Genomic DNA, 234368 nt, shown 5'->3' on the forward strand with positions numbered 1-234368 from the left:
GAACTGCCTCGGCACTTCCCAGGAATTGCCTAGGCACTGCCCCTTCCACTGTCCCTTGACACTGGGGAGTAATGCCATGGTGCTGGCAGGGGACAGTGCCAGGGACAGCTTCCTCTGGGGAGGTCCATGGTGGGGGGGGGGGGGGGGCAGGTTCCATGTGTCCCTTGGGGGGGGGGGGGTTCTCTGTGTCTGTGGAGAAGGGTTCCCCGTCTACGAGTCAAAATGGCCCTTGGAGTCAGACCAGACTGCCAATTGCTGAGAGGCCAAGGGTGTCTTCAGCAGTCATCTTCCAATGCTTCGGCACAGGTTCCTCTGCAGGGCCACCTTTTTCCTCCTCTTCATTCTCCTTCAAGGAAGAGTGGTGTTCGAGGTCCTTCTCCTCATCCAGCTGTAGGCCTCTTTGTATTGTCACATTGTGAAGTGCACAGAAAACGACCACAATACAAGGCATCCTGGCAGACTTGTACTGGAGGGTGTCACCTGACCAGTCAAGGCAATCGGTAATGTCAGTGGTCTGATTATTGCATGTATATGTTTATAGATAGCTTTCGTTGTACATGTTTTTGCATCCATGGCTGGTTGCCAAGCAGGCATTAGGAGCCACTTCTTCACCCTTATCCCCCAGCAGCCACACACAGAGACTGGATGTTGGTCCGAAGATGTCCTGCAGCTGGAACTCTAGTGGGATAAAGGAATCATGAGAGCTGATTGGGAACTAAGCACAGACCTGTAATATGCACTTCCGGTGGTCACAGACCAGCCAGACATTCGATGACTGGATGCTTTTTTTCTATTTAGGAATCTAACGGGCAGGTCTGTCAGTGCCTGGCTGTCTACGTTGGTTCCATGAATGACCCCTTGGGAATCCATCTATGGCTGCAAAGCCCAATGCCTCTGTGCCTGTCAGGGGCTGATTTAGCACACTGGGCTACATCGCTGGCTTTTAAAGCAGACCAACCAGGCCAGCAGCACGGTTCAATTCCCGTACCAGCCTCCCCGAACAGGCGCCGGAATGTGACGACTAGGGGCTTTTCACAGTAACTTCATTGAAGCCTACTCGTGACAATAAGCGATTTTCATTTTTCATTTTCATAATGGCCTATTTTTCTCAAAATGGTATTCCCCTGCCCTCTGATAGAGGGCATCTGTGCCCAGCTTGATGGTGTCGAAAGCTGCTGACTTTGGAATGCCATCCAGGTCTTCAAATGATCGGTGGAATGGCACGAATGTATAATTATTTAAGCTGACAGTGATTTTCACGGCGTCAGGCAGGGGACAATCATGGGAGCTGTGGGGCATCAGGCCAGGTCATTGTGTTGGGCAGCACGGTGGCGCAGTGGTTAGTGCTGCTATCTCACGAAGCCGAGGTCCCAGGTTCGATCCCGGCTCTGGGTCACTGTCTGTGTGGAGTTTGCACATTCTCCCCGAGATGTGCAGGGTAGGTTGATTGGCCACGCTAAATTGTCCCTTAATTGGAAAAAAAGAATTGGGTACTCTAAATTTTAAAAGAAAATATTTTTTAAGAAAGAAAAAAAAAGGTCAGGTCATTGTGGACCAGAGTGCAAATGTCTAAGACCATCTGCCTGGAAAAGTGGAGGCCCTTGGGGCACTGGCACTCTGTCATTTGCAGGCAGCTGGCTCTTGGGCAGTAGACGCTATGTCCTGGGTAGCTCCTTCTTTCTCTTGCAGCCACTTTCCATGTTCCTCTGGTCTTCTCCCGACCAGGAGGGTGTCTCTGTTGCTACATTCAATGTCAGAGTAGCCTGCTATCCTTTCCATTCCTTCAGCTGATGCTTATCTGTTCAACCAGGCTACCTCTCCTAACCTCTGCTGCCTAATTGGTGGCAGCACTCCGATGTCCCTCTCAGGACTCCTACCTCTCACTCTTGCCAAACATGAACCTCTGGCAACTCTATGCAACCGGTTGTGCAGCTCAACATTATTCTCCCTTTTCAAATAAAGTGTATCCATTAAGCTGTTGCGTGCACACCAGCAAAAACCCTGACATGTTATAGACGTTCCCCGTGCCACCTGGTTGAAAATTCAAAACTGCTCCTCTGACGCCTGTTAACAAGCTCATCAATGAGCTCAATGAGCACTTCATTGGTGGCACATAGTCTCAAACGCCCCTCTCCAAATCGAGCTTTGAAAATCATATCATGGTCCGGGAGAGGTGGGATCCACTGTTACTCTCTGGGTACGCAACTTTCAAATTGCACTCCCATTTTGAACTGCACCTACAAGCATTTGAAAATCCAGTCCTTTGTAACAAAGGAATATGGTGTTAAAAAAATCTGAAAATAAACTTTGGGTTCAGAGTGAGAAGGACTGGCAGCTTGTCACTGTTGTCAGCGCCAGCGGTAGAAACAGCTTCTGGCAGCAATGCACCCAGTCAGAGACCTAGCCTCATTGTGGGACCCGAGGCCACAGGTGAATGAAGGAGGGGTGGGGATTGCTGGGCAGTGGTCATGGTTGGGAAGGTTTCAGACAGGGACAGGGATTAGCTTTGAATTGCCAACCCCGTTTCCAATGCTGGGTCTCTCAATCAGGTACATAGATACCCCTCCCACCCATCTGGGTAAGTCACTGGCAAATTCAACAGGTTTTTCTGGGCGACATTTCAAGGATGCGGGAGACAACTGCAGCCTCCATTTAATCCCAGTGCCTTCATTAAATTGAAATGGGCTCAGGGATAATGGATGACAATGGATTCATTGACATGCTGCTGGTAGCTGGGAATCATGCTTCAGTTCCTTCTGTCCGCCGACTTTTACCGGAAAATGGATGCAGGGTGTCTCCCATGATTATGTGAGCCCAACCACCATGATTCCTATTGTCAAAGACTGCATCAAATCCAGCCCAATATGTTGAAGAGGCCAGTGGAAGTTGTGAGAATATGGGTGACATATAGATTGAGATAAAATATTCTGAGGTTTCTGATAATTTGGAATTTACATTGAGTGTAGATTAGCGAGCCAATGAGAACAATAATGTAATGGTAAATCCTAGGAGTTGTAAATGAGGATTTCCACAGTAGTGGTGGGAAAAGATGAGTATAATTGTTGATGAGATACACTGAAGCATGGCTCTGATTTAGCACGTTCATCAGTTGCACATCATTCAGTTCAATCTCAGTGAAGCTGGACAGAGGATGAGTTCAATTTGGAGGGAATTAAATTGTTTGAATAAATAGTGAGTGATAACTTTGTCCTCACCAATATAAAGAATAAAATATATTGTTACGATCTGATTAGGGAATCAGACAAAATCAGACAAGTAAAACAATCTGTAATATCTATCTTATATTCTAACATTCAGAATGAACACAACATAGGGCAGCACGGTAGCATTGTGGATAGCACATTCGCTTCACAGCTCCAGAGTCCCAGGTTCGATTCCGGCTTGGATCACTGTCTGTGTGGAGTCTGCACATCCTCCCCGTGTGTGCGTGGGTTTCCTCCGGGTGCTCCGATTTCCTCCCACAGTCACAAAGATGTGCAGGTTAGGTGGATTGGCCATGAAAAATTGCCCTTAGTGTCCAAAATTTCCCTTAGTGTTGGGTGGGGTTACTGGGTTATGGGGATAGGGTGGAGGTGTTGACCTTGGGTAAGGTGCACTTTCCAAGAGCCGGTGCAGACTTGATGGGCCGAATGGCCTCCTTCTGCACTGTAAATTCTATGATAAATACAAATTAGCAGGCAAACTATGGTAGAACACACCGTACTACAAATTAATTGGCAGACGTGACCAAGGCAGATCCCACAGATTTCTCAGCAACCCACCCAAATGTCAGTCATCACTGTGATGCACAAAATCTCATTAAAACTCTGTCTCTCTCTCAAAGGATTTCAACTCTTCAATTTTTGAAAAGGTGCCCAGTCTCAAAGTGAGCTTCAGTGTTCTCCCCCACCCCCCACTCACGGACAATGGGACCCCTGCAAACATGGCAAACACCCCCAACTCTCAACCCTCTCCCTCTCTCATTAAGAAAAGTTATCATGACACCCCACCACCACCCAAGGATGAGGGTAATCCTGCCCTACACCCATCCATCGTTACGGGCATCAAGGCATCACCCCCAACCCAAGTGTGCATACCCTGCCCTGGGGTCAGGTTCCAGGTTGGCACTATAAGGGTTTCCATGTGCCACCCTCTCCCTGACACCCAGACTCCAATGGCTTCCGAGACCCCCAGAGTGACCTTCACACCAGGCCTCTGCTGCATTCCAAGGATATGTTTTGTTTTGTAAGTTAGAGCTGGAGACCAGTACTAGTCAGCTCCCCGGTAAGGTCTCGCTGGTGCAGCCGGTGGCTCCCGGGAGCTGGGAGGATGCGGCCTCAACCCAGCCATGCATATTTAGATGAGCCAAATGGACCATTTGAATATTGTTACCTGGATCACTCCCAGCAAGGGCGTGATCCAGATCGCGCTGAGCGCTGCTGGTCAGGTGACTCACGTACAGTTTTGTGCCTGCCATGAATCCCGGTTTGAGCCTCTCCCACAATGCTTCTGGAACAACTCAATCGGCGCTGGCCGCAAAGCAATGGAAAAATCACACCCAATGTTCCAAGGGATTCACAAAGCTGTTCTTTCACCATTAATTACCAGCACACTTCCAACTCTTTCACAGACTATCACCTTCACTAGGCTTGAACTGGTGCTTGGTTTCTCCATACTCTAATCTCCAAGCAACACTGAGCTATAAATGGCCTCCCAAAGCCTTATCTCCAGTATTGAACCAGCCACCTTCTGTCATCTTATTAGCTCCTAAGGACTTCTAAGCCCTAACTGCACCAAATGGTTCCCAGCGCTTCTTTGTGAGCTGTAACCAACATGAGGTCCAAACTACAAATAACAGCAGCACCAATGGCTCCCAGGGTTTCTCTGAGCTCTAACTACCTGGAGCCTGTTAACAGCAGCACCTTTTTGGTATGCAGCCTCTTCCCTAATGCAGAACATTTGGATAAATTGAAACCAGAGAATCTTCTTAAGAATAACCCATCTCCATGACAACGTAGCCTTTCAGGGTTCAGCGAATGCTTTTAAACTAATTTAGCTCTAACGTCCAAAACAAAATATATCCTTGGACTGCAGTTCTTTGCTCGCAGTTAGACATTGCTTCTCTAGCTAAATTAGTCCACCTGCTGCTTTGTGTCTCCATCTCTTCTAATCTGACTCTGTTAAACAGACATGGGTATCCTTCAGAACTGCCATTTTCTTTTAGGTGCTCTGGCAATCTCCAGTTCAGTTACCTTGCCCTCACATCAACAATATTTCCAGAAATAAACAAATTACCTCAAAGTTTTAACATGAACTAGATATCATTCACAATATTAATACTTAGGGCCATATTTTCATTTCTGTATCAGAATAGAAAGGGTGGGCTTTAAAAGGGGAATTTTGGATCCAATTCTGTTGTTCCAGCCTACATTCCCATCACTGGCTATTTTTGCTGATGTGGGACAAGTGTACAGGTAGCGAGCCAGCATACAGGAATCCCAACCTTGCTGGCTTCATTGTGAAAGTCTACATTTTAGACCTCTCCCCAATACCTCTCCCCTCTCCACCACCAATATTTTCATGGAGTTGGTCCCATTTTGGAGGTAACCTGTTCATGGGATCTCAGAGGCCTTGTGATCCATGGGGAGCCCTATTCTGGAGGCAGGAACCTTTCAGACAGGCAAGTTCAGAAGCTGTTGCCAAATTCACACGTCATAATGTAATGATGTGCAAGTTAAATATGTATTTAATGCTGTACAGTGATTTTTGATAGGGGTTTGTTTAGAAAAAGTAAATGACCATTAAATTGACCAGGACTTGACCAGAAACTGAAAAGGTCTTCAAATTCATTGGAGTACATTATCCACTGAAAAAACTTATTTTGAAAGACGTTGAGATTCAGATTTTTCTGCATCAGTTGTACCCTGTGCTTAGAACTTTTAATTGATTGACAAATAAGACATTGGTTCAACCTTTGAAGCAGTGAAATAGATGGCTGAGGTCTTTGATCGCCAGATCAACTACTTGTTCAGCCTTTGAATCAGTGCAACACATCTTCAAATAGTTTAATTTATTCAGCTCTGGAGGTTTTGTTGAAAGTGGTTGTGCAATGGAATCTGATTTTGAATGCTTGGCTGAGCTCCAAACCTCATTAATGGATTTAGCTTAGTGGATGTTGTTAATAAAGCAGTCAAAAGGCACTGTGAGCCTCATTTTCACAGATGGTGTTATGAACTCCAATGAGGATTTTAATCCTGCAACAGTAAAGGAGCGGTGATATGGTCCCAAGTCAGGATGGTGTGTTCCTTGGAGCGGAACTTGCATGTGCCTCCATCTTAGTTGCTCAAACACTCTCAGACATGGTGTCTAGTTGACTGTTGCCTCTTGCAATGTCTCTCGACCCCAGGTATCTCACAGCTTCAGATGCCACTTCATCAGACATTTAGGGACCCAATTGCTTCAATATTGTCTGACTGTAGAACATGCTCCAAGATCATGAAAACCCATTCCCTGTTCTCCCATAACACTGAACCCAGATTCCACTACAACCGTAGCCTTGTTCACTACTCCTCTGTTCCAACATTCCGATCATACTCTCCACTTCTTTCATGTGCCAGTCGCACTTCCCAGAAATGTAGGGATTCCCAACCCAATGAGACCCTATTTTTCCAATCACTGGGAATGGTCTTCCTGGTATCACCATGTTCCATACCTTTCATGCTTGGCTGCTATATTTCAGAAGTCTCCCTGTCTTCCTAGACAACAGTGCCATGCCAGCCCTATAACCTCCCTTCCCCATTGCTACATCATTCTACAGCCTTCACGGGCTGGATTCTCTGCAGCGCCGAAATCGTGTTTGACATGGGGGTGGAGAATCAATGTTCACGTGGGAATCATGCCTGTCACCGCTCCCGCGATTTTCTGGTCCCCAGAGAATCGCTCACGCACGGATTACATGGCGTGGCTGCAGAGTCGTGAGAGAGCCCCCCCCCCCCCCCCCCCCAGTGATTTTCAGGGCAAAACTGGCTGAGTTCCCGACGTCTGGCTGGTCGGGAACCTCGGGTGGCGGCTGTGGACTCAGTCCGCGGCCGCCCTGGTGGGCGGCGGGGGGCAGGGGGATTGAGCACAGTGGGGGCCTCATGGGTGTCTGGGATACGCAGGTGCATCCATCTCGGGGGGGGGGGGGCGGGCTACATTGTCGATGTCTGTCCGCGGTCCGGGTCCGCAATGGCACATGGCACAGCCGCCACCATGCGTATGCACGGACTCCTGACCAGAAGTGCGGAGGCCCATATCCGCAGCCAGAGCTGCAAGAAGCACTCCGAGGCCCTGCTAGCCCTCTTCAGGTAAGTAAATCGCTTTTGATTTTTTAAAGGAAAGTCAAGAGTGAAACACTGGTGTTTTTACGCTGGCGTGGGGACATAGCCCCATTTTTTGAGAATCCAGCCCCACAATATGTGACCTTACTCCCCTAGGTTTCCCAACCCTAAGACTCCTCCCCTTCTGTGCTCCCAACTTTCTAACACCATCTTCCCCAGTACTATCAACTCCTGATCCAGCCCAGAGAGCCCAACATTTCACAGCTCCTTCCCCAATGTTGTCAAACAGTATTTGACTTATTCAATTAGAGTAAATCAATGACCCTGATAATATATTGTGGGTCACCTATTATAACACCACTGTTGTTATAAATCAGCATGGGGGTAAATTTTCACCTCCAGTGCCTGGATCCCCTGGATCACCTGTCTAGTTTTCATGCCATTGGAATCAACTGAATGATATTCAAGCTGGTTCCAAATCAAGTGGACAATCCGTCTGCTGCCTCACGCCGCCTAAGACCTGGGTTCGATCCCGAGTGTGGAGTTTGCACATTCTCCCCGTGTCTCACCCCCACACCCCAAATGTGCAGGGTAGGTGGATTGGCCACGCTAAATTGGCCCTTAATTGGAAAAAAATTGGAAAAAAAAGTGGGCGATCCGCACTGACGCATTACTGCCAAAAATATGAAGGTGAAAATTACCCTCTGTATATCTGAGTCAATTTCCACAACAACATGACTCACCCACTATTAATATAAAACAACAAACATTCCACTGAATGAGCTATGGCTCTCTATTCTGTTCTCCAAAGCTTGTGTCAAATGGGTTTTCCTGGGGTCAAATGAAACTCATTCCTTTGTTTTCTTTTTCCCAGTTATTTACATAGAATTACATAGAATTTACAGTGCAGAAGGAGGCCATTCGGCCCATCGAGTCTGCACCGGCTCCCGGAAAGAGCACCCTACCCAAGGTTAACACCTCCACCCTATCCCCATAACCCAGCAACCCCACCCAACACAGGGCAATTTTGGACACTAAGGGCAATTTATCATGGCCAATCCACCTAATCTGCACATCTTTGGACTGTGGGAGGAAACCGGTGCACACACGGGGAGGATGTGCAGACTCTGCACAGACAGTGACCCAAGCCGGAATTGAACCTGGAACCCTGGAGCTGTGAAGCGATTGTGCTATCCACAATGCTACCGTGCTGCCAATTATGAACTATGCAAGGAAAACTGAACACATTGTGGTATATTTATTTCAGAGCCAACTTGTGAAGAACCATTTTCATAGAATGCAATATATTTTTCCAGGTGCAAAGGTCACATTGCACAGGTGTGTTTCGTGGATGCCAAGTCTCTCAGTCAGGAGAGGATCTGAAAATGCATTTCTGGTATGTTACCAGCCATTGCAGGTGGCTGAGCAAAGAGGAAGCCTGCCTTCTTTACCTTCTCAATCACTGAAGGTGCAAGGCATGGAAACAGAAAATAAAGGATGAGTGCACTGATTAGAACTGGAGGAAAAGCCTCAAAACTTGAATGAAAAAGTTCATGGAATAATGCATTTTGGAGTGAAAATGATCCGCACTTGAATCGATTACTTTCAAAATAATAATAATAACCTTTTATTATCACAAGTAGGCTCACATTAACACTGCAATGAAGTTACTTGATAAATATGCTCCAGTTGCAAATGAAATGAGCTACCCCCCTCTCTCGGGGATGCTTCCTTTGCGTGCACAAGCAAAATACTGCGGATGCCGGCTCTCTGAAATGAAAACAGAAAACACTGGGAACACTCGGCAGGTGGGACGGCGTCTGTGGAGAGAAAAGTACAGACTCTCAGGTCTGTGACCTGCTGTGTTCTGATGAAAGGTCACAAGAACTGAAATGTCTCTGGGTCATCGCGGATCTGGCGGGGGGCGGGGAAGGATCTTTGGCAAGTAGCTGACGAAAAACAAAAAGTCTATCGAGTGAACAACTCCAAGTGATTTTTAAAAAATGAAATGGAGACAGCTGAGAAATAATATGTATGTATGTGTTTGTGTGGGTGTTAAAAAGGCCAGGGTGAGAAGCTGAGAACCCCTGATTATTTTTTAAAGTGTCATTCTACTTGAGGAGAGATAAACAAACAGGATGGGTGGTGGAAGCTTTAAGGTCACCGCTGGGAGAAAGGGGGACATGAGGCTCTCGGCAGCGCCCCCATCCATGGTGCAGCCCGCTGGCTGAGCGTCACTCGCTCCTCCCCGCGTGAGCAAAGAAGCTGCTGCTTCTCCTCCCCTGTCCATCCACACCTATCTCACATGGTGTGTGTGTGCGCGCTGTCCTGTTCTCCCAGAGCAGGGCTTCCTTATTTCAGTGCCCCCTTGCTCGCTCTGTCTATCCCTTGACAGAAAAGGGAAGCTTCAAATAGAGAGAGAGAGAGGAGAGAAAATAGAAGCAACTGGCGGAGATTGTGTTTTGCCGGAGTCACTCGGGGTGCCTGCTATTTGTGTTGAATTATTTGGGAGGTGTGTATGTGTGTGTGAGAGCTCTGCGATCCTGGATGCAGCTGCTGGATTCTGCAGCGCCAATCTTCATGAGCAATCCGCACCAATTACAGATTCCAAGGCATTCCAGGGTCACCAGTCTGCCACTATGGTTAAATGTCCTGTTTAATGGTTGAGGTACGTATTGTGGAAACTTCAAGGTGAGGAATGGGCGAGTAAATATGTATTTGTTTTGGAGGTTGAGGAGGGATTGTTGTATGCGACTGTTTATTTGGGGGGGGGGGGGGGGGTTGGGGATGTTGTATCCGCCTGGGTTTGGGGGGTTGGGGTGTTGTATCCGCCTGGTTTTTTGGGGGGGGGGGGGGGGGTTGTATCTGCCTGGACTTAGGGGAGTGAGGGTGGGGTTGTTGTATCTGCCTGGGTTTGGGGGAGTGAGGGTGGGGTTGTTGTATCTGCCTGGGTTTGGGGGAGTGAGGGTGGGGTTGTTGTATCTGCCTGGGTTTGGGAAGTGGGGGTGTTATATCTGCCCGGGATTAGGGGAGTGAGGGTGGGGATGTTGTACCTGCCTGAGTTTGGGGGGTGTTGTATCTGCTGGGTTTGGGGGAGTGGGGGTGTTGTATCTGCCTGGGGTTGGGGGGGAGGGGTGGGGGGGGGGGTTGTATCTGCCTGGGTGTGGGGGAGTGGGGGGTTGTATCTGCCTGGGTGTGGGGGAGTGGGGGTGTTGTATCTGCCTGGGTTTGGGGGAGTGGGGGTGGGAGTGTTGTACCTGCCTGGGTTTGGGGGAGTGGGAGTGGGGGTGTTGTATCTGCCTGGGTTTGGGGGAGTGGGGGTGGGGGTATTGTATCTGCCTGGGTTTGGGGGAGTGGGGGTGTTGTATCTGCCTGGGTTTGGGATAGTGGGGGTGGGAGTGTTGTATCTGCCTGGGTTTGGGGGAGTGGGGTTGGGAGTGTTGTATCTGCCTGGGTTTGGGGGAGTGGGGGTGTTGTATCTGCCTGGGTTTGGGGGAGTGGGGGTGGGGGTGTTGTATCTGCCTGGGGTTTGGGGAGTGAGGGTGGGGTTGTTGTATCTGCCTGGGTTTGGGGGAGTGAGGGTGGGGTTGTTGTATCTGCCTGGGTTTTGTTAGTGGGGAGGGGGTGTTGTATCTGCCTGGGTTTGGGAAGTGGGGGTGTTATATCTGCCAGGGATTAGGGGAGTGAGGGTGGGGATGTTGTACCTGCCTGAGTTTGGGGGGTGTTGTATCTGCCTGAGTTTGGGGGGTGTTGTATCTGCCTGGGTTTGGGGGAGTGGGGGGGTTGTATCTGGCTGGGTTTGGGGGGTGGGGGGTGTTGTATCTGCCCGGGGTTTGGGGGAGTGGGGGTGTTGTATCTGCCTGGTTTTGGGGGAGTGGGGGTGTTGTATCTGCCTGGGTTGGGGGGAGTGGGGGTGTTGTATCTGCCTGGGTTTGGGGGAGTGGGGGTGTTGTATCTGCCTGGGTTGGGGGGAGTGGGGGTGTTGTACCTGCCTGGGTTTGGGGGAGTGGGGGAGTTGTATCTGCCTGGGTTTGGGAGAGTGGGGGTGTTGTATCTGCCTGGGTTTGGGAGAGTGGGGGTGTTGTATCTGCCTGGGTTTGGGGGGTGGGGGTGTTGTACCTGCCTGGGTTTGGGGGAGTGGGGGAGTTGTATCTGCCTGGGTTTGGGAGAGTGGGGGTGTTGTATCTGCCTGGGTTTGGGAGAGTGGGCATGTGGGTGTTGTACCTGCCTGGGTTTGGGGGGTGGGGGTGTTGTAACTGCCTGGGTTTGGGAGGTGTTGTATCGGCCTGGGTTTGGGAGTGTTGTATCTGCCTGGGTTTGGGGGGGTTTATCTGCCTGTGTTTGGGGGCTGGGGGTGTTGTATCTGCCTGGGGTTGGGGGGGGGGTGTGGGGGGGTTGTATCTGCCTGGGTTTGGGGGGTGTTGTATCTGCCTGAGTTTGGGGGGGGTGGGGGAGTTGTATCTGCCTGGGTTTGGGAGAGTGGGCGTGTTGTATCTGCCTGGGTTTGGGAGAGTGGGCGTGTTGTATCTGCCTGGGTTTGGGGGGTGGGAGTGTTGTACCTGCCTGGGTTTGGGGGAGTGGGGGAGTTGTATCTGCCTGGGTTTGGGAGAGTGGGGGTGTTGTATCTGCCTGGGTTTGGGGGGTGGGGGTGTTGTACCTGCCTGGGTTTGGGGGAGTGGGGGAGTTGTATCTGCCTGGGTTTGGGAGAGTGGGGGTGTTGTATCTGCCTGGGTTTGGGAGAGTGGGCGTGTGGGTGTTGTACCTGCCTGGGTTTGGGGGGTGGGAGTGTTGTAACTGCCTGGGTTTGGGGGGTGTTGTATCTGCCTGGGTTTGGGGAATGGGGGTGTTGTATCTGCCTGGGTTTGGGGGAGTGGGGGTGTTGTATCTGCCTGGGTTTGGGGAGTGGGGGTGTTGTATCTGCCTGGGTTTGGGGGAATGGGGGTGTTGTATCTGCCTGGGTTTGGGGGAGTGGGGGTGTTGTATCTGCCTGGGTTTGGGGAGTGGGGGTGTTGTATCTGCCTGGGTTTGGGGGAATGGGGGTGTTGTATCTGCCTGGGTTTGGGGAGTGGGGGTGTTATATCTGCCTGGGTTTGGGGAGTGGGGGTGTTATATCTGCCTGGGTTTGGGAAGTGGGGGTGTTATACCTGCCTGGGTTTGGGAGAGTGGGGGTGTTGTATCTGCCTGGGTTTGGGGGGTGGGGGTGTTGTACCTGCCTGGGTTTGGGGGAGTGGGGGAGTTGTATCTGCCTGGGTTTGGGAGAGTGGGGGTGTTGTATCTGCCTGGGTTTGGGAGAGTGGGCATGTGGGTGTTGTACCTGCCTGGGTTTGGGGGGTGGGGGTGTTGTAACTGCCTGGGTTTGGGAGGTGTTGTATCTGCCTGGGTTTGGGAGTGTTGTATCTGCCTGGGTTTGGGGGGGTTTATCTGCCTGTGTTTGGGGGCTGGGGGTGTTGTATCTGCCTGGGGTTGGGGGGGGGGGGTGTGGGGGGGTTGTATCTGCCTGGGTTTGGGGGGTGTTGTATCTGCCTGAGTTTGGGGGGGGGTGGGGGAGTTGTATCTGCCTGGGTTTGGGAGAGTGGGCGTGTTGTATCTGCCTGGGTTTGGGAGAGTGGGCGTGTTGTATCTGCCTGGGTTTGGGGGGTGGGAGTGTTGTACCTGCCTGGGTTTGGGGGAGTGGGGGAGTTGTATCTGCCTGGGTTTGGGAGAGTGGGGGTGTTGTATCTGCCTGGGTTTGGGGGGTGGGGGTGTTGTACCTGCCTGGGTTTGGGGGAGTGGGGTGTTGTATCTGCCTGGGTTTGGGAGAGTGGGGGTGTTGTATCTGCCTGGGTTTGGGAGAGTGGGCGTGTGGGTGTTGTACCTGCCTGGGTTTGGGGGGTGGGAGTCTTGTAACTGCCTGGGTTTGGGGGGTGTTGTATCTGCCTGGGTTTGGGGAGTGGGGGTGTTGTATCTGCCTGGGTTTGGGGAATGGGGGCGTTGTATCTGCCTGGGTTTGGGGGAATGGGGGTGTTGTATCTGCCTGGGTTTGGGGAATGGGGGTGTTGTATCTGCCTGGGTTTGGGGGAGTGGGGGTGTTGTATCTGCCTGGGTTTGGGGAGTGGGGGTGTTGTATCTGCCTGGGTTTGGGGGAGTGGGGGTGTTGTATCTGCCTGGGTTTGGGGGAATGGGGGTGTTGTATCTGCCTGGGTTTGGGGGAGTGGGGGTGTTGTATCTGCCTGGGTTTGGGGAGTGGGGGTGTTGTATCTGCCTGGGTTTGGGGGAATGGGGGTGTTGTATCTGCCTGGGTTTGGGGAGTGGGGGTGTTATATCTGCCTGGGTTTGGGGAGTGGGGGTGTTATATCTGCCTGGGTTTGGGAAGTGGGGGTGTTATACCTGCCTGGGTTTGGGGAGTGTGGGTGTTATACCTGCCTGGGTTTGGGGGGTGGGGTGTTGTATCTGCCTGGGTTTGAGAGGTAGGGGTGTTGTATCTGCCTGGTTTGGGGGTGTTGTATCTGCCTGTGTTTGGGGGGGGGGGGTGTTGTATCTGCCTGGGTTTGGGGGAATGGGGGTGTTATATCTGCCTGGGTTTGGGGAATGGGGGTGTTGTATCTGCCTGGGTTTGGGGGAGTGGGGTGTTGTATCTGCCTGGGTTTGTGGGGGTGTTGTACCTGCCTGGGTTTGGGGTGAGGGGGAATTTGGGGTAGTGGGGAGGGAGCGGGGAGTAGGAGGTTGAAGAGGGGAGAGGAGAGGGGGTGAGGAATGGGGAACCTAGGAGAGAGGGTGTGGAGCGGGGAGGAGGAATGAGGAAGGAGAGGGGGTCTGAGGCAGGAGGGGGTGAGTAATGGGGAACTGGGGAGGGAGAGGATAGTGGCGGGGGGGGGGGGGGTGGAGTGATATCTTGCGGTGACTTTTTGAAGTGATGTGTGAATAGGTTGCTGTTGAAATTTGTGGATCCGCCAGGTTTCCAGGGAACGCATCAGCCTGCTAATAAGATCAACAGACGCCTGTAAATGCACGAACACTGCATATAGGAGTGAGCTGACCCAGCCAGTGCTGCTGGAGCTTTACCTTGGCGCCAGTAGTTTTTAAAGTCACGACCGTGCTTGGCTATTGGCCTGGCTTCCCGCCCCCAGCTTTGTGCTGTCGCCCAGCCAGCCAAAGCAACAGTCAGCTCCGAGCAGCCTCAGCGCAGCCGCAAACACGAACCGTCTCCCTCTTTGATTTTCTCCGCACCACTCTGCGAAATTTTTCGCGTGTTTCGGTTGTTCTGTTAATGCGCTGGGTACTGAAGTGAAGTTTATTCAGGGCGCTGTGTGGTTTAATGTCGGTTTACTATCTCATGCAAAACAAATACAACAGGATGCGTAACTGTGATTCATGCTAAAATTAATGTGTATTTTTTAATTTGCTAATTTATGGAATGCATTTTGTGGATTGTGATGCACCAACCGGAGTTTATTTGACAAGAGGGAATTAGGAGAACCTTTTGACCAGTGACATCAATATAACGAGGTGTCTGCGCGACAGGGTACAGTTATGGATGTTTAGAAATTACTCCAGAGTTAAAGGCTCCCAACTTTTCTCTGTGTGGAGGTGACCAATATCAGTGGGTCTCCTGGACGATGCAGAGCTAAGGGTGTGTTTACCCTGTCGCTATTGCAGTGAGACCACAGCATGGGTCCCCCGGCAGGCTGTTCATTGACCTGACTCGTTCTAACACTGTCCGGCAGAGAGCTCCGGATAGACTGGTTTTGTTCGTATATAGGGAGTGCCCGCACTTTCTAGGCATTTAATAAACTCAGTAAATTCATAATATGTCAGGCCGGTCCCGATGGTCGTGGGTTATCGTTGATATTTACTGACAAAGTCAGTTACTTTTAAACCCAGTGCCTGCGCTGTACTGTAAGCTATGGTTTATGCGGGTCTCTAACCATGTGGTATGAGACTGACTTGTGTCTGTGCTCTTCCAGAGCGAGATATCAACCTAACCCTAAGGTTAGAGTCACCTTTGAACTGCTCCAGTTGTCCACACATCTCTCTCGATGCTGTTTGGCGTAGTTACATTTTGTGCGCATGTAATGTTATTGATATTCGGTATAGTTTACTTTTTTTTAAATGCCTGACCATCTATGTCAACATTTGGTAGCCATGATGTGGAGATGCCGGCGTTGGACTGGGGTGAGCACAGTAAGAAGTCTTACAACACCAGGTTAAAGTCCAACAGGTTTGTTTCAAACACGAGCTTTCGGAGCACGGCTCCTTCTTCAGGTGAAGAAGGAGCCGTGCTCCGAAAGCTCGTGTTTGAAACAAACCTGTTGGACTTTAACCTGGTGTTGTAGAACATTTGGTAGAGGTAAAGGGAAATCATTGTAGATGAAAGGGAAGCAAAATTCAAAACGTATTTGGTGGAGTGGCATTGCGGCACAGACTAATGGAATGCAAATTTACTGGCTTCTCACTGTGACCAATTTCCACCACACTGCCGTGGGAAGGTGTCAAATGTGGGCCAAAAACAACACCAAGGAGAACTAGGAACAATAGATGGGATAGTTGTCCATGGGCTCATTTTTGCATTTCCAGGGCCAACTCAGAGTGCAATTGATAGACACCTGCTGAGCACACACAGTCTGACGAGTTTCAATGGTTGGTGGATGGCTCGGGGTTTAGAGAAAGGCAGAACAATGTAAACACCTCAAAAATCTGTTTGCATCATGTGCTTTGTGATAAAATGGACTTAAATCCCAGTCCGCTATTGTCCATTCAATATTCCACCATCTAATAAAGCAATCTATTGATCTTTTGCTTGAGGGGAAGTCTTTTTAACTTGTTCTTGCAGCACTTGTGGGCTGTGTGTCTTTCAAGAACTGTTTCAAAAATCAATGTTTTTACAGCCACCTTTTTGCATATTTTGTAACCTTTGCCTACCATGGCAACACTTCAGAATTGCAATCTTAATCAGGGGCTGGTTTAGCACAGGGCTAAAAAGCTGGCTTTTAAAGCAGACCAGGGCAGGCCAGCAGTATGGTTCAATTCCCATACCAGCCTTCCCGAACGGCACTGGAATGTGGTGACTAGGGGCTTTTCACAGTAACTTCATTTGACGCCCACTTGTGACAATAAGCGATTTTCATTTCATTTCATTAGGGTGCAGTTTATTTAAATTGTCTCTATCTTCTTCCTATAGTTATTCCAAGTAAAATAAAATGAGGTGTGAGGTGGCTGTGTTTTGTCACTTACTCAATAAGAGAATTCACCATTAAACAGTTAAAGAATTGTTTAGTTGTCACTGTTGATAGTATTAAGACATGGCTGTAAAAATGAATATTCATCATTGCTGACAAACTCTGGAGGTGAATATAACTGTGAAGTTGCTGTCAGAATTACCTTTTCATATGTTACTTAAGAGCCAATGTCCGATCATAATTCATTACGCCAGAAGAAGGTAGAACATTCTGAATTCTGGGGGAAACCAGTCATATTAATAACAAACCAGTCAGTCTCAAACTGGTTGCTGTTGATTATGGAGAACTGCTAAGGGAATGGCTGTATGGTGCTTATGTTACTGAACTTGTGATCCAAAGTTTTAGACTAATAATAAATATTGTGAATTCAATTTCCATCCTGGCGGTTTGAGAATTCCAAATTTAAAAAAAAAAGGAAACTAATAAAGCAGGCATCGATAAAAGCAGCCATGGAGCTTTTGGTGTGTTGTAAATGCTCAGCTAATTCACTAATGTCCTTTCAGGAGAGAAACCTACAGTCTTTCCTCAGCCTGTTTGGTTGACTCTTAATTGACCTCGGAGGTGGCCGAACATTACTTAAGGATGGGCAATAAATGTTTGGTTTTGTGAGAGACATCTCCAAAACATGAATAAGACATTAATATATTTTGGTGTCCAATGTCAGCCCATCCAGCTTAATTATGTCTAAGTTGAGTTAGAGTAAAATACCTTAAATCCTTTCTCACTGGTATGCTACAATTCCAAATTCAGATCACCTCCTCTTGCACCAGTGTGATTTATTTTATAATTTCCCACACTTCCCATGTCTGTGACCTCTGAGTGGAAGTGCCAATTTGTGTTGAATTATGAGTAATTCTGTTCTATGCATCTGAACCCAGTGGGAGTTGGACCAAGGCTGAACAAACTAATTTCACATTGGTCCTCCCAAGAGTCATTACAGAGGAAGCCCTTTTTCTCCATCGTCTGCCACCAGTTCCTTTATGGAATTCAATGTTGATATGATTTGGTTTTAAAATTTCCAAGGCAAAAACCAAAGTTGTGGGAGAGTTCTTTCCTATACTAGCTATCTGCCAATTTCCAGGTTGAAGTATTTTGTTTAATTTTCCCTGAATATGTGAACAATCAGTTTTTAAATGTCACAGAGTTTGACATGTAAATTTTGCGACCAATAAATTCAATAGCCACAACTGTGGAATAAACTAAATAATCTGTCACAACATTAATTTTGCTATTCTGGTTACATCATTTTTCAAAAAATCAAATTTCTATTCTGCCACAAATGGATTTCTGCGATGCATTCAGATATTTTTTCAGATTACAGTTTGAAAAGATTAGAAAGCTTGTGTATATATAAAAGGAAGCTACAGCTAGTTCCTTTCCCTCCCCCTTCAAATGCGTACTTCCTGACATCATGACGTACTGTTTTGGCAACTGCCTTGCGGTCCAAAAATGTATTGGGACACACACAAAGCACATTATTTGACACAGTGGTGTTATTCTTTGTATCTGTATGTAGTCAAGCAAGATTTTGTTGGTCAGAAATTTCCACTTTATCCTTTGTTAACTGGGTATATGCCATTCACATCTAAATTGGTTTCTACTAACTAATCAATTAAATATTTCAGCCGAACACATACATCTTCAAATCATCAGATTGTTTTTCACTGTAATTGATCTTTCTCCAACGTAGCTGATTGTCAGTAAAGTTGACCTGGGCAAATAATAAACAAAACCTATGCTCGGAGCATTCAGAGTGAGAAACCTTAGGAATTACACAATGCAAGGGCCACAGCAGGTATTTGTTGGCACAGTAACAAGAGTGTACGTGTCCACGTGATTCTTTTAGTGCGAAATAAATTCAGATTTTGTTATAACTCGTAATAATAATCTTTATTAGTGTCACAAATAGGCTTATATTAACACTGCAATGAAGGTACTGTGAAAAGCCCCTAGTCGCCACATTCCGGCGCCTGTTCGGGTACACTGAGGGAGAATTCAGACTGTCCAATTCACCTAACAAGCACGTCTTTTGGGACTTGTGGGAGGAAACCGGAGCACACGGAGGAAACCCGCGCAGACGCAGGGAGAATGTGTAGACCCAGCACAGACAGTGACCCAAGCTGGGAATCGAACCCGGGTCCCTGTCACCGTAAAGCAACAGCGCTAACCACTATGTTATCGTGCCGCAGTAAATAATGAAGGCAGATCAAAAGAAAACTTGATATAATTGTGCATAGCAACGCAGCAGAGTTTTGCAAGTATAAAACTTGAGCTTGAACTATCTGCACTGAACAATAAACACATTTAATAGTTCTCACCATGATAAAGAGCTGATCAATAAAGCAACATTAAGAGACAGACCATGGGAAAATAGTTTTAGAATGTCAGTATCTTGCATGCCAATGAATTGTTCTATAAATAATAGTTTTGCAAAAAGAATTGCAGCTTATGCAGTTGCTTTTGTGTTAAAAAAGAATTATTTCATAGGATTATAATTGTCACTCTATGTAAATTTTAACAAAATAGCAATAAATATGAATATGTCTGCTGTCCCTCTTGCAATCTCCTAAACCTTTGAACTGCTCATTGCTCTACCCTATTTCCCATTTACTGTCTACATCAGGGGTGGGCAAACTTTTCCGTGCAAGGGCCGCATTCAGAAATTCACAATTCACAAAGGGCCGCATAGTATATTAAGTAAAATAATTACTTCACCCGGTTATGATTGTGGGCGCCTCATATAGAACATAGAACAGTACAGCACAGAACAGGCCCTTCGGCCCTCGACGTTGTGCCAAGCAATGATCACCCTACTCAAGTCAACGTATCCACCCTATACCAGTAAGTAACCCAACAGCCCCCCCACCCATTAACCTTTAAAAAAAAATTTAAAAAAAAAAAAAAAAAAATTTTTTTTAAAAAAAAAATTTTTTTTTTTTTTTTAATGACTTGGTGGGCCGCAGAAATACCTTTGGCGGGCCGCATGCGGCCCGCGGGCCGTAGTTTGCCCACCCCTGGTCTACATTATTGAAAGTTATCAGAGCCACTGACTGCCAAAATAATCTCAGGCTATTCATTGGCTGATGAATTCCTTGAAAGCCAAGTATCAGACAATAAAAGGCATAAGTGAAAATGGTTCTCAAAAGTGACATACCTCAAAGGATGATGCAAAGTTATTATGTCCAGAGGAAAGAAAACTATAGATAACCCATTGGCAGCCATTGTGTGATCACACAAAACCACGCATTAGATCATATGGGCTGTTTAGCACACTGGGCTAAATCGCTGGCTTTTAAAGCAGACCAAGGCAGGCCAGCAGCACGGTTCAATTCCCGTACCAGCCTCCCCGAACAGGTGCTGGAATGTGGCGACTAGGGGCTTTTCACAGTAACTTAATTGAAGCCTACTCGTGACAATAAGTGATTTCCATTTCCATTTCCATTCCATATGGTGAAAACTGTTTGTTTTTAAAATTAACAGCTAAAGTTAAAAAAACACTGGAATAATGTGTAGGTCTGTGTTGCAGATGTTCAGATATTGTGTTCTATTCGCACATTCTGATCTAACCACAAAGCATGCTGTAATATTTATGGAGAGATGGTTGTGTGGTAGTAATATCACTGAATTAGTAGTCCCAGAATAATGCCTTGGGGACAAGGTTCAAATCCCACCACGGCAACTGGTGCAATTTAAATTCAGTGACTAAATCTGGAATACAGGGCCACAGTAATGATGACCATGACAACTAACACTGGTTGTTATAAAAGCTCATCTGGTTCACTAATGTCCTTTAGGGAAGGAAATCTGCCATCCTTACCTGGTCTGGCCAGCATGTGACTCCAGACCCACAACAACATGGTTGACTCCGAAGTGCCCTCTGAAATGACCTAGCAAAGCAGTAAGGGATGGGCAACACATGCTAGTGATTGATGACTACAGCCCCTGAAAGAATACAAAAAGTATTTCCTTAATGTTTAACTGCCTTCCATTGACCAACACAAAAACAATTGTTTTTCTTCCACTTAAGCAAAGACTCATTTCCTCACAATGTTACAGCATTGTATGCACATTTTAAAATATATATTGGTGCACACACTCTTGAATACACTGGAGTAACTCCTATGTTATAAGTATTCCTGCCACTTTTTAAAAAATCTGTTTTATCAAACATGCAAATCACTTCTGTTAATTGTTCCTCAGTCTTGTCTGCTAATTTACAAGGGAAATATTTATCATTGTTTATGACTTAATCTGCACACATTTCTGAATATCTGCTTGCCTCAGATTCTCTTGATAATTGGGGAAACAATTTTTTTTCGGCAGTAAGTGGGATTCATTTTAGTACTCGTTTCAAGCACCTGAGATACTGGTTTAATATTTTCATAAATTTTTTTTAGTGGTAAAACAAAATGCAGAATAATGTACACCATTAAAATAGTTCAGAACTATGTGAAGCACGTGTCTTTTATTAATGGTCATTAACAAATAGAAATCAAGATTATTGTTTAGGTTTTAAACACCGTTATTCAACTACAAAGTCCAAAGAAAGGATATTTGTCTTTTTGAATGAAGCAGATATCTTTCAAATGTAAAAGGGGGACTGGTTAGCTTTATGTTATTCTTTGACCCAGGAACCTGAATTTGGATGCAGTGCAACTGATAGGATTTGTATTTTCTTTCCCATTAGCTATTTGGATCTTAAATTGGATTAATGTAATCGGAATCCTAATTGTAGGTCAATTGCATAAAATTGACTCTAACTTAGCATTAATTGAAATAAAATGAACACTTTTCCTTTGGAGTTCCAAGCTATGTGTGAGTTGGGGAAAGGTTACATTGCTATTTTAGCAGTATTCTAAGTTCAGGGTTAAAGTATATTTGTTGAGGCAGAGCAGACAGAGCTTTATCAGGCATTTGACATATGCTGTATCTGAACAGAAAGTGTTTGTTGCGGCTGGCCCCAAGTGCCAAATATGCCAATATTTTCCTTCCACGACATCAATATTCCTGGCCTTGAGTTTAAATTTCACTAGAAATATTCATTAAACTGTAAATAAAATTCTAATCTTCACAATTCATATTTTACATCTGATGTAGCCCAGAGTTTCCTGGAACAGCTTGGTCTGTCACTTTAAACTCTGTGGTTTTGGAGCTTGGTCTTCCAGAAGAAAGAGGAAAACTCACTGCAAGATTTGCTGGCATTTTAATTTGAAAACACTGCAGCGAGCATACTGGCGATTCAGGAGCCTCAGAAGCACTGCACCTCACTGGGTTTATTCGGGTGAAACTCGATGTACTATTTCAAACAAGTCTCAGGAGGCCAGAATTGAAGGAACATCAAAATCGCTGTGGGTTGTAGGGGCTGAAGGAGACTACAGGCAGAGAAAGGGAGAATCAGAGAATTTACAGTGCAGAAGGAGACCATTCGGCCCATCAAGTCTGCACCAGCCCTTGGAAAGAGCACCCTACTTAAGCACACACCTCCACCCTATCCCAGTAACCCCACTTAATCTTTTTTTTGGACACTAAAGGGCAATTTAGCATGGCCAATCCACCTAACCTGCACATCTTTGGACTGTGGGAGGCAACTGGGGCACCCGGAGGAAACCCGCGCAGACACGGGGAGAACGTGCAGACTCCGCACAGACAGTGACCCAAGCCAGGAATCGAACCGGGGACCCTGGAGCTGTGAAGCGACTGTGCTAACCAATGTGCTACCGTGCTGCTGTAGAAGGGATTTGAAAATAAGGATTAGAATTTTAAAATTGAGACGTTGCTGGGCCAGTTCCCAGAATTGGGCACTGAGGTGATGTATGAATGGCTCTTGATGTAAGTTAGGATATGGGTAGCAGACATTTGGATGAGCTCAAGTTTACCTCACTGCTCCAGTATATTTGATTCCAACGACAACCATACTTGTGGCTTCTGAGTGGAATAATAAACCCTGATAGAAATTAAGTTAATTGCACTCAAACTGATTTTTTCTTGGGACCGTTACAGCTATTTAAGACAGATGGTTTTCTTCTGATTAAGGTGCTTTGGATTAAACCTAGGTTATAGACGTGAAGGGGCAGCTTTTTAAAAAATCAACCATTTTTACGTATTGCTATTTTGACTGAAAATTTCTGAAAGGTCGACATCATGATGTCTTCAATCTCATTGTCCTTGCATTCATTGACTGTAAAAAAAAAACTACGGGCTGGATTCTCCGCACCCCGACGCCAAAATCATGGCCGGCGTGGAGGCAGAGAATCCATTTACTTGCAAAGAATTGGTGGGGGGGGGTGGGGCCTTAGAAGTGCCGAGGAATGCTTGTGCGGACGTTGAGTGTAGGGTGCGCGGCTGATTCATTTTTCATTTTTGGGTCCAGCTCCGCAGTCTGAGTCCGCCATGGAGTACGGTACGCCGCTGGAGACACCGTCGTGTGCATGCGCAGCCTCCGACCCGGAAGTTCTGGGGCCCGTATCTGCAGCAAAAGCTGCTAAATTTACGCCGGGTCCCTGCTCGCCTCCTGCAGGGCTAGGAATTCATGTCTCTTTCATGCCAGTTTTCCTGGCGTGTAACTCCACCGTTTTGACGCCGGCATGGGGAGATAGTCCCAATAATGGAGAATCCAGCCCTACATTCCTAATATTATGTTCCATCAATTATGAATGAATATTCTTTAAAATTGTTCCATTCAGGGATTGATCACGATTCAACAGTATGTCAATGATGCATTGGTGCAATAGTTGGAGATGACCTTTGTCGAGAAGATCAGGATGTGGAATCGGTTTGGGGGGATACGAGGAATAGCAGGGGAAAGAAGTCACTAGTGGGAGTAGTCTACAGGTCCCCTAACAGTACCCACAATGCAGGGCAAAGTTTACAAGAAGAAATACTGAATGCTTGTAATAAAGGAATGTCAATAATCATGGGTGACTTTAATGTGCATATAAACTGGAAAATCAGATTGCCAGTAATAGCCTGGATAATTAGACCAGCATGTTCTGGAACCAACCAGAGAGCAAGCCATATTAGACTTAGTATTGTGTAATGTAACAGGCGTGACCTCAGAGTAAAGGCACCCCTAGGTAGTAGTGACCACAATATGATTAAATTTTACATCTGGTTTGAAAGGGAGAAAAATGGGCCTAAGACTAGTATTTTAAAATAAATAAGGGCAACTATGTGGGCATCAAAGCTGAGCTAGGTGAAGTGAACTAGGGGATAGAACAATAGAGGAGCAGTGGCAGACATTTGAAGGAATATTTCAGAATAGGGATATTTGTGCTGTAATGAAAATGTCTAAAGGGAGGAGCCACCATGGGCGGCGAGGTGGAACAATGGTTAGCACTGCTGCCTCACTGCACCAGGGACCCGGGTTCAATTCCAACCTTGGGTCACTGTCTGTGTGGAGTCTGCAAGTTCCCCCGATGTCTGTGTGGGTTTCTTCCAGGTACTCCGGTTTCCTCCCACAGCCAAAAGATCGGCCATGATAAATTGCCCCTTAGTGTCCAGGGATGCGCAGGTTAAGTTATGGGTTTGCGGGGATAGGGCAGGGTGTGGTGGGTGAACATGGGTGGAATGCTCATTTGAAGGGTAGGTGCGGACTCAATGGGCTGAATGTCCTCCGTCTGCATTGTAGAGATTCTATGATTCATCCATGGTTAACTAAAGAAGTTAAGGAAAATATCAAACTTAAGGAAAAAGCATATAACCGCGCAAATATGAGTAGCCGGTCAAATGATTGGTAAGGATATAAAGAACAGCAAAGAATGACTAATGGGTTAATCAGGAGAAAGAAATTAGAGTACTAGAGGAAGCCAGCAAGGAATTTTAAAACAGATAGCAAGAATTTTTACAGGTATTTAAACAAGAAAGGAGTAAATAAAGTAAGTGTTGGTCCTCGAGAGAGTGAAAATGGGGAGATACTAATAGATATTAAGGAAATGGCAGATGAAATGAACAAATATTTTGCTTCAGTCTTCACTAGTATAGAGGATTCAAGGAACATTCCAGTAATAACTATAAATCTTGAGGTGGAGGTGAGACAGGAATTTGGTGAAATCACTAGAGAAGCAATTCTGAACAAACTGATGGAGTAGTGGGGCTGGCATGCCTTTGGGTCAAAATGGACTTCAACCTAGGATCTTAAAAGAGGTGGCAAATGAGATAGTAGATATGTTGGTGTTGATTTTAAGGTTGCAACAGACTGGAAAGTAGTAAATATAGCCCCTCTATTCAGTGGGGGGTGGGGAGGGGAGGAGGCAGCAAATAGGAAACCATAGGCCAGTTAGCTTGGCATCTGCCATGTGGAAGGTATTCAAATCGATCATTGAAGAGATTATAGCTGTGCATTTAAACAAGCTCAAGATAATTGGGAAGAGTCAGCATGGTTTTATGAACGGAAAATCATGTTGAACCAATTTACTAGAATTCTTTGAAGAAGTAACAAATGTTGTGGAGAAGGGGAACCTGAAGAAGTGCTGTACTTAGAGTTCCAGGTAAAATACTGTATCAAAGGTTATTGTAAAAAAAAAAGCTCATGGTGTAGGTGATAACATAGTCTAAAATTTGCTGACTGGCAGAAAACAAGAGAGTATGCACAAATGGATCTTTATTTGAATGGCAGGATGTGACGCGTGGAGTCCCATAGGATTTTGTGCTGGGTCCTCAACATTTTACAATTGACATCAATGCCAATGACTTAGATGAGGAGAACAAAGGCATGGTAGCGAAATTTGCAGATGACACAAAGGTAGGTAAGAAAGAGGACATACAGGGTTTGCAGATGATTATGGATAGGTTTGAGTGAATGGGCAAAGGTCTGGCTGATGGAGCATAATGTGGGAAAATGTGAAGTTTTCATTTTGGCAGGACGAATAACTAAAGCAGAGTATTACTTAACTGGAGATCAACCGCAGAATGCTCAGGCACAGAGAGGTCGAGGTGTTCTTTTGCATGAGTCACGAAAAGTTAGCATGCAGGTGCAGCGTATAATCAAGAAGGTTAATTAAATGCTCTTCTTTATTATGAGAGGAATTGAACATAAAAGTAAGGGTATTATGCTTCAGTTATAGGGCATTGGTGAGGCTGCAAATCAAACTATGTGCAGTTTGGTTTTATTTAAAGAAGGATATAGATGCATTGGAGGCAGTTCAGAGGAGGTTTATTAGTTTGATACCTGGAATTGTGAGGATAGGTTGGAAAGACTGGGCTCGTTTCCACTGGAAGTTAGAAGAGTAAGAGGTGTCTTGATTGATATACAAGGTCCTGAACAGTATTGATAAGGGGGAAGGTATTTCCTCTTGTGGGTGAGCACTGAACTAGGGAGTTTTAACATTAGGAGTCACACTTATTGGACAGAGATGAGGAGAATCCTTTTCTCTGAGGGCTGTGCAACTTTAGAACTCTCTGTCTCAGAAGGCAGTTTAAACGGGGTCACTGAATATGTGTAAGGCGGAGCTAGATAGATTCTTGTTAGACAGGCGGATGAAAGGTTATCAGGGATAAATGAGAATGTGGAACTCAACGCAAACAGATCAGCATGATCTTATTGAATGGTGGAGAAGGCAGTAAGGGCTGAATGGACTACGTCTGCTCCTATTTCATATGTTTGTGTGTTCATATTATACTAAATTGCTCTATTAAAGGATTGGTATTATAAAGAGGAGCTGTACTGTTGCTTATATAATTATTGTTGCAGTGCATTTCCTTCCCAATTTTGCAATGGTAGCAGACTGCTCAATTGTGGAATCCAGCATTACCAAGCCTGACCATACTCTCCATGTTTGTCGGCATTCCTAGATGGGTTGTCCTTTCCAGTGGTTGAGAGACGGGAGGAGATAGAGACCCCATTGAGGCCTGAGGCAGTACTGAAGGGCATTGGATTGATGCAAACAGGCAAAGCCCCAGGCCTGATTGGTTTGCCATTGAATTTTATAAGAGGATCACGAGGCATTTCACGCCATTAATAGTGGAGATGTCTAATAACTCCTTGTCACGGGGTTTCTTGCCCACCCACACTTTCACAGACCACTGTTTCTCGCATTTTGAAGGACAAGGACCGCACGGAATGTTGATCATATAGACCCATATCTTTTTTGAACGTTGACGCCAAGCTACGAACTAAAGTGTTGGCGTGGCGATTGGAGCCCTGTGCCCAGGAGGTAATAGGGTAATAGCGAACGACCAGACAGGCTTTATTAAGGGTCGGCAACTATTGGCCAATATACGGCGGCTGTTGAATATTGTCCTTTCCACCCCTCTCCAGTTTCCAAACCAGAAGTGATTGTGTCTACGGATGCCGGAGAATCGCCCGGTGCCGGCGTCAATCCCACCCCCGCCGTGTCCCAAATTCTCCGCCACCCGAGATTCGGCGGGGGCGGGAATCGCGCCGCACCGGTCGGCGGGCCCCCAGTGGCGATTCTCCGGTCCACGATGGGCCGAAGTCCTGCCGCTGACAAGCCTCTCCTGGCGGCGTGGATTAAACCACCTACCTTACCGGCGGGATTGGCGGCGCAGGCGGGCGCCGGGGTCCTTGGGGAGGGGGGGGAGGCGCGGGGCGATCTGACCCCGGGTCTGGCCCGCGATCGGGGCCCACTAATTGGTGGGCGGGCCTGTGCCGTGGGGGCACTCTTTCTTCCACCTTCGCCATGGTCTTCACCATGGCGGAGGCGGAAGAGACCCCCTCCCTTGGGCATGCGCCGGTATGGCATCAGCAGCCGCTGCGCTCCAGCGCATGCGCGGACTTACGCCGGCCGACGAAGTCCTTTCGGCCCCGGCTGGCGTGGTGCCACAGATTGTGTGCAGCTCAATCAGATCATTTAGTACATGAAAAGAAAAGAAAGTACATAATAGGGCAACACTATGTACACAATGTAAATACCTGGACACTGGCATCGGGTGAAGCATAAGGGGTGAAGTATTAATCAGGTCAGTCCATAAGAGGGTCATTTAGGAGTCTGGTAACAGTGGGGAAGAAGCTCTTTTTGAATCTGTTTGTGCGTGTTCTCAGACTTTTGTAGCTGGAGGGTGGGTTCTACCTGAGGTGGCAGCCATTCATTTCCACTTTAAAGAATTAGCCACCATCAACTGTTGGGGGGGTCGGCGGTGGGATTAGTTCTTATTGTTGGGAAAGGGTTTTTCTCTCTCAGGAAAATATATGGTTGTATTTTTATTATATTGCATTATGTAAAATCAGTTTTCCATGTTGATGTTATGTTTGCTATAAATGAAAAATATTTAAATAAAAATATTTATAGATTTTTTTTAAATCATGGACGTTTTAAAATTGATTTAAATGTAACCAGAAATGTTATCTTGTATGTGAAATGTTACCATTGTAGATCAGCGAAAAGGATTCTGCTACTGTAGATCAGTGTCACTTTTTGGTTTACTTTCCAGTTTTGGGTACTCTATTCTGAGAGATGAATGTGACACCACCTTCTTGAAATCATCAAAACCTCTGCTGCTTCTGATCAAACTCATACCAAGTCTCATTCACTCATGTCCAGTTAATCAGTTAATCAGTTTTTAGTTATGATGATTGAAGGATAAATATTGACCCAGGAGGGCATCCTGTGTTCACTTGTTTCCTGTTAAGCAATGCCTTGACCTTAAATTCCGGTCCTTGTTTGCAAATCCCTCGTCAGCTTTGCCCCTACCTATCACAATAAACTCCTCCAAACCCCTCAACCCTTTGAGGTACAGTATTTACTTTCCTCTAAATCTGGCCTTTTGAGTGTATTTTTTTGACTGTTTATGGGATGAGGCTAGGGCAGCAGTTGTTGCCGATCCCTGTTTTCCCTTTAGGAGGTAGTGGTGAGTCAGTCTAGAAATACTGCAGTCCATTTGGCATAGGTAGACCCACAGTGCTTAGGAAGGGAATTCCAGGATTTTGACCCTTGCCGGGTGAAACAGAGGGAGTTTTCTGCAACGGAAGAAGAAAGCATTGTTTGCCATAATAGCTGTTGGCCATCCATCCAATCATGTAGGAGCCATAAACAGCCTTGGTACCAGTGAATGTCATAAGATGTAAGCATTTTGGGAGCTTCTCTGCCAACGGCCACAGTATTGGGTGGAATTTTCAAGTCTTCCTGCCAGTGGGATATTTCGGACTGGAAGATCCCGCCGGAAGCCAATGATGAGTCGCCTCTGCCGCTGGGAAACACATCGCGGACAGCTGGGAGAGCCCGGCCTTTGTGTCCTGTGGTCGCAGACAATCTGCACGTTGATTGAGTGAAATCCCTTTTGACGATGGCATCCTGCAATCCATGGCACCAGAGATGTGGCCCGCCTGCCCCTTTCTGCCTGTATGATTATCACAAAATCGCATGGGCAACGTAAAATCTCGGCCAGTAAGCTTCTTAATGGCGTTAATTAGCCCTTTAATTTTCGTCAGGCCTGGCTCTGACTCTCACGCATGCCTGCCAACCTCAATATTGCACTCTTGTGCAATGACATTAGGATGCGTACCCAACGCCGTTTCACACAGTTTTACCTGCATTTATAGACCTGACCTTGAAATGTAAAATGAGTGCTACAGCTTGAAACAAATGTAAATGTTGGGTGCGATTTAGTGGCCTCACGTGCTCAGCTGGGTACTGGGACGAGGCCGTTGAATTTCGCGAGAGGCCTGCATCGTGAATTACGACGCTCGAAACGTCTCGCGAGATTTGAAACTCACAGTGCGTCACGATCTGGATCTTACTCTCGCCAGCGAGGCCTCAACCGGGAGCCGTTTGGTACTGGTTCAGAAAGTCGTGAACCAGTCATGATGGCACCTCAGGGGGTGTTGCTGGGGTGGTCAGGAACAGGTCTTCCTGCCAGTGGGATATTTCGGACTGGAAGATCCCGCCGGAAGCCAATGACGAGCCACCTCTGCCGCTGGGAAACACATCATGGACAGCTGGGAGAGCCCGGCCTTTGTGTCCTGTGGTCGCAGACAATCTGCATGTGGTACCCTGGCACACTGCTGGCACCTGAGCACTGCCAGTCTAGCACCTGGCACGGCTGGTGTGTCCAGATGGCACTGCAAGACTGGCTGGGGCATGGCCAGTCTGCTTGTCCGGCACTACATGTCTGACACCTCGGCACTGCTAGGGAGCCCAGGTGGCACTGCAAGGCTGGCAGGGGCACTGCCAGTGTGCCAAGTTGGCAATGCTAAGGTGCCTAGGTGCCAGGTTGCCTTTGCCAGGGATTGGCCCTGGGAGGCCTTGCTTTAAGAGATGGGTGGAGGGGGTGGGATGGGAGGGGGTTGGGGGGCTCGAGGGCCCGGAGGAGATATGTTAGGGAAGAGCGGAGTCCTGAGGCCATGGTGAGTGCACAGGGTGGGGGTTAAGAAATCGAGGCTGCCTTTAAAAAGGGCACCCGATCCATGAGTAATCTTTCTGAACTTGCGAGTCTATAATGGCCTCAATGGAGAGCTCCTAGTCGAGGCCCAAAAAAGTGGCAAAGTGTCATTGAATAGCGGGTATTTCTCAGCTCAGCGCTGAGATTTGCCCCGCTAAACGCGCCGCTCAGTGGACTTGAGTCCGCTGAGTCGCTCCCATTATTGCTGCTCTGGTCTATTGAGGAAACTCAGCCATATCATTAAAAATATCCTCAAAGCAATGTTGTCATACACATGCTATTGGACATATGTTTCCAGGAAATTCTGTACCTTTCTATTACTGAAACACAATCTTAGCTCATATTATTTTTACAATTTAGTTTATGTAATTATCACAACTAGAAATTCTGTACACCTTTTCCCCTCCTGCAAAACAGAACCTTTATCAGGAGATTCATATGCATGGTTTGTAAATGGATCCCATTAAGGTGATGTAAAGATGGAGGTATGAAAGGTTCATGATAGTGGTGGAAGTATTTTCTTCTGACTGTGAACGCTCTTTAAATACTTTAATCATTTTTGATTGCAACTTCGGAAAAAGGGAACTGAAGCACGGGGCGGAATTCTCTGATCCCCCGCAGGGTCGGAGAATCGCCCGGGGCCGGCGTCAATCCCGCCCCCACCATGGCCCGAATTCTCCGCCACCCAGGAATCGGCGGGGGCGGGAATCGTGGCCGCGCCGGTCGGCTGCCTTCCACGCCGGTCGGCGGGCCCCCCCGGCGATTCTCCGGCCCGCGATGGGCGAAGTCCCGCCGCTGACAGGCCAATCCCGCCGGTGGGATTCAAAACACCTCTGGTGCCGGCAGGATTGGCGTGCGGGCGGGGTCCTGGGGAGGCACGGGGTGATCTGACCCGGGGGGGGGGGGGGGGGGTGCCCCCACGGTGGCCTGGCATGCGATTGGGGCCCACAGATCGGCGGGCGGGCCTGAGCCATGGGGGCACTCTTTTTCTTCCGCCCCGCCATGGCCTTCACCATGGCGGAGGCGGAAGAGAACCCCCTCCGCTGCGCATGCGCCGGTATGACGTCAGCAGCCGCTGACACACCAGCGCATGCGTGGACTTCCGCTGCCCGGCGAAGGCCTTTCGGCCACAGCTGAGGGGTCGCCAAATGCCATTTGCGCCGGTCGGCAGTGTGGCAACCGGCCTAGCCCCTCAATGTGAGAGCTTGGCCCCTAAAGGTGTGGAGAATTCAGCACCTTTGGGGGGTCCCGACGCCGGAGTGGTTGATGCCACTCCAATACGCCAGGACCCCCCCCCCCCTCCCCCGCCCGGCCGGGTATGGGAGAATCCCGGCCATGAATTGTAAAATTAGGTTAACTCACCTGCTTTGATGCATTTCTAAAACTGGAGTGCAAAAATTTTAAATATTTTATGAGGCCTTCCCGATGATATTGGAAGAGCTTCATTTACCTCCCAATTTCATGTAAAATACTAAACATTTTGTTGGGTGTTGAATTTTGTAAATTTTCCCAGATCTTCAAGTTCTGATAGCACTGCTCCTCTATGTCTAAAGCTCGTGATTGTTTTAATGATCAGGCCTTTGACTTGGCTTCTTAAATTCTATGTTGGACTTTTTTTTTGTTGTTGTTTAGAAAGTTTGGCTTCCGTGGTCTGTGAACCATATCCTTGACATATTTAGTCTGGAGAGTTTGGGAGGGGGGGGTAGAGGGGGCAGTGGTGCTTGGGATGGATGTGCACATTCTCGGGTCGGGGGTTAGTCCGACATTTTAACCCTGCCAAGAATTTCATGACCTGTGCCACCCAGCGAGGCAATATCATGCAGCTGATAGTCCAGTTATAACCATTGGCAGTGGAGAATGAAATAGATAAAGGAGATTTGCAGCTTGAAAGACTGGTGCACGTGTTGCTAGTTGACATTTAGCTTACTTACTAAGTCGCCTCTGACATAAATAGTTCAGTCCTGCTGTGCAGAAAGCAGAGGGTGAATGTCATGACCTATTTTTTACAGTCTGTTTCAACTACCATGGATGCCCTTTCTTCAATGTGCAATTCTCAACTCCACTCCCAGGACAGCCGAACAATTATGCACCACCAGTTGAATTCCTGCTGAAGTGTATAAATACAACAAATGTGTGGTGGTGGTGGTGTATAATGGGTGTCTTATCATATCTAATCCACTGCTTCTTTTAAATTATGTTCTTCCCTGAGTATTAAATGTGGTCCCAGAGATCTTACTGTCAACTGAAGCCTTGTGTGATGCATATGGCATGTAAGCCCCTGTCGCTGTTCATAAGGCGACTCTCCAACTGTTAAGCTGCATATTATTGTACGCTGGCTGCCTGCTTTGCTCCTCCGATTTGTCACTTCCCAGCTCATAGAGGGGGCAGCCTGGGTTAGAGAGATATCACGCTGAAATAATAATCTTTATTCATGTCACATGTAGGCTTACATTAACACTGCAATGAAGTTACTGTGAAACGCCCCTAGTCGCCACACTATGGCACCTGTTTGGGTACACTGAGGGAGAACTCAGAATGTCCAAATTACCTAACAGCACGTCTTTTGGGACTTGTGGGAGGAAAACGAAGCACCCGGAGGAAACTCACATAGACACAGGAAGAACGTGTAGACTCCGCACAGACAGTCACCCAGCCTGGAATCGAACCTGGGACCTTGGAGCTGTGAAACAACAGTGCTAACCACTGTGCTACCATGCTGCCCATTGGCCCATTGAAAGCCATTGGCCTTATTTTTTCTCCATCCTGTTGCAGCCTAGTTGAATGTAAAGCTGTGTGTATGGGAATAGATGTCCGCCGTAAAGTTTGTTGCCTATCAACCACATATCCAGGTGGAAAGCTCACATCAAATTGAATCATTCCACAAGAGATTCCTGGAGCCCATGGACTCAAACAGCTTCAGTGGGAACATTTCAGAGAGAAACACCCATTTGAGAACTAACGTTCAAGAGAAAGAGAAAGAAACATTTTATAATTGGATAAAAGCAAATTACTGCCGATGCTGAAATCTGAAACCAAAGAAAAAATGCAAGAAAATCTCAGCAGGTCTGGCAACATCTGTAGGGAGAGAAAAGAGTTAATGTTTCAAGTCCAGCTGACCCTTTGTCAAAGCTAAAGACAGAGAAAGTGGGAAATATTTATACCGTGGAGTGAGAATGAAAGGTGAGTCATAGCCACAGAAGCCCAGGGAAACGGGGTGCTAATAGCCACCGAAACCAAGGGGAAAGAGTGTTAATGGCAGTCCCCAGAGCGGACAGAAGATGTGAAAGGTCAAACTGCAGAGAAACTAACATCAGAGGGTAAACTGTGACAGATGTTGGTGTGGGGGGAGGGGAAGGGGGAAGCAAAGGCGAGAAAGGGTAAGGAAAGGTGGATAAGATGGGGGTGGTGCAAATATATATAAAGAAAGATAAGAGAGAAAGAAATGGTAAAAGACAGTTAAAATGAAATGGGATGAAAACGAATAGGTCGAGGTGGGGTAGAGCTCCCCATTTCATCAGAATCAGCAGAGTATGATATTCGACCAGGAAAGGCTGTTGTAAAACCATCATTCCAACTGTTTTTCTAAGAATGAGTTAGATTAAGATTACTCTCAAGCCATGAGATCGCACCAATTCACCGACTCCTCCACCACCTCCCCGCCCCCCACCCCAACCTCGTTTCCATCAATGATCAATCTGACCATAGTTTGAAAGGGACTGACTTGTTCTCCAGCAGCAACCCAGTCAAAGGTTGCAGCCCGTGGTTTGGCCAATTTCATGGCCAGGCCTTATTACCACACCACCAGCGAGCTGCTCATTCAGACTGAATGTTTGAAAATACACTGGCAGTAAGCATGAAGTGCATTCGGTACAAGAAGGTAAGGGGAGTGGATGTTGATTTGGTTGATTTACAGAGAGTTTTACATTTTGGAGGCCAGTTTTGAAGCATTGCTGCAATTTGTAAACCTGAAATACACCTATGATTTTGAATAGCCGCCTACAGCAGTCCCTTTAAGAACCACAGGTCCCTTACAAGCATGTACCACTACAAAGTGCAGGCTTTGCAATCAAAGCTTGCAAAAGGCATTCTAAAACTGAAGCCACGTCAGAGGGTATTTAAGAGCCAACCACATTGCTGTTACTGCAGTCACAAAGAGGGCCATTTCACGTAAACATTGCAGGTTTTCTCCCTTGTTAAAAATTGTTCTCAAATTTTGCCATGGTGGGAGTTGGACTGATGGATCTGGGTTTTAGCCTGGAGATTGTGGAAGAAGACTGTTGTTAAGGTCAAGGAACCAGAAGAATGGGTTTTCCGAATGTCCTGTACAATTTACTACTGCCAGTACGACTGTCTACTGCTTTATTTTATTTTCTGTGGCTTTTCCACCCACAGGCAGCCTGATTGATAGGCCTGCGGCTTTTAAGGCAGAACGCATGCTCCACAAGGTTGAAACCCAGAGCTGGTGGATGGATTGGGAGAATAAGAAACATCATGCAGGGATTCTAATCTTGGAGGAGAGAATACCCATTGGAGTGAAGATATTTAACCTTTTGCCGGGGGACGGTGCAGTCTAATGGTAGTCATTGGGTGGGGAAACAGTGATGTGAGAGTGTGGAGTGGGTGTGGAGTGGTTGAATTGGGGCAATGTTCGCTGGCCAGCTCATTGGGTGCTGCTACAAGCCTGGTAGGGACCAATATTCTTTGAAAATAAATTTGAATTCCCAATTATCAACTGAAAGAATGACACCACAAGATTCACACTTTAAACAAATATTTTACTGTACAAGAGTTAAAGCAAGTACAACTAACAGCACTATATTAAGTAAGGACTTGTTCTACATGAAAATTTAAACAGCACAATCCTCAATTACGTTTATTTCCACTCAAGAGTTCCCCTATACTTTGCAGAATCTTAAGGTTTCTTCACTTATCCTGGGACCAAGCCAAGGTATACCACAGCTCTCAGGAATTCACTTTGATTCTACTCTGGGTTCCCATTATTGTCCAAGCTACGGGATTTCTTGGGATCCTTCCACTAGCATTTGGATAGTAAAATTTCCAATTCTCCTTTGACACCACAAATCAGACCCGAACACCCCCATCCCCGCACCGCAAAGCGTCCCCCACCCCCAGATTGCCCGGTGCACCCCTCTTCCCCTAAGTACAAGGATAACGTTCCCCTTCCCTCTCCACAGGGGCTCCTCCATGCCCCTAGGACCCCTGAAATACGGAGACCCCCTCTGGACCCTTGCAACAGGGAGGTCCTCCCTGGGACACCAGCAATAGGGTTCCCCAGGGACCCCCTAACTAAAGGGACCCCCACAGGGCCTCTGTGACGAAAGGGATCCCCCCCCTCACAGACAACCCTTTCCACCCAATCAGAAAAGCGACCCTATCTGGAAGCCAGATAGCAGTCCAGACAGGGACAGTAAAATAATTACAGTTGTAACACTTACCTGGAAGCTCCATTCCTTGAAGGAGAGCAGCTGTGATCTGCGTTTCAGTGCCGCAGAACCATTAGCTGCAAGCCATTCATAACTTTCTGATAGTGGGCTGTGATTGACAGCTTCCGCAAACCAGCTGAAGCCTTGATTCATTCATCTCCCTTTATGGATGAGTGACTCAAGTGGTAAAGCTCCAATGTTTACAAACATTGACCATATCAAAGAGAGGTAAGTGCATTCCCAATACTCAAGCATGAGGCCCCTGGGTGGTTAGGGACATTGGCTCTCCCCCATGCACCCAGGCACCTTGGCACTGCCAGGCTGGCACCTTGGCACTTCTACCTGAGCCCTGGCAAGGTGCCCAAGTGTCACTGTCAGGCTGGCAGGAGCAGTGCCAGGGTGACACTGCTTAAGGGTCAAGGACTGAGGGGGGGGCCATGTCCATGAAGGGAGGGATGAGGAGGTGTATGAAGGGTGGGGGTGATTAAGGGTGTGTATGAAGGGGCCTCTGGAAGTTTGGGGGTGAAGGGTGGGGTCCTAAAATGGGGGGGTCTCGAAAGGGGGTGTGGGTAGGCATGAAAAGGGGATGCCCTCAGTGACCCTATTGTGGGGTGTCCTCACTTGGGGGTGTGGGGTAATGCCCATGTGTGTGTGGGGGTTGACATTGGCCATGGGTGGGGGGTGTAGGAGACTCTCAAGCAAAATGGTGACCCGATCTCCAGTCTGGCCAGTGAGTTCAGATCCCCAGTGATGAAAATAATTCTAAGTGTGGGCTAGCCCAGGGAGAAACTCTCCAGGGCCCAGAAAAGTGACTAGGTGTGGTTAGATAGCGATGGGGATCACGTCTACAGAGCCGGGGAGAAACTCCCAGCCAAACCCGTCTCATCTGACACTTTGAAACTTTTCCGTTAGATCGCCCCCCTAGTCTCCCAAACGGTGAATCTTGCCCAGTAAATTTGCTAATAATTGAGGTTGTAGCTGTATTATATAACAGTAGAAGGCCTCCTGTGCATGGAAACTCAGTAATTCCCGAGCCCAGTAAGTTAAGATTGTCTCCCACACGAGACGTTATTCAAGGTCTCCATTTCTTTATTGTAGTATTTTCAATTGTTTAGTCAGTGTTGGCAAACAAAATGTGATATATAAAGGTAAGGTTGGAATTAAATTATTTACACAAGAAAATGTTGAAAATAATGAAATTCATGTTGGTGACAAATCAGTTGTGATTTGGCAGGTGCAATTGAATGAAATGAAATGAAAATCACTTATTGTCACAAGTAGGCTTCAAATGAAGTTACTGTGAAAAGCCCCTAGTCGCCACATTCCGGCGCCTGTTCGGGAAGGGTGATACGGGAATTTACAGCTAGCCAACTGCAGGTCAGACAATGTGTCAAATATCAAAAGTGTTTGAAACATTAAACGGTATTAATTCAACTCACTGCTATTTTGCAGCAGTTAAATGGCTGTGGTTGCATTCCCCAGTTGAACCATCGCTCTCACCATTATTTAGAACTAAATACCGGTTGGAGATTGAGATGCACTCTAGGAACACCAGCACTCCCTGCCGGGTCCTCCCCGACTACCTGGCGGTCACTTCTTTGCCTGCAGACCTTTAAGCTGCGAGGTGACACACTTATGAGCGTGCTATCCACGAAACTCTTGAACTTCAGTGGCGCACCACTGCCAGTAATGCCACCTGCCAATCAATCTCTGAAACTCCGAAGTCAAGTCTGTCCAACTGATAACAGTGCCTGCGCATGTGGTTGCTCAATACACAAGAACCATGGGTCTTCAGAGTTTGAAAACTCTAATGACTGGTAAACTTTGAACCCTGAGAGTGCATAGACCCTAATTTGATGGTTCGTAAGTTGTTCTCCTGTTGTTTCTATCATTGTTTTGTATTTTATATTTCACTTGGAATGATTGATTGTAATAATAAAAATGACTCATGTCTTATGTGCACCATCAGTTTTAGTCTGCCCAATAAACAGATCCTTTGAACAACTCCCTTTAACATATGTAGAGTATCGATGTTTGGCTGATGCTCGCAAGGGTAAGCTCCAGTAATGGTTTGTCTTCAAGCAGGTTATCCTCTTCTTCTGCTATTCTCCCGGACCCACAATGCAATGGGCTTGGGAAGAAAAGTGAATGGGAGGAATCAAGGAGCCCTTGCTGAATTCATTGCAGATCTGCCTGTTTTAATTTGAAGTCTCAATTATGCAGCAGAGGTAATGTACATCTCCACTTAAGAAACATAGGCTCTTTTAAAATAATATCAGTGCTTCTCCAGTTCCAGCAGTCCAATGGGTGAGCTGTCAATGGCTAGCATGAGTAGCACTGGCAGCTTTCTCCTCATACGGAAATGAGGCACAAACCCAGATTTGTGTTTTGCCTCATGCCCTTGTCATTGGGCAGTCATACCAGTTATTGCTCCCACTTTGTATCCAACTGGGGTGCAAAGAGAAATTATTACCTGATATTCATTCAAGTTAGTGAAGCCATTGGAGCACAAAATCCTGTATGAGGTAAAACATCCATCGACATCTCTGTTTCTGCCAGAAGGTTTGATTAAAGTCAGAGGGAATTTGTCACAGGAACTGATGTTTGGTATCGATACAGCCTGACAATTTGCTGGGCCATAAGAAATGTAAGATCATGTTGTGAGTTGTAGTGCTAGATACTTCTGTATGTCTTTCAAAGCAAAGACCAGCACTAAAATATAACTTGATGAAGCAAAAATAAAAACAGATAGAATTTGTGAGGCTGTGTATTTATTCAATGTAATATAGAAATATAGTCTACTTTTATTTATATTCACTGGCAGTGGATGTGGCTGGCAAAGTGCCCATCTTAATTACCCTTGAGAAGGTGGTGGTGAGCCACCTCCTTGAACCATTGCGGTCCATGTAGTGTAGGTACCCCGACAGCGCTGTTAAAAATGGAGTTACAGGATTTGACCCACCAACAATGAAGCAACGACAATAATAGTTCCAAGTGGGGCTGGTTTAGCACACTGGGCTAAATCGCTGGCTTTTAAAGCAGACAAAGGCAGGCCAACAGCATGGTTCAATTCCCGTACCAGCCTTCCCGAACAGGTGCCAGAATGTGGTGACTAGGGGCTCTTCATAGTAACTTAATTGAAGCCTACTCGTGACAGTAAGCGATTTTCATTTCATTTTCATTTCAAGTCAGGATGGTACGTGACTTGGGGGGAAGCTTGCAAGTGGAGATGCTTCCAAACATCTGCTGCCCTTGGCCTTCTATGTTCTAAGTGGTAAATGTCAAAGGTTTAGCAGGTGCTGTCGAAGGAGCCTTGGTGAGTTGTTGCAGTGCATTGTAGATGGTACATACTGATGCCACTGTGTATCAGTGGTAGAGGGAGTGATTTGTTTAGATGTTGGATGGGGTATCAATCAAGAGGACTGCTTTGGCCTGGATGCTGTTGATCTTGAGTCATCCAGGAAAGTGGAGAGTATTCCATTACACCTCTGACTTGTGCCTTGTAGATGGTGGACAGGCTTTGGAAAGGTGAGGTGAGTTACTCATCATAGAATGTCCAGACTTTGACCTGCTCTTAGAGCCACAGTATTTATATGGCTAGTCCAGTTCAGTTTCTGGTCAGTGACAATTCAGTGATAGTAATGCCATTAGATATCAAGGCAAGATGGTTAGGCTCTCTCTTGTTGGAGTTGGGCAATTTTATTGGGTTTATCAGCCCAAGTCTGAACATTGTTCAGGACTGATTGTAGATGGATACAGATTCCTTCATTATCTGATGGCTCACTGAGCATTGTGCAATCATCAGCAAACATGCCCACTTCTGACCTAATGATGGAGGGAAAGTCATTGATGAAGCAGCTGAAGATGTTTGGGCCTGGGACACTATCCTGAGGAACTCCGCCAGTGATATCTGGAGCTAAGATTATTGATCACCAACAACCACAATCATCTTCCTTTGTGCCAGGTATGACTCCAACCAACAAACATATTTCCCCTATTCTCATTGACTCAAGTTTTGATTGGGCTTTTTAATGCTGCTTTGATGTCAAGGACGGTCCCTCTCATCTCACCTCTTGAGTTCAGCTCTTCTGACCATGTTTGGATTAAGGTTGTAATGAGGTCAGGAGCTGAGTTGCCCTGGGAGAACCCAAACTGAGCATCCGTGAGCAGATTATTGCTGAATAAGTGCTGCTTGATGGCACTGTTGATGACCCCTTCCATCACTTTGCTGATGATCGAGTGTAGATTGATGGGGCAATAATTGGCCAGGTTGGAATCGTCCTGATTCTTGTGTGCAGGACATACGTACGCAATTTTCCATATTGCCAAATAGATACCAGTATTGTAGGTGGCTTGAGTGTGGCAGGTTCTGGAGCACAAGTGTTTGGCACTATTGCTGGAATATTGGCAGATAACATAGCCTTTGCACTATCGAGTGCCTTCAACCGTTTCACGTAAGGTGAATCAATTTGGCTGAAGACTGGCAACTGTGATGATGGGGACCCCCGGAGTACACTGAGATAGATTATCCACCTGGCACTTGTGGCTGAAGATGGTGGCAAATGCTTCAGCCTTGCTTTTTGGACTGATTTGCTTGAGGATCATTGAGGATGAGGATATTTGTGGAGATTCCTCCTCCTGATAGTTGGTTATTTATCCACCACCATTCATGATTGGATGTGGCAAGACTGCAGAACCTGGATGTGTTCTGTTCAACACCCCCACAATTCATAGTTTGTTCTCCCTTTTCACTCCCTCCCTTCTGTCTAACCACCCCCCGCGACAAATAGTTCCTCAAAGATTGTCATGAACAGTCCCCACCACGTCTCAAAGCCCTCCATTGATCCGCTCAACTCAAACTTAATCTTTTCCAGCCGAAGGCAGTCATACAGGTCCCCCAGCTAGGCCGCCTGACCTCTACCTACACAATCTTCGATAGTGTCCCAAACACTGTTTCCCAGTATCTCTCCAATGTCTCACAGCTTCAGAACATGTGCACGTAGTTTACTGGCCCTCATCCTCACTTTTCACACTTGACCACCACCCTGTAGAAGAACCATTCATCTTCACCCGGGTCATATACACCCTGTGCACCACCTTGAATTGAATAAAGCTCATCCTCGCGCACAAGGAGTTCAAATGTATCCAACGCATCACCTCACTTCACACTTCCCATCCTATCTCCCCCCGTCCCCAACTCCACCTTCCATTTATTCTTGATCCTCACCACCTGTTCCCCAGCCAACTATATATACCAACAATCCTGCCCTCCCTCCACATCTGGGAGCAGCCGCCGCTCCAGCAGGGTGTACTCCAGAAGCTTGGGAAGCCCTCTGCGTTGCTTCCGTGCAAAATCCCTCACTTACATATACCTGAACACGCTTCCCTTCAGCAATTCAAATCTCTCCCGCAGCTCTTCCAGGCCTGAAAACCTCTCCTCCAGGTACACATCCTTCGCCCTCACCAGCCCCACTTCCCTCCACTTCCGGTACGTGCTGTCTATCTCCCCCGGTTTAAACCGGTGGTTTCCACACAACGGTGTCAGCACCGACAGCCCCTCCATCCTAAAGTGCTCTTCACCTGATCCACACCCTGATGGTAGACTGTACACTGGGCTCACCATATGCCTCCCCGGTGCCAGCGGGAGCGATACCCTCAGCTGGACCTCAAGCTGGACCCCCTAGAGGACCCCTCCTCCATCTTAACCCACTCTAACCCCTCCTCCTCCTTCTCCACGTTCGCCACCCAGTAGTAATGCAACAGGTCAGGAGCGCCAGCCCACCTCTCTGCCTCTGCCGCTGTAACAGGGCCCTCTTTACCCGTGGTCAATGGAGGGTATTCTCAATGTGACAGCAAGGACTGTGCAGTGGTTACACTACTGATACTGTCTAGGACAGATAGAGGAGTGAGGGTGAGAACACGTAAGTTTTTCCCTCGTGCTCATTCCTTTACCACCTGTCACGGACCCAATCAAGGATCTATGTAGTTTAGGACTTGGCCAGGTACTTGTTCCAAGCTGGTTTATTTACACTATGCACAATATATACAAGGTGGATTGCTGAATACGTACATCTCCCCTGAGTGCTGCCTGTCTGCTGTACCGAGCCTCCAGCACAAGACTGCTGATGTCAGAGATACAGCATAGCCTACGTCCCTGATCAGCATATCTACTCCATTAAGACTGCCACTTGAGACTTACTTCGAATTTGGTGTTCAACAGTCTAACTTTTTTTAGAGAAGAGAAGGCAGACGGGGGACCTGATTGAGGGGAGTAAGTTTGAGTGGTATGGACCATACGGATAGGAAGCAGCTGTTCTGCTTAGTTGAAGGATCAATAACGAGGGGGCATAAGTTTAAGGTGAGGGCCAGCAGGCTCGGAGGGAATTTGAAGAAAAGCCTTTTCACCCAGAGGGTGATGGGAGTCTGGAATGTACTGTGTGGGAGGATAGTAGAGGAGGGAATCCTCACAAAAGTACATCAGTGAGCACTTGAAATGTTCTAACATTCAAGGCTGCAGATCAAGTGCTGGAAAGTGAAAAGTGGGATGAGTACAGATACTGGGCACGATTGAAAAGCAGTGTTCAGCGAAGCAACATTGCCGATAGAAACCGGGAGACCCCGCTCCTTGGATCTATCTGCCTTGCAATGCCTCGCAAAATCTAACACGATCTCGATGGGCTTCTATCTGCCCATGTGGGCAGGTTCACTTTTTGGCAGATCTGTGTATTAGAGCGAGACAGCTTGTCTCACTTTAATATGCAGATTCCCAAGGCACCCAAGGCATTGGGATCTATCCCCTTTGCATCAGAGACCTCAGACCAGCACCGTTCAGTACTGGTCTCCATAAACAGTGACCAGATGGAACGGCATTTGTGGGGGTGCCAGATTGGCACTATCAAGGTGCCCAGGTGGTACTGTCAGCTAACAGGGACACTGCCAGGATACCAGCTTGGCATTGCCAAGGTGCCCAGATGGTATTGTCAGCTAACAGGGACACTGCCAGGATACCAGCTTGGCATTGCCAAGGTGCCCAGGTGGTACTGTCAGCTAACAGGGACACTGCCAGGATACCAGCTTGGCATTGCCAAGGTGCCCAGGTGGTACTGTCAGCTAACAGGGACACTGCCAGGATACCAGCTTGGCATTGCCAAGGTGCCCAGGTGGTACTGTCAGCTAACAGGGACACTGCCAGGATACCAGCTTGGCATTGCCAAGGTGCCCAGGTGGTACTGTCAGCTAACAGGGACACTGCCAGGATACCAGCTTGGCATTGCCAAGGTGCCCAGGTGGTATTGTCAGCTAACAGGGACACTGCCAGGATACCAGGTTGTCACTGCCAAGGTGCCCGGGTGGTACTGTCAGCTAACAGGGACACTGCCAGGATACCAGGTTGTCACTGCCAAGGTGCCCGGGTGGTACTGTCAGCTAACAGGGACACTGCCAGGATACCAGGTTGTCACTGCCAAGGTGCCCGGGTGGTACTGTCAGCTAACAGGGACACTGCCAGGATACCAGGTTGTCACTGCCAAGGTGACTAGCTGGCATTTTTCGCGTGGTGGCAATCGGGCCAGAGGTGCCCTGTGCAGATGTTGGAGGGGGTTGCGGGGAGGCCAGCGATCCCCTCATAGTGAGTTGGGGCTTGGGGGGGTCCGGGGTCGCGTTGGGGACTCCAGAGCTTGGGAAGCCATTTAAAATGGCGTCTTGATCTCTCACTACATTGAGGGGTTCTGGCGAGCAGAGCTCCTCAGTGCAGAAGATGGGGCTGTGTGCGGCCTCGGCCGTGCGTTCCCCACTGAGGCTCCCTATCTAACCCAATTGCCACTCCATAGTTTGTTTCTCGTCGCTGAAAATACTGGGAAACCTGCGGCTAAACACACTCGCTGTGGGACATAGTGTAGTTTTGTCAGTGCAGACTTGATGGGCCAAAGGGCCTCTTCCATACTGTATGACTCTATGGAGGAGGACTGGTTCATCAGCTGAGGGAGTGCAGTTGGTGGTCATCAGGAAGCATTTTCCTTGCCCTGAAGCCATGAGACTTCATGGGGTCTGGAATCAATGTTGAAGGCTCCTAGAGCAACACATTCCCAACTATGTGCCACTACCTCTGGTCGGACTGTCATACCGGTAGGTCAGAACATATCATGGGATGATGATAGTTGTATCTGGGACATTGTCTATAAGGCATGATTTGGAGAATAAAACCAGATCAGACTGTTGCTCTCGTAATTTTGATACAAGTCCTCAGGAGGACCTTACAGGATCAACAGGTCTAGGCTTGTCGTTGTAATTTCTGGTGCCTAGGTCGTCCCTCCAGTTTCATTCCTCTTAGATTTTGTAGTAGTTTGCTAGGCCATTTCAGAGAGCATTTGAGAGTCAACCACATTGCTGTCGGTCTGGAGACACATGTTGGCCAGACCAGGCAGGGATGGCAGATTTCCTTTTACAATTGACAATGGTTTCATGATCACTATTATTGAGTTCAGCTTTTTAATTCCAAATTTATTAATTGAATTTAAATTCCACCAGCTGCCATGGTGGGATTCGAACCCATGTCTCCAGGGCATTTTCATTTCCAGCCCAGTGACATTATCACTATGTTTCTGCTTCCCCTGGACTCCCCTTGGTTTCTACAAGATCGATATTTCAGATATTGTCATGCTTATATCCACCTTCTCTGTTATTCAAGTTGCTTAATTCAAATGACTGAATATTTCAAACATTTTAGTGCAAAAACAATCCTTTTATTGTCTGCAATTAAGATATTAATTTATCTTCCTTCCTGTCTCCAGTGAAACTAGATATAACCTTCCGCAGATGTTAGTGTGAACATAAAGCAAGCTTCAGTGTTCTACACATGCGTGGCATATTTTTACTCATATCAGTGAAAGGGGAAAAATGTAGTCAAGTGTGTTCAGTTGGGAAACCAGTTTAGATAACGTGTGCGAGTTTGTTGTTAGTAAGCTTTTCATTTGTCTGATCAATTGTAATCTTAAAAATGTGACAATTTGCCTTTGCTTATGTTAAATTTCATCTTATGGGTTGCAGCATCTTCGTTTTCGCTGAGGCTACTTTATTGTCTATTCTTTTTGTTGTTTCCACTTCTTTGCCTTGTATCAACTACAGGTGAAAGGCTGGTCCCAAAATCTGCTACTTGGTCTTTCGCCATCACCAGGAAGTTGTCAGAAGAACCTTCTGACATCAGGTCCCTTTAATGCTCATTCTTTATTTTGATGCCTGGTACTCGGTACTTCTGCAGCTGAAATAAAGAACTTGGAGTGAATTAAAGTTGCGCCCCATCATTCTTAGTTGCGGTGGCTCTGTGCAATGTAAATGTGATTCGGCTGGTGTAAAGCCAAAATGTTAAACTCCAGTTTTGTCACATTGACATTGTACAGAATAGCTTTTCTGTTGAATTGGTACTTTATGAAGCTGGTTTGGAAATCAATCTCATTCGCAAAGTGGGCTAGATTTTATTGTACCAATGGCAACCGATCAGCAATTGCGCAACGTTTGAAAGCTGGTCAGTGGTAATTTTTGTTTCATATTCTGGCAATCAACCTTTCTCATTAGCTGTGGAAAAAGTAACATTGGGAGGGTTGGTCCCTCTTCCTGCTGGAGGTCTGATAAAATAATGGCCGTAGGTAACCAGTGACAGCTGTTTGCAATGATTTAGTAGCACTATCTCATTAACCTTGCAACTGTGATAACAAATAGATTTGTTTGATTCAATTAGCCTGGATTTTCTGTTTGATGTGTCAGTGCTGTATGATTTAAAATACATAAGTGTTACTGGCAGTGTTATAATAATCAAAATGCTGGACAGAAAATCTTGGGTGGAAACTGCAGCCCTGAAATTCCGGGGGTTCCTCTTAGTCGCCCACCATAACTGGTATTGGCGGTATTGGCATTGGGTTGAATTTTCCAGACTTCACAGATTGGGAAAGTAAAGGGAAATCCTGTCGAAACTGGCTAAGGCTCCTTCAACAGCATCTTCCAAAAACGTGACCTCTACCACCTCAAAGGAGAAGGGCAGCAGATGCATGGGGACACCAGAACCTGCAAGTTCCACTCCAAGCCATCCACCATCCTGACTTGGGACTATATCACTGTTCCTTCACTGTTGCTTGGTCAACATCCAGGAACTCAGTGCCTGACAGCACTATGGGTGTACCTACACCACAGGGTTGCAATGGTTCAAGAAGGTGGCTAAGCACAACCTTTCCGAGAACAATTAGGCTGGCCTTTGCCAATGATGCTCACACCTCATGAAAATAAGAAAGAAGTTCCTCCAAGGTGCTGGTCTGTCTTCAGGCAACTTTCCCATCCGGGACTTTGTTGTCATCCTTTTCATCACCATTTTGGGGCACACCATCTGCTCCTTCTCCAGCAACACTCGCCTCTCCTGGTAGGACTTCCATTTAGACATTTCTGCAGATCTATTAGTCTTCCCGTTTGTCTTGGCTGTCTGCAGGAATAGCAAAGATGGATGTGGTCAGTTAGGAGACATTGCTATGAGGCCATGAGTATACTCAGGACCCACATAGGTTCCCAACATTCAGGTGCGGAGGTCTGCAGTAAAGTACAACACGTTAATTCTCTCAGGTTTCAGCCAGTTTATCACCAAAGTTACGATAAGGGACCATAAAATTTCACAGACTGCATGAATAAAAAAGATTACCTGGCTGGAATTTCCCATTCTCGATACAAAGTTCGGTGGTGGGTGAGAAATCTGGTGTGATTCCCACTGGCCGGAGAATGGATGAACTTGCATGATCTTCTGCTTTACAGCTCATTTGTGAATCTCGTTGTCATCCGCCCCACTGCTACCTTATAGGTCGAAGGTCCAGCCCCAATTGTTAAAGTGCATCTGGACCGATATTCACTCATTGCAGGTCAGGAGCTTCACGCTACTCCCCCAGAGTACTTGGGGGCCACAGCTCATACCCAAAAAAGTAAAGCCTGGGATATAGGAGGGCACCTCCAGAATTGCCTTTTGCTCATCTCTCGGTCAGAGCACCATCGGCAATATACCCTTGGTGGGTCAATGCATGCCGTTGCAGTGGTCCCTATTTGTCAGTCTCTTGACTTTATAGAGGACCTGCTGCATCTCATTGCTCAGGCTCTTGCTCCTTATGGCCTTATGCCAACCTACGACCAGTTCTCCACCTCATCTGGGTGAGAGGCATTACCAAGTTAGGGTTGCCTGCAGCCTGCATTATCAATTCCTCGGCGGATGTATAAAATAATCTAAGTGAAACATTAAGTGAGCATGGCCGTAACAGGTTTTTCTCCATCTTAAAGTCAACAGACAAGTGCTAATCACTTCACCAGACCTCTGTCTAGATATGGAATGCCCATCCTACCCCTTCTGGAGAGTCAGAGATGGGTGTTCCTCCCATTCATACATGACTGCATATGGATACACATTGCCCTTTGACCAGGGCGATGAGAGCCATGTGCAAGAAGCCTCACTCGGACACTTCCGTTTGTCTCCACGATCCTCAAAACTCTACAGAGACCATTGCCCTGGCAGCATTGTCACTAGGATATTATTTACCTTGTCATCGAGATTGCTCAAGTGAAACAGAATTTCAGCGTCTTTTTAAAAAAAAAATAATACTGAAGATTTGATTATTTATGGATTATCACAAGTCACCCTGAGAAGTGGTAGTGAAACCACTTTAGTCATGGCAGGTAGCGTTTTAATGCTTGTATTGAATGGCTTGTAAGACCAGGTAACGCCAGAGCAGCACGGTAATACAGTGGTTAGCACTGTTGCTTTACAGCGCCACGGACCCGGGTACGATTCCCGGTTTGGGTCCCTGTCTGTGCGGAGTCTGCACGTTCTCCCTATGTCTGTTCGGATTTCCTCCGGGTGCTCCGGTTTCCTCCCACAAGTCCCAAAAGACGTGCTGTTAGGTGAATTGGACATTCTGAATTCCCCCTCAGTGTACCCGAACAGGTGCCGTAGTGTGGCGACTAGAGAATTTTCACAGTAACTTCATTGCAGCGTTAATGTAAGCCTACTTGTGACACAAAGAAAGATTATTATAATAAATTGGCAATAAAGTGTCAATCATGCTGCCATTTGGCTAAGGCCGTGTATAAAACAGACAGATTAACAACGGTAGATTTCCTTCCATTTATGACAATCTAACAGTTTTACTGATGTCAGATTTTTTTAAACTGGGAGATAGTTGAGGGCCGGAATTCTCTGGTCATCGGGATTCACTTCTCCGGCTGGCAGCTAACCCCCACCAGCGTTGTTTGCTGTGCCGTGGGGTGGCTTCGATGGGAAATCCCATTGACAAGCGGTGGAACCCCGGGGGGGTCGGAGAATCACCTGGGGCCAGCGTCAATCCCACCCCCGCCATGTACCGAATTCTCCGCCACCCGAGAATCGGCGGGGGCGGGAATTGTGCCGCACCGGTCGGCGGGCCCCCCGCGGTGATTCTCTGGCCCGCAATGGGCCGAAGTCCCGCCGCTGACAGGCCTTTCCCGCCGGCGTGGTTTAAACCACCTACCTGACTGGTGGGATTGGCGGTGCGGGCGGGCTCCGGGGTCCGGGGGGGGGGGGGGGGGGCAGCGCGGGCGATCTGACCCCGGGGGGTGCCCCCACGGTGGCCTGGCCCGAGATCGGGGCCCACCGATCAGCGGGTGGGCCTGTGCCGTGGGGGCACTCTTTTTCTTCCGCTCCCGCCATGGCCTTCACCATGGCGGAGACAGAAGAGACCCCCTCCCCTGCGCATGCGCCGGTATGACGTCAGCGGCCGCTGACGCTCCGGCGCATGTGCGGACTTACGTCGGCCGGCGAAGTCCTTTCGGCCCCGGCTGGCGTGGCGCCAAAGGCAGTTCACGCCAGCCGGCGGAGTGGGAACCACTCCGGCGCGGGCCTAGCCCCTAAAGGTGCGGAGAATTCCGCACCTTTGGGGAGGCCCGACACCGGAGTGGTTGACGCCACTCCAATACGCCGGGACCCCCCGCCCCGCCGGGTAGGGGAGAATCCCGTCCGAGATCTCTGGATTGCCGGTACCCACCACGCCATCAAACTGCTTTTCTTATCACCTGACTTACCTTCACTTTTTAAAGTTGTAACTGGTGTTTGTAATTTTGTTGCCTTTCAATGCGTTGTAATTTAATGGTCTTTTGGATTAAAATTCTATCGTGCAATATTAGCAACAAATGCTGTGAAGTACCATTCTGTTCATTTGTGCAGGATGTTGACTTGCCCAGTTAATGTTAATCCATTTGTTAATATATTAAGCAAGGAAAATTCATATGAAATTCATATTTTTCAGTTACCCAGGCTGCAAGCTCACTACACCTCTCTGCCTCTCCATCTCGCTTTCCTTGGGCGGAATTCAACCAAAAAATTTAGAAGTGTTATTTTGGATGGGTTTGGTGCGGTGTTTCTCACTGGCTATTTGGGTGGGATCCTTGGGGAGTTTTGCCCTGGTCAAACCCACACTTAGAAATGTTTCCATTACTGGGGAGCTGAACTCACTGGCCAGACCGACTCCTCAGGTATCAGGCAGCCATTTTGAAAGGTTGCCCCAATCTCTAAGTGAGCTTGAAGGTCCCTCACGCCTTCCACCCATGGACTATGTCACCCCTCCTGCACACATGGGCATTACCCCGCAGCTCCCTCCCCCAAGTGAGGACACCCCACTATGGGTCACTGAGGGCCCTCCTTTTCAGGCATCCCCACTCCCATTCCCCCCCCTCCCCCGTCTTTATGAGACCCCTTCATGCCGCCCGTCATTCACTCGTCCCCCCATCCTTCATCACCCCCCCCTCATCTTCCCTTTCTCATGGGTATGGCCCCCGCCAGGCTCCGACCCTTGCTGTGCCACCCAGACACTGCCACATTAACACCTTGACAGTGCCACTGGTAGTCTGGCAGTGTCAATGGCCCAGGTGCCAGAGGGAGAGCCAGGGCGGCACCGTGCCCAACTCCCACCACCCAGGGGTCTACAATGGCCTGGAAGTCCCTCCCAGGTGTCATTATGATTGGTCCACATTTGTGTGAACCAGTACTACGGGGCCTGATCCAGGCCTCGCTGGGGAGGCCATTAGTTTCCAGCTGCCGGGAGTATCCAGCTCAGACACATGAGGGCGAGACCAGGTCACATGTCTTGTTAAATCTCACCATCCACATCCAAGAACGACCTTTACACTTAATTTGGGAATTATGGTGTCCAGAACTTCGTTCCCCAGTGGATTGTACCATGGAAGTACCGCAGAGGATGCGTTGGAAGACCTCATGCAAGGACTACTCAGGAAGTTTAAATTTCCGATGGGCAATGTTCCTGGACCTGCAGAAACCTCCAATAATCTGATTAAAAGTCGGAGACTCCATGTGGTCCCAAATCTCTTAGAAGAATAGTTAGCCAGGAAAAATTAGAAGGATTAAAACCACTTCTAACTCCTAGGTAGTTATGGGACAGGATTCTCCCATTCAGTGGCAGAGAGTGCACGCCGTCGGAAAGGCGTTTTACGAAAGCGTGAACGGGCTGCTGGGAGTTCCGATTCTGGCCCCTACAGGGGGCCAGCACGGCGCTGGAGCCTCCCATCCCGGTGCGAACTGTGCACCGCGGGACTGTGCATGCACAGTGGCGCCGGCGCCAACCCGCGCATGCGCGGTGTCCTCCCTCAACTCGCCGGTCCCGCAACATGGCACGGGAATTCAGGGGCCGCCACTCCGGAAAATAGGCCCGGGGACTGAGAGGCCGGCCCGCCGGTCGGTGAGCCCCGATCGTGGGCCAGGCCCCATCGGAAGACCACCCTGGGGTCAGAACCTCCCCCCACAGGCTGCCCCCGACCCTGCGCGCAGAGTTCCCGCCGGCTGCGACCAGGTGTGGGCAGTGCTGGCGGGACTCTGCCTTTTTAGAGCGGCTGCTCGCCCATCCCGGACCAAGAATCGGCGGCCCAGCCGCATACAGCGGCCCACGACGGGCGCCACGCCAAACGCAGAGAATCGCGTTCCAGCGTTGGGGCGGCGTGGCCCAGTTGCGGGGATTCTCCGGCCCGACCCCGGGCTGGGAGAATGCCGCCCATGGTACTGGCCCCCACTTGTCCTAAACACCCAACTCTTGGTAACCCCTGACCTCCTCCAACCCCCACTACCCATCCCAGCCCATGACTACCCTCCATACTATGGCATCCCTCCCCCCGCCCACCTCTGCCGTACATTTTTCACCAGAATGGGAGATTGGGTGAGAAGTGTGCAGCCCTCAACCTGGGTAATTAAAAAGGAATGGAGAAGCAATCCGACTGTGAAAGCCACCCACGGGAGTTCTGTACCATGATGTTTTGTCATGAACATGACTAAAATCGCCAACTTAAAATTGTAATCAGGGGCCAGAGTCGCTCTCTGAATTTAAGACCAGAAAATAGGGTGGAACACTAGGAGGACTCTGTTTCCATCTTTTCATTTTCCAGGAGTGGCGCAGTAGCAAGGAAAGTCAGAAGGGATGTTTAATGGCTGGTCAGTCACTATTTTCTGTGGAAGTCGGTTTCTTTATACTTGTAGACTGGAGAGGCGACGAAGGAAAAAAGAGCTGCTATGCACACTCCATCGTATGTCCACTACTTAAATTAAATAAATGGGAGTGATTTCATAACACTGGGGGGGGCGGGGGGGTGCCATAGTATGGAGGGTAGTCATGGGCTGGGATGGGTAGTGGGGGTTGGAGGAGGTCAGGGGTTGTCGAGAGTTGGGTGTTTAGGACAAGAGGGGGCCAGTACCATGGGCGGGATTCTCCCAGCCCGGATCCGTGTTGGGCCCACAATTGTTCACAATTTACATAGATGATTTGGAGTTGGGGACCAAGGGCAATGTGTCCAAGTTTGCAGATGACACTAAGATGAGTGGTAAAGCGAAAGGTGCAGAGGATACTGGAAGTCTGCAGAGGGATTTGGATAGGTTAAGTGAATGGGCTAGGGTCTGGCAGATGGAATACAATGTTGACAAATATGATGTTATCCATTTTGGTAGGAATAACAGCAAACGGGATTATTATTTAAACGATAAAATATTAAAGCATGCCGCTGTGAAAATGAAATGAAAATCGCTTATTGTCACGAGTAGGCTTCAATGAAGTTACTGTGAAAAGCCCCTAGTCGCCACATTCCGGCGCCTATCCGGGGAGGCTGGTACGGGAATCGAACCGTGCTGCTGGCCTGCTTGGTCTGCTTTAAAAGCCAGCGATTTAGCCTGGTGAGCTAAACCAGCCCTCTGTGCAGAGAGACCTGGGTGTGCTAGTGTATGAGTCACAGAAGGTTGGTTTACAGGTGCAACAGGTGTTTGAGAAGGCAAATGGAATTTTGTCCTTCATTGCTAGAGTGATGGAGTTTAAGACTAGGGAGGTTATGCTGCAATTGTATAAGGTGTTAGTGAGGACACACCTGGAGTATTGTGTTCAGTTTTCGTCTCCTTACCTGAGAAAGGACATACTGGCAGAGGAGATTCACGAGGTTAATCCCAGAGCTGAAGGGGTTGGATTATGAGGAGAGGTTGAGTAGACTGGGACTGTACTCGTTGGGATTTAGAAGGATGAGGGGGGATCTTATAGAAACATTTAAAATTATGAAGGGAATAGATAGGATAGATGCGGGCAGGTTGTTTCCACTGGCGGTTGAAAGCAGAACTAGGGGACATAGCCTCAAAATAAGGGGAAGTAGATTTAGGACTGAGTTTAGGAGGAACTTCTTCACCCAAAGGGTTGTGAATCTATGGGATTCCTTCCCCAGTGAAGCAGTTGAGGCTCCTTCATTAAATGTTTTTAAGGTAAAGATAGATAGTTTTTTGAAGAATAAAGGGATTAAGGGTTATGGTGTTTGGGCCGGAAAGTGTAGCTGAGTCCACAAAAGATCAGCCATGATCTCATTGAATGGCGGAGCAGGCTCGAGGGGCCAGATGGCTTACTCCTGCTCCTAGTTCTTATGTTCTTATTTAAAGCATTACTTTATCATTCTTTCCTTTTAAAATTGGCAGGCATGTTCGTATTGTTTGGAGTCATGGTAATGATATTTTAACGACCTTAATTTCATTGTTAACATTTCAAAGAGTACTTTGCATCATAAATCTTCAAGGTTTTAGATGACCGTCCTGCCATCCCAACAACTTTCCTCATAGTGTTCTTTCAAATTAATATATTATAAGCACTTAACCGCAGATATAAATGCCAAAGGTTTAAAAAGGCTATTAAATGAAAATTATAAAATACTATCTTGAGAGGTGAACAGATCTGCTTTTGACAGCGAGCCTATATTAGGACAATAAAAGTGTAAATGACACCACTATTCCAGAGTGCCATAGACAGTTCTCCCTCATCAGACCTGACTGGTGATGATTTAACCTAAGGGTAACCATACCTCAAGTAAGGGGCAAGGTTGAGGAGGTGGGGACTTGCGGTACTGAACCCATTGGCGCCACTCTGTATGATGAAGCAGCCATTCAACTGAGCTACCTGACCCCTCGGGCACTGATAATGATGCCTTAAACATGATTTGGAAAATCAACAAACACATCAAGTCTGCTCAGCCATTGAATTAGATCATGGCTGACCTGATTGTGGCTTTAATTCCACTTTTGTGCCTGATCCCAATAACTCTCAAATCCCTTGTTGATCAAAATTCTGTCTAACCCCACCTTGGATACATTTAATGACCCAGAAGTCCCTATTTCTATCCACCACACTCCTTGCAATTAAGGCCAACATTCCATTTGCCTTCCTGTACGTGCTGTGCTTGTAAGCTGACTTTTTATGATTTATGTGCAAGGACACCCATGTTGTAAAGTGAAAGGTGGGTAAATGTTCCCTGACTAACCTTGACCAGTTTGCAGAAACCAATTTCAACTCCAGCATGTTACGCGGTGAGATAGACAAGAGAAAGGGGACAATAGTCAGGTGAAGGTTCAACACAACTTTATTAAACACTTTATCAAGAAAAAAACAACATTTATCGGACTCTACTATCGGACTTTAATTAAACACTATCAATCTCTTCACAGGACTCTTCAGTAAACAATCTTAAATCTCTAAGTAAACAATCTCAAATCTACACTAGCTATCTACTTCTGCCACGCGCTTCCAAGGATTCACTACATCCTATCCACAGGTCCCTATCACTGTATTTGAACTGTTTGCTTGAAAAGACTGGTAATACCTGTTCAATAAGGCTGACACAGGCTGTTCTGAGGGCTGGCTAATGTTTCAGGATCTGCAGTCGACGATTTGCGCTTCGCCTCTCGTCTACGGTTGGTTCTAATCTTCGGGTTGTCTCACCGTGATTGTCTTCTGGGTCTGGTCAGTCTGATAATGCTGGTCACGAGGGAGTAGGAGATGGAGATGCTGTGCTGCTCGGCTGCTAGTCGAAGGTGCTCTCTGGAGACGCCGTTGAAGAAGGTGCAAAAAGCAGAGAGCGCTGGGGCTCCAGGATGCATCTTTTATCTCCCTTGTCACACCCTTTTCGAAGATTCTTGGCCTGTGTCCATTGCTAGCATCGGGTGGGAGCAGGAAGATCCAACGGTGTGATCACTTTCCATAATTGGAGGTCGCAGAGCATGGTTTTGACCCTTCCATTGTCAGGTGCTGTCCTTGTCACACTATGCCTCTGGTCTCCGGCTGAGCTGGGTGCCCGAAGTCTGTGCACCATTATTCTAACAAACAGGTTGACTGGAGGTGTAAACATCAGTTCATTCTGAAACAATGCGGCCTTTAGCACCTGGCCAGGCAGTTCCAGGTCCGTCTGGTTTTGATGGGAAGTTGATTGTCCAAGGCCTTGCTGCATGAATACTGTTGTTTCAGCTCGGCGGTTTGCAAATTGCAGAATCCAGCTAGGTTTAAACTTGGCTTCCACATTTCAAGTTTCTATTTGTACTCATGAAAAAATATCAATATTCCTGTAACAATCCTGGAGGTCATGGGTCACCTGACCACGCCCAGATCTCTCTGAGCTGCAGAATTCTGAAGTCTCTTTCCATTTACATAATATTCTGATTTTGTATTCATCGTACCAGATGGACAACCTTACATTTTTCCACATTGTGCTCCAACTGCTAAATCTTTGCCCATGCACTCCGCCGACCGATAATCTTGTGTAAATAGCATTGTGAAATTGACCTCAGGAATAAGAGAGGCTGAGGTGTCAATAAAGCAATATTTTCTCTGGAGCACAGCTGTTTCAATGAGAGTAGTGGATGTCTGGGCTCTCCCAAGCATGCAAAATGAATCATGGCTGAGAGCCTCGTGTCACTGTAGGGTTCATTGACCCCGCTATACACTGTGTAGAACCAGTGGACTTGGAAGTGCCAGAGCTGGGCATGAGGGGGTCACAGGGGGTGGATGAGCGGGCACAGTTTGGTATTGAGGGTTTGAGAGGCCATGGTGTTTGGGTGGAGGGGAATAACTTGCCGTAGGGGGCACGAAGAGAATCTTTTGAACTTACCCCCTCTTCCATGCGCATGCAGTCTAGGGTACATGACTCCTCTGAGAGGCTGTGAACCACAACTCTTTAAAATCCTGTCCTGACTGTATGAGAATTCTGCAATGGAGTCGGCCAGGTCAGGAATGTTGGGTGTGCGCTTTCTACAGGAACCAGCCTGCATCCTTTAGAGGCACTTCTGAAAATCAGACAGCCCGGGAATGCATCGGGAATCCTCGAATCAGGACCTGCCCACCATGTTTTAAGGGCTCCTGAGTTATCCCAACTCAGTTAAAGTTCAGCCTCCTATCTCTTTTATGGCCATCATGTCAAAATAATTTGCAGCATTCAGATAAAGAACTTTTAATTCCATCCTTTTACCATTTTTCCTTATCTGACCTATTTGCTTGTATGCACTGTTTGTAAACTCTGCCCCTTCCCGTCACACTGTGGTTGATTACCCGTATTACTATCTGCAGTAATACTTTGAGCTTTCTCTCTAACTTTACTAATCTTTTATTACATTAACAGCTGCGCACCCCCCCCCCCCCCCCACCCCAATCACAATGATTTAGCTTAAAGCCCTCTCTTAAACCCGCTGATCCACTTCCCCAGTACACAGGTCCCAGTGCACTATAGATGACAGCCTTCCCAAAGGTACAGGTCCCTCTTTCACCCAATCCTTGCCCCAGAGCCTCAAGAATCTAAATCCATTCACCCACATCAAACTTTGAGCAGCATATCCAACTCTCTGTTCTTATTTACCCTCTTCCAATTTGTTGGTCGCTTAGCTACTAACCCAGGAATTTTGTGGTTTAGATTTTTAATGTAGTGCTCATAGTCCCTCAATATAGACTCTTTCCTATCTGTGTTGTGTGTCCTCACATGGACCGTGACAACTGGGTCTTTCCCCTCCCACTCCAGCCCTGAGGAAATGTCCTTAACGCTGGCACCAGGCAGGCAACGCAGCCTTTGGGACTCATGCTCTTGGCGAACGAGAACAGAATCTATCCCCTAACCATACTGTCTCCCACTACAACTGCATTAAGTTTTACTCCTCCCATTTGAATGCCTCCATGCACCATGATGCCTTGGCCAGTTTTCTCATCTTCCCTGCAGTACCTGCTCTCATCCCAGCAAGTTTCTGGAAGTTTAAATCTGTTGAACATTTGTAAGAGAAGTTCTTCCATGGCCACCTCCTGAATTCCCATACCTGCCTAACCCATCACACTATCTGATCCTTGACAACAGATCAAAGGTGAAGTACCTAATCTAAGTGGTATGACTGTTGCATCAGCCGGAAAGTTATTCCATCGTAATATTGTGCCGCCCAAACTGTATTAACACCATGGCTGGGATTGTCTGTTGTTGAGCCTAAGTGCTCCCGCCAGTGGACAATTACCGATGCGAGGAGCGGGGCCCAGTATGCGAGTCTCTCCTCTGTACCATGCTAATTTATGCCTGGAGGAGAGCTCGCTGGATTCCATTGGAATCGGAATATCGGGCCGCCATTTTACGCGAACGGCCCCATACCGAGGTGCAGCGACAAGCACCCTCCCTCCCACAATGAAAAATCCTGCCCCCCCCCTCCCCCCACTGACAAGTAGGAACATTCTCCCCCAACCAAGGAATAACGGGTCACCCCACCCCACAGCACACACTCATGAGAGTGACCAGATCTCCCCCCCATCAGATCGCCCCATCAGTCTCCACCATCAGACACCCCCATCAGAACTCCCATCAGAACCCCCAACAGAGATCCCCATCAGTCACCTGTGCCTGAAAGCTGAAGAGCAGTCCAGACAGTAGAGTGAAAAACCTACCCATTCCGAACATTTTGCTGCCTCAGACAAAAGTGTTTCAAGCAACAGCTGTTACAAGTGTCAGAGATTTCCCCTGAAGCCAAGTACAAATCCCTTGACAGCCTAGGAAATGCAAATCTTCTATTCTATTTCGACCAAGCAATATGTTCAATAGCCAGTGACTGAGGGTTTTATTGGCTCAGCCACAGTTGCTTAGGGGGTTTGTTTGTTTATCTTTCCCTTCACATTTGAATAATCTCAATTATCCTGTTGTGATGCTACTAGTGTTTCTCAACACTCTTGCTATAACTGACAGCTCCTCACAACATCAAAAGGAGCTAAGTGCTTTCACTTCCTCTTTTTCTCTGCAGAAAATGTCAACTTCATGCATGTGTGCTATGGGGGATGTGACCCCTTATTCCCGTGGCGAAGTGGAGGAATGTATTTGCACTGTGGGGGAGGGGGCGCCTTCTAATGGACTTTGGGGGAACACCTCAATTATGCTCTTACCCCCTTGACCCACCTCAGAGTACACCGCGTCACACCCACACGTGGACAAACTTTCATCAAACCCCCCCCCCCCCCCCCCCCCCCCCGGTAGATTTCCCACTATGGGGATCAGATTATTAAGGGGAGCTCGAGACTTGGGCTTCAAGCTTGCTAATGACATGAACATTTATTTAAATGCTTGATTTGCATCCTCCCGCCGGCATGTGGGGGGTAGTGCGCTGAGGTTGACGGCAGGGATCAGGGCGCCAAATGCCAATTGACTTTGGGTGGGAAGCCTCCAGCCTCCGTTGTGCTTTCCAATTAAGGTCTGTCTCAAAACTACAAACTGCTCGTTCCATCACATCTTTACCTACAGAACTTTTCGGGATTTTTAAAAAGTCTTTAATAATTAGAGTTCTCTTTGTTCAGTACTTGATAAAGTTAACCTTGTGTTTTGTAAAAATACAAAGAGGACTGTGTGCTTGTGCTAAAAAGCTGCACTATTGAGCAAACCTAAAGGGTATTTTTTTTCTCTTTTCAGAGGTGTGGAGCTATCACATTTGATGGTCCTGATCAGAATGCCCTATGTGTTCGCATGCTAGGTAAGAGTCATCCTTTTTGAGAGGTATTTACAAGTTCATTGTGCAGAATTGATGATGTTTCATCTGAAGTTCAGTTCATTTTTTTTGGTATACATATAACTTTCCCTATCTTGCCACCAATGTCCATGCAGGGTTACTGATGGTGAACTCGGACCTGTCATTAGTTCTAGTTTCCGTTCCAAGTCAGTGATCCATTATTGGTCACTGCAGCTGTGTGCATGGAAGGAACAAACTAGCCAACTTCCCTCTCTTGATAGTTATCTTGTACCCACTCTTGGAAAGGGTTTGCATGGTTGCATGTGCCTGACCAAGATATATTTGACTTTCTTATTAGTTCAGAAACTCAGGTCCCTCCATGGATCACGGTGAAACTGGGTTGATAAGAAGTCTTGTGCTCGCTCCAGGATAATTAACATGGGTGGAATTTTATGTTCCCCGGCCGCGTCTTTATAGACAGGATGTGGCAGTAAAATTTTTCGGAAGGCCTTCCCATTGGGCTCCTACCCACCCGAATCTCTCTGCGATTCTACACTGGGATGGGAAAGGCCTAGATAGGCCCAATCACCCTTTACCCAATGAAGACCCTTAAGTAGCCAACTATTAACCACTTAAGAGCCGTTTGCTGCACAGCCTTAACTTTCAGGCTGGCAAGAGGAGTTCAGGGGAGGGGGGGGGTCACCCAAAAAGTAATTCAGTCTGAAGCTGTGTCCAACAAGCTCCTACTTGTGGAAACATCTTCTCTATGTCCACTCTATCTACGCCTCTCGGTATTCTGTAAGTTTCAGTGGGATACCCTTCTCATCCTTCTAAACTCCGTTGAGTACAGACCCAGAATCTTCAGCCGCTCCTTGTATGACAAGCCCTTCATTCCCAGGGTCGTTCTTGTGAACCTCCTCTGAAACCCCTCCAAGGCCAGCACACCTTTCCTTAGATATGCAGCTCGAAACTGCTCACAATATCCCACAGGGGCCTGGCCAGAGCCTTTTATAGCCCCAGCAGTTCATCCCTGCTCTTGTATTCTTGCGATAGCACAGTGGGTAGCACTGTTGCTTCACTGTGCCAGGGACCCGGGTTCGATTCCCGGTTAGGGTCACTGTCTGTGCAGAGTCTGCACGTTCTTCCCGTGTCTCCGTGGGTTTCCTCCAGGTGCTCTGGTTTCCTCCCACAAGTCCCAACAGACGTGCTTGTTAGGTGAATTGGATATCCTGAATTCTCCCTCTGTGTACCAGAACAGGCACCGGAATGTGGCGACTAGGGGCTTTTCACAGCAACTTCATTGCAGTGTTAATGTAAGCCTACTTGTGGCACTAATAAAGATTATTATTATTATTATTATTATTATTATGAATGTTAACATTGCATTTTCCCAATCCTTGGGCCTTCCTACACACCCTGAAATCCCTACACTTCCATGGACCCCCAAGACTTCTGGGAACTGATTGTAGTCTTAGTTCTGTGCACTCAGCTTCTGACACTGCTTCAAACTACAGAGCTGCTGGCCTAGCACATTGGATGGCAGATCTCTGAGGTGGGCCTCCTCCCATGTGAGGGACGGAGCAGGAAGTTTTGGCAGGCATGTGTTTGCTGGCGATTCCTCGGACGATGGGAGGTGAAACCCCGCCATCCAAAAAATCCTAGCCAATAACATTCTGTTAGTTTATCATAAAAGCCCAATTAGTTCCCTCATATATTTGAGGGAAGAGGACTTGTCATCATTGTCTACATATAGCTCCATTTCACCAGCACATTGGTGACTTTTAATGACGTCAGGAAATACAGGGGTGAACAATAAATGCTTTCTTGTCCGTGTCGTCCACATTCCAAGAATAAATGATAAAAATGCTGGAATAGTCAATGACTACTCATTGCGCCCATGTCATCACTGGAGAAGTTGGGTAAGATACCAGAGGCTTTTTAATGTTCATAAAATTACAGCACGCACCAGTTAATATTCTCAGAATAAAAAAAATGAAAACAAAATAGCTTTATAATTACAAATGCGTACTTTTCGCCACAGGAGATACGTTAATTCTCCCGTAACAGAGGGTGAAGGTTACATGATTGAACCTTTAACTCAAGGCAGTAAAGATAGCTTGTGGTGTTAGCTCCTATGTGGTATTTTGCATAACTCTCAGCACCATAACTATTTCCTATCTAACCTTGACCAAAAATAAATTAGAGTCCATGGCCCTGAAAGTGGCAGCAGTCATTACGTTTCTGAATGTTCTTAGATTGATTAAGAAACATATTTATTAAATGTTGATCTGGACCTCGGTCAATGAACTTCTTCTTCGAGAAGAGAAGGCTGAGGAGATGTGCTCGAGGTTCAACACGTCATGAAGGGTTTAGGCGGAGTAAGTATCGAGAAACTTTCCAATGGCTGAACGGTAAATGATCAGAGGGCACAGGTTTAAGATGATTAGTAAAAGAACCAGAGTGGCCATGAGGTAAAAGCTTTTTATGCAATGAATGCATTTGGATTACACTGCCTGACAGAATGGTACATAAGATTCAAATGGGAATTCGCTAAATGCTTGAAGGAGAAGAAATTGCAGGCGATTTGAAAAGGAGTGGGGCTAATTTGATTGCTCTTCGAAAGAACAGATGCAGGTTCGATAGATTGAGTGCCCTCATTCTGAGCCGTACTATTCTATGATTCAATGTCATGATGCAGGTTCATGTGCTGTTTCTGTTATGAAAGTCTATAGATGTATCAAGAAGTACAACAATCCCAAGCCATTGTACTAGTGTTTACGAAAATGTATGATATTCAGATCCTGTTTACTCTCTTCTCGTGAGGGTCAGTTAGCTCAGTTGGTTGGATGACTGGTTTGTGATGTGGCTTGTCACCAAAAGCATAGGCTTAATTCCAGTACCAGCTGAGGTTATCCATGAAGGTTCAACTTGCTCCATATCTGGGTGGGTGACCCTCAGGTTAAATCACCACCAGCCAGCTCCCTCTCAAACGTAGGGAGAGCACTCTATGGTGACTTTAATTTCATTTTCACTCTCTTGAAATAATTTGTTTTATGGTGGGGTTTAATTTTCACAGTAACCTTATTGCAGTGTTAATGTAAGCCTACTTGTGACACTAATAAAGATTATTATTATTAAGTGTTTGCCTTGGGCTACAAAAGCGTAATGAAGTGGAGCAAAATTTGCAAGAGATGCAGTGTGATTACTTGGACCTGTCAACGAGGTATTTACACAAGAACAAGTGTTGATAAAAGCTTGAAACATAACCTCAGTCATATCAGCCACAGAGAGGATTTATGGATTTTGAATTATGTACTGCATCCATCTATAGAGGAATAGACATATTCCTGGAAACTACTACTTAAAGAAAAACTACTTATATTGATGCAAGTTTTCCCATGTATATGATATTCACAAACTTTTCAACACCAATACATAACATAAACTTGAAATACACCTTGTATATAAGCCAATAATCAAAACAAAATGCATAAAACCCTAAATCAATTGCTCTTTCAGATTGTTAAGCAAACTCTTAGCTTTTCCTTGGATGGTCAGCATGTTCCTTTGGTCTAGTCCTCAATCCACACACCATAATTCTTCCATATTTTCTAACACACTGCACTTAGTGTGGGTAATCTTTATAACACTTGGAGAAATAACACTTTGACTCCTAGCCTTTATCTTATCTTTGTTCTTCTTGATGGTGCAGACAGTTGTTAGTGGAGCCCAAGTCTACTTGCTGCGCCTCCTTTTTTCACCAGCATCATCACGCTGTAACACTTTCTGTTCCCAAGTAATAGTTTGACTCTTCCCATTGGGAGTAATGGAGACCATTTCACTCTGCTAGCCATCTTGCAGACTTTACTGATGTATCACAGAGTAAAATAACAAAACAAAATAACACCAGCTAATGTGCCTCGGCAAATTTGCAAAAATGGAGGCAATGGATATTTAAAATGGCAAACAGGACCTGGTTCCAGGATTCCTGCCCCCTTTCCTGGCACCCTCAATTTTCGGTGACGCAGAATAAGGGTACAAGGAGCAAGCCAACACCCTGCACTCTCAGCCCAGCCGGCTCCATTGCAGAGGTAGACATTGCGCTGGCCCCCACAATATTCATAGAGTTGTGCCAGCTTCTCCATGACCTGTAGTCCACAGCCCCTGAGACGGGTCGTGAATGATAGTATATATTCAGGAACCTATTGAAAGGCACGGTCTAAAAGGTCTTACCCATGCCCTTGTCAACCCATGATTCGGCACCTTACCCCATGGCCCCTCACTCCCTCCATGTTAACACCTGGCACATTCATGTCCAAGCATCCTGTATAAGCTCTGTACGGAGCCACAAAAAACTATTGTAACAATGGCACATGTGGACCTGCTTAAAAATGCACTATTCATAATTTTCTTTAACTGCTGTTGCTACACTTTGTAAAAGTGTAAATCAACCAGTTCTAAAAGTACCGATAGTAGAAGCTACACGCACGTGGCCACTCTTTATCTTATAAAACATTGAGCCATTGGCAAAAGAGATCACAGAAAGAATAGCTTATTATAACATAGAAAAGCTGACAATGTGAGGGGCGAGAGCTTGAGGACTGCCTTTAATTGAAGTATATTCTTCCTTCGGAAATGAGACCAAAACTGTACATGGTAATCTGGGTATGGAATCACAAAATCTCTATAAAATTGCAGCAAGATAGGGCAGCACGGTGGCACAATGGTTAGCATTGCTGCCTATGGCGCTGAGGACCCAGGTTCGAATCCCGGCCCTGGGTCACTGTCCATGTGGAGTTTGCACATTCCCCCCGTGTCTGCGTGGGTTTCACCTCCACAACCCAAAGATGTGCAGGATAGGTGGATTGGCCACACTAAATTGTCCCTTAATTGGAAAAATAATTGGGTACTCTAAATTTATATAAAATAAAAAAAATTGCAGCAAGGCATCCTTACTCTGATGTTCCAAACCTCTTATACTAAGGGCTAGCATACGATTTGCCATCATAATTGCTTGATGTGCCTGCTTTTAACTTTTCTGTGATTCTTGTACAAGACCCCCAAATCTCTCTAACATTTACTAGTTTCTCATCATTTAAATATAATTCTGGCTTTCTATTCTTCCCACCAAAGTGGGTAATTTCCCTCATTCATACTCTCATCTTCCTTCTTTCCCAATCGCTTTACCGGTCTGCATTCCTTTAACTTCCTCACTCTCAGTTGACCTTTGATTCACCACAATTTCCCAGTATGTTGTTTTTGTTTTCTACTGTGAAGAGATACAAAATATGTGTTTAATGTCGCTGCCATTTCCTTGTTTCTCATCATAATTTCTCTTATCCCTGCCTCTAAGGGACCGCCGTTTATTTTCAGTTGCCTTTCGTTTTGCATACTTGTGAAAGCTTTTAACCATCTGTTTTTATATTTCTTGCTCGTTTAATCTCGTGTTCTGTTATCTCCTGCTTTATTAATTTCTTGGGCACCCTTTGATGGTTTTCAAATGCTCCCTATCTTAAGGTTTTAAAAGGGGAGAGAGAGAAATAAAAGGGAAAATTATTGAGCAGTTAGCCTGACGTCAGCAGTGGGGAAGATGTTAGAGTCTATTATAAAAGACGTGATAACAACATTTGGAAAGCATTAACGTGATTGGACAAAGCCAGCATGGGTTTATGAGAGGCAAATCATGCTTAGAAAATCTACTGGAGTTTTTTGAGGATGTAACTAGTAGAATAGATAAGGGAAAACCAGTGGATGTGGTGTATTTGGACTTTCAGGAGGCTTTCGACAAGGTCCCTCAAAAGAGGTTAGTGGGCAAAATTAAAACACATAGAATAGGGGGTAATGTATTGGCATGGATTGAGGATTGGTTGACAAATGGAAACAGAGTGGGAATAAATGGGTGTTTTTTCCGAGTGGCAGGCTCAAGTAGGGTACTACAGCGATCAGTGCTCGGACCCCAGCTGTTCACGATACATATAAGTGGCCTGGATGAGGGAACTAAATGTAACATTTCCAAGTTTGCTGATGATACAAAAGTGGGTTGTGAGGAGGATGCAAGGAAGTTTCGAGGTGATTTAAACAAGTTGAGCGAGTGGGCAAACCATGGCAGATGAGGTTCAATGAGGCTCAATGTGACATTATACACTTCGGTGTGAAAAACAGAAAGGAAGAGTATTATTTAAATGGTAATATATCGGAAAGTGTGGATGGACAAAGGGATTTGGGTGACCGTGTACCAGTCAATGGAAGTGGAGAAGCAGGTTAGGGTGAGGAAGTAGGTCCCAATTCAGCCAGCAAGGGAATCAAACTCCCTGCTTTTCATAGATTATCATAGAATTTACAGTGCAGAAGGAGGCCATTCAGCCCATCGAGTCTGCACTGGCTCTTGGAAAGAGCACCCGACCCAAGGTCAACACCTCCACCCTATCCACATAACCCAGTAACCCCACCCAACACTAAGGGCAATTTTGAACACTAAGGGCAATTTATCATAGCCAATCCACCTAACCTGCACATCTTTGGACTGTGGGAGGAAACCGGAGCACCCGGAGGAAACCCACGCACACATGGGGAGGATGTGCAGACTCCACACAGACAGTGACCCAAGCCGGAATCGAACCTGGGACCCTGGAGCTGTGAAGCAATTCTGCTATCCACAATGCTACCGTGCTGCCCATTTTGGCGTTGATCTGATCCGCACATCAGCTGTATAGCCAACTGGGCTAACCGGTAACCCACCTTGACATATTGTTCTTTTAAAAATAACTGTCTCAGATTTCATTCCGTGAATTCATCTTCCAAGCTACATTTATCAGTTAGTTTGACCAGCCTATAAGATGATAAAGTCCCCCATAATTATTGCATTACCTGTATTACGTGCTCTTCTAATTTCCTGATTTATTCTCTGCCAACACCATGATTATTGTCAGGGAGTCTATAAACTACACCCAACAGTGTTTTCTGCCCTTTGTTATTTCTTAGCTCCACCTATACAGATTCTAAATTCTGATTTTCTGGGCTAAGATCCTTTCTCATTACTGCTGTGGTTTCCTTTTACCCTCAGCATCACGATGTTCAAAGTCATCCAAGTTCATGTCTTGGCCGTCACTCCTTTTTCATGCAGTGTCCAAGACCTGAAGTTCTGGAATACCTTCCCTGCACATTTGCGCCGCCCTGCCTCCTTTAAGAAATCCCTGAAACCGACCTCTTGGTTCAGTGTCATACCTTGTTTCATAATAGAACATACAGTGCAGAAGGAGGCTATTCGGCCCATCGAATCTGCACTGACCCACTTAAGCCTTCACCTCCACCCTATCCCTGTAACCAACAACCCCTTCTAACCTTTTTGGTCACTAAGGGCAATTTATCATGGCCAATCCACCTAACCTGCATGCCTTTGGACTGTGGGAGGAAACCGGAGCACCCGGAGGAAACGCACACAGACACGGGGAGAATGTGCAGACTCCGCACAGACAGTGAGCCAGCGGGGAATCGAACCTGGGACCCTGGCACTGTGAAGCCACAGTGCTATCCACTTGTGCTACCGTGCTGCCCTGTGAAGTGCTATATATTTAAATGTAAGGTTTAATCACCACCTGACAGGGGTTCAGGTTATTCTTCTGGATCTCTGTGAGGACTTGCTGCCACTCCCAAATGTAATTCTGTTCGGACCTTTAGCAGGCCTCTTTGGTTTCATCACCAGGGCAGCGCCTGAACCAGTGTTAGGCAGATCTTCATCAGAACTTAATTTCCATATTAAAAGGTTTCTCATGCCTGAAACTTTGGTCAACTGGTGGTAGATGCCGTTCAAAATGGAACTGGCTGCATCACCGATGTTAACAGGCCAGTAAGGGTGTTGATACTATTCTGAAGAACGTTAACATCTTATTAACCACAGGCAAATTAAGGAAGTCAAATATCTAGCAAGAAAACTTCTAAAATTGAAGAGTGAAATAGAAAGAGAGCATGTAGTGAGAAGGCAGGTAAAGTCTTTGGAATTAACATTCTGACCAGAGGATTGTGACATATTAGAAGAAAAATGAAACGCTGTTCTGTAAAAGTTCATGGTGAGCTTGGTTGGAGCAGGAGACTGAAGGCAGAAAGGTCAATGTGGAAGGGCTCTGTTAAATGGGAACAAGGATCACAGAATTAAGTAAAGTAATTGCCCAAATATCATTCCCAATAGTTTCTGATTGTATTTCAATTATTTGCAGTTTTATTTTTAAAAACCTGAGCCTATATTGGAACCCGCACTCTTCTGGAACCGTAGATGGTGCTGTTGCAAAATAACAATGCTCTTCAGCTTCCAAAGTAAAAGCAGATAATTAAATATGAAGCCAAGAGAAAATGTGGAATAAGGAAGGCAATGCAGCACCAGTTGCTCACATTATTGCCTGAGTGCCCATACAGGATGCCTTTGGGTTGCATAATGGGCCAATGTCAGAAACACATTCAACAGCCATACTTCCTAACCCCGAATATAATTGATTCAAAACTGCCCGGTAAACAACCAACACTTTTTCACATTGGTCCTTGTCAATTTAGGTATTTATATTAATAGGCAAGGGGCTTGCCAATTTGAATCCAAAAATGGGCAAGAAGCGAAAGTAGTGAAATCAAATAACATTGATGTGAGTTTAATAAAGACTCAAAACATCAGAATAATATTTTGTCATGAGATTGGGGTAATATATTGGCATGATTGAGAATTGGTTAGCAGACTGGAAACTGACAGTAGAAATAAATGTGTCTTTTTCGAAGTGTAAGGCACTGACTAGTGGGGTTTCCACAGGGATCAGTGTTCGGGCCCCAGCTTATCACAATATACATCAATGATTTGGGTGAAAAAAACAAAAGTAATGTTTCCAAGTTTACTGATGATAACTAGAATGTTAAGAAGCTTCAGGATGATTTAGACAAGTTGAGTGAGTGGGTAAATGCATGGCAGATGCAGTATAATGTGAATAAATGTGAAGTTATACACTTCAGACCAAGAAACAGGATGGCTAAATGTTACTTAAATGGTGATAGATTGGGAAATGTTGACAAACAAAGGAATCTGGGTGTCCCAGTACGCCAGTCACTGAAAGCATGCATGCAGGTGCAGCAAGCAGTTAGGAAGGCAAATGATATGTTGGCCTTCATTGCAGGAGGCCTTGAGTACAGGTGCAAGGATGCGTCACTGCAGCTTTACAAGGTCTTGGTGAGATCACACCTGGAGTATTGTGTGCAGTTTTGGTCTCCAAAAAAAAGGATATCCTTTCCATAGAGGGAGAGCAGTGAAGGTTCACCAGGCTGATTCCTGAGATGGCAGGATTGTCGTCTGAGGAGCGATTACGTCGACTAGGCCTGTATTCGCTGGAATTTAAAAGATTTTGAGAGGATCTAATTGAAATGTATTACATTCTGACAGGGCTGGACTGATTGGATGCAGGGATGGTGTTTCTTCTGTCTGGGAGGTCAAGAACAAGGATTCACTGTCTCAAGATATGGTGTAGGTTATTTAGGACTGAGATGAGCAGAACTATCTTCACTCAGTGGGTGGTGAACCTGTGGAATTCTCTACCATGGAAGGCTGTCGAGGCCAAATCGCTGAATATATTTAACATGGAAATAGATAGACGTCCAGACTCTAAAGTGGTCCAGGGATATGAGGAGAGTGCTGGGATAGAATCACAGAATCATCGAATTTACAGTGCAGAAGAAGGCCATTTGGCCCATCGAGCCTGCACCGGCCCTTAGAAAGAGCACCCCACTTAAGCCCACACCTCCACCCTATCCCCGTAACCCAGTAACATTACCTAACCATTTTTTGGACACTAAGGGCAATTTAGCATGGCCAATCCACCTAACCTGCACATCTTTGGACTGTGGGAAGAAACCGGAGCACCCGGATAAACCCATGTAGACACAAAGAGAATGTGCAGACTCCGCAGTGACCCAAGCCGGGAATCGAACTCGGGTCCCTGGAGCTGTGAAACAACAGCACTAACCACTGCGCTAACATGCCGCCTCTAGTAGAGAACTCCAAATACTCCCAACATTTTTGGTGAAGAAATTTTCCTAATTTCAATCGCGATCACTTTGAATGGTAGAGCATGCTTGTGGGGCCGAATGGCCTATTCCTGCTCCTGTTTTCTCTAATTCTATATTTGTAGGTCAAACACCCATAAGTGTACCCTTGTGCAACAACAAACTATCCCCCCTCCATTTTTACTGCTCTTACATAGTGCAACATCTGACTTGAGCTGGCTGCTCAAATCCCTGCTCCAACTGCTGAAGCACTCTGCCTCTGGGTTTTGGAGTATGTGAGAATAAGGATTGAGGTGAGTGGCAATGGTGGAAGGATAAATGGGGATGTGAGAAATTGCATAGGAAACAATGAATGGGAGTGCTACAAGGCAAGTGGGTGTGAAGAATTATGTGATGGAGTAGACTTGACAAGACAGAAGGTGGGGGGTGATGCACACAGCAAGATGTAGGGGTACAACATAAGGCATAAGAGGAGGAGAAGGCCTTTCAGCCCTAGGTCTACTTCTTCATTGAAGAAGATCATAGCTCAAGTGTCCCTTCCCACACTATCCTCATATTCCTTAATTCCCTTAGTGTCCAATAATTCAACAATTTCTGTCTTGAATATACTTAATGACAGAACGTCCACGGTTCCCCGTGGTGGAGAATTCAAAGATTCCCAAGCTTTTTGGTGAAGAGATTTTCCTAATTTCAATCCTAAATGGCTGACCCCTTGTCCGAGACTCAACAATCAGGTGAAACAACCTGCCAACATCTACCCTACCAAGCCTATTAGTATATTTATATATTGCAGTTAAATCAATTTTTATTCTTCTAGATTCTATAGGTCTGGCCTACTTAATCTCTCCTCATAGGATAAACCCCTCAATCAAAATCTGTCTGATGGACCGAGCCACATTCATTCCATGACAAGTAGATTCTCCATAGGTACGGAGAGCCAAACTATACTGGGTTCTCTATATAATCCATATAGTCACTGTAACATTTCCTTACTCTTAACCTATATTACAAAGGGATTGAAGTATAACATACCATTGCTTACCTAATTCCCTGCTATACCAATATACTAACTTTCTGCGATTTTAAAAAACATTTTTGTTTATCCGTTGTTGGGATGTGGGCTTCACTGGCTGAGTCTTTGTTGCCCATCCCTATTGCCCCTGAACTGAGTGGCTTTTTCAGTGGGGGGAGCAATTAAGAGTCAGCCACATCGCTGTGTGTGTCTGGAGTCACCCATAGACCAGCATGGCAGATTTTCCTTCCCTGAAGGGAATTACTGAACCATAAGGGTTTTTATGACAATTAACATTAATTGCAGATTTTTATTGAATTGAAATGTTACCATCTGCTATGGCAGGATTTGAACATGGGACCCTGGAGCATTATCCTGGGTGTCTGGATTACTGGTCCAGTGACAATATCACTATGCCACCATCTCCCCTATGCACAAGGAAACCAGTTTCCCCTAAATACAAACAATTCCTCGTCTCTCATCATTGAAGGTCACAGAGCGATTGGTCATGGTGTTCCCGATCGCGGAAGAAATGCCCAACGGCCGCAACTGGCTTTCAAATTCAGAATGCCGACTACGACTGACTGTTAAATGCAAAGCAAGCAGCGACAGAAAGCAGGTCACACGCATGGCATGTACACTGAGGCCACGCGTCCTGTACGTCTGGGCATTTGCCACAAAATCACAGAGGGGAGATTCCTCCATTTTCTGGTTGCGAGCATGCAATGCAACAGGGCTGTGAAGAACTGAAGATGGATTATTTGAAACAAAGAAAAACTGAATTTGGGAACAAAGCAGTGTGATTTCTTGAGGTTTTGCTTTATTAATTGTGCCAATGCAAATCAAGATGCAAAGCCCATGGGCTGGATTGTCCGCTGGTGGGATTCTCCGTTGCGCCGGAAGCGCACCCATGCCCAGGGATTTCCTGACGGTGTGTGGCTGCTGACAAAGGGAAACTCCATTGGCTGGCTGGCGGGATGGAGAATCCCACTCCTGGTGGAGACGCACCGCACTAGAAAACTATTGTTTGCAGCAAACTACCCAGCCTTCAGAACAGCGATCACACACCACACAATCCTGCCATGGCAATCTCTGCAAGACGTGCCAGATCATCGACATGGATACCACCATTACACGTGAGAACACCACCCACCAGGTACGAGGTACATACTCGTGCGACTCGACCAATGTTGTCTACCTCATACGCTGCAGGAAAGGATGTCCCGAAGCATGGTACATTGGCGAGACCATGCAGACGCTGCGACAACGAATGAACGGACATCACGCGACAATCACCAGGCAGGAATGTTCCCTTCCAGTCAGGGAACACTTCAGCAGTCAAGGGCATTCAGCCTCTGATCTCCGGATAAGCGTTCTCCAAGGCGTCCTTCAGGACGCGCGACCACGCAGAATCGCCGAGCAGAAACTTATAGCCAAGTTCCGCACACATGAGTGCGGCCTCAACCGAGACCTTGGATTACATTCATTGGATTGCATTACATTCATCCCCCACCATCTGGCCTGGGCTTGTGAAATCCTACCAACTGTCCTGTCTTGAGACAATTCACACCTCTTTAACCTGGGGTTACCCCTATCTCTGGATCTGTAAAGACTTAATTTCCTGCAAATGCTCGCATTCTAAGCATTGTCTTGCATCTTTGAATTTGTCTATATATATGTTTCTGGAACATATCTCTTCATTCAGCTGAGGAAGGAGCAGTGCTCCGAATGCTAGTGTTTGAAACAAACCTGTTGGACTTTAACCTGGTGTTGTAAGACTTCTTACTGTGCTCACCCCAGTCCAACGCCGGCATCTCCACATCATGAATGGCTTTAAGACAGAGATAGATAGGTTCTTGATGAATAAGAGGATCAGGGGTTATGGGGAGAAGGCAGGAGAATGGGGATGAGAAAATATCAGCCATGATTGAATGGCGGAGCAGACTCGATGGGTCGAGTGGTCTACTTCTTATGTGTTACTCCTATGTCTTATGGTCTTGTGGTCTAAATGCTGGTCCAGCCAGTGATGCCCATATTCCATGAATGAATTTTTAAAAACTGCAATGCATTACTCTTGATTCTTTCATCAGTATAGGTTGTAAAAAGCTGAGGTCCCTGCATTGATCTATGGAGTACCGTACTAGTTAGTCTTCCAACATGGAAATGATATATTTATTTCTATCTTTACTTCTGTTAGCCAATCCACAATCTATTCTAATAAGACCATAAGATACAGGAACAGAATTGGGCCATTCGGCCCATCGGGTTGACTCTGCCATTCGATCATGGCTGATATGTTTCTCATCCCAATTCTACTGCCACCTCCCTGTAACCCCTGATTCCCTTATTAATCTGTCTTGAAGGCACTGTGACTTGTCCCCCACAGCCTTCTGCAGCCACCCACTTCCTCAACACAACCAGGCCCTCTACATATCTTTGAATCATCTGCAAAGTTAGCAACAATTCCCTCAGTTCCTTCTTCAAGATCATTTTTTAACAATAAATTGAGAGTATCAAATTATTTTTTTTCAATTAAGGGACAATTTAGGATGGTCAAGCCACCTACCCTCACATCGTTTTTGAGTTGTGGGGGTTAGACCCACAGAGACGCGGGGAGAATGTGCAAACTCCATTTCTTCAAGACCGTTAATGTATTTTGTGAATAGTTGTTGGCCCATCACTGACCCCTGCGGAACACCATTGATCACCGGCTGCCATCCTGAAAAAGGCCCCTTTATTCCCACTCTCTGTCTTCTGCTAATCAGCCAAACCTCTATCCATGCCAGTATCTTGTCCCTAACACCTTATCTTATTTAGCAACCTCGGCACCTGTCAAAGGCCTTCTGGGAATCCAAATAGATCACGTCCACTGGTTCTCCTTTGTCTAACTTCTTCATTACTTCCTCAAATAATTCCAACAGATTTGTCAGGCATGACCTCCCCTTGATGAAACTGTGCTAACTCAGTCATATTTTACTATGCATTTCCAAATACCAATGGCTGAAATCAGACTAAACGGCCTAGAATTTCCTGTCTTCTGCGTCCCTCCCTTCTTAAACAGCAGTGTTACATTAAGCATTTTCTAGTCCTCTGGGACCTTCCCTGACTCCAGTGATTCCTGAAAGATCACCACCAATGTCTCCAAATCTCCTCAGCTATCTTCTTCAGAACTCCACAATCTCCTCAGCTATCTCCTTCTGAACCCTGGGGTGTAGTCCATCCAGTCCAGGTGATTTATCCATCTTCAGACCTTTCAGCTTCCCAGCACCTTGCCCTTAGTGATGGCCACTACACTCACCTCTGCTCCCAACTCTCTTGAAGCTCTGGTATGCCACAGGTGTCTTGGTGGAAAGTATCTATGCAGTTCTTATGCCATTTCTTTGTCCTCTATTACTACTTCTCCAGCCTAAGTTTCCAGTAGTCCAATGTCCATTCTTGCCTTTCCCATACCTTTTATATATTGAAAAAAACTCTTCTTTTATATTACTAGTTATCTTACACTCATATTTCATCTCCCCCCCCCCCCCCCAATCCTCATTATTGCTTTTTTAGTTGTCCTCTGCTTGCTTTTAAAGACTTTGCAATCCTCTGGCTTCCCACTTATCCTCCACACAATATATACTCTTTCTTTTGCTTTTATGCTGTCCTTGAACGTTCCTTGTCAGCCGCGGTTGCCTCGTCCTTCCCTTAGCATGTTTCCCACTCCTTGGGATGAATTTCTGTTGCACCGCCCAAATAACCCCCCAAAACCTCTGAACTGCTGTCCCATTGTCTTCCCTGCTAGGCTCCTCTTCCAATCAACTCTGGCCAGCTCCTCCCTCATGTCTTTGTAGTTACCTTTACTCAATTGTCGTGCCGTTATAACTTCTCTCTCTCAAACTGCAGGCTGAATTCTATAATAATATATTATCCCCAAACTTTAGCCCTAAATTTTATTTAATAATCTCTTGTGGATTGAATGTTTCTTGCGATTCCAAATAAATTACATCCATGATTCCTCCATATCTAACCTGTTAGTTACAGCCTCAAAACACGCTAACAGATTTGTCAAGCATAATTTCCCTTTCATAAATTTGTGTTGGGTCTGCTTGATTATATTATGCTATTGATAGCATTAAATTCTGCCCAAATTAGTTATTTAATATTTCTGCCATTTTCCACATTCTAATTTATTCTGCTTCTGTGCCTCAGGGACCCATGTTTATTTTCATTATTTGCTTCCTTTTGAAATGACTATAGAAGCATTTACAATCTGTTTTTGTGTCTCTTGCTCATCTACTCTCATGCTCTCTCTCTCTCTCTCTCTCTCCATGAATTTTGTGTTCATCCTTCGTTGAATTCCCAAATCCTACCAATTATCAGTCTTACTTCTCGTTTTGGTTATATCCTGAGCCTCCTCCTTTAATCTATTCCTGTCCTTAACTTCCCTTGCTAACGGAGGATGTAAGGTTTTTCCCATGGGATTTTTATTTCCATAGGAAATGGATAGTTGTTGCAAATTATGAATGAATTCTTTAAATATTTCCCACCACTCAACTGCCATAATAATTTTTGATCTACTTTCCCAATCATTCCTGTAATCCTATCTTTCCTATGCAGTTTGTTGTGTTCAGATTTAAAACCCTAATTTCGGACGTAAGGGCAATTAGAGATGGGCAACAAATGTAGGCCCAGCCAGCAAAGCCCACATCCCATAAAAATCATTTAAAAAAAAAAAAAATTAAACCACTCTCAAACTATAAAATTCTATCATTATTATGATCATTCTTCTCTAGAAGACTCTGGCACAACGTTATTAATTAATCTTCACTCAATGCATATGACTAAATCTAAAATAATCCACTCTAATTGGTGCTTGACAGGCAGATCTAGAAAACTTTCTTGCGTTCCTTTGCAATATGCAACTGTGCTTACCTTTCCTGATCTGGTTTAGTCAATTAGCATTTCCTGCACTGGATTCAGCATGGCACAATGCTCCTGTTGTTGACCTTCTGATCCACCTGTAGCCTCACCTTCTTTGCAGCAGCAACAGGATTTTTCTTACCATTACGAGGGAAGGTTATTTGTGGAATCTTACCATCTTTGGATTGGATTGAATTTCTTTATTACCACGTGTACTGAGGTACTGTGAAAAGTATTGTTCAGCATACAGTTCAGACAGATCATTCCATACATGAAAAAAAACATAGGGCAAACATAAATACACAATGTAAATACATAAATATAGGCAGCAGGTGAAGCATACAGGAGTGTAGTACTACTCAGTAGAGAATATGTGTGAAGAGATCAGATCAGTCCATAAGAGGCTCGTTTAGGAGTCTCGTAACAGCGGGAAAGATGTTTTTGAATCAGGAAGGGCGTGGTTTTCCAGCCCCAATACCCGCGGGCATCATCGAGGGTGGGACAGGAATATTTAAGAGCCATTAAAAGTTAACGGCCCTTGGCATGGCACAGTGGCGCAGTGCTGCCTCACGGTGCTGAGGGCCCAAGTTCAATCCTGTCCGTGTGGAGTTTGCACATTCTCCCCGTGTCTGCGTGGGTCTCACCCAAAGATGTGCAGTGTCGGTGGATTGACCAAGCTAAATTGCCCTTTAATTGGAAAAAAATAAAATTGGGTACCCTACAGCCCTCTAGATTTCCCTATCCTTCCCACAACAGTGCCTGCCGGTGTGGGGGTTGGAAAATCCCAACCAACAGGCCCGATTTAAGGGGAAAGAACAGAGTCCCATTTTGGGCTGTTTTAGAAGTGTTTTTCAGTGTCTGCAGCGCCGAGAACAGCTCCACTATCAAGCAAGACTCTGGTTTCTTTTCACCTTGGAGAGGAAAGCCCCACCGAGGCTGCACTTAGCTCGCGTCCTGCACTGACTGGCACATTTTAAAATATTGCCCTGATCTCTCGACCCCCCTCTGACTCCCCTCCACAGCCTCCGGACCTCCCCAACAGATAAGTTGGGGACCTTAGAGCCTCGCCGTCACCCCACCACATAAGGATAGGTCACTGCTGGACCCTATCCTTTATGCACGGACAACCTGGCACCCAAGCACCTTGACACTGGCAGTCTGGCAGTGCCACCTGGACCCCCTGGTAGTGCCAGGGAGGCATTGACAGGGTGCCTGGGTGGCAGTGCCTAAGTGCCAGGCAGGAAATGCCAAGGTGCCCAGAATACCACCCTGCCCAGAGCCTAACTGCTCATTTAAATATGCAATTCTGGATTGCGTTCAGCAAGGGCGAGATCCATTGCGACGTCTCACAAGGCATTCCGAGGCTTCTCACAAGATTTAACGGCCCCAAAGCATCATCAAGTCGTGTGTGACGAGGCCGTTCGATTGATCCTACCATGTCGGATTTAAGTTGCTATTATCGTGGAAATCATTTGGGAATTTCTCACCCTGTAAAAGAGATGAGATAATCTGCTTTCCAGCTCAAATGTCACCCACATTCTAATCTGAATTAAATATATAAGTTGCAATGTTAGGCTAGATTCTCTGGTCGCCGACGCCAAAATCGCATTCGGTGAACGGCCGGAGAATCCTAATTCCCGCCGAAATCAGGGGCGGCGCTGCTTTTGCGATGTGCCGTCCCCTCCAAATCAACATACCCACAGAATACGCCACGCCATGTATCGACGGCCTCAGGCCATTGCCTGAGGCCTGACCCTGATGCTCCGCACCTGACCGACCGAGTTCCCAACGGCATGGGACACATGTGGTCTCATCCACCGGGAACTCAGCGTGGCGGCTGCGGACTCAGTCCAGCGCCACCACAGTCAGGGAGGGCCGATCGGCGGGCAGGGGGGACATTATTCAGGGCTGGGGGCACTGTGGTGGGATGGTCCGGGGTATGTGAGCTGGCCGAAGGGGGGAGTATTTCACTGGGCTGTGTCCGCGAGCGGCCTCCGCCATGAGGTGCAGCCGCTGCAGACCACCACCGTGCGCATGCGCGCCCACTGACCCGGTAATTCTCCAGGGCAAATTGGCAGCTAGAGCCGGGTGTTCTACTCTGCAGTCCTGCTTGCCCCCCAGCAAAAAGGGGAATTTGTGGCCATTTTTCACCAGTTATCCTGCGCCACTATTCCCACGTTGGCATGGGGACATAGAATTGGAGAATCCAGCCCATTGTCAACTATTGGTGATGCACCATACTCCTAAAAGCACTAGGGAAGCACCTCCAGCAGTGACTTCACAAGAACTTCCAAATTCAACGGCAAGAAAGATGGTCCAATAGCGGCATTCTCTCCCAAGCTAACTTTCCCAGCATCAAGGAATTAATCACTCAAAACCGGCTCTGCTGGCTGGGTATCCCTGGATTTGCATGTGCCTGACACAAGGCTCCCAAAGTAACTGATCTACTTGAAGCTCAGTCTTGGCTGGAGATTCCCAGGAGGCCAACAGGAACATATTAGGGATATCTTCAAAACATCCTTGAAATGGTCAAGCATCCACACCGCCTTTTGGGAATTCCTCACTTGTGATTGGCCAAAATGGAGACTGTCTGTTTGTGAAGGCACCATTAAGAGACTTCTTGGGAAACACACGATGCTGAAATTGAGGCATCAGAGCCAATGTACAAACCTCCAAACAACTCATCTACCTGATCCTCCAAACCCTGCATGCGGCAGAGAAGGCGCTGAGAAACACCCTCCAAAACGCATCCAAGACGGGAGTCTGTTTCTGTCCTGTTAAGTCGCGCCCAGAAATTCTTTGGTTGAATCGCGTCCTTGGTCAGTGATTATTCCTCTTCATGTTTAAATGGAGATATTGGACGTGATTTACTGGCCTCGACACGCCTAAATTGGTGACGCTACGAGGCCGTCGAATCTCGCAAGAGATTCGCGATGCTTGAGGCGTTTTACAAGATTCAACTGAACAAGAAATTACCCTGCTATCTAATGGCACTCTGTTTTATTTTAGTGTCCCGGCGGGGAGTCCTCCCCCCCCCCCCCCCCCCCCCCCCCCCCCCCGAGGCCTAAAAAGGGGAACCCTTAGCAACTCCATATCGGGGTGTCTTCATTTTGGGAGGTGTGGGGTAATGCCTATGTATGCAGGGGTGGGGATGACATTACTTGTGGGTGGGGTGGTATGGGGGACCCACAGGTTCACTGAGAGATCAGGCACTCTTTCAAAATGGCGGGCCAACCTCTGAGGAGCTGGTCTGGCCAGCGAGTTCAGCTTCCCAGTGATGGAAACATTTCTGAGTGTGAGCTTGACTGGTGAGAAACTTCCCAAGGCACAAAAAATAACTCGGGGTGTGATCTCGCTTTTAAAAAATAGTCCTTTTGGTGCAGGATAAGTGCCTGAATCGACCCCACTATCTAATGGCATGCTGATATTTTAGTGCCCCAGTGGGGAACGTCTCCCCCCAAACTCCACTCAGCATAATTACCTGCACTGAAGAGCTCTGGCGAGCGGACATTTCCTCGTGCAGGAAGAGATCAGGATGCCAGTTTTATATGGCGGCCCGATCTCTCGACTCCACCCACTCCCAATGATACCCTCCCAATGCCCCAGTTCGCCGATAAGGGGGTCATTGAGCCCCCTCGACCCCCATGCATCCCACCAGGACCCCCTCAAGCTCGACCCCGGTACAGGCAAAATGCCAGCCTTAACATTGACAATGCCATCCTGGCATCCTGGCATTACCCCTGCCAGTCTGGCAGTGCCACCTGGGCACCCTGGCAGTGGCATGCTGGCACCCAGGTGGCACTGGCAGTCCCAACGTCCCTGGGGGGCACCAGCTGCACCAGGGTGCCACCCAGCCCAGAGGCTGACTTCTCTGAGGCCTCCGCTCGCCCGGGTGAACCCCCCAAGTACCGTTGCACCTGGTTCCCGTTTGTGAGGACCAGTACTGGACGCGATAGATGCCTGGTGGCCGTTAGGTCTGGCACGAGCACGGCTAAGTGAGTTAAATTAGTCATGCCACCCATTGTGTGCAGGACCTAGATGGCAAGGTCTGGCAAGATCTGGTTAGATCTCGCGAGGTGTAATGGCCATCGGGAATCCCGGGGTAAGCCTTTCTCAGGATCTTCCGGCCACATACCACACTGGTTCCGGCAGGACGCAGCCAGTAGATTGCACCCTATGTCTGGTTGAATAGTGGTGTGGATCTCACCCAAAATGCCAGTGTGAGTCCCTGCCAACTTTGCAACCTGTCAAAAAAACAGGAAAGGTTATACTGAGAGTGACTTACACCCTTATCCACCCCATTATTAAATGAATTGATTTCAAATGTTTTCCTCCAGCGTGCGATGTGATATGTAGGAACGTGGCTAGCATTACTGGTGTTCAGTACCATTTTTAGTAGGTATTGAGGGTGGAAATTAGAAAGAAGGAACACTATTGTGCTAACACTCAGAATTCCTTTGAGTTACTTTTGTCGTGATGAATAGTTTGACGTTTTTGAACGTGGTCAACTAGCTGTTGGTGATATTTTGTGGTGACAAGTGGGTGGTTGTCAATTTGGTTTTTACATCTCTTCATAGATCAAGATAACTTTGATCTTTTTGCAATTCAAAGGATCATGTATCATAAATGACCCCCCACTGTTGTTCACATGTGAACTTAAAATGTTTGCAAGCCAAATTAAATATTGAATTTAAAATCAAGTGCAGAGTTTTCCATGTTGGAGACTTAAGTGCAGTGTTGTGTGGGATTATTCAGCTGATGAGTGAGTTGGGTTCTAACGTTTGATCTTTTGCTTAAAACCTCATTCATCGTGCATAGATGAGCTGCTCACTGAATCACATGGAGGGGCGGGCACTGATTCATTCACCCGGCTTTACCTCATGGGGTCAAAGCTCCTGGCGCCATATTTAAACACCACGCAATCACACAAGTTATTCTCTGAAGGCCAGCGGTGTGATCAGAGGTTCTGGGATGGCCCCAAGGAACAAAAAGAGTGCACCCACGGTTTAGCAATGGCTCCTTAGAGGTTTTGATTGGACGCGTCCACCAGCACCGTGAGATACTTTTTCCCAGGGATCAAACCAGGAGGTTCACCAACCTCTGCTCACCATTCTGCGAAGTGGTGGCGAAGGAGGACAGCTCCATGGGCAACCACCAGAAAAATGGCATCCAGTGCAAGAAGAAGATGAATGATCTCACCCACACCACCAGGGTAAGTCAACCTTCTGCTGACACCAAACTCTCACACTCATCGTGGCATTTTCCACCCAAAGTGTAGCACAGATCAGGGATCACACACAATATTAGCGGGGGAAATATCAGCATTGAAAGCCTATTCACTAGCATCTCATCTACCATCTTGCACAAAATACATCTTCAGCCCTTACTGGGGAGGCCTCAGAACACACAGTAGACATGCATCCTTCCCAAACTCTTCTCCATCCTTTCTCATCACATTCCATCTATTTGTCTTCATGCAGGCCAAGCTCACCCACAACAAGAGAGAGAGGTCCCAGATTGGAGGAGGAACGGCCAACATCCAGGAGCTCTCCAAATTTGAGGAGAATGCTGCCGAGTTGACCAGGGAGGACAGGGACCACTCATGTGGTGAAGGTGAGATTGGCCTCTCTCAGCATGCCAGTGTGGATGAATCCTCCATGTGTTGATCACACCCTGGTATTCACTGTGAGTGACATGCAATGTTGTATTCAATCTGTTCATGTACTACATCTACTCTCCCTTGCATGCAGCAGTAGGTCTAGATAGACATGCACCGGCAACATAAGTCCCAGTCTCCAGCTCACATCAGAGGAGGATGATGAGGACCCATTTGAAGAAGACCCATCACTGCATTCACCTGCACCCTCCACCAGAGCAAATCACACACCCTGTTGGGCCACATATAGAGAATACGCTCGGAATCACACTTTGGGGATAAACCTCACTGATGTCTCTGCAGCAGTTACAGGCAATGACAGCCCAGGTCTCTGGCAATTGGAGGACTGCTAGACGACAGGCATATACTAAGTCTGAGTCAGGCGATGAGCTCTGGAAACAGCCATTGCAAACATGCTGGAGATGCAAAGATTGGCAGAGGAACATCAGGCAGAGTTGTGAGAGGCAGTCAACCTAGGGTGAAGGATGGAGGAGTCCGTCCGCGCCATGTCTGATGTTATGGCTCTGACATACAAGTGGCCCAAGGTCTCCATTGGAAGAGTGGAGGCCACCTTGGGAACCTTGGTCCAGCAGATTCAGCCGGATTTGTGTTGAGATCCGTTCTCCATCTCTATAGGCACTGGTGGGATCCATCAGCAGCTAGGTGAGAGGGTTGCATCTCCACCTCACTCCAGGTGTCCCTTCTCCTCAGGGAGTCAGGCAGGTGTCCTCAGGCACTGAGAGGGAGGGGTTCGAGCAGCTGGACACCCTAGCGCCAACCAGTGGTGACTCCGAGCATATCCAGGTGATCCTAAACACCTCTCCCTGTGACCCCATCACTTCCAGCTGCAAAGGCCAAGGAGGATGCACGTGCCCCAAAATAGGGTGGGGCACTCCAAATCTCGGTCCTCCAGAGAATGCCAGCCAAAGTAATCAAAAACAAGGCATGGTATTCAGCAGGCTGCCTCCACTTTTGTAGCGGATGTCAGGGATTCACCAAGACGCAGTGGTAGGGTTAGAAAGATTAAGAGATATTGATATCACTTCTGGCTCATGGGTTTTCACTCACTGTTTATATCATACACATTTGTAAATCCATTTGTTGCTCCTAACAATGGTCACGTCATTTGACTGCATCGTTCATTTGTATCTATGTGCCCTCTGTTGTGAGATTGACTGAAGCCCCCAGTCCATGATCACCTCCTTTTGTGAGCCTCACATTCATGTGATGTCTAGTTGACTTGCTTATGTTACGCATGGTGTGCAATGTCAGGGAAACGTGTCAAGCTCTTCAGTAACTGAACATTGTGTTCTGAACATGTATTTCTTTTTTGAAAAAATTTTAGAGTACCCAATTATTTTTTTTTCTAATTAAGGGGTAATTTAGCATGGCCAATCCACCTAACCTGCACATCTTTGAGTTGTGGGGCTGAAACCCATGCAGACATGGGGAGAATGTGCAAACTCCACACGGACGGTGACCCAGGGCCGTGATTCAAACCTGGGTCCTCAGCGCCGCAGTCCCAGTGCTAACCACTGCGCCACATGCCGCCCTCTGAACATGTATTTCTTACAAGGCACCATGGAGTTGTGCATGCTCAATTGCCCTCAGGGGCGGCACAGTGGTTAGCACTGCTGCCTCAGGCTCCAGGGTCCCAGGTTCAATTCCGTCCTCGGGTGATTGTCTGTGTGGAGTTTGCACTTTCTCCCCGTGTCTAAATTGTCCCTTAGTGTCCAATAAGGTTGGGTGTGGTTACTGAATTACGGGGATAGGGAGGAGGCATGGGCTTGAGGAGGGTGCTCTTTCCAATTGCTGGTGCAGAACTGATGGGCAAAATGGTCTCCTGCACTGTAAATTCCATGATTCTAATTTTGACTCATCTTCAAATAGAACATAGAAAAATACAGCACAGAACAGGCCCTTCGGCCCACGATGTTGTGCTGAACCTTTGTCCTAGATTAATCATAGATTATCATAGAATTTACAGTGCAGAAGGAGGCCACTCGACCCATCGAGTCTGCACCGGCTCTTGGAAAGAGCACCCTACCCAAGGTCAACACCTCCATCCTATCCCCATAACCCAGTAACCCCACCCAACACTAAGGGCAATTTTGGACACGAAGGGCAATTTATCATGGCCAGTCCACCTAACCTGCACATCTTTGGACTGTGGGAAGAAACCGGAGCACCCGGAGGAAACCCATGCGCACACGGGGAGGATGTGCAGACTCCGCACAGACAGTGACCCAAGCCAGGAATCGAACCTGGGACCCTGGAGCTGTGAAGCAATTGTGCTATCCACAATGCTACCGTGCTTCCCTTAAGAACAAATTAATCTACATTCCATTATTCTACCATAATCCATGTACCTATCCAATAGCCGCTTGAAGGTCCCTAATGTTTCTGACTCAACTACTTCCACAGGCAGTGCACTCCATGCCCCCACTACTCTCTGGGTAAAGAACTTACCTCTGACATCCCCCCTATATCTTCCACCATTCACCTTAAATTTATGTAATGGTTTGTTCCACCCGGGGAAAAAGTCTCTGACTGTCTACTCTATCTATTCCCCTGATCATCTTATAAACCTCTATCAAGTCGTCCCTCATCCTTCTCCGTTCTAATGAGAAAAAGCCTAGCACCCTCAACCTAGCTGGCTTTATTGCAAGTGCCTATGCACAAGACCTGCAGCCATGATAATAGCTCCAGCCATTTGCACATCACTCCTCTGAGGTCTCCAATCCCTCACTTCCCCCCCTCCCAATTCCATAGGTGCCAAATGCCCCACCAGAATGTCAGCCAGCCTCAAAATCTGGCCGTCTGTCACCAGGAAACAGAGATAACAAATAATACTCAAATCCTGACATTAAATTTGGCTATACTTGGGGAAAGGTGTTCTTCTTTGTTTCCTGAACATTGAGCAGTCATCACTCTCCTGCCTGGCCTCCAAGCTAATATCCAGTCAATTGTGATTTTGCTGCATTAAATTCATGGACCATTGGTGTTGAATGATTTACAACCGGGAGCAGAGTGGCGCAGCGGAAGCGTGCTGGGCCCATAACCCAGAGGTCGATGGATCAAAACCATTCTCTGCTAGTTACTCTGAATGATTTACAATGAGAAATATTCCATTATTTTATTGTTTGGGTAAAATGCAAGACAATTCTATGTCAGTGCACTTTCAAAGGTGCCTGCCCCTAAGTAGCCACAGTGCTTGCAGATCCATTCTCTAGGATCCTTTTTTTAAAAAAAAAATTTTATTGAAAAATTTTGAATTTATACAACAACATCAAACCATACTAAAATTCCAACGATAACAGTAGTGACAACAATAATGAACCTTCATCCCTCCTCAATGAACAACCCAACATATTAACAACAATTTAAATTAACACAATGTTAAGTTACATAACCGTAGCGAAAAAGCTGCTGCTATTGACCCAGTTACCTATCTCTGAGCCAGAAAGTCCAGAAAAGGCTGCCATCGTTTATAGAACCCTTGTACTGATCCTCTCAGGGCAAATTTGACCCTTTCCAACTTTATAAATCCCGTCATGTCACTGATCCAGGTCTCCGCGCTTGGGGGCCTCGCATCCTTCCACTGCATCAAGATCCTCCGCCGGGCTACTAGGGGCGCAAAGGCCAGGACACCGGCCTCTTTCGCCTCCTACACTCCCGGCTCCACCGCAACTCCGAAAATCGCGAGTCCCCACCCTGGTTTGACCCTGGATCCAACCACCCTCGACACCGTCCTCGCCACCCCCTTCCAGAATTCTTCCAGTGCCGGGCATGCCCAGAACATATGGGTGTGGTTCGCAGGACTCCCCGAACATCTGGTGCACCTGCCCTCACCCCCAAAGAACCTACTCATCCTAGTCCCGAACATGTGGGCCCGGTGCAGCACCTTAAATTGGATGAGACTAAGCCGCGCACATGAGGAGGAGGAGTTGATTCTCTCCAAGGCATCTGCCCAAGTCCCGTCCTCTATCTGCTCCCCAAGTTCCCTCTCCCATTTAGCCTTCAGCTCCTCCACTGACGACTCCTCCACCTCCTGCATTACCTTATAGATGTCAGACACCTTCCCCTCTCCGACCCACACCCCCGAAAGCACTCTGTCCATCGTCCCCCACGAGGGCAGCAAAGGGAATCCCTCTACCTGTCGCCTAGCAAACGCCTTTACCTGCAAGTATCTGCACATGTTCCCTTGGGGAAGCCCAAATTTATCTTCCAGTTCCCCCAGGCCCGCAAACTTCCCGCCAATAAACAGGTCCCTCAATTTACTGATGCCCACCATTTGCCACCCCCTAAATCCCCCATCCTTGTTCCCCGGGATGAACCGATGGTTGCCACCCAGTGGAGCCTCCATTTAGCCTGCAGGCTGCGCCTCTCCCCCAACAGTCCCTCCTCTGGTACCTCTGCGTACCTCCTGTTTACCTCCAGCATCCTTCCCATCAGTCTATCCCTCTCACTCCTCTCGCTCCTCTCCCTGTGTGCCCGGATGGATATCAGCTCCTGACGAATCACTGCTTTCAGGGCTTCCCAGACCACCCCCACCTGAACCTCCCCCGTATCATTTACCTCGAGGTACCCCTCAATACTTGCCCGGACCCTCCTACTCACCTCCTCCTCCGTCAACAACCCCACATCCAACCGCCACAACGGGCACTGGTCCCGCACCTCCCCCATCTCCAACTCTATCCAATGCGGAGCGTGGTCAGAGATTGCAATGGCCGAATACTCGGCCTCCTCCACTCTCGGAATCAGTCCCCTACTCACCACGAAGAAGTCTATCCGAGAGTAGACCCTATGTACGTGGGAGAAGAAAGAGTACTCGCGTGCCCTCGGCCTCACAAACCTCCATGGATCCACCCCACCCATCTGGTCCATAAACCCTCTCAGTACCTTGGCCGCCGCCGGCCTCCTACCCGTCCTAGAGCTGGACCGATCCAGTGAAGGATCCAACACCGTATTGAAGTCCCCCCCCCATGATCAGACCTCCCGCCTCTAGATCCGGGACCCGTCCCAACATACGCCTCATAAAGCCCGCATCGTCCCAATTTGGGGCATACACACTAGCAAGTACCACCTTCTCTCCTTGTAGCCTGACCCTAACCATAACATACCTACCCCCCTTATCCGTCACCACCTCCGATGCCTCAAACAACACATTTTTCCCCACCAGAATCGCCACTCCCCGGTTCTTCACATCCAACCCAGAGTGGAAAACCTGCCCCCCCCATCCCTTCCTCAGACGGACCTGGTCCGCCACCTTCAGGTGGGTCTCCTGAAGCATTGCCACATCTGCCTTTAGCCCCCGCAGATGAGCAAGTACCCTCGACCGCTTCACCGGCCCATTCAACCCTCTCGCATTCCAGGTGACCAACCGGATCAGAGGGCGTCCCGCCCCCCTCCCCCGTTGACTAGCCATAACCCGTCGACTGCCCGCCCCAGGCCAGCACCCCCTGCCCGACCCAGTCCCCACAGCGACAACACCTCACCTCTGTCCCCCCGGCCCCCACCAGCTCCTTCCTGATCCTGCCAGCAGCAACCCGGTATTCCCCTTTCCCCCCCTCCCTCCCTCCCCAGGCTAGGAACCCTCCTAGCCGCGAACCGTCCTCCATTGTACTTCCGTGGGTCAGCTAACTTCTGCTGACCCCGGAAACTCCCGCCAATAACCCGACCCCTCCCAAAGTGGGATCATCCCCCATCCTATCCCTCCTCCAGGCACCGCTCCAGCGCGGGGAAGAACCAGTTAAGGCCCCGCCTCCCCCCGTCATCATCTCCACTCCCCAGCCCCGCAGCGCGGGAAACCAGAGGAAAGCCCGCGCTTTCGCACTGCCCCACCACACCCTTCAGACGCAGCTCCCAAATACCAGCCCCACTCCATACCCCCAACCCGACATAGAATACAACAAACCCCCCCAACCCTCCCCGCAAGATACAAAACTCAAACAATGCCCCATAGCAAAAAAAACAGAACAACACCCCCATAAATAACCATATCAAAATTGCAAAAGTACAGAAAAAGAGAACACAGCAACAGCAGAAACCAGCAATAAAGTATTACAACCGACCCCGCAACCTCCAACCCCTAGTTTAAGTCCAGTTTCTCCGAGCACACGAAGGCCCACGCCTCCTCCGGGGAATCGAAATAATAATGCCGGTCCGAATAAGTTACCCACAGGCGCGCCGGCTGCAACATTCCGAACTTTATCTTCTTCTTGTAAAGCACCTCTTTCGTCCGATTAAACCCGGACCACCGCTTAGCCACCTCCGCACTCCAATCCTGGTAGATCCGTACTACCCCATTCTCCCAGTTGCTGCTCTTCACCTTCTTGGCCCAGCGCAGCACACATTCCCGATCACTGAACCGGTGGAACCTCACCAGCACCGCACGCGGGGGTTCATTCTCCTTCGGCCTCCTGGCCAGTACTCTGTGTGCTCCCTCCAGCTCCAAGGGCAGATGGAAAGACCCGGCCCCCACTAGCGAGTTCAGCATCGTAGCCACGTAGGTTGTCAGGTCCGACCCCTCCAGCCCCTCCGCAAGGCCCAAGATCCACATATTTGTCCGCCTCATGCGGTGATCAAGCTCCTCGAAGCGTTCCTGCCACTTCTTGTGGAGTGCCTCGTGCCCCTCCACCTTACTCACGAGGACCACGGCCTCCTCCTCTCGTTCAGTGGCCTGCGTCTGCAACTCCTTGATGGCAGCACCCTGGGTCGTCTGAATCTCCGAGAGCCTTTTGTCCGTTTCCTGCAGAGAGCTCAGTACCTCAGCCTTGAAATCTGCAAAACAACGCAGGAGAGCAGCTTGTTGCTCCAGGGCCCACTGCTTCCACTCCTCTGGAGCTCCGCCGGCCGCCATCTTGGATTCCTTCCCCCGTTTTTTCTGGGGAGCTGCTGCCGTTTTTTCCCCCTTTCCACTCCAAGTTCGAGTCATGAACTGCGGGGAACGTCGATCAGCACACCTTCTCCCACCGGGAGACGTCGAAAAATTTCCGTTTTGGGCTCTAAAAAGAGCCGAAAAGTCCGTTTGAAACGGGAGCTCCCAAATGTGCGGCTTCCTACGTCATCGCCGCCACCGGAAGTCCTCTAGGATCCTTTTAATGTGAAAATCAGGTTCCTTGTGATCCACATGGGCTCCCAATTGCTGTGCACACTCTGAGCAGTTTCACTGGTGGTGGAGATGAAGAGGTATCTTTTGCATTCATTTCATGGACAGGAGGCTGGCAGAAATCATTTGGTCCATTATAAATCTGGGCTGCCTGGTCATCCATTTACAATCTGCCTGAATGTGACATCAGATAGACCTTGAGCATCGGTCAAGTGATGAAGGGGTAACCCCTGCTTTTCGACACAAAGTTAAAGTCAAATTACTGTGGATGCTGGAATCAGAAACATAGAACAGTACAGCACAGAACAGGCCCTTCGGCCCTCGATGTTGTGCCGAGCAATGATCACCCTACCTAAACCCACGCAACCCGTATACCCGTGACCCAACAATCCCCCCATTAACCTTACACTACGGGAAATTTAGTATGGCCAATCCGCCTAACCCGCACATCTTTGGACTGTGGGAGGAAACCGGAGCACCCGGAGGAAACCCACGCACACACAGGGAGGACGTGCAGACTCCACACAGACAGTGACCCAGCCGGGAATCGAACCTGGGACCCTGGAGCTGTGAAGCATTGATGCTAACCACCATGCTACCGTGAGGCCCCAAACAGACAATACTGGACAATCTCAGCAGGTGACAGCATCTGTGGAGAGAGAAGGGAGCTAACATTTGAAGTCTCGATAACGCTTTGTCAAAACGGGCTAGCTTTGACAAAGGGTTGGATTCTTCCGCCCCGCCTGCCGCAAGATTGCCACAGCGGGACGCGGACTATGACCTCAGGCGGGAATTTCCAGTCGTCGGGTGGGCGCGGCCGGAGAATTCCACCCAAAGAGTCAAAACCCGAACGATAGCTTCCTTCTCTCTCCACAGGTGCTGTCAGACCTGCTGCGATTGTCCAGTTTTTTCTGTTTCTGCCGCTGATTTTTGACTCCTGGTTGCCCATTTTTCAGCAGCAAAATGAGCTGAATTTCCCCGAACATGTACACTTGGCTTTTCGTTTAATCTGAGTTTTGCAAATGCAAACCTTCAGCAACCATTAATTGAAAAAAAAGGAAACGCATCTTTTGCTCTCCTTTTCCTGAAGCTCCACTGTTCGGTGTGAATGGAACATAACTGCTTCCAGTAAATCATTAGGAAGGACAATTGTGGAAGAATCATTCAAAGAGGGTTCTGAGCAGGTTCCTTTCAATGTATAAAATGTAAGTGCACAAATACATAAATATTTTTCTTGACTACATTACATCATATTAAAGATACAATCACCCCATCCCCCCAAAAACACACATGTCTTGTAAACATTTAAATATACTAGAAATTTGGAGAGTTGCAAATTCTCTGCTGCAAGCTGAATAAAATTGCACACAAGCCAGAACATGTGTAGGTGAGGAGAAGAGCTGAGCTGTGAATAATTACTGATACTGCAGCTGCTACTTGATGTGAGGCAGATTGCCAGACAGACTACATGCTAATTTATCCTTACTCCAATTTGGAGGAGGGAATGGAAACTGAGATCATGAGCAACAGGGCGGCGTGGGTAGTGTGGTGAATGTAACATGGTAATTCACACTGTATCTTTGTAAGCGCAGTAGCGTTATCCGACCACTAGGGGGAGTAGCTCTGGGAATGCTCAGGAGCTTGTTCAGGGCTCCACCCTTGGCTCCGCCCATGACTCCTCCCCCTTGTGCTGCTGTATAAATACCCTTGTCCAGAGTCAGCCTGCAGTTCACCGAGAGTTCATCAGCGGGTAACAGGCTGGCTCTGTAGTAAGTAGATTAAAGCCTATATTCATATCGGAAAACACGTGTCTGATGAATTGATGGTTCCATCAGGTAGGTTATAGGTTAATCAAACATTGCTGAAAGAGGCTGCCTCAACAATGATGAAAGCTAACTAAAGTTATCACCACAGTCTGTTGGTATCACAGCAGGTTGTTGGTCTTTCAACCTGTAGTTTAACTTTGAGCGGGAGAACTGAATAATGAATTCAAGACTATGCCATAGTCCAAATTGTGGGAATTTTGATGCTGAGACGACTGCTCTCAAATGTTAGCAATCATCTGTGTGATTATTGTTGCTGGTCAGGTTTACTTTGCTTTTATAAAGCCACGTTAAGTATAAATTGAATTTGAAGAGTAGTACAAAATGGGTGATGGGAAATCGCCAAGGGGAAAACACAGTGTAGAAAATAGCCTGCTGAATCACTATCGGCCAGTTTGCTGCCCAAGGCAAATTTATAATGTATTGTTCACAGTTTATAAGGAAAAGGATGATATCTATGTGTTACATTCCAACTCTTTCTTCTCCCCCCCCCCCCCCCCCCCCCAAAAAAAGGTGGGATAACAAAGTGGACCTGTGCTCCTTCTCCTAATGGATAATAGAAATTGGTGGATAATCAAGTGACCTCGGCCAGAATTCTCCGGTTATTGAGATTCAAATTTTCCTTCGGCAGTGCTGCCAGCGGGTTTTCCGGTGGCGTGGGGTGGTTACAATGGGAAATCCCATTGACAATCGGCGGGAAGATAGAATCCCACCGCCAGACGAATGCTGCGCGGCCAAGAAACATGCAGCTGGCAGACTGGATAATCCCGCCCCTCAAATCGTTGTCTTGCAAACATGGCACAGCAATGTCATAGACACAAGAACACAATAACAAGGCAAACAGTCTGCTGCTTTATGCACTCAAAGAAAGAACATGAAGTACAAGTAACAAAACATGCTGTAATGAGGCGATATTGTACACAAGGCCATGTCCTGTCAAAATTCTACTGTATAATAGGAGAGCAGATAATGGAATTCCATTGTGAATGGAACCAAGAAATTCACGAGGATGTCAGGTATTCATTTTTTCCAAAGCATATGGACCATTTAAGACTGTTTTCTCCATTTAACTTGATGGACAAAGTCTATTCCTCTCTGTCCTATTCTTTGCTTTGAACAAAGAAAAATAAATTTTACCAAATAAATTCAGAAAGATAAAAAATTTGCCATATCTTATACTCTAACATTTAAGATGAGTATGAGGTATATGTGAATTAATAGGCAAACTGTAGTCAGACACATCATATTACAGAATAGATGACAGATGAGACCAAACCTGATTGCTTGGATTTCCCAGCAACCCACCCAGATGTTTCTCACATTGTGAATTAACCAAACCACCTTTCTCACAAGGGTCTCCAATCATCAGACCTGAAAATCTCACCTTGGATTCTTTCCAAATGCTGCTCCCACTAGGACGTCATCAACGATGACAGGGTTTCAATCCAACCTTCCACGATTCTTTTCCATTGGATCTCCGAGTACACTCAAGCATCACTTTACATGCACAATTTCAGATCTTTGGCCATGCCAAGCAGAACACCACTGCTCCAAAGGGATACCTTTGCAGAAAAGCCCACAGCTCCAACTCATCAGCCTTCGGTTGCCTCCTCAGATCTTAAGGGCACTTCTTGTACCTACTTCACTCAAAGTCTGCTCCCTGATGATCTTTCCTGAATTATTACTCTGCTCCTTTCCTTAGCTTCACTTGAACCTATTCTTGACTCCAGGTTGACCTTTTACCCAGGTTGACCTTTTGGGACCTTGCTCTGTTCCCTTGCTGGTTTGGATCCTTCTCCCAGCCTCCATCCCGTACCCTGCTCCTTGGGACACGTACAAGATGATGGCACTCCATATTAGGGTCATCTGACCTGCCTTTTCACACCATTATGTTTCCTTTCTTCTATGCAGGCATGCTGGGCTGCTCCCCGTGATTAAAATGCAAAAAACAAAAACTGAATGTTTGTGTTCATGTCCCACCCGATGCATGTGCAAGGAGCCTTGAAGTTCATTGGGAACTGGAGTTCCCGACCTCTGAACTTCAAACTAAAGTAAGTATTTGAATTTCTCAACATCGGGTATGGGGGGCAGATGTTTTGGATGAGCTTGGGTTTATAGGGAGTGCAATGTGGGAGGCAGTCACTGTGACAGAGAGCACATTCCCTGTCATAAGCAATTATTTCCATAAACAAATTTGACCTTCAATTTATTCCCAATTTTGAGCACTTCTGTCAGATCTTCATTTATCCTTCTGTTACTCTTTTCATGTCTGTTGCCATAATTTAAGCCCAGGTATTATTTTAGTGAATCTCTTTTTAAAAAATTAATTTAGAATACCCAATTATTTTTTCTCCAAATAAGGAGCAATTTAGCGTGGCCAATCCACCTAACCTGTACATCTTTTGGGTTGTGGAGGTGAAAGCCACACAGACATGGGGAGAATGTGAAAACTCCACACTGACAGTGACCCAGGGCCAGGATCTGAACCCAGGTTCTCAGCTCCGCAGTCCCAGTGCTAACCAGTGCGCCATATGCCATCCTTAGTGAATCTCTTCTGAGCCCTCTCCACAGTCCAAGACATCATTTCAAAAACCCTAAACAATGACTTGTATAGTTGAAGGATTTCTTTGCTTTGTATTCTGCTCTTTGAAGGACCCTGTATGTATTTCTGTAACAGCTTAATCAAATTCTTCCATTTTAATTGATTTTATGTGCCTGAACTTCCAAAGTCTCTTGGTTCCTCTATACCTTTTGAATCTTCATTTAGAATATGTTTCCTTTCCTATGGACTGGGTGTTCGCCTGGGTGCAGAGGCACGTGCTGGTGGGCCAATGGCCACGCTTTGTTATTTTTTTGGCTGAAATTGAATTTTCCTCCGCAATTCCGAGTTCGAAGAATTTTCCACTGGCATTTTTGCAGGTCTGGAATGACTTGCCCTGGCTGAGGTTGGCTTCCCATCGTTAATGGGGGTTGGAAATCAGAGTTCCTCCTGCACAGCATTTTGTATCTGGTGGTGTAGTGTTTTGGAAGCCCATTAAAAGCGTGTGGGCTTGAGAGGTCATAAAGAAAATGGAAATCCTACTGAGAAGTCAGAAACATTCTGTAAAGTAAATCTAAAATGTTTTCATTTCTTTTATTCATTCATTCATTCACGGGGTGTTATTTATTTTTTCACAGTGTGTATGTGTCATTGGCCAATCCAGCATTTATTGCCCATCCCTAATTATCCTTGAAAAGGTGGTGGTGAGCTGCCTTCTTGAAATACCATAGTCCATGTGGTGTAGGCAAACCCACTGTGCTGTTAGGGAGGGAGTTCCAGGATTTTGACCCAGCAACAGTGAAGGAATGGCGATATATCTCCAATTCAGGGTGGTGAACGACTTGGAGGGAAACTTGCAGGTGATGCTGTTCCCATGGACCTGTTGCCCTTGTCCTTTGAGGTGGTAAAGGTTGTGGGATTGGAAAGTGCTGTTGAAGATGCCGTAATGAATTGCTGCAGTGCATCTTGTAGATGGTACACATTCCGCCACTGTATTTCAGTGATGGAGGGAATGAATGTTGATGGTGGTGGATGTGGTGCCAATCAAGCAAGCTGTTTTGTCTTGGATGGAAGTGATCTTCTTGGGTGTTGTTGGAGCTGCACTCATCCAGGCAAGTAGAAGTTATTCCATCACACTCTTGCCTTATAGATAGTGGACAGGCTTTGGGGAGTCAGGTTCTTGTAGCCACCCTATTTATATGGTCAGTCCAGTTTACTTTCTGGTCAATGGCAACCCCAGGATGCTGGGGTATTCAGTGATGTTAATGGCAATGAATGTCAAGGGAAGATGGTTAGATTCTCTCTTGTTACAGATGGTCATTGCCTGACACCAGTTTAGCACCAATGTTACTTGATTCTTAAAAGCCCCAATCTAAATATTGTCCAGGCCTTGCTGTGTATGGACATAGAAAGGTTCAAACCTGAAGAGTCACGAAGAGTGCTGTACATTGTGCAATTATTAGGGAACATCTCCACTTTTGACCTTATAATGGAGGAATGATCATTAATCAAGCAACTGAAGATGGTTGGGCCTAGAACATTACCCTGAGGGACTCCTGCAATGATGTCCTGGAACTGAGATGACTTACCTGCAACCACCACAACCATTTCTGTTTGTGCCAGGTACTACTCCAGCCAGTGGAGATTTTTCCTCCTGATTCCCATTAACTCCAGTTTTGCTAGGGCTCCTTGATGCCACACTTGGTCAAATATTGCCTTGCTGTCAAGGACAGTTACTCTCCTATAGGCTGATCTTCTACTTCAAGCGATTTTCCTACACTATCCCCGTATCCCTTGATTTTTTTAATATACAGAAACCAATCAATCTCAGTCTTGAACATACTCAATGATTGAGCCGCCACAGTCCTCTCTGAGTGAAGAAAGTCTCTGCCCTAAATGTCTTGGCCCTAGAGACTGTGTTCCCTGGCTCTAGCCTCCCCAGCCAGTTAAAACTGCATCTACCCAATTCTTATCAACTCCAGAGAATATAGGCCCAATCTATTTAATCATTCTATATAGGACAGTCCCGCCATCCTAGGAATCAATTTAATGAACATTTGTTGCACTCCCTACAAGGAAAGTATAGATTTCCTTCGGTAAGGAGACCAAAACTCCACACACTAGTCCTGTCTCATCAAGACTCTATCCAATTTTCAGTAAGACACCTTTCCTCCTATACTCAAACCTTCTTGCAATAAAGCCAACATACCATTTGCCTTCTTAATTGGTGCTTTACCTGCATGTTAACTTTCAATGACTCGTGAACAAATACAGCCAGGTTCCTCTGAAGGTCAATACTTCCCAGTATCTCACCATTTAAGAAATATAGGGCGGAATTCTCTGACCCCCACGCCGGTGCGGAGAATAGCGGGACGCGCCGTTTTTTCCAGTGACGCCGGTCTGACACGCTCCCGCTATTCTCCCCAATGCGAAAATTTTTCCGACCGCCTTTCCTGCGAATAACCCCGTCAAATTGCCCGAAACGGCCAAAACCGGCCTCCCACTATTCTCCGGTCCGGATGGGTCGAAGTCCCGACGTCGGCACGCAAGTTGAGCGGACCGCTGGACTGTGAGCAAACCGGGTCTGGCATCCCGGAGAACGTAGCGAACAGTGGGGGGGGGGGGGGGGGTGGGGGGGGGGGGGGGAGGGAGGGAGAGGGGGAGAGAGAGGGTGGGAGAGAGAGAGTGGGGGAAGGGGGTGGGGGGAGAAGGAGAAGGAGGAGAAGGGAGGGAGGGAGGGAGAGGGAGAGTGTAGCGGCGTCATTCGGGAGTCGCAGCCTTTTCGCGCCATATCGGGCCGTCGTGAAGCTTGGCCGATTTCACGACGGCCATCCTGATGTTCATCGGGAGCAGAGAATACCGCCCTCAGGGGAGGGGGGGGCGCGTGGGGATCCGACCCCGGCCGGGGGAGGGGCGGGGCATGGTGGCCTGGCCTACAATCGGGGCCTACCGATCTGCGGGCGGGCCTGTGCCGTGGGGGCACTCTTTCCCTCCGCGCCAGCCTGTGTAAAGCTCCGCCATGGCTGGCGCGGAGAAGAACCCCCTACTCATGCAGCAGAACACGCCGGTGGTTCTGCACATGAGCCAACTCATGCCGGCCCTTCGGCGCTGGTTGGCGCACCGCCTACCCCACCAGCGCTGGCCTAGCCCCCGGAAGTGCGGAGGATTCTGCAGCTTCCGGGCGGCCCAACGCTGGAGTGATTTGCGCCGCTCTTGCCGCCGGCACCGGGCCATCCCGCCAATTGCGGGAGAATCCGGCCATAATACGCTGCATTTCTGTTTTTCCTACCAAAGTGGATAACCTCATGCTTCTCCACATTGTATTCCATCTGCCAAATATTTTCTCACTCGCTTAGCCTCTCCAAATCCCCTTGAAGAATATTTGCATCTTTCTCATGACTCACACTTCCGCCTAGTTTTGTGCCACCTGAAGGTTTAGAAATCCCACCTCTAATTTCCACATCCAAATCATTGATATAGATTGCGAATTGCTTGGGCCCAAGCCCTGATCCTTGCGGTACCCCACTAGTCACAGCTTGCCAAACTGAAAATTACCCATTTGTTCCTACTTTCTGTTATCTGCCCATTAAATAGTCCCCAATCCATGCCAGTACATTTCCCCCCAATTCCATGTGCCCTAATAATGTTTACCAACTTCTTGTATGCGACTTTATCAATAGCTTTCTGAACATTATTTTCTCAGTGCCCTGTTATCATACCCTTTATTTTGGATTCTGACATTTCCCCTGCTACTGATGCCAAGTTGGCAGATCTGTCATTCCCCACTTGCTCTTTCCCTCCTTTCTTAAATTGTGAGGTTACATTTAATACCTTCCAATCTGCAAGAACCATTCCAGGGTTTATAGAATTTTGAAAGATGACCACCGATGCACCTCTTTCAACACTTTGAGATGTAACTCATCAGGTCCAGGGGATTTATCTATTTCGGTCACATTAATTTCCCGATTATTATGTTTTTGCTAATTTTAAGTTTATGTGAAACATTTATTCAATATATGTATAAGTATATAATATAATAAAATATATATTTTTCAAAAATGTAATTTGTTCATGTGACGTGGGCATTGCTGGCTGTGCCAGTAATTATTGCCTGTCCCTAATTGCCCTTGAAGGGGCAGTTAAGAGTCAACCACATTGCTGTGGGTCTGGAGTCACAGTCGTCCAGACCAGGAGTCTGGATGACTGTCTGGCTCATTGTGGGCCAGGAGGTGCTGGAGTGCTACCCTCAGCTCCTTGTGAAAACTTTTGGCCTGCCTCAGCCCTCGTCTTCCACCACTTCCCTGCCCCGCAGCCATTAATAAACAACCATCCCTTGCTAACCCAGGTCCTGTCCTCACCCTGTGATGCTGATTGCCTGCAACCACAAGCCATATTGGTCAACTTTCCGCTCTCTCAATTGCCAAGGACTGTTGCCAAAGCGGTGACCTCATGCCACTGGCGTTCCCTCCTGCCCACTGGCTAGGCTGCTCGTTCGCCAGTGAAAAATGGAACAAAAAATGATAAAGAAGTGCCACGACTCCCTGGTCTAGTGCACGGTTAATTCCAGGCCCACTTTTTTTTTAATAAACAATTTTATTGAGGTAGTTTTTGGCTTTATAAACAGTTACAGACATCATCAGAAAGAAAGCAAAAAAGGCAAAAATGTGCAAACATCCATGTACTTTCAATACTTCAATCATAACATATTGCACAAGCCCGCTCCTCTCCCACCGGTACTACCAATTCCAGGCCCACTTGACCTGGAGTCGCTACACTGGTGAAATTAGATTTTATTTAAAATGTCCGAGGTTCTTGGTTGAGTCCAATAAACTACAGTGCATCAACGATCCTTTATGTTTTATTTTTATTAATATTTTATTTCCCTTTCCACCACCATTTCCCCTCTGTGTTATTTGTGTGTGTGTATATATATATACATAGAGAGAGAGAGAGAGAGAGAGAGGAGTTTTGTAACTTTAAAACAAAAGTAACCTTTTATTATGTACAGCATTATAATTAAACGGACAGAAAATGTAATTGACTATCTATCAACCCTTTCCCAAGCCCTCCTTTCTAACTCTTCCCCCCCCCAACCGCCAACTCTCTCTCTCTCTCTCGCACCCTCTCTCTTTCTCTCTCTCTCTCTCTCTCTCTCTATATACACACAAACAACACAGAGGGGAAATGGTGGTGGAAAGGGAAATAAAATATTAATAAAAATAACAGATAAAGGATCGTTGATGCACTGGGATGACTGCCAGTCAATGTCTTTCTGAAGTTCAGGCTTTCATTTTGATCTTTCTTCCTTCTAGACTTGAGGTGGTTTTCTCTGGCAAGGTTGTCTACTTTCTGTGCAAACACCACATCATTTCAGGTTCACGGCAACGGATATGTGAGACATTCTCTGCTTTCTAAACAATAGAGCAGTTCTTTCACTTCAGCAGACAGAAGAGAGAGAAAGAGAGAGCATTCCTTTAATTTTCAAGGTCTAAACTGTTCTGCACAGTTCTCTCAAAGCATCATGCAGGAACCAATCACTGACTGTTGTCAGGCAAAACACTGTCCCTGGCCAAACCACCGGATGCCAGTTAGCCAATCAAACCAGCTCCCGCCAAAACCAGTTCCGAGGATCCACCTAGTGCTGAAGAGGGGCAGCACGGTAGCATTGTGGCTTCATAGCGCCACGGTCCCAGGTTCGATTCCCCGCTGGGTCACTGTCTGTGCGGAGTTTGCACGTTCTCCCCGTGTCTGCGTGGGTTTCCTCCGGGTGCTCCGGTTTCCTCCCACAGTCCGAATACATGCAGGTTAGGTGGTTTGGCCATGATAAATTGCCCTTATTATCCAAAACGTTTAGGAGGGGTTATTGGGTTATGGGGATAGGGTGGAAGTGAGGGCTTAAGTGGGTCGGTGCAGATTCGATGGGCCGAATGGCCTCCTTCTGCACTGTATGTTCTATGTTCTCTTCCAAACACGAAGCCCAGGAACACGTCCTGACAAACAGGCTGTTTCAACTTTTAGTCTTTTGCTTAAAGGTAGATCTTGATAATGGTCCGCAGACCAGAGCAATAAAATAAAAGAAATATGAACAAAGGAAATAAAGAGGATGGAGTATTGCAGAAGTCCCACTGTTAAGCTGTGCAAAACATGTAAGCGATTCAATGCAAAAGTTTTAAAGTCCGACTTTGGGCGCGTTTGGCGGGGTGTTTCGCGACGGCCTCATTGGCGAGATTGCAGACCATATTCCACAGCATCATTGAGATTCTTAACATTATTGGCTCTCTCGCCATCTGATTCATCCAACACGTACCTCAGTTTCTCACCACTAAAAAGGTGGAGCTGCATTTAAACGCTCCCTCACCACTCACACCCGGTCAACACAAAAGGATGGCAGCACGCAGACCTGCTCCTCATTTTGGGGATGCTGACCTCGCAAGGCTTCTTGTGCTGTGGATGAGAGGCAGGCCGCCTTGTTCCCCTTGGCAATTGAGAGAGCGTAAAGTCGACCACGATGGCTTGTGGTTGCAGGCAATCAGCATCACAGGGTGAGGAGAGGACCTGGGTTGGCAAGGGATGGTTGTTTATTAATGGCTGCGGGGCAGGGAAGTGGTGGAAGACGAGGGCTGAGGCAGGCCAAAAGCTTTCTCAAGGAGGACCAGCAGCAGGGTCACCAATTCCACCTGGGGGGGGGCAGTGGCAGCGGCTGTCAGTGCGGCCAGCATGACCCAGAAGACCACCACCCAATTTTGGAAGAAGACCAACGACCTCCAAAAAGTTACAAGGGTATGTTATCACCTCCCCATTGGCATCAGCTCCACCTGCCACCCCTCAAATTCCCAAACCCACCCTCCTCACCCTCACATAGGCTGACACCTCACACACTCCCCAAATCCGATCTTCGTGCTAGTTTCTCAGAACCCCTGAAACCCATCAGCACAACCCCTTCATGTCAAGGTGCGGTGCCCACACGTGCCACCTGCTATAGACCCCCTGACCTATCAGGCGTGTGGCTGACAATTGTCGCGGGTGAAGAATCCTGGAGATTCGAGTCCTCAGCCCCCTTGAGAAACGGACCCTGGAAATTGTGAGGTTGTCTGAGGGGAGAGCAGTCACCGACAGTGAGGTTGGGCTCTGCCAGAGGACTGTGGCCCTTCACCCAGATGACCTGTCTCAAGTGAGTTCATGTCAGACAAAATGATCCTTCCCACTCACTGACCACATGTCCATTGTCTCGCAGGATCACCATCTGATAAGGCCAAGTCATCCGGAGTCAATCCCCCCTCCATCACCCCAACCAAGGGAGCACTCTGAAGAGAGCTCAGAGAAGACGGTGCAACAGCTATCACCCGCACCTTCCACCAGCACACAGATACACTCCTCAGTGGAGGACAGCCTTCTGGGGTGGAATCTGGTGAGCACCTCACAGTTGCTGATGCACATCAGGTTGTTACTACCTCCTGGACAATACATGGTCGATTCCAGCCACACTTGACCTAGAGTTGCAGCACAATTGAAGTTAATAAGTAATTCTTAGACGAACGCCCAACGTTTTTGGCCCTTGGCTGCCCAATAATTACAGTCACCAGGTTTGTACATTTAAACATAATTGTTTATTAAGAACATTAACGATAATTAAATGTGCAGCAAATACAACAGGTAACCATCATCTAATTCCTAACCTTCGTCATTTAAACTCACCCCAAACTCTATCTATATATACACACACACACACAAGACTGACAAACACAGAGGTGAGAAGGAGGTTGTGAAAGAGGCTTTGTTTCAGATGGAAGAGAAAATGCTGGAAAATCTCAGCAAGTCTGGCAGCATCTGTAGGGAGAGAAAAGAACTAATGTTTGAGTCCGATGACTCCCTGTCAAAGCTGATGGTTGTTTCTAGCACACCTTTCTTCAATTCAGTCTTTCAGTTCGATAAAAGCAAATTACTGCGGATGCTGGAAATGGGGAAACAAAAACAGAAAACACTGGACAATCTCAGCAGGTATAACAGCATCTGTGGAGAGAGAAGAGAGCTAACGTTTCGAGTCTGGTGTCTGGACATTACCTCCCTTCGATCTCCACAGATGCTGTCTGACCTGTTGAGATTTCTGTTTTTGTCTCAAAGAGTGCAGGCACAGGAGATACTGGCAACAATGCTTGGCACCGATGCCAACACTGCTAAGGTGGCGATCGCAGTGGAAAACCTGGAGCACAACGTCCGTGATTTGAGTGCTGGTATCCAGAGCTTTTCTCATAGCGAGTGGTCACCCTGGAGTGATGTTACACAGACCCTTGGAGGGAGGGACAGGGTGGTCGGGAGGGGGTGGTGTGATATGGGGGGCAGAGATTGGGGAAGAGAAATGAGGGGAGGGCGGGTGGATGGGGGAGATTGGGAGGGAGAGGGAAAAGGGAGGGCAGGTGGATTGGGAGAGAGCGGAATAGGGGTGGTCATTGAGCTAATGGACACAGCCTCGTCCGAGGAGAATCTGGAGATGATGAGGGCCTCCCTGGTCCTCCTGGCATGTCAGACCCTTACCACCGCCGCCTGTCTTCCATCCTCTGGCTCCTCCTTGGGCTCATCCTCCAACCCCTCCTGGACCGCCTCACCCTCCTATTCAGAAAAGGCCATACGTCCCTCCGCCTCCTCCTTGTCCTCCTCGAGAATGTCGCACCGCTGCTGTACCAGATTGTGGAAGGCACATCAGCCCATCACAAAGTGGGAGACCCTCTGGGGGGTAAGGCACCTGGACTGCGTTTTCAGCAGCCAAACAGCACCAGTGGCAACGTGGGCCTCATTGTATCATTACATTGAGTCTCTGCCTCGGTCTCAGGCCTCCGCACCAGTGCCATAAGAGGGTATCCCTTGTCCCCCACAAACCAACCACCATCCTGGGGTGGTCCTCGAAGACTCCAGGGATCTCTGAGTGCCCCAGGACATAACTGTTGTACACACTTTAAGGATAGTGGTCACACATGTGTATGATACGGAGGCGGTTTGAAAATTCAGGGAATGGAAATACTTCCTGTAAATAAAGGGCACTCCCTGATGCCCTGGTGCTCGCATAAGTGCCATTGATTGCACCCTGGATCCCAATGATGGCAGCATATCCTGCAGCCCGGGCATCTTGGTGGGCCTGGTCCAGCGTAAAGGTGATATAATTTGATGCCTGGGCATACTGTGCATCCGTGTCCTTCTAGATGCACCTGTTGGCGGAAGTTTGTAATATGCCACACGGGACCCCATTCGAGCCATAGAATGACCCAGTGGCATAAATGTTTAGCGCTGTCGTGACCTTCACGCCCACCAGAAACGGGTCTCCTTCTCCTCCACGGAGGGACATGGCACAGGTGCCATACTGTCTCCCTGCTGAGACACAGTCTTGGTGGTCATTGTATCCGTCAGCTCATTGAATGATCAACAACGTCTGTACACTTTGGGTCATCACTGGCCTCCACCTCTGGGTGCCTCAGCCTGATGGGCAGCTGGGTCTTCAGGTTGTGTGGCCGCCCCTGCATATGGGATGCCTCCTCCAGCCTGCATTGCTGCTACTGCCTTCTACGGCAATGTTCGCTTCGGCTGTCACAAGCAACACGGGATTGACTCCAACAAACATAGTTTTATCTGGAAGGAATTGGTGAACGAGAGAGACTGGCAATTAGTTAGGGCTTCCATCCCGGGACCCTGAAAATCCCTCAAACCTCCTCACCCTGACGTGGCCTGCCATCTCTCAGAGTGCCATCCGTCGAGGCAGTTGTGCTGGCAAGCCTTGTTCTGCACACTCACCCCCGGTCACATCAGAAGCCCCTGGACCCCAGACCCCAGATGTCTGCTGGGAACATTAGGGAGAGTGCCCTCAGCTGTCCTCCACTGATCCACACACTTACCCTTTGGCCATGAGAAGATCCACAGGGGTGAAACCCTGCTCTTTAGTGTTACATTGTTGGTGCTGCCTCTATGGTGCTGACGTTTCTAGATCTCCGGCACACTGATCAGGAATCAAGTTTGCTTGACATGCAATGCACTAACTATCCCTTGAGGCATGGTACGTGTGCCCTCGAGGAGGGACTTGAGAGTTGAGGAGCATGAAGCGCTCTCACAACTAACAAGGCTAATTCCTCATTTGAAATAGCCTTCAGCTGTGAAGCTAGAGGCTGCTCACAGCCAAAGGGAGTGAAATTCACTATCAGGAGAGAAGCCGTAGCAGGTCTCTGTCCTGGAAGAGTCTGGTAGGACAGACAGGCTGCAGCTGTGGTGGCCCTAATATGGGTCGCCGCAATATTTAAAGATGGCTTGAAGACCTCACAGACGTAAAGTCCCTCACCACCCCCCCCCCCCCCCCCCCCCCCCCCCCCCCCCGGCCCAGGGACGACCCCGACCGAGGATGCCCTGACCAAACCCAAGCCCCAACCACCACCGAGCACTGGGATAGCTGGTCAGGTGCCCTTGAGCTGCATGCCGGGAAATGGAAATGGCTACTCACCTCCTCACTTCCCCATAGCAGCCACTTAGCCAGCTTCCCGTTTTTGAAAAGGATTACTGAACAACGCCTGCGTGATTTCTTGCTGAGGAGTTCAATAATTCCCGGGAGATCACTACATTTGAATTCAATCTTATTAATGCGATTGAAATGAATGCAAATGAGGGTTAATTATATTCTCGCCATTTATGGATGTGATCCAGAACTCGCCATCAGGAACTGATGAATCGCAAAATGGTTCACACCCGGCGTAAATCCCGATTTTGCCCACTCCCGTTATTCATGCAGCGCACTTTATTTTAATTAATTTTAAAACCAAACTGCATTTTGATTTTCATTGGCAATAACTGTTGACTTTCATAAAAAGGCCTTAAATTGAATGCAATCATCGACAACCAGGAAAGAATAATTGAAACGGAGAGAGGCAACATATTAAGAGTGGTGGAGCATACAAATATTTAACTTACACCATGAAGCAATCCAAAACATCTTCAATTGGTAAATTCCGCTGTCAAATATGCTGGTCAAATATTGACTTGCAATATGGATTACTGAAATCTACAAAGTGAAAGGAAATTTTACATAAAATCCATAGCCTTTTTTCTCAAATTTGGCAAGATTTGATCTGTGTGCAGGCCAAGGAAAATAAACTTTTTTGACATTCTATCTGTGTAAGAAGCCCTGAGGGAGGAGTATGAGTGGAAATGTACCAGGGACGCATCTGAAAGAATTTCTAATTCACTGTTTCAGTGGGCAACAGTTTTCAACATCTGATAGAGATTTATTTTTCCATATTGCCTCGGTGCATTAATCCTCAAAGAGGATTGGCAAAGATCCTTTAGGTCTTTTTATTGCGTAGATTTGATAGAAGGGTGAAGATACAAACTGCAATATTTCACAAAAAAAAACAGAGCTCAGGAGAGTGGGCATATTAAGTTTATTTTATACTTTTAATCATTACCAGGGTAGCACAACAAAGTCTGTTCCCTCCAGTGGAACAGTGGTTGATGAAAGAGAAGACTGGAAAGAGAATTCTTTGCAGCTCAGTGCATCATTACACAGAAGCATTTGTTTCCCTCAAGCACATTGAGCTCGATCCTTCTTTCATACATTTCACAATTCGTTTTGGAATGTGAAATGGATGTTGATTCCACAACACTCCTCCTCCACAACATAAGGGCAGTTGAGGTTACAAAAAGATCTGACTAACAGGGACAAACCGTTCACATTTGGTACGAATAGAAAGGGAAGCCAAAAGCTCATTTAATTGCGTCACAGTGGGTAAATTCAAGCCGAATTCTTAAAATCTGCATCACAATGAAGTTGTTGGAGCAAGGTGTGGCATGGTGCCAGACCTCCAAGTGAAAGGCAGCTGTGAGCTGGATCTGTTGGATGGCCTGTTGGGGGTGATTTATTCAAAGGGTCAGAGGAGGTTTATGCAGAGCATATCACTGGCTTGAACCAGTTGGGTTGCTGAATATTTTGTGCTATATATTCTATGTAACTCAATGCAAATGTTTTTTACTGATTGTTCGTTGGAGGATAGATGTTTCTAGGTTAATATAAGAACCGATTTTAGCAGATAATTAATGGCGTCATAGTAACACTATTTTGCAGATGCTTTCTTGATTGGTTTTTATTTGCCTGTACGTCCAAGAGGTGCTTGTTGTTTTATTTTGAAAAATTATTTATGCCTTAGCATTGATGGTTTTTTAATCTATTAGCTGCAAATAGGAGAGAGTGCATAACTTTGATTGGTACACATTCATGTTTTATTGCTTTACCAAGGACAAGGACAACTTTGACGCTATTAGACAGGAACTTACAAAAGTTGATTGGGGGTGTCTGTTGGCAGGTAAAGGGACGGATGGTAAATGGGAGGCTTTCAAAAGTGTGTTAACCAGGGTTCAGGGTAAGCACATTCCTTTTAGAGTGAAGGGCAAGGCTAGTAGAAGTAGGGAACCCTGGATGACTCGGGATATTGAGGCCTTGGTCAAAAAGAAGAAGGATCTATATGACATGCATCAGCAGCTGGGATCAAGTGGATCCCTTGATGAGTACAGAGGTTGTTGGAGTAGAGTTAAGAGAGAAGTCAGGAGGGCAAAGAGGAGACATGAGATTGCTTCGGCAGATAAGGCAAAGGAGAATCCAAAGAACTTCTGCAAATACATAAAGGGCAAAAGAGTAACTAGGGAGAGAGTAGGGCCTCTTAAGGATCTACAAGGTCACCTATGTGCGGATCCACAAGAGATGGGTGAGATCCTAAATGAATATTTCTCATCGGTATTTACTGTTGAGAAAGGCATGGATGTTACAGAACTTGGGGAAATAAATAGTGAGGAGTGTACATATTACAAGCGCATCAAGGTAGACAAATCCCCGGCACTTGATGAAATGATCTCGGATAACGACGAGTCAGAATACAGGAGGGAGATAGGGAACCTAGTGGAGTGGTGCAGCGACAACAATCTCTCCCTCAATGCCAGCAAAACGAAAGAGCTGGTCATTGACTTCAAGAAGCAAAGTACTGTACACACCCCTGTCAACATCAACAGGCCAGAGGTGGAGATGGTTAGCACTTCAAATTCCAGGGGTGCACATCTCAAAAATCTGTCCTGGTCCACCCACGTCGATGGTACCAACAAGAAAGCACAACAGCGCTTCTACTTTCTCAGAAAACTAAGGAAATTCAGCATGTCCACATTAACTTTTACCAACTTTTACATATGCATTACAGAAAGCATTCTATCTGGCTGCATCACAGCCTGGTATGGCAACTGCTCAGCCCAAGACCGCAAGAATCTTCAGAGAGTCGTGAACACAGCCCAGTCCATCACACAAACCTGCCTCCCATCCATTGACTCCATCTATACCTCCCTCTGCCTGGAGAAAGTGGGCTGCATAATCAAAGACCCCTCCCACCCGGCTTACTCACTCTTCCAACTTCTTCCATTGGGCAGGACATACAAAAGTCTGAGAACACGCACGAACAGACTCAAAAACAACTTCTCCCCACTGTTACAAGATTCCTAAACGACCCTCTTCTGGACTGACCTGATTAACACTACACCCCTGTATGCTTCAACCGATGCCGGTGTTATATAGTTATATTGTGTACCTTGTGTTGCCCTATTATGTATTTTCTTTTATTTTCGTTTCTTTTCATGTACTTAATGATCTGTTGAGTTGCTCGCAGAAAAATGCTTTTCACTGTACTTCGGTACACGTGACAATAAACAAATTCCAGGTGGTTGTAGAGGGTTGTTTCAAACTGGAGGCCCGTGACCAGCTGTGTGCCTCAGGGATCAGTGCTGGGTCCACTGTTATTTGTTATTTATAATAGTGATTTGGATGAGAATTTAGGAGGCATGGCTAGTAATTTTGCAGATGAGACCAAGATTTGTGGCATAGTGGACAGTGAAAAAGGTTATCTAGGATTGCAACAGGATCTTGATCAAATGGTGCCTCAATCCGCCAGTGCAGGACTTGGAGTGTAGTTTGACAGGGAGTTCCTCGCCAAGGCCCAAAAAAATGGCAAAGTGAATAGCGGTATGCTTCTCAACTACTGAACACCCTGCTAAACATGCCATTCAACAGACTTTAACTTGAGTCCGCTGAATCACGCCTTTTGCCATTCATTTGGAAAATGCTATCCACAGTCTTTGAAAAATGTGTATAGAAAGAGAAGTAGGAAAGTAGAAAAGCGGCTTGCAAGCAACAACAGAAAGCATTTTTCTGAGTGAGGATAGATTTTCATGGTAAGGTATGAAGTGGGAACTATTTGTGTCACGCCCGTGGTAATTTCATTACATTTCTTTAATTTGTGGAAATTAAAGGAAAATTTATTGTAATGAGGCAGATTTATGGTTTAAGTAGGTCAATGTCTGATAAATTCATATTGAAGAGTATGCACCTTGAGGAGATGCAGTATTTTTCTAATAAAGAAGTCTGTCCAGTTTTTTCCGTTATTCAAAACAGTAGTTAACCATTGTGTTTTCCACTTCCTCATGCTTCAAACTCCACATTTAGCTGGCACTTTCAGCTTGCCTATTTTTTGCTGGTTGTGGGCTGAACTAAACCCATTGCAGGTGCATTGAATGATTTGATGTTGTCAACACAGAACCATGTGGGAACAGCCCATCTGAATGGGAAGCCGAGTCATTTTGCCGACAAGCTGCTATCAGGATCAACAAAGCTTATACAGTTAAAGGTTCTAGCAAAGTTCTCTTTGCTTTCTCACTTTGAAGCTGATTCATTTACAAACTTGGAATAACAGATTATTTCAAGCTGTATGAGAAGAATCTCGGCCTCAACTAATAGGTCTGGTGCCACTTTCTAAAAGTGAGCCAGGTCGACCGACCATTCATGAACTGTTTCCCAGAAATGAAAATGAAATGAAAATCGCTTATTGTCACGAGTAGGCTTCAAATGAAGTTACTGTGAAAAGCCCCTAGTCGCCACATTCCGGCACCCATTCGGGGAGGCTGTTACGGGAATACTGCGGATCTGCTTGATTCAGGGAGTTGGCTTGCTTCTGAGCTTGCACCATCTTGGAGTCACATTATAACCAAAAGAAACCCGTATCTGGATGTTAAAAGAAAGGCAAAAATTTAGCAATGCCACAGCAAAGTTTCTGATGGATATGAAAATATTGTATATTCCTTGCATTTCTGATTCATTTGACACTGTATCTCTTGTGATATGATTTTGAGTAGCATTGTGGGATTCATATCGGTGGCATATCTTTGTGCCATGCTTTAAAATATTAAACTTGAGCACATTTTAGTTTATTGTCAAGGGTAATGGCAAGAGATATAACCTCATTGCATGACTGAAGATTTTTTTGTTGCTTTCTGTGGAATACATTGAGTCCAGCAGCTCCCATGTTAAAATTAGTTGCTTTTAAAAAAATTATACTTGTAAAATTCCTGAACCGTGCCTTCTTTGCAGATTATGGGCTGGATTCTCCGATTCTGAGGCTATGTCCGGAGGTGTATGTCTATGTGTCTAGTCTTACGTCGGCACCACCCAAGCACCGATGCTCCGTCCGGTGGGGGACTAGCAGCCGCGCCACGTAAAACCCTCGGCGTTCCCTGCAGATACGGATGGAGAATTGCAACGTCCGTGGCTGGTGATCTGCGGTGGTCGTGCCGTACAACATGGCGCCGGCTGCACCTGGACCCGGCCGCCAGATAGTGCCACCCTGTATCTCCCCTCGCCTCCCCCAGACCAGTTAGAAATAACCTAAGCCTCCTTTGTCACTGCCATTGCTGCCCAAGAAATTATTTTTCCTAGTTTATTTGATTATTTTTGTTCTGTGTCTTCTGTTTTTTTCTCTATCATTACCGCTGAATTATTTTCTTATCACCACACAAGAATCCTGCTTTTCTCTGTGTTTATTTAATTGCTGCTTCAAAGATTTGCTCAGTTATTTTTCTGCGCAGGAAGCCTGATTCCCTGTTAAATTTAACACTCACTGCCACAAACATTGTTACTGAGCTACAAGCTCCAGTCCTCATAGAATCCCTACAGTGCAGAAGGAGGCCGTTTGGCCTAATGAGTCTGCATCGGCCCTCTGAAAGAGCACCCTAACCTAGTCCCACTCCCCGCCTCACCCCTGTAACCCCACTAACCTTTGGTCACTAAGGGCCAATTTAGCATGGCCATTCACCTAGCATGCACACCGTTGGACTGTGGGGGGAAACCAGAGGACGCAGTAGAAACCCACGCTGGCACGGGAGAATGTGCAAACTCCACACAGACAATCACCCAAGGTTGGAATGGAATCTGGGTTCTTGGCGTTGTGAGGCAGCAGTGCATTATAACTGTGCCTCCGTGCTGCCTCTCTCTAGCACTGAGGCTGAGCTATACTGCTCACGACTGAGGTGCCATATTCATCGTACAACCACATATCCACACCATTACTAGGTTGGCCTTTTTGTGTCCCCATATTATCATTTTTTACTGTTGAAGCCCCCATGTATGCTTTTGTTACCTCTAGACTTTATTCCAACACACTCCTGGCTGGTTTTGTACACTCTACCTTCTTTAAACTTGAGGTCTTCCAAGACTCTGCTGCCTGTTTTCTAACTCACACCAAACAGCATTCATACATCACCCCTGTGCTCGCTGACTGACACTGGGCAATGGCTCGATTTCAAAATTCTCATCCTTGTTACGAGTATGCTTTCTTCCTTTGTTCCCTTTTTGTTTAATTTGCAATTTTTCTCCTTTGCTCACTGCTTATTGTGTTATTTGTACTATTAATTTGCTTTTCTGCACAATTTCTCCTTTTCATTGGCTAGTGTCCTTTTCCCACTTAAATTATTAAACTATTTGTCAATTGTAGTTACTGTGTCCATCCACATGTTCAAGAGGGCTTTGTGTGAAACATTTGACTGAGTTTATATAGACTGCTGGAATAGGTTAATCTAATTTATTTCTTGTCCAATTTTTTTGCTTTGATTTTTTTCCCCATCTCCCAATAGTAATAGACAAAGCAGAGGTTTTTGAAGAGGAGGAACTTAAAAGCAATCGGCATTACTCGAAAAAAGTACTGAGAAAACTATCGGGGTTAAGCTCGGACACGTTCCCAGGGCCTGGTGGCCTAGATCCTCAGGTCTTAGAGAAAGTGACAGCAGAGATACTGGAGACATTGATTATGATATTCCAAAATTCCCTGGTTTCTGATAAGGTTCCAGTGGCTGTTCAAAAAGGAAGGGAGGCAGAAAGTAGGAAAATATGGACCAGTCAGTTTAACGTTTGTTGTTGGGAAATTGCTGGTATCCATTATTAATGAAGTAATAACGGGACATTTGGAAAGTCAAAACGCAATCCATCAGAATCAGCATGGTTTATAAAGGGTAAATCGTGTTTGACTAATTTGCTGGAGTTCTTCAAAAATGACATGGATGCAGGGAGAGAATGTATTATAGCCAAAATTGCAGATGGCACTAAAATAGATAGGAAAGCAAGCTGCGATGAGGAAATAAGAAATTTACAATTGGATAAAGTAGGTTATATGAGTTGGCCAAAATTTGGCAGATAGAATTTAACATGGATAAGTGTGAGGTTTTGTTCAGAAGAATATAAATGATGAGAAACTTCAAAATGCTTTGGTCGAGAGGGATCCGGATGCACTAATCACAGAAGGTTAGTATGCAGGTGCAGCAGGTATAAGGAAGGCAAATTAAATTTTGGCATTCATTGTTAATGGAATAGAATATAAAAGTAGAGAAGCACTGTTCCAACTGTATAGGGCATTGCTGAGCCGGTATCTGGAGTACTGTGTACAGTTTTGGTCCATTTACTTGAGGAAAGATGTAAATGCATGACAAACAGTTCAGAGAAGGTTCGCTAGTTTGATTCCAGGGATGAAGAACTTGTCGTATGAATGGAGATTGAACAGTGAAGGTCTACACTCACTGGAGTTTGGAAGAGTGAAAGGAGATCTGATTGAGGTATATAAGATTCTAAAGAGGATTGACAGGATAAATGTCGAGTGGATGTTTTGCCTTGTTGGACGTTCTAGAACAAGAGGATTTGGTTTTAGGGGTGGCAGCTTTAAAAAAGAAATGAGGAGGAATTACTTCACCCTAAGCGCCATGAATCTGCGGAAACCCCAGAATGCAGTGAGCACCGGAACACTATACAAATTCAAGGAGGAAATAGATAGGTTTTTAATTAGCAGCGGGATGAAGGGTCATGGGAGCAGGCAGGAAGATGAGGGTAAGGCCAAGGTGAGATTAGCCATGACCGTATTGAATGGCGGAGCAGGCTCGAGGGGTTGAATTGCATGCACCTGCTCCTAGTTCTTATGCTTCACATTGCCTCGTTTGTGTTATTTGTTTATGTTATTTAGTATTCTATAGAAAAGCTTTAGAGGGATTTGAAAATTGTTTTAAGTTCACTGTATTGCAAGATTGTGAGTCTGGAAATTCCTCCTGAGGCAGTGATGAGAAAATTCCCGACTTGGTGCATCCGCCTTGGGAGAAATAGCCCTGAGTGACCAGATTTTCATTCCAGGGTCGGGGCATGGATGCATACTTGCATTATGCCCACAGCCCCCAGAAACTGTTGAGAAGCAGACAAAGGGACTGCCAAGTGCTGATGTAGGCCTTTATAGAGCCTGCCTCAGTGCTCTGGGACTTTGTTCCAGTTGTAATAAAAGTACTTAAGTACTCTGGACCTCACCCTTGTAACCTCACCGCCCATCCACTTCCCATGCCTCCCCTAGATCATGCCCTCCACCGCCCTCCTCATGGCCTCTCATATTCTCCATGCCAACTTATGTCCCTTTATTCACCCCATTCACTCGTATGGTCCAGCCCAATCTCTGCCCCTCTAAACAACTCCATGGCCATCCATTCCGCTTATAGCCCCATGCAAAACCATGGCCCCCACTCTTCCCCAAGGCTACTGAAAACCCAATGCCATTTTAGTGGCAAATGATTCCAACCCATTCGCACACCTATCACCCTTTGCACTCATATCTTCTATGCAAACTCATCCAGTATCCAGCATGGGCAGACCTCAGGAGCCATGCTGAAGTAAAACTTATCCAAAGTTTCTATTTTTAAAAACTTGTTGTTAAAAACCCATTCAGTATATTTATATAGAAACATATATAAAAAATAGGAGGAGGCTATTCAGCCCTTTGAGTCTGCTCACCCATTCATTATGATCATGGCTGAACATCAAGTTCAATACCCTGATCCCACCTTCCCCCATATCATTTGATCCCTTTAGCCCAAGATCTATATCTAATTCCTTCTTGAAATTACACAACTTTTTGGCCTCAACTACTTTTGATGGGAGTGAATTCCACAGATTCACCACTCTCTGGTGAAGAGATTTCTCCTCACTTCAATCCTAAAATGTTTACCCCTTATCCTCAAACTAAGGGGTTTTACTCCCCCCACCATTGGGAACATTCTTTCTGAATCTACCCTGTCTAATCCTGTTAGAATTTTGTAAGTTTCTATGAGATCCCCTCTCACTCTTCTAAACTCCAATGAACATAATCATAACTGACTTAGTTTGTCCTAATGTGACAGTCCCACCATCCCAGGAATCAGCCTGGTAAACCTTTGTTGCACTCCTTCCAACGCTGAGGGTGGAAGCTGAGAGCCAGGACAGACCATGTTGTCATCTCTGGTTTGCTGCCAGTGCCAAGTGCTGGCGAGGAGAGGAACAGGGAGAGAGTGCAGTTAAACACGTGACTACAGGGATGGTGTAGGAGGGAGGGTTTCAGTTACTTGGATAATTGGAGCACATTCTAGGGAAGGTGGGACCTGTACAAACAGGACGGGTTACACCTGAACCAGAGGGGCACCAATATCCTGGGAGGGAAATTTGTCTACAGCTCTAAACAGGGGGGTTTAAATTAATTTGTCAGAGGGATGGGAAACTGATTTGTAGACCAGGAGATAGTGTTGCTGGAGTTCAGGAAGTTGAGGGTAGTGCAGTACTGAGGAAGGTACCAAGGTCACAAGAGTGGACCTGCAGGCATGAAGGTGGTTTGAAGTGTGTCTACTTAAATGCGAGGAGCATCAGGAATAAGGTTGGTGAGCTTGAAGCATGGATTGGTACCTGGGACTACGATGTTGCGGCCATTACGGAGACGTGGATAGAACAGGGGCAGGAGTGGTTGTTGGAGGTTCCGGGGTTTAGATGTTTCAGTAAGATTAGGGAAGGTGGTAAAAGAGGCGGAGGAGTAGCATTGTTAATCAAGGATAGTATAAAGGCTGCAGAAAGGCAGTTTGAGGAGGATCTGTCTACTGAGGTAGTGTGGGCTGAAGTTAGAAATAGGAAAGGAGCGGGCACTTTGTTACGAGTTTTCTATAGGTCCCCAAGCAGTAACAGAGATGTGGGAGAAAAGATTGCAATGGAGATTTTGGATAGGTGTGGTAGTCACAGGGTAGTTGTCATGGGTGACTTTAACTTTCCAAATATTGATTGGAACCACTATAATTCGAATAGATTGGATGTGGCTGTTTTTATCCAGTGTGTGCAGGAGGGTTTCCTCACACAATATGTGGATAGACCGACAAGACGCAGGGCCACATTGGATTTGGTACTGGGTAATGAACCGGGCCAGACAAATTTCCCTCCCAGGATATTGGTGCCCCTCTGGTTCAGGTGTAACCCGACAGGTCCCACCTTCTATGTTAGATTTGGTTATGGGAGAGCACTTTGGACATAGCGGCCACAAGTCGGTGACTTTCACTATAGCAATGGAGAGGGATAGGGCAAGGTTTATAACTGGGGGAAGGGTAATACGATGCAATTAGGCCAGAATTGGGGAGCATAAGATGGAAACAGGAACTGTCAGGGATAGGCATAATTGAGATGTGGAGCTTGTTCAAGGAACAAATACTGCGTGTCCTTGATATGTATGTCCCTGTCAGGTAGGGAGGAAATGGTCGAGTGAGGGAACCATGGTTTACAAAAGAGGTTGAATGTCTTGTCAAGAGGAAGAAGGGGACTTATGTAAGGACGAGAAAACAAGGGCACTTGAGGGAAACAAGATAGCTAGGAAGGATCTCAAGAAAAGGCTTAGGAGAGCTCGGAGGGGGCATGAGAAGTCCTTGGCGGGTAGGATCAAGGAAAACCCCAATGCTTTTTACACTTATGTGAGGAATAAAAGAATGACCAGGGTGTGGTTAGGGCTGGTCAAGGATAGTAGTGGGAATGTGTGCATGGAGTCTGAAGTTATAGGAGAGGCCCTAAATGAATACTTTTCTTCAGTGTTCACAAAGGAGAGGGGCCATGTTGTTGAGGAGGATAGTGCGATACAGGCTGGTAGGTAGGAGGAGGTAGATATTCGAAAGGAAGATGTGTTAGAAATTTTGAGAAGTCTGAGGATAGATAAGTCCCCTGGGCCTGATGGGATCTATCCTAGGATTCTTTGGAAGGCGGGGGATGAGATTGCAGAGCCTTTGGCTTTGACCTTTATGTCCTCACTGTCTACAGGAATAGTACCAGAAGACTGGAGAGAGGCAAATCTTGTCCCTTTGTTCAAGAAAGGGAATAGGTATAACCCTGGGAATTATAGGCCGGTTAGTCTCACTTCGGTCATAGGTAAATTATTGGAAAGGGTCTGAGGGTTAGGATTTATGATCATTTGGAAAGATGCAGCTTAATCCAGGATAGTCAGCACGGATTTGGGAGGGGTAAGACTTGCCTCACAAGTTTGATTGTATTCTTTGAGGAGGTAACTAAGTACATAGATGAAGGTAGAGCAGTTGATGTCGTATACATGGATTTTAGTAAGGTGTTTGATAAGGTGCCCCATGGTCCGCTCTTGAAGAAAATAAGGAGGCATGGCATAGAGGGAAATTTGGCCGATTGGATCAGTAACTGGCTATCACATGGTAGATGGTAAATTTTCATCCTGGAGCCCAGTCACCAGCGGTGTACCGCAGGGATCAGTGCTGGGTCCTCTGCTATTTGTGATTTTTATCAATGACTTGGATGATGGAGTTGAAGGTTGGGTTAGTAAATTTGCTGATGACACCAAGATTAGTGGAGTAGTGGGTAATGTGGAGGGCTGTTGTAGGCTGCAAAGAGACAGTGATGGGAAGCAGAGCTGGGCTGAAAAGTGGCAGATGGAGTTTAACCCTGAGAAGTGTGAGGTGAGTCATTTTGGTTAGACAAATTTGAATGCGGATTACAGGGTTAATGGCAGGGTTCTGAAGAATGTGGAGGACCAGAGAGATCCCGGAGTTCATGTCTCTAGATCTCTGAAAGTTGCCAAGTGGATAGAGCCGTGAAGAAAGCCTGTAGTGGGTTAGCATTTATTAACAGGGGGGTTGAGTTTAAGAGCCGTGAGGTTATGCTGCAACTGTACAAGACCTTGGTTAGACCACATTTGGAGTATTATGTGCAGTTCTCGTCACCTTATTATAGGAAGGATGTGGAAGCATTGGAAAGGGTGCAAAGGAGATTTACCAGGATGCTGCCTGGATTGAAGGGTAGGTCTTATGAGGAAAGGTTGAGGGAGCTAGGGCTTTTCTCATTGGAGCGAAGGAGGATGAGAAGTAACTTAATTGAGATGTATAAGATGATGAGAGGGATAGAGTGGACGTTCAGCGACTTTTTCCCCGGGTGGATATAGCTGTTACAAGGGGGCATAACTATAAGGTTCATGGTGGAAGATATAGGAGGGATGTCAGAGGTAGGTTCTTTACTCAGAGTGGTTGGGGCGTGGAATGCGCTCCCGGCTATGGTAGTGGAGTCGGACACTTTAGGAACTTATAAGCGGTTATTGGATAGGCATATGGAGTGCACTAGAATGATTGGGAGTAGGTTGATTTGATCTTAGTTTCAGACTAGTTCGGAACAACATCATGGGCCGAAGGGCCTGTACTGTGCTGTACAGTTCTATGTTCTATGTTCAAGAACTTCCTTTCTCTGATAAGAACACCAAAACTTCACACAATACTTCAGGTGTGACTTCACCAATGCCCTATACAATTACAGTAAAACATCTCTATTGCCTGGGGCCCAAAACTGGACACAGTACTCCAAATGGGGCCTAACCAGAGCCTTATAAAGGCTCAGTAGCACATCGCTGCTTTTATATTCCAACCCTCTTGAGATAAATGACAACATTGCATTCGCTTTCTTAATCACAGATTCAACCTGCATGTTTACCTTTAGGGAATCCTCGACTAGCACTCCCAGATCCCTTTGTATTTTCTTTATGAATTTTCTCACCGTTTAGAAAGTAGTCTATGCTTGGATTCTTTTTTCCAAAGTGCAAGACCTCACATTTTCTCACGTTGAATTGCATCAGCCATTTCCTGCACCACTCTCCCAAACTGTCTAGATCCTTCTGCAGCCTCCCCACTTCCTCGGCACTACCTGCCTGACCACCTAACTTCGTATCATCGGCAAAATTCGCTAGAATGCCCCCAGTCCCTTCAACCAGATCATTAATATATATGGTGAACAGCTGCAGCCCCAACACTGAACCCTGTGGGACACCGCTGGTCACCGGCTGCCATTCCGAAAAAGAACCTTTTATCCCAACTCTCTGCCTTCTGTCAGACAGCCAATCCTCAACCCATGCCAGTAGCTCACCTCGAACACCATGGGCCCTCATCTTACTCAGCAGCCTCCTGTGTGGCACCTTATCAAAGGCCTTTTGGAAATCCAGATAGACCACATCCACTGGGTTTCCCTGGTCTAACCTACTTGTCACCTCCTCAAAGAATTCTAACAGGTTTGTCAGGCACGACCTCCCCTTACTAAATCCATGTTGACTTGTTCTAATCCGACCCTGCTCTTCCAAGAATTTAGAAATCTCATCCTTAACGATCGATTCTAGAATTTTACCAACAACCGAGGTTAGGCTAATTGGCCTATAATTTTCCATCTTTTGTCTTGATCCTTTCTTGAACAAGGGGGTTACAACAGCGATCTTCCAATCGTCCGGGACTTTCCCTGACTCCAGTGATTTTTGAAAGATCTCAACCAACGCTTCCGCTATTTCTTCAGCCACCTCCCTCAGAACTCTAGGGTGTAGCCCATCGGGGCCAGGAGATTTGTCAATTTTAAGACCTTTTAGCTTTTTTAGCACCATCTCTTTTGTAATGGCAACCATACTCAACTCAGCCCCCTGACCCTCTATAATTTTTGGGATATTACTCATGTCTTCCACTGTGAAGACAGACGCAAAGTACTTATTAAGTTCTCCAGCCATTTCCTCGTCTCCCATCACTAGCCTTCCGGAATCAGTTTGAATTGGCCTAATGTCTACTTTGGCCTGTCGTTTGTGTCTTATGTATTGAAAGAAACTTTTACTATCATTTCTTATATTACTGGCTAGCCTGCCTTCATATTTGATCCTCTCCTTCCTTATTTGTCTCTTTGTTAACCTCTGTTTGTTTTTGTAGCCTTCCCAATCTTCTGATTTCCCAGTGCTTTTGGCCACTTTATAGGATCTCTCTTTTTCTTTGATACATTTTCTGACCGCCTTTGTCAGAAAGTTGGTTTACAGGTGCAACAGGTGATTAAGAAGGCAAATGGAATTTTGTCCTTCATTGCTAGAGGGATGGAGTTTAAGACGAGGGAGGTTATGTTGAAATTGTATAAGGTGTTAGTGAGACCACACCTGGAGTATTGTGCTCAGTTTTGGTCTCCTTACTTGAGAAAGGACATACTGGCACTGGAGGGTGTGCAGAGGAGATTCACTAGGTTAATCCCAGAGCTGAAGGGGTTGGATTATGAGGAGAGGTTGAGTAGACTGGGATTGTACTCGTTGGAATTTAGAAGGATGAGGGGGGATCTTATGGAAACATTTAAAATTATGAAGGGAATAGATAGGATAGATGCGGGCAGTTTTTTTCCACTGGCGTGTGAAAGCAGAACTAGGGGACATAGCCTCAAAATAAGGGGAAGTAGATTTAGGACTGAGTTTAGGAGGAATGTCTTCACCCAAAGGGTTGTGAATCTATGGAATTCCTTGCCCAGTGAAGCAGTTGAGGCTCCTTCATTAAATGTTTTTAAAGTAAAGATAGATATTTTTTGAAGAATAAAGGGATTAAGGGCTATGGTGTTCGGGCCGGAAAGTGGAACTGAGTCCACAAAAGATCGGCCATGATCTCATTGAATGGCGGAGCAGGCTCGAGGGGCCAGATGGCCTACTCCTGCTCCTAGTTCTTATGTTCCTATGTAATCCTCCTCACAGTTCAACCTCCCACCCAACTGTGTATCATCTGCAAATTTGGAGATATTACATTTAGTTCCCTCATGAACAGTTGGGGTCCTAATACAGATCCCTATGATACCTCACTAGTCACTGCCTGCCAATTAAAAAAAAAAACATTTATTCCATTTAAATTTCATCAAGTACTTAAGCTCTTTTAAAAACAAATATTTGTATTCATTGTCCCACAAAGACATCTAATCCCTTAATAGTCTCTCTGTGCTTTTACTTAAACTCTGAACTTGCTATGATCATGACAGGTTGTGAAAGCAGTCAAGCAGTAACAATATTATAATAATAATCCTATGCTCATAAGGAAGCATGGTGGCACAGTGACTAGCACTGCTGTCTCAAAGCCTGAGGGACCCGGGTTCAATTCGACGTCAGGTGACCCTCTGTGTGGTGTTTACACTTTCTCCCAGTGTCTGCGTGGGTTTTCTCCGGGTGCTCCACTTTCTTCCCACAGTCCAAAGATGTACCGGTTATGCTGATATTGCCCAAAAAGGTTAGGTGGGGTTAATGGGATAGGGGCGGGAGAGTTGGCCTAGGCAGCCCAACTATCAGAGTTGCTCTACCAGATTAAGGGCCGGTGAAGACTCAATGTGCCGAATGGCCTCCTTCTGCACTGCAGTGATTCTATGGTTCTATTCTATGATTCTATATCAACAAACAGCTGGTGAAATTGCAAGCATTGATGTTTTCAACTCAGAGCAGGATTCTTTTTCTTTCAAAATTTAAAGACCAAGGGACTTAAATAACCTGACAGTTTAAAAGTTCCACAAACTTTATCCACCGTTTATGCACATTTAGCTGTACGTTTTAAAAAATATAAGTCACATGCTGTGGGAAATCGTCTTTGTTGCGGCAAAAATGAGCACTGTTTAAACTTATCACTTAGTTCAAATGGTCATTCTTGGTTTGGATTTTCCACATGTGTGAATTACATCCTGCCCACAGCCCCTGTATGGATTGTGTGGAGGGTACTCTTGGTGACATCTTCCCCATCATGTTACACAGGCTGCCTTTCTGTCTGCTGGTACTATTACCAAATATATAACCTATTCCCTCTGAGGGATCAAATGTATGAGATCTGTGTAGCCACTTTCATTACTGGGTGTCTGGAAGATGTTAACCGCATTACTGCTTTTTGTGTTATTGGATCATTAATGCTGGGCTACGCCTGTTGGAACCAAGATATGAAATAATCTGAAATGGGGGCCTACAGCTTCTTTCCCAGGCACACGGTGAATTTTGCCTAGAAATCTGGGCAAACAAAAACCCATTTGAGGCTGCAAGTGCATTGGCTAAGATAGGACAATAATCTGAAGCATAGAGCCAAAACTATCTGGTGTGAAGAGATTATAAATAAGAAATCTAGAAATGTAATCTTTTTATGTCTTATATTTTAACTTTCTAGAATTACCCCGAATACATTAATAGCAAAGGTGTGTAAGATTTTCATCGAATAATGAACAGTCAGAAAAAGTTAATCCCCAAAGCATTGGTAAAAATTACAGAATAGCATGTAATAAAATTGTAATTTGACTCAGTCACTATAAATCACTAGCCCCAATAATATGTTATAATTTGAATGGCTTTACATCACTACTGTTCTAAAACAGTGTACCTTCCAATTTAGCATGAACAATCCCAGGAGAGATTGTTGTCTAATTTCTGCAAACAAATACAAATTGCGCTCAGCTGTTGGTCTGATTTTGGGTGTCAGAAATTAGCATCATCCTCTGGAATAGTCCGCCACAGTATCTGGTTCAGTTATGCCATTAAGTGAAGGGAGCTTACTTAACATCTGTCATTGAGAAAATGTTAGAGTCCATTTAAAGGATATAATGGAAGAGCATTTAGAAATGCATAATATAATCCAGCAGAGTCAGCATGGTTTCACATAGGAGAAATCACGCCTGACAAATTGCTTAGAATTCTTTGAGCTGGATAGATGAAGGGGAAAAAAATAGATGTAATATACTTGGATTTCCGTTTGATAAGGAACTATACAAAAGACAAATTAATAAGATAAGAGCCTGTGGTGTTGCGGGTAGTATGTTACCATGGATAGAGGATTGGCTAACTGACAGAAGACAGCGAGTTGGGATAAGAGGGGTATTTTCAGGATGGAAACCTGTAACTAGTAGTGTGCCACAGGGATCCCTGCTGGGATCACAATTATGTACAATATATACTAATAACTTGGATGAGGGAAGTGAATGCACTGTTTCCAAGTTTGCGGATGATACAAAAACAGGTGGGAAGGCAAGTCGTGAGGATGCCATTTTGATGCTGGAATTCTGCCATTTGGTATTCATGGCTAAATATCTATGGCTAACATAGTTAATGGTCTGCACCAAGAAGAGCAATGGCTTTCCCCAGCTAAAGATTTTCACTTGTTTTGGGTACAGTTGCTCCTCTGGTCTTAATTTATTTTCTACCTGAGCCTGTTTGAATTCTTTGGCTTCGGTCCTTATTAAGACACTCACTATAAAACATCACTTCTATCACTTCATACTACTTTGTTATTATTATTGATTTGCGGAATCTTGTTTCGGGTATCGGTACAAAATGAGTATTTCAACTTTTTATAATTTTCAAAACATTGCTATCCTGTATGCAGTGTGGTTTTGACCTTGTCTTTGTTTGTGCTAATATGTGTGTCCTTTTTCTCCCTGCAGAACGTAGTTCTGTAATTCATAAATTTACAAAAAAGAAAACATTTTTGTTTTGTCAGGATTGTTGGGATGATTTAATCTCGGTTGATGAGCATTGAGATCTGTACATATTTACTTTTCCCGTACATTTGATCATATGACAGATTCCCTTGGTTTGTAAATATTTTTGAACTTATTTTATAATAGTTGGGTTCCCTGTAGTTGACTGCTTGCGCATTGCAGTATGTTTTTTGAACAGTACGCAGTACGATTGCACAAAATATTTGTTAATATATTTTTATGAACATCTCACTTGTTGCAAACACAAGGTTGACCATGTTTGTCTACATTTTAACATTGCTTTTTTGGGAAATTTAGAAGTTGCACCAACCTAAGTACTTTTCTTACATTTAGAAAATATGATTTACGTCCTATGTTTATAGCTGTTTGTCCAGTTTTACTTTCTATGCACTTTGACTCACAAGACCACTCCTCAGGATGCTGAAGCAGTCCATTGTGCAATGCAGCAAGACCTGGACAATATGCAGGCTCGAGCTGACAATTGGCAAGTAACATTCACGCCACACAAGTTCCAAGCAATGACCATCTCCAACAAGAGAGAATCTAACAATCGCCCCTTGACATTCAATGGCATTATCATCGCTGAATCAACATCCTGCGAGCTTACTATTGACCATAAACTGAACTGGACTAGCCATTCAAATGTTGTGGCTACCAGAGCAGGTCAGAAGCGAGTAACTCGCCTCCTGACTCTCCAAAGCCCGTCCATCGACAAGGCGCAAGTCAGGCGTGTGATGCAAATGCTCCACTTGCCTGGATGAGTGCAGCTCCAACAAAACTCAAGAAGCTCACCACATCCAGGACAAAGCAGCCCACTTGATTGCTTACCCTGCCACAAACATTTACTTTCTCCACTACTGATGTACATTAGCAGCAGCGTTTACCATCTACAAGATGCACTGCAGTAACTCACCAAGGATCCTTCGGCAGAACCTTCCAAACCCACTACCACTATCATCTAGGACAGGTGCAGCAGACACATGGGAATACAAACATCTGGAAGTTCCCCTCGAAGTCATTCACCATCCTGACTTGGAAATATATCACTGTTCCTTCAGTGTTGCTGAGTCAAATTCCTGAAACTCACTCTTTAACAGCATTGTGGTTGTACCTATACCACATGGACAGTAGCAGTTCAAGACGGCATCTCACCACCACCTTCTCAGGGGAAATTAGGGATGGGCAATCAATGCTGGTTTGCGACGCCCACATTCCATTAATTAATATTTAAAAAGTTAAACAGTTAAATACTTGAAAGATTAAGTTTGATCAAGTATTTGGGATAAAAAATGAAACATTGTATCCAGTAGTTATGCACATGTTTTTGTATTCATTTTGACAATTCATCCTAATTATTTAAAAATTTGTTTAAACTAGTCCTTTATTTGGGGTTGAGCACATTTTGTGAATCCATCTGTTTCCTGTCGGAATGTTGACTTGAATTTTGGAACCCCACATTCCACTGTCCCAAAATATTTGTATGTTCTCCTTCATGACACGAAGGCCAGGAAAGCATTGGTGCCAGAACTTCATGCGAGAATTCCTACATGTACAAACCGCAAACTGTACTTTGCGTTTTATCTCTGTTCGCCAGCAACAGCACCCATAAAGTTAATAATCAAATAAGGAAAACTCCTGGACAGTCCGGGAGGGTTGGCAATTGTACGTGACCAACTGTGGTTGCGTGAGAAGATAATGCTACTGTGCAGATTTGCTGCTTTTCCCAGGGTGGAAACACAACCCACATTAACATTTTATGCCCTATGTGACTGAAAAAGGGGATTTTTGTTCTCACTGATGTAGCAAATAATGCGTTGCAGTGGGTAGCACTCTTGCCTGTAATTCAGAAGGTTCTGGTTCAAGTCAAGAGTATGTAACCTAGATTGAGGCTTCATTGTCAAACCAGGAGAGTGCTACATTGTTGTGGGTGTTATATTTTGGATAAGACGTTAAACTAACACCCCATTTGCACTCTAAAATGCACGTAAAAGATCCCACGACATGACTTGAAGAAGATGAGGAGAATTCTCCATCGTAGTTCATAATTATCCCTCAAGTAATATCACTAAAACATGATTATCTGGACATGATCCCAATGATGTGTACTTATCCGCATTTAAACATTGCTGTGTGCGTATTGGCTGCCAAATTTTCTACATTACAACAGAGAATAAACTTTGAAAGTAGTTTAATTGGCTGTAAGGTGCGTTGGGACATCCAGAGGTGGTAGGTGCTATATAAATGCATGTATTTTTAAAAATAAAACTAATAAACCAGAATCATTAAGAACAATGTTAGCTTTCCCATAAGCTGTTGTAATGCATAACGGGTCTCAGGGCAGCCTCGTGGGATATTGTATTCTAATAACATTGGTATTCCTGGACTGTTATTGTGTTGATTTAGCCACAACTGGGATTGTGCATTGAGTGTTTGTGACTGATTTAAGATACCTCCTCCCACGTTTGGTGTTTCGGGAAGGGCTGGAGATGTGATTATCAGTATATCTTAAGTCGTCACTCTTTGAATACTTTGTCAATCAAAATGACCTTTTCAGCCAATGACACCTTGTTTCAGTATTCTGGTGAGTAATCAGGTGGGTTGCCTTTCTGGTTCCGTTTCAGTTTAGTTGCCTAACTAGCTCCTAATTGTATCTCATAACTGATTGATACTTCTTTTTCATCAGTTGACCATGTGTGGATAATAAAACCCACAGTTTTGCGTGAGGACTGAAAACAATACTGAAGTGTTGCCAGAAACTGTTGTATGTTAGGTCTTATACAGTTTGAACGTTAACTATTTATCGGTAACACATAACTATGTGCATATATACAGGGTATCGCCCTAACTATGAGCAAACTCCATGCTTGCTTCTACACAAGTCTCTGTCCAGTTCACAACTTTCTCCGGAACCCTCGGGAGAACAGGACATTCTCTCCTGGCCTCCAGGGTGTCTAGCAGCCTCCCAGGTCAGCATCCTCGAATCCTGGGGCCAGTCTCCTCGGCACCATTGTCGCAAGCTGGCTGGGGTTGGCTGAGCAAGTGCAGCTTAAGTGCTGCTCGACCTTTTCAGTGGTGGGCTGGTGAGCGTGATGCTGGCGAATCAGCTGGCGACCCTTCATTTGCAGCGAGAAGCCCGTGAGGCCACGTTAAATTAACCAATTAACATTGAATTGTGTTGCCGGCCTTGCTGGGCCGAGCGGCGGAAGTTCACGGCAATTCCCGCTCGCAGTCCAGCCAGATCGTTCCATAAATGAAAAAACATAGGACGTATGATAAATACACAATGTAAATACATAGACACGTACATCGGGTGAAGCATACGGAATGTAGTACTACTCAGTAGAGAGGTCGTGTGGAGTGATCACTCCAGCACAGCAGAGGGTCATTCAGGAGTCTGATAACTTACTCTGGCGTCGCCTCCCAGATTTGTGTCCTGGCTGGAGTTTGCAGTGTCTGTGTGTGGTGTCCACAGTTAGTGTGATAACAACCTTTGGAGCCATAGTTTGGGGCTCATTCTTTTGTTGCTGGTCAATTTCTTGTGTGTCTTCCACTTGAGATACAGTACTAATTATTTGAAAGTTTGGATGGCCTGATCAAAGAGGAGTTTCTGCTGCCTGCGAGGAAATTGGACAAATAGGCTCTGCAGAGAGTGAAGACAGTTCAGAGCTGAAGTCCCAGTCGAGAGTCTCTTGACTGGTGGGTGTCTTGGGAATTTGCAGCTCCATTTTCTGATAACAGAGGTTCTCTTGACATCATCCGCCATTTTAAGAAGGTGAAGCGCAACGCAGGCATCTGTGCTCAATAGAGAAAAAGATTGGTTTCGGCTGTCAGAAATGATTTAAAATATCTGCTTGTCATCATACCTTAGTGGATCATGACTATGACCAGAAGTCAGATTCCTCCAGGTCCATAGCATGGTGTGTTTGTCATTCATACCACAGATGTCTCAGCCATGGTTCCTTTTACGAGAGGACATTAACACCATGTCCAATTTGAAGTTGGTCATGTGACTGTTTACTGACAAGTCCGCATTCCAAAAAGTGAATCCAGGATCTTTAAAATCTCACCCAAGTAGCATAGTTGAGTCTCTTCCTGGTGTGGTACCTTAATCTCAAGGGTTTTCTTGCAATCTTCTGCCCTCTGCATGTCTTAACTTTGCATAGCTTTCCAAAGTGCCCCAGGTAGTTGCAGTTGAAACATTTCACTGAGATTGCTTAACATTGTTCCTGCCTGTGAGGTTCATTGGCTCCACAGGGGCTGGTTTAGCACACTGGGCTAAATAGCTGGCTTTTAAAGCAGACCAAGGCAGGCTAGCAGCACGGTTCAATTCCCGTACCAGCCTCCCCAAACAGACGCCAGAATGTGGCGACTAGGGGCTTTTCACAGTAACTTCATTTGAAGCCTACTTGTGACAATAAGCGATTTTCATTTCATTTTCATTTTTCACATCGCTGACATGGTTGCCCACCCTCTTGTGGCTGGTTTGGGTATTGCCTTCCCTGGCCTGGAGTCTCTCTGCCTCTTATGTTTCTTTACTAGCTGGACACTTGGAGTTGCTCTGTACCATGGCCTGTTTTCACCATAGAATCCCTGCAGTGTCGAAGGAGACTATTCAACTCATTGAGTCTGCACTGATGCCACCCGTGCCCATTCTCCCGCTCTATCCCTGTAATCCCACCTAATCTTTGGACACTAAGGGGCAAGTTAGCATGACCAGTCCACCTAACCTGCACATCTTTGGGCTGTGGGAGGAAACCCATGGGGAGAACGTGCAAACTCCACACAGTCCCCCAAGGTTGGAATCTAACCCAGGTCCCTGGCACTGTGAGGCAGCAGTACTAATCACTGTGCCACTGTGTAAAATGGATTGGTGATGTTGGCAGATATCAGACAGTGGGTCTATTGGATGACCTTTTCTAACATCAAATCTTCCGTGGCCTGTAATGGTCTGAAAGGGAATAATCAGCCTGTGCAACAACAATTTTGTCCCTTACGAGTTCCGACTTAAGGTCACCATAGTCACAGCCAATCTGTATAATCTGTTTATAAAAGAGTCAACCATTCTCCAGGCTGTTGGGCGTGTTTATTGAATATCGCACTCTCGTAAATGTTGTTGCTTCTTAAATTAAAGCAACCCATCAAATTAGCTTCGAACTTTGTCAAATTTATCTGAGGATTATTTGTTCCCTGCCACAAAATATTTTCAGCTGCTGGATCTCCTGAATAAATTATTGTATTCACTATTTCAGCTTCTGTGTTTTTGTCTAATTCCGAAGCTAACTTATACCCTTAAGAATCGTTCCCACTGAATCCCCAATTTTGTGTTTGGTTTGGCCCATTAAATCTCGCAAGAGGCCTCACTCGGGATCCCTCACTGGGCGGAATCTAGATTTACATATTTAAGTCAGCAGTTAGGCTCACTTAAATATGCCTGCAGATTTTCCTAAGACCCGGAATCGAACACCCGCCCAGTGGAAGACCTCGCTGTGGCACCGTTTAGCACTGGTCCACACAAACATGGACTGGGCATAACGGCAACTGGGTGTGGGGTCTCCCAGGCCATCAGAGACTTACGGGCGATCAGGCTCTGGGGGGATGGTACCCTGGCACTCCCTCTGCCACCTGGGCAGCTTGGCACTGCCAAGCTGGCAGAGGCACTGCTAGGGGGTCAGTTTGGCAGTGCCAAGGTGCCAGGTTAGCACTGCCAAGGATCAGGCCCAGGGACTCCCATGAGGTGGGACCAGATGTCTAGCCCACTGAGCTAAACCTGCCGCTACAAACGAAGCGACCTAAAGCAGCTTTTAAGCTGGCAGGATTTCCTTGTTCGATTGACCCCGCCAATGACGTAACAGAGATCCCGGTTGTTAAATACAGTTTACATACAATTGAATGTGCATATCAGGCATTTATTCCTGATTGTCCTCCCATGTTAAACTCTACATTCATGTAGGCGTGCGCCATGACATGCAGCTGGTGAACAGAACAGAGACACACAGTTAAGTACAGTCCCCAATGGGGATAGGGTCTTGCCCCGGCAGTACCCTGACACTGTCCAGGTACTTCCCCCAGCAACCCCCAGGCCAGTACTGGTAGTTACTTGGGGACGGGGGGAGTAGTCGGAGGGAGATCCAGGGTAGAGAGACTGGGGGGTTCTATGGTGATGGGGAGGAGGCTGGTTTTCGTGGAGGGGTGTTCCATGTCCCGGGGGAAGGGGGCGGGGGTCCTTTTCCATGGGGTGTTCTGTTTTCTATTTTCTTTTAAGTTGTTCAGTGCTCCAAGTTGTTGGTGGTATGGACTCTCCGTCAGTCTTATGTTATGGGACCCGCGTATCGGTTTTAAGTGTCAAAAATCTGACAGAAAAAGCAGTTAACACGTTTCCCGCCCAAGCTGACACTCAGCTAATAAGTGGCAAAATTCTGCCCTTAGTGTTTATTGGTAACACGTAACTATGTAAATATGTACAGGGTACAGCCCAAGCTATACGTTAACTCCATACTTGCATCTGCACAGGTCTCTATCCAGTCCACAACTCTCTCCAGTCTCAGGCCATAGATCTCTTTCCACAACATTGTGGATGACACTGTTTCCCAGTTCCACATTAACCCTTGCTATGCCAGATAATCTTATACTACAGAAATGTTTGGTAATTCACAGTTTACCCATGAGTAGTGCATCAAGAGCACATTCTAGTCTTAAGTTGTCATATGCTGACAAAGGAACTGTTAACTCTATAATTTGTCAGGTAGAAGCAGGTAAAACAGAAGTGACATAGAGCGAGATTCCCCAGCCTCCCAGTCGCACGTTTCCTGGACAGGTTTGGCTTTAATCCGCTGGAGTTTAGAAGAGTAAGAGACGACTTGGGTTGAAACATATAAGATCCTGAGAGGCCTTGACAGGATGGCTGTGGAGAGGGTGTAACCTCTTGTCGGAAAATCTAGAATTAGGGGTCACTGTTGAAAAATAAGAGGTCACCCATTTAAGTCAGAGAGGAGGAGAATGTATTTCTCTGACAGTCATAAGTCTTTAGAACTCTCTTCCTCAAAAGGCGGTGGAAGTAGAGTCTTTGAATATTTTTAAGGCAGAGCTGGATAGATTCTTATAAGCAAAGGTTATCTGAGGTAGTTGGGAATTTGGAGTTGAGGTTGCAATCGGATTAGCCATGATCTTATTAATTAGCAGAGCAGGCTCAAGGGTTGAGTGGTCGACTCTTTCTCCTAATTCGTATCTTGGTATACCTACCAATTGAGTCCTATTCGGGCCCCAATATCATTTTTGGTGTGAAATCATTGAAGTCCTGCCCAGTGTGTAACATGCCGTCAACACCTGGACTGCTGGGGTAGGATTTGGGATTTTGGGTCAAGAACTGATGTTGAGTCGAGGGCAGCACGGTGGCTCAGTGGTTAGCTCTGCTGCCTCATGGTGCCGATGCTCCAGGTTCGAACCCGGCCCAGGGTCACTGTCCGTGTCTGCGCGGGTCTCACCCCCACAACCCAAGGATGCGCAGGGTAGGTGGATTGGTCACATTAAATTGCCCCTTAATTGGAAAAAATGAATTAGGTACTCTAAATTTATTAAAAAAAGAACTGATGTTGAGTCAAATGGGGGTCACATCACTGCACTATGTAGAGAACAATCACCCAGAAGTGATTTCCCGACCAACAAGTTAGTCAATTAGTGGAGATCCTCTAGCTCCGAGGAAAGAGCAGTCTTCTGTTTCGTGTAAGAGACAAAGGGGGCAGTCCCATCTTGAGTTACTCGCCGACCCTTTGGAAAAAACATTAAACCAGCAGCCATGCCACCATCTTGGAAAATCACCTCCTGGTAGCTCATCATGGCCTATTTGCCAGTGTCTTAGGCCTGCTTAGCAGTTCCTCTTTTATTTCAAATGCACTGCTGGGTCCTGAGCTGTTCTTACCAATAGTACCTGTTGCAGTTTACTTGTGTTGCTGAATGTTTTAACATGTATAGGCACCACTGGTCCATTATCTAAACCCACAAAGGACCAGTTTCTGGGAGAGATAGAAGGTGTAACAGTGCATCCTCAGGAGGACTGTCCTCCTCTGAGGTGCTTCTTTCAGGCAGCTTTAGCTGCTTAGAAAGATGTAGATGAAACAGAAAAAGCATGAGGTATGGTGGCACTGAGAAGCTGGACATTAGAAGGTGACAGCCTTGAGATTGTGACTTGATGAATGAGGGATTACAAGTAACGTGCAGGTCACCCTGTTCAGGGAAGCTAGCTGTCAGCCTGGCCTTCCACAATACTCATGGCTTTATCTGGGCCACTAATCTCCCAAGGGGAAATTTAGCGTGGTCAATCCACCCACCTTGCACATTGGTTTGTGGGGGCAAAACCCATGCAAACACGGGGGAGAATGTGCAAACTCCACACGGACTAATTATACTGCCTTGGGCTAAGATGTTAGGTGATATTCCCAATAGGTGTCTTGTTTTGGTCCTCTCCCTGATATATTGTGCCGGTTTATACTGCAGAAGAATAGGTAAGACTTGAATAAGTGGCTGGTTAAAAAAGGGAATTGGAAAGATGTAGGTTGTATTGAGCTTGTGGTGAGACTTGGCAAAGGAGCAAGATGAACTGAAGATGGGGAGCTAATTAACGTAAAACCAAGTGTATGAAAAGAGCACTGGGTGAAGTTGCTGATTGTTCAAATGCAAGGTTGTGAGAAAGGAAAGATTTTACATAGTATAAAGAGAGGAAAGGAAGAGGTGAGTGTGTTGGAATGCGAAAGATGTGCTGCATTATCCTTGTGCTTGTATGTTGGGCAAGGTGATGAAAAGGATGGAATTGCTCAGTATTGAAGGTGTGTGTGGTGGCTTGAGGCATACGCTGGAGGCTTCCAGTAGTTATCAAATGGGTTTATTGATGAAAAGAAAAGGCAGTTAAGTAACAGGCACAGAGCGCAATGTAACAGGTCTGGTCAGTTTGGCTCCAGGGTCCGCACTGCCTGGCGACCCGCTCCCAGGGCCCCGTGCAAACTCCCTATTGGCCCGGATTCGCACGCTCCGGCGCGATTGGCCCTGAGCTGGTCAAGTGGTCCTTCAAGCCCGCCTGCTTAAAAGAGCCACGTTACCACATCTCTCCCCACTTAAGACACTTATAAACGTACTACACAAAAACTATGTACAGAGTTTATATGCATGGCAAAAGACAACAGGGGAAAAAGGGCCCATCAAAAAGTCACTTGGCTTGGAAACCTCAAGAGTCCTCCCGGGCCTCTGCAGCTCGCCCATAGGCACGGCATGTTTTGAGGTAGTCAAATTGTCAGCAGCCAGTGGCACTTCCGGAGGCACGGCCTCAATGACAGAAAAGCTGGCTTTGTTGACTTCTGCAGGTACAGCTGGCTGTGTGGGTTCAGGAGTCCTCGGCTCCCTTTGGTCAGAAACATATACAGGAGTGTCAATAACACCAGTGGAACTTGTTGGTTCCAAATTAGGGGTTGTCACCCCCGACTTCTCAAGTCGTTGACATGTTTTTTGACAGTCCTTCCATTTACATTGTTCACGTATGACACAGGCCACAGTCTCTAACTTGGCCTCCAGCTGTCCGGCTAGCCAAGATGGCCCCGAGGTGAAACTACAAACCAAAACAGGATATCACACCTGGACCGACCTGTCGCACCTCTGTGCAGCCCATTGACTCCTCTGGGAGGCCTGATATGTGTCTCTACCCTCCCAGCCAAATTAGGAAACACGAGATCCAACCGGGTTCTGAGGTGACGGCCCATACGAAGCTTAGCAGCTGTGACCCCCGTGGTGGTTTGGGGGGTTGAATTGTACAACATAAAAACATTGGCAAACCGTTGGCATAGTGGTTTGTCTGACTGTTTCCACATTGTGTTCTTGGGGGTCTGAACGGCTCTCTCAGCCAATCTGTTAGACGCAGGGTGGTATGGAGCCGTCCTGTGTGTCTTTTGTCATTGGCTCGGACGAAAACCTGGAAGTCATCACCTGTAAAAGGGATACCACTGTCAGATACAATGGAAGCCTATAAATAGTGAACAGGCCAGCAACTTAATCCTCGTCTGTCCTGGGTGGGCATTATGCAGCTCCTGGAAGTGGGGTCCCCTGGCTGGAAGTAGATTGACTATTCATTATCCTCATAAGATTACATCATCCTTGCAGGTCAGTTCATCCTGATGGGTAAAATCAGGCCTTAATTGCTCAAATTTCTCATAGTGCAACCCAGTCTGTATCATTCTCTTCGCTTTTAATAGTATGGGATTTCTCGATCCAGTTATAAATGTGTCCGGCCAACGCTGGCAGGGTGTCAAGGAAGTTTAAAGCCAATATTATCTCCTGGGATAATGGTGGAGGCGGGACACTCTTCAGGGGGAGTCAGCTCAATGCATCTCCATTGGCAATCTGTATGCCAGGCTGGTGCTGGAAAGCATCATTGTAGGCCGCCAGCAGCACACCCCAACACTTCACCCTAGTCAGGGCTATTGGCAGTAAGGGAAGTTAAGGACTTCCCTTAAAAATCCCAGTAGTGGCTTGTGGTTGGTAACTATGCCAAATTGGCGAAAATACACATAATGGTGGAATTTCTTCACACCATATCGGATTGGTAAGCCCTCCTTCTCAATTTGGGCATAGTTCCATTTCGCTTCTGAAAGGATCCGTGAGGCAAAGATGATAGGGAGCTCAGAACCATCTCCCATCTTGTGGGATTATACTGCAAGGGGATGCAACACACGTGAGCGTGATTGGTTTCCCAGAGTTGGCGTGAACTGAAAAGTTTGAGGATTACAAAGCATGCTGCACCACTCAAAGCTTCTTCTTGGGCTCCTTCCATTGTCACCGCTGATACTTCTTTAGCTGGTGTAATGGTGCCAATGTTGTGACTAAATTCAAAATCAATCTCCCATAATAATTCACCATACCAAGGAAGTATTTGAGCTCACTTACATTTCTGGGTGCACAGAGATGGACTTACATTTTGGGGACCCCCCACGTTCTCCCCCTTTTCAGGGGCCCCCACGTCATGCCCCACCCTCTTGTGGTGTGGTGACCTACCCCAAACGATGTCAAGCCCCGCCCAAAATGACACCAAACACCACCACCAAAGATGTCACTGCCCTCCTGACCCTGCCCACCCTCAACTCACACAATGCTATTTGGCCTAGCCTCTTCTCTCGCCCTCGCATGTCTGTTTGTCCAGGCCTCCTCGCTCTAGCCCTGGCATCTGGTTGTGTCGCTTCGCTGCTCCCAAAAAACATACTGCTGCTTCCCTGGCCCAGCCTCTGTTCTTTCTTTGGTTGGTTGCCTGCCGCCCACCTGCTCAGCTGTTCCCCTCATAGAATCCCAACAGGGCAGAAGGAGGCCATTCGGCCCATCAAGTGTGCACCGATCCTTCAAACGAACACTCTAGCCTTGTCCACCTTGCTCTATTGCCGTAACCCCATAACCTAACCTGCACATCCCTGGACACTAAAGGGGAATTTATCATGGCTAATCCACCTAACCCGCACATCTTTGGACTGTGGGAGGAAACCAGAGCACCCGGAAGAAACCTACACAAACGGGAGAATGTGCAAACTCCACACATGACAGTGGCCAGGATTCTTCAAAACGGCGGCTAGGTATTGAAGCTGGCATAAACACCGGCGTGTGTTTCACGGCGGCGTCAACGGGCCTCTTGGTCCATTGATTCCGTGGCCGACAGGGAACCAGCACGGCACCGGAGTGCTCTACGCAGCTCCGGCTGCCGATACACAGCCCTGCACTTCCGGCCGCGCGTCTGCGCACGGCAGCTGCTTCCGCGCCGTCCCCGCGCGACATGGCAAACGCACAAAGCAGGCCGGCATGGAAGAAGGTAGGCCCCCCCCCCAGATCACGCGCGTTGCTGATCGGTGGCCCCCGATTGCAGGCCTGGCCGTCTTGGAGGCCCCCCCGGAGACTGATCCCCCCCGCACCCTCACCAGGACGGCCACCGCAGCCGCGACTCTGAGCTCCCGCCGGGTGGAACCACATGTGAACCCCATCGGCGGGTCGACCACGGAGAATCACCGCGGGGGCCTCTCTCAACGGCCCCTGACCGGCGCCGTGTTGACCGTGTGCGCGCGACTGGTGCCGATTCTCCGGTCGCCGGAGGTTCGCATCCTGGCACCAGACCCGATTGCGGGTCTGACGCCCCATTCTCTGCCCCCCCCACACCGAGCGCGATTTCGGCACGGAGGCTCAGAGAATCCTGGCCAGTGACCCATGGCTGGAATTGAACCGGGGTCCCTGGCACTGTGAGGCAGCAGTGTAACCACTGGGACACCGTGCTGCCCCTTGACAGCCGTTGGCCAGCGCCTCCTTCTGGGTCCTCGCTAAAGGCTTTGCAGGCTTGCACCCCAATGTAAGGTCGGCAACCCCACCTTTACCTTAAGTTACCAGACCCGAATGTCAGAAACCTGGCTGTTGCTTCACTGCAGGAAAGTTCAGAAACTTCACAGATAATCAAGATATTCATCCGAACTGCTCTCAAGTCTCCACATCTCTCAACATCTGGAACAGTATTTTCCTGGTCGAAAAGGACTGCCGTCAGAGCCCAATATTGTCCTGCATTGCCTGCTCACAGGCTCAAGAAAGTTGTGTGAGCCTAGCAGCAAATTCAGAGCTACCAGGCTCTGATTGGTGCTCCCGCACCATAGTCACCGCTCAGTATCCACCTCCCCCCATTGGCAGGGGCCCCACACTGCAGCACTGTGTGTTTCATTGTAAGCCTGCCTCTGTGGGTGCTGGGATTTCACCTTTTGCATTGACTTTCACCTCCGGGGATGCAGCCCTATCACATCAACTCAAAATCCTAGATACGTCACCTCTGAAGCCTGGCAAGTATATTTTTCATGTTTGAGACAGACCCCTGTGTCCCAAAACCTCCTTCACACTTTCTCCAGGCGAGACATCTGCTCTTCAGGGATGGTTATGGTGACTAGAACATTGTTGAGGTAGGCCATCTTAAAGGGGCTACCATTACCACAGGGTGAAAGGAGTTTAGTCAGATGTTGCTGAGCGAGTTGGAGAGATAATGAGCTGAATATATCTTTTCTGGTCTTGTGAGGTCATTGAATCTCTTCCCATGCGGAAGCCAGGTCTAAGGAGTGAAATCTAACACTGAACCTAACAGCCATCTTTATCTAAGCTTGCTAGATAGTTGGCGATGCTCCTGCATGTGCTGCAGTGCAGTACTTCTCCACCACCACCATCGTCCATCCCCAACCTTTCCTCTGACCTGTTCTGTGTGGACGTCCATGGAAGCATCAGGAAACCCTTGGACAGCCCTGCCAAGATAATGGTCTCCACACTGTTCGATTGTAATACTGCTGAAGGGAATGTGACCTTACTTTAGAAGATGCCTTTCTATGGACTGCCTGCCTGTTTGGGTGAGCAGCCATCAGTTGTATCAAAATGCATCCTGGGGGTTAAAAAAAACCTTTGCTGCCTGCCTATTGAAATTGAGTTTTTTTAATTGTAGATAACAACCTCTTGCACCTTAACACAAAACTTATAATGCCAAACATAATTTCAAAATCAGCAACTTCCGTTCCACTGGAGATAAAGAAAATCATGTTTTTAAGGTTATCAAGGTTATGCTGTTTGCTGCAAAATGTGTATGGGAACACAAAGTTACTGTAACTGCTTCGCTGACGTTAGTACTCAATGCAGCAGATTAGAAGAAACTGATAAAAACATTAAGAGGCAATGAGCTGCTCACATTTTAAACTTCAAAGCGCGGAAATGTTATTAACAAAGAATGGTGATAATGCAGTAACTGCAGGTTAAGATATTTAGAACTTTTGCGTTGTCTAAAAACCTGAGTATAGTTTACCCTCAGCTTTGAAGTGGCAATACTTAACTGTTTCTGAAGTGCTCTTTCTTCATATATTTTGCTTGCGTTGTTATTTTATTCACTGGTGTTCAAGTGTTTAAAAACATTGCTAACAAAAGCAATGCAAAATGATTCTGTTATTCCCTAGATTAGGTAAATATTAGATCAGAGTTTCCCAAACTTTGAGCTGCAGAACCCCTAGTGACCTCCCAATTGCATCAGGGCACACCAAGCATTCTCATAATGTCGATGTCCCTTTTTGGTGTGGAATAGGTAAGAACACAGAATTCCAATGTATACAAGTATTTTGTAGCTAATACATGTATAAGGCAGCTCTCACAGCTCTGCTGGAGCAGTTGGCTTTAGAAGGTTAAAGAGGGAACATCTCCCTCAGCCTTGCTAGAAGAAAAGCCATACTATGGCGTTACCAGCGGAGGTGGTAGAGGCGAGCATGATAGCATCATTTAAGAGGCATCTAGACGGGTATATAAACGGGTGGGATCAGAGGGAAGTAGACCTTGGAAAATAGGAGACAGGTTTAGATAAAGGATCTGGATCGGCGCAGGCTGGGAGGGCCGAAGGGCCTGTTCCTGTGCTGTAATTTTCTTTGTTCTTTGTTCTATGGAGTAACGGAACAAAGAAAACTAGGAAACAGAACAAATTGCTGTTCCGTAAAGTCACAGAGTTGAAAAGGCATTAGGTTGTGAGAGACCATAAAGATATTTTCGGTACTGCTAAGGTTTGTGAGAAATTACCAATTTGGGATTCATTATTTGAAATAATTGTGGAAATTGGTGGCTGAATCTCAGAGTTTTGTGTAAAAGCCTTTAAGACAAGGAAAACCTGAAAGGAGAGGTGTAATCCCTGAAAGTGAAACCTTGATGGAAATAGCAGAGGAAAAGAATAATTTAAAAGAAGATTTGGAAGTGTACCTTTTTGAAAGCAGAATTTGAAATCACTTATGTGGAAGCCAGAGTTCAGTCGGACAAGGTGGCTCCTGGTATACGAGTCTTCTGGGGGATTCAGAAGAGAAAGAGAAATACACAGACATCCACTGGAGGTTCAGAGTGGACAGTGTATTTGACCAGAGCCATCTTGTGTGTTTAAAGGAACATTGTGTAACCGAGAGCGTTATAGCTTAAGATATGGTTTGCCATCCATGTTAACCTTAAAATCTGTGTGTAGTTGTGAAGCTAACGGGGAGCAAAGGAGTATTTTATTATAATCCAATTTTTCACATGTTTAATAATTCTCCACTCGTCGGAGCTCCTCAGCGCAGGAAATTACGCTAAGTACAGCCTCGGGAGGCATTCCTGCCAGGGCCCGAAAACACAAGAGTTAGATAGATGGGAACGATCTGGCTAAACCCGCCCTAAACAAGACTCTGTTGTTTTTGTTACATCATGCCCACTATCTGGTTATTTGCTTCATTTTTGTTTGCAGAACTTTGCTATGTGCAGGTTGACTACACATCCCCAGTCATTCATTATAACAATGGTGACACTTAAAAGAACAACAATAACTTATATAGAACCTTTAATGTAGTGACATGTCTCAATGCGCTTCTCAGAAGCATTATAAAATGAGTATGACACCGCGACACATAAAATGAAATTATGTCAGATGACCAAAAACTTAGTCAAGAAGGTATGTTGTACAAAGTGTCTTAAAGGGGAAAAGGTAGAGAGGCGGAGACGGATAGGGAAGGATTTCAGGAGCCTGAGACCTCAACAACAGAAGGCACAGCCACAAATGGTGCAGCAACTATAATTGGGAATAAACACGAGGCCTGATTTAGTGAAGCATAGATATTTCAGAGGGCTGTGGGTTGGATCAGATTACAGAGATAGCGGGGTAGATGCGGGTGAAATGTCACAAAGGGATTGAAAACTAAAATGAGTATTTTGAAATCAAGATGCTGCTTGTGCGGGGGAGCCAGTGTAGGTGAATGAGCACAGGGGTGATAGGGAAACATGACTTGGTGTGAGTTAAGACACGGACAGCGGAGTTTTAGATGATGTCACGTTTGCGGAGGGTAGAATGTGGCGACCAGCCAGGAATGTGTTAGAATAGTCAAGTCTAGAGGAAACAAAATACTGGATGAGGGTTTGAGCAGCAGGTAATGTGAGGTGGGGAAGAGATGAGAAATGTTGCAGAGGTGTTCTTAGCGATAGTTCAATCATGAGATCGGGAGCTCAACTTAGGATCAAATGTGACACCAAGATTGCAAACAGACTAACTCAGAGTCAGGGAGAAGAATGGGATCAGCAGTTAGACAATGGAGTTTGGAGTTGGGACCAAAATCATTGGCTTCAGTCTTGCCAATATTTAATTGGAGGAAATTTATGTTCATCCTGTACTGTATGTCAGATAAGCAGTCTGATAATTTAGCAACAGTGGAGGAATCAAAAGAGGTGGTGGTGAGCTGGAGCTGGGTGTCATCAGTGTATATGAGAAAATTAACACGGTCGACACGGGTGTCCATATTTTCATAATTGGTCCTTGATATAAAAAATAAATAAAAAATTGTTTTTATTTCCTCAGTGGTCCAGGAGAGTCCTTAATTAGGGCTGTTCTTTAGTGGAAGGTGAAGATGGCGGCACGGTAGCACAGTGGTTAGCACGGCTTCTACACAGCGCCAGGGTCCCAGGTTCGATTCCCAGCTTGGATCCCTGTCTGTGCGGAGTCTGCACGTTCTCCACGTGTCTGAGTGGGTTTCTTCTGGAAGCTCCAGTTTTCTCACACAAGTCCCGTAAGACGTGCTGTTAGGTGAATTGGGCATTCTGAATTCTACCTCAGTGTACCCGAACAGGCACCAGAGTGTGGCGACTAGGGGATTTTCACAGTAACTTCATTGCTGTATTGATGTAAGCCTACTTGTGACAATAATAAAGATAATAAAGATTATTATTAGTGGTAATTTCATTTCATTAGTAATCCAGCGGCCCAGGTTAATGCTCTGGGGACACGTGTTGAAATGCCACCACCAGCTGGTGGAGTTTAAATTCAATTAGTAAATCTGCAATTAAAAGATAGTCTAATGGTGACCATGAAATGATTGTTGTAAAAAAAACCATCTGCTTCACAAATATCCTTAAAGGAAGACATGCCACTGTTCTTATCTAATTGGCCTAAATATGACTCCAGACCCACAGCAAAGTGACTGACTTTTAAATGCCCTCTGAACTGGCCTAACAAACCACTCAGTTGTATCAAACCGCTACACAGTCTATAACAAGGAATGGAAGAAAGCGGACGGAACACCCAGTATCTACTTAGGCACCAGAAACGACAACAGCACATCTAATCCTGTCGACCCTGCAAAGTCCTCCTGAATAACATTTGGGTGATTGTGCAAAGATGAATGTGCAAAGATTGGGCAGCTGTCTCACAGACTAATCATTAACAGCCTGACATAGACATACTCAAGCATTCATACCTGACAGACATGTCCCAGAATCTACCATCACCATCACTGGTTATGTCCTGTCCCACCAACAGTCCATGCCTATCAGAGGTGGCAGCACAATGGACATGCCCTGGGAGTCCTCAACATTGACTCTGGACCCCATGAAGTCTCATTGAATAAGGTCTAATATGGGCAAGGAAATATTGTGCTAGTTACTCCTACCATGCCCCTCAAGTGATGCATCAGTACTCCTCCATGTTGAACACCACTTGAAGAAAGCAACTCAGGTGGCATGGGTACTGAATGTACTCTGGGTGGTGGACTTCAGTGTCCATCACCAAGAATAATTTGATTGCACCATGACTGACCGAACTGTCCAAGTCCTAAGGGATTAATTGCTGGAATGGGTCTTCAGCAGGTGGTGAACGTAAGAACTAAGAGCAGGAGTAGGCCACCTGGCCCTTCGAGCCTGCTCCACCATTCAATGAGATGATGGCTGATCTTTTGTGGACTCAGCTTCGCTTTCCCACCTGAACACCATAACCTTTTATTCCTTTATTCTTCAAAAAACTATCTTTATCTTGAAAACATTTAATGAAGGAGCCTCAACTGCTTCACTGGGCAGGGAAATCCATAGATTCATAACCCTTTGGGTGAAGACGTTCCTCCTAAACTCAGTCCTAAATCTACTTCCCCTTATTTTGAGGCTATTCCCCCAGTTCAGCTTTCACCCACCAGTGCAAACAACCTGCCTGCATCTATCCTATCTATTCCCTTCATAATTTTATATGTTTCAATAAGATCCCCCCCGCGTCCTTCTAAATTCGAACGAGTACAGTCCCAGTCTACTCAACCTCTCCTCGTAATCCTTCAGCTCTAGGATTAACCTAGCACCAGTACCTCCTTTCTCAGTTAAGTAGACCAAAACTGAACACAATACTCCAGGTGTGGCCTCACTAACACCTTATACAGTTGCAGCATAGCCTCTCTAGTCTTAAACTCCATCCCTCTAGCAATGAAAGACAAAACTCCATTTGCCTTCTTAATCACCTATTGCACCTGTAAACCAACATTTTTGCGACTCATGCACTAGCACACCCTGGTCTCTCTGCACAGTAGCATGTTTTAATATTTTATCATTGAAATAATAATCCCTTTTGCTGTTATTCCTACCAAAATGGAAAACCTCACATTTGTCAACATTGTATTCCATCTGCCAGACCCTTGTCCATTCACTTAAACTATCCAAATCCCTCTGCAGCGTTCCAATATCCTCTGCACTTTTCGCTTCACCACTCATCTTAGTGTCGTCTGCAAACTTGGACACATTGCCCTTGGTCCCCAGCTCCAAATCATCTATGCAAATTGTGAACAATTGTGGGTCCAACACTGATCCCTGAGGGACACCACTAGCTACTGATTGCCAACCAGAGAAACACCCATTAATCCCCACTTTTTGCTTTCTATTAATTAACCAATCCCCTATCCATGCTACTGTTTTACCCTTAATGCCATGCATCTTTATCTTATGCAGCAACCTTTTGTGTGGCACCTTGTCAAAGGCTTTCTGGAAATCCAGATTTACCACAACTATGGGCTCCCCGTTATCTACCGCACTGGTAATGTCCTCAAAAAATGTCACTAAATTAGTTAGGCACGACCTTAGGAAGTAGCAGTGCTCCGAAAGCTAGTGATTGGAAACAAACCTGTTGGACTTTAACCTGGTGTTGTAAGACTTCTTACTGTGCTAACTAATTTAAGCACAGGAACCAACAAGAGGGAAAACCCTATTTAACTTTGCCCTCACCAAGCCACCTGTCATAGGTGTCTTTGTCCATGACAGTACTGGCAGGATTGACCACTGCACAGTCCTTGTGGAGACAAAGTCCTACCTTCACATTGACGGTACCCTCCATTGTTTTGTGTGATACTACCATTGTGCAGAAAGGGATAGATTTTGAACAGATCTAGAAACTCAAAGCTGGGCATGATATGCTGTGGGCCATCAGCAGCAGCAGAATTGTATACAACCACAAGCTATAACCTCATGACCCAGAATAACCCCCATTTTACCATTAGCATCAAGCTGGGGATCAACCAAGTGTGAGAGAACTATAAAATAGATGTAAATATCTTCATGACTACTTCTAAAATGTTAAAAAGCTGGACAAAGACCTTTTGAAGATGGCTGAAACTATGCCTGTTTGTGACCTCTGAACAAAAGAAGCCAGCTGGTAGTTTCAAAGAAACTTGCACCCCATTATCACTGAAGAGACACATTCAATGCATTGCGGGCTGCACAAACCCAATTCCAGGTGAGCTATACAAAGGCCGTCTGCAGTTCTTTATCCAGTTGCCTACAAGACTGATTCATCTCTGCATTCCTATCCCATCATAAACAGGGGCTGTTTAGCACAGAGCTAAATCGCTGGCTTTGAAAGCAGACCAAGGCCAGCAGCACAGTTTGATTCCCGTAACAGCCTCCCCGAACAGGCACCGGAATGTGGCGACTAGGGGCTTTTCACAGTAACTTCATTGAAGCCTACTCGTGACAATAAGCGATTTTCATTTTCATTTTCATGTGAAGTCAACTCCACCAGAAAAGTGAATTATATCGCATTGGTTTTAAGCCAGCCGCCCTCCGTGAAGGAATACCTCATTGGACATTGATTCTGGACTCTGGAACCCACGTGAAACAATAGTTCTTTTCCCAGTGGTTTTTACCCTGTAAATCTTTCTTTTTCCGATCCCCCTCTTACTGTATGAGCACATAGGAGGCAATGTGACAACCCTCCTCCCACAGTTTGAGATTCTGCAAATAAACTAACCCATTGAGTTCATCCTATCTCAAGTTTGGTGAAGGGTGATTTAAAAAAATTGGATCACACCAAAACTGAGGATTTGGGAAATAAGCCACTGCTTATAAAGGGGGAGGCAAATCAAAACACCTTTCTGTTTACAGACGGATGGTGAGAGGAAAAATCAGGGCTGTTTAAATTAAACCCTCTCTTGTCCGTAACAGCTGGTTTAATGAAAAGTGCAGGATGGTATGCCAGAAGCAGCCCTAAGCATACCCAAAAATGAGGTGTCAACCTAGTGAGACTACAGTAAGAAGTCTTACAACACCAGGTTAAAGTCCAACAGGTTTGTTTCAAACACTAGCTTTCGGAGCACTGCTCCTTCCTCAGGTTCGAAAGCTCCGAAAGCTAGTGTTTGAAACAAACATGTTGGACTTTAACCTGGTGTTGTAAGACTTCTTACTGTGTTCACCCCAGTCCAATGCCGGCAGCTCCACATTATAGTGAAACTACAGCACAAGACTACTTGCATGCGAAACAGCATAAGCAGCATGCGATAGACACAGCTAAGCGATCCCACAACCAATGTATCAGATCTAAACTCTGCTGTCCTGCCGCATCCAGTCATGAATAGTGATGAATATTTAAATGAGGAAGTGGAGGAGGAGGCTCCACAAATTTTCCTCAATTGATGGGGTATCTCAACACATGCAGTGACCTCTACCACTTTGAAGGATAAGGGCAGCAGATGTATGGGAACATCACCATCTGCAAGTTCCCCTCTGATGTACTATCAGTTATGGTGAGACGAGAGTAGAGAGTAATCGAGGCTTTATTAAGCAGAGATGTGTAGCCTCCCGCAGCTGCTGCCGAAATGGCTGCAGCTCGGAGAGCACACACATTTATACTCCGCCGACTGGGCGGAGCCAGCAGGCATGGATCTACCCCCGTACCTGTAGTACAGGGGCCTTACCGTAATACCCTCGGATGCAGTATATAATACAACAGTGGTGACTGCCACATTCACCCCAGGTTAAAAATGAGTCCAGCGGGGTTGTTGGAAACTATTTACATACAGGTTGCTAACAATTTTTTGAAAGAGTCTACAAATTTAGACGGTCGGGCGCCTTGATCTGCCGTTGTGAGCGCCGCAGGTGTGGTGTTGATGCCGGCGTTGGTTTGGTCATCGGTGACTCCGGGAGTATGCCGACCTCATCTTCATCCACGGGTGGGACCAAGGGGAGGGTGGATCTTCCTGGAGCGGGGGCTGTGGTGGGGTGCGCCGGGAGAAGGGAGGGTGGTGCCGGGGGGGGGGGGGGGGGGGGGGGGTGCAGGGACCTAGCTGGTGCCAGGTCCTGAAGGGAGACTGTTTCTTGGCTGCCGTCGGGTTATGCTACGCGGGCGTAATGCGGCTTCGTGTGGAGTAGCTGTACCCTCTCAACCAACGGGACCGCCTTGTGTAGCCACACGCGCTTACGGGGGAGAACGGGTCTTGGAGCTGCCAGCCATGTCGGGAGCAAAACCCCCGGAGGTGGACTTCCTAGGGAAGGCAAAGAGACGTTCATGGGGGGTTTCGTTAGTCGCAGTACACAGGAGCGACCGAATAAAGTGAAGGGCATCGGGGAGGACCTCCTGCCAGCGGGAGGCCGGGAGAGTTCTGGACTTCCAGACCGTCCCATTCTCCCGCTCCACCTGCCCGTTTCCCTGGGGGTTGTAGCTGGTCGTCCTGCTCGAGGCAATGCCCCTATTGAGCAGGTACTGGCGCAGCTCATCGCTCATAACTGAGGATCCCCGGTTGCTGTGGACGTAGACGGGGAAACCAAACAGAGCAAAGGTGGTGTTAAGGGCTTTGATGACGGTGGCAGACGTCATGTCGGGGCATGGGATGGAGAAGGGGAATCTCGAGTACTCGTCGACCACATTGAGGAACCCTAAGGAAATGGTAAAGGTGGCCGTCCGCTTCAAATGCGGTGTATGGGTGGTCCGCCTTACGAATGGGGAGCTGGTGGTAGGCAGATTTCAGGTCTACTGTCGAGAAGCCCCGGTACTGTGCAATCTGATTGACCATATCAGATATGCGTGGCAGGGGGTACGCATCGAGCTGCGTGTACTGATTGATGGTCTGACTGTAGTCAACGACCACCCTGTTTTTCTCCCCAGTTTTCACCACTACCACTTGGGCTCTCCAGGTGCTGTTGCTGGCCTCGATAATACCTTCCCGTAGCAGCCGCTGGACCTCAGACCTGATGAAGGTCCTGTCCTGGGCACTGTACCGTCTGCTCCTGGTGGTGACGGGTTTGAAATCCGGAGTGAGGTTCGCAAACAGGGAGTATTGCTGTTCCTTCGGTTACTTGGAACTCCCTAACAGCACTGTGGGTGTTCCTCCAAGACAGGGAGACTGCAACAGTTCATCACCACCTTGTCTGTGGTAATTAGGAATGGGGAATAAATGCTGGCCTCACCAATGATGCCCATATCTCATGAGTTAATAAAAAAAATTATGGGATGCCATATTCCCTGGCGAAGATCACACTCACTCAAAAGCCTGCTGCCCCTCAGCCATTTTACACTGGACACAGGGTTAATTATTTGACCACATCTGGGGAAGAAAACCCACCTGAGAAAGCTGTCAGTCAATCCAATTGGTTGGCAGCTGTTTAGCCCAAGCAGCACCAGGTTGAGCGGTGGCCACTGCTGGGACTGCAGCCAATTCCAACAAAGGAGGGATCATGTGGCCAGACTGACAAGTAAGAGAGTATCGGTGGAACCCAGCAAGAGGGTTTGAGAGGCTAGTGGTGCAGGATTAAAGGCGGGGGTGGGATATGACCTTGGGGGCAGATGCCTCCGATAGGCACAGGAGGACTCTCCACCCCCCCCCCCCCCCCCCACCACCACCACCACCCAAAGGAAGTCCCCACATTAATTCACCATTTAAAGGCCTAGTTAGTCCAACAGACACCATCCCTGCCCACTGTAAAATGAGAGATGTGTTGATAGTGGGCGGGAGGATCATACGAAGGCCAGCCCTGTCAAACATTTTTGTGTCCTATTGGTTGTTCTTTCAATCGTTAATGTTGCCCTGCAGTCTCAACACTGTTGAGAGGTATTTTTTTTAAAAGGCCCCAGGGAATTTCATGATTTTAAAGTAGCTGAAAATTTCTGAGTAATTTTTAGGGTACTGAAGTGATAAGGCAAATATCCATGAAGACAAAACTCGTCTTGGCCCCTTTATGTCGGCATTTAGGGAAGTGACAATGAACCATTTTTTGAAAATTAGCAATGCCTGCTGCCTACATGGATTGACTATTCTTTAAAAGATTTCACCAAAAGGAAGTGGAAGTATTTGGAGGATTGAAGGCAGTTGTCCTATTTACTAGAGATAAAGTGTTGCTAACGTCAGGAGGAAAGAGGAGGGGCAGGAAGAGGAATCATTGGTTTCTGAACCATGGCAACAGGATATCTTTGGATAGTGAGATAGCACAGCAGGCACTGTTATTTATCAGACTGCAGCAGTTGACTGGAATGGCCATTGACTAAAAGGCTATAATTGTAGTTGAGAGTTGTTGGTCCTTTCATGCTCGAGCAAATGAGCTCTGTTTTATTACACAGTTGCCGTTGTAATTTTTATTTAATTGAATATGTGATAAAGCATTGCAGAGTGGCTACAAATAGTAGCACAGCATATTCGGCTGTGAGACACAATCACCACCTGTAAAATGTAATCGCACTTGAGTGCCCCTTTAGTAGGGTTGTGTTTTAATGCAATTTACCCAGAACTATTGGTGCCATATTTAATTTAGCAAAAGTAGATTTTTATTGAAGGGTGTCATTATTAAAACTTCAGTTGTGCTCGAATTTTGTGCTAGCTTATAAAGAGCTGTTTACAACTCAGCCTATTTACTTACTTACATTTTTTGTGCATGAGCCAAGTTGAATTATCTGCCGTATTGTTATAGAAGTCTGCCAGTTTAGCCAATTGTCAAACTGAAAATAAACATTTAAAACAACAAAATTATCCATGTTACATTTAGTTTTATGCATATACAACATTCAGGTCAGGTTTTAAAACTGAAGTTTTCTATCTTTTGCGAACTATTATGGAAGATTTATTTGGCAAATAATTTATGTATATCTCTCCCCACCCCGATAGATGAACATATAATTAAATTCACGACGTGTATTAAAGCCATGTGTAATGGCTGTTTCCAGAAGCTTTCCACAACCACAATTCAGGCTGGATGGCCAAGTTAGGGCTCATAACTGTTCTGGATAAAAATCAAATGGAAAAACAATCATGGCCAAGAGTGACAACATAAAGAAATCATAGAAATGATAGGGGGTCATGCAGACCTTTAATGATGGGGGGAGGTTGCCCCTCTGGCGTTGGTGGCTTGGAGTGTTGCCCATGTCTGCGGGGGTTGCAAGCCTAACTTTGAGATCTGGGCACCCCTCAAAAATGGCGCTCCGATCTCTGAAGAGCCAGTTCTGGCGGCGCCCTTAGTTCGCCACTGCAGAAGAAAATTCGAAGTGTGGGATTTTTCAGTGAAAAACTCCCGTAGCTCTAAAAAAATGACTAAGTCGGTGATAAATACAGATCTGGATCGCGCCCAAACACTCGTCGGGAATCACCCGGCGAAATCTGCCCAAAATTACACTTGGTCATTTTTTGGCAGAACCCAACTGGTCCACTAATGCACTTTAGGGAAGGTTATCTGCTGTTCTTACCTGGTCTGGCTTACTTGTGCCTCCAGATCCACAGCAATGTGGTTGACTCTTAAATGCCTTCAGGGATGGGTAATAAATGCTGGCCCAGCCAGCGACGCCCACATCCCATGAGGTGATGTATGGGTGTACTGGCTGCATAACACCATTTGAACTATAACCTTTTCATGACTACCTAAAGGGATGACATCACACCAATTGATATAAGATTGAAATTCTTGAGCACTGTGAAGCTGTGGACTGTTATTGGTGTACAGGGATCAAAAGCAAGAACTTGCATTTCTGTAGCATCTTTCTTGAACTCAGGATGCCCCAAAACACTTCACAGCAGATGAAGTACTTTCATTTGCATGGAAATGTGGCAGCTGACTTACACACAGCAAGATCCCACAAACAATCATGACTGACAAATTATTATTTTGGTGCTGTTGTTTGAGGGATAAATGGTGGCCTGGAAACCAAGAGAAACCAAAGTGCTCTGGGATCTTCATGTCCATCCAAGAGGTAATTGATTGATTTAATCGATTGTGTATGGAGTTTTTTTCCACTGGCAACAGATCTATTGTCAGCATCCAGCACCATAGGCCTTTGAGGTCTTGCAGTGTAGAATACTTTTGTATAGTGTAAGTACCCTCTCTGGATGCATATTACTGCAGTGTTAGGAAGATTAAGCTGAGTGGTGCAGTGTCCACTACAGTTGAAATAACCAACACTTTGAGAATTGAGGCTGATATTCATAAAGCTGGTGGAAACTCAAGAGAATTAAACTTCACGCCATTGGGCCTCAGACAAACTGAAGAGTAGAAAATACTGGCAACTATTAGCACAAATACAGTAGAGCTCAGTTGGTAATTGGGAAGGGGGGAAAGCCTTGTAGAGGGCATGGGGAATGAATTTAAGGCTGAAAGTTAACCTTTGATCTTGCAGCATTCTTATATTCATCCCCCATTTAAATAATCTACTGTACATAAAGTGCATTGAGACAGATTGGTCACTTGTAGGCAACTGGTTAACTTGTAGGGAGTGCAGTAAGATCAGAGTAACAAGCACATGTGGCAACAGTGAGAAAAGATGGAGAACACAGGCAACGTGAGGAGAAAAATAGAAAATGTGAGGGGGAGAGAATGTGGAGAATTGAAAGTTTCTCATAATGGAAGAGAACAATGTTTAGCAGTTACCCGAAATCTGCTCAGGAAATGGATGACCTAGACTTGCTTTGATTTATAAAGTTACATTGTAATTCAGCTCACTGAATTCTTTGTATTCTACAAAGCAAAAAGAAAAGTGTAATTCAGCCCAAAGTGGCACTGAGACATTCAACTGAGGTCATTTGAATAATTTTACAAAGAGTGGAAATAAGTGATCACATGTTATATAATTGAATACTGTGTGACCCAAAGTCATGTGAACAACCCTCCAGAAAGATGTCGGCCAGACCCAGCAAGTCTAAATGGGATGCCAGCTTGATATGGTCATCAATATGGTGCAAAGCAAAGCTCTTCTGAAATAGTGTCCCATGTGTAAACCAATGGTAGGTGGGAGAGATTTATTTAGAAAAACTTAGATCATAGAACTCAATTGGTTCAGTTGTGACAGAACCAAAATAGTTGTCAAGGAGCTAGAAAGGCTGCAATAGCGTAGCCAAACTTTGTTTCGCTTTATTGGTTGGGGCAACTTTTCCCTTTTACCATGGATGAAAAACAGGCTTCGTGATTCAGCTGCTCCAATGGAAATGAAAATTGAACTGGGCATAAAAGAGCTCAATTCATTAAGTACGCTGTTAAAAGTGAAAAGTCATCTCATAGAAATTGCAGCGCAGGAGTTAAGATATTCGGTCCATTGTGACTGTGCAGATACTTCAACCAGAAAATATGTACTATAATAAAAGAATAATACTGCGGATGTTAGAAATATGAAATAAAAACAGAAAACGTTGGATAAACTGAGCAGATCTGGCAGCATCTGTGGGTTCGACCCTGTATGACCTTTTTACAGAATGTCCAAAGATGTGCAGGTTACGTGGGATTGGCCATACTAAATTTACCCCTTAGTGTCCAAAGATGTGTAGGTTAAGTGGGGTTACAGGGGTAGGGCAGGGGAGTGGGCCTAGGTAGGGTGCTCTTTCAGAGGGTTGGTGCAGATTTGATGGGCCAATTGGCCTTCTTCTGCACTGTAGGGTTTCTATTCTATTATTGGAATATTATAATCCTACTGGCCTATTGAATTAGAAATTGCAATTTAAAATATGGTTTGCCATCTCTATTAATTCTGAAAATTTCAAAACTTTCACTTAAGTTCACTCATTCAGTTTGAGAGAATGGGCGCGATTTAATGTGCAAAAAACAGAGTCCGGTTTTGGGCGGGTATAGCAGGGTGTTTCCCGGCACTGAAAGACCCCGCAATCTCACGAGACTCCATCATTTATTTTGGCCACGGTCGGGAATGTCCCACAGAGGCAGCACTTACTTTAGCTCAGCTCGCCAGTACAGAAAGACTATTCATGAAAATGCCGCCCCGATCCTTCAAACCCCCTTCCCCCCACTCCTCCACCGCGGCCTCTGGAGCCCGCACATTGCCCTAACCTACCGCTTGAGGTTCCTCCACCCACCCTCACCCCACCTCTTAAGGGAAGAGCAATCCAGGCCTGATCCCTTGCCCGTGGAACATGGGTACCTTAGCATACCCAGCCTGGCAGTGCCAAGGTGCCCACGTGCCAGCATGAGCACCAGGATACCACCCTGTCCAGAGTGCAACCATCCGGGGGCCTCCAATGGCCGAGGAGACCCCAGGTGCCATTACATCTGGTCCACGTTTGTGTGGACAAGTACTAAACGGCACTATGGCAAGGTCTACCAGGTAATACCGTTTGCTCTCGGGCATCTGGAAAATCCGGCGTAGACATATTTAAATGACTCATTTGTTAATCTGGGTCATGCTTAGTGAGGGCGAGATCCAGATAACGAGATCTAAAAGGCGTTCCGAGCATTGTAAATCCCGTGAGAGGCCCCCTGCGAGATTAAACAGCCTTGTCACATCACCAAGTTGGGCGCGATGACACCATTAGATCGCGTCCAATAACTTAAACTTATTTGTAATTGAGAATTGAAATGAATTCATAGAATCCCTACAGTGCAGAAGAAGGCCATTTAGCCCATCAGGTCTGCACTGACCCTCTGAAAGAGCACTCTCCCGAGCCCCACTCCCCTGTCCTATCCCCGTAACCCAACCTAACCACATCTTTGGACTGTCGGAGGAAATCGGAGCACCTGAAGGAAACCCACGCACACACGGGGAGAGCATGCAAACTCTACACAGTCACCCAAGGCCAGAATTGGATCCGGATTCCTGGTGCTATGCAGCTGCTAATCACTGTGCCACCCCTTATTATTTTGTGTTGGAGAGTGTCAATTAGCTCAGTTTGCTGGATGGCTGGTCCGTGATGCGGAGCGTGGCGAACAGCGCAGGTTAATTTCCTGTACTGGCTGAGATTATTCATGAAAGCCCCACCTTCTCCTCCTTGCCCCTCACCTGAGGCATGGTGACCCTCTGTCAGCTCTCTCTCAAAAGTGGTGAGCAGCCAATGGTCCTCAGGGACTATGGCAATTTCCATTTTATTATTTTGAGTCTGTAGTTGCCACAGGAGAACCACAGATTTCTGGGGCGGGATTCTCCGCCCCCCGCCCCCCCGGCTGTGTCGGAGAATCGCCGGGCGGGCGACGTGAATCCTGCCCCCGCCAGCTGCCGAATTTTCTGGCGCCAGGGATTTGGCGGGGGCCAGAATTGCGCTGCGCTAGTCGGCGGCCGCTAGCAGCGGCCCCCCTGGTGATTATCCGGCCCGTGATGGGCCAAGTGGCCACCTGTTTACGGCCGGTCCCGTAACAACAGGTACTTACCGGCAGGACCTGGCTCTGCGGGTGGCCTCTGGGATCCTCGGGGTGCGCAGGGGTATCTGGCCCCGGGAGGTGCCCCGACAGTGGCCTGGCCCGCGATCGGAGCCCACCGATCCGCCGGCGGGTCTGTGCCGTGGGGGCACTCTATTCCTCTGCGTTGGCCGCTGTAACAGTCCGCAATGGCCAACACGGAGATGAACCCCCTGCGCGTGTGCTGGGGTGACGCCAGCACACACTGGTGCTCCCGCGCATGCGCCAACTTGCGCCGGCTGGCGGAGGCCCTTCGGCACCGGTTGGCGTGGCGCCAAGGCCCTTCTGCGCTGGCCGGCACGGCACAAACCACTCCGGCGCCGGCCTAGCCCCTGAAGGTGCGGAGGATTCCGCATCTTCGGGGCGGCCCAACGCCAGAGTGGATCACGCCACCCCTTAGTGCCGGAGTTGCCTGCCCCACCGGTTCGCAGAGAATCCCGCCCCTGTTTTCTTTTCCACTGACAGCATAGTGTTCAAGTAAAATATACAACTGACAGCATATAGCTGCAGATGGATGCAGAATTAAAATGTTGTCATGTGGATCAGCAGAATCCTTTACAACTTGTTGTCAGTGACAACATTTTGGCTGAAGCTGAAATATTCTGTGTTAAAACTGCTCAGAGTGGATGTTTAATTTAATTGTGGGCAAAGAGAATGATTGCATAAAAGAACATTTAGCTGTATTCCTTGTACTACTGTATGACCTCACTAGCTAATATTTTTTGAGTTTTGTAACTTGCAATACAGTGCAAACACTTTGTCCCTTGTTCTAACCACTTATTAAACAATCAAATATAAACTTGTCTTACAATGTAAAATTTATTTTCCAAAATGAATTAAGAGCAGTTTACAAAAACTGTTTTGACTTTTCTTTCCCAAACACAGCTTCTCTTTAAAGGCAGTGCTCCTACAATACAGGCACACTTACTGACCTTGACATTTATTTCCATTTGACTGGGGCCTATAATGAATGTGATGTTTTAGAGTCTTTGAGCTGTCTGCCATATGTACTCCACCCTTAATGACAGTTAAATGTGATTCAGGGTGAACTTTGTCATCAAACAGGAACTATGTTTATATGCAGACACCACTGGGATATGCCAAGTAGCCAAACATCCGCTCAGGAAATGTTCCTTTTGGGAGGCTCCGTTGATGTCTGTAGATCTATGTAGATCTACAGCGTTTTTGTCTGGAATGGGCAGACATTTTGTCTTGGAGTCTGCAGAGAAATAGGTGTCGCCATTGACTCAATGATGGTATTCACGCCCCTTGAGTCAGCAGGTTGTGGATTCAAGACCGACTCTAGAGACTTGAAGATAGAAACTTGGCTGACATTTTAGTGCAGTGTTGTGAAAGTCGGAGAGGCTCTCGGGTGGATGTTAATATCCTATGGAAGATGAGCAGGGATGTCCTGGTTAACAATTAGCCTATCCATCAGCCAACACCTAAAGGAGACAATGTGATCATTTATTCCATTGCTGTTTGCAAGATTTTGCTGTGTTTGGCTTCCATGTTTCCTACATTGCAACAGTGACAAAAACAAGTGGGAAACTGATTGTAGGCATTCGGCTCCAAATTAAGTCAGTGTTTTGCCTTTTGGATAATCTGATTTATGCTGTCTTTTCATCATTGATGGAAGATGCTACTGCACAGAAATTCAGAGACTGGTTCATCTTTTCTCCTCAGTGAAGCTTCAGTGACTGATATGGTGCCTATTTGTATTTTGTCTTTTATTACTTTCCTGTGGCATTACTTGCTAATTTCCACTGATTCAGTCTATTTATGACAAATTGCCGCTTGGTTGAATCCTTGAGAATAATATAATTAGAAGTGTTTTTTTCAAAGTGTTAAAATGTGAAATTCGTACAAGACCCAGTACATTTAACAACAAGTTTGTCACAGTGGAAAAATAACTAGCCCAGTATAGTATGCCAGTAAACAAATTATTATGCTCTTCTGTGCCTTTATGCAATAACTGCTTGTTTGATCTATTTACAATCCTATTCCAATGGGCACCTCAGGCTTTGTATGGAATCCGGTCTCTTTCCTGTAAAATTACTGCCCATATTTAACTCAAGGATCTGTGTACATATTTTTGAGTTTCCCTTCTGTATTATTAAATAACCTTGTCAATATATCAAGAGAAAGGGGCATAAGCATTTTCAAAGTTGTAACATGTTCATTGAGGCCAAGACATAATTTAAATTTACAAACCAACTAGATAGTGCAAGGAAGATGATGGGTTAGAATTCCTAAGAATGAGTCAAATTAGCTAAAACACCATCTACCAAACTCTCGTATTCACTTTAGTTGATATCTCTGAAGCGGATATTCAAGATATTAGAATATACTCTGGGTGAGGTTTTTCAGTGTCCTTCACCAAGAGTGGTAGTGCCACTGCTAACTGAGTTGGCTGAAACTTGAAGGATGTAGCTAACTGACTAAGCTTACAGATAGTGAGAGGACAAAAGGCAATAACCTACTTGACCTTGTCCTCACCGATTTACCCGCCATAATGGGAGAGTGGCCACTTCACCATCTTTGTGTAAATTGAGTCCTGTCTTCATGTTGACGATAAAAACATCAGTTTATATCATGCTACTCCTATGCTAGATGCAGTAGATAAAACTTATTTCTAGCAGCTCAAAGCTGAGTATACGTGAGGTGTTGAATGGCATTTGCAGAATTGTATATTTCACCACACGCTAGATGCCTGAGGAGCAACCATGACTCATTCAAACTGAGGCCATCAAGCTTGCCTGCCATGTTCCAGACTAGACTTACTAGATGATTTAGATGGAGATGATGGATACTCTCCAAAATAACTTCATTGTAGTTTGCTGGGAACTAGCAAGGAACTGCACAGTGAGGTGCATTCAACAATTTGAACCATCACTCAGTAGACCGTAGGCCTCTCAAAAACAATTTTGCTCCTTCAACAGATCTAGGTGGTACGTGTAATTTGCTCTCTCGCGGTTCTCACAAATCTTGGTAGGGAATACCATAATGTTGACTTGGCCAGAGAGGTCCAGTAACCGCTTGATGAAAACCAGACATGTCAGAGAAAAAGCCCATTGGGAAAGACCCAGGAAATGGAAGAACAGCTCCTGCTGGAAAAATCAGGATCAAACTAGCAGGGACAGCTTTTCCTTATCTAAAATCAACAACCTCCCCTGAAACCATGGCATCACATCGAAAAGAGCCTCCTCTCCTCCAGCATCTTCTGACTTTCAAGTTAATTTCACAGGTGATCACAGGCCCAGCAAAGTAAGTCAGACATTAAGGACCCAATTTTAACTCTGTGTAAGTGACTGGGGTTTTCAGTGAGTTGAAACAGTCCCTAAATCTTGAAAAGTTTGGAAATGCTCACAAAGGCAGGTAGCATCTATGGACAAAAACAGCCGAGTTAATGGGCGAGATTTTCCGGTCCCCGAGCCCATGTTTCTCGGCTGCGCGTGTTCAATCTCTTTGAAGGTTTCCTATTTGAAGCTTACACTACATACAGCCGGAAGCAGGTGCTACAGTACTGTGTGCATATAAGTGTGCATATTAGATGGGGTTACTGGGGTACGGGGAAAAGGTGGAGGTGTGGGCTTAGGTCAGTTGATCTCTCCATGAGCCGGTGCAGAGTTGATGGGCCGAATGGCCTTCGTCTGCACTGTAAATTCTATGATCTATATGGGCAGCACAGTAGCACAGTGGGTAGCACTGTGGCTTCACAGCTCCAGGGTCCCAGGTTCGATTCCCGGCTTGGGTTATTGTCTGTGTGGAGTCTGCACGTTCTCCCTTTGTCTGCGTGGGTTTCCTCCGGGTGCTCTGGTTTCCTCCCACAAGTCTCGAAAAACGTGCTGTTAGGTCATTTGGACATTCTGAATTCTCCCTCAGTGTACATGAACAGGCGACGGAGTGTGGTGATTGGGGGCTTTTCACAGTAACGTCATTGCAGTGTTAATGTAAGCCTACTTGTGACAATAATAAAGATTATTATTATTATTATTATTCTGTTATAGTTGGATCTTGAAAGCAAGTGCATGCAATAGGCAGATTTTCACATCTAATGTAGTTCCATCGGTGTGTTAGCCGAGAGAAAGCCTAGGCCTGGATCTTCAAAAATATCTTTATTGATGGCTGACTACACTGATCATATACACTCACCATTTTATATAATGAATTACTCTAGAACCTAATTTAATTTTGTAGTTATCATGTTCAACATTTCCACTTCTATCAAAACATGGAAATTGATCCAATTATGTTGACAGTGTCTGAAGATTGAAAAAATGTGATGCAAAATAAAAAGGGACTAAGATAGCAGCGTAGAATACTGAACAACAAAACCACTGTTCCTAATGCTCCTCTTGATTCCATGTTTTCCCAGGAAATGCACGAGTGAGAGGGCAAGCAGGGCTTCTCTCTGAGCGCCGAGGGTCATACCCAGTCATTGATTTTCGTCTTCTGAATAGTAAGTACCAACAAAATACTTGAGACAAAACCCAGAGAGTCCAGAGTTTGTATTCACAGCACGTTGCTGCTGCTTTTGCTGAATTCCTGAAGGTGGAGTTTACCTTGTGAATTTGCAGTAAAATTAAAGCTACTGACTGGCCATTCACTGTAGATTTCCCCTTTGAAACAAAGTTGCATTAGAAATTGACTGCACTAATGGATTAAATGTATGCAACTAAGTCATGGGTCCCATGTATGAAATATAAACGGCAACTGTTTTGAAGAAAGGCCTCTGGCCCTGTGAGCCAATACAATAGTTTCTTGCTTCACATCTTCCAAATTACTCACAGGTTAACATTTATTACCTCATCAACTGAGGATTTTCTCTTGAAGAGGAATATGTTTGGTAAAGGGTTGACTGCAGTTCATCATTCTGTGTGCCATTCCTGATTAATATTTGGTTTGGCTATCCCGGAGTTCATCTCGTAAACTTCTGAAAGTACTGCTCACAGACAACCTCGTTAATGATTTTTTATTTTGGGGAGGGAGAGGGAATAGAGAGAGGGGTGTTTTGTGAAAACATATTTCATATTAGCAGGGGTAAGCTAATGGCTATGTTTAAGGCCATTTGTGAAAAACTAGAAGGGAACCTATAATGATTTCCTGTATCTAAAGATCAGCTCCTGATATGTGCTAACTCTGCCCCACACTTTACAGCGAATAATAATTGCTTGTGCTGTTTTCAACGTTCATGCACAATACTTGATTAAATCACTAGTAAATCAAACACAAACTCTTTTAAAAGAGAAGCACACTCTGCATTGTACTGTAAAATATTGCTGGTCTGTTTTACAGCAAAGTGACACACATACTAATGTAGGCCCTGGCAGTGATATCCCTACCAATGAACTTAATAATAGCAATCAGTTGTGTGTGACAAATGCTGTACTCTAATCCATTTTCAAGCATATGCAATTCTTGGCTTGCATGCTTTTAAGTGTAATTCTGAATCTTTGCAAATCTCTTGGAAAATGTTCATGTCAAATAATCTCTGCTATTGGCAAAGTACAAAATTAAAACACTCAAATGATTAAAGTCCATTTCCTATGCTGACTTTGTGGCACTTATATGCACACTACTGTAGCACCTGCTTCCGGCTGTATGTAGTGTAAGCTTCAAATAGGAAACCTTCAAAGAGATTGAAGCGCACACATTGACTTTATTAAATTACTGGAATGCTTTTGATGTGCTAAAGGCTTTGTTTTAGGTTGCTCAAATACAAATCCGAAAGGTCCTATTTGAACAGCACTGAACAAACACTTTTGATGCCATAAAGTCTTTGAGCTGTTTGGTAGACCAAGTTGGTCAAAATGAAACTTGGTTTATTGCAAAGCAATTATGTTTACATTATACATCACATCCCGGCTGGGTCTGCTCTGTCGGTTCCATATCTGGTCAACTTTAAACAGATCTCAATCATGCATATCCTCAGGCTCCCCAACCACTTCACGTGGAGCCCATTTCAGCAAGACTCACAAGGAGACTGATTGCTCCAACACCGTGTGGGTTATAACATTTCCCCCCACACCCCACAACATCCAAAGACTCTTCAGAAGTCTGAGGAGTAGGAGGGCGTCTGACTCTCTTCGCCTGTGGCTGTGCTTCCTGCAGGACTGGTTCCGGCGGTATATATCTGGAAGGCAAACTCCTCTTCCATTCGGAACTCTGAGGCTGCTGCACTGCTTGCTTCCCACCAGAGACTTCTGAAGCTTTGGTCTCCATTTCAGAATCAATGGGCTGGATTCTCCAGCTTCCCCTCATGGATTTCGGATGCTGCAACAGGCAACGAATCCATAAAGTTGAGCATGGTCTCTACCTCATCAGTCCTGGGAGAAGGAGGGCGCGTCTGAAAAGACATTAATGCATCTGCTTTTGTGGTCTGGGTACCTGGATGATGTTCAAATGAGCAGTCATAGGCAGCCAGCAAGAGGGCCCAATACTGCATCCTGGTGGAGGCAATGGGCGGAATTGCTTTGTCTTCTTTAAAAAGACTGAGCAGTGGCTTGTGGTCGTGATGATCGTGAAACATCGGCCATACACATACTGATGGAATTTCTTCACGGCGAAGACAACTACCAGACCTTCTTTCTCAATTTGTGAATAAGCTAGAGTCACAGACTAACAACACAGACTCTCATCGGTTGTGGTAAGGCTTGAATACCATAACAGGTTACAACGGAAATCTGAGTCCAATCTCTGGCAGCAGCACACCCCTTGCCGATGAACTCGATGCATTCTATGCTCGTTTCGAGCAGGAAACCAACAAACTATTGTCAACTGCCCCAGCAGCCTTGGACACACCCATACCCATCGTCACAGCTTCCAAAGTCAGATCTGCCTCCTTGAAAGTGAACCCTCGGAAAGCAATAGGTCCTGATGGAGTCCCTGGTTGTGTACTCAGATCCTGCGTTGACCAACTGGCGGGTGTGCTCGCAAACATCTTCAACCCGTCCCTACTCTTTTCCGAGGTTCCCACCTGCTTCAAGAAGACCACTATCATACCCGTGCCAAAGAAGAACCAGGCAACGTGCCTCAACGACTACCGTCCAGTGGCCTTGACATCGATCATTATGAAGTGCTTCGAGAGGTTGGTCATGAGGCGCATCAACTCTATACTCCCAGAATGCCTTGATCCACTGCAATTCGCGGATCGCCATATCCAGTCCACAGCAGACACCATCCCCCTGGCCCGACACTCATCCCTGGAGCATCTTGACAACAAGGGATCCTACGTCAGACTACATTGACTATTCATTGACTACAGCTCCACCTTCAACATATAACCCCAGCCAAGGTGTGGTGAATATAATATATGAATGTATATAATAATTCACACTGTGGTTATAAGCACAGTAGCACCATCCTACCACTAGGGGAAGTAGCGCTGGGAGCACTGAGGAACTTGTACTGGGCTCATCCTTTGGTTCAGCCCATGACTCCTCCCCCTAGTGCAGCTGTATAAGTATCCGTGTCCAGAGTCAGCCTGGGTCACTTCGAGTTCATCAACAGGTAACAGGCGGGCTCTGAAGTAAGTCGATTAAAGCCTAGATTCACTTCGGAAACACGTGTCTGATGAATTGATGGTTCCATCAATTTAATCGACTTAAGAACAGTAACGATCGATTATGGAATCGGCCCTCAAGCCTGGACGCCTGGAACTCAACCCGCAGGATGCAGAGGCTACAGAAATCTTCTCCCACTGGATCCGGTGCTTCAAGCCCGACCTGGCCGAAGCGAGCACAGCCGAAACGACAGAGGATCAGAAGCTAAGTCTACTGCACGCGAGGGTGAGCCATAGAATCTCAACACAACTAAACTCGGCCAGTTCATATACTGCGGCGCTAGCAGTTCTCGAAAAAATGTATGTAAGGCCCATTAATGAAGTTTACGCTCGCCATGTGTTTACGTGTCGTCAGCGGCCTACGGAATCGCTCGCAGAATTCCTAAGAGAACTTAACAATTTATCAAATGACTGTAATTACCAAGCCGTTACCGCGGCTGAACACAGGGAATTGGCGGTACACGATGTTTTTGTAGCGGGCCTCAGGTCTAACTATGTGCGCCAACGACTGCTGGAAAAGGGGGCCCAGGACTTAGAAAAGACTGTGGAAGCAGCGACCACGATGGAGGTCTCTTTCCGCAGCCTTAACTCGTTCCCCGCGACCCCATCATGGGCCCCCGACCAGCGACTCCCCCAGGCCTGTGCTACGCGGCCGCCCAGCCACCATGCTGCCCCAGCCAGCCACTATGCTGCTCCAGCCAGCCACTATGCTGCTCCAGCCTGCCATTTCTGCGGCCAGAACCAGCATCCGCGACAGCACTGCCCGGCCCGCAATGCGACCTGCAGCAGCTGCGGGCGAAAAGGGCACTACGCTAGAGTGTGCCTCGCAAAAAGGGCCCCAGCTTTCAACTCCCCAGCGACTCGCAGTAACCGCTCCCCGCACTCTCAGACCCGCGGAACCCGAAACGCTACGGCCTATGCCCCGACTCTGCCCCCTCCAGCCACATGCGACTCATGGGGGCCGCCATCTTGGAAAACCTCCACCACGCGGCCGGCCACGTGCGACTCATGGGGGCCGCCATCCTGGATGCCATCTTCCTCGCCGCCCGCCGCGTGCGACTCATGGGGGCCGCCATCTTGGACGTCATCCTCCGCCACGTGCGATCCACGGGCCCGATCGGCATCTCCGCGCTCGGACAACTCAGCGGAGGAATTCGAACAAGACTATGAACTCAGAGAGCAGTCATCACGGGGCCACTCCAACACAGCTGATCGAGCCGCCGACTACCCGCAACTCAGCGCGGTCATCCTAGACCAATCCAGACCAAAGAACCTACGAAACGCGATGGCAGAGGTCCATATCAACGGGTACAAAACGCCATGCCTCTTCGACTCAGGGAGCACAGAGAGCTTCATACACCCAGACCTGGTCAGACGCTGTTCGCTCTCCGTTTTCCCCGCGCAGCAAACTATCGCGCTCGCTTCAGGCTCCCACTCGGTCCAGATCCAGGGGCGCACCACTGCGACACTCACAGTCCGAGGCACTAATTACTCGAAGTTTAAACTCTACGTTTTGCCCGCACTCTGCGCGCCACTCTTATTAGGCTTAGACTTCCAGTGTAACCTCAAGAGCCTCACCCTCAGCTTCGGAGGACCCCTGCCCCCACTCGCGATCTGCAGCCTCGCTACGCTGCGAATTCCCCCCCTCCTCTCTTTGCCAATCTCACTAAGGACTGTAAACCCGTAGCCATTCGTAGCAGGCGGTATAGCCTGCAGGATAGGGTATTTATCAGAGCAGAGATCCGAAGGCTACTTAGTGAGGGGGTTATAGAGGCCAGCAATAGTCCCTGGAGAGCTCAGGTGGTGGTCATTAAGACCGGGGAAAAATTCCGTATGGTGGTCGACTACAGTCAGACTATAAATACATTTACGCTCCTCGACGCGTATCCCCTCCCCAGGGTTGCAGACACGGTAAATCAGATCGGCCAGTATCGGCTCTTCTCCACGGTGGATCTGAAGTCTGCATACCACCAGCTTCCAATCCGCCTGGAGGACCGCCACTACACAGCATTCGAGGCCGATGGCCGCCTCTTCCATTTCCTCCGGGTCCCCTTCGGCGTCACTAATGGGGTCTCGGTGTTCCAATGAACAATGGACCGAATGGTGGACCAGTACGGGCTGCGGGCCACGTTTCCGTACTTGGACAAGGTCACCATCTGCGGCTATGACCAGCAGGACCACAACGCCAACCTCCACCGTTTTCTCCAGACGGCACAGAAACTCAACCTAACGTACAACAAGGAGAAATGCGTTTTACGCACTTCCAGACTAGCCATCCTCAGCTATGTCGTGGAAAACGGAGTCCTGGGCCCCGACCCGGACCGTATGCGCCTCCTCTTAGAACTCCCTCCCCCTCATTGTCCCAAGGCCCTCAAACGGTGCTTGGGATTTTTCTCTTACTACACCCAGTGGGTCCCTCAATATGCGGACAAAGCCCGCCCACTCTTTAGGACCACGCGATTTCCCCTGTCAGCCGAGGCACGCCAGGCCTTCGACGGCATCAAGGAGGACATCGCCAAAGCGGCCATGCAGGCGGTGGATGAATCCGTCCCTTTCCAGGTTGAGAGCGACGCCTCAGGGGTAGCTCTTGCAGCCACGTTAAACCAGGCAGGGAGACCCGTTGCATTTTTCTCCCGTACCCTCTCCGCTTCAGAACTTCGACACTCCTCAGTCGAGAAAGAAGCACAAGCCATTGTGGAGGCTATCCGTCACTGGAGGCATTACCTCGCAGGTCGGAGGTTCACCCTCATCACCGACCAAAGGTCGGTTGCATTCATGTTTGACAACTCGCAAAGGGACAAAATTAAAAATGATAAAATTCTGAGGTGGAGGATCGAACTCTTCACCTACAATTACGATATCAAATATCGACCCAGGAAGCTCAACGAGCCTCCGGATGCCCTATCCCGCGGGACATGCACCAGCGTGCAGATCGACCGATTAAAAAGTATCCACAATGACCTCTGCCACCCAGGGGTCACCCGGCTCGCCCACTACATCAGGGCCCGAAACCTGCCTTTCTCCAATGAGGAGGTTAAAGCTGTCACCAGGGACTGCCCGATCTGTGCGGAGTGCAAACCGCACTTCTATAGACCAGACAGGGCCCACCTGGTCAAGGCTTCTAGGCCCTTTGAACGCCTCGCGATCGATTTCAAAGGGCCACTCCCCTCAACTAACAAGAACATCTACTTCTTAAACGTCGTAGACGAGTTTTCCCGCTTTCCATTCGCTATCCCGTGCCCCAACATGACCTCCCACATAGTCATTAGGGCCCTGCATAGCATCTTCACTCTGTTTGGTTTCCCCAACTACGTGCACAGCGACCGGGGTTCGTCCTTCATGAGCGACGAGCTGCGTCAGTACCTGCTGGCAAGAAAGTGCAAACGTCTGATGGGCAATTGCCTTGCATTGACTGGGAGCCACCCGTAAATGCGACTTAAATCACAAACACACGATGATTCCGACTGTGTTTCACTAATAGTTGCCCAACACCTTCCTGACTACCGCTGCCACAATGGACAACTCTCCCAACTCCCGACTAAATTCCAGGCCGAACCTGAACCCCATTCCCAGCTGCCTGCCCCCCTCTCAGCTGTCTGCTCCTCTCCCACCCAATTACTGGTGCACCCACCCCCACCCCACTAACTGTCCACCTCTCTACCGACCTTCCTCTCTGGCTGTCCGACCACCCCAACACCCAGAGCTGTCCAACCTCCCCTTCTTCCTCCACTCCCCACCCTCACCCAATTCTTTTTAAAAATAAATTTAGAGTACCCAATTATTTTTTTTCCAATTATGGGGCAATGTAGCTGGCCAATCCACCTACCCTGCACATCTTTGGGTTGTGGGGGTGAAACCCACACAGACATGGGGAGAATGTGTAAACTCCACACGGACAGTGACCCATGGTCGGGCTTCGAAACCTGGTCCTCAGCGCCACAGTCCCAGTGATAACCACTGCACCACATGCCACCCCCTTCCCTAATCCTAACCAGTTACCTGACAAACCTACCTTCTCCATGGCTGGACCTTTAAACCTATCTGATTTGGGAGCAGTGTCTTCTTGTCTCCAATTTAGCAGCACTTGACCAAAGGCTTAATGAGTGCCCTGCCCTGTACAGTTCTCACCTGGCCTAAGCCAGAAAGGCGAACGAAACAGGATCAAAAGGAAAACAAGGTAAAAAAGTAGAAGCAAAGTGGAAATCCAACTCTGATTGCAACTTTGTGGAGGTTTAGGCCCTTTAAGTTAATAATTAGGAACTTTTACTCTTTTCAATGCCTGCACGTAAACAGTGGTTCGCACTGTTGCTTCACAGCGCTAGTATCATGAGAATGTCACTTTAAGAAATGTTTGGCTGCTCATGTTACTGCACTGATGTCAGAGTGTGGGTGGAGCTGAGCTCTGGCTCTGCTTTTAGTTTCACTTTGATAAAAGCTTGGGTGTGTCTGGGGCTTTTTGGTTTCATTTTCAGTGTTGGAGCTGACGCCAGACAAAGCAGGTGTACTGCTGTTCTCTCTGCCATGAAAAGACTATCTCTTGATCATTTGGTGAATTCAGAATTATAAATGTTCTCAGTAGTGACTTTAAACTGATGTGCTTCTGTTAAAGGTTTTGTTTTTAAGTTCTGCATGTTGTTTGGGAAGTTATTAAGGATTACTTAGTGTTGTATTCTTTGGGGGTTGTATTTGAATTGATGGTTGCTAAGATGTTCACTGTATGTTTTAAAAAGTTAACTTGAGTTCATAGAATAAACATTGTTTTTCTTTAAAAAATACTTTTCGATTTTCTGCTGTACCACAGCTGTAGAGTGGGCCGTGTGCTCCCCATATCACAATCTGTTAAAAGTTGTGGGTCAGGTGAACTTTGGGGTTCTCTAAACCCTGGCCCACAACAAATTGGGGGCTCGAGGGGGATAAAAGTCTATCTATTGGATTGGCTAGTGAACTTAAAGATAGTGAGGGGTGAGCATATTGTGGTTGCTTTTCAGGTGTGGTATTCTAGCTTAAGTAGGGTGTGTGTTGTGGACAATGGCTCACTCAGAAAGGGAGATACAGATCAGGGAAAAAGATAAAGAGAGAGAGTTGGAACTTCAGAAAATGGCCATGAAATATGACAGTTTGTTAAAATTGGCAGGCGTAAAGGGAAATGTACAGTTGGATGATAGTGATGAGGATAGTGAGAAAGAGCGCCATAGTCGAAGGCTTGGTGTGGATCTATTTAACTATGTCCAAGCATTGCCAAGGTTTGATGAGAAGGAGGTAGAAGCCTTTTTCATTTCATTTGAGAAGGTAGCTAAACAAATGAAATGGCCACAGGACATGAGGGTATTACTTATTCAAACAAAGCTGATAGGTAGGGCTAGTGAAGTGTTTGCATCACTATCAGAGGAGGTATCTGAGACGTATGAGAAGGTGAAAAAATCCATCTTAGGTGCATATGAACTAGTGCCTGAAGCCTACAGACTAAGGTTTAGAAATTTAAGGAAAGAACCTGGCCAAACATACATGGAGTTTGAAAGGATCAAACAGAGTAATTTTGATAGGAGGATAAGGACTTTGAAAATAGACCAAACGTATGACGCTCTCAGAGAAATTATACTTTTGGGGGAGTTTAAAAATTCAATTCCTGATGTAGTGAGAACTCATGTGGAAGAGCAGAGGGTTAAAACTGCGAGATTAGCAGCAGAAATGGCAGATGATTATGCATTATCTGGGGTTATTTGGGGCCTCACGGTAGCATGGTGGTTAGCATCAATGCTTCACAGCTCCAGGGTCCCAGGTTCGATTCCCGGCTGGGTCACTGTCTGTGTGGAGTCTGCACGTCCTCCCCGTGTGTGCGTGGGTTTCCTCCGGGTGCTCCGGTTTCCTCCCACAGTCACAAAGATGTGCGGGTTAGGTGGATTGGCTCTGCTAAATTGCCCGTAGTGTAAGGTTAATGGGGGGGATTGTTGGGTTACGGGTATACGGGTTACGTGGGTTTAAGTGGGGTGATCATTGCTCGGCACAACATCGAGGGCCGAAGGGCCTGTTCTGTGCTGTACTGTTCTATGTTCTATCTATTAGTTCATAAATCAAAGCTTGGTTTCCGACATCAATTTCAGCCTGTGAGGGATAGAAACTGGGGACATGAGAAATACTCAAGTAGTAAAGGTAAAGGTGATCTGATGGTAGATAATAAGGAGAGTGTACCTCAGACTAAAAAAGAAATCCAGGAGCATGGAAGAGACATGAAAAGTTTCAGATGTTTTCACTGTAATAAACTAGGCCATGTAAAGTCACAGTGTTGGTGGTTGAAGAAAGGCACTGGGAAGGCTGATGTGGTAAAACAGGATAGGACAGTGGGATTTGTTAGAGTGGTAAAGGAAAGCCCAAGTGAAGCGAAGGAGGTGCAAAAGATTATACAGCCTGATTAAGAGGTGATTGATCAGAAGGTGCCAGATCTCTTTAAAGAATTTACTTGTGTGGGTAAAGTTTACTCATGTGTATCAGGAGGAGCAGGTAAAGAAGTCACAATTTTAAGAGATACAAGGGCTAGTCAATCTTTAATGGTAAGAGATGAGGAGTTATGTAGTGTGGGAAGAATGTTGCCAGAAAAGGTGGTAATGTGTGGAATTCAGGGTGAGAGGAGTAGTGTTCCATTATATAAGGTAAGTTTGGAAAGTTCAGTGAAGAGTGGTAGTAGGAGTAATAGAGAAACTATCTTGTCCAGGAATACAGTTGATCTTGGGTCATGATATAGCTGGATCGCAGGTGGGAGTGATGCCTACTGTGGTTGATAAGCCAGTGGAAAATCAGCCAACTGAGGTGTTGAAGGACGAATATCCTGGGATTTTCCCAAATTGTGTAGTAACAAGGTCGCAAAGTCACAGGTTAAGACAAGAGGAGAAATTAAAGAGTGAAGATGAAGTTGAAGTGCAATTATCAGAAACGATATCAGATGGTTGAAAAAGAACAGGAACAGTTGGATGGAGGATGCAGCGTATATTTTTAGTTCAGGAAAATTGGTGGAGTTACAACAGAAAGATGTAGAAATTAAACAGATGTATCAGAAAGCATACACGGAAGAGGAATCTGAGTGTATACAAGAGTGTTATTACCGTAAAAGTGATGTCTTGATGAGAAAATGGAGACCTTTACATATGCAGGTGGATCAAGTAGTATTGCCGGTAGGGTATAGAAAGGAAGTGTTGCGAGTTGCACATGAGGGGCGGGATTCTCCGATCCCCTGCCGGGTTGGAGAATCGCCGGGAGTCGGTGTGAATCCGCCCCTGCCGTCCCCCCAAAAATCGGCCCGGCGTGAGTTGCGCCGCCCGCCTCGGAGAATGGCGGGGTCCGGCATGACTCAATGGGCCCTGGGGTTGCCCAAATTCTCTGGCCCGCTATGGGCGGAAGCCCGCCCTCTGACTTTAAAGAGAAAGGCCGAGGCATAGAGAAATGGATTGATCGCGCAGAGACATTGTTCAAAGAGACTGTCAATTGAGAAGGATTTCATTTGGGGGAAGAACAAAAAAAATGGACTATATTATTATACCTGTTTGCATGTGTTGTTTTTTGAAACGAAAAAGTATTTTACTATGTGCATTTCTTAAAGGAAAGTGAAAAGGTGAAAAATGAAACCACCTTGAAGTTGATGGTTTATTTTTTTTCTTGGAAGGAGGTGTCATGAGAATGTCACTTTAAGAAATGTTTGGCTGCTCATGTTACTGCAGTGATGTCAGAGTGTGGGTGGAGCTGAGCTCTGGCTCTGCTTTTTAGTTTCGCTTTGAGAAAAGCTTGGGTGTGTCTGTGTAGTTTTGGTTTCATTTTCAGTGTTGGAGCTGAAGCCAGACAAAACAGGTGCACTGCTGTTCTGTCTGCCATGAAAGGACTATCTCTTGATCATGTGATGGTTGCTAAAATGTTCACTATATGTTTTAAAAAAGTTAACTTGAGTTCATAGAATAAACATTGTTTTACTTTAAAAAATACTTTTGTTTTTTTGTGGGTCAGGTGAACTCCATGATACACTTTCGGGTTCTCTAAACCCTGGCCCATAACACCAGGGTCCCAGGTTTGATTCCTGCTCGGGTCACTGTTTGTGCGGAGTCTGCACGTTCTCCCTGTGTGCGTGGGTTTCCTTCAGACGCTCCAGTTTCCTCCCACAAGTCCTGAAATACGTGCTGTTATGTAATTCGGACATTCTGAATTCTCCCTCCGTGTACCCGAGCAGGCGCCAGAATGTGGCGATGAGGGGCTTTTCACAATAACTTCATTGCAGTATTAACGTAAGCCTACTTGTGACAATAAAGATTATTATTATCATAAGACAGGAGCAGAATTAGGCCATTTGGGCCATTGAGTCTGCTCCACCTTTCATACTGATTCCAATTCTCCTGCTTTCTCCCCATAATCCCAGATGCCCTTATTACTCAAGAACCCATGTATCTCTGTCTTAAAGACACTCAGTGATTTGGCCTCCACAACTTTCTGTGGCAGAGTTCCACAGATTCACCACCCTCTGGCTGAAGAAATTCCTCCACGTCTCAGTTTTAAAGGATCGTCCCTTCAGTCTGAGGCTGTGCTCTCATGTTCTCGCTTTACCTACTAATCGCTGGCTTTTAAAGCAGACCAAGCAGGCCAGCAGCACGGTTCGATTCCCGTACCAGCCTCCCCGGACAGGCGCCGGAATGTGGCGACTAGGGGCTTTTCACAGTAACTTCATTGAAGCCTACTCGTGACAATAAGCGATTTTCATTTCATTCTTGTAAGTTTCCATAAGATCTCCCCTCATCCTTTTAAACTCCAACGAGTACAGACCCAGAGTCCTCAATCGTCCCTCATGGATGACAAGTTCTTCATTTCGGGGATCATTCGTATGAACCACCTCTGGATCCTTTCCAAGGCCAGCACATCCTTCCTTAGGTACGGGGCCCAAAACAGCTCACAGTACTCCAAATGGCGTCTGACCAGAGCCTTATACAGCCTCAGAAGTGTAACCCTGCTCTTGTATTCTAGCCCCCTCAACATGAATGCTAACACTGTATTTGCCTCCCTAACTGCTGACTGAACCTGCTCGTTAACCTTAAGAGAATCTTGAACTAAGACTCCTAAGCCTCTTTGTGCTTCTGATTTCCTGAGCATTTCCCCATTTATAAAGTAGTTTATGCCCCCAATCTTCCTACCAAAGTGCATAACCTCACACTTTTCCACATTGTATTCCACCTCCCACTTCTTTGCTCACTCTCCTGGCTTGTCCAAGTCTTTCTACAGCACCCCTGTTTCTTCAATACTACCAGTCCCTCTGCATGTCTTTATATCATCAGCAAACTTAGCAATAGTGCCCTCAAATCCTCCTTCCAGATCAGTAACGTATATTGTGAAAAGTTGTGGTCCCAACACTGAGGTACACCAGCTGCCATCCTGAAAAAGACCCCTTTATCCCTTCTGCCTTCTGCCAGTCAGCCAATCCTCTATCCATGCCAGGATCTTACCCTTAATGGGTTCTTAATTTATTTAACAGCCTCCTACACAGCACCTTATCAAAGGCCTTTTGCAAATCGAAATAGGTTCTTTCTCTCTCGCTCCCCTGGCAGCCATGGTCTACAAACGATACGTGGAGATCAGCCGCATGGCCTATATCACCTTTGGCCACCATGCTGGCAAAATGGTGGCGATAGTCGATGTCATTGACCAGAACTGGGCATTGGTGGATGGCCCTTGCTGTGGAATGCGAAGAGAAACAATGCCATTTAAGTGTATGCAACTTACTGATTTTAGGTTCAAATACCCCACAGTGTCAGCCACAAGTCTATGAAAGCTGTTTGGTAAAAGGAGAAAACCAATGAGAATTGGGAAACCACTCACTGGGCAAAGAAAATTGAAGCCTGTGCAAAGAGCCAAAATGATGGGGCGCGATTCTCCACCCACCATGCCGGGTGGGAGAATAGCGGGAGGGCCTCCTGACATTTTTCACGCCCTCCCGCTATTCTCCCCCCACCACGCCCGACCCAGGCCACGAATTGCCGCTCGCCGATCGGCCGATTCTCCGAGGCCGATGGGCTGAGCGGCCGGGCCTTCACGCCTGTTTCAACACGGCAGCAAACACCTGCTCGCTGCCGTCGTGAAACGGGCGCCCCCGTTTGGGCATCTGGGGGCCCGATTGGCACGGCAGTACCACGGCCGTGCCAAGGGGGGCATAGGCCCGATCGCGGGCCGTGCGTCCGTAACGGACGCACTCTTTTCCCTCCGCCGTCCAGCAAAATCAAGTCGCCACGTCTTGCGGGGCGGCGGAGGGAAAAGACGCCAACTGCGCATACGCGCGTCAGCCGGCGTGATGCTTGACGTGCGGCCTTGACGACCGTCACGGGGCCGCGCTCCTAGCCCCGCCCGGGGGGGAGAATAAACCCCGGAAGTGGGCGTGAAGGCTGCCGTGGGTCATGGCCTGTCCCACGGCAGCCTTTACGATTCCCCGCATTTGCGGAGAATCTCGCCCATGGACTTTGATCGCTACAAGTTCATGAAGGCCAAGAAAATGAGAAACAAAATCATCAAACACGAGTTGTCAAAGCCGAAGAAAGAAGCCGGCAAGAAAACATAAATGTTTGGTAAACCAAAAAAAAACCAGAACTTCTTAACGATTAGTTATGATTAGTCTTCCATTTCATCTCATAAACAATGCAGTGACTGTGATAGAATGTGAGGCCGGGGAACCCATTATCATTTGGTCTCATTGGTCTCATTTGGTCTCATTTCCTCTCATTGGTCTGTGTATTTATTAAAAAGCAGCATGTTATCATTGATTAAAATGGAAAAGCTTATGTTTGTAATGCAATTTGGCATAGTTAACAAGGAGAGAATGCGAGAGGGGGGAATGGAAATCTCAATTTTTATAGTATACTGAAAAAAGGAAGAGGTGAGAAAACATATCCCCTCCACGGCATATTGTTCGTCATCTTACAAAATCAAAGTCAATACATATCGGTTTACATCTGCTACACCTCCTTGAAGGTGTCCCATTTGCACTTCGTTGACTCAGAAAACATTGATAAAATGTCAGTGACATTTGAGTAAATCATGGCTGAACAGACAGAGAACTTTGCAAAGAACGTGGAGCATTTTCGTTGGAAAAAAAGTGTGCCTTTTGCTCCTGGTTTCTTCTCACTGTAATTTGGCCTCATTGAGGATTTGCAAGCAACTGCTAGTCTGAAGACAAAAGAATGCAAAGTTGGGTAGTGTGCCTAAAAGGCTACAAGTTGGCGGGTTGCCTCACATCCTTCAAAAATTATCTTGATGAGCATTTGGCATGTCAGAGTGTTCAAGGCTATGGGCCAAGTGCTGGCAAATGGGATTAGATAGGTAGGTCAGGTGTTATTGCTGTGTGGTGCAGACTCGATGGGCCGCAGTGTCTCTTCTGCACTGTATTTTCTATGATTCTGTGATTCATTGTTGCCCATTTTGCGTGACCGCCTGAAACAATTCTTCACCCCCAACTTTTATTCACAAATAGGGATTAATCCGAATACATTTCAGAATGTGTCTATTTACAATAATTTCTTTAAAGAGACAGAACAAGTTAAATGTAGCTCCACTATACAGTATAATGTGTATATCATTCTTCTCTCATTGTGTAACAATGTACTGTACAACTTACTGTAAGCAATTCCATGGGAAAATTACACAGTATAAACAGATGTATCTGTTATAATTTAACTAGAACAATGCTATTTCAATTCAGAGTGCTTTTATGGCTGTTTGCCAGTGGGTGAATAACCTGTGCCTGATTTAGGAACCAGAAATGACCACATCAGACTTAATAATACACCAAACATTCAGGCTACATTTTGACCTAGGATGCATTTAATTTGTGTGTTTTTTTTAACTTCCAATTATTTTTAAACAAATGTTTCTCGCTCTTTTTGTTTAGCTACTGCACATTCGGGTGAAATTGGTACCAAGAAAAGGGTGAAAAGACTATTGAGCTTTCAGAGGTATTTTCATGCTTCTCGACTGCTACGTGGCATTGTACCTCAGACGTGTCTGCATTTACTGGATGAGGACTACCTTGGACAAGCCAGAGTATGTGCGATTTTAATTAAAATGATTTCAATCAGCCTTCATTGAAACTGGAACCAAAGCTTAAAAACTTTTAAAACACTCTCGTGAATTTGATTTGATATAGATCTTGGTTCATGGTGATTCTTTTCTCTGAGTCAAAAGGCTATGAGTTCCAGCACTAAACCAGGGGTTCCGTTCTTCCTCTGGGCTCAGGAAATCTCGTCCTGTGCACTCTTGTGGCTTGCAAACAGCACCCCAAACCAGTAAGAGACTTCACACGCCATTTTTGTCTTTTCACACAGGGGTCGGGTTCGTGGTGTAGTTTGTGAAGCGTGTCGGAGTGCATGAGTGTGGGTGCTGAAGCAGGCCGGTTAGAAACCCAACCTCAGTTCTGCAACACAGTTTGCCAGATCCCAACAATGATTGAAGGCTGCCTAGACCTCGCCGCTCACCTTGCTTATCCCACCCATGTCAGCACATGCCCCCTCAGATTGCCCATGCTACCCCTTTGCTCTCCATTTATCCTCCATAGCCACTCACCCAGTATGCACATTGTACACCCTCCAATAACATGCAATATCAATGCAATTCTATATTCCTTGCGAGAAATAAAACCCTCACCATCTAATAAAAGCCTTCATATCATCGATAGTGAGAATAAAATGCATCCTGCCATGTGAAAAATCCTTGTAATACTTATAATCCTATTCGCTGTTTCAACACACCAGAAATCACATCAAAGGGAAAATCTGTTATTACAACTTCTTGAAACTGTCAATCATTCTCAAATTACCAGAACACTGACTGTGCTGAAGCCTACCAGCACTTGAAACTCAGCCAATCAAAGATAATGGCCACAGCTGTCCAAATAATAAACGTCTCTCCGAGAAGGGAAAAACAGAAGGTGGCCAATTCAATTCCAAAGCAGAGTGGCAGTCGATCAATGGAAGGGGGTTAGATATTTAGAACTGTCAAAAGCAGTTATTTTTATATCAACTCAAACCATTTGACCATTAATGGAAAGATGACAACACAGATTGATAATGTTTGTAATATTTTTCACTGCATTGTGGTACCTCCCCCATTGGAAAAGTACTGTGATACCTGCGAACAAAATGTTGGTCGGTGTAAGGCCCAACTTCACTTTAAAGGACAGATTTCTACACATTTACATCATAATATAGCACCTAATTGTGACATTTGAAGGTGCAAAATCATTTACACTTACCTTTCAAAATGTTCCAGGGCCGGGATCCTCCCCTACCTGGCGGGGCGGGGGGTCCCGGCGTGATGTAGTGGCGTGAACCACTCCGGCATATGGCCACCCCAAAGGTGCGGAAGTCTCCGCACCTTTAGGGGCCAAGCCCTAACATTGAGGGGCTAGGCCCACGCCGGAGTGGTTGGCGCTCCGCCGGCTGGCGTGGAAGGCCTTTGGAGCCACGCCAGCCGGGGCCGAAGGGACTTCGCCGGCCGGTGGAAGTCCACGCATGCACCGGAGTGTCAGCGGCTGCTGACGTCATCCCCGCGCATATGCAGGGGAGGGGGTCACTTCCGCCTCCGCCATGGTAAAGACTATGGCGAAGGCGGAAGGAAAAGAGTGCCCCCACGGCACAGGCCTACCCGCCGATCAGTGGGCCCCGGTCGTGGGCCAGGCCACCGTGGGGACACCCCCCGGGGCCAGATCGCCCCCACCAGGACCCCGGAGCCCGCCCACACCGCCTGCTCCCGCCGGTAAGATTTACATAGAATTTACATTGCAGAAGGAGGCCATTCAGCCCATCGAGTCTGCACTGGCTCTTGGATAGAGCACCCCACCCAAGGTCAACACCTCCACCCTATCCCCATAACCCAGTAACCCCACCCAACACTAAGGGCAATTTTGGACACTAAGGGCAATTTATCATGGCCAATCCACCTAACCTGCACATCTTTGGACTGTGGGAGGAAACTGGAGCAGCCGGAGGAAACCCACGCACCCACGGGGAGGTAGGTGGTTTGATCCACGCCGACGGGAGAGGCTTGACAGTGGCGGGACTTCAGCCCATTGCGGGCCGGAGAATCGCTGGGGGGGGGGGGGGGGGGGGGGGGGCCCGCCGACTGGCGCGCCGCGATTCCCGCCCCCGCCGAATCTCTGGTGGTGGAGACTTCGGGACACGGCGGGGACGGGATTGACGCCGGCCCCCGGCGATTCTCCGACCCGGCGGGGGGTCGGAGAATCCCGCCCCAGATATCTCAGCAGGCTTTCCATTTTCCTCACAAGCTCTCAAACCTGGTGTGTTTTAACAAATTTTCAAAATCCCACACCACCAAACTAAAATAGTGTCCGAGAGGAATTCTGATTGGTCTCACATATTCAAAATGGGGGACCAGACTTCAGCGGAGGATAGTTTTGCACACTAGGCATTCCTGACCCACAATCGGGCCTGAGTAAAATGGTGCAGTGTTGGAATACGGTGAAAAATGGGATTTCCGCGGGTATCCAGGTGGGAGGCAGGGTGGTATGTCACATGAGGGGATGAGTACACATTGTGCCAAACAAGCTGCTGAAATGAGGATGACTCTATCCTTATATATGGGTCATGGAGGCTTGTGAAAGGGAGCAACATGTGGCCAGAGGAAGAGGACAAGGCCAGGAGTCGGAGGCAATGCAGTGCACACCACGCATGAGAAGGAGGACCACAAGGTTCAACTCCAAGGTCAGGGGATACTGAATCTGAAGGTCAAAAATGGACATGACAGAAAACCAGTACAAAGAAACCCTGAGATTAACCTGAAAAATGGTTGCAGAGGTTAATAGCTTGTGCTCACCTGACTCCTGATTAACGTTTCCTCTTGAGGCGAGCCCCACTTCCATCTACTTTCTGCCTCACTGCAAGAAGACAGCAGCTACTGATTCTGGAGTCAGCAGGCCTAACTTCACCTCACCACCACCCAGAGTGAAAATCAAGTCATCCAGGGCTGATTTACCTGAGATGGCTTTGGCAAACCAGAAGATTTTGCAACTCTGCACACCTGCTCCTGGAGCCAAAGTCTGGGCCCAAGTGTGACCATTTATGCACCGAAATGACACTTTGCACTCAGGTGAAAATTTTGCCCTGGGTATTGAACAGATAATTTAGACTTTGACATTTTGAGATAGGACACAAAATCGAGGTGCACTATCAATTACGATGAGATGATAGTAGAATGTAATCGAGGCTTTATTACACAGAGATGTGTGGCCTCCTACAGCAGCTGACAAAATGGCTGCTGTACGGAGAGCACACACATTTGTACTCCGCCTACTGGGTGGAGCCAGCAGGCAGGGATCTACCCCCGTACCTGTAGTACAGGGGCCTTACCATAAAACCCAAATATACAATATTATACAACAGTGGTGACTACCACAAGGCTCTCCCTGCATGCTCATGTGGTCGTACAAGTTCCCATGGCACTATTTGAAGAGGGGTTTTGGGCTCCCTCAGCTAACATCATGAAACCCAATCATCTGGTTGCTCATCATATTTGCTGTTTGTGGACCTTGCTGTGCTCAAACTAGTGGCCATGTTTTCCTACAAAATTGATGCGTTGTCAGAAAGAGTGAACTTAAATGCTGTATTACAGCCTAATGGGCAACGTTGAAGTACGTTCACTTCAAAAATTTATTTTAGTTTACTAAGTTTCTGTGTTCCTCTGTCAACAGTGGAGTTTTTATCAGAACCAAAATCGAAAAATGCTAATTTTACTGTGTTTTTAATGTGCAATAAAACCTTGACCAGTACTTCAGATGAGTTGAAAGTATTGACTGTAGTTGTGTGGAAGTGGGTAAAAAATTGAGTAAAATCAAACTCAAAATTAGGAGGTTCTATGGGGAGAGATAAATTCTGGCAGTGTCTTTACAGTATAGATGATTAAGACGACAGGTGTGCAGGAGACTTGGATATTGGAACTCTTTAGTTCAGATTCTGGGACAGTAATTTCTATGAGCTCAAGTTCACTGAGCTTTTACCGTGAAATAAAACTCTTTTATCCCACAGAGAAAATTAAACCTGGTCCAGGATCCTGCTGCTGGGAAACATGTTTCAGAGTTTTTGAAAGAATTGAGGCTACAGGCTGAGGTGTTGCTTAATTTGTGAGCCTCTTATAGCCAAGTAACATCATGAGTGCTTGACATTTACTGAATGAATGCGCAAATTGTTGAATCACTGGACTGATTCGCCTCCCACTGGCAGTGTTCAGCTGGGGCAGGTCTTTGCCCACTCTGTCTCTAGTAACACCCTTGCATGGTGGGGCTGGGGGGATGGGGGGCACTTCCGGGGGCTAACCGGGAAGGGGGGAGCACTCCCTGGGGCTAACCACATGACAGGTCTGGAAGTCATTTGTTGCACAAGTGGACTTCAGGAAAATCTGCCAGTGCCAGAACACACCCTCACCACAGCTGTGTTCTGCGTGCCATGATTGAGAAAGGGTCCCCTCACAGGAGTTAGAGAAATTGAGGTCAGGGCTGCAAGGCCCAGATGCTCGTTGCACAGGCAGTAAAGACTAAAATCTACCTTGTTAGCTTTTTAATGTCAAAGCCTGGGACCACCCTCCTAGTTTTGTTAAACTAAGATTGGGGCGGGACGGTGGCACAGTGGTTACCACTGCTGACTCACAGCACCAGGGACCTGGGTTAAATTCCAACTTCGGGTGACTCTCTGTATGGAGTTCTTCACGTTCTCCCCGTGTGTGTGGGTTTCCTCCGGGTGCTCCGGTTTTCCCCCATGTCCAAAGATGTACGGGTTAGGTGGGTTGGCCATGCTAAATTGCCCCTTAGGGTGGGGTTGCATGAATAGGGCAGGGGATTGGACCTAGGTAGGGGGGGCTTTTGAAGGGTTGGTGCAGATTTGATGGACTGAATGGCCTCCTTCTGTACTAAATGGTTTCTATGATTGTATATGAAGTAGGATATCGAGGTATGAAACAGATTTTCATTTGATGACACTCCATGAAGCTAAATTGATTGTCATTTGGCACAATATTTGTTTTTCAATAGCAATAGACTGCAGTCGTGTGTTTGACCATGTGCTAAAATTAGGCACTAAACTATAAATGATTTTATGATTTTTTGGGGGAAACTGTTTCCAGCTTTTGCAATTCTGGTTACACATTGTTAGTTTAAGATTCATCATTGGACATTGTCAGTCACAAAGATAATTATGTCACAAACATTCTTTGAAAACTTCAAAAATATTGCAACTTTGCCAAAAACACTTTGCAACTTGTTTTGATTTGTGGGTATGCAAAACTTCCTGAACAATATAAACAAAAAGCTAAAGGCTGTTTATATTATACTGATTTAATGGACTATGCGGTTACAACAGATCATTTCTCACAAATACAGACTATTTGGAAAATCCAAATTACGAACAGAGACGTGCACTTTTAATAAGCTTTCGATCTCAATTTCAAACGTGCTGTGGAATCGTGGACAGGATTCTCTCAGCCCGGAGCCGGTCCGGAGAATCCCCGCGACCAGTGCGAATCGCACCACGCCGCTTCGACGGCGGCATGCGATTCTTCGCAGAGCAGAGAAGCGGCGCCATTGGTGCCGGCGTGGTTGACGCGACGCCGGTCGGAGCCACTCTACACGGCGGATTCGCCGATTCTCGGCCCGGGATGGGCCGAGTGGCCGTCGTAAAAAAGCCGAGTCCTGCCGGCGCCGTCCACACCTGCTCTCAGCCGGCAGGAACTCGGCCTGGAACGGACGGGAGGCCGTCGTTGACGCCGTCGAGAAACGCGACAGCATTTCCAACGGCGTCAACACTTCGCCTCAGGGTCACACAATCCTGCCCCGTGTTTTGATTTAGTTTAGTCTGTTTAGTTCCAGAGTTGGAGTGAGTCTTTGACTTAGTGGTAGCATTCCTCCCTCTAAATCAAGTGGTACAATCTTCAAACCCTGCTCCACACTGTCCCAGCTGGTGGGAACAGGAGCTCTGGATTAGCATCCAGCAGGATACTCGGGTGTGGGTGTCCCCTGAACTAATGATCTCTGTAAGCCCATAAAAAGCGTCCAACTGTATCGAATTAATAGCCCTCATACTTTGGTCTAAAGATGGTTATGACTGAAGCGAGCCTCCCCGTTGTGTTCCTTTAATCATCCTGCCAATCATTTCACTGCTACTCTGTAAGTAGTTTGATGATAGGAAAACAGCAGCTGCTACAGTGCAAACCATGTTACTGTATGTTTTTTTTAGAACATACAATGCAGAAGGAGGCCATTCGGCCCATCGAGTCTGCACTTAAGCCCTCACTTCCACCCTATCCCAGTAACCCAATAACCCCTCCTAACCTTTTTGGGCACTAAGGGTAATTTATCAAGGCCAGTCCACCTAACCTGCACATTTTTGGCCTGTGGGAGGAAACCGGAGCAGCCGGAGGAAACCCACACAGACACGGGGAGAACATGCAGCCTCCGCACAGACAGTGGCCCAGCTGGGAATCGAACCTGGGACCCTGGCGCTGTGAAGCCACAGTCCTAGCCACAGTGCTAGTCACTTGTGCTACCGTTTGACTCAGTTTTCTGAAATTGTGTACTTGAACCGACAAGAGGAGAGGGCATTCTGGATTCAGTGCTGAATAATGAGGCCTACTTAATCAGTTAATGAATGGTAAGGGATCACGTCGCTAATAGTGACCATTAGGTTTGGGAGAAGGGTAATCACAAACCAAGCTTTTCAATTTGGTTACGGCTAGCTTTGAAACGATGAGACTGAAACTGGCCACCGTAAACTGTGTGGAGCTGATAATGGGCAATAAGGTGGAGGTGTTCAAAGAAGCATTTGGTACAGTACAAGACCTCTGCACACCTCTGAAAGGCAAGAACTCTATTTGTACAATTAAACAACTTAGTTCAACAGCAGAGTTGAAAATTGGTACAAAATTATAAGGAAAATTCTTATGCAAACATAAAGATTTGTCAAGATCACATGGGCTGGAAGAATATAAAGTAAGTGTTGCAAAAAAAATAAACTTGCGAGGGGTAAAGCTAGACATTTTTGCCACTACATTGGGAGAAAGAGGGTGGCTAAGGATAATGTAGACAGGCAAAGGGAATATGTCACCGAAAATAAGGGAAGGGCAGACTAGCTAAGTAATTGCTTCACCATAGAGGAAGAGGTTAAAGTACTGGAGCTATGAGAACAAAACTTAAATCAAAACAGAATTTACTGGATTTAATACAAGTTTTTTTTTAAAAAGGTAGTGATGAAAATAAAACTGTTTATTCTGGGTAAATCCATTTGCCTTTCACCCCTAATCAAGTTCCTTTTCATTTCTTGCAATTTACTTAGATTTAGTTTGCTTTTTGTTCGAACTCAGTACTCAATATAGAATGCCTCCAATGATTCCCTATCTTTTGCTCTATTTATATTACAAGTTAAATAAGAAATAAAACAGTCATGATAGCTTTAAATCATTAAAAGGCAATTGAACATATTTGCTTCAGAACCATTCTGGTGAGATCAATGTGTGAAATTATACTCTTTCCCTCAACTTGCTGACTGCTCTCAAATTCCAGGAAAAAGTTCATTGAGGGAAGGTCATTTTTGGTGCAACAGTAATTGAATCTAATGTAATCACAGGTTAGTTTTGTGTGTTTATCTGTGTAAAATTTGATTTTCTTCTCCCTATTTGCTTTGTTTCAGCATATGCTATCAAAGGTTGGGAGGTGGAACTTTGACATTTTCTTATTTGACCGTCTGACAAATGGTAAGTTAATCAGTGAATTTTTAGGAAAGCTGGTGCATGTTGCTAATGAGGGAGTTTATAACTGTGTCCACCAAAATGTACTTTTCCAAGTACTGTTCCATAACCGTATTAAAAAATACTCACACAGTATAAGGTTGCAAGCTGTTGCTGCGACCAAAGTGAAGATATTCTGAAGTCTGTGTAATGATTGTTGATCCCACAACTTTCTGACTCCGAGGCAAGAGAGCTACCACTGAGCCAAGGCCATGATTCTTTCTTAGTAAACATCAGCTCTGGAATCATCCTTCACACATTTCTCTGAACAATATATAGCACATCTATGTACCTTTTGAAGGTTAGACTGTCTAAGGTTGCACACGGTATTCCAAATATGACCTTACCAATGACCTGTATACATCTACAATAACATGTTTTGGCACATAATTAAATGCCTTTGACGGGAATGACAAAATGACCCAGAAATTTTCATTCAGCAATGAAATGCGCCAGCCGTTCTTTGCACTTACACTTAGCCTTTGGACTAATTAGGAATCCATTTTGGTGAGGCACTTTTACTTTCTTCCAGAAGCTGATCGGACTGGGCAAACAATCATCTTAACTAATCAGGCTGAGGAATTCTTCATGTGGCGCACAGGAAATGTGTGCTAAAATAGTTAATTTAATGCTAAAACATTTACAGAGTGTAAAATAAAGAGAGAGGAAGATAGGAATAAGAGACAATATTTTAAAAAGTCCTACAAAACTTAAAATCTGAAAGGTGGCACAGTGGTTAGCACTGTTGCCTCAGCACTGGGGACCCAGGTTTAATTCTGGCCTTGGGTGACTGTCTGTGGAGTCTGCACATTCTCCCGTGTCTGAGTGGATTTCCTCCGGTTGGTCCGGTTTCCTCCCACAATCCAGTGAAGTCCATGTGCAGGTTAGATGGATTTCCCCTTAGTGTTCAAAAGTTAGGTGGGTTGCGGGGATGGGCGGTGGAGTGGGCCTGGGTGGGGTACTCCTTCGGAGGGTGCAGACTCAATGGGCTGAATGGCCTTCTTCTGCATTGTAGATATTCTATGATTCTGTGAATGAAACTCCAGACTTGCAAAAGTAAATTTTAATGTTGGTGGAGGCAAAACCCAATGCGACAGTCCCTGCGAAGCTCTGTCTGCCATTAAATAAACATCTTATCCAACATTGGCAATGAGATCAAGTAGTGTGCAGCCACTTTGAAGATGCCTCAAGAAACCATAGCTAATCCTTGTGCCTTGTTTCCTTGTTCCCTGTTCCAGCACATTATGGATTTTCAGTCAATACTTTATACTTTTAAAAACCAAACAAAATGTTGCAAAATATGTTTGTCCGAGGGATATATGACTTTTTTTGTTGATCAAAATGACTCCCATGTCTCAAGAGGGAACAAAAGGAACATTCTAGATTGCTGTTGTATCAATGCCCTTCTTGAAACTAATCTGCGAGGGTATTTCCAAATTCAGTGTGTCATGCAAACACAGAAGCATTGAGTGTCTCAAACTCTCAAGGTGTCAAACAACAATGCAAGATGGTTGGAATAAACAGACACATCACTCTTTTTTTTTGAAAAAAGGACTTTGAATTTGTGGAAGTCACATGATGAAGAAACAACTGGATAAAAGCAAATTACTGCGGATGCTGGAATCTGAAACCAGAGAAAAAAATGCTGGAAAATCTCAGCAGGTCTGGCAGCATCTGTAGGGAGGGAAAAGAGCTAATGTTTTGAGTCCAGATGACCCTTCGTCAAAGCTAAATGATGAAGAAACCATTTTGGGTTGTCTGCTTTTCAACCAGCAGAATCTGCTTGTAGACAGCGACCGAATTCCAACAAAAGTCATTAAACAGACGGCAAGTCATCCACACAGCCACTGTAATAAAGAGCAATACCTTGAAAGCGGGAGAAGAACTCCCCCCCCCCCCCCCCCCCCCTCCCAACCCCCTCACCAGCTCCCTGTCCCTCCCCGACCAACCTGTTCCAACTTCAAGTTCACCTGAGCACCAGCCACCTGGAATTTGGAATTCTTTGCTTTATCAGACTTTCCCTTCAATTAGAAAGCATCGCTTTCATTGAAGAAACTACAGGCATGCACAAAAGAGACTGAGATAATTATAAGTTGCAACCGTATTGTTTTACCTTTATCTGTATCCAGTTGTGTATGTGTGTGAGATAGATGAGTGCGTGAAATGTCATCTTTTAAAATTTGAGGCAAATGTGTGAGAATAAATAAACTTCTTTATTTTAAAACTCTAAAAAAGCTTGCTGCTGGAATTACTTAATTGTGACTGTCACTTTAAGGTAAGAAAACATACACCTTTTACTGACCAATATCATGATCATGGACAGTAAAAAGGAACACACACCTTCTATCTGTGACACTTGGAAGAAGCCAGAAGCAAAGAGGTTCAAGGCCACAGTGGCTTTAATGACCATGGGGACAGCGTGGCAACCAGTGCTGCAAGGTACAAGGGGCTGGATCCTTCATTTCAGAGACTAAGTGTTGATGGGACTGAATCGGTGGACTTCCACAACAATAAAATTGGCTCCAGTCGCAGACCAATTCATCAACCGTTAATGGGCTAAAACCAGTGACACGCAGAACATGAGTGATTCCAATGGAAATCAGTGCCTGATTCACCAGGGTCGGGATTGACACTCGCAAGATGATGGGGCTCATGGCGGTAACTCATGCAGGGGAGATGCTGGAATGGCAGAGCTCCTTGGGGGCCACCCCCTCTCTTCCCTGCCGCATTCAATAAGCAGCGGGCAGAACACGGCAGCACCGCACCACCTGGGGCACCCGAGCGACTGCCGGGTCCACCCTGGCTCGTTTGCTTCAGAGGAACCCCGCCAAAGGGGACCCATGTCACAGGGTGGGTACCGCAGCAGGCCGCCTCCGCTTCTGATAGGGATCCACCTAGATAAGGCGCTAGGGCCTGTAAGGCCAGAAAGGTAGACATTAGTTAAGTTGGCATGGGTGCGGAGCATTAGGGGCTAGGGCACAAACCTGTACAGAGATTTTCACCGTTTCACAATAAACACTTTTTCAGAACTTTCAACCAGCCTTGGTGCTCTGTCAGAAGGGTGTGAGGGATGAGCTGGGCTATCTGTGGAGACCTGGCATATGGGGCCTCATTAAGGTGTGGATGCACCTGTGCACCGAGGTCTGTAAGTTCTTAAGTTCATAAGATATAGGAGCAGAATTAGGCCAATTGGCCCATCAAGTCTGCTCTGCCATTGGATCATGGCAGATCTCATCCTCGGCTTAATGCCACCTCCTGCCCAAATTCAACCCATCACCAATTAAAAATCTGTCTAACACCTCCTTAAATTTACTCACTGTCCTAGCAGCCACAGCACTATGGGGTAGCGAATTCCAAAGATTCACAATCCTTTGGGAGAAGTAATTCCTGCTCAACCCCGTTTGAAATTTGATACCTTTCATCCTAAGACCATGACCTCCCATTCTAGAATGCCCCACAAGAGGAAGCATCCGCTCCACATCTACCTTTAATCATCTTGTATATCTCAATTTGATCTCCCCTCATTCTTCAAAATTCCACAGAGTGTAGGGCTAAACTGATCAATCTCATACGAGAAAATCCTCATCTCTGGAATCAACCTAGTGAACCTCCTCTGAACTGCCTCCAACGCAACTACATCTTTCTTCAAATAAGGGGACCAAAACTGTGCGCAATACTCCAGGCATGGTCTCACCAATGCCTTATATAGTTGCAACAACACTTCCTTACCTTTATGCACTAATCCTTTAGCTACAAATGCCAACATTCCATTCTTTATTATCTGCTGTACCTTCATGCTAGGTTTCTATGTCACATGAACGAGGACCACCAGATCCCTCTGCTCAGCCAGAATCTTCGACCACATGCTTGGCCCGGCTCTCTGTAGTTTCTCACGGTCTTGGGCCAAGCAGTTGCCATACCAGACTGTGATACAGCCAGATAGGATGCTGTCTAAGATGCATCTGTAACAGTTGGTAAGAGTCAATGTGGATATGCTGAATTTCCTTAGTTTCCTGAGAATGTATAGGCGTTGTTGTGCTTTCTTGGACATAGCATCGGCGTGCGTGGACCAGGACAAATTGTTGGTGATGCGCACACCTAGGAATTTGAAGCTGTCAACCATCTCCACTCGGCCCCATTGATGCAGACAGTTTATGCAGAGTATAGTATGGGGCTAAGTACACGGCCGTGCAGGGTCCCAGTGTTGAGTCTATCATGGAGGAGTTTTGTTGTTTAGCCTTACTAATTGTGGTCTATGGGTCAGAAAGTCAAATTGAGATATACAAGATTGACAAAGTTGTAGAGTGAGGAGCCAAGTCCTAGGTTTTGGAGCTTTAATATGAGTTTGGCTGGGATTATGGTGTTGAAGGTGGAGCTGTAGTCAATGAATAGGAGTCTGACGTCGGAGTCTTGTTGTCAAGATGTTCCAGGGATGAGTGGAGGGCCAGGGAGGTGGCATCTGCTGTGGGCCGTTTCTAGTGGTATGCAAATTGCAGTGGATCTAGGCTTCTAGGTATGATGGTAGTCTTCTTGAAGCAACTGGGAACCTCAGAACGGAGTAGGGAGAAGTTGAAGCTGTCCATGAACACATCAGCCAGCTGGTCCGCGCAGGACCCCGTCAGGACCAGTTGTTTTCCGAGGGTTCACTTTCAAGAAGGCCGACCTGACTTGGGAAGCTGTGACGGTATGTATGGGTGTGTCCGAGGCTGCTGGGCAGCGGTTTAATGGTTTCCTGTTCAAACCGAGCATAGAATGCATTGAGTTCATTGGGAAAGGGTATGCTGCTGCCGGAGATTCGACTCATCTTCGCTTTGTAGCCCATGATGTTGTTTAAACCTTGCCACAACCGATGAGAGTCCGTGACTTTAGTCTGTGACTCTAGCTTGGTCTGACATTGTCTCTTGGCATCCCTGATGACTTTGCGGAGGTCGTACCTGGATTTCTTGTATAGGTCAGTGCCGTCTGCCTTGAACGCCTCACACATGGCCTTCAGTAGGGAGTCTACAACAACTCATATTCATAAAGGACCTTTAATGTACAAAACATCTCAGGGTGATTCACGGGAGCATTAGAAAACAAAAGATGATGAAAAGCATTAGGTCAGATAATCTAAATCTTGGAAAAAGATTTTGTTTCAAGGAGCAGTTGTAAAGGAGGAAAACGAGGTAGAGAGGTTTCAAGAGCTTGGGGCCTAGCCCTAGGTGACTGAAGATGTGCTCACCAATAGTGCAGGGATTAAAATCAGGGATACACAAGATGGCTTAATTGAGGGAGTGATTACAGTCAACGTTGGGAACATAATTTGAACACATTAACATCTAATTATCAGGCCTCTGTGCCTCAATTAGCCCCTCCCTCACCCCTACCCGACAGAAAGTCGATTCATGTCGCCGTGAGGGTAGAACAACACGACTGGTCTCCAAGGCAATCTATTGTCTGGCTAATCTATTGGAATAATCTCATTGTACAGAGGTTGCTGACTGAGAAGAATTTACTTTTCTTCCAAGCTGTTCTATATTTTATTTATTTTTCCATCATTAACAAAATCACCTGCCTATCCGGAGTAATATTGTGCCTCAATGTGATCAATGTAATATAGGATGACCCTATAATTTATTGTTTTATTAAATGTCGGTGCTAAAATGTTGTAAGTGTTAATTCATTGATAAAGGACTCTTCATTTATTTCAGGGAATAGTCTTGTCACCCTGTTGTGCCACCTGTTTAATCTCCATGGTCTCATTCATCACTTCCAGTTGGATATGGTAAAATTGCACAGATTTTTAGGTAAGTCAAATAAATATATGGAAGTATTAAACATATTATATGCCGTGAGTCTATGAGTCTAATATTATTGCTGTAAACTGGATTTTTTTTCAAATAAAAGTAAGTGTCACAAAAATGGTGATGCAGTGCTCACAAAGGTACTTGTGTTACGACACCCTGGGTTAGTGCGCGGTCAATTCCTGCCCCACAGGCCCTAACACAAGTGAATGAACCAATAATTTGTATAAAGTTTGCATAATCCTTGGCCCCTTGATTGCTCAATAAGTTATAGCACTTAGATTTGTAAGCTAAACACAATTGTTTATTTATAACAGGAACAAAATTGAAATATGCAATAACTATAGCAGAATAACAGACAGCTATTCTACTATTATCCCCTTTTGCCATCCAACCCCCTACCCAAACATAAACAAGCCAGGCACACACAGAGGGAGGGGAAGCAATAAAATAATAGGAATTGAAATGAAATGAAAGATGAGTGTCCTTGTTTCCAATGTCAAGGCATTACAGCAGGCTATCCTCCCAGGATTCCGAGGGATCAAAGCCACCAGTGTATGGCTACAGATGATCTTCTGGCAGGAGCATTCAGCCAGTACTTCCAGGCTGTAGGATTTCTTCTGGGGGAATCACTTTAACTTTTATAAACCTGGGCTTTCACTCAAAGGATTTGCCTCAGGCTTATTTAATTTTTACTTGTTTTCAATTCCACCAGAATGACCAACAGCCTCAGACAAGATTCTAAAAAGGGTTTTAAACAACTGATCCTGGCTGCAGCTAGTCGCTGGACTGGATTTGCCTGCAGTTCAATCTGGCTGTTGAGAGACAGTGGTCTTTACTTTAGATCTTCAGAAAGAATTCATTAGATGAGAAAGAGTTCAGAGCTGCTCCCGGGTGATTGGTCCTGATCCGGGTCATGTGGTCTATGTATCATTATGATGAGGTAATTGGTAACAATTACTTCATCATAATAGTGTGTATCTGGCTTGTTTTCCAATGATGAGAAAGACAGTAATCATAGTCAACAAATTGATGTGGTTCTGGAGCAATGGTGGGCAACCTGCAGCCTGGGTCCACATGCGGCCCACGACACATTATGTTGACTGTTGCCTTTGCGCCGGTTGTCACATTCCACTAATTTTCATTCACATAGTTTTTCCTACTAGTATGATTGAAGTAATTATGCATGTGAAGCAAAAGCAAGTGAAGTGAATGCTCATTGCACATGACACTGACTGTGAGAGCTGTGCTCGCCCTCTATGTCCAAAGTGTAAATATATCTTCTGATTTTACCATTTGAAGTTGATGATAGTTCATAGAATCATAGAGTTGTTTCTCTTTTACCACAGTGTGTGCTTACCCCGTATGTTGGAAAAATGATCACACAGGTATTCCAGTGCAATCAAAATTTATTTATTAGACACAAGGTTATATACTTAAGTAATCACGCATTCATGCACACTAAGACCACAACTATCAATTTAAACGACCTTGACTTAACTTCCAAATGACTGGCAGGTGCAGTGTAGATATGGCCTTATCTGTTTCCTCACGTATGGCAGCTGGAGTTCGAGTAGGTTGTCTGTGCTTGATGGTTGTGGGTCCTTGAACCTGGCTGATGTCAGTAGCTGTGCTGTAGTTGGAGGTTAGGCGCAGAACCGATCCAAAAGACAAAGAAATAGGCCGGGATTCTCCGAGCCTCCACGCTGCAATCGCGCCTGGCGCAGGGGCAGAGAATGGGGTGTCAGACCAGTGATTGGGTCGGACACGTTCCCGCAATTCTCCGGGGACCAGAGAATCGGCACCAGTCGCGCGTGCGCGACCAACGAGGCGTCGGTCGGGGGCTGTTGAAAGAGGACCCCTCGGCGATTCTCCGCAGACGACCAGCCAAGTTCCCGCCGGCGTAGTTCACATATGGTTCCACCCATCGGGCGCTCGGAGTTGCGGCTGCGGTGGCCATCCTGGTGGTGGGGAGGGGGGGGGGGGGGGGGGATCTGTCACCGGGTAGGACCTCCACGATGGCCAGGCCCGCGATCAGGGGGCCATCGATCGGCGCGCGCTATCTGGGACATCCAATGATCAACGATCAGGCACATCCAATCAGGGGCTGCCACATCACGTTTGGGGTGACCACTCAGTGGCCAATCTGGGGAGTGCTCCGAGCAGGAGCTTGGTGCAATTTCGTCTGGGAAATGATGTGATTTCCCTACTTCTTTGGCATGGGCCTGCTCTGCGGGTCCGCCATTTTGCGCGGGGTCGGCGCCACGGGCGGCCGCCGCACGCATGTGCAGACCCACGACCTGAAGTGCAGGGCCCTGTATTGGCAGCCGGAGCTGCGTGGAGCACTCCGGGGCCCTGCTAGTCCCCTTCAAAATGAAGAATCACTCTGGACTTTCTAGAAAAAAGTCCGGAGTGATTTGCGCCCGTTTTCTTGCGGGCATGGGGACATAGCCCCATTATTGGAGAATACCTCCCCAGATGTCTGCGCTGCCTTTTAATCTTTTAAGGCTTGAGTTTTCCCCGCCCCTTTTGTGGGCGGTTTCTGGGTCACTGTCAATCAGTTCCTCAGGGCTCCACCCTTTGATCAGGCACATCCAATCAGGGGCTGCCACATCACGTTTGGGGTGACCACTCAGTGGCCAATCTGGGGAGTGCTCCGAGCAGGAGCTTGGTGCAATTTCGTCTGGGAAATGATGTGATAGACAAGATCGTCCCATTGTCCTTTAATTGCCTTTAATGGTTCATTTGCAGATGTGAGTTTCTGTATAAGTCTGGGCTGCCGTTTGCAAATATACAAACTGCAGCTTGTCTGTGTCCCAAGCCTGACCACATTTCCCATCACTCTTTGCGGGAGGCCATTTTAGATGGCCACAGAGTCCCTACAGTGCAGAAGGAAGCCATTCGGTCCATCAAATCTGCACCAATCTTTCGAAAGATCACTCTACCCATATCCACTCACACGTCCACTCCTCCGTATCCCCGCAACCCCATAACCTAACTTGCACATCCCTGGACACTAAAGGCAATTTATCATGGCCAATCCACCTAACCTGCACATCTTTGGACTGAGAGAGGAAATCGGAGCACCCAGAGGAAACCCACAAAGACACGGGGAGAACGTACAAGCTCCACACAGACAGTCACCCAAGGCCAGAATTGAACCTGGGTCCCTGGTGCTGTGAGGCAGCAGTGCCACCCACTGTACCATCATGCCACCCACTGCCAACATATAAATGATTAAGCATTTCCATTTCCTCGGTATGAAATATTCGATGTCTTCATGGGGTCATGATCAGTGAACAAGTCTGCTTTCAATCTTGCGGCCCATTGGGATGAAGGAGGGCAACTCATGCGGCCCGCTCACTAGCCGAGGTTGCCCATCAAATGCTTAAACTCTAAAGTGGATTTGAATTCAAGTCAAGGTCACTGCATTACTAGACCAGTGGTGTCACTTATGAATTTGACGTTTAGCCATTTTAGTCCTTGGGTTGAGGTAGAAACATAACTGGAGAGATTCAGACATAGAATTGCAGGAAAAATGGTCACAGATTTGCCAAGTGACAACATATTCAAGGACTTTGGAAAGGAATGGGAGTTTGGAGATGGCAAAATAGGTTGCAGTGTGAGAGATTTCAGAGTGTGTTAATTGAGAAGTGTGATGACAATGGTTTTAAAAGAGGATGGAGCAGTACCTGGGGAGAGAAAGCCATTTACAGTGTTCATTAACTTGGAACCATGAAACATTTAAGTGAGAATTTCTTCAAAAAAGAGACATGTGGTCGAAGCTTTTGTCTTGTACATATCAGGACAATTCATAAGAATACCAATTGTAAAGAGAGTAATAAATTATGCTACATGAGAAGAGAGTGCTGATTAGTTGGCTTGGTAACAATGTTGCTGTGGCAAGTGCACCAAGAAATGACTGTCCCCCAAGCTTATGTTTAAATTCAAACCAGGCAGGTTGACTCGGATTGGTCAAGGCCCTGAGGAATGAACCAGGAAATGGCTGTTCCTCAAGCTTTTGATTATTTGAAAAATATGCAATGTGTGGTTATGCTTCTTCTGTCTGCAATGGACAGGGGCCAGTGTGTGAATATGTAGCTTCTAGCACAGAAAGTGAGCCACACATCGCGCCCCAACTGATAATCCTAAATTGATTGTCAGTGTAATTCTTACCACAATCAGGATTGATCAGCACGTGCTGTCTAGTTGCAGAATCACATCTCATGTTGCACACTATGTTTTGAGTTTTACGAGCATGGGCTAGTTGGGTATGGTCAGTACTTTACCTGTTGTGAACAGGTGAAGGAGCATGCTCTTTGATATGTCATTAATATGCCAGTCATTGGGACATACAGCTTTTATTCCTGTCATCACTCCAGCACTGAAATTCATATAGCATATTACTCATTTGTGTGATAGGCAGACTTTTTTTGGCTTGACGGCAGAATCCTATTAGTGGCAAATATCACTCATTGTCACTGAATTATCTGTGTTAAACGGCTAGCTTCACCGGTTGCTCAAATTTATGAGATACCTTACCCTTCCAAGATAATCTGAGGTAGACTGCACACTTTTCAGGACCAAAAATGGCTGTCTTAGGCCCGTTCATGAGTTTGCGCGACAGAGAGCGAGAAATTATCAGATTAGAGTAGCCATTATCTCATGGGATGGCTTTGATGCACTTGCTTCGGAGTAAAGCTTGTACGGCGAGCAAAGGCTAGGGCCCTGTTTACGAGGTTGCCCATAACGTCAATCGTGTAGCGTGTGGAACCATAGAAGTCCCAATGCATATAATGACTTGTGAAGATAAGCTTGGAGTAGTAGACAGTAGTAGAGAATCCAGTGACAGATTTCTCAACTAGCACATCAAGGAAAGAGAGTTCATTTGACTGTACCAGTTCAAAGGTAAATTTGAGCAGAAGTTGAGTAATAAAATTCTTACACGCAGCTGCGAATTCAAATATCGCAAACATATCATCTGCAGCTTGGAGATATGCCAGGGGTAGGAGGTTAGATGTCATTCTATCGAAGATGAGTTTCTCATAAAGACTAACAAAGATGCCCAAATAGATGTGTTGCTAAGGGACCCCTAGGTCCAGTTCTCGCAAACATCCATATCGCCAACCATTTAAACAGGGCCCAAGCCCAAGGCAGAATGTCTCTTTTTACAGCAATACTCAAAGTTCTCTCATACCGAATGACTATTAGTGAAGTAGGATAACGTCACCAGAGCAGTAAGGTGAGTTTCATGACAAGATGAACTTTGAAAGGACATGAGGGGGAGATAGGAGACAAACTAGAGAAAGACGTGTAAAAGGCTATACCAGATAGATTTGGCTCGGTGGCAGTCAACTCCATTTAGGATATTAGGCCTCGGGAGACATAACAATGCATGGTTTACATCAGGTACTTAGAATTCCTCAGTGCCATGTCATGTGGCATACCAGTACCTGATGTATAACAACAACAGTTGGGTAATACCAAACCTTTTACCAACTTCTAGGCTGGTTTAGCACAGTGGGCTAAACAGCTGGCTTGTAATGCAGAACAATGCCAGCAGCACGGGTTCAAGTCCCGTACAAGCCTCCCCGAACAGATGATTGTGGTCTCCGCCAGAAGCTTCTTCTGGATATTAAGGGTATGGGTCCCACAAACTAGCCGATTGTGCAACATGTCACTGAGCACGGTCCTGAACTCACAGTGCTCAGCAAGCTGTCGAAGCCAGGCAATGTGGCGACTAGGGGCTTTTCACAGTAACTTCATTGAAGCCTACTTGTGACAATGAGCGATTATTATTATTAATTTGCAAATAATTCAATTTTGTTTTGGTTTCTCTATATGTTGGCTTTACATTTGAGAAGAAAAGCAATTCAAGTATATGCCACTGATTTTGGGTGGATATTCTTTTGTGTTGGACTTGAACATCTTCTTTTCTTGGACAAGGCCAAAACTTATTTACACTGGTCAGGCCACATTCCTCTAAAAGTGGTTCAGAGTTGCATGGAAGTAAATTGAATTGATTTTGCTTCTCATTTATTTGCCTGTGAGGAAGTAGATTGAATTGGTTGAAGAACCTTTCAACCCAAGGCTTATAATTTTCCAACATTACAAGATTAACACTGCAGTGAGGGACCATGAGGAGTCTGACTCGGCCTTTATTGCCTGGCTTCGCCAGCTTGCTGAGCACTTTGAGTTCAGGACCATGCTCAGTGACATGTTGCACAATCAGCTAGTTTGTGGGACCCATACCCTTAATATCCAGAAGAAGCTTCTGGCGGAGACCACAATTAAAAGGCAATAAACTTGGTGATTAGAATCAGTTTATACCTTGAACTGATGGATTTTTTTCTCAGCCACGTTGCCACAGGTAGATGGAGCATTGAAAGTAGGAAGTTCATACCTGGGAAGGCAATCGGAGAGTCATCTCTGGTGACACCTCTTGAAGAGCTAGTCGCTGATTCAGAATGGCACTGGTATAAGTTTGAGAGTTTCAGAGTTGCGTGGAAGTAAATTGAATTGATTTTGCTTCTCATTTATTCACAGCTCACTTGCTGCATAACCATGGGAGAAAAATCTAAGAAAAGTTAAACTCTCATTCTAAAAGAAATCTGGTTTGCATTGTGATAAAATTTTGTGCAATCCAGTTTCATAACTCATCTTGATTCAGCCAGATAACTATTTAAAAACAGACATCAAAGTTTTAAGCTTGTGCAACTCCTGCTTCAGAATTTTAGTGTTAAATTTATACCTAACTTGGACATTTTTTTCACAACCAGTTATGATTCAAGAGGATTATCACAGCCAAAACCCATATCACAATGCTGTTCATGCTGCTGATGTGACTCAGGCAATGCACTGCTATCTGAAAGAACCTAAGGTATGAATGAATCTTATTTACAATTAACTACAAACAAAAAAAGGGCTTTTAAAGAAACTTAAATAAAGGCTTGTCACAATGCAGAATTAGGCTGAATGCAAATCTCACAGCTCCAGGGTCCCAGGTTCGATTCCCGGCTTGGGTCACTGTCTGTGTGGAGTCTGACGTTCTCCCCATGTCTGCATGGGTTTCCTCCGGGTTCTCTGGTTTCCTCCCACATGTCACGAAAGACGTGCTGTTCGGTAATTTGGACATTCTAAATTCTCCCTCTGTGTACCCGAACAGGCGCTGGAATGTGGCGACTAGGAGCTTTTCACAGTAATTTCATTGCAGTGTTAATGTAAGCCTATTTGTGACAATAAAAGATTATTATTATTATGAATTGCACAGGAGAAGAGTTTGTTTTGCTTGTAGTGTAAAGGATGGAAGAGATATGCTGATGAGCTGGATAAGTTGATTAAATCGAAAAAGATTGGACTACAAATTTGTTGCAATGCATAGCTGCTATTAGGGAGAGATGCCTTTGAAGCAGTAATAAATTAGATTTAACAGTTTCCGAGGCAATGTCCTGGGTTGTGGGAGTGAGGGTGAAGCCATGGCCAATAGTGTCAATCTTCGGGGTATCGGAGCAGCCAGAGCTACACATGGGGAAGGGGGCCAACGCCCTTGCTTTCGCTTTCCTGGGGAAGGGGAGGACCCATAGGCCGATCCAGAGGGCAACAAAATACACATAGGGTCAGTTAAACGAAGGACAAACTAAACCTCTGTGTATAATAAAGAAAATTAGCGCGGGCAAGAAAAATGTGATGTGTATATATACAACTGCTTATAAATATGGGAAATGCCAATAAAAGGATTCAAGAAAACAATGAGATTTAACAGTGAATTGAGCTCATGCTGATCATTTTCTCAGGTACCTGCTGCAGCCAAGGCAGAATTCTAAAAACTTCAGGAATGTTGGAAACTCCTGACACCATTTTGACCTCTGCCTTCATTGCACATGTGCAGTTTGCATGTGCGCAAATAAGGCTTTCAAGCAGTATCACGGGTCACAGTGCTTTGGGTATTAAATAGTCACCTAAACGCAATAAAGGAATCTTTCACAATCTCTTCAGCCTACAGGGGATAAAAGTAGTCTGTTGATCTGTGTACTTGTCTCATATTCATATGGATATCTAAAAGGCTAGTCATGTTATTACTGCAAACCTCACAGCAGAGCCCAAAGTGACCTTCTGTAGTCCTCCAGCTAAAATGTAAACAAAGTAATGATCATTATAATGACTAGAACCTGTTTCCATGATTTTCCACAAACAATCTGAAAGTTTAACTGAAACATGTTTAAATTTGATTATTGTGTTAGTACAATGTTGTTTAATGTTTACTGGCCCACTCTTGCATGCAGCTTTGCTTATTGGTTTCCGGTCTAACTTAATTGAAGTTGAGCGAAATTGCAGCACTAACTGGTAACCACTGGTTGTTCAGAAATAGACAACTAACCATCAAAGTTGTCTTATTCATATTGAATGTGTATTCTCCAAAGTAACGTTATGTCAGAAAAAGATGAAGTGAATCCGGAACAGGGTACTATTTGATCCATTCATACCAAAGCTTTTCGCTGAATGAAATACAAAGCCCTAGAAGATTTATGTTACACCAGTAACATAAATGACGTAAACCTCTATGCCAAAGCTTAACTTTTCTAGCATTATTTGATTGATTGATTGATATTTATTGTCACATGTACCGAAGTACAGTGAAAAATATTTTTCTGCGGCCAAGGGAACGAACACAGTACGGACATAGTAGACAAAAGAATATATGAAGTGGAAAAGAGTTTTAGTAAGTCAGAATGGTGATAAGAGATAAAATAAAATGGTCTGGTTGAGAGAGCTCCCAGAGAGTCACCATGCTTCGGCACCATCTTGGAGTTTTTGTTTAGTGTAGCAATTTTAAAGGCTGTGAAGAAAAGCCAGGATATTTAGACTTTGGTGAGTTCTTTCAAAAACTTGCTCAGGGATAAAAACAAGTAAGTTGCAGGTTTCCTGGTCACAGGTTTGGGGTACTGTTGAAATTTAGAGATTATATAGATGAATAACAAATGTTAAAAGTTGGAAATAAACACAACACTGCAAATACATATTCTCCGGCGCCGGAGATTTGGCAGGGGCGGGAATTGCGCCGCGCCGGCTGCTTGCAGCGGCTCTCCGGGCAATTCTCCGACCCGCGATGGGCCGAAGTCCCGCTCGTTCAATGCAGGTCCCGCCGGCGCAAATTGGATTAGGTCCCTTACTGGCGGGAACTGGTGGCGCAGACGGCTCTGGGGTCCTGGAGGGGGCACGGGGCAATCTGGCCCGGGGGGGGGTTGCCCCCACGATGGCCTGGGCCGCGATCGGGGCCTACCAATCCGCAGGAGGATCTGTGCCATGGGGGGCACTTTTTTCCTACGTGCCAGCGGTGTAGGCCTCCACGATGGCCGACGCAAAGGTGAACCCCCCTGCGCATGCACGGGGATGATGTCAGAAGCCACTGACGCTCCCACGCAGGCGCGGCGCCAAAGGCCTTTCACGCAGGCCGGCAGGGCGCAAACCACTCCGGCGCTGGCCTAGCCCCTGAAGGTGCGGAGGATTCTGCACCTTTGGGGCGGCCCAACGCTGGAGTGGTTCATACCACTCCGTCCTTCCAGGACCCACTGCCCCGCCGGGTACGGGAGAATCCCGCCATCGGTTACAATTTGGGTTATATTACAAATGATTTCAACCAAACTTTAGGAGGCGATTTTCCGCCCCATGTGCACAAATCCCACCATTAGATTAGAATTAGAATTAGAACAGTACAGCACAGAACAGGCCCTTCGGCCCTCGATGTTGTGCCGAGCAATGATCACCCCACTCAAGCCCACGTATCCACCCTATACCAGTAACCCAACAACTCCCATTAACCTTATATTATTTAGGACACTAAGGGCAATTTAGCCTGGCCAATCCACCTAACCCGCACATCTTTGGACTGTGGGAGGAAACCGGAGCACCCGGAGGAAACCCACGCACACACGGGGAGGACGTGCAGACTCCGCACAGACAGTGACCCAGCCGGGAATCGAACCTGGGACCCTGGAGCTGTGAAGCATTGATGCTAACCACCATGCTACCGTGCTGCCCTTTGTCGAGAGCCATGTCGAGAGAATAGCGGGAGAGGCCAAAACCAGACTCTGAGCCAAGCGCCAAAGAGTGCGCGATGGTCCTGGCCCCCTGCAGCTGACGATTAACCTATTAAAAGCAGCATTAACATATTCAAAATTGGCTTTAAGCCGAATTCTCCCAGATCCTGCTATTCTCCCACCTGCCGGCGCAGCGGGAAGCCGGCGGGAATCACTATTGGGTTTCCACCGCCTGAGACCAGACATGATGAACTTGCCAAGAAGCTCTGGGAACCTAGTAGCCCTGGGTGGTCGGAGACATGCTCTGGCACCTGGCAGTGCCAATCTGGTAGGTTGGCACCACCAGGTTGGACTGCTAAGGAACGGATCCTGACAGCAATAGGGCCTCAGAGGAGGCAGAGCATGAAGGAGGAGCATTTTGGTGATCCTTACTTGAGGGGGGAGGAAGTTAGCGATCCTTGCTGGTGCTGGGGAGTACAACGGGTTGATACCAATGAGGGTGGTGGTTCGGGAGGGGGCACTAAAGCCCTGATACCGACGAGGATGGTGGTGTGGGTGGGGGGGCAGCTAAGCTCTGATCCCGGGGATGTTGGGGTGGAGCCTTTATTGTTAACCCAATCTCTGTCAGCACATTTAGGTCCCACCCTTCTCAATGCCGGTGCAAATCATTCCAAAAAAATGACTAAGCGCAGGATGATCTCAATGGGAATCGCGTTGGAACAGCCGGCACGATTCGCACCTATTTATTTCCATTCCCAGGATGACACATAGTCATTTTTTGGAAACAGTCCGCCCTCAATTTCTCTTCTTCTGCATCATTCACAAGATCTTATCACTATTGTATAATGTGCACATATTGCACGCACACTTCAGAAGATGCATCCAAGTGGTAGGAAGGCCTACTTGTATTTAAATTTACAGTCCTCCCCCTGACTCATGAACCTTGGTGGGATCAGCACCATTGGTCCAGGATAGGTGAATCCTGGTAGTCACACAAGGTGCATAACCATGAACATGGGGCGGAATTCTCCGACCCCCCCGCAGGGTCGGGGAATCGTCCGGGGCCGCCGTAAATCCCGCCCCTGCCGTGGCCGGAATTCTCCGCCACCCTGGAATCGTCGGGAGCGGGAATCACGCCACGCTGATCGGCGTACCCCCCGCAGCGATTCTCCGGCCCGCGATGGGCCGAAGTCCCGACGCTGACATGCCTCTCCTGCCGGCGGGAATTGGAGCACCTCTGGTGCTGGTGGGAGTGGCAGCGCGAGCGGGCCCCCGGTGTCCTGGGGGGGGCGTGGGCCGATCGGACCCCGGGGGGGGGGGGGGGGTGCCCCCACGGTGGCCTGGCCCGCGATCGTGGCCCACTGATCGGCGGGCGGGTCAGTGCCGTGGGGGCACTCTTTTCTTCCGTCTCCGCCACGGCCTCCACCATGGCGGAGGCGGAAGAGACCCTCCCTACCGCGCATGCGTCGGTGGTGACGTCAGCAGCCGCTGACGCACCGGCGCATGCGCGAACTGGCGAAGGCCTTTCGGTCAGCCCTGACGCCAGGCGGCAGGTGTCAAAGGCCATTGGCGCCGGTTTTGGCACCAGTCGGCGTGGCGCCAACCACTCCGGCGCGGGCCTAGCCCCTAAAGGTGCAGAGAATTCCGCACCTTTGGGGAGGCCCGACGCCGGAGTGGTTGGCGCTACACCGGGACCCCTCGCCCCGCCGGGTAGGGGAGAATCCCGGCCATGATGTATCCACGATTTTACATTGAAAATTACTCTGGTGAGAAATCAATTAATTTGGTTAATTGGTTTGCCATAAATTTTCAGTTACCAACCCAAGAGACCCACCAACACCCAGAATTAAGATTTCCACGATTAACTCCAAACTAGAAGTCTGTAATTGTGCAATATTTAAAGCCAAATATTGGCTTGTAAACACAGGACCGGATTTAAATGATTAAAGTCATTCACCTCAATCTAATAAACTGCCCGGAATGCATCCTTTCATGGAATGTTATGCCAAGGAAATCATGTTTAGCCAATTGCTTTCTGCCATCTGCAAAACACTATTGTGAATCTTGATATCCTACCTTTGTTCATGCGACTGCAGCGAAAGATAGTTACATAACTAGGCTGAAGTGCAGAGATAAATATACATAATGAGGCTACTAGGCAAGCATATGGCATTAAGCGGGTGTTATATAGGCACTATATACAGGTTGTAAAATACACTTCACATCAGTGATTGATTGTACGCCATCCACCAAACTGTAGGAATTCTGTGTTGCTCTCGACATCATATTTGTACATAATACCACGTCCTCCCCATGTCTGCGTGGGTTTCTTCCGGGTGCTCTGGTTTCCTTCCACAGTCCAAAGATGTGCAGGTTAGGTGGACTGGCCATGCCAAATTGCCCTTAGGGTCCAAAAAGGTTGGGTGAGGTTACGGGATTAGGGTGGAGGTGTGGGCTTGGGTCGGGTGCTCTTTCCGGGGGCCAGTGCAGACTCGATGGACCGAATGGCCTCCTTCTGCACTGTAAATTTTATGTAAATTCTATGACATAGGAGCAAAATTAGACCACTCGACCAATCGGGTTTGCTCTGCCATTCAATGGCTGATATTTTTCTCATCCCCATTCTCCTGCCTTCTCCCCATAACCCCTGATCCCCTTATTAATCAAGAACCTATCTATCTCTGTTTTAAAAATACTCAGTGATTTGGTCTCCACAGCCTTCTGCGGCAAAGAGTTCCACAGATTCACCACCCTCTGGCTGGAGAAATTCCTCCTCATCTGTTTTAAAGGATCGTCCCTTTAGTCTGAGATGGTGTCCTCTGGTTTTAGTTTTTCCTACGAGTGGAAACATCCTCTCCACGTCCAGTCTATCCAGGCCTCGCAGTATCCTGTAAGTTTCCCCCCTCATCCCTCTAAACTCTAACGTACAGACCCAGAGTCCACAACCGCTTCTCATGTGACAAGCTCTTCATTCCAGAGATCATTCTTGTGAACCTCCTCTGGACCCTTTCCAAGGAAGCACATCCTTCCTTAGATACAGGGCCCAAAACTTTTCACCATACTAATGGGGTTTGAGCCAGAGCCATATTCAGCCTCAGAAGTACATCCTTGCTCTTGTATTCTAGCTCTCTCGACATGAAAGCTAACATTGCATTTGCCCTCCTAACTACCGACTGAACCTGCACGTTAATCTTAAGAGAATCTTGAACAAGGACTCCTAAGTCCCTTCGTGCTTCTGATTTCCTGAGCATTTCCCCATTTAGAAAATAGTCTGTGCCTCCATTCCTCCTTCCAAAGTGCATAACCTCACCATTTTACGCATTGTATGCCATTTGTTATTTCTTTTCCCATTCTCCTAGCCTGTCCAAGTCCTCTTGCTTCCTCAATTCTACCTGTCCCACTGTGTATCTTTGTATCATCCGCAAACTTAACAACAGTGGCCTCAGTTCCTTCTTCCGCATCATTAATGTTATTGTGAAAAGTTGTGGCCCCAGCACCAACCCCTGAGGCACACCACTAATCATCGGCTGCCATCTTGAGAAAGATTCCTTTACCCCCCTGCCTTCTGCCAGTCGGCCAATCCTCTATCCATGCCAGGATCTTACCCTTAACACCATGAGCTCTTAACTTATTTAACAGCCAACGAATCGGCACGAAGGCCTTCTGGAAATCTAAATAAATCATGTCCACTGGTTCTCCTTTGACTAACTTCCTTGTTACCTCCTCAAAGAACTCCAACTGATTTGTCAGGCATGACCTCCCCTTGACGAAGCCGTGCTGACTCAGTCCTATTTTACCATGCACTTCCAAATACTCCGCGATCTCATCTTTAATAGCAGACTCTAATATCTTACCAATGACTGAAGGCAGGCTACCAGCCTATAATTTCCCGTCTTCTGCCTCCTCTTCTTACACAGGGGTGTTACATTAGCCATTTTCCATGCGATTATATTCAAGGGTATTTATTATTGGAACGTAAATAGTTGCCATGACATAATATTCCGCAATGATTTGAACAGTTTCTAAATATTTTCTAACAATTTTCCCATTTTACTTTTTTAAAGCTTTCCCGGTTTTTGTCACCACTTGATATCATGCTTGGTTTGATGGCAGCTGCAGCACATGATGTTGATCATCCAGGAGTCAACCAGCCCTTTCTAATCAAAACCAAACACCACCTAGCCAATTTATACCAGGTAAACATGGTAACCAATTTCGTTCATCAGTTTATATATAAAGTGTTGGGCATAAACATGACTATCCTGGCTGAAGCATGGGGTGAGATCCTCCAGAGCCGCCAGTAGGGGAAAGCTAGATGGGAGGGAGAACTTCATTTGGCAGGAGGCCAAAGATCAGTCCAACAGTGGAATTACTTAACTTTTCCACTTACGTTCTCTGGACTTTGAAGGTGGGTTAAACATCCAATCAGGCTTCCCAACAAACAATGTTGGGAAGACGTTCTGCATGCATTAACAGGTCATGCATGTTCATTATAAGAGCAACTAGCCAGAATTAGGTTCGCCTTCTAAATTAAGGGGCGCGATTCTCCCCTAGCCGGCCGGGCAGGGGGTCCCAGCGGGACGGAGTGGCGTGAACCTCTCCGGCGTTGGGCCGGAATCCTCCGCACCTTCAGGGGCTGGGCCCACCCCGGAGTGGTTTGCGCCCCGCCAGCCAGTGGGAAAGGAGCATGGCGCCAGGCCAACCGACACTGAAGGGCCTCCGCCGGCCGGCACGAGTCGGCGTATGCGCGGGAGCACAAGCGTGTGCTGGCGTCATTCCTGTGCATGCCAGAGGGCTTCGCTTCCACACCAGGAATGGCGGAGGACCACAGCCTCCGGTGCAGAAGGATAGAGTACCCGCACGGCACAGGCCCGTCCGGTGATCGGTGGGCCCTGATCGCGGGCCCGGCCACCGTGGGGCACCTCCCGGGGCTAGATCCCCCCCGCGCGCCCCCAAGAAGCCCAGAAGCCGCCCGCGCCACCAGGTCCTACCGGTGAGAGACCTACTCTAATTTACGCCGGCGCGACTGGCTAAGAACAGGCAGGACTTCTGTCCATCACGGGCTGAGAATTCATGGAACCCCGGGGCCCATTGATTCGTGCCGATCCCCGCCATTCTCCGAGGCGGGCGGCGCGACTCACGCCGGGGCAATTTTCGGGGGGGACGGGAGAATTTGGAGGACAGCGGGGGCGGAATTCACGCCAACCCCCGGCGATTCTCCGACCTGACGGGGGGGTCGGAGAATCCCGCCCAGGATATCCATCAGTTAGAAAAGAGAACATTTACATTTCTGACTGTATCAAAATGGGTTGCACCTGGCAAGGCTGAGTCTTCGATGACTTTTGAGTAGCCTTTGCTTTGGCTTCTTGCGGACTGCTCACGTATATCAGCCTCTTGATTTAAATCTTCTGCCACAAAAGCTGCACTGGGCAGGGGAGAGAGGAGCAGTGGGGAAGGATGTGAGGATGCCCAGACAAGGAAGACAGACCATCTGGCACATGGATGGAGGTTGTCTGAGGGCAAAACATAGACAGTCCAGGGAAGGATAAGGCAGCGAGGGAATGCAAGGGTGAAGAAATGTGGGATGGAGGGAAGGTTGTTGCTTGTTAGGTCTGAGGCCCTGTGGTTGGTTGGGGGAGGGGGTCTCTGGGCAGATCCAGGATGATAGCCGGATGGCTGAAGGTTTCACAGATGGTGGGGATGGTGGCAGGGGTGTGGTCACAGAAACAGCTGGAACAGGTAGCTTAGATAATGGCAACGGTCAGATTGGGCAAGGGAAGGTAGCGGATGTAGGCTCAGAGGGAGATAAGGCATGTGGAGGGTGATAGCTATAGATTCAAAGCTAATGGGGAGGAGGTTCAAGGATGTCAGAGGGGAGAGGAATGGTTATATTAGGTGGGAAGTTAGTGAGTGAGAGTGTAGGGAAGAAGCTTTTGTTTTATTCTTTTATGGGATGTGGGCGTCGCAGCTTTGCCAGCATTTATTGTCCATGAGGAGGCAGTTCAGAGTCAAGCACATTGCTGTGGATCTAGAGCCACCTGTACCAGACCAATTAAGGATGACAGATTTCCTTCCCTAAAGGGCATTAGTGAACCAGATGGGTTTTCATGGCAATCAACAATGTTTTCATGGTCGTCATTAGACTTTTAACTCCAGATTTTTATTGAATTCATATCTCACCGTCTGTAGTGACAGGATCTTTTTGAACCTGGGTCCCCAGAGCATTACTCCTGGTCTCTGTGACAATACCACTACTCCACTGCCTCCCTCAGCTGGTGGGATGTGAACACAATTACCGGACTAAAGGGACACCCTAATGATCATGAGGCAACTAGATCAGAACCATGCTCAGTTGTGTTCCCTCTATGGGGAAGCCCATACGGCAGCAGGTTTATTCCCTCCACTCTATCTCTCTTGCAATGAAGGGCAATTTAAGTTATCTCCTTCCTTGCCGGCTGCACCTGCATGCTGGCTCACAGTCACTTATGAATAAGGACAACCAGGTCCATTTGGCCGTCCACACTTCATATTCTCTCACCATCTGGGAAAGACTCCTGTTTTCTATTCCACGGACTGCAATGGAGAGTCTGACCCTCAAACACCTGCCATGTTCTTGGCCACTCACTTACGCTATCTAACTTCCCTTGAGGCCTCTTTGCATCCTCTTATCTAACATCAGGACAGCAGCAGGACATGTAGTAACGTGACTGCAAACGCTGCACAAACAGCACTCGAAAGAGGGCTCAAAGCCGGCTGAGTAATAGCTGCTGGGTTGCTTGATGCATGCCTCGACCGCGCATTGATGAATGATGGCCAAGGCTGAGTCATTCTCATGTCCAATTACTTAATGATGACACTACTGATGATGTGAGACAATAAATCATTGGACCCAGAACATTGGGAACGAACTGCTAGCAGCATAATGAGAATAGAACAAGCCGGAACACAGTGCAATTAACTAACCTTCAAACTAACCGTCAAACTTTCTTTGTCATTATGTTTCTACATCTAGGTGTAGCCCGGACATCCACAGCTGTTGTGCTCTGTAGAAAGCAAAGACTTTAGACGGGCATCCTCTGGTGGCCTGAGGCCTAGAGAGCCCAAGTCTGGTAAGGGTATCCTGCACAGATGCAAGTGCACCCTCCTCAGCCTGACGTGCTGGGGTCAGTGGCTAAAGCAGAGTGGAGTGGCAGGGCAGCGTCGGAGTGTGCTGGGATGAAGCCCCTGTGGTGCCTTGCTGGCAGTCCTACTCCCTGAGTGTGCGCAATGGTTCCTCCCTAACTCCATGAGGAGAAGGGGGCAGTCAAGGAGGGAGGTCAAGGTGCCTTGATTCCCTCTCACTTGGCCACTGCACCCATGACTAGAGCGATGGAGTGTAGGTCTGAGCACATAGCACTGTGCTTCCGTTGAACCTGGGTCTGCAAGGGGGCTGTCGCCCTACCCATAGAGGCATCTGAGCACTCGCATACCGGAACCATGACTGCAGAAAGAATGTGAATAGACTCCACCAGTCTTCAGTCCAGTCTGTGCATAGCCTCTGGCATCTCTGCCTGATGTTCCGCTGCCTGTCCCTGTATTACCATCACATCTCTAATGGCCAAGTCCAGAGTCACGTCCTCTGTATCATGCTGAGCAGAGGCTTTGTCTCCAGTTCTCTGAGTGTCAGAGACCTCGGCTTTCACTGCCTCTGTCAGCTGTGGGCCTGTATCAGTAATGTGCTCACCAGATTGTGACCCCGAGCCTATCTGGAACGTCCACCCACCAAGCTGAATATATCGGTGCTGGTGATCACCGTGAGGGCGTATCCTCTGAGGCCTCATCCTCAGAGTTGGGGGTGTTGCTTGTTCAGTGGCTGGTCTCCCTTATGGGCTTCCCCCTTTTCTTGCTGGTACTGTACATGCAATGGAGACAAAAAGGATTTGCCTAGTGGTTGCCGAATTAAAGCAGTGTGTTACTCTGTAGGTGCATCTGACAACGGCAGGCTGGAGGCATCCTCATTGACGTGCTGGGGGAGTCCTATTTCACCTGCTGGACACGCATGGTCCTGGTTTCCCCAACTGCACTCACGCCTGGTTCGTTCATTGGCCACCTCCTCAAATGGAATCAGGATTAAAATATCTTGACTGGCTCCCACCTGTTGCACAAATTCTTGTCCTGCTGAAAGACAGGAGGACTGTTTGTCAGCCCTATGGGTGCATGACAGTTTAGGAATATTGAAGCTCCTGATTCCTCCCCAGTAAGTGATATCAAGCAGGATAAGTGGTGCCTAGATCTTCAACCCCATGAGTTAACGGCATGGCTGGCAACTTCCTGTCTGCTCCTGCCGTGTGATTGACCATGCTTCTCATCGATGAGTATGTAACGAGCTGAACAGCACAAGCTGGTGGCCAACGGAAATAAGCCCCACTTCTGCTCCCGTCACTGAACTTAGACTCCTGAGTGGGAGATTGCAGCCTTGGTCTGCTCTCTTTGCACAACTCTTCATGGTGTGTGTTCCCGATTTCAGCTGGACCACTATTTGAGTGCTGAAGTGAGGAAACTATTTTCCAAACTAGAGAAGCAATTAATGTGGGAGCCGGCACTATTTATGTTCCCTATTCCCTTCTTAACTGAGGCCAAATGCATCAATCCTACTTTTACATGGCAACACGATGACACTGCTGCGTCACAGTACCAGGGACCCGGGTTCAATTCCAGCCTTGGGTGACTGTCTGTGTGTGTCTGTATGTTCCTCCGTGTCTGCATGTGTTCCCTCTGGGTGATCCGGCTTCCTCCCACAATCCGAAGGGGTGCAGGTTAAGTGGATTGGCCATGTTAAAAAATTGCCCCTTAGTGTCTAAAGATGTGTGGGTTGGGTGGGGTTACGGGGATAGGGTGGGCCGAGGAAGGGTGCTCTTTCAGAGGACCGGTGCAGACAAGATGGGCTGAATGGCCAATCTTCTGCACTGTAGGGATTCTATGATTAAGAAATGTGAATATGGAGATCCCCGAACTCAGCACAACCCAAGTTCTTACGAGGTGTCTTCTGGTTTCAATAATTTGGTATTAGGGCGGATTACTCACTTAGGCCACCGTGGAAATAAATAATATTTTTCATTTCTTTTATTTCCCTCCCTTTTAAGAATATCTCTGTACTGGAGAATCACCACTGGAGATCTACAGTTGGGATGCTCCGAGAATCAGGTCTGCTGGCTCATCTGCCAGTGGAAATTATGTGAGTAAAATTTATTTACAGCAATTCAATACACTCTAGTAAAGAAACAATAGTGTATTCTTGATATTTAATAAAAGGTAATGATTAAGAGCAGCACTCAATTGTGAATCGAGCGTGATCTGGGAAGTGAACCAAATTTTCAATTACTTCTCCAATACATGATGGAAACTGTGACGTGGAAACGACAATGAATATTAGCATTGATTTTTATTTTAGTTCTCAGTGCATTGTATTGGAACATGGTGGGATATTCTATGGCTCCATTACACCATCAGCACACCATGAGCACCATCAGTATGGACACAGAAAATTATCAATTTGTTATTCATTTTGTTGTCAGTATACATGTGTATTGTTCAGATCATTTCGATTTGGAAAGATAATTTCATCTCAAATGCGGTCATATATGTACAACAAATAAGTGTAGTTGGTAGGAAGTGAGTCACAGAAATATTTTCTCCAATTCATGTTCTGTATAGAGAAACATTACCCTCTGCAAGGCATCTCCTCATTGCTCAATGGCTGAGATGAAGCCTTTGACAAGTTGAGGGTGCAGATGTGAACCTGCATTTCATCCATTCTGAAGCCCAAGGTGCACGGCCACCTTGATTCATGCACTTATTTGTTTTGCTATATTCAATGAAAGCAATAATGTCGAGGAAATAATGTAAATTACTTTTATTGCAGACAAGACGTTGAACAACAGTTGGGGTCTCTCATTCTGGCCACAGATATTAGTCGACAAAATGAGTTTCTTGCAAGAATGAAAACTCATTCAGACAACAGAGATTTATCATTGGAGGATGCAGATCATAAACATTTCATACTTCAGGTGGGTTAATGGGAGGAAAATAAAGCAGACTATCCGTAAAATCCTAGTTCAGTTTTGAATGGTTGCCAAGCAGAACAGTTGCTTTTGGTAGCATTAACAGTCAAAGCAGTTCTTTTGCGATTGTGTCTGGTGTAATAAACTATTTTAGTTGTCAACCTCATTCTTGCGCTCTCTTAGTCTTGTATTGCATATGGGGCAGGATTCTGTATTGTTGGTCATGGTCAAATATGGGTCGCCACCCTGCATTGTGTTAGGAGTAGCAATCTGACATTGATGTAAGTCAATAAGTGGTCAGTTATCTCAGTTCCGGGATTCCTCAAGATAGTGTCCTATGTCCAACCATCCTCAGCTGCTTCATCAATGACCTTTCTTCCATCATAAGGTCAGAAGTGGGGTGATCACTGAGGACTGCACAATGTTCAGCACCATTCACGACTTCTCAATTATTGAAGCAGTGCAAGCCTATTTCATATGCAGCTATATAAAAAACTTTCAGCCTTGGATTGATAAGTAAAATTTTCACCACACTAGTGCCAGGTAATTACTATCTCCAACAAGACAATCTAATCATCTTTCCTTGAAATTCAATGACATTACCACCGCTGAATCCCCCACTATCAGCATCCTGGGACTCACGGTTAATGAGAAACTGAACTGGCCTAGCCATATAAATACTGTGGCTACAAGAGCAGGTCAGAGGCTGGGAATTCTATGGTGAGTAACTCATCCCCTGACTGCCCAAAGTCCTGATGTGGAGATGCCGGCGTTGGACTGGGGTGAGCACAGTAAGAAGTCTTACAACACCAGGTTAAAGTCCAACAGGTTTGTTTCAAACACGAGCTTTCGGAGCACGGCTCCTTCACCTGAAGAAGGAGCCGTGCTCCGAAAGCTCGTGTTTGAAACAAACCTGTTGGACTTTAACCTGGTGTTGTAAGACTTCTTACTGTGCCCAAAGTCCGTCCACTATCTACAAGGCACAAGTCAGGTGGGTGATTAATATTCTCCACTTGCCTAGATGAGTACAGATCCAGGAACATTCAAGAGGCACAGCACCATCCTGGACAAAGCAACCCTCTTCATTAGTATCCCATTCACCAAAGTAAACACTCAATCCCACCACCAATGGCAGCAATGTGCACCAAACCGCCTTCAACAGCACATTCCAAACCCAAAACCTTTACAACCCAGAAGGACAAGGGCAGCAGATGCATGGGAACCTGCAAGTTCCCCTCCAAGCCACACACTGTACAGACTTGTACTATATACCTTACCTTCACTATTATTGGGACAAAATCCTGGAAATCCCTCTCTAATAGCATTGTGGGTACGCCTACACCATGAGCACGATCTACTGGTCACGCTGCACCCGAAAAGCAGTGCACCGTGGCACAACATGGCCGATAAATAATGGGAGGCCCCGCTCCAGGGATCTACCCGGCTGCCACACCTCGCAAGATCTAACACGATCTCATGAGACGATGTGATGTGAACCCCGCCCATTCTGGACAGGATCACTTTTTTGGCAAATCTGCATATTAGAGCGAGACAGCTAGTCTCATTCTAATAAGCAGTTCCCTGAGGTAACCTTCGCCTTAGAGACCTCGGGCGGGGGCTGTTCAGTACTGGTCTCCACAAACGGGGACCAGACAGAACAGCACCAGAGGATTGGAGGCTCCCAGGTGCATGCTCTCTAGGCAGGGTGGTACCCTGGCACTGCTGGTGCCAGCTGGTCATCGTGGCACTGCTAGCCTGGCACCCTGGCACTGCCAGCCTGGCAGTACCACTTGGGTGCCAGCCTGACACTGCCAAGGTGCCAAGATAGCATTTTATGCACGGCGATGATCAGGTCGGGGGTGCCCTTTGCATGTGCGGGCGGTCCCAGGAAACTCTTACTGTGAGTTGGGTTTGGGGGTGGTTCGGGGGTCACATCAGGGCTCGAGAGATCGGGACACCATCCAATCTTTCCCTGCACTGAGGAGTTTCGGCAAGCGGGGCTCCTCAGTGTAGGAAATGGGACTAAGTGTGGCCTCGACCACACCTTCCCAACTGAGGCTCCGTATCTAACCGGAGTCACGTTAGATAGCGTTGTGTTTCTCAGCGCTCGCAACACCAGGAAACACGCAGCTAAACTTGCTCATTGTGGGACATAGTTCTCATTTGGTTAGATCGCAGTCCACATGTACTGCAGTGGTTCAGGAAGTGGCTCACCACCACCTTGTCAAGGGCAAGTCTAACTTGCCCAACATTGCCTCAGAAGACAACCCTCCCATTCCAGGAGCATCTTCCTCCTCTTGTAAATTGTTTAATTGCCATAACCATTCATGATTGGATGTGGCAGGACTGCAAAACTTTGATCTGATCCATTAGTTATGAGATCACTTGCCTATGGTGCTGAGGACCCGGGTCACTGTCTGTGTGAAGTTTGCATATTCTCCCCGTATCTGCGTGAGTTTCACCCCCAGAACCCAAAGATGTGCAGGGTAGGTGGATTGGCCACGCTAAATTGCCCCCTAATTGGAAAAAATAATTAGGTACTCTAATTTTTTTTTTAAGTTATGAGATCACTGAGCTCTGTCTGTAGCATGCAGGCTTTTTGACATTGATAGAGTTTTGAAGTTGCACAGGGTGTGAGACAGGTACAAGGCCAAATATAACCATATTATTAGATTTAACTTAACCAACAAATCAATACCTGTTGAAAATATAATGCTCACGGTATTGCACTTATGGTTAAGTGGCATGGCTTACTTTCATTGAAGGTGGAGAAGGAGCTGGAGAGCAACAGATGTTAAGACATCGAGACTGAGATGCACCCCTGCTTTGAGGGAGAGTCTCAATGGGTTCAGCAGCCATCGCAAAAGCTTCAAGTTGTCAACCTTACCCATGCTAGGACAAAAACATGCAAATTAGGAGCAAGACTAGGCCACTCAGCCCCTCGAGCCCGTTATTTGTAAATAATGACCCCTCAGGATCTTACATGCTTCAATCAAGTTGCATTTTACGTTTCTAAATTCCAGCAGATACAAGTCTAGCTTGTCCAAGCTTACCTCATAACTTAACCCTCCCATTCCAGGTATTAGTTTCATAAATCTTTGAGCAGCATAGCAGTCTGATAAGTTGTAGTTTTACATCAGCTCATGTTCAAGCTAGAGAATCCGGTAATAGGAGAATGTATTTTTTTATATAGTAGCATTTTTTTCAGCCTGTGAACATTAACCATTTATCTTTCCAGAATGCTTGCTGCCTAACTTTCCTGTGGGTAACTATCATTGTTCGTTGCACTTGCCATTTAATACTTCTGTGGTCTCATCATAATACATTGGCTTTTGTTTTTGAATTATAATTAATTAAATGCTTCTCCGTATAGCTCTGCAAGCATCTATTTCAGGTATCCAGAATAGACTGCCTCCACTTAAGTGATATCAATAGGGGCTGGTTTAGCTCACTGGGCTAAATCGCTGGCTTTTAAAGCAGACCAGCACGGTTCGATTCCCATACCAGCCTCCCCGGACAGGCGCCGGAATGTGGCGACTAGGGGCTTTTCACAGTAACTTCATTGAAGTCTACTCGTGACAAATAAGCGATTTTCATTTCAATATAGGGAATCGTCCAATAGGGTTTCCCACCTCATTGCAAAAACCATCCCCTTCAATTCTCGAAGATAGATTGCAATTCAGTTTTCCTTGTTCCTTTCTACAGACTCCACAGAGTATTAGCTATCACTTGGAGAATTTGTAAATAAGGAAGATCTGGGGCTGGATTCTCCGCAGCCCCCAAGCATTTGGCGCGGGGAGGCGGAGAATCCCCGTGTCCGCAGAAATCGTAGCTGCGCCGCTCTCGCGATTTTCCGGTCCCCTCATGGGCGGCCAGGGCAGCGATCGGGCGGCTTGGATCTGCAGGCGCGTGCAATCTCGGGGGGGAGGGGGCCTACATTATAAATGGCGGTCCGAGTCCGCCATCATGTACGGCGCCCCCGCTGCTGTTAGCATGCGCGGACTCGCGACCGGAAGTGCGGGGGCCCGTTTCTGCAGCTGAAGCTGCGCGAAGCACTCGGGGCCGTGCCAGCCCTTTCAAGGTAGGAGAATAGCTGTAGATTTTTCTGAGGAAAGTCAGGAGTGAAATGGCAGCATTTTTACGCTGGGGTGGGGACATAGCCCCATTTTTGGAGAATCCGGCCCCACATCTATGACTTATCTCTCGGAGAGCAGAGAAGACAGCAATCCCTTTTCAGTGTAAACAGATGACCTGAAATAGAGAGGATGATGCCCACCACGGTCTTGCTATCTGAAATAGTATTTACTATGTTTTACATGGTTTTGCAGAGCTACTGCATGTTGCTACAAAGGCCCAAGAAAAATTATGCAACAGTCAAGAATGACATACCATGGAAGTTTCACAATACAGGGGTGCGTGGTGATATATTCGCATCAGATATGATTTGTGATTTTTTCATAAACAGTCACTAATTTGCTTAATTTATTTCATGAGTTTAAATTGGTTTGTAACTAGTTATGTATTTCTGTGGAATCAGGTAACCTGCAGATTATAAGCCTATCAACTATTTAACTTGCTTGCTTTAAAAAAAAACATAATTGCTATTTCATTGGGGAACTTCCCTTTGTTTCTGACTCTTTTCAGATAGCACTGAAGTGTGCAGACATTTGTAATCCTTGTCGGGTTTGGAACATGAGCAAGCAATGGAGTGAGAAAGTCTGTGAGGAATTCTACAGACAAGGTTTGTGGAACCACCCTGAACTCTGCTCGACTTCAACCAATTCCAAGTAAAATGACCCTTGCCTAAAGCATAGACACCCCATGTCGTTAGACGTGACCCAAGACGGTGTGATTTTTAAAATTCCAATTAATGAGGTGTTTTTAAAAAAGCACTTAAAGACAGAGAGGAAGTGATCACTTCCTTCTGGTAAAATGGATGGATCAGTCACTTTAATTTTTCTAGAGGAAACAAGAACAAATTCAAAATTTTGAAATCCTCACTGAAAAATTGTTCAAATGGGGAAAAAGATGCTTTCTTTTTCAGCATTGTTGGCAATATCCTGGATTTATTCAACTGGGAAGTTCTAAATCTCGTGGGCGGAATTCTCCGTTTCAGCGGCTAAGTGCCGGTGGCAACGGAACATACGTGGGTGGTTCATGACAGGAAAATCGTCGGGAAGGCCTAGCACCGGTGCCACGTGAAACTCCCGGGGATCGGGCCGAAAATAGACAGAGAATGGCCGGGTCCCGGACTGCGCATGCGCAGGGCTGACGACCTGCACCGGTCACGCTGTAAAACATGCGCCAGTCGTGCTTGAACCCTAACCCGCCAACCGTGACCCCACAGCCCACCACCTGGCCACCCCCCACCAGTCCCCCCAGCCCTACAGAAGCCCCCACCCCCCCCCCGTAGCCAGCGACATGGATCCCGTACGAGTGTGGCGGCGCTGAACACTGCCCGCAGCCGGCCCGCTGGATTCCCGACCGCTGAGACCAGACATGGCCTGCGCCGTCGGGAACCCGGCCCATCGGGGTAGAGCATTGTGGGTGAGCTGGTCGATGACGTGCCAACGGTGTTGAAACGGCGCGTGGCGCGCTTCATGTGATACTGGTTAGGAGGGGACGGAGCATGGCGGACCAGCGACAAACCGGCGCTGGCCTCGAATCTGGCATTGGAATCCATTCTCCGCCCGATCGTCGATTTCGATGTCGGGCTACGGAGAATTCAGCCCCATGACCATGACTATCTCTAAAGGTATCTTCAAGATCCTTCAGAAATAAAGAATAATATCAGCAATTCGAGTGCATGAAAGTTGATTTTGCTTATATCCCTTTCATAGTTTACCATATCAAATATAACACGATCAACCGTTGACACATTACTTTCTCAGAGTCCTATTTCGAATTTCAAGGTGAAAAAAACATTGCAAAAATTGGTCTCAGATTTGATGTAACTCTCCGGCTGCTGGCCAAATTACTTCAAAAATGGCACTAATAAAACTAGAGTTCCCAGCCAAGAAAATGCGTCCAGGTATACCAAGCTGTATTTTGCCATATAGAGCATAGGGACAGGAAATTACCATTTGGCCCATCAAAACTCACACATTTCTCTAGTACTCTTAATTAAGAATGCCTAGCATCCAACTGCACTTTGAATATTATTGGGCTAAATTTTCACCACAGCTAGGTCTGCTATTTGTCTAGAAACGTAACTGAAGTCCGAATTTTCATTGGAGTGAGCCCTTAATTGTTTTGGACGCATTTTCTGCCTACTTACTGTCAGTGAAGGTAGTAATGGAGGTGGGTCAGATGATGTGTGAGACTCATTTAGACATCCTACTGAGGCCATCGCTGAGGCTACTGGTTGTCCTGTCAGAGAGATCTGCAGTATGTGCTAAAGCCTTCCACTTCAACAGATGGAAGGGAAAGGTCATGGGGAGACAGAGCCTACACCCTTCACTTCATCAATGCTAACCTGGATATAATGCTGGAGGCAAGAGAGGGGGGGAGGTCCACTTTCTGGAGGGAGGCAGGAGGAGGCCACCTCATCATGCAGCAGGGGTACCTCTCTGTGCCTCCAATTCCTCCTCCTCTCTTACCAGATGATCCTTCCCTGCTGAGTTGGCTCCTTCTAGGACCTCACTGTCCTCATTAAAACGTTGTAACTCAAAACATGATGCATCTTGATGGATAAGTTGTCACCATTTAGAAAGACTGGTAACAAGCTCCTGCCAGTTGTTAATATCAAAGCTCCAGCACTTCAAGGAAAGCTTCAAAGTGTCTTTGAAGCATTTTTCTGTCCTCCCCTGAACATTGGCCATTTGAGAGTTGAGCAAACGAAGGGAATGTAAATGGTGGCGGCAATGACTAAGAACGGCGCTGACAGTGGCACATAAAGAGATCAGAATGTGTTAATGGCAGAACAGAGGTAAACAGTGAGTCAATGACAATTTGGAATCGGGAACAGATGGTCTTAGAGGGGTGGGAGAGGGGAGACAATGATGAGGGAACAACGATTGATGGGTGAAATGAAAATAAAGTGATAGAAATAAAATGGGTAAAGGTGCATGAAAGGATCTTGTTGGGAAGGAGGTTTTCAGCTATCCGGACACAGGTTTATTTTTCAGCTGGTTTTAAGAACGATAATGGTATTTACTCGATGGTCCGCCCATTGGATCTGAGGATACGGTGGTGTCATTTAATTTCTACAGTGCTCTTATGTTACTGATACACAGTCCAGGTTTCGCTGCAGCATAGGAGTGTGGTAATAATAGGACCATTGTTGACATGTGGAGGTCTTTGTTGTCAAACATTCCCTGCCGTACTATGTAGAAAGCTGTGCTGGCCCAGTTGATTCATTGTTGGATCTCATCATCCATGGTGGCCTTTTGAGAGAGTTGGCTGCCAATTCTCTGGGAAGTGCTCAACATATTCAAGAATCTCTCCTTCAACATATTTAGGAGGTGGAATATTTGGCTGACCAGGTGTGGATTGATATGAATTTAGTTTTGGCAACATTCAAGGACAGGCTGGAGAGTAGCTTGTAAATTTAATGAGGTGATATTTTAACACAGAGACTGGCTAACTTCCTGGCTAACAGGAAACAGAGGGTGGAATTTTACAGATCATGGCAAAGACACGGCAGTAAAATGTGATGAGCTGTTCAAATGTTCATTGAATTCGATGGGACCAGAAAATCATGCTGGCAAGAGGGGCTGTAAAATTCCATCCAGAGTCGGAATAAATGGGTCATTTTCAGGAAACTGTACCTAGTGGAGTTGCACAGGGATTGGTGCTGAAGCTTCAACTATTTACAATCTATGTCAATGACTTGGGTGAAGGGGCTGACTGTATTGTAGCCCAATTTCTTGGCTATACAGATAAGCAGGAAAGAAAGTTGTGAGGAGGTTACAGAGTGTCTGCAAAGGGATTCAGATAGGTTAAGTGAGTGGGCAAAACTTTGGCAGATGGAGTACAATGTGGGAAAATGTGTAGTTGTCCAATTTCCAGGAAGTACAGGAAAGCAGAATATTATTTAAAAGGAGTGAGATTGCAGAATGGTGCAGTACAAAGGGATTTGGGTGGACTTTCACATGAATCACAAAATGTTGGCATGCAGGGACAGCAAGCAATTAGGAGGCAAATGGAACGTTGGCCTTTAATAGAAGGGCAGGTGGAGGATAAAAGCAGAGAAGAGTTGCTTTGAATTTAAGGGCATTGGTGAGACAACACCTAGGATTCAGTGTGCAGTTCTGGTCACCTTTCTTAAGGAGGGACACATAAGCTTTGGAAGCAGTTCAGAGAAGGTTCACCAGGCTGATTCCTGGGATGCAGCGTTTATCTCATGAGGAAAGATTGAACAAGTTGGGTCTGTAACTATTAGGAGTTTAGAAGAATAAGAGGTGACCTTATTGAAACTTATAAGAATCTGAGGGGGCTTGACAGAATTGATGCTGGATGTTTCCCCTTGCATGGGAATCTAATACTAGGGGACACAATTAAAAAATAAGGGCTCTTTCATTTAAGATGGGGCTGAGGAGGAATTTCTTCTCTCAGAGGGCTGTCTTTGGAATTCTCTTCCTCAGCGATCGTGGAGGTCATTGAATATATTCAAGTCTGAGTAAGACAGATTTTTAATCGACAAAAGAGTGATGGGTTATACAGAGAGGCATGAGAGTGGAGTTCTGGTCACAATCAGATTTGCCATCATCTTATTGAATAGCGGATCAGGCTTAAAGCCCTGAATGGCCTGCTCTTATTTCCTATCTAGACTGCCCACTCTGTGCCCATCTGCCTTAAGCTGCTCAGCTTCTGAGACACAGGTAAAGTGTCCGGCTCTTTCAAAATCAGAAGTACAACACCTTAAAATTCTGAACAAGCATTTAAGTTATCTTATTTGGGCTGAATTGGAAGGAAGGGGGGATGCCAACACAACATTTCCCCTTCCCCAACCTTGGCACTGCTCATTGGGCCTTTAAATTGACTTGGGTCCTGGTCCCCTTATTTTTGGGATCTCCCGCATTCCCATCTTCAGGGGGACTTGAACATATAGCTCATTGTCCCTCCTTCTGGGTCTTTTGCATTATTCTTTTTTTTTAATTTAAAGTACCCAATTATCATTTTTTCCAATTAAGGGGCAATTTAGTGTGGCCAATCCACCTAACCTGCACATCTTTGGGTTGTGGGGGTGAAACCCACGCAAACATGAGGAGAATGAGCAAACTCCACATGGACAGTGACCCAGGGCCGGGATTCGAACCGGGGTCCTCAGTGCCGTAGACAACAGTGCTAACCACTGTGCCACCCCTTTTGCATTATTCCAATCATTTCTCATCTGAGTATAGATTTTTTTTGTACTCCATATCTTCTGACCTAGGTCTTGTGGCGCAGTAGGTAGCTTTAATAAGGGCACGGGGAGTCCACATTGAGTAAGAATTAAAAACTTTGGTTTATTTTCAATTACGCTATACAACAGCTGGTAGATCCCTACCAGGTCACTTCTTGGTTGGTGCCTTACTTGCCGACCTTTTATTCAAAGTTGAATGGAGTCCACCCGCCCATCAGCGGGGAAGCTCGTACTCCATAAGAACTATGGGGAAGATAATCATTTCCACCCCATAGATCCTGTATGGGATATTACATTCCTACCCTGCAACGTCCGAAGACACTCTCGACAGCCAATGAGGAGGAGAACAAAGAATACAGCACAGGAACAGGCCCTTCATCCCGATCATGTGTCCTATCTAGCCCAACCGTCTGTATCCTTCTATACCCCGTATGTTTATGTGTCTATCCAGATAAGTCTTAAAAGGTCGCTAATGTATCCGCCTCAACCACCTGACTTGGCAGTGCATTCCAGGCCATCACCACCCTGTGTAAAAAAACCTCCCCCCCCCCCCCCCCCCCCCACATCTCCACTGACTCCCTGTCACCTTGAACTTGTGCCCCCTTGTAATTGTCATTTCAACCCTGGGAAAACTGTTCACCCTATCTATAGTTCTAGTAATTTTATAAACTTCTATCAGATCGCCCCACAGCCTCCGTCTCTCTAGGAAGAACAATCCCAGTTTATTCAAGCTCTCCTCATAGCTAATACCCTTCATACCAGCAACATCCTGGTAAACCTTTTCTGTACTCTCTCCAAAGCCTCCACGTCCTTCTGGTAGTGCAGTAACCAGAATTGGATACGTATTCCAAATGTGGCCTAACCAACGTTCTATATAATTGGAACATAATTTTTGAGCTTTTATACTCGATACCTTGTCCTATGAAGGCAAGCATGCCATACGCTTGGAGACAGAGCAGCAAATAGAGAACGTTGGACCCCCTTCAGCTGTGGTGAAACATCAAGGCTGCAAAGTACCTGGTCAGGCGGCGTATACCCAAAGGCCGTCTGCAGCAGCAGCACCATGGACGATCGGCAGGAGGCAGCTGAACTGTTGAATCTGCATCTAAGGCCTTAGATGTCTGCGTCTCCATGTCTGAATCCGAAAATGCAATGTCGGACATGTCAGCGTCGATATAGACTGGAGGCTTCACAGCAGGCTGGTTCAGCAATGGAGTTGTAGGATCCGGGACAGGACTCTTCCGAGAAACCTCACAAAGGACCACCCTCTGCGAGTGAATATGATCCAAATGCCGTCGCACCAGTTATCCTCAAATTTGGTAAGAGACTGGTATCGTTTGAAGGACGACAATCCCAGGGAGCCAGTGTGCACTATCAGTGAAGTTCTGAACGAACACTGCCTTGTCAGGTGCAAAGTTTGGAAAGGTCAATGCCGAACCGGGCAAAGCCCTGGCATCTTTGAGCCTATGTCTTGGAGGAAATGTGCCCTCTCTGCCACGACCTGCTCTGCCAAGCCATTTGATGTCGGATGGTATGGGGCAGTGCGGACATGTCAAATCCTGTTGCCCTTCATCAAAGCGGCAGATTTTACATTTGTGAAAGAGGCCCCGTTATGTATTACAAGCACATCTGGAATTTGATGGATCGAAAAAGAAATTTGCAATCACTGGACAGTCGCCCTGCAGGTGATCGTCGCCATCTTGTGGACATTCACCAGCATGAGAAATATCAAACGCAAAATGGACCAGCAAAACTGGTTTATACACCAGCCCATGGAGCCCCAGGCCACTCCCAAGGGTGATGGGGTGCTGCCGCGGGGAGCTTCTGCTGCTCTTGACAGATAGAGCACTGTTGAGTCAACATCCCTAAATCCGTGTACAACCCCAGCTAATAGACATAACTTTGCCACAAAATTTTCATTTGGGCACTCCTGGGTGCCTGTTATGGAGGTCCTTTACCACGGAACAACAACCCTCATGCCCCACAGAAGGATACCATCTTCTCCGAAAACTTCAAGGAGAAAGATTTCAACTTGCCTGGTCGCCACTGATGCTGGTTTATTGACATTTATGTTATATACAGCTCCCGGTTGATCCCTACTGGGTCTCTTCTTGGTCAGTACCTAATTGGCCGACCTTTTATACATAGTTGAATGGAGTTCCCCACCCCTTAGCAGGGGAGCTTGTACGCCGCAAGAACCAGGCCAAAGATAATCATTCCCATCCTGTAAGTCCCATGCAGGATATTACAGTAGCATCCCTGCCTCTGAGCCGGAAACTCCAGGTTCAAGTCCCCACCCCAAGACCTGATGACCAAGGAAAGTGCATTTATAACGCAGCCAACAGGTTGAATATCAACCTGTGAAATTCTTCGAGCACACGAAAGGCAGGTGGGAAGAGCGAAAGTAACTTCTGGTCAGCCTTCCTTGATGCATAGTGCCCCTCAAGCTATAATCCTCCGGTGGCAGGTTAGCGACCTGTTCCAAAATGCACTAAGGAAACAGATGAACGGCTACCTGTTGCACCACTAGGTGCAGGAAGAGAATTAAAGCAAATAACCCTCTGACACTACTTTAAAATAAAATTCTGGGTTTAAAATTTCATACCATGCAATATTTTGTATTAATTGCTTTTCATAAATCTTTGTTATTATTTTCTTGCACATCACCTCCTTTAATGTTTGAATTTGTTTGGTTGAATTTCTCTGTACACTCTTCAATATTTATACATGTTGTCTGCACAATGGAACCCAAGTGAAACTCGAACTAGCACATCATTTAAGCTTAGCAATTCGTAATCTAGGGTATGTGATAGGACACAGGTTCAAGTTTTGTTTCCTCCACCCCTCAACCAAGAAGTTGCTGAATCTCAGCCATTGTGTTATGAAAGAATCTGAGCGAGACTACAAGAGAATCATAGAATTCCTACAGTGGTGGAGGCCATTCTGCCCATTAAGACTGCGCAGCCCCTCTGAAAGAGCACCCTACCTAGGACCACCACTAACCAGAAACCATGGCTCAACCGCGAGATTGACTCCCTACTGAAGGACAGATCTGAGGCATTCAAGGTAGACAACCCTGTCCTATACAAGAAATCCAGGTACGACCTCCGCAAAGCCATCTGAGATGCCAAGAGAGAATATCAAACTAAGCTAGTTACAGACTCTCGGCGGTTGTGGCAAGGACTAAACAACATAACGGGCTACAAAGCGAAGCGGAGCAGTATCTCTGGCCACCCGCCGCCCTCCCCTGATGAACTCAATGTGTTCTATGCTCGGTTCGAGCAGGAAACCAACAATCCGCTGTCGAGTGCCCCAGCAGCCCATAATTCACCCATACCCACCATCACAGCTTCCGAAGTCAGATCGGCCTTCCTGAAAGTGAACCCACGGAAGGCGACGGGATCCCTGGTCGTGCACTCAGAGCCTGCGTAGACCAGCTGGCAGAGGTATTCACAGACATCTTTAACCTATCCCTACTCCACTCCGAGGTCCACACCTGCTTCAAGAAGACCACCATCATACCGGTACCAAAGAAGAACCAGGCAACATGCCTCAATGACTACCGCCCGGTAAGTGCTTCGAGAGGCTGATCATGAAGCGCGTCACCTTCATACTCCCGGAACGTCATGACCCACTTCAATTCGCATACCATCGCAACCGGTCCACATCAGACGCCATTTCCCTGGCCCTACACTCATCCCTCAAGCATCTCGAAAACAAGGACTCCTACATCAGACTCCTATTTATTGACTACAGCTCCGCCTTCAACACCATAATCCCAGCCAAGCTCTTATCAAAGCTCCAAAACTTAGGACTTGGCTCTCCACTCTGCAACTGGATCCTTGATTTTCTGACCAACAGACCAGTCAGTAAGAATGAACACCAACACCTCCTCCACAATAGTCCTCAATACCGGTGCCCCGTAAGGCTGCGTACTTAGCCCCTACTCTACTCCCTGTGCACACACGACTGCATGGCAAAACATGGTTCCAACTCCATCTACAAGTTTGCTGACGATACGACCATAGTGGGCCGGATCTCAAATAATGACGAGTCAGAATACAGGAGGGAGATAGAGAACCTAGTGGAGTGGTGTAACGACAACAATCTCTCCCTCAATGCCAGCAAAACTAAAGAGTTGGTCATCGACTTCAGGAAGCAAAGCACTGTACACACCCCTGTCAGCATCAACGGGGCCGAGGTGGAGATGGTTAGCAGTTTCAAATTCCTAGGGGTGCACATCACCAAAAATCTGTCCTGGTCCACTCACGTCGACGCTATCACCAAGAAAGCACAACAGCGCCTATACTTCCTCAGGAAACTAAGGAAATTCAGCATGTCCACATTAACCCTTACCAACTTTTACAGATGCACTATAGAAAGCATCCTATCTGGCTGCGCCACAGCCTGCTATGGCAACTGCTCGGCCCAAGACCGCAAGGGAACTTCAGAGGGTCGTGAATACCGCCCAGTCCATCACACAAACCTGCCTCTCATCCATGGACTCCATCTACACCTCCCGCTGCCGGGGGAAAGCGGGCAGCATAATCAAGGATCCCTCCCACCCGGCTTACTCACTTTTCCAACTTCTTCCATTGGGCAGGAGATACAGAAGTCTGAGAACACGCACAAACAGACTCAAAAACAGCTTCTTCCCCACTGTCACCAGGCTCCTAAATGACCCTCTTATTGACTGACCTCATTAACACTACTCCCTGTATGCTTCATCCGATGCCAATGCTTATGTAGTTACATTGTATATCTTGTGTTGCCCTATTATGTATTTTCTTGAATTGTGTTTAATTCCCTTTCCTTCCATGTACTGAATGATCTGTTGAGCTGCTTGCAGAAAAATACTTTTCACTGTACTTCGGTACACGTGACAATAAACAAATCCAATCCAATCCAATCCAATCCAAGTATTTAAGTCACAAAAAAAGGTCGTGAAAAATGAACACTGGACCTAATTAATTGCCTTAGAAAATTAAATTTATGTTTTCTATTATTTGTTTAATTGAAATAAATTATCCTTATATTTCAGTGTATTGCTGAAAAAGAATCAGAATTTACTTTTGTCCAGATGGGTGAAATTTGAAGTGTCTTGTTAATGTCACTTGTGTTTCATCTATGTACTGGCTATGAATTCATGGTAAACAACTGCAAATTATTTTACAGTCACTAATCTTTTGGCATGTGAACTGATGGAATAGTAATAAAAGAAAATGAAATTAAACCCTCATTATCTGAATGCGCAAAGCATTCGTCACAAGATGGATGACCTAGCGACACAATTAATGGCAAATGGTTTAGATCTAATTGCCATTATGAAGACATGAGACAGGATTTCCTCCAAACTTTGGAACCTCACCATCAAGCTTAAATTGAGGTCAAAATTGTGGGAAACAGTCACCCATCTGTGTACATCCCTGAGCTGGCCAAATTAACAGCCAGAGGGCAGACTCACCATCCAATTAAGGACGGATGATGGGCTCTTGAAGCTGAGGGGCCGACATCTCTCCAGCTTGAAAGCAGCAGGACGCCCTTACAGATAAGTGAGGCCCCCTCTCTCCAACTTCTCAAACATAAAATTAAAAAAGGCTTTGCAACCAAGACCCCTCCACACGACAGCCAGTAGATGCTGCTGAACCCAGGTATAGATGAGGGTTGTGGGTGGAGGGGAGTCTCTAAGCCTGCCTAGAGTGCTGCTTGCCCAGTGCCATTCTGGAAATCACCTCCAGACATCTGTATTGTCCTGTTTCTGACAGGGGTCTGGACATTGGTTGGAAGATCCCAGTTAGCCGCCATCTATTAAGTGACCATTAACAGACTCAAATGGCTACATGCTACTTGTGGCCAGGTAGCCCTACTGTGCTTCCATCCTGCCTTCAGGAATATGGCCTGGGGGCAACTGGAGCCAGGGAACTGGCATCTAGTTTGATGACACAAAATTCTGTACCTGGCTTCATTCTTGCCCCAGGCTATTTGGGAAACAAATATTCCAGGGTATACATGTATTGAAAAGAGACAGAATTAAAAAGGAGAAGGAACAGCCCTGGTAGTAATGTATGGCAGAAGGACAGTAGTGAGAAATGATCTTGACACAAAAGTGTCAAGTGGGAATGGAAAACAAATTTCATAAAAAGAGGTGGGCATAATTTATAGGCCCCCTTTCAGGAGTTATACTGTTAGAGCATGAAACAAAAAATTATTGTAACTTGTAACCAAGGCAATGTAATAATTATGCAGGGCTTTAATCTTCATATAGAATGGACAAATCAAATTGGCAAAGATAACCTAGAAACTTTGTTTCAAGAAAACTTTTGCAACTGTTTCCGGGTTTAGGTAGTCATTCGGGGGATGGAGGGTATTCAGGGCGTCAGGTTGTTAATCGTGGGGTGGTCAGTTGGGGGTGTCAGATGGATGATGAATGTTGTCAATAAATAGATTTTTAAACTTAATTTCTCTCCATCTTCCCCACTGACCCTTCCCTCAGTGACCAAGTACTGTACCTTAGGATAATTTCAAAACAGTGATTCTAGATTCCCAAGTCGCTGCAATTGTATCTTCATAAATGTGACCACTCTTGAAAGTTTTGAGTTGGTCAAATTCACTGTCTCTCTCAAAACTGCTATTATTTATTTGATTTGCAGGTGACCTTGAGCAACGGTTTCAGTTTGAAGTTAGTCCACTGTGCAATCAACAAAAAGACACCATTCCCAGCATACAAATAGGTAAAAAAAAATTGCAATGATACTGTAGACAAATTTCTATTTGTGTTTGACCTTGAAGAGAAAGGACAGGTTAGAAGATAAGTTCGGAAGAAGAGTCACATTGAACTTGAAACGTCAATTATGTTTCTCTCTTCACAGATGCTGTCAGACCTGCTGAGTTTTTCTAGCATTTTCTATTTCTATAAGAGATGGTTTCAGGTGTTGAAGTTGATGGTGGGATTTCTTAAATCAAAGATGATTAAGTCCCAGGAAAGGAAGATGAGGTAACTAGTGGCTGTTTGAAAGGGGACAGCATCATTACAGCAGTGGATACCCAGCTTGAAACAGATGAAGGTGGTGTACTTGTGCAAGCAAGTGAGAAGTCTGAGACAGTAGAATAGGAGTTTGGTAGACAATACAAATGCATGGAGTGCAAAGGACATAGGGGCAGCACAGTGGCTAGCACTGCTGCCTCACAGCGTGGGACACCCAGGTTCAGTTCCAGCTGTGTGGAGTTTGCGCATTCTCCTCGTGTCTGTGTGGATTTCCTGAGTGCTCCAGTTTCCTCCTATCCTCCTACAGTCCAAAAATGTGCAGATTAGGCGGATTGGCCATTCTAAATTGCCCCTTAAACGTCCAAAGATGTGCAGGTTAGGTGGGGTTATGGGGAAAGGGCAGGGGAGTGGACCTAGGTAGAGTGCTCTTTCAGAGGTTGGTACAGACTCGATGGACCAAATGGCCTACTTATGCACTGTAGGGATTCTATGATTCGGAATAAGAAATTATTGCAGTGACAAGAGCAAAAATGTAAAATGTAGTTCCATAGCAAAACTAAACAAGGTGGCAGGAGAGTAGAAATGAAAAACATCCTAAATCTTAAGTTTTGTCACCACTTAAAATGACGGAAATCTGCCTTAAGTATGGTGTAAGAACCCACGTTGGACAACTTGCCAGCCGCCTTGCTGTTTAAATACCAAAGTTCAAAGCAACATACATGGGTTATTCAGCTCAATAAATGCTTAATCCAGACTTCAAACGGTCCTCCTTTTTGGCATAAACCTACCTCAAACGTGGTCCTCCACCTTGCCAGTAAGGGTTTGTAAATCATAAAGGAGAATAATTTGGTGTTATGACTTGTATGCCTTAACTTCCTGAAAATTTTCAATGATTGAAGAGAAATAAAGAAGACTGAAGTCTGCTCTGCTTCCTTCTCATAACAATCCTGAAAGATTGTTTCAAGGCTGTAATTGACATATACCAAGCCACCCAGGTACTGGTATCAATGAACAATTGGAATTGATACCTCCTGTATTTTCCAAATAATATTCTTTGATACTCCTTTTATCATGCAAAACAATACTTCACTTCAACTACCTCCCCTTTATTCAAGAGGGTGAATAGAGTGCAGTAAATTCTCAAGCGAGCCCCTCGATAATTCAATAACATCTGCAAAAAGGAGCATCATAGTTCTTTCTGAAATTCCTAGCTCAACACCTTTTACAAGGCCATCCAGCACAGAATTTTTAAGAAACATATATATGACTGAACAATGTTGTCTCATTCCTATTTAGTGAGAGGGAAATGGATTCTGAGTCTTTCACCAGTTTACAAGATATTGGAACTTAATATGGAGAAATTAAAACCTAAAATAATATTTTCACTGCAAACATTCAAGAACTTGGAGAAGATCTGTGAGCAGATTAGTAGTTTTGTATGCTTCTAACCCAGTTATAACAAGCTACTTCCTTGATGGAGCATAGTATAGATATTAAGCATTGCGGGGTAGGACAGTGGTTGAAAGAAGCAGTAAGACTCATCTAATTTCAGGAGAATAATGAGTTGGTGAGTGACAGCTTGAAATTTGATCTGCTATTGTTTAACTTAATTGTAACTTTGTCGCTAATTAGCATGCATGTTAATGGTTGATTATATTGTGTGTATATTATATATATATATATATTAGAAGAAATTGTAAGGACTTTTAAATATTTATCTAACTTTTCAATAGCTACCTTCCATTATAGAAAATTATAATTTCATTTTATTATTCCTTGTTTTAGGTTTTATGAGTTACATTGTTGAGCCTCTGTTTATGGAATGGTCTCGTTTTACTGAAAACACTCCTTTGACCATAACAATGATGAGTCATCTGCGAAAAAACAAGGCGAGGTGGCGAGGACTGCTTCTCAAACATAACAGTGAGGATAATTCAGCCCAAATGAATGAAGACAAAAGCAGAACTTCTCAGGAAGTTGAACACCAATAATCTAATCCAGTTAGATGGTCCAGTCAAATAATGCCATGTATTCTTCACACACACTTTCCTTTTTCAAAAGTTGCTCTTTGAGTGGGATAAAAAAACCTTAAAGGTACTGGGAAATTTTTCTCCAGAGAATAGATGAAAGACGAGAACAATTTGATACGATTACAAGTGATTGTCCTTTCTGAGTTTTGATCTGTCTTCAGTGTTGAAAATGTGCTCTGCATATTATCTCAGCAAACCTCCAACTACCTTTGATTAAAAAAGGAAAATACGTGATATTTAAGTTACACCAGGGACAAGATTCAAATCCCACATTTTCAAGCATTGGGTTCAAAGGCATTTACCGAAGGTTATATTGCTAGGTAGAGAACAGTGTGGGCTGAAAATGAGTCTAAATGGGGATGGAAGAGCCACAGAAAGAAAGTCAGCTTTACTTCATTGTGGTGCAGTGACACAACTCATTCAGCAATGTGGCTTTGGCTACAACCGAGAAATGCTGAAGAACATAATTATGTGACTGCTCTACAGCTGGGCTGCACCATGATAAACCATTGCTAAAACCAGCTTCAACTGAGCTCAGAATCCATGGGATTTTGAGTGTGCACTGAGAATAATACTTTTTTTTGGAACGACAACCAAACTTTTTTCATTTTTGTACCTTTTGCATCGGTAAGCAGATGTGGCATTCAGAACTGGATTGCATACCTACTGAGTACACTTGTAGATTTTTTCATGTATAGTTATAAATAAAATTAAGGTGTAGAGATGTAAATATGATCAATTAGAAGATATACACAATTCCACATTTTGTTTTGTCTCTGTCTCAGCCCCTCTTTTTCTTTTGGACACTTACTACTGATAACAAACAACAAAAGATCGGTACCTTTAGAATTCTGTGTTGAAAAAATGCTACACTGTGAAAAATAAATACCATTGGTATTGAAAGAAGCCAAAAATTAGAACCATAGAACAAATGGAAATAGCTGTTTTAGTTGTAGTACACTGGTATGGTCCTATAAAGCCTTAACATTTCACCCATTGCTATACTTACACTGTTTTGATAATCAAGCACAAACATCCTTTGTATTAAACTATTTGTCATTACTAATACAGCAAGCTGATTCATTTCTATTGTTCTGGTTGTGGTATGTAACAAGAGCATCAAAACTTCACAAACATTCCATTTTTTCCTTGCACAATTTGCATTTATTTTTAATTGTTCACTGAGGTAACTACAGGGATTATTTCCTTTCCAATGCTATTAATGTATAACAGTGTCATCAAATCTGAAACTATTTGACAGTTTGTATAGGTTTGGCATTTTATTGATAGCCCAGATCATCAACCAAGGTCTGAGAAAGTAAAAGTTTTTAAAAATTAAATGTTCTTTCTGCTTAAAAATTATAAATGAACAGATCTGCCTGAATGTCATATTGTTATACTCCAGATGTTGAAATTGTATTTATTATTCTATTGACTGCAAAAGAAAATCACACACACACACACACACGTTCAGAAATGCTTTGTAATACAGGCTGTTATTTTAATAATGAAAAAATGGCTTTTATTCATCTTTGTTTGCCTTTCTGTTCAAAGGTGGGTAAATGAGGTTGAGGTATAGATCTGCAAAGATATAATTACATGGTAGAACAGGTTCATGGAACTAAATAGCCTGTTCCTGTTTCTATATAAACTTGGATTTACACAGCAAGGATTAACCTTGCATTGTGTAAGTAACTTTAAAATGATTACCATTACAGATTTATGTACACCTAAACTTTAATCAACATACAAAAGGCAATATTTTGGTTTGGAGGTTAGGTTTTTACAGTACATTCCTATAACCTATGTAAACAAGCCTTACAGCTGTATGAGAGCACCATTTTAATGTAAACTTTGTCTAATGCTGAAAATTTGTGATGAATATATTGTGAAATTTGCTGTGACTGCTATGCAGTGTTGCCAAGAATTATTATTGCTATTTCTAAATCTAAATTTTAATCAATAATAGAGTTCTCAAGATTGTGGACTGCAATTAATCATAATTAGAAGACTTTTGTAAATGTTACTTGTGTTTTCCATTTATGAAAAACATAAATATGCAAACAAAATGGTATATCACTCCATCTGGACTGACTGACTTTGATTTACCATTTTCAGAAGGGCAATATACACAAAGGCATCATCATCATTAACCATTGGCTAGTTTTAACAATGCAGTGTCGAAAGTTGTGTCATGTTGCATTCAAGTTTATTTAAGCATTAAAAAGTCAAAAATTTAGTTGATGGTACTACATTAGATGAATAAGTTGGTCAAAATTGTCATTGCTGTTCGAGATTGTCTAAATTTTTCGTATTTCAGTTACTTAGGTGCATACCATGGAACTCTACTGTATTCATGCAAGATTAATACAAATGCTCAAGTGAATTTGCCTATCTCCAAACTAGAAACATTAACATATTGTGCGCTGACTTGCCCTTCCATAGCTCTTAAGTGATTAAGATAATTTAGGTGAGTTGCGTGTATTAGAAATGCATTTGATTCAGAGCTTACCTGTTTTGTTTGTGAGTAGTATCCTGCCGCAGGAATTAAAGGCCTGCAGCAATTTAAAGGGTTAAATGCCTTCTGCTTGAACAGAATAGAAACCAATCAGAAAATTGAAGCTTGCAAATGTAGTGACTACTGTTAATAATGGAAGTTTTAACTGATATTGCACAGAATTATTGCTACTAACCTAGTTAATTAAGACTGGTAAAAAAAATCTATTCTGACTTAACATTTGGTTGTATCTGAAGTGTTTTTTTTTAAATTTAGAGCACCCAATTTTTTTTTTCCAATTAAGAGGCAATTTGGCATGGCCAATCACCTATCTTGCACATCTTTTTGTGTTATGGGGGTGAGGGGATGCAGACACAGGGAGAATGTGCAAATCCACACGGACAGTGACTAGGGCCAGGATCAAACCCGGGATCGGCGCACTAAGGCAGCAGTGCTAACCACAGCTGCCTTCTATCTGAAGTATAAATAGAATAAACAATTAGCATCCCACTTTTGTCAACTATTGTGCTCAGCAGTATTTCAATTTAAAAGTTCCTTGAAGGTTTTCATGGTAAGAGTGGTAATCAGTAAGAAGATTTTATGGTTACACTATGTAAAATATGCTCTGAAAAGAGCAGTTGTTGCTTAGAGTTCCTCAGAAGACCTGTATTTTTTCCAAAAATATACTTTATTCATAAAATTTGTAAAAGCACATTAGAAATCATTTCAACTTGAAAATGCAATACAATTTAGCTTATTCCATTCAGTATGTGCCACACTAAGATTCTTGTTGCTTCTCTTCCCGCACAAGGCACTTTTATCTATTTCCATTGCTAGATTTTCCTGGAACAGATCGCTAGCCTGTCACCAGAGACTTGTAGTTTGAGGGTCACCATCTGCACCAAGCATGGCTGACCAGGAGTCATTCTCGCTCTTACCACCTGCCATTGGTATGTGTGGGAAGATTTTTCAGATTGATACTCAACCTGTTGGTTGCGTTATAAATGCACCTTCCGTGGCCACTAAGTCCTGGGGTAGGACTCCACCACGGAGCTTCTGGCTCAATTGTAATACTCTTTATATTTACAATATACATTTCACGTCAGGCACACAATCTAAGGGCAACAATATTTCAAATTGAAAACTTACAGAAGGTGCAACAGAATTCAACTTCTCTCCCTACAACATGTTCCTCTCCAAGGTGCCTCAATACAAATTCAACACTCTTGATATTTACAATGTATATTCCATGCCAGGTGCAGTATTCAGGCAGCATACTCTGCCCATTATCTGGAGGAATGATTAGAATAAGTGAAACAGATCGTTATATAAATCAGAGGATGAGAATGTGGGTGGGATATTGCTGCTGATTGGTCAGGCAATTGTTTTGGAATTGGTTGATTCATATTAACGTTCTTTTTTCTGATAGGCCAACTATGCAGAATGGATGGTAGTATCAGAGATAGCAGGAGATGGACAAAGTGACACTGAGGAGAAATGCTTTGCTTGCTGCTGGACTGAGTTGGTCAACCACGATAAGAGTAGATAGATAGATCATTAGTCAATTCTAATTTAATTAACATTAGCCAGGAAAGCAGTAGTAACTATAAACTTAGATTCAATAACTTGAAGTTAGTTCAGGAGGATGGAAGAAGAATGGGGGAAACAGCCAAGGTCACTCTTCTTAGTTTCTATCCAGTGAAGTTAAGATCAAGTTTAATTGTCATAACCCCTCCCGTTATCAATCAACTATTCCACTGTGTCAAGATTCAAGAAAACATGGTCAATTGGATGAGGAAATGTTGCTGTTGTAGAATACCTCAGTTTGATTAATCACCTCTGGTAGAGTACATGACACATGTAGAATTTGCCTATTTAATGTACTAAGATACTAAACAAGAATGACTGAATAGATAACCAATTGGCTGAAAACAAAAGCAGAGTAGGGGTAAAGGTTTATTTAGATTGGGGGAAGGTAGAAAGCAGTATTCCACAAGGATCAGTGCTGCAACCTCTGTTCATAATTTACATTAATGATTTGGACTTATTCAATATAAATATCAATATAAGGGCAGCACGGTGGTGCAGTGGGTTAGCCCTGCAATCTCACAGCGCCGAGGTCCCAGGTTCAATCCCGGCTCTGGGTCACTGTCCGTGTGGAGTTTGCACATTCTCCCCATGTTTGCGTGGGTTTAGCCCCCACAACCCAAAGATGTGCAGGCTAGTTGGATTGGCCACGCTAAATTGCCCCTTAATTGGAAAAAATGGATTGGGAACTCTAAATGTATTTTTTTTTAATTAAAAATAAATAAATATCAATTTTAAAAACTTGCAGATGATACTAATCTGGGGTTCATGGCTAAGAAAAGGACAAATGGAGCAGGTGAAAAATAATTTAAAGCAACATCAGTAAAGTAATTAAAAATATTAAGAAAGCACTGGGATTTATGTCTAAAGATACAGAATTCAGAAGTAGTAAAGTTACATTATAATGATTAAACTGCACTTTTAGTACTGTGTATAGTTCTGGTCATCATTTTATAAAAATATCTTAGCAGCGCTACAGAAAGTCAAAATAAAATGGTTTACAAGGATGGTACCATAACTTAGATTAATTATCAGGATTAAATAAATTTTAAGAACATAAGAACTAGGATCAGGAGTAGGCCATATGGCCCCTCAAGCCTGCTCCGCCATTCAATGAGATCATGGCTGATCTTTTGTGGACTCAGTTCCACTTTCCGGCCTGAACACCATAACTCTTACTCCCTTTATTCTTCAAAAAACTATCTTTCTTTATCTTAAAAACATTTAATGAAGGAGCCTCAACTGCTTCACTGAGCAAGAAATTCCATAGATTCACAATCCTTTGGGTGAAGAAGTTCCTCCTAAACTCAGTCCTAAATCTACTTCCCCTTATTTTGAGGCAATTGCCCTCTAGTTCTGCTTTCACCCACCAGTGGAAACAACCTGCCCACATCTATCCTACCTATTCTCTTCATAATTTTATATGTTTCTTTTATTTAATTAAAAGAAGATTCCAAGGTGAGCTGATGAAGGCCGTTTAAATAATAGGTTGGAAATGATAAGCATTAAATTCCGCTACCTGGGGATCCAAATAGCCCATGACTGGAAAGGGATCCACAAATGGAACCTCACCAGCCTGACGGAGGAAGTTAAAAAGGACCTGCAAAGATGGAACACACTCCCGCTCTCCCTCGCGGGGAGAGTTCAGACGATCAAAATGAACGTACTGCCCAGGTTCCTCTTCCTGTTTAGATCCATTCCGATCTACATCCCCAAGGCCTTTTTCAAAGCGCTGGACAAACTCATCATGGCGTTCGTATGGGGGGGTAAAAATGCTAGGATCCCAAAGAAGGTCTTACAAAAAACAAAAACCAGGGGAGGGTTAGCCCTCCCGAATCTACAATTCTACCACTGGGCAGCAACAGCCGAGCGAGTAAGGGGATGGATCCAGGAGCCAGAAGCTGAGTGGGTGCGTGCGGAGGAGGCCTCCTGCATGGGAACCTCCCTGCGGGCCCTCGCCACGGCAGCACTCCCATCCCCACCCAAAAAACACTCCAGCAGCCCAGTGGTGACAGCCACCCTCCAATCCTGGAACCAACTGCGGCAGCAACTTGGCCTGACCAAAATGTCGAACAGGGCTCCCATCTGCAACAACCATAGGTTCAAACCAGCACTGACCGACGCCACCTTCAAAAGGTGGAGGCAGGACGGGGGGACACTGACAGTCAGGGACCTATACACGGACGACAGGATCGCAACACTGGACGAACTGACAGAGAAATTTCAGCTAGCTGGGGGGAACGAGCTACGGTACCTGCAGCTCAAAAACTTCCTACGAAAGGAGACAAGGACGTACCCACAACCGCCACGACAGACACTACTGGAAGACCTACTGGACGCAAGTATCCTAGAGAAAGGGAACTGTAGTGACATGTATGACCGACTGGTAGATAGGGACGACACCGTACTGGACGCAACAAGGAGGAAATGGGAGGACGACCTGGGGATGGAGATCGGGTGGGGACTCTGGAGCGAAGCACTGCATAGGGTCAACTCCACCTCCACGTGCGCAAGGCTCAGCCTGACGCAACTAAAAGTGGTACATAGAGCCCACTTAACAAGAACCCGTATGAGTAGGTTCTTCCCGGAGGTGGAAGACAGATGTGAACGGTGCCAAAGAGGCCCGGCCAACCACGCCCACATGTTCTGGTCTTGCCCCAGACTCGTGGAGTACTGGACAGCCTTCTTCGAGGTAATGTCCAAAGTGGTGGGAGTGAGGGTGGAGCCATGCCCGATAGTGGCGGTCTTCGGGGTTTCAGAACAGCCAGATCTATTCCTGGGGAGGAGGGCAGACGCCCTTGCCTTTGCCTCCCTGATCGCCCGCCGTAGAATCCTGTTTGGCTGGCGGTCAGCAGCACCGCCCAGAGCTGCGGACTGGCTGTCCGACCTCTCGGAATCTCTCCAAATGGAGAAAATCAAATTTGCCATCCGAGGGTCGGACGACGGCTTCCACAGAACGTGGGAGCCATTCATGCAACTGTTCCGGGACCTATTTGTGGCCAATGTACAAGAGGAAGAATAGTCGGGGGAAGGTAGCGGGAGGGGGGGGGGCTACAGGTTCGTTACGGGGGTTCGATGGCTAGCTAAGGCCCAAAACCAAACTAAATAAACATGTTGAGGGGGGGGGGGGGGGGGGGGGCGCAGTTACTACTACGAAGATGCTTACCTGTAAATATGTATGTTAATTTTTGCGTGTTTGTTTTTTTTCTTTTTTCTTTCTCCTAACAATTTGTAATTTGTTCAATATAAAATATGAAAACTGAATAAAAACATTTATAAAAAAAAGGAAATGATAAGCATGGCAAAAATGTTTTGGGAGATAGTTACTAATAATTCCAATCGGGAAGTTTCTTTATTCAGAGAGAGATTGAAATGTGGAACTCACTACCAAAGCAAGTGATTGAGGCAAATAACTTTTATCTTTTTCAAAGGAGACTAGAAGAGTTCTTGAGAGAAAAGGGATATAATAGAAAGATATATTGAAAGACTAAGTTGAGATAGCTGGAATGAAAGGAGATTTACATGCAGTATAAACAGCAGCAGAGATTCTTTGGGCTGAAAGGGTTTGTTTCTATGCTGTGCATTCTATGTACTTTATGCATTAAGCTGCTTGGGGCTCTTTGAGCATCTGCTATAAATTTAAAAGATTGGTGGACATCCTAGAGACATCAGTAATGTCAACCCCACCATCTCATAAATCAGGAGGCAAACTCTTAAAAATCAAGAGATTTGGTATAAAAACATTGAGTTGCTATTTTTTTAAAATATAAATCAATAATAGATTGACAGCACTTTATAAATCTCACGAGTGGCTTAATTAATCTTTAGCAGGTCAGAGCTCTTTACAATAACTATATTACTGCATCTTATTTACTGAAAATGCTTTACCATTTTTTTAAAGAAGCAAATCTTGCCAGATGTTCATTTTATCTCTTAAGTCAAAGAGTTATGTATACCAACCAAGTAAATATCTCTGGTTTGTTGAGTTGGTGCTTGTATCTGGTGGATATTCCATTTTTATCAATAGTTCTGTCTTCAAAAACTATCTTTAATTTATACAAAGAGGGCAGCTTTATCATGTTATCTTTTATTCTCCTTATGTTTTTTTCTCTTACATGCTATATAATATTTCACAATCTCCCTAGAAAGTCTCGATAGCCTCCAGTTTACAATCCACTGCACAACACAGTGTTTCTCAAATGGCTTTGGTTACAGGACTCCTTTTCAAATCGTTTAGTAATCAGAGTTCCTCCTTACTTTGTTGCTATATTTACTCGCTATAAATATGGCAGTCAATAAGGTTGCCCTTCCATTGTCTAGATATTGATGTTATATTGCTTTCAGAGTCGCCAGGTATCAAATGATATCACCACAAGGTTCAACCGGATATTGATCAGAGACACAACTACCAGTTAGTAAATTTAAGTTCAATAATACTTTATTTACACACAAGATTAACTTATACATGCAACTTATACACCAAGAGCTAAACTACACCTAACAACTATGACAACCTGTATTTAACTTCAGGCATCCGGCTTAGGTCAGAGGAACAGTGGGCTTTGTTTGAATCTGGATCTGCTAGTTCTGAAGAAGTAACTCCAAACTGGGCTCATCAGTCTGGTAGCGAGCGTTGAACTTGAACTTGCTTCTGGTCGTTGTGCTGCAGTTGGAGATGGACGTTGCCGAAGCGCCAGGTCCAAAAGAGATCGAACACATGGCAGTGTCTCTCTTTATCCTTGGGGGGGGGGGGGGGGGGGGGGGTTTTGTGCTCTTTTGGGCGGTCCTTAGGTTTGGACTCAATTAATTAGGCAGTTCTCGATCACTGCCTTCGATCTGAGCCAATAAAAAGGCGGGTGCCTTGATGGCTGGATGTGTCCTAAGCAGTCATTGACCTTGCTGTTTATGCTTCCCGAGTAAAGGGAGCGGCGCCGATGTGTCTGGAATTGTATTGGTTACCTGAGTATCAATCCTTTGTCTTATGGAGATGGGTCATTAAAATGCTAATCGGTTGGGGGTTTCGATGCTGTCTGGATTCTCTGCTCACGAATATACATTCAGGCTCTGTGCCTGCCTGAATCTTACATTGTCCATATTTCCCTTTAGGCTTTACGAACGCCCATGTTTCTTGTTGTAAGTGGCCATCCCAGATGACTACAACTTAAATTATAATACTAATTATGAATTTAAATTCACTGATATAGGTTTACTAAAATACTTAGTGATGGAACATTTAAGATCATTAATGACCATTTTAATCAGCTGACAAAATAGTGCCATTGATGCAAATAACAATGGGTGCGATTTAAAGACCCTGTTGCGTTTGGCGTGGATCCAGGCGCAACGAGTGAATTGCGCAAGAGCCCCAAATCGGGCTCTCTGTCGAACTGATTGAGAGTCACTCGACTCGCTCTGCCCAGCGCGGACCGGATCTCACCCTTGCTGAGCGAGATAGATCTGAATATTTAAATGAGCTGAAAGGCTCACTTAAATACCTGGAAGCCTGATTGACCCAGTGCCCGGAACTGAACAGCTGCACCTGCGAGAATTCGCCAGGGTGCCATTTGGTACTAGTCCAAACAAACATGGACCAGGTGTAACAGTACCTTCGGAGATCTTGAAGGGTATTGACACCCCAGTGTGGTCAGGGACAGGGCAGGCTGGTACCCTGCATTCCCACTGGTTCTGCAAGCCTGGCACCTTGATACTGCCACCAAGGCACACTGGCAGTGACAGGGTTCCCAGGTAGCATTTACAGGATGCCAGGCTAACATTGCCATGGATACCAGTTGCCAAGTTGGCATTGCCGGTGGTTAGGCCGAAGGGGCCTTGCCAATTGGAGTGAGGGTGAAGGGTTCCCAGGATGTTGACAAGATTGGGGGTGGTGATCAACAAAGCGTGGCAGGGGGGCCTGAAACAAGGGGCAGAAGCTCGGGGCTGCCAATCAAAATATGCCCTTATCTGCGAACAGCCGTTCCTGCTGACGAGATAAGCTCGCTAGCAGGAAATCTCTACAAGTGCGGCCTCAGCAGGGAGGAACACCCCGAGGTCAAAAAAGACAACAAAGTGCCGTTGAGTAGCAGGGTGATTCTCTCCGCTGTAGCCACCGAGAATCACCCCGCCAAAAGCCATTTGATTTAAGTCCACTGAATCACACTAATTATCTGGTTTTGTTCTTCAGATCACAAATTACTGTACACTATTGGGACTTGTGAAGCTATAAATCGGTTCCTGGCCTGGCTTTCAGAGGTCAGAAATGGTGCAAATATGTCAGTATAAATTAAAAATAGTTTTTGAATACAGAACTATTGATCAAAATATGTCAGTTTCAGCATTAAGCCAACAGCTGAGCCACAAGAAATCATATTGATACACTATCACAACAGGAAATCATTTTAAACATTTCACAGTGCTAGGCAGTATGATTATTAGTAATACTAGTTAAAATAAAAGGCACTTCCGGTGGCAACCAGGGAGTAGGTCGCACATTTGGTGGCTCTCGCTCTGGCTAGCATTCGGAACTTTCCCCCCTGACTTTTTTTGCGTTTTTAAGCGCTGGACTTGAAGAAACAGTGAACAAGTGTCTGGTGTATATATTGGTTTATGGAACAGAGAGCCCGAAGGGATTGAAAGGGAAGAAACAAAGAGACAGGCTCGAGCTGGGTGCTGGCTGCAGCAGCGGACAAGATGGTCAGTGTCCAGACCCCTGGGTCTTCGGCCCAACAATCAACGGAGGAGCTGATGCAGGTCATCCGGGAAGGCTTCGCCAGTCAGAAACGGGAACGTCTGGACCCGATTAAGGAAACGGTGGAGAAGATGGAGTGGAGGCTAGATGCCCAGGACTGGACGATCCAGAAATTTGAGAAGGTGCTAGCTGAACAGGAGGAACACCAGACGGCAGTGGAGATGGGGATGTTGAGGGACCAGCAAAAAAGGCTGCTGAAACAGGTAGAGGATTTGGAACTCCAGACCAGGCAAGGCAGTGGAAGCATGTTTTAAGAAAGCAAGTGTTTGATGATGGCTTTGATGGAGGCATGAGCTTGATACTACTTCCCTTCGGGGCGGCACGGTGGAGTAGTGGTTAGCACTGCTTCCCCATGGAGCTGAGGACCTGGGATCGATCCTAGCCCCGGGTCACTGTCCTCGACAGCCTCTCCCAGTCACTGGGGGACGTGTTTCAGTCCCACCAGGACCTTGATGAGGTGCTGCGGAGCATGTCCCGGTCACTGACGAGGTGTCCCAGTCCCAGATGGGCTTTACCAGGGCGCTTCAGGGCACGTCCCAATAACTGATGAGCATCGCAGAGGGCGTCAAGACATTGGGGAGTTGTCACCAGGGCTGGCAGAGCCAGAAGACAGAGGGCCCCTCAACCGCGAGGTGAACCCAGGGTCTTATGGGCACTGACCAAGAGGATGGGGTGCTGGGTGCCAATCTGCAACCAACCTATGAAGTGGTGATTGTGGCCACCAGCTCCCCCGAGTTCCATCCCCTTGACAACAGCGCATCTCAAGAGTCAGCTCCCAGAACAGGGTGCCATGGCGGGACATGTGCCACGTGGACCAGTAATCTCTGGCCCCAGGACCCCCAGTGGGTGCCCGCCAGGGGCATCGAAGGTCATGGGACACAGTAGGCAGCAGGCTGCCTCCACCTCTGCTGTGCACCCTCGGGACCCTAGACCCAGCAGTAGAGCACAGAAGGTTAAGCAGGTCGAGAATCACCCAGAGGGCACTGGGGGGCAAAGAGGTGGGGAAGGTGGGGCAGCGCTATTGGGGGCTATGGGCAGTTGGGGACACATATGTACAGCATTAAATCTGTTGCAACTGAGAAATACGATACTTATGGCACTTTATTCTACAAGGCGGGCTGACCACCAATTCCCTGTCACTGCCCCTCTCCCCCACCCCCGGGCATGGAGATCCTGGACTCTTCCCCCCCCCCCCCAGCCATCCGACACTGCCAGCCCATGCACTCCCGGTTGCAGCGGGGCCCCTGGACACCAGACCCCTGTATCCCAGACCCCCGAACTGACGATTCCTGGATCTGGCACTAGTTCTCTCCCCGATGCAGACACCCACCCTCTGGTCGTAGCAATGTCCCCGGTGCTAGGGTGTACGGACGTTAGTTGCTGCATATGCGGTGTTGCTTCCTGTGGTGCTCAGGCACAGTGTCCAACCATCACGGTCTGATTGGAATGCTAGACAATAACCCCGAATGCTACATAGCATGCCTACCCACGAGAACCCATTTGGGAGCTGTGAAGTGATCACTTAACTGCAGTTGCCAATTCCCTATTCGCAATAGCCTTCAGCCGCGTGGCCAGTGGGAGTTATGGGTGGTTGGTGGGACAGACAGGCAAGGCCTGGGGTTAAACCTGTAAGGGGTACACACGACCAAGGGGTGACATGGAGGACCCGCAGGTACTGAGACCACCCCACCTCCCAGCACTGGAGCAGCAACCCCAGTGCCCTGGGAGCGAAGATTGCTCCTCAGCTCTTCTGATCCCAGCAGCTGCCATTCTCCCAGCTTCACGATTTTAAAAGATGTACTAATCGGTACCCGTGTGATCACTTGCTGGGGAAGTGGTTAGATCACTGGAGGCCATTAGATAGGGGGTTATTCCCATTAATTGTATGGAGATTGGCCTTAAGTGGTGCTTATTGGTTTCTCGCCACGCCACAGTTAGATCCTGATTTCGTCAGTGGGAGCGGGCCAGTTAAATCGCAAACCGATCGGCGCCCGGCGCAGTTCTAGATTTTGGCCTCTCCCATGATCTAACGGCCTCGTCGCACTCTTGCTCAAGTGCAACACAACCATTAAGTGAGTTTTGAAGAAGCTTTGAAAGAGAGAGAGAGGAGCTGAATTCTGAACCCGGAGTTCACAATTCCCAGTAGGATTGTTTAAAAAAAAAAGTAATAATATTTTAAAGCAGAACAGTCTTGCCTGAAGACAAACAAGAGGCTGAAACAGCCTAGTTGAAGCAGTTATTTGAAGACATTCAGCCAGAATCTACAGGGGTTCTAACCGGGGCACAAATCTGTTCTGCAAAGCAACTATTACTCTATGCCCTGCTAATTTTAAGATAGATTGAGAGCTGTATGTTTCTTTTCTCATTTTTTAATGGGAAATTGCAAAGTAGTGTTAAGTAAGCTGTTCTTTTCGGGTGTTAAGTTAAAAAGTTTAATATTGTATTCATAATAAAGTTTTGTATTAGAAATACCAAACCCTACTCCTGGAGCGGATCATTATTTCCACACAGTCTTAAAACTAAAATATTGGGGTCTTGGTCCAGTATCCTTGCCACTGTTGGGGTCTGGTTTGGGACCGTAATACATTGTATGTTAGAATTCCTACTGGATATTGTATATTCCACAAATGACAGAACTTCAGGGCGGGATTCTCCGACCCCCCGCTGGGTCGGAGAATCGCCGGGGGGCGGCGTGAATCCCGCCCCCCGCCGAATTCTCCGGCACTGGAGATTCGGCAGGGGCAGGAATCGCGCCGCGCCAGTCGGAGGCCGCTCGCAGCGGCCCCCCCGGCAATTCTCCGGCCTGTGATGTGCCAAAGTCCCACTGGTTCTTTGCCAGTCACTTCGGTGTAAATTAGATTAAGTCCCTTATCGGCGGGACCTGGTGGCGTGGGCGGGCTCCGGGGTCCTGGGGGGGGGGGGGGGGGGGGTGATCTGGCCCCAGGGGGGTGCCCTCATGGTGGCCTGGCTGGCCGTGGGGGCATTCTTTCTCTATGCGCCGGCCGTGTCAGCCTCCGTGATGGCCGACGCGTAGGTGAACCCCCCCCAGCGCATGCGAGGGGATGACGTCAGCAGTCGCTGATGCTCCCGCGCATGCGCGGACCCTGGGCGCAAACCACTCCGATGCCAACCTAGCCCCTGAAGGTGCAGAGGATTCTACACCTTTGGGGCGGGCTGACGCCGGAGTGTTTCAAACAACTCCGTTCCGCCCTCCCCCCCCCCCCCCCCCGGCCAGGTACGGGAGAATCCCGCCCTCAGTATCAGTTCGAAACTCAACATAGAACATAGAACATAGAACAGTACAGCACAGAACAGGCCCTTCGGCCCTCGATGTTGTGCCGAGCAATGATCACCCTACTTAAACCCACGTAACCCGTATACCCGTAACCCAACAATCCCCCCCATTAACCTTACACTACGGGCAATTTTAGCATGGCCAATCCACCTAACCCGCACATCTTTGGACTGTGGGAGGAAACCGGAGCACCCGGAGGAAACCCACGCACACACGGGGAGGACGTGCAGACTCCACACAGACAGTGACCCAGCCGGGAATCGAACCTGGGACCCTGGAGCTGTGAAGCATTGATGCTAACCACCATGCTACCGTGAGGCCCCAAACATGAACATGAGAATTCACAGGTCACTGCATCCCATAACACCTTTTGATTCTGAAAAGATCAAAACTACCAAGAGCTGGATTGCTGTAACAAGAAAACAAAACACAATTGGCTAAACTTTAAATGAGGAATGAGTAGGGAAAAGATTACCTCCGAGCTTTCAACAGCTAACTGGGAGGAGAGGCTAAATAATATCACATTTTGAAGCCACAAAAGGATCGCAAAATGGAATTTGTGCTGCCTCATCTCTACTAAAGGATCAGGGAACCTTCTCCGACACCCTGCCAGGTCAGAGAATTCCCGCAGGGGCGGCGCGAGTCCTGCCCTGCTGCTGGCTGCCGTATTCTCCGGCGCCGTTTTTCGGGTGTGGGCGGGATTCCCGCCATGCTGGTCAGGGGCCGATGGCAGCGGCCCCTCCAGCGATGCTCCGGGCCCCGATGAGCCGAGCCCGTCCATTTTTGCCCAGTCCCGCCGGCGTGGGTTACATATGGTCCCATATGGTGGGACCTGGCAGGTAAGTAGTCAGGGGGCGGTCCTTGGGGGATCCGACCCCCGGGGAAGGGGTTCGCCACGGTACCTGGCCCGCGATCGGGGCCCACCGATCTGCGGGCGAGCTTGTTCCTTCCCACCGGCCCCTGTAGGGCACCGCCACGGCCGGCACGGAGAAAAGAGAACCCCGCAAATGCGCCAAAATACACCGGTCAGTCTGTGCATGCCCGGAACCACGGAGGCGGTTCCGTGCATATGAGGACTCGCGCCGTCCCTTCGGTGCCGGCTGGACTGGCGCCAACCCTTCCGCCATCCACCTAGTCCCCGAGACAGGTGAGAATTCCTCATGTTGGGGGCCCGTTGACGTCGGAGACGTTGGCGCCGGTTTTCCCACCGGCATGGGGACTCCCCGGAAGGGAGTTTGTATTATGGGGTTTGATATACCCAGTTGACTCAGAGGAGGAAGGAGTTGGATATTATGTTGATATTTATAAAAAGCTCTGCATTTCTTCTACTGATACAAGTCCACCCAAATGCATTTTATCCAGGATAATATAA

At 46.3% G+C, this 234368-nt stretch overlaps 1 protein-coding gene and 1 non-coding gene across 2 annotated transcripts; both read left to right on the forward strand.

The window, feature by feature from the left end:
• The first annotated feature begins 9573 nt into the window (after positions 1–9573).
• Positions 9574–220956, forward strand: LOC119967204 (cAMP-specific 3',5'-cyclic phosphodiesterase 7B-like). The gene is made up of 13 exons (XM_038799417.1): positions 9574–9987; positions 57574–57634; positions 151672–151755; positions 166760–166911; positions 174555–174618; positions 180342–180437; positions 187214–187314; positions 194536–194667; positions 199594–199685; positions 200373–200517; positions 205156–205252; positions 216508–216588; positions 218628–220956. Exons 1-13 carry the CDS (start codon positions 9967–9969, stop codon positions 218831–218833), a joined length of 1332 nt encoding a protein of 443 aa, XP_038655345.1. The 5' UTR covers positions 9574–9966; the 3' UTR covers positions 218834–220956.
• On the forward strand, positions 82237–82308 carry trnam-cau. Its single transcript has one exon. It is a non-coding gene; the product is annotated as a tRNA-Met (tRNA).
• Positions 220957–234368: the final 13412 nt, after the last annotated feature.

The sequence above is a fragment of the Scyliorhinus canicula genome, chromosome 6 (genome assembly GCF_902713615.1).
Source record: "Scyliorhinus canicula chromosome 6, sScyCan1.1, whole genome shotgun sequence".
Classification (NCBI taxonomy): domain Eukaryota; kingdom Metazoa; phylum Chordata; class Chondrichthyes; order Carcharhiniformes; family Scyliorhinidae; genus Scyliorhinus; species Scyliorhinus canicula.

Coding starts and splice junctions, on each gene's coding strand:
- LOC119967204 (XM_038799417.1), top strand. CDS start 9,967: ATGTCCTGTTTAATGGTTGAG. Junction 199,686..200,372: donor CATCTGCCAGTGGAAATTAT/GTGAGTAAAATT, acceptor CTTTTATTGCAG/ACAAGACGTTGAACAACAGT. Junction 200,518..205,155: donor ATAAACATTTCATACTTCAG/GTGGGTTAATGG, acceptor GACTCTTTTCAG/ATAGCACTGAAGTGTGCAGA.